Raw genomic sequence first — 280765 nt, 5'->3', positions numbered from 1 at the left:
GGGCTGAGACGGCACGGATGTGAGGGGCAGCACGGCATCCCCCCTCCCCTCCCCACCCTGCGCCCACAGCCGCACCCACCTGGACACCCCTGTCCCACTGGCCCGCGTACTCCTCGCCGGTCGTCAGCCACCTCATCCTGCCCTCGCCGTGGCGCAGGCTGTTGTCCCACTGGCCTTCGTAAATGTTTCCCGATCTGTAACTGGGGCAACCAGAGAACAGGGTCAAGCTCTTGCCCCCAGCACACAGGCAGCCCGCCCTGCACTTTAAGCCCATGGACTGGGGTGTGGTTGGCCTTTAGGAGCAGAACGAGTCAGTTTAGGAAACCGGCTCCTTACTCAGTAAGGTCGCAGAGGAGGAAGAGCAGGGTTTCTTCATTCTTCTCAAAGTAACTCCCTGTTCAGCTGCGTACTGTGGGGCAGTGGGTTACGCTGCTACCTGGGACGCCCACGTCTCATGGGAGTACGGGTTCGAGTCCCACCTGCCCCACTTCCAATCCAGATTCCAGTGATGGCTCAAGTGCCTGGGCCCCCGCCACCCACGTGGAGGAGGGGGAAGAGACAGGGAGGGGGACGACAGAGGAGATTCTTGGGCCCCTGCTACCCACACGGTAGACCTGTATGGGGCTCTGGGCTCCTGGCTTCAGCCTGGACCAGCCCAGGGGCTTTGTGGTCATCTGAGGAGTAAACCAGCAGATGGAAGCGCTGTGTGTGTGTGCAACTCTTCAGTAAATACATCTTTAAAAATAAATCAAGTGGTGTTGGCGCTATGGCATAGCGGGTAAAGCCGCCGCCTGCAGCACCAGCATCCCATACGGGTGCCAGTTCGAGTCCTAGCTGCTTTACTTCCGATCCAGCTCTCTGCTATGGCCTGGGAAAGCAGTAGAAGATGGCCCAAGTCTTTGGGCCCCTGCACCCATGTGGGAGACCCGGAGGAGGCTCGAGGCTCCTGGCTCCTGGCTTCAGATCAGCCCAGCTCCAGCCATGAGGGCCATTTGGGGAGTGAACCAGTGGATGGAAGACATCTCCTTCTCCCTCTCCCTGTCTCTCTCCCTCCCTTCTCCCTCTCTGTCTCTGCATCTCTAACTCTGCTTTCCAAATATTTTTTTTAAAAAAAATCAAATCACTCACTGAGTGTTGTGCCCTGCCTGGAGAGAGCAACAGTGCTCTCTGGAACCACTACACCTCATCCCTGGGGAGCCCACGTAGCCCGTCCGGACCCACAGACCCCCAGGGCGGCGGCCCCCATACGTACCACCGTATCCCCCAGCCCTTGCGCACGTTGTACACCCAGTCACCCTCGTACCAGGAGGTGCCCTCCTGGTTGTAATAGATGGTGCCCTGAAATAGAGAACGTCACCAGGTACAACAAAGCTCCCTGATGTGCACGCGGTCCTAACAGGCACCTGCCGCGGCAGGACAGGAAGCCCGTATGTGTCTGCTTTGCAATGAAGAAGGCGGCAAGGGGCCGGTGCTGTGGCCCAGTGGGTTAAGCCGCTGCCTGCAGCACCAGCATCCCATATGGGCGCCAGTTCAAGTCCCAGCTGCTCCACTTCCAATCCAGCTCTCTGCTGTGGTCTGGGAAAGCAGTAGAAGGTGGCTCAAGTCCTTGGGCCCCTGCACCTGCGTGGGAGACCCGGAAGAAGCTACTGGCTTCGGATTGGCACAGCTCCGATCTCTGTGGCCAACTGGGGAGTGAACCAGTGGATAGAAGACCTTTCTCTCTCTCTCTCTGCTTCTCCTTCTCTGTGTAACTCTGACTTTTAAATAAATAAATCTTTAAAAAAAAAAAGAAAACGGCAAAGTATTCCCATCAAGGGAGAATGCAATGAAGTCACTCGCCTGTGACGGCCTAGCAACACCTGGAGTGGGCAGTCGTGCCTTCTCACTCACTGATGACCACTCCGTGCTGGGAGCCACGGTCACCTTCCTGTCACTGGTTTTGACACCTGCCTTGGGGCATGGCAAGGGGCATGGGTTGCCTGGGTCTGCACCAGCTGGCTTCTCAGCAGGGTCGTCCCTCCCTGCGTGCCCGCCTGCGGTTTCTCTCCTGCTCCACGCTCTCAGGCACAGAGATGCTCCCGTCTGGAAGTCGCCATTCCCCTCTCCACTCCGCCCCACCCCACTCCACCCTGCCCAGCGTGTGACATAAAACCCACGGTCCGGGAAAGCCTGCGCTGCCCAGGGGCCACGGCCATCTCAGTGAGGAGGCCAGGGTGCGGCCACGGCTCAGCCACACGGCTCGTCTCCTGACTCGGGGCCTGGTTACATCCTCAGTCCCTTTCCAGCCCTGAGCCCAGACGGCCCTGGGTGCACGGACACTGGGGGTCTGAGGTCTGGCTTTACCCCCTCTGCGGGCTCCACCTGTCAGGAAACCAGCACGGCACGAAGCGCAGAGGCGCTGGGGTTGGTCATCTGTGCCGTTCAGATGAAAAGGCCTGAGGAGCCAGAACACCCGGGACGCCCCAGGGTCGCCCACACCTGCTCCTGCCCTGGCTTCCCCGTGGTTGGAGCTCGACCTGGGTCGCGGGCGGTGACCCCTGCAGGGACTTCCGATCGTGGGTCAGATTCCACCCATCTGCTTCTGTGGGTGTATCAGAGCTGTAAAAGGTTGGGGCACCTGGGACGAGAGGGAGGCACCTCTGACAGGTCTGGGTTTCCTTCCGGGCTGAGGAAAACGTCTTGGGGCGGGTCGTAGGAGGCAGCCATGTGGCACCGTGAACGGACGTGAGCTGGAAGCTCCGGAACGATTCAGGCCACGGGAAACAGAGCCTGGCCGCCCTCCCCGGCACGTGGCCGCCCTGCCCACCTTGCCGTGCCTCTTGCCGTGGCACCAGTGGCCGACGTAGGACACGGGCTGCGTGCTGCACTGGAACATGCCGAAGCCGCTTCTCCTGCCGTTCACCACCTCCCCGTCGTACACGCTGCCGTCGGGCCACGTGTACGTGCCGTGGTTCATGGGCACATTCTTCACAAAGTCCCCCTGCGGGAGGAAGGCTGAGGTGACAGGAAGCAGGCGCGGCCACTGTCCCCGCGAATACCCTGCCCGCCCTCCTCCTCTGCTCCCCGCGCCCCTCACCCGAGCCCCTCCTCTGGGTGGAAGCCCAGATGGAACACAGCCCCCGGAAGGTTGTGTGCGGATGAAGCTCGAGGGAGCCAGAGGGCCACGTGCTAAGGCGGCGGCTTCAGATCCTGACCTCAGGAACTTTGGTTCTTGGAACCCACCTTGAAGGAAGCCGAGTCACGCCCTGCCCCACCCCCGCACCGAGGTTCCGGCCCATGGCTTAGCACAATGCATGGCTGCTGGTGGCTGCACGCACCCGACACCCCGGGCCGGGCCTCTGCTTCCCTCCCAGGAACCAGAACCCCCCAGAAGCAGCCAGTCTGCAGAGGAAGAGGCCACGCAGCCTGCTCTGACCACTGGCCGGTTGGCACGAGGTGGCTGAGCACTGCGAGGATGCTTCTGTGCGAGCCTGAATCCTGCCCATGAACTCTCCTGAGGACTGGGGTGGGGACTGGAGGGCCGGCAACAACGGCTCTCGGGGCTGGCGCTGTGGTGCAGCGGGTAGGGGCCCCCCTGCAGCACCAGCATCCCAATATGGGCGCTGGTTTGCGTCCTGGCTGCTCCACTTCCCATCCAGCTCCATGCTAATGGCCTGGGAAACTAGCTGAAGATGGCCCAAGTGCTTGTGCCCCTGCACCTGTGTGGGAGGCCTGGAAGGAGCTCCTCACTCCTGGCTGTTGCCTGGCTTAACCCCAGCTACTGCAGCCATCTGGGGAGTGAACCAGCGGATGGAAGATTCCGCGCTATGTCTCTCCCTCTCTTGCTGTAACCGTTTCAGATAAATAGATCTTAAAAAAAAAAAAAAAATACATGTTTCCCCGCCCCCCACCCCAGCAAGATGGGGTCAGTGAAACCCACATGGTAGAACACAAAGCCGGTAAACAGAGCTGGAGCTGGATGAGATGCAGAGGATGGGACCGGCCCTGTGCCGTGGCAGATAAAGCTGTCACGTGAAATACTGGCAGCCTATCTGGGTGCCAGTCCCGGCTGCTCTACTTCCCATCCAGCTCCCTGCCAATGTGCCTGGGAAGGCAGCAGATGGCCCAAGTCCTTGGGCCCCTGCACCCACGTGGGAGACCTGGATGAAGCTCCTGGCCTCAGCCTGGCCTGGCCCTAGCCGATGCGGCCATTTGGTGAGTGAACCAGCAGATGGATGGTCTCTGTGACTGTCTTAAATAAAAGATAAATCTTTGAAACAAACGAACAAAAAAAAAAGACACAGAGGGATGGTACACCATCTGTCTCTGTAGGGAGTGGGAGGGGCTACATGTGGGGTCTTCAAAAAATTCATGGACACGCAGGATGTGTGGATTAAAATAATTTTTTCTGCACCAAAATAAACTCTAAACTTCTCCTTTGATTCCATGCCCCAGGAACCTCCTGGAGGGCCCTCACGTTCACACGGCATGCTGAGGACACTCGCAGGCCCTGCATGCTCGCCAGCCCCGTGGCCTCTGACCCCCGTGCTGAGTTCCCTTAGTGACACAAGAAGCCTGACTGCGGGAACCCGGCCATGAAGCTCCACCCGCCAGCCGTCGGCCGCCACGCTTTACCTCGTATTTCAGTCCATCGGCCCAGATGTAAGTCCCCTGGCCGTGCATAAGACCTTCTGAGAACGTCCCCTGCAAGACAAAGCAGAGCACCCTTGGAATGGAGCAGGTCATTCTGTGCCAGACCTGCAGACCTGGCCTTCGGTCTCCATGTGGAGCCCTGCCCCCTGCCGCCTGCCTTCACCAACGTGCTGTCTGCGGGTGGGCGTCGGCAGGAGAGCCCTGGTGGGCTGGCAACATGCTCTGCTGTCCAGTTCTCAGAAGGACCGACGGAGGGCCCACCAGTACCCAGTTCCCTAAACCTTGCACCTGGCAGTTCTGCAAGGGTCTTCCAAGTGTATTGCCCGGGTGGGTGTTTGGCCCAGGAGGTGGGGTACCAGTAGGGACACCTGCACCCCACGTCTGCGACCATGCCTGCTGGCTGGCTCCAACTCCGGAAACCAGCTCCCTGCTCGTGCAAAACCCTGGGAGGCACTGGGCGACACCTCAAGTGATTTGGCTCTGGACTGCGTTGCTGGCTCCTAGCTCCAGCTCGGCCCAGCCTCAGCCATCACAGCCATTTAGGGAGTGAAACAGCACAGCTCTCTATGTGGTCTCACCCCCACCACTTCTCAAATAAATACATGAAACTTGGAACCCACCCAGCAATACTGAGATTAACTAGTGAAAAGAAATGAATATGCCCGTGTAAAAATATTAATATACTCAAAAAAGGAACCTAGCAAACTGAGCCCATTTATGGCGAGCAGATGGTGATGGAGATTTTATTCAATACTCTGACTTCGCTGTGGTTTGCACAATAAACAAAAATTACATCCCCCATCAGAGTGCCTGGGTTCAAGTCCCAGCTCCCCTGTCATTTCGGCTTCCTGCTCAGGACCCGCACCTGGGAGGCAGCGGGTCACGGCTCAAGTCTTTGGGTCCCGACACCCAAGTGGGGAGCAGGTTGAGCTCCCGGCTCCTGGCTTTGGCCTGGCCCAGCCCCAGCTGTTGCAGGCATTTGAGGCGTGAACCATTGGATAGGAGCTCTCTCCGTCCGTCTGTCTCTGCCTTTCAAATAAATTTTAAATTTTACTTGTTTATTTGAAAGGCAACAGCTACACTGACAGAAGGAGAGACAGAGAGGGATCTTCCATCTAATAGAAGATCCAAATAATTTTTTTGAAAAATCAGGAAAAGAAGAATTACAATTTCAGATCACTTGCGTTACACCGAGCTGTATTTTTACCTTAAATATGCAACCAGGGCTCAAAATAAGATCAGCATGAGGTCCCCGCAATGAGCCGCCCTGTGTGCCCACCCCGGCTCCCCAGCCTGCAGACCCCATGCAGGCCCTGCTTGACTCACGTGGTAGGTGCAGCCTCCTTGAAAGACCGCGAAGCCTTCTCCCTCGTACAGTCCCCGCACCTTCTCCCCCTCGTAGCTACAAAGAAAGAAGTTCAAGGTGAACCCAGGTGACAGGTAATCCCGAGAGAGGGTGGGTGGGGCTCTGGGAGGAGGCTGGGAGAGGGAGTGGATGTGCAATCACAGGACTTCGTGTTTGGGGTGATGAACACACTCTGGAAACAGGCAGCGATGACGGCTGTACACGTCGTGAACGCATTTAATGCCACTGGGTCACACGCCTTAAATGATCGAAACAGTCAATCACATGATACGTGTATTTTACCATGATAAAACATTTTTGATTAAGAAATATGTAAATATGCCCTTTTAAAAATACCAGTATGGGGGCCGGCGCTGTGGCGTAGCAGGTAAAGCTATCGCCTGCAGTGTCAGCTTCCCATATGGGTGCCAGTTCAAATCCCAGCTGCTCCACTTCTGATCCAGCTCTCTGCTATGGCCTGGGAAAGCAGTAGAAGATGGCCCAAGTGCTCCTGGCTCCTATCTTCGGATTGGCATAACTCTGGCTGTTGCAGCCAACTGGGGAGGGAACCAACCAATGGGAGACCTCTCTTTTCTCTCTCTGCCTCTCCTTCTCTTTCTGTGTAACTCTGACTTTCAAATAAATAAATCTTTAAAAAAAATATGAGTATGTTGGTGCAGGTGTTGTGGCATAATGAGTTAAGCTACCACCTGCAGTGCCAGCATCCCATGTGGGCTCCGGTCCAGGTCCCAACTGCGCCACTTCTGATCCAGCTCCTTGCTAATCCGCCTGGGAAAGCAGAAGATGGCCCAAGTGCTTGGGTCCCTGCACCCATGTGGGAGACCTGGAAGAAGCTCCTGGCTCCCAGATTTGGCCTGGCCTAGCCTCACCCATTGCAGCCACCTGGGGGAATGAACCAGGAATGAACCAAATAAAAAATAAATCTTAAAAAAAAAAAAAAAATATATATATATATATATATATATACACACACACAAAGAAAAGGAACAAAGCAAAGTACAGCAAAAGGATTTTACTCTTCATTACTGACTTAGCGACCTTATTGATGTTTGGACAATCAACAAAAATTAGTAAGACAGAGCAGGCATCTGGTGTAGCAGCTAAGCCACCACTTGGGACACCCACGTCCCCTGTTGGAGTGCCTGGGTTCAAGTCCTAGCTCCATTTTTGATTCCAGCTTCCCACTGATGTGCAACCTCAGAGCCAGCAGGTCATGGCTCAAGGACATCCGTGTGGGAGACCAGCACTGAGCGCCGGCATCCCATGTAAGCACAGGTTCAAGTCTCGGCTGCTCCACTTCTGATCCAGCTCCCTGCTAATGCATCTGGGAAAGCAGTGGAAGAAGTCTTGAGTACCACTCACATGGGAGACCTGGGTGGAGTTCTTGGCTTTAGCTTGACCCACCCTGGCCATTGAGGGCATTTGGGGAGTGAATCATTAGATGGAAGACTTCTGTCTGTCTTCCTTTCTCTCTGTGGCTCCACTGCAGGGAGGGGAAAGAAGAGGGGAGGAGAGAGGAGGGGATGTTGTGGGCATTTGGGGAGTGGACCAGCAGATAGGGACGACTTCTGTCTTTCAAATAAAATAGAAAAAATATTTTTTAGAAATAACTGTTAAAGATAATTAGCCGGCGCCGTGGCTCAATAGGCTAATCCTCCACCTTGCGGCGCCGGCACACCGGGTTCTAGTCCCGGCTGGGGCGCCGGATTCTGTCCCGGTTGCCCCTCTTCCAGGCCAGCTCTCTGCTATGGCCAGGGAGTGCAGTGGAGGATGGCCCAGGTGCTTGGGCCCTGCACCCCATGGGAGACCAGGAAAAAGCACCTGGCTCCTGGCTCCTGCCATCGGATCAGCGCGGTGCGCCGGCTGCAGCGGCGGCCATTGGAGGGTGAACCAACGGCAAGGGAAGACCTTTCTCTCTCTGTCTCTCTCTCTCACTGTACACTCTGCCTGTCAAAAAAAAAAAAAAAGGAATAACTATTAAAGATAATTTAAAAAAAATTTAACAAAAGTTGCAAAGAGAACAGAGAACCTAAAAGTGCTAGAAAAGGAGCCAGCTCTGTGGCACAGCAGGTTAAAGCCCCGGCTTGCAGCGCTGGCATCCCATATGGGGGTTTAAGCCCCGGCTGCTCCACTTCCAATCCAGCTTCCTACTGATGCGCCTGGGAAAGCAGTGGAAGAAGGCCCAAGTGGTTAGGTCCCTGCACGCACGTGGGAGACCCAAAGGAAGCTCCTGGCTCCTGGCTTCAGATTGGTCCAGCTCCAGCCATTGCAGCCATTTGGGGAGTGAACCAGAGGATGGAAACTCTCCCTCTGTGTGTGTGTGTGTGTGTGTGTGTGTGTGTCTGTCTCTACTTCTGTGACTCTGCCTTTCAAATAAATACAAATAAATCTCTGTATTTTTATTTTTTTGAAAGGCAGAGTTAAAGAGAGGCAAAGATGGAGGTAGAGAGAGAGAGAGGTCTTCCATCCACTGGTTCATTCCCCAAATGGTTGCAACGGGAAGACCTGGGCTAATCCAAAGCCAGGAGCCTGGAGCTTCTCCTGGGTCTCCCATGTGGGTGCAGGTGCCCAGGGACTTGGGCCATCCTCCACTGCTTTCCCAGGCCATAGCCAAGAGCTGGATTGGAAGTAGTACAGCTGGGACTCAAACTGGTGCCCATATGGGATGCTGGCACCATAGGCAGCCGCTTTACCCACTACACCACAGCGCTGACCCCAAAATACATCTTTTTAATAAAATTGGTGGGGCTGGCACTGTGGCACAGCAGGTTAAAGCCTCAACCTGCAGTGATGGCATCCCATTTGGGTGCCAGTTCAAGTCTAGGCTGCTCCTCTTCCAATCCAGCTCTCTGCTGTGGCCTGGGAAAGCAGTGGAAGATGGCCCAAGTGCTTGGGGCCCTGCACCCACATGAGAGACCCAGAAGAAGCGCCAGGCTCCTGGCTTCGGATTGACTCAGCTCCAGCCATCGCAGCCATTTGAGGAGCAAGCCAGTGGATAGAAGCGCGCGCTCTCTCTCTCTCTCTCTCTCTCTCTCTCTAACTCTGCCGTTCAGACAAATACGTCTTTAAAAAAAATAAAAGTGGTAGAAAAAAGGAGACCATGGAGGACACAGTCCCCCACCCCAAGACCTGCCTGAGGCTGAGGCAGCCCCAGACACACAACCACATCTCCTTTGAAAGTAGAGTCGCTGGCCGGCGCTGCGGCTCACTAGGCTAATCCTCCGCCTTGCGGCACCGGCACACCGAGTTCTAGTCCCGGTTGCCCCTCTCCCAGTCCAGCTCTCTGCTGTGGCCCGGGAGTGCAGTGGAGGATGGCCCAAGTGCTTGGGCCCTGCACCCCAAGGGAGACCAGGAGAAGCATCTGGCTCCTGCCATTGGATCAGAGCGGTGCGCCGGCCATGGTGGCCATTGGAGGGTGAACCAACAGCAAAGGAAGACCTTTCTCTCTGTCTCTCTCTCTCACTGTCCACTCTGCCTGTCAAAAAATAAAAAATAAAGGGCCGGCGCCGCGGCTCAATAGGCTAATCCTCCACCTTGCGGCGCCGGCACACCGGGTTCTAGTCCCGGTCGGGGCACCGGATTCTGTCCCGGTTGCCCCTCTTCCAGGCCAGCCCTCTGCTGTGGCCAGGGAGTGCAGTGGAGGATGGCCCAGGTGCTTGGGCCCTGCACCCCATGGGAGACCAGGAAAAGCACCTGGCTCCTGGCTCCTGCCATCGGATCAGCGCGGTGCGCCGGCCGCAGCGCGCCGGCCGCGGCGGCCATTGGAGGGTGAACCAACGGCAAAGGAAGACCTTTCTCTCTGTCTCTCTCTCTCACTGTCCACTCTGCCTGTCAAAAAAAAATAAAAATAAAAAAAAATAAAAATAAAAATAAAAATAAATTAAAAAAAAAAAAAAAAGAAAGTAGAGTCACCTTCTGAGCTGCAGAAGCCGTGGGACGGCCACAGAGGCGTCGGCGAACCCTGACCTTGAAGCAAAGCCCGCTCCCCAAAGCTGCCCCATCGCAATCACCTTTCCACTATGAGTCTGGTCAGGATCGGCTCCTCGTACTGAGCGGCGTCTTCGTTCTGCTGCGCATTTTTAGAATCTTTTTTGGGTGCCTTGAGTGTCGTACCCAACACTGGGGTGACACCTGGGGCCACTTCGGGCCTGATGGCGCTGCCATCTTGCTTCGGGAACTCTGGATAATCAGAGAGAGACGAGGGAGAGCGGGTGGGCTTGTCTCCTTTCCTGTCTGCCTTCTTCTTCTCTTTCACCATTGCCTCGCGTTGACGTCAAATGCACAGAAACAGCCAGCGACGCCCCCAGTTGTTCAAACCACTGATAGGTCTTACCTGAAACACAAAACCACGTCTCTAAACACTTGGAATTCACTTGTCGTTAACATTTTAGCTTTACAATGCACAGTCAGTATTCTCTTCCTAAAGTCCGGGGAAAAAAATGACAAGTATCATCAGTTCATAAAAATAAGAATATGGGGGCCTGTGTTGTGGTGCTTCTTGCCTGGGAAAGCAGTGGAAGATGGCCCAAGTTCTTGGGTCCCTTCCACCCATGTGCGGGACCCGGATGAAGCTCCTGGCTCCAGCCTGGCTGATTTGGCCATTTGGGGAGTGAACCAGTGCATTGAAGGGCCCTCCCTCTCTCTGTCACATAAATAAATAAATCTTTAAAAATAATACTAATACTGGCTGGCACCGCGGCTCAACAGGCTAATCCTCCGCCTAGCCGCGCCGGCACACTGGGTTCTAGTCCCGGTCGGGGCGCCGGATTCTGTCCCGGTTGCCCCTCTTCCAGGCCAGCTCTCTGCTATGGCCCGGGAAGGCAGTGGAGGATGGCCCAAGTGCTTGGGCCCTGCACCCCATGGGAGACCAGAAGCACCTGGCTCCTGGCTTCGGATCAGCGCGGTGCTCCGGTCGCAGCGCGCCAGCCGTGGCAGCCATTGGAGGGTGAACCAACGGCAAAAGGAAGACCTTTCTCTCTGTCTCTCCCTCTCACTATCCACTCTGTCAAATACTACTACTACTACTACTACTACTACTACTACTAATTACTACTACTACTACAGGGGCCGGCGCTATGGAGTACTAGGTTAGGCCTCTGACTGCAGTATCCCACGTGGGCACTGGTTTGAATATTGGCTGCTCCTCTTCCAACCCAGCTCTCTGCTTACAGCCTGGGAAAGCCGCTGAGGATGTCCCAAGTGCTTGGGCCCCTGCACCCACATGGGAGACCTGGAAGAAGCTCCTGGCTTCTGATCAGCCCAGCACTAGCCGATGTGGCCATCTGGGGAGTGAACCAGTGGATGGAAGATCCCTATCTCTGCCTCTCAAAGTATTTTAAAAAATGAAAATAAAAAACTACAGTATCAATACTGCATTGGTTGTTCCTAAAAACTTGTCTCCAGTGGATAGTATTTTTCTCAGTGTTGCAGAAAGGGTGACACTGTCTCAGAAAAATGGCTACTTAACAGCTCAACTCTTGTGCCCATTCACACTTAGCAGGTGGCCTTGTACGCTGCTCTAGGGTAGGATTCAGGTTAGCATCCCACCTGTCTCAAGCTCTGTGTGTGTATGTGTGTGTGTGTGTGTTTTAAGATATTTATTATCTGAAAGGCAGACTTACAGAGAGGGAGAAGAGATCCCTATCAATCTGCTAGTTGACTCCCCAAATGGTTGCAATGGCCAGGGCTGGGCCAGATCAAAGCCAGGAACCCGGAGCTTCTTCCAGGTCAACCACATTGGAGAAAGAGCCTAGAACTCCACCTAGGTCTCCCATGTGGGTGCCAGGGGCCCAAGCGCCTGGGCCATCTTCCACTGCTTTCCCAGGCGCATCAGCAGGGAGCTGGATCCGAAGTGGAGCACCCATATGGGGTGCTTAACCTGCAGCTACGTTCTTAAGCCAGTTGTTTAGTAACGTCCTCTCCCTCAGGAATGATACCTCATGTTATCACAGGGGTTCAACAGGGTAGACCCAGGGCACCGCTTAAGCACTTGGGGCTTGGCTGATCAACTGAGGGATTATTTCGTCACCTGCCTGTTTTTGAACTCAAAGCCACCGGCTGCCTGCTCCCTAGAGCACCTCTTGTCCAGGGACCACCTGGCCAGGCCACAGCTGCGGGCGGGCTCCCAAAGCCCCCACCTCCACGGCCTATAAAACTGGCCGGCCACAACCACCCTGGCCAGCAGGGCCCTCCGGAGCGGCCCCCACCAGCCAGTCCAGTCCCACTGCTGGCAAGCCTCCCCCTACCCCCATCTGCGGCCTCCACCAGTGACATCCCAGCTCCAGAGAAAGCAGATTCCACCCTCACCTGGAGTTTTATTTCTGCTCTTCCTGTTCTCCCAGGATCAGGAAAAGGTTTTAGGTAGCCCCCAGTGTCCTCAGAGCTGGGGCGCCAGGCTGTTGGGGTCCCCAGCAGCGGCCCTCGTCCCTCACGCACCAGCTCAGCCTGCTGGGGAGAGGAAGCAGCCCACCCTGGTCGTCAGGGTCCCACACGGGGCTGGGGCTGGGGCCGGGTTCTTGGGAGGACCACAGGCTCAGCGTCCTCCTCCCAAACCCAGCTCCAATCTCCAGGCAACTGCTGCCGCCTCGGCTCGCCCCGCCCCCTCGTGCTCTTAAAGGGGCCGCCGCACCTTTGCATTCCACTAGGCCCTCACTGATCTTGAGGGCCAGGAACTGTTGGCCTGAGTTTTTCCAGCTCTGGTTAACACAGCGGGGCCTCCCTCAGCAGGTTCCTTCAACACAAAACGGGGCTAATCCAGGCACGCGTTTTCCATGGCAGCCATGCACAAATCACCGCAAACATAGTGGCTTGAAGCATCACGTTTATTATGTGACAGCTTTGTTCAGCAGTCCAGTGTGGCCGGCTCCTTCCGAGGCTCCAGGACAAAGTCCATTCCCTGGCCTTTCCCAGCTTCAAGCACACCTTGGCTCCTGGCACCTTCCCCTGGCCTCAAGGCCAGCAGTGTGGGACTCTGGCCAGCGGGAGCCGTGGGGCCCCTAACACAGCTGCAGAGACCCCTCTGCCCTGCAGGGTGACAGAGCCGCAGCTTCTGGGGAGGGCACACAGCCCCCTCTGGGATGCCCGACCCCCCAGCACGGTGGCTGACAGCTGATAGCTGACAATTACTGCCAGTCCTGTTCTGTCTGAGGAATGCTGCCCCGGGCCAAAAATGACCCCGTTCCTTCCACTCTTTGCACAGTTCAGACGGGACGAGATTCCACGAAAACGTGTCCCACAGCTCACAGCCCAAAGAAACAAATCCCAGCACCCCAGGCCTTGTCCCTTCCCTGCTTGGGACAGCACGCTGCACACAGGGGCACAAGTGAACGGCGAGAACCCAGCCCCATTCACACGATCCCCCGGGCTCCTTGGATCATTCCTTTTTTAAAATCTGGTGTGCGTCACAGTTCAGAACCATTGACTCCACAGGACCTTGATTTTAAATTTACGAAATTAAGCCGATAGGAGCTGAATCATCAGGGTTGACGGGCGCAGATCAAAATACGTCCAGCAAGAGCGGAGGCCTGAGTAAGTGTTGCTTCTTCTGTAGCACACTCACACGCACACACACACTCGCACACGCACGCACACACACAGAACCCCTGCGAGCAAGGCTCCCCACGCTCTGAACAGGTTCTCGGGGCCTAAAGCAGCAGGTTAGCTGTGAGACAACACGAGGGTTAACTGAGACCCTGTCTCCTAAAACAGGAAAATCTGCCACGAGACGAGTCAGAGTCACTTCTGAGAAAGGACAGCCAGATTGGCGATGTGCCGCAGGGTGGGCCTTCCGTGGGGACAGTTCCAGGGGTGGTCCATCTCCCCCATGTGGGTGACAAGCTGCTTCATCTCGCTGGGGTTCAGGGCGGTGCCAATCATCACCTGAACACGAGACACAACAGTGCAACGCTGTATTGGCTGTGTCAGAAACGCAGCTCCCAGAAGCACTCCTCTGGAGTGAGGCTGGACGAGGGCACAGCTCCGACGTCCCCCGCGCCACCTTCCCCGGAGGAACCCTTCCGCGCATGCAGGCCCTCCCTGGCTGGCCCCAGTGTGGTGGCACCACCTCCACTCCAAAACGGGTCAGGACTGACTGGACTCCAACCCCTGCTGGCAGCTCTGCCAATGCCAACGCGTGCTCCCCCGACCCTGCCTTCCCCCTGAGGCCCACAGCCCTGGGGGTCCCCTCACACTGGCGACAACCAGCAGAGCCCAGCCCCCAGCTCCCACCTCACTAGGGCTTGGAGACTGGAAGGTCAAGATGAGGTCCTCCCCTGAGAAATCCCACAGCTGAAGTTGGCTCCCGGGCCCTCCTCTAACTAACTCCGCCCTTCCGTAACCATCTCAGGACTCCTGTTACTTAAACTTCCTGTCTCAACTTTTACTGATTTGCTCATGAGGCCGAGAGACACAGGAGACAGGGCAAGGAGGGAGGGAGGGAGGCGAGGAGGAAGGGAGGGGCCTCCATGTGCTCCATCACTCCCCAGATGCCCACCAGCAGTCTGGCTGCACCAGGCCAAAGCTGGGAGCTGGGAACAACCCAGGTCTCCATCACGGGTGGCAGGAACCCAGTTAGCTGAGCCATCACCGCTGCCTCCTAGGGTCTGCACCAGCAGAAAGCTAGAGTCAGGAGCCACAGTCAAGGGGACGGTAGTGTGGTGCAATAGGTTAAGCCACCACCTGCAACACTGGCATCCCACATGGGTGCCAGTTTGAGTCCTGGCTGCTCCACTTCTGATCCAGCTCTCTGCTAACATGCCTGGGAAAGTGGTGGAAGATGGCCCGAGTGCTTGGGGCCTGCACTCAGGTGGGAGACCTAGAAGAAATCCCAGGCTCCTGGCTTCAGTCTGGCTAGCCCAGGGCATTGTAACCATTTGGGGAATGAACAAGTGGATGGAACATCTGTCTCTCCCCACCTTAAAAAAAAAAAAAAAAAAAAAAAAAAAAAAAAAGCTGGCCAGCGCCATGGCTCAATAGGCTAATCCTCCGCCTTGCGGCGCTGGCACACCGGGTTCTAGTCCCAGTCGGGGCGCTGGATTCTGTCCCAGTTGCCCCTCTTCCAGGCCAGCTCTCTGCTGTGGCCCGGGAGTGCAGTGGAGGATGGCCCAAGCACTTGGGCCCTGCACCCCATGGGAGACCAGGAGAAGCACCTGGCTCCTGCCTTCAGATCAGCGCAGTGCGCCAGCCGCAGTGCACCGGCTGCGGCGGCCATTGGAGGGTGAACCAATGACAATGGAAGACCTTTCTCTCTGTCTCTCTCTCTCACTGTCCACTCTGCCTGTCAAAAAAAAAAAAAAAAAAAAAAAAAAGCCAAGCAGCAGACCCAGGCACTCTGACGTGGGGTCTTAGCTGTGGGGTATGAGTCTGCCACACACATCAGCTGTGACCTCCAGTCCTGGTGTGCCTGAGTTCCAGATGCCCTCACTGAATGTCCAACAGGACCGCAAACACAACGGGTCTAATACAGAGCTCTCGATCCCACCCACTGCCCGAATGCCACCAACCTGTCACTCCTCCCTCAGAGTCCTGTGTGGGGTCTCAGTCTCCTCTCCCCAGCACTCCCAGGGCAAAGGGCACAGGCTCCTGGCTCCCGACCCTGGGGAGCCCTGTCGAGGCACTCGGGGCAGCCTCTGGCTCCACTCTCACCCCAGGCCTTTGCACTTGCTGCTGCTGCTGCTTCTGTTCCGGATGTCTGTGCTCCAGGGGGCCCTCCTACCCCAGGAAGCAGGCTCGAGGCCACTGCTGCAGACAGCCCACCCCTACCAGCTCCAGAAGGGCCTCCCTGTCCTAGTACCTCTGTGTCCCAGCTCCTGGGACAGGGCTGGCCCCACGAATAAAGGTCCTGGGCTTTCGTGCTGCTCAGAGTCACTTTTGGGGACAGCAAGTGAACCCTCCACCACTGCCGCAGCTTTCCAACACCTACCCGAGCAGCAGCAGGGACACCACATCGAGCCTTGCGGGATCTCCGTCTACCTGTGCTGTCGTCACCCATCACGTCCCTGCACCCGCAAGCCAAGAGAGCAGCACTGAGGCAGTGAGGGGAGTGGGAGGGGAGGGTGAGGGGCCTGCTGACAGCCACGACCCACGCGGGCCGGGGCGGGGGCTGCTGCGGCTACTCACGGACTTCCGGCAGGCTCTGGAGGCAAACATCTGGCGGACGCGCGAGGGCCGGCACATGACCCCAGGGCTGTCGCTGAGCATGAAGATGAGCTCGTCTATGTCCTGGGGCCCGAAGGTCCAGTTTTTACTGGTCGGCAAGGAGACCAGCTTAGCCCTTTGCGTGACTGGAGCTGAAAGGACAAGATGTCGAGAAAAACCCGTGGTTTGAGAAAGGTGTCTCCCTCGACTGCTATGCCGGTGACAAACGTTTGAAAGAGAGGCAGACACAGACTTCTTTTGTGGGGAACCTGTCTCTTTTTATAAAGAGATCCATCTAAATGAACTCAGAGATAGAAGCCAGTTCTTAAAAAAAAAAAAAAAAAAAAAAGATTTATTTATTTATTTGAAAGTCAAGAGTTACAGACAGGGAGAGACGGAGAGATCTAACTGCTGGTTCACTCCTCAGATGGCTGCAACAGCCAAGGCTGGGCCAGCTCAAAGCCAGGAGCTCCTTCCTGGTCTCCACGTGGCTGCAGGGGCCCAAGCACCTGGGCCATCTTCTGCTGCTCTCTCAGGCCATTAGCAGGGAGCTGGATTGGAAGTGGAGCAGCCGGGACTTGAACAAGCACCCAATTGGGATGCCGGCGTCGCAGGTGCCTTTGTCACAGTGCCAGCCCCTGGATGCCAGCTCTATCAAGACATGGCTGTGCCGTCCTAATGGGTGACTTACCAGCTTCATCGATGACGAAGTCAAAGCCATTCTTCCTGAATATCTCCAGGTTCTCTAGCAGAATGGCTTCATTCACAGCGGTCAGGTTGAGAGCCTGAGGCCTGGAAAACAGAGGAGAGATTCAGAGCGCATTTGGAAGTCCGACACGGACTCGCAAAGCAGGGAGGAAACCAGCACAGCCGTGCCGCGGCACTCTGAACTCATCCCAGCAAACAACCGAACTACACCGTGCAGCTACAGGCAGCTGCGCTGCTCAGCTGTCACAGAACTGCCGAGGGGTTCCTGGGAAGGCCTTTCTCCTTTACGTTCTATTTCACAGCTTAGGGGAACTACAAAAGCCACCTGCTCTCTCCTTAATCTGCCATTCCACCCCAGTGACCTGTTGTTGTTCTTAACCTCTAAGAGTGACAATTTAGGGGCCTGCACTGTGGTAAAGCAGGTAAAGCCGCCACCTGCAGTGCAGGCATCCCCTATGGGTGCTGGTTCAAGTCCCGGCTGCTCCACTTCCGATCCAGCTCTCTGCTGTGGCCTGGGAAAGCAGTGGAAGATGGCCCAAGTCCTTGGGCCCCTGCACCCACATGGGAGACCCAGAGGAAGCTCTTAGCGCAGCTCCGGCCATTGCGGCCATCTGGAGAGTGAACCAGCAGATGGGAGACTTCTCTCTCTCTGCCTCTCCTCTCTCTCTCTCTACCTCTGCCTCTCTGTAACTCTGCCTTTTGAATAAATAAACTAAAAAAAAAAAAAAAAAAAAAAAAAAAAAAAAAGAATGACAATTTAAGGGTGGGCGTTTGGCACAGCAGTTAAGACTCCACTTGGGATGCCTGGGTTTAAGTCCTGGCTTCGTCCCCGACTCCGGCTTCCTGCGAGAAAGCAGATGATGACTCAAGTAGCTGGGTCCCTGCCATCCACACGGGAGACCCACTGTGCTGGGTCCCTGCAATCCACACGGGAGACCCACTGCGCTGGGTCCCTGCAATCCACATGGGAGACCCACTGAGCTTCCAGCTCCTGGCTTTGGCCTGGCCTGGCCCAGACCAGTTGTTGTGAGCATCTGGAGAGTGAACCAGAGGATGGTAGATCATCTCTCTCCCTGCATTCAAAATAAATACATAAAAATATCTTTAAAAAACTAATTTAGGGGCCAGTGTTGTGGCACAGATTAAGCCGCTGCCTGCAACACGGGCATCCCCTATGAGCACCAGTTCAAGTCCTGGCTGCTCCACTTCCAACGCGCCTGGGAAAGCAGAAGATGGCCTGAATGCCTGGGCCCCTACACCCATGTTTGGGACCCCGATGAAGCCTCCAGCTCCTGGCTTTGGCCTCGCCCAGCACTGGCTGTTGTGGCCATTTGGGGAGTGAGCCAGAAGATGGAAGATCTCTGTGTCTGGGTCTGTCTCTCTGTCTCTCCATCTCTCCAGGTAACTCTGCCTCTCAAATCAATACATAAATCTTTTCCCAAAAACTCCAACTTAACAAAAATGCTGTTTTCCCTCCTCCCTCACAATAAAGATGATGTAGAAACAGAACACACAGATGGCGTGCAGGCTGCCACCCGCTCCTCCCTCTGCCTGCTTTACTGATTGCTCATCTCCCCTGCTGGACTTCCCACGAGCTCTGTCTTTACGACAAACACCCTACAGGCAGGAGACCCCATGCTGTACAAACACAGCCTCCTTCTCTACCCTCCCGGAACTAACAGATCAGAGGGCAAAGACAGACACTGCACAAACGAATCAGCTGCACCTACGGACAGTGAAGACACCAGTCAGATGATCAGTGAGCAGGACCCAAGCCTGGGGTCAGAGAAGGTTCTGCTGGGAAGTGACCACTGCACTGCCTCCGGGGTGGGGGGGGCACACGGGACAAGTGTCCAGGGCAGAGACACCTGTGCAAAAGCCCAGGGCCCACATAAAGACAGATTCACCCTGAATGCCTCAGGCCAGTCGGGGGAAACGGAAAGCTGGCCACAGTGGTCAGGCCTGGGGAGCAGGAAGAGGGTTAGGGAACGAGGGCCCTGCCATGCAGGACGTGGTAGCCCGGGACAGAACTGTGGTCAGTCACCATCCCTTCATCCTAAAGTGTCCGTCTGGGATCCAGACTGGTCTGTGACTAGCTGGGGTCGACCTGCAATGCCACCTGAGACCTTATTCATGCACAAAGGCTGAAAAACAAAGACCTCTGAAAGAGGAGCACCCTATTCCAGGATCAGAGTCACTTACCCAGGCCCCTACTGACCCTGGAAACAGAGCCCACCCTCTGCACAGGAACCAGAACCACTACCAGCTGAGTGACCGCTCAGAACTTTTCTGCACGCGAGGTCTACTTCTGCGCAGGTCTGAGTTTACTTGTCCGTTTGGTTTAATTTTCCCAAATCAAAACCCTTGGTCTCTCCTTTGAACTCTGCTTCAGCCCTCTGGCTGACGCAACAGGGCATCCCACCTCCTGGGCCAGGGGTCCCCATGAAACACTCACTTGGACAAAGCAGAGGGGGACGCCAAACCCTGCAGTAACATGAGCCACTGACACTGCCCTGCGACGGGGAAGGACTGAGACCCGATTCTCAACGCACAGACTGCCTGCTGCACACACGAATACGACGGGCTATACGCTGCCCTTCAGCAAAAGGACTTTCTGGACAACCGGTGGTCAGTGGTTTTTAGCGGGTAAGCTGTGCCACCTTGGGTAGTTATTTAAGCTCTGCGTGTCCCTCGGTTTTATCACCTGTGAGAGGGAGGCGACATCAGTACACACCTCACAGCTCTGGGAGGAGTAAGTGACCTAATACGCAGGAACTGCTTCAGCAGTGCCGCGCACACAGTAGGCACTCAATAAAGACAGCTATGACCACTATCACACAAGATGGTCCAAAAAAAAATCTTAGGGATGCGTACGGTCAGGGTTCACGTGGACGGAGAGATACGACGTGCGGACACAGACACAGGCGGGCGCACACACAGAAGCTGGCAGACAGAAGCGTGGGGGCAGTCTGGGAAGCAGCCCTGAGAAGGCCGGACGCAGACGGACTCACGCTATGAGCCGCTGGCCCTGCAGGACGGTGTGCCGCTGCAGCATCTCGAAGTTGTACTTCTCGTCCGTGGCGTGCTGGTCCACTATGAAGAGATCCTCGTGCAGTTTGGTGATTATAAACCCCAAGTTGAACTGGCCAATGATCTCCATCTCTGCAAACATCGCTTTACTGCAGGCAGAAAATGTGAATCACAGAAGCATAACAAGATTACTTTCCTGATGGTAAAGCAGAACCCTGTGATAATTTCTTTAAAACAAGGACAAAAACATAGAGTGACCTTAACCATCCCACTTAGTTTTAAGATTTACTCATTTGAAAGGTAAAGAAAGGGAGAGATCTTCCCTTCAGTGGTTCACTCCCCAGATGGCCACAACACCTGGGGCTGGGCCAGGCCAAAGCCAGGAGCCTGGGACTCCATCCGGGTCTCCCACGAGTGGCAGGGGCCCGGGCATTTGTGCCATCTTCCACTGCTTTCCTAGGTGCATTAGCAGAGAGCTGGATGGAAAGTGGAGCAGCCAAGACTTGAACCGGCGTCCCATTTGTAGGCGGCGGCTTTACTCGCTATGCCCAAGGCTGGCCCCAATTTTCTTCCTCTCTCTTTTCTTTCATTCATTTAATGTGAGCAACAGAGAAAAGAGAAACAGGGAAAACCCATCCACTGGCTCATTCCCCACGCTGCCTCCCAAGGTGCACACCAGCAGGAATCTGGAATTGGGAACACAGCCAGGACCCAGCCCCAGGGACCCTGACATAGAATGTGGGCATCTCAACTGCAAGGCCAAACGCCAGCCCCCCACAACCCATCTCCCAAAGACAGCATTAATCACACATTTACCCAACTCCCCAGATAAGACAGTAGTTACTATTACCAATCTGGGATACATTCTTCCAGATCTTTGTCGACACACGGATTCTTGGGGGAAAAGAAGGAGCCTGAATTCCTCGGACCGCTCTACTTTTGTCACATGAACAAGGCACTGCAGGTATTTTTCCAGATCCACACGTACAGACCTGCTTCGTTCTTTCATGGCAACATGTGACTCCTCCGCGTACAGGTGCCAAAACTGGCCTGACAACTTCTCTGCTGAAACTGCTTCCCATTTCAGTAACGACACAAAGCTGCAACACACATACACACACACACACACTCCTGCACCTACACCTGCCCACTCCCGGTCTCACGACTGTCACTGTGACAGGACGTCTGCAATAGTGGATGCTCCCACCAACAGCGTCCGAGAGCACCCCCTGCCCAGTGCTGGATATTAGTGCTTCTAACGTACACCAGGCTCAATGCCAGGTGCACCCAAAATCCAACACCTTTACAAACATGACAGACAGAAACCAGCAGACGAGGCGCAGGCACCACCCTGACCCTGCACACGAGAAAGTGACACTGCGTGTCTGCAGCCGCTGCACTCTGTGAAAGCTGGTTTTTCTCAGCCATCAGCGCTGCCCCTGAGGCTCCCTGGGCCTCACACAGCGCCTTGAGCTGAGGAAGACAGGAGCCGAGGCCAATGTTGGGGGCACCCGGTGCTTGTGCTCCTCGCTCCTGCGTAGCCACAGGCTCCCGAGGCCCCTGCTGTCGTTGGCACTCCCTCACGGTCCGCCACAGGAGACGGTCTGATCAGCTGTGCCACTCTGCGTGCCATGGATTACCAACCTCCCGTTTCCCAAGGACCAGGAGCTCAGCACCAAGCTCACGGCCAGGTTAACCAATCCCCAAAGCCTGGCTTTGAGGGTCTCCTTGAACCAGTTCCGTATCAGTGAGAGTCCAATTAAGGGTTGGAAAAGCCACATCACTGATGTGAACTGCAGAGTTCACGGGGAGGCTTGACGAACTAGTGAAAGGTGGTTAACTTCTAAGACAAGAGAGTGGCAAACGGGGAAGCAGCCGTGACCTCCGGGGATGAGGGAGCGTGGCTCCCAGGACCAGTGGAAGAGGCATGGAGTGGGAGTGGCTGCTGCCCTCAGACGGAGAGAAGCTGCCACGGTGAGCGATGCAGTCTGCTGGCTGCCCTGTGGGAGGAAAGGGGGGCACCAGCAGCAAGGAAGAGCTTCCTGGGCTTCACCCCGTGTGTCCTTCCAACGCCCTCCACTGACAGTCTCAGTGCTCCAGGTCCTGAAGGTGGATCTGGCGCCCATGCACTGGGAACGGGCACAGATCCCACCTCTCCCAGCCGCCTCCAGGTCCCCCAGGAGAGCCCATGCTGCTGGCTTGGAGGCCCAGGGCGCCAGTGTCCTTGGCAGAGCCATCTGCTACCACACAAAACAGCATCATCTGACTTCAACTTGCCATACTGAGGTGTCCCTCAAAATAAACGTCGCCTCTCTGTCTTTCCTGGCTGCCCCATCTCACCTGAAACACGTGTCTTAGGAAAAGAACATGCCACACAGCAGGCGTGATCTGGGAGCTTCGAACCAGTGCCAGGGCCGCAATAGGTCAGGGTGCACAAAACCACCTGCAGGGACCTAATCAAAAACACAGGTTCCTGGGCCCCCAGTTCCACAGGAGCAGGACTGGAGGACGGCCCGAAGTGCTGCTACTCCCTGGGAGCTCCCTAAGTAATCCACCACCCACAACAGGAGGAATCAAGAAATGCTTGACTCATTAAAATTGCTGTTTTTGGGGAGGCTGGTACTGCGGCATACCAGGTAAAGCCCCAATCTGTAGTGCGGGCATCCCATGTGGGCACCAGCTCAAGTCCCGGCTGCTCCACTTCTGATCCAGCTCCCTGCTCATGTTCCTGGGAAAGCAGTGGGAGATGGCCCAAGTGCTTGGACCCCTGAACCCACAGGGCAGACCAGATAAAACTCCTGGCTTTGGATCAGGCCAACTCAAGCTGGGGTGGGCATGTCGGGAGTGAACCAGTGGACAGAAGATCTGAAGATCTAACTCTGCCTTTCAAATAAATAAAATAAATAAATTTTTAAAAATTGCTGTTTTTAAAAATCACAGCTAGGGACAGACATTGTGGTAAAGGGGCTTAAGTCATTCTTGGGACACCTGCAACTCATAACAGGGCACTGGTTTGAATACCAGCTCCTTTTTCTGCCAATCCAACTTCCTACTAACGCACCTGGGAGACATCAGACGATGGCCCAAGTGCTTAGGCCCCTGGTACCATGTGGGAGACCTGGATGGAGTTCTGGGTCTGACTTCAACAATAAAGACAACACAAAACAGCACTACTCGCCATACTGAGGTGCCACGGCACCAAACGCCCGCCCCACAGTCTCCTTTCTAACAGCCTCGGAGATGCAGTGCCCAGGAATAAACCCAAAGTGGTGAAAGCGCTCCACAACACGGATGAAAGAAACAGAAGGGGACACAAAGAAATGAAGAGTGCTCGCGGCCCGAGAACCAGTACTGTCGGAATGTCCACAGGGCCAAAGAGGTGCACCAATTTCAAGCGATCCCTATCAAAGTACTTAGGACATTATTCACAGAAGTAGAAAAACAACCCTATGAAACCATGAATAAAACCCTGCACAGGCAAAGCGATCACAAACAATAAGAACAAAGCAGGAGACGTTACACCGCTTCTTTCCAAGCAGCATCCACTAAAACAGCATTGCCGCCGTGGGATAGCGGGTAAAGCCACCACCTGCAGTGCCGGCATCCTCTATGGGTGCCGGTTCAAGTCCCAGCTGTTCCACTTCTGATCCAGCTCTCTGCTATGGCCTGGGAAAGCAGTGGAAGATGGCCCAAGTGCTTGGGCCCCTGCACCTGCATGGGAGACTATAAAGAAGCTCCTGGCTTTGGATCGGCGCAGCTCTGGTCATTGTGACCATGTGGGGAATGAATCAGCAGATGGAAGACCTTTCTCTCTTTCTCTGCCCTGCCTCTCTGTAACTCTGCCTTTCAAATAAATAAATAATCTTTAAAAAAAATAAAATCTCTAAAAAAAGATAAATGTATTTTATTCCAGTCTATTACCACACAAATTGATATATATTTTAGTATTTTTATACTTATATATAAGGAATATATATTTAGTAAATCATAAATGAAAAATTATTATTCTATTGAGTGCTGATTCTTTCAAAAAAAGATTTACTTATTTATTTGAAAGACAGAGACACAATGAGGTGGGAAGACAGAGATCTTCCATCCTTTGGTTCACTCCCCAAATGATCCAAATGGCCGGAATGGCCAGGAATGGGCCAGGCTGAAGCCAGGAGCCAGGAGCTTCTTCCGGGTCTCCCACGTGGCTGCAGGGGCCCAAGGACTTGGGCCACCTGCGGCTGCTTTCCCAGGTGCCTTAGCAGCGAGGTGGATTGAAGTAGAGCTCTAGTACTCAAACCGGCGCCTGTATGTCGATGCCAGCATCGTGGGCTGCAGCTTCACCCCCTATGCCACAGCGCTGGCCCAACTCAATAAATCTTTAAAAAACAAAAACAAAACACTCTGCCTTGATCCCGTATCAGAGTGCCTGGGTGTGACTGCTGGTTCTGGGTCCCAGTTCCAGATCCTGGCCACTGCAAACCTCGGGAGGCAGCAGTGGCGGCTCGTGCAGTGTGGTCCCTGGACTGAGTGGCCAGCTTTGGCTCTGGCTGCACACAGCCTCCATCACTGCTGGCATCTGTGGAGTGACCCAGCGGGTGGGGGCTCTTTGTGTCTGCCTCTGCCTTTCAAATAAATAAGCTGAAGTGGGAAAAAAGTTAACATGATAGAGAGGCCATGAGAAGCATCTATGAATGGAGAAAGCATTCCCAAGCAGGTGCAGTATTAGAACGGGAGAGGAGGGGAAGGGGCTGCAAGGCCATTTGGGATGCGCTGAGTCCATGGTCAGGGAAGTCTGTGGAGCTGGGCAACCCTCACGCCCAGGCCAATGGAACAAAGTGTCCGAGCACAGCAGGCAGAGGTGCCAGGTGTGCAAGGACCCACGCGGAAGCCCAGCGGTACCTGATCTCCTTCCTCAGCTCCTCCTCGGCCGCCTGGTTGTCCCCAGGGCAGATCTTCGCCCGGAACCTCCTGTAGTTCTGCTCGCCTCCACCTGGCTCTTCTCGGTGAAGCAGACGCCTCACCCGTTCGGCTAAAGAACTCATGGAGAAGTCGAGGGGCACCACTCTCTTAGGGACTTTCACAGCCACATCAAGCTGAGACGCCGGCCCGCGGGGAAGGTCCGGGCCGGAGGGAGCGCCATCCTTCTTCCGACGCTTGGCGCTCGGGGATGAGAGCTCAGCAGGTGCAGGCGGAACTTGAGCGCGTTCACACTGCTCGCGGCAGTTCCCGTTGGATTCTGTCTCACCCTCGCAGGGCGACACGTGTTCCCGCGGGGGCCCGTCTTCCGGGGAGTTCACTGCACAGTCCAGGGCGCAGAGCCCTTCCCCTGAGCTGGCTGGGGCGCTGCTGGGCCCAGGGTCCTCCTCTGTGCCCGCCAGGCCTTTGTGGTCTCCGGAGCCCTTGATGGGACTCACAGCCTCCGCCCGAGGGCCCGGCCAGCCTCTGCCGGGGCCAGGGCTGGGGCCTGAGGCGCTAGGCGGTGGCACTCCCGTCTCCCGCGGCCTGCATCTGGGACTCAGGGCCGGAGTCTTTGGGCCCTGAGCCTTGTTCTCTGCTGTGTGGCGAAGGGAGAAGGCCTCTCTCAGTCGGGAAACAGATACTGCCCTTCTCTGCTCCCCTCCTGGAGCCCCCAGCAAGGCAGGGCTACCCTGCTTCCCGGGCAGAGGAGTCTCCGTTTCCGCTGTGTGCACTTTTATTAAGTTACCTAAGGGGACAGCAATGGGGAAGGACGTCAGAGACTGCACCAGGATGGGACAGGCGGCTCACAAAAGAACACAAATGGCTAAATACAGGATGCTGTTCCACGACCGCCACCCGGCAGACACAATATGACGGCCTCAGCACTCAGCGCGACCGCAATCAACAAACGTTGACAAGGATGGGGTGTTCAAATGCTCATTGACGGAAGTAGACCTGGCACAACCTCCTCGCCCAGCTCTCTGGGGACGTCTCCCAAACCCACGCGTGGGCACCCAGCAGTGTTCTTCCCTCCGCCAAGTGAGGATTCTGGACCCACACAGCCCCTCTCCCACATGACCCAGACGCACGCAGCCAATAGACGGCTGTGCGGTTCTGACCAGGCCGTGAAGTCACAACCCTGTGTGACACTATGGACGTCACCCGGCTCTGTGGCCAGCCCTCAGCGAGGCCTGCACAGGGGTGACCCCACGGAGAACAGCTCAGACTGCCGGAAACGCTCTCCTCTACACAAGGAAGGAGAAAACTGGCAAAAACTTCAAATCCAACTTTTTCAGAATTCTGGAAGTTCATGAAAAGTTGGGGCACACTTATTCAAGAAAAATGGCCCAGTCCAGCCCCTTCTTCTCAGCCCTGCACCAGTCCCGAAAACCATCCGAGATGACTGCGGTCAAGTGGCAGCAGCGGGTGGGGGCCGGGCTGGGCTGGGCAGGGCACCCACCCCAGTGCAGGACCATCCCACAGCACCCAGTGCTTACAGGGACACCACCCGCGAGGCTGCCTGCGTGGTCCTGGCTCAGAGTTCATGGTGCAAAAAGCCCTGTCCTTGCGGGCCTCTGACGAACGGACGCAGGGCAACTGGGGAACTCCACAGCTGGAGGCGCTGGGTGATGGGCGGGCAAACCACGGCCCAGCCATCAACTTACAGGACAAAGCTGGAGAATGACAGGTTCACAGGGACTCATATCTGGCAATCTGGAGGCCACTTGCAAGCCTGGGAAGGACCTGGGACCACGCCAAGCTCTGCACTCCGCAGGCGCTCTGTGAGCAGGGAGTGGAGGCTGAGGCAAGGCTGGGCACTGAGGGTGGGCCCCAGCCAGCACAGAGTCCCCAGCAAACACCAGGGTTCAGGCATCAAAGGAAACCTCTGGCCAACCACTAGCCAAACAACACCCTAACAGGAAACAGAGTTTGGTGGCCATACACTCAAGACAAAAGAGGCTTCACAGAGATTTTTTTTTCTTCAGAATATTCAGCAAACGACAAAAAGAAACCCTGGCAAGGGGAGAGGATCTGAACTCTGGGGTGGCCACATTCTGTGATTCAAGATGCCCCGATTTCAACAACAACTTTATGAGACTCACAAAGAAACAAGAAAGTGTGGTGGGAAAAAAAAGAGTCAATGGACATTCTTGGAAGGACTTAACTGGGCAAATATCTTTTAATTTTATTTATTTATTTATTTATTTATTTGACAGGCAGCGTGGACAGTGAGAGAGAGGGACAGAGAGAAAGGTCTTCCTTTGCCGTTGGTTCACCCCACAATGGCCACCGTGGTCGGCATGGTGCGGCCAGCACACCATGCTGATCCAAAGGCAGGAGCCAGGTGCTTCTCCTGGTCTCCCATGGGGTGCAGGACCCAAGCACTTGGGCCATCCTCCACTGCACTCCTGGGCCACAGCAGAGAGCTGGTGTGCCGGCACCGCAGGCAGAGGATTAGCCTAGTGAGCCGCGGTGCTGGCTTGGGCAAAGATCTTAAAATCAGCTGTTTTAAATATGTTCAAATATGACACCATGTCTACAGAAGTAGACGTAAAAAGGTAAACCAATTAAAAAAAGCTATTCTACCAAATAGCAATAAAGAAAGAGGAATTATTTAAAAATAGGAATTCTGGAGTTGGAAAGTTCAATGACCAAAATGAAAAAGTCATTGGAAGGGGCTATGGTGCAGCGGGTTAAAGCCCTGGTCTCACATGGGCACTGGTTCTAGTCCCAGCTGCTCCACTTCCAATCCAGCTCTCTGCTGTGGCCTGGGAAAGCAGTGGAAGATGGCCCACATCAGAGACCTGGAAGAAGCTCCTGGCTCCTGGCTTTGGTTCAGGCCAGCTCCAGCCGTTACAGCCATTCGGGGAGTGAACCAGTGGATGGAAAACTTCTCTCTCTCTCTGCCTCTGCCTCTCTGTAACTCTGCCTTCAAATGAATAAATAAACCTTGAAGAAAAAAAAAAACCTGCAACCACATACTCTCCAGAGTGACACATCCTCCGTCTAAACTAAAAGTCTTTGTTTCAGGTCAAAAAACTTTACCTCACAAGAAACAAGCAGACTATCACAACAGCTGAGACTTTAGAAGCCGCGGGTCATGTGTTTTTCTTACCTTCAACATCCAGCAGCGGCTGCTGGCTGACGTTCACTTTGTTCACGTCACTGTCAAACATTCCAATCAGAGAGGTCTTTAAAATTGCCAGCAAGAGCTTCTCCTCCTGCAGTAAAATCTGTCTTTTATCTGGAGTCACGTTGATGTCCACACATTCTAAGTCAAAAAACAGAACACTCCAGGTTTAAACTCACCTTTAACAAGGGAAATCTCCCCATTCACTTACAGTTTCACCAAGAGCACTACTGAACACGTGATGGTATCTGGATTAACATTCAAAAACTGTAAAATTAGCTTTTTCAGACAAGGAAAGGAGCAATTTTTGAAAGACGACATGCAAAGATGTGAAGGTGTAAACTGTAAGATGAAGGGAGAACACATGAAGATGAGTAACATGAGAAGAATACAAGCTAAGATGTTTCATCACTCCTGAATTTAGCATAAAAATTAGACGTACTACATTGTTGGCAGATGTGCAAACTGTTGCATATCCAGAAGGCAACACAGCAAGAGCCTTCAGATGTCCACAATCACTGACTCAGTATTTTACATCTGCATATTTTTCTTAAGGAAATAATTGAAGATATATGGGGTTACTTCAAAGAGTCATGGCTAAACAGAATGAAAAGACTATTTTTGTGCAAAAATGTTTTTGAAATCTACACATAACTTTCTCAAAAAACTCCTTTTCCATGAATATTTTGAAGAGCCCGTACAGGCACCTATTTCTAAATTTCTTTTTGGGGGGCCAGCATTGTGGCGAGTTTGTGATGCCCATGTGCCATATCGGAACACTGCCAGTTCAAGTCCCAGCTTCTCAACTTCTGATACAGCTTCCTGCTCACCCACCTAGGTGGCCAGAAGACAGCCCAAACCCCAGGCCCCGGCCATCCACGTGGGAGATTAGGATGCAGCTCCTGGCTGCTGGCTTCGGCCTTGTCCAGCCCTCACTCTTGCAGCCATTTGGGGAGTGAACCAGCAGATGAAAGCTCTGTCACTCTGCTCTTCAAGTAAATAAATAAACAATTCTTTAAAACGTTTTCCTTCCTAACTTTTTTTTATAATTTTATTTTCATTTTACTTGAAAGACAGAAAAAGAAAGACAAAGAAGGATCTTCCATCCAATGGCTCATTCCCCACAAGCCTGCAACAGCCAGGGTCGGCCTTGTCAAAGTCAGGAGCCCAGAACTCCAGCAGGTCTCCCATGGGGGCGGGAACCGAGGTACCTGAGCCATCACCTGCTGCCTTCCAAGGAGCATTAACAGGAAGCCAGACTGGAAGCAGAGAAGCCAGGACTCTAACCAGCACGCCGATACCAGATGTCTGCACTGCAAGAACCAGCTGAACCTAATGTGCCACAGCGCCAGCCCCAGGGCAAATATTTTATCTTTCTCCTTTGGTTGAAATTTTAATAAATAAATAAATCCTATTTTCCTAAGAATACAAAGAACATAATTTTAATTAGAAAACAGGAAAGGCTACATGAAACAAAATCACATCACCCTATGACCCGTCGTACCAGAGCTCTGTAATTCCAAACGAGGAGGAGGGCGCCAGTTGTAGTGCTGCCTCAGCGGCACTCACCTGAATCGACAGAAATGTTCAGAACGACAAACGGGTGCTGGTGCCGATTATACATGTGGTAGACCTCGTTCACGAGCCTGGAGACCTGCACGCAAACAATGGTCAGGGAGAAATGCACGTTCCCTGCACACACGTTCTCACAACACGGATCAGCCGCCGAGGGGACACACCTCTCAGCACTCTATCAAGATCTGACATGCAATCAACACGCAGTGTAAAATCTGTTACATTCTAACATGCCGAAGGAGACTTCAAAACGGTTCCTGGAAGGGGCCGGCGCTGTGACGTGGCAGGTTAAGCCGCTGCCTGAAATGCAGGCGACCCTTATCAGAACCCCAGTTCACGTCCCGGCTGCTTCACTTCCGATCCAGCTCCCTGCTAATGCGCATCCAGGGAAGGCAGCAGATGGCCCAAGTGCTTGGGCCCCTAGCAGCCATGCGGGGGATCTGAATGGAGTTCCCGATTCCTGGCTTTGGCCTGGCCCTGACTTGGCTGTTGTGGTCATTTGGGGAGTGAACGAGAGGTTCAAAGATGTCTGTCTCTCCCACTCTGTTCTTTCAAATAAATAAATCTTTTTTTAAAAAATTTTTTTCATGGAAAATTTGTATTAAAAAAAAGAAAATTATTGATTTAATTGAAAAGCAGAGTTACCAAGAAAGAGGGAGAGACAGACAGAGATCTTCCATCCGCTGGCTCACTCCCCAAATGGCCCCAACTGCCAGGGCTGGGCCTGGCTGCAGCCAGTAGTCAGAAGCTTCTTCCGGACCTCCCACGTGGATGCAGGGCCCAGGGACTTGAACCACGCTCTGCTGCTTTCCCGGCGCATCAGCAGGGAGCTGGATTGGAAACAGAGCAGCCCAGATTCAACCGGGGCCCACAGAGGATGCTGCTGTCACAGAGGCTTAACTGGCTATGCCACAACGTTGGCCCTGAAAACGTGTACTCTTATTGCCATTTTTTCACAAACTCTGAAGCCCCCTCAAGTGTGTGTCTGTGTGTGTGCGTGAAACTGTCTCATAATCAAGATGATAAAAACAAGGGATTTCCAAAAAGTTCAAGGAAAATATGCACTATGAAAAAAGTATGCACAGACTTCAAAAATATTTTGCACCAAAATATTTTAGTTCCATTTTTCCATGAACTTCTGTGAAGTAGCTTTATGTATCCATCACCCAAGAAGTTTCCTCAGGCTCTCAAAGGAATCTTTTTGACCATCAACTCCTAAAACTCAATCTTTTTCCAAACTAAATATACTCTTGAAAAAATTTTTTTAAAATGCAAGTGTATTTTAATTGTTCATAAAGCAAATCTACATAGAAATATATATTTAAAAAAAATTTTTTTGACAGGCAGAGTGGACAGTGAGAGAGACAGAGAGAAAGGTCTTCCTTTGCCGTTGGTTCACCTTCCAATGGCCGCTGCGGCTGGCACACCGCACTGATCCGAAGCCAGGAACCAGGTGCTTCTCCTGGTCTCCCACGCGGGTGCAGGGCCCAAGCACCTGGGCCATCCTCCACTGTACTCCCAGGCCACAGCAGAGAGCTGGCCTGGAAGAGGGGCAACCGGGACAGAATCCGGCGCCCTGACCGGGACTAGAACCTGGTGTGCTGGCGCTGCAAGTGGAGGATTAGCCTAGTGAGCCGCGGTGCCGGCCGAAATATATATTTATATGATTTTGCAGCAAGGTGATTATATGGCATTAGAAACAAACCATTAAGATCCCATTAATGGGGCCAGCACTGCGGCACAGCGGGTTAACGCCCGGGCCTGAAGTGCTGGCATCCCATATGGGCGCCGGTTGGAGAGCCGGCTGTTCCTCTTCCAATCCAGCTCTCTGCTATGGCCTGGGAAAGCAGTAGGAGATGGCCCAAGTCCTTGAGTCCCTGCATTGGCGTGGGAGACCTGGAAGAAGCTCCTGGCTCCTGTCTTCAGATTGGCGAAGCTCCGGCCATTGCAGCCAACTGGGGAGTGAACCAGCAGATGGAAAACTTCTCTTTCTCTCTCTCTCTGCCTCTCCTCTTTTTCTCTCTCTGCCTCTCCTCTCTCTCTCTCTGCCTCTCCTCTCTTTGTGTAACTCTTTCAAGCAAATAAATAAATCTTTAAAAAAAAAAAAAAGCTCACATGCAAAATGTTTAAAAAAAAGATCCCATTAGTTACAATCAGGGTTAAAAAATTTAGAAGCTGGGGCCAGAGCTATGGCACAGTGGGTTAAAGCCCTGGCCTGAAGCACAGGCATCCCATATGGGCACCGGGTTCTAGTCCTGGCTGCTCCACTTCTGATCCAGCTCTCTGCTATGGCCTGGGAAAGCAGTAGGAGATGGCCCAAGTCCTTGGGCCCCTGCACCGACGTGGGAGACCCAGAAGAAGCTCCTGGCTCCTGGCTTCGGATTGGCGCAGCTCTGACCGTGGCAGCCATCTGGGAAGTGAATCAGCAGATGGAGGACCTCTCTCTCTGTCTCTGCCTCTCCCTGTAACTTGAAACTCTCTCTTTCAAATAAATAAAATAAATCTTAAAATAAAAAAAAATCAGAAGCTGAGCCACATCTGGCGGACACCAAGTACTGTTTATTTAAAGTGTCATCAGGAAACAGAAATACTACTGAGGTCAATGTCGCTGAAGATGCAAAGTCACAACCAAACCCCTAAAAATCCCTGCAACCTATGAAGAAAAAACCGTGCAACCCTGAAATCCAGACAGAGCCTTCAGGTCTGAAGCAGAGACCAGCAGGAGGAGAAAACACAGAATCGATTGTGTGTGGTCAGTGTACAGGAACACGCTAGATGAGCTCATGTGCTACAGTGTTTAGTTCCTTCAAACAGACACAGCTCTCATGATAACAGACTGGCAATGGGCATGTGTTTATGTATCTACGCATATATATGCACGCATGTGTACTATGTATACACACAACACACAACTGAACCAACTGCACAGAACTTTTTAAGTGCCTAAAATAACATCCTTTTTTCTATTACTTACTTATTGGAGATAGAGAGACAGACAGATCTTCCATATGCTCATTCACTTCCCACAACAGTCACAGTTTGGGCAGGCGAAAGCCAGAGCCCATAACCTATCTGGGTCTCCCACTTGGGGCGTTATCCACTACCTCCCCAGGCGCATCAGCAGGGAGCTGGATCAGAAGCGGAGCAGGCGCACTGGAACCAGTGCTCCCTCCTGAAACGTCACTGCTGCCAAGGGCAGTTTAGCCCAGTGCATCACAAAAGGAACATTCTTGCAGGGACCAGCGCTGTCACACAGAGGTAAAGTCACAAACTGTGATACCCATCCCATATGGGCCTGGGAAAGCAGCAAAAGATGTTTCAAGTACTTAGGGCCCTAACACCCACTTGCAAAGCCAATGGAGTTGCAGGATCCTGGCTTCAGCCCCAGCTGCTGCAGCCATCTGGGGAGTGAACCAGCAGATAGAAGGTATCTCTGTCTTCTTCCCCACTCTTCTCTAACTCTGCCTTTCAAATAAATAAATAGCCATGTTTCTTGGTAAGGGACCCAAGTTCAACATAAATTGCTTGTACGAGAAAAAGATCATTAATAAAGAAAACAAAAAGTTAAAGGCATACAGTTAAAACACACACATTAAATCTTCTAAGCTACGTAAATACCTTTGCTGGGTCACAAGGCCGCCGATTGATGAAGAAAAACTGTCTGTCGGTTGAACTCCTTCCAACACCATGGGTGCACTGTGAGATGAAACCTGAAATACTGTTCAGATTTAACTCAGTGAGGGCAGGGCTCCAGAGTGAACGCTTAAGTGAAATAAACACAGGACCCCTTGGTGGCGTGTCCAGGCACTCCTGTGTACACCTGGTGCTCGCCCCACTAGAGAAACGCATCCTAGGCCTCTGGAATATTCTAAAGCTCCCGCAGTCTCCAAAACCGGCCCAGGCGATGCAGTGGGCTCACAACCCACTTGCCTCAACTCCCCCGTCTCCTTCCCTGGGAAGCCCTGGGCCTCCACGTGAGGAGTGGGTCTCACTCCAAGCAATCTCAGCAGCTTTGTAGCTGTCCCCACAGATTTGTCTCCAGACCCTTCCGTGGGCAGTCAGGGTCCGGCCCACGTCCCTCTGCCTTTGCAGTCTGCACCCAGTGGGCAAACTCCGTCCACTGAGGCGTCCGAACGCTGCTGCTCCTGGGTGACACGCACCCCAGGGACGTGCGCACTTCCCAGCAGGGATCTTCCCGTCCGGGGAGCATCTGCTTTTCTCCTTCTTCTTTTGAAGATTCATTTATTTGAAAAGCAGAGTTACACACAGGAAGACGGAGAGACAGAGAGGGAGAGTCTTCCACCTGCGGCTCCTCCCCAGACGGCTGCAACGGCTCGGCTGGGGCCTGCTTTCCTTACACTACAATCACGCTGGACTGCCTTCACCAGATCCCCAAGGCCCAACTCACACACAAAAATGTAAACGTTAGCCGGGGGGCCGGCTCTGTGGCCCAGTGGGTTAATGCCCTGGCCTGAAGTGCCAGCATCCCATATGGGCGCCGGTTTGAGACCCGGCTGCTCCACTTCCGATCCAGCTCTCTGCTATGGCCTAGGAAAGCAGTAGAAGATGGCCCAAGTCCTTGGACCCCTGAACTGCGTGGGAGACCCGGAAGAAGCTCCTGGCTCCTGGCTTCAGATTGGTGCAGCTCTGACTGTTGCGGCCAACTGGGGAGTGAACCATCAGATGGAAGACCTCTCTCTCTCTGCCTCTCCTCTCTCTGTGTAACTCTGACCTTCAAATAAATCGTTTAAAAAAAAAAAAAAACTAGCCGGGCCGGCATTGCGGCACAGCAGGTTAAGCCGCCGTCTGCAGTGCCAGCATCCCATATGAGCACCGGATAGTGTCGACTGCTCTACTTCTCCGCTAGCTCTCTGCCAATGCACCTGGTGGAAGCTGGCCCAGTTCCTTGGGCCCCTGCACCCACAGGGGAGACCTAGGGGAGGCTCCCAGTTCCCGGCTTCGGATCGGCCCAGCTCCGGCTATGGCAGCCATTTGGGGAGTGAACCTGCGGAGGGAAGACCTCTCTCTCTCTCTGCCTCTGCTTCTTTGTAACTCTGCCTTTGAAATAAATAAATAAATAAATCTTTAAAAAAAAAAAAAAAAACTACATGGCTTAAAAATCACTATCTTTTGGGGGAAAAATCCTCTCAGAAAAACTGTTCGAGCAGTTTTCTGGCAGTGACGGAACTTACTAGAAGAGATTGTGCAGCGCTTCCGAGCAGCTCAGACCGTACTCTTCACAGACAGAGTCGCTGGGGGGCAGCTGAACAAAGGGGATGAGGCTCTGCAGCTGGGAGGGAACAAAGCGCACGGTCAGGTTCCTGACAAAGACAGGGCGGACGGACCTCGGCCAGCACAGGCGGGGCTTCTGCGGATAAGCTCAGAGAATCTCCTCGCTGGAAAGGGGAGACACACCGGCACTCTTGCTTATTTCCGCGCCACGCACTGCCCAGGAGAGGCTAAGGGAGGAGCACAGGAGGCAGCGGTTCATTCTCTGCAAGGGTGAACTGCAAACCTTCAGCTCTCACTGCTTCTTTGTGACAGGCACTTCAGGACGTCACTCTGGATTCTAACGGTAAGGACCATGGATCTGCAACTATCATGGGGCAAGAAAACGCCTTTGAGGAGCCCAGCATCACTACCTGCTTCTGCCCAAACACACATCCGATGTTTTCCTTTATGCTGGAGCTCCCACTTGTGCACACCACAGGCTGGCGCTTGCCTTGTCCGAGCTGGTTGGTGCAACTCACACGGATGCCCGTTGAAATGATACAGTAAGCATGCAAGACCTGGACCATTTTGGCATACTCCTGTTTGAAAACACAAACATAAGTTCCCACGTTACTTTAACCACAGCTCAAGCTACAACATCCAGTTCTGTACCCATCACAATGAGGGGAAGCAGAACCCACACGACCATCTACGGAGAGGCCTCTCCCGGGCCAGATCCTGGCACCGTCCACTGCTGTACAAAGCAAACAGGGGCTGACATTGTGGCGCGGCAGGTTAAGCCATAGCCTGCAAAGCCTGTATCCCATATAGGCGCTTGTTCAAGACCCACCTCCTTCACTTCTCATCCAGCTTTCTGCTGTGGCCTGGGAAAGCAGCAGAGGATGGCCCAACTTCTTGGGCCCCAAACCCATGTGGGAGATCCGGAAGAAACCCCTGGCTCCTGGCTTCAGCCTTGCCCAGTCTAGCTGTTGCAGCCATTTGGGGAATGAACCAGTGGATGGAAAACTCCTCTCTCTCCCTCTCCATCTCTGTCTTTCCTTCTCTCTCAGTAACTCTGTCTTTCAAAATAAATAAAGTCTTTAAAAAAATATTCCTTTGTTCTTATAACTCTGCCTCTAGAAATGCATCTTTCAAGAAAGACTGGCTGGGGCTGGCACTGTGACATGGTGGGTAAAGCCACCGCCTGCACTGCCAGCATCCCGTATGGGCATCAGTTCAAGTCCTGACTGCTCCACTTCCGATCCAGCTCTCTGCTCTGGCCTGGGAAAGCAGTGGAAGATGGCCCAAGTCCTTGGGCCCCTGCACCCGTGTGGGAGCAGAAGAAGCTCCTGACTGCTGGCTTTGGATCCACACAGCTCCAGCCGCTGCGGCCATATGGGGAGTGAACCATCAGATGGAAGACCTCCTTTCCCTCCCTCTCTCTATCTCTCTCTGCCTCTCCTCTCTCTGTGTAACTCTGCCTTTCAAATAAATCTTAAAAAAAAAAAAAAAAAGACTGGCAGAAGCAGAAGCTTAGGAAGATGTACTACAACAATGCTCACGGAAACCAGCTTTATCTGTGAAAAGTCCAAAACAACATAGGGGCCGGCACTGTGGCACTGTGGCTCCTGAGGCATTGCCGCCTGCAGTGCCAGCATCCCATCTGGGCGCAAGCTTGAGTTCTGGCTGCTCTGTTTGCAATCCAGCTCTCTGCTGTGGCCTGGGAAAGCAGTGGGAGATGGCCCAGGTCCTTGGGCCCCCACACCCACAGGGGAGACCTGGAAGAGGCTCCTGGCTCCTGGCTTTGGCCTGGCCCACCCCTGGCCGTTTAGGGGGCGAACCAGATGTAAGATCTCACTCTCTCTCTTGTTCTCTCTGTAACTCTGACTTTCAAATGGTTGGATAAATCTTAAAAAAAAAAAAATCAACAAGAAGCTACTTTATGATGGGATGGCAAATCCACATCATGGTGGAGTGATAAATAATAAGGTGTACTTCCAAAGAAGACAGTTACAATATACTAAGTCAGTTATACAACATACGCATGATTTTTATTATCTTTAAAAATCTAAACGTATATAAAAATTGCAGAAATACATTATGTGGATATTTCAAAATGTTTGTGGAAAATAGAATTAATGATGCAAAATATTTTTCAAATATTTTGAAACAGAGTCTTCAAAAAGTTCACAGAAAATGTGTTTTATGAAGAAACTGAAGTGGGTGTTGAGATGCAGGTCAAGCCACTCCTGATGACACCTACTTCCAGGTCAGAGTACCTGAGTTTGAGTCCCGGTTCCATTCCCAATTCCAGCTTCCTGCTCATGTGTCCGAGAGGGAGTAGATGAAGGCTCAAGTATCTGAGTACCTGCCACCCACTTGGGAAAGCTGGATGGAGATCTTGGCGCCTTGCTTCAGCCTGGCCAGCCCTGGTGTTGTCACCATTTTGGGAGTGAGCCAGCAGACAGCAGATCGATCGATCGATTGCTCTCTCTCTCTCTGTTTCTATCTCTGACACTCTGCCTTTCAAACAAAAATAAATAGGTAAATCTAAAAAAAAAAACAAAAAAACAAAAAAAAACATGTATTTGAATTCAAAATCCTTCTGTAGCAAAACAAACTTCTAAGGGCAGGCATTTGGGATAGAGTTAGTACACCCTGTCCCTTATCAGGGTGCCCGGCTTTGAAGCAGGACTCTGTTCCTGGTTCCAGCTTCCTGCTAATCCAGACCATGGGAGGCATCAGGTGATGGTTCAACTAGTTGGGTCCCTGCCACCCACAGAGGAGACCTGGATTACTGAGTTTTGGCTCCTAGCTTCAGCCTGGCCCAGGTCCCTACCATTGCAAGCTTCCAGGAAATGAACCCTGTCTGTCTCTGCCTTTCATATAAGTAAAATTGATTCTTTTAATTTTTTTAAAGATATATTTATTTGAAAGTCAGAGTTACACAGAGAGAGGAGAGGCAGAGAGAGAGAGGTCTTCCATCCGATGGTTCACTCCCTAATTGGTCGCAAAGGCCAGAGCTGCACTAATCTGAAGCCAGAAGCCAGGAGCCAGGAGCCAGGAGCTTCTTCCAGGTCTCCCACGTGGGTGCAGGGGCCCAAGGACTTGGGCCATCTTCTATCGCTTTCCCAGGCCATAGCAGAGAGCTGGATCAGAAGAGGAGCAGCCGGGACTAGAACCAGCGCCCATATGGGATGCCGGCGCTTCAGGCCAGAGTGTTAACCCACTGTGCCACTCAATTCTTTTAATTTTAAACTTATCTTCCAATGCCATTTTTCCACTAACTTTTTGAAGTTCCTTCCTACACACTGAAAGTAAGGGCTGGCGCTATGATGCAGTGGGTTAACGCCTCAACCTGCAGTGCCAGCATCTCACATGGGCGCCTGTTTGTGTACTGGCTGCTCCACTTCCGATCCAGCTCCCTGCTAATGTGCCTGGGAAAGCAACAGAGGATGGCCCAAGTACTTGGGCCCCTGCATTCATGTGGGAGACCCAGAAGCCCCTGGCTTCACATTGGCTCAGCTCCAGCTGTTGCAGCCATTTGGGGAGTGAACCAGTGGATGGAAGATCTCTCCCTCTCTCTCCCTCCCTCGGTAATTCATCTTTCAAATAAACAAATCTTAAAAAAAAAAAAAAAAAAAAAAAAACAAGGGAAAGAAAGAAAACAAAACAAAACATGGGGCCAGCGTGTGGTGCAGTGGGTCAAGCCGCTCACTGCAACACAGGCATCCCATGTGGACACCAGCTCATGCCCAGCTGCTCTGCTTACAATTCAGGTCCCTGCAGAGGTGCCTGGGAGAGCAGTGGAAGACGGCCCATGTCCTTGAGCCCCAGCACCCATGTGGGAGAAACACAAGAAGCTGCTGGCTCTGGCCTGGCCCAGCCTCGGCCATTGCGGCCATTTGAGGAGTGAACCAGTAGATGGAAGACCTCTCTCTCTCTCTGTAGCTCTGCTTTTCAAATAAATATCTTTAAAAATAAAAATAAATAAATAAAAAGATAGTAAAAGAACAGAAACCAGACTCTGGGGGTAGTGTAGACAATTTCAACTTTCAACCTCACCCAGCTACAGATGATTTTTGCACACAACACTATTCGCTTTCATTATACTGATTTGTTTATCTTGAAAAATGTCCCAATACTTACAAACACACGAAATTAACTGCTAATAACAGTCATCTCTGACAATGCAAGCTCTTCATACCTATATTTTTGTGAGGCTAGTTTTTACAATAAAAAGTAAAAATAGACATTTTCTTCATTTTTATAAACTTGATAGTTAAAATTAACATAAATTGCTTTACAAGTAAAGAAAGTTTTTAGTTGTGTTTGTTTAAGTAACTTCTTGGATTCTGAAAAGTAAATGTCCATGTATGAGAAACATACACAAACACAAAACACAGGAGCCAGCGCTGTGGCACAGCAGGTTAAAGCCCCAGCCTGCAGCACCGGTATCCTATATGGGTGCCCGTTTGAGTCCCGGCTGCTCCTCTTCCGATCCAGCTTCCTGCTGGTGTGTACCCTGGGAGGTAGTGGGCAACACCCCTGCCCTCCACGAGGGAGACGGAAGCTGTCTTTCTGCCCCTCAGATAAACATGTTTTTCCAAAAATTCTTTAAAAAAAGACAAAATTTAAAACTGTTACTCATGACAGGACCCACTTCCCACGGCAGAATGTCTAACCACCATGTGCTGATCCTTTTCAGGAAAAGGGTTAAGCCTCTGAAGAGAAGCCGCGAAGAGCTTTGCAGACACTTAAGGAAGGAATCAACCGACAGTAAGTGTCTTCGGGAAACCTCGCCCTCGCACCCGACGTGATCAACACCCCAAAACCGGCGAGAGCTCACCGCACCTTCTTGATGTTCCTCTGGAACTCCTTGTGGCGCACAGGCAGCGGGTAAAACAACTGCTGCACGCTGACCGTGGTCCCTCTGGGGCGCGGGCAGGGTGTTTTCTGGAGGATTTTCCCGCTGTGATCAAACACCAGCCGGGTGCCGACCTTGGCAGACGAGTGGCAGGTGGAGATGGTCACGTCACTGCGAGAGAACGCCAGGCACGGCGCGCTCAGTTAGGCACAAGCACTGAGCGCCAATCACCGTCCCCATCCTCCTGTCTCCCAGCTCTCCGAAAAAGCAGAGGGCGCCTCTGACACAATCAAGAGGGTTCAAATGGGCGAGAAGACATCGCAAAACCTAAGGGGGAAACTTAAAGGCAGACGGTACTGTACACGCTTTGATAAAAACTTTGATTTCCTTTTTTAGGTCGAACTGTAAAGCAGTAAAAGACCTCAAAATTAAATTATGCAAAATAAAGATACCTTGGTTTTGTTTCTATTGTTCTAACAAAACTTTTAGAAGTGATCCAAAAGATGCTGTAACTCAAACATACCCGCACAAAAATTCAGAATCTGTACTATAAATAAGTTCACTGGTTAAGCTTTTCCTAAAAATTGAAAATAAATCAAGACCAATAGTCCCCGTAATGGCTTATCTGTTACTTTAAAACTAAGAAACTGCTGCTTTAATAAGGGTGATAATTGATTTTTTTGTGATAATTTATTTTTACAATATTGTTTACCTCATTTATTTTTGCTCTCATTTTAAGACTCAAAACAGAACTCAAAACTGGAAGTTGATGCATTCAGATAAAAAAAGTAGACACGATAGTCATTCTAACCATACTTGCACATTTCCGGGCATTTTTAACAAGGGGTCAATGGATAAAAACATTGCATCACCTCAGTGCACACAGTGAGCTCAGAGCTTCCCCCCGAAAGCCAAAAGTTGCAACCTGGGTTAGGTCGGCAAAGTCTTGGATCTTAGAAGTATGGTGTTTCAGAGCTGCAAGAGAGTGGAGAGGAAAGCCCAGACGTCTCAGGCGGCACGGCGAAGGGCGCACGCAACGCCCGTCTGGCACCGGCTTTTACACACTGCGCTTGTGTCCAAGACAGTGACCCAAGATCCCGGGACACCTGGCCCAGGGACGTCCGGACCCGCTAGCGTTAGAAACGGTTCACTTACTTAAGCCTTCGAAGTTTCCTTCTTCCACCCCACATCCGTTGTCTGAAACTTCAATGAGGTCCACCCCGTAGTCTTTCAGTCTTAGATCTAAAGAGTTCAACACGTTTACCTCTCAGAGGCTGACCAAGCAGGAAAGCTTCTATAGCGACGTCACCTGTCAGGTGTAACGTGAACGACAGTCCACGACGGCACTTTTCTTTACACGTCCTGTTGTCCCTGTGCATAGCTCATTTCTCAAAGTACTTTTTGGCTTTCTAGCTAGTCCAGGTTAAAGAGGTTATTTTTAATTCATCTTCTGAAAGGAATAATTTTAACAGCATCAGCTTCCCGGATCTTATCTTACTAGATTGATAACCTCGGAAAAAAAAAATCCCTTGTGTCTTAATTCCATTTGTACAGTGAAGATAACAGTTCCCATCTCACAAAGTTACTCTGCAGAGAGAATGAGAGAGGCCACGTGCAAACCCTGGCACAACACCTACTTGGCACAGTAAGAACACAAGGAAAGTGAACTGCTGGGGGCCGTTTCTCCCTGTGGTTAAGTGGCTGCTGGGGGCTCCCACACCCCACGTCCGTGGACCCAGCTGGAGTCCTGGCTACTCTGCTTCCAAACCAGCGTCCTGCTGATGTCCACCAAGGAAGCAGCAAACGATGGCTCAAGTACCTGGGTCCTCGCCACCCACTTGGGAGACCCCAGATGGAGTGCCAGGCTCCTGGCTTTGGCCTGGCCCAGCCCTGGCTGTTGCAGGCATGTAGGGAGGGAACCAGCAGTTGAAGATCTCTGTGTCTCCCTGCCTTTCACATAAAAAATGAAAATAATAATAAAAAAAATTTTTTAAATGAACTGCTACTATTACTATTACTACCTAAGACCCTGGCACATAACAGGTGCTAACTTTAAAGTAATAATTTACTGGTACACCACGGATGGTTCTACTGCAGTGACAAAGGTTTCTTGAATAAAATCGCATCAACTATTTCTTGCGGCTTAAAACTCCGACACTTACCGATGTTCGTGGCACCAGCGTCCACGCTGTTTTCTACCAACTCCTTCACCGCGGTGCTAAGGCTCAGGACCACCTGCCCGGAACAAATCTGATGGACTGACTTCCGATCAATGGGCCTGATGGCCTTGGCGGGGTCTGTGCTGCAGAGACCAGCCACAAGCACTCGGTTACGCGTTTTCACCCGCAGCCAGGCCCGGGACGCGATTCGTCTGTTAACAGGGGTCCAACCTGTCCGTTTATTATGGGAACATGCCTGTGCACTACATACGCATAATATAATCCTTTACCAACCCTGTCAAAAACACCTCTGAACAGACGCTGCCAATGCAGTAGACATCCAAGTTCAACAACGCATGAATCTACATGGGAGAGCGGCACACTGTATGCCGCGACCCTGAGATCCTCTTCTCCTGAAGCAACTCGCGAGTTGGAAAAACAAGAGTGTGAGTGGGGAACACAGCGCGCATCCCCAGAACCGTCCCAGAAGCCGCGTACCACCGGAACCACCGAGGCCCTGCTAGTGCCACTCACCGGGAAGCCCCCTGGCGCAGCAGCGTCCCCGGAGGCCCCAGCTTTGCTCCATTCTCCCCCCACGCCCACCCAGCTTCCGCCCTGCCACCAGGTATTTCCAATATCACGGACCCGGCCAAATCATCTTTCTGCTGGAAGGCTGACCAGGGGCCGGTGCTGTGGGTAAAGCCGCCGCCTGCAGTGCCAGCATTCCATATGGGCGCCAGTTCGAGTCCTGGCTGCTCCACTTCCGATCCAGCTCTCTGCTGTGGCCTGGCAAAGCAGTAGAAGATGGCCCAAGTCCTTGGGCCCCTGCATCGGCATGGGAGACCCGGAACCAGCTCTTGGCTCCTGGCTTTGGATCAGCTCAGCTCCGGCTGTTCCAGCCATTTGGGGAGTGAAGCAGCAGATGGAAGACCTCTCTCTCTCTCTCCCTGCTTCTGCTTTTCAAATAAAAAAAAAAAATTATGAAAAATAAAAGCTGACCAGCACCGCAGTACCAGCCTCGGTGGGCTCTGACCTGCCTGCCGCCTTGGTTCACCCACCCAGAGAGACCCCAGTGGGTGGGCAGGCCCCTGGACGGCCCACACTGCTCCAGCTCCTGCCTTCAGGAATGGCTAGTGCCCAGCTTGGCCGACAAGCGGCCTGGATCCCACGGGGAGAAATCTCCAGGTGCGTCCCCAGCACCTAACACACGGCGGCCCCCAGCCTCCCGACTCTCCGTCCTGAACCGGCAAGGCGATCTTGCGGGGGGGGGGGGGGGGGGAGCGGCACCTCTGGCCCCGGGCCCGCCAGGGGCGAGGGGTGAGCGTCTCGGGGAGGGGGAGCTGCCGGGGTGTGAGGCTGGGGGGGGGAGCTGCCGGGGTGTGAGGCTGGGGGGGGGAGCTGCCGGGGTGTGAGGCTGCGGGGGGGGGAGCTGCCGGGGTGTGAGGCTGCGGGGGGGGGGCTGTCGGGGTGTGAGGCTGTGGGGGGGGCTGCCGGGGTGTGAGGCTGCGGGGGGGGGGCTGCCGGGGTGTGAGGCTGCGGGGGGGGGAGCTGCCGGGGTGTGAGGCTGCGGGGGGGGGGGAGCTGCCGGGGTGTGAGGCTGCGGGTGGGGGAGCTGCCGGGGTGTGAGGCTGGGGTGCGGGGAGACGGACGGGTCTGACGCCGGATGCGGCGCCTCATGACCCCTGGCGTGGCTGCGGCTGACCAGCCAGAAATCGCACGCGAAACAGACACGCGCCACAAAACAAAGCAGCGCCGCGGCCGTGGACGGCGTGCGGGGTGCCTGGAGGCTCGCCCCCCTCCAAACGAATCTCAGTTCTGAGAGAGAGAGAGAGAGAGAGAGAGAGAGAGAGAGAGAGAGAACGCGCAGAGAAAAGGGAATTAACTCGGAGTCTCCGCGCCACCGGCTCGCCACGCGCGCGCCTCAGTCACTGCCGCCTCCTCTCCCGGGCGCCGGAACGCCGCGGTCCACAGAGGAGGCGCCCGCGAGGCGGAGACCGCAGCCCGCACTCACCCCGAGCCTCCGGCCGGCTCCATGACCGCGGAAGGCGACAGCGCGAGCGCCCGTCCCGCAAGGCCCCCAGGGAACCCCGCGTCCCGGCCGCCCATTGGCCGCGCTTGACACTGAGTCCCGCCCCTTCCGGGCGGGGCAGCGACCGCTTCCCACATCCCTTCCTCGCGGATTGGCTGAGTCAAAGGTCGGGTCCGTGACGTGACCACAACCCAGGCCAATTAGAGGGCGCGGACTGCTTTTTTTTTTCCTTTCCCTCGAACGCCGGCTACGGGGTCAGCTGGGCGGTGGCCGCAGTGTGTCGCGGCCTCGGACTGGGTGTCGGAGCGATCGTGTTCCTCCCCTGCCGCCAACCTTCCCTCCTTTTGGTTCTCGCGATGCCGATGTACCAGGTAAAGCCCTACCACGGGGGCGGCGCACCTCTCCGCGTGGAGCTGCCCACCTGCATGTACCGGCTCCCTAACGTGCACGGCAGGACCGGCGGCGGCGGCGGCCCCGCGCCGGACGTGGGCCACGTGCAGGTAGGAGTGTGCCGGAGCGGGGGGGGGGGCACGCGCAGTGCGCAGGCGCCGCGGCCGGGCAGTGCCCATCCCCCCACCCCGCCCATGCGCAGGCGCCGCGGCCACCGAGGCCTGGGGTCCCCACCCCACATCTGCCCACGCTGACCTCCTGAGCTGCCAGAGCTGCGTCCATGCCTTAGCTGTGCCCTGGTGCTCTGTCTCGGCAACCCAGTGTGCACCCCGAATGGAGGGCTGGGTTGGAGCCCAGTGTCCCCCACCCGCAGCCGCGGGCAGTCGCTCTGCTGGCCAGGTTGGCGGTGGCCCGCTCCCCCTGCTGCTGCCGCTCGGGGACCCCGGGGGCATGCTGCGGCGTCCACGTGCTCAGGCTGCGGGATGCCGCTGGCCCCCATTCTGTGCTGGGTCAGTTCGTTTTCCACAGTGGTTCTGCGGGTTCGGGGTCTCGGCAGGCAGCACGCGTGTTAGAATCGCTCTGGTCTGCACCCTCGGCGAAGCTGGGGCGTCTGACGTCGCCTCAGCGTGCACCTTGCAGGCTTCTGGATTGTGGGCTGCAGCTAGGCGTCCCGGGGTCCCCGCAGGAGGTCGGTCAGCCCGTTCCGAGGCTGGACAAGGAACCAGATGGATTGGGGTGGCCTGTCCCCCCCCCCCCCGCCCCGCGCCGTGTCATCTTTCACTTGGTTTTCCTGATTTTCTGCCTGGGTTGTGGGGGGAGACGGTGCAGTTGGTCGATAGCGGCCGTCTGGGCACAGAGCGAGGAGAAACAGCAGATGTGTGGTTCAGCGGCTCCTGGGGCTGCTGACCGACCGCCGTGGACACGGGTGGACACGGCACAGCCCCACGGAACCTAAAGCAACACAGCCCATTCAAGGCCAAGCTTTTGTTTTAACTCTGGGCTTTGATCTGTGAACTTGTCTGAGAAGATACACGGCCTCCCTCCTCCAGCGAGTGACCACCACGTGGACAGAGGAGAAATCGGGCAGCTCCAAGACAGGCGAGGGCATGGAAAGCGCACAGGGAGGGCAGGAGCCGGGGCAGGCCCATCCCACGGGGCCAGTGTCGGTCCCAGGTACACTGCACTTCTGGTCACGCTCCTGAGAGGCTCCTGGCTTCAGCCTGGCCCAGTCCTGGCTCCTGGGGGTTTTGGGGAGAGAACCAACAGACAGATGCTCTCTCTCTCTCTCCCTTTCTCTGTCACTCTGCCGTTTAGATTAACAAATAAATCTTCAGGGGCCGGAGCTGTGGTGTAGCAGGTAAAGCCACCACCTGCAGTGCCAGCATCCCATATGGGTGCTGGTGGGAGTCCCAGCTGCTCCCCTTCCGGTCCATCTCCCTGCTAACGTGCCTGGGAGAGCAGCAGAAGATGGCTCAAGTCCTCAGGCCCCTGCCTCCAAGTGGGAGGTCTCCTGGCTTTGGATCAGCCCAGCTCCAGCTATTGTGACCATTTGGGGAGTGAACCAGCAGAGAGAAGACCTTTTTCTCTGCCTCTCTGTAACTGCCTTTCAAATAAATCTTTAAAAATAAATAAACCTTGGGGCCAGCACTGTGGCATAGCAGGTAAAGCTGCTGCCTGTAGTGCTGGCATCCCATACAGGTTCCAGTTGAATCCCGGCTACTTCACTTCTGATCCAGCTCTCTGCTATGGCCTGGGAAAGCAGAAGATGGCCCAGCCGGCGCCATGGTACGGTAGGTTAATCCTCTGCCTACAGTGCTGGCATCCCATATGGGCACTAGTTCTAGTCCTGGCTGATCCTCTTCCAATCCAGCTCTCTGCTGTGTCCTGGGAAAGCAGTAGAAGGCCCAAGTCCTTGGGCCCCTGCACCCACATGGGAGACCGGGAAGAAGCACCTGGCTCCTGGCTTTGGATGGGCGCAGTGCCGGCTGTTGCGGCCGTTTGGGGAGTGAACCAACGGAGGGAAGACCTATCTCTCTGTCTCTCCCTCTGGCTGTAACTCTACCTCTCAAATAAGTAAATAAAATCTTAAAAAAAAAAGAGAGAGAAGAAGATGGACCAAGTCTTTGGGCCCCTGCACCCACATGGGAGACCTGGAAGAAGCTCCTGGCTTCAGATCGACACAGCTCCGGCCGTCGCAGCCAGTTGGCGAGTGAACCAGCAGATGGAAGCCCTCTCTCTCGGTCTCTCTCTCTCCTCTCTGTGTGTAACTCTGAACACAGGGATGTGCACATGTGGACTTCCAGGCAGCGCCAGTCACTTACTGGGAGGCCAGAACTCTCCTTCATTCCACCCAGTTAGAGAGAGAATCTTCTCTCTAACTCTGGCTGCAGTGGCTGGACTGGACCAGGTCGAAGCCAGGAACTTCATCCAGGTCTCCAAACAGATGCAAAGACCCAAGCACTTTTTGGGCCATTTTCTGCTGCTTTCCCAGGCACATTAGTAGAGAGATGGATCAGAAGTGGAGCAGCCGGAACTCGAACCAGTACCCATATGGGATACTGGCATCGCAGGCACTGGCCTAACCCACTGTGTCACAATGCCAGCCCAAGGTTTAACATTTAAAAAAAATTTTTTTTATTTACTTATTTGAAAGGCAGAGTGAGGAAAAGAGAGAAAAAAAGATCTTCCCTCTGCTGGTTCACTCCCCAAATGCCTACGACTACCAGGGCTGGGCCAGGAGCCAGGACCTCCAACTGGATCTCCCACGTGGGCGGCAGGGACTCAAGTGCTAGAGCCGTGACCATCTGGCTTCCAGGCACGTTAGCAGGAAGCTGGATGAGAGGAGAAGTAGCCAGGACTTGAACGAGGCACTCCAGTCCAGGATACAGCGTCCCAAGCTGTGGCTCAACCTGCTGCACCACAACTGCCGCCCCCAGATTTCACTTTTCACCCAAGAGTCTAGGCAGTTAGAAGGGGGGGGGTGCTGGCAAGGTCCAAGTTGGTTTGGGTTTTTGTTTGTTTTTAAATGTCTCTGGCTGGCATCTGAAGGGATAGATTCAAGTGGACTGGAGAGGGTGTGAAGTGACCGGCTAGGAAAGAGGCCAGGGGGGAATGGTCCAGCCCTGGGCGGGGGCAGTGGAGGTGTCCCCAGTGCCTCAGGAGGGGCCAGGTCTGGGAATACCAGACTCGCCCACGCACGGACAGGAGCAGGTGTGCCGGCACCCTGCCGTATCACGAGTACCTCTGTAATAAACTCAGGGTCACTGCCACACTCTGTAGACTTTAAAAAAAAAAAAAAGATTTATTTATTTATTTGAAAGAGTTACACAGAGAGAGAAGGAGAGACAGAGAGGTTTTCCATCCGCTGGTTCACTCCCGCAGTGAGAGCTGCGCCAATCTGAAACCGGGAGCTTCTTCCAGGTCTCCCACGTGGGTGCAGGGCCCAAGGACTTGGGCCATCTTCTGCTGCTTTCCCAGGTGCATCAGCAGGGAGCCCAGCCGGTGCCCATACGGGATGCCAGGCTTCTCCACGGCACCAGCCTTCTCGTTCCTGCGTTCGAGAGTGTGGAGCTGGAGGCGGCTCCTGGGCAAGCACTGCGGGCTCTCTCTGCGCCTCAGAGGCTACACCGGGCAGCGGGCCTGGGCGCTCACAGCCTCAGGGAGCAGAGGATGCCCGCGGTCCCTGCTCATGAGATCAGGCGTCTGGCCAGTCGGGAAGTCCTAGGCTCTGGGGCGAGCGCCAGTGCTGCCTGGGAGATGACCTGGGGAGTCTTTGGCCCGTGAACTTCGCGCTTCCCTGTGTGTGTGGATCACTGTGACCTCCCAGCACTCCTCCCACCACCACGCCGCCAGCTGCGTCTGCTCTCTGCAAATGCAGAACAGCGATCTCTCCCTCTGGCGGCCGTCTCAGCTCCAGGGCAGCCATGTCGCGTTTCCCACCTGCTCTACAGCACACGCGGGTCAGCCCACAGGGACCTGCTGCGCCTGGGCGCTGATGCTGCTCTCTTAAGGCTGGGGCCTGATTCGTCCGCAGGAGGAGTCTGACCCTTCCCTGCGAGCCCTGGAGTCGCGCCAGGACGATATCTTACAGCGTTTGTACGAGCTGAAAGCCGCGGTTGACGGCCTCTCCAAGCTCATCCAGACACCGGACGCAGACCTGGACGTGACCAACATCATCCAGGCCGACGAGCCCACGGCTCTGACGGCCACCGCGCTGGACCTGAACTCGGTGCTGGGAAAGGTCAGTGCCCTTGGGAAGCCGGGGAGCATCCGTGTGTGCTGGGTGGTCATCCGTGCCCGGCACGCCCATGATGAAAGCCGCGGTTTTCTAGTGCCCAGGGGGGAGCAGGGAACATGCTTTCTCTTAAGTGACTGTGCCTTGCACACAGCAGGTTCCTGAGGTGGGTGAAGCCCCAGCACACTCTGCAACCCCTCCTTGACTTCTCAGACCACACGGACTAGAGCAGGGAGGATCCCACCCCATCCCACCTCCGTGGGCAGGGGAGGGAGTCGGCCTCCGAGCCACCTTCTCCCTGGCAGCCCCGCCTCTTCCAGTCACAGGTCCCCCAGAGCCTTGGCTCTCAGAGCCTTGGCCGGCCAGGCACACAAACCCCAGTGCCTTTCCTTTTGAAGCGCACTGCTGAAAGCCAGCCAGTCTCGTATTTCAGACTTCTGCTTGAATTCATTATTGTAAAAGCCGGTTGCATCAGCCAGCCTTTATGACAGTAGCTCACTGGTTGAGCCAACTTGGGCAGCAGTCTGATAGGCAAAGATAGAATGTGTTACAAAGCGCTGTCTGTGTAACGATGCAGAGGGTTGACCCCTGGAAGCCGCCCTGGTCGCTCCTCGGGAGTTGGCCATCAGAGGGGTCTACGTAAGTGGGAGCAGTGTGGGACGTCTCTGACCCAGGGCTCCGTTCTGGCAACCTCAGTACCTCTGCGTTGGTGTATTCCTTCAGCTGCTCGCTGGAGCCCTGCCCGGGCACCCAGGAAGCTGGAATGGAGTGGGTGAGTCTGACACGCACAGCGCTGAGGGTGCTGGGCAGGCCGCTTGGGTCCCGCGGTGCTCGGGGTGAATTTGGATCCCCAGATAACGCAGTGCACTCTGGGGCACTGTGGAGCTCTTGGCACAGACTGGTGGATGGAAAGCCAAGCGCGCCAGCCTTGATTGTGTGCGTGAGGTGCATTCCTTAATAGTGAAGGGAAGGAAGAGAGAGTCTCATTTACAGGGCCTTTAAGTTTGCGCACAAGGGATGACACCTCACATCTTAGAACCTCCCAGGTCTCCTCAGCCGGCTTTGTGCAGCCGGAGTCCCCTTCCCGGGGCTCGGCACTGAAGCGTCTGCACGGGCACAAGGTGGCGTGGAAGCCGCATCTGGTCAGGTGGTCACCCATGATGCCAGGTGGCTGGCTGGGGTACCCCATGTGTGATTTCCTCCTAAACTTTGCTTTGCCTCAGAGGTAGAGGGGACAGATTACAGGGTCAGTCCTCCCTTATGAGTAATTTGGCCGTGAGGCTGTCAATATGTGGGGTGCTGGTGGTGAGGGGCTGAGGGGGTGGGGCTGTCCAGCTCCTCTCCCAGCTGTTCTTAGGGAGCTCACTTCTCACCTCCCTGGGATCCAGTGGGCTCAGCTCTGAGGTGGGGATCGAGTTAGTGCCTTCCTCAGAGCCAAGCACTCAGTCAGGCCCACCTGGTCCGTTACCTGCTGCGCTGGTCTCCCCCAGAGTCCAGTACTTGGTCAGGTCCCTGATGGGGCTCTTAGACGGCACCTGGTCTGTTACCTGCTGTACTGGTCTCTCCCAGAGTCCATCACTGTCAGGTCCCTGCTGGGGCTCTTAGCCCACACCTGGTCTGTTACCTGCCGCGCTGGTCTCTCCCAGAGTCCAGTACTTGGTCAGGTCCCTGCTGGGGCTCTTAGCCCACTCCTGGTCTGTTACCTGCTGTACTGGTCTCTCCCAGAGTCCATCACTGTCAGGTCCCTGCTGGGGCTCTTAGCCCACTCCTGGTCTGTTACCTGCTGTACTGGTCTCTCCCAGAGTCCATCACTGTCAGGTCCCTGCTGGGGCTCTTAGCCCACACCCGGTCTGTTACCTGCCGCACTGGTCTCTCCCAGAGTCCATCACTGTCAGGTCCCTGCTGGGGCTCTTGGGCCACTCCTGGTCTGTTACCTGCCGCGCTGGTCTCTCCCAGAGTCCATCACTGTCAGGTCCCTGCTGGGGCTCTTAGCCCACACCTGGTCTGTTACCTGCCGCGCTGGTCTCTCCCAGAGTCCAGTACTTGGTCAGGTCCTTGCTGTGGCTCTTAGACCACTCCTGGTCTGTTACCTGCCACACTGGTCTCTCCCAGGACTACGGGGCACTGAAAGACATCGTGATCAACGCAAACCCGGCCTCGCCACCCCTCTCCCTGCTGGTGCTGCACAGGCTGCTCTGTGACCACTACAAGGTCCTGTCCACCGTCCACACGCATTCTTCAGTCAGAAACGTGCCTGAAAACCTTCTCAAGTGCTTTGGAGAACAGACCAGAAAGCAGCCCCGCCACGAACACCAGCTGGGCTTCACTTTGATCTGGAAGAATGGTAAGTGGGGAGAACCGGGCAGCACCTGCAGGCTCACCGAAGTTCACAGCACCCTGAACCCCTGTGCACGAGGGGCCGCGGCTCCGGTTCCAGCTGCTCCATGTGAGTACCGGAGTTCCTGCCACCCACGTGGCAGACCCAGATGGAGTTCCTGCTCCTGGCATCAGCCTGGCCCAGGCCCAGTTGTGGCTGTCAGGGGAATGAAGTCGGCAGAGGGAAGACCTGTCATCCTGCCTTTTAAATAAATTAAAAAAAAAAATGTTTTAAAAATGCATGCATATCAAAGCTTCTTTGTAAGGTTAACATTTTTTTAAATTATTTTACTTTTTTCACTTGATTTGAAGGGCAGAGATCCTCCACCTGCTGCTGGTTCGCCCACCCCCCCAAGATGAGAACAGCTGGCCGGGTGGAAGCCAGGAGCTTGCACGTGGGTGGCAGGAACTTAACTCCGTGAGCCGTCACCTGCTGGATCCCACGGTGCACATCAGCAGGAAGCTGGATTGGAAGTAGAGTAGCCAGGACTCCAACCAGGCACACCCATGTGGGACACAGGCATCCCCCGTGGCAACTTGAGCCACTGTGCCAAACGCACACTGCCGACTCACCTTCTAATCCATTTCTCCATGGGCTTTCTGAAGAACCCTTGTGTGTCCATGACAAGACATGCATGGTGGTTTGGGTGCAGTTCTGGGGGGTTCTGCTTTGGTGCGATGAAGTCCTGTCCACGCTGGCAGAGCAGGGGCGCAGCAGCTGCCCCAGGCATGCGGCCTCACATTCTAAAACCTACATGACAGGGACCTGAGGTTACCTTTCATAGGGCCCTCGAAGGATGATGGGATTTCACTCACTCATTCTCCCACTGGCACAGGCCTCTCCTGGGCAGTGAGCTAATGTCCATCCAGTGATAGCTTCCTGCCCCCGGTGCCACGTAAGGAGAGCAGGCACTAGGGCGGAGTCCCCAGCCTGGGAGGTGGGACTCCTGGTCTCCAGTGCCCCTTCCCAGCTCCTGCAGCAACAGGGGTTGGGGCAGGTGTCTACTGAGGTCCTCTGTGGCTTGAAAATACATCAGGAGCCGGAAGGGGCTGCTTGGGTTACTTTTTTGGCTTACGGTTAATATTTAAAACCTCTTGAATGTTTGGGGAGACATGAAAAGTGTGACACCCTCCCAAAATACTTTGCCTTGTCACCAGTTCTATTAGTGACTTCCTCTGCCCGCACCAGGCAGGTCCTTCCCCGGGCTGCCGGTCTGGCTGACGGCACCGCATGCGTGTGTTTTTCTTTCCAGTGCCGAAGACTCAGATGAAGTTCAGCGTGCAGACGATGTGCCCCATCGAAGGAGAAGGGAACATCGCACGCTTCCTGTTCTCCCTGTTTGGCCAGAAGCACGATGCTGTCAACCTAACCCTCATAGACAGCTGGGTGGACATCGCCACTTTCCAGCTCAAAGAGGGAAGCAGTAAGGAGAAGGCGGCTGTGTTCCGGGCCATGAACTCTGCTCTGGGGAAGAGCCCGTGGCTCGTGGGGAGCGAACTCAGCGTGGCGGACGTGGTGCTGTGGGCCGTGCTCCGGCAGAGTGGAGGCTGCAGCGCGGCGCCGGCCAACGTGCAGAGGTGGATGAGCTCCTGTGACAACCTGGCCCCTTTCAGCACGGCCCTCAAGCTCCTGAAGTGAACCTCCCTGACCAGTTTCAACGATGGTTTACATTCTGAGAATGGTGGTGTTTCACGCCTGTTATCAATAAAGGGACTTGATTGAACTAGAACCTGTTGTTTTATTTATGCCAGTTGCCAAGTAACAAAGCATCAAGTGATTTGCAGGGTTTATTTATTTAAAATTCAGCAGAATCACGTACAGTAGTCCCATGAAGACTGCCAACTATGTGGCAGACAGCTCCGGGAAACAAAAACGAGTGAGTGGAGAGGCTGGCTGGAGAGCCAAGTGCTGAGAAGGCAGAAGGGTGCGGGGAGATGCTGTCGCAGCTGTTCCGAGGCCACCTGGGGTGAGCGTGTGAAGCCTGCCCGAGTGGCGCTGGGCTGCAGCCGGGGAGAGCAGAGGCGCTGCTCACAGGCTGAGCTTCCACCCTGGAGGGAGTGAACGGAGCAGGTGTCTCTGGCAACAGCAGCAGCAGCTAAGGACTAAGACTGGCAGCTGTTGCGCCAGGGTGCAGGCCTGGCCTTGGGTGGTGGCGGGGCAGTGAGTGTGCTTCTAAAGGAGCGAGGTGGCCAGGGCCCAGGATTCAAAGGAGAAAGAATGGAGACCGATACCTAAGATTTAGTTAATGCTTAGGTAGGAGGCTCAGGAATGGGACTTGCGGAATAGGAAAGGGAAAAGCGTAAGTTTAATTGGGAGCAGTCACCAGGAGGTCACCAGGAGGTACCTCCGGGAAGAGCAGCATGAGGGGAGAGTCATGCGGGCTGAGTGATTCCAAGTGAGGATTATGCCGCCTGAACCTCAGGAGGCTTGAAATTGTCCATTCCAGTTGACTGCTGCAAGTGCAAGTCCACGTTCCCCTGTGACGTGGCCGAGTGACGGCTAGGCAGGGAGCTCTCCGTCTCGCCTGTCACTCCTCACCCCTCGGGCCTGGGAGAGGAGGCTCAGCTGCTTCTTGAGTTCCTCGATTTCTCTTTCCTGCTCTATTATCTTCATCTGTAGGGTGAGGTTAACCTATAAAGAGAAAATGTTAAGCCTCATCAAAACAGCCACTTCCCTTGGAAAAATCCAGGCCGTCCTCACTTTGCACGGTTCCAGTGCGCGTAAGCCCCCAGTCACCTCCACCGAGTTACGTATCACGTCGTCGCCCAATGGCCTGGTTCAAGGACAGCCCGCGATGGATTCACTGCAGTTGGGTTAAGCTCTTCAGTTCCCAAACTGATCAGTGCACCTCTCCATCAGGGCCCAATGACACCACATCAAAGGCTCAGCGACTGGTCGCTGTGCACGTGGTCATGCTGCCTTGTCTTCCAGTGAGGAACCCAAAGGGAACTGGCCAAGGAGGACAGAAGTGCAGCAAAAACAACCAAAAGTGACAATGCTGGAAGCAAACTGAAACCAGACCTAAAGGAGGAGATGGGGGAGGCGTGCTGCCACAGGGGCTGAGCATCAGCAACGGGAATGGCAGCGGGAATGAAGCTGTCCTGGAGAGTGGTACCAGCAAAAACACACACACACACACACACACACAAAAACACTTGTCACTGAAAAACCCCTGCGATGTTTCACAACCCTCAGACGCCGGAAGCCAGTCCACACGTGGGGAGGGGTGTGACACCTGGCCCAAGCACGTGAGACGGCTGGTGTCACGTGACACTCGATGAAGGGGCAGTGCCGGATCCTCAGTGTCTCCAGCACCCTGCGTCCCAGCACACTAGATCAACATCAGCTGTACAGCTTTCTCATTTCCACGTCCACTGCTGACAAGAACTTTGTTATGACAGCATCTTGATTTGCGAGGTAGAGATAAAACGGACACAGAGTTCAATCCCACCCACTGGTTCATTCCCCAGGCTGAGTCAGGTGGAAGTCAGGAGCCTAAAACTCAATCCAGATCTCCCAGTAGGTGGCAGTCACCCAGCGGCTTCAGCCTGCTGCCTTCCAAGGTCTACGTTAGCAGGAAGCTACAGCAGGAAGCCAGAGCCGGGAATCAAACCCAAGCACTCTGTGGGCCGGCATCCCATACTGATGCAGCGGTTTCAGTCCTGGCTGCTCCACTTCCAATTCAGCTCTCTAATGCACCTGGGAAAGCAATGGAACATGGCCCAACTACTTGGGCCCCTAGCACCCACATGGGAGACCCAGAGAGGAGTGCCAGGCTCCTGGCTTTGTGGCCATTTGGGGAGTGAACCAGTGGATGGTCTTTGTCACCCTGCTTTTCAAATCAATCTTAGAAAACAAGAGACAGACACTAAGATGTAGGAGTTGTAACTGGCACATTAAGCAATGAGCAAAATGCCTGCCCCTCTGACAAATTCCAAAGGTCCAAGAACAACCATGACTCTCCCACTGACCACTGAGATGCCTTTCCATTTTACGGCCCCACACTACCATGCAAAGCAAATTCTCTGCACATTAAAGCAATTACTAGGGGCCGACGCTGTGGCTAAGCAGGTAAAGCCACCACCCACAGCGCCAGCATCCCATATGAGCGCTGATTTGAGTCTTGGCTGCTCTACTTCCAACCCAGCTCTCTGCTGTAGTCTGGGAAAGCAGTAGAAGATGACCCCCAAGTCCTTGGGCTGAGACCCGAAAGAAGCTCCTGGCTTCAGATCGGCCCAGCTCCATCCGCTGTGGCCACTTGAGGAGTGAACCAGCAGATGAAAGACCTTTCTATCTCTCTGCCTCTCTGTAACTCTGCCTTTCAAATAAATGAATAAATCATTTTTAAAAATTATTATATGGCTATGTGTAGGGTGGATTACTAAAAAAAAAAAAAAGATTTACTTATTTGAAAGACAGAGTGACAGAGATCTTCAGTCTGCTGGTTCACTCCCAAAATGGCCACAACAGCCAGGCCTCATCCAAGCCCAAGCCAGGAGCCAGGAATTTCATCCACATGGGTGGCAGGGACCCAAGCACTTGGGCTGTCTTCTAACTGCAGCCAGGACTCCACCCAGCACTCCGATACGGCATCCAGTGCTGGCAACACGGGGGTCACTCTTAGAGCAAAACTGTGCAAGGCGGGAAAGGTCCCTGATACAAACGTAAGTAAGCATGGTCCTGACCAGCTGTCTTACGGTTGATGAGGACGACATAGATGCTTGACTTTAAGAACCACATCTATAATTTTCAAACATTTTGCAAAAGAGAAAACTATACCTTTTACCACTCAGGCTAATAATAAAACTCACTGTTTCACTTGAAGATCAGTGAGCTTTAAACAGAAGACGCACCAGCTCTGCTGACTCCCTTCGAGAGTTCCTACACGGGGGGCTGGCGCTGGGGCGCAGCGGGGTAGAGTCACCACACAGTTCCCAAAATCACAGGCTGTGGTCCCCTCTCCTCCTGACAGCCTGAGGAGCCCACCCATCAGGTGCCCGGTGGTCGTAGGCCGGCTGATCTGGAGACACTGGGGAACACGGCAGCAGGTTCTGCTGCTCCAGGACCATGTGTCCATCACTCGAGAACCCTAAACACGCAGGTGCGGGCTCAGGTGTGGGCAGAGTCCAGGTAACGGCATCGCCGACACGGCTGGCCTGCAGAGCAGATCTGGAGTAGCAAGCACCACAGGACCTGTGACCTCTTTGAACGAAGCTTTTAATCAACCCCGGAAGTTTCCAGGGGACTAGAATGGGTGGGTCATCGGCTGTTTCTCGTATATGCAGAATGAGAACCATACCTGGTACTCAGCAAGGGGACAGGAAGGAGGAAGTGCCAGGGCAGCCCTGGGCAGCACCACGTCACAGCGCGTGGTGAACGCAGAGAGCTGGCAGGCTGGCCAGGCAGGGTGTGCGCCACGTCACAGCGCGTGGTGAACGCGAGAGCTGGCAGGCCGGCCACGGCAGGGTGTGCGCCACGTCACAGTGCGTGGTGAACACGAGAGCTGGCAGGCCGGCCACCGCAGGGTGTGCGCCACGTCACAGCGCGTGGTGAACGCGAGAGCTGGCAGGCCGGCCACCGCAGGGTGTGCGCCACGTCACAGCGCGTGGTGAACGCCGAGAGCTGGCAGGCCGGCCACGGCAGGGTGTGCGCCACGTCACAGCGCGTGGTGAACGTGAGAGCTGGCAGGCTGGCCAGGCAGGGTGTGCGCCACGTCACAGCGCGTGGTGAACACGAGAGCTGGCAGGCCGGCCACGGCAGGGTGTGCGCCAGTATTCCCAATCCCCGAGTTACCTTTTCCCTAGCAGGCGTTTCTGTAACAACTGCAGGGGGCACTGTCCCACAGTGCAAAAGGGAAAAGGCAAGCTTTCCAGTGGCTTTGCACGATGAGGCCAGACACAAAGTTCCAGGGACAACGGGCAGCGGGCGGACCACGACCTCAACTGCACGGCCGGCAGGGGACGCAGACAACGGGTTTAAACTGTACGCACAAACCGTGTTCTAAAACGCACTGTACTCCCCCCAGAGCAATGCACGGTCTGAACGTACTTTAGGCCTCGCGTTTCCCAGCATCACAAACGGTTACGTACATGCGCGGAGTTCTGGAAGAGCTCACTCTGCAGCAGCTGAAGGGCGGACGGCCGCTGGGACGCGTTCCTCCTGGTCAGCAGCTGGACGTACTTGGCCTGCGCCGGGCACCTCTTACTGAGGGAGTCGGGTATGCGGCCAGCTCGCACGCCCGTCAGGACCTCTGCCCGCTCCATCTCTGTCCCGAAGGGCTGGAAGAGCTCCAGCAGGATCACGCCGACGCTGTACATGTCTGACTGGGTGAGAGAGACGCGGGTCAGCCAAAGGGCAACGGGAAAGCCCCGTCTCCACCTCCGCGTGCCGCCCTCCCACACGGCAGAGGGTTCCCCAGCACGCGCAACGGCTGCGACTCGCACAACCCCAACTGTCAAAGAGGGGCGCCCAGGGGCACCTGCTCAGAAGAGGAATGGGCACAATGGCCCTCACGGCGCTCAGGGCCACACCCCGACCTCACTGCTGCACTGCTCCTGGCCATCCAGGCCTCGCCAGGCAGCGACGTGTGCTCAGCCTGTGCTGCCGGCCACGGGGGCCACACACTGCTCAAGGCCCACTCTGCCTCGCGTCTGCCTCCAGTCGCCATCGAGAATTCCTGGTGACATTTAACAAACCGCATAAAACCTGTGCTACTTCTTAGGACGGTTTTTACTACACAGGATTTAGGGACAGCCATTGCTTTTTCTGGAAGCTCTTTCCCAACCACTAAAAAGATGAATAGCTCATCAAAAAGAATAAAACTTACTGGGTTGTTATTCTCAGAGAAGGATTTACTTTACCATTTCCTCAAGGAACAATGGGGATTAAACGTGAACGTCAGGCTGATCTGGAACACTCATTCACCCACACTCGGCTGCCTACAGACCCGCAGGAATCCTGGCTTCCAGGGGGAGCAGTGATGCTGGGAAAGGCAGGCCCACTCCAGAAACAGCGTGTGCCAACCGTGGACTTAGAAATACGCTAGGAAGCTGGCCCGAAAGCAGCGGTCAGGTTCAGCTGCAAAGCTCGGCTTCGCACTAGAGCAGTCGATGCCCAGGGGCTCTCTGCGGTGCTCAGCCGTCGCCACAACACCTCCCGCACAGAACCTCTGCACCTGCTGCGCCCGCTGCTGCTGACGTCTGCAGAAAGAACTGGAAACAAGGACAGAAGCGACAGACACTACCTTGGCATCATACTCCGATCCTTCCAACTGCTCGGGCGAGGCGTACAGACAGGTGCCCACTCGGGAAGTGTGTGTGGGTGCTCCTAGGTGTAGAAGGCCACACGTTAGACACTGCAGGGCTGACCCTGTCAACACCGAAGACACTCACTATGAGCTGGGGTTCCTGGCAACAAGGGCTGCTGCTTCTCTTCATCCTACTTGCTATTAAGTAGTTATGATTCTCTCTAAATACTGACATACTCGATCAGGTCTTTCCATGTACACAAACTTACTCTCCCCGTTTCTGCTGGTCCGGGCCGCATTCTTCTGGATGATGTCGGCGCAGGCCAGACCAAAGTCTCCTATTTTCACTTGTTGATCAGGACCATGAAGAAAAATATTTCTAGGCTGTAAACAAACAGAACCAGTCAAGTGCTTCGTTTCCTTAAATACTAAAAAACTTCTGCGTATTAAGATTTTTCAACTCAGGAGCAGGTAGCCCCCTAAAAAATTAAAAAACAAAAAACAAAAAACCCTGAGCAGGGGCAAGCTGCACGCTGCGAGCATGCCTACATCCTATATCAGAGTGCCTGGGTTCGAGTCTCGGCTCCAGTCCATTCCAGCTTCCTGTTAATAGAGACCCTGGGAGGCAGCTGGTGATGGCTCAAGTAACCGAGTCCCTGCCACTAACAGGGAGATCTTGGGTAAGTTCCTACCTCCCAGATTCGGCCAGGCCCAGACCACTGTGGGCATCTGGAGAGGAAACCAGCAGATGGACGCTCTCTCTCTCTGCCTCTCAAAAATTTCTAAAAATTCAGTTGCACATTTAACTCATCAAGGGAGTTTTTAAAAATCTTAACATCCAAAGCCAATCCCTATGCCAACTAAATCAGGAATTCCTGGGGTACACATAAGTTACTGTCTTATTTTGGGGCTGGCCCTGTGGTGCAGTGGGTTAAGCCATCGTCAACAGTGCCAGCATCCCATGTAGGCACCGGTTTCGAGTCCTAGCTGCTCCACTTCTGATCCAGCTCCCTGCTAATGTCCCTGGGAAAGCAGTGGAAGATGGCCCAAGTCCACGGCCCCTACAACCACATGGGAGACCCAGAAGCAGCTCTGGCTCCTGGCTTCGACCTGGCTGTTGCAGCCATTTGGGGAATGAATTAGCAGATGGAAACCCTCTCCTCATCCTCTCTCACTCTAACTCTGCCATTCTAAGAAACAGAACACGCAATACACCCAGTGTCTACACACCCCGCCTGCTCTCCTGCTGTAGAACACGAACATACGGTGTCTCCACACCCCACCTGCTCTCCTGTTGTAGAACACAGTACACACGGTGTCTCCACACCCCGCCTGCTCTCCTGCTGTAGAACACACATACACACGGTGTCTCCACACCCCGCCTGCTCTCCTGCTGTGTATCACACATACACACGGTGTCTCCACACCCCGCCTGCTCTCCTGCTGTAGAACACACATACACACGGTGTCTCCACACCCCGCCTGCTCTCCTGCTGTAGAACACACATACACACGGTGTCTCCACACCCCGCCTGCTCTCCTGCTGTGTATCACACATACACACGGTGTCTCCACACCCCGCCTGCTCTCCTGCAGTAGAACACACATACACACGGTGTCTCCACACCCCGCCTGCTCTCCTGCTGTAGAACACACATACACACGGTGTCTCCACACCCCGCCTGCTCTCCTGCTGTGGAACACACATACACACGGTGTCTCCACACCCCGCCTGCTCTCCTGCTGTGGAACACACATACACACGGTGTCTCCACACCCCGCCTGCTCTCCTGCTGTGGAACACACATACACACGGTGTCTCCACACCCCGCCTGCTCTCCTGCTGTGGAACACACATACACACGGTGTCTCCACACCCCGCCTGCTCTCCTGCTGTAGAACACACATACACACGGTGTCTCCACACCCCGCCTGCTCTCCTGCTGTAGAACACACATACACACGGTGTCTCCACACCCCGCCTGCTCTCCTGCTGTAGAACACACATACACACGGTGTCTCCACACCCCGCCTGCTCTCCTGCTGTAGAACACACATACACACGGTGTCTCCACACCCCGCCTGCTCTCCTGCTGTAGAACACACATACACACGGTGTCTCCACACCCCGCCTGCTCTCCTGCTGTAGAACACACATACACACGGTGTCTCCACACCCCGCCTGCTCTCCTGCTGTGTATCACACATACACACGGTGTCTCCACACCCCGCCTGCTCTCCTGCTGTAGAACACACATACACACGGTGTCTCCACACCCCGCCTGCTCTCCTGCTGTGGAACACACATACACACGGTGTCTCCACACCCCGCCTGCTCTCCTGCTGTGGAACACACATACACACGGTGTCTCCACACCCCGCCTGCTCTCCTGCTGTGGAACACACATACACACGGTGTCTCCACACCCCGCCTGCTCTCCTGCTGTGGAACACACATACACACGGTGTCTCCACACCCCGCCTGCTCTCCTGCTGTAGAACACACATACACACGGTGTCTCCACACCCCGCCTGCTCTCCTGCTGTAGAACACAGTACACACGGTGTCTCCACACCCCGCCTGCTCTCCTGCTGTAGAACACACATACACACGGTGTCTCCACACCCCGCCTGCTCTCCTGCTGTAGAACACACATACACACGGTGTCTCCACACCCCGCCTGCTCTCCTGCTGTGGAACACACATACACATGGTGTCTCCACACCCCGCCTGCTCTCCTGCTGTAGAACACTCACACACACGGTGTCTCCACACCCCGCCTGCTCTCCTGCTGTAGAACACAGTACACACGGTGTCTCCACACCCCGCCTGCTCTCCTGCAGTAGAACACACATACACACGGTGTCTCCACACCCCGCCTGCTCTCCTGCTGTAGAACACACATACACACGGTGTCTCCACACCCCGCCTGCTCTCCTGCTGTAGAACACAGTACACACGGTGCCAGCACTCCATCGCCCCACGTCCTCTAACAAGTCAGATTTCGAGGCTTCCATGAACAAACTTGGGTGTTAAGATCCCGGATGACTGTCCTGGGTCAGCCAGGGTTGCCCACACGGCAGGGCACAGGTGAGCCTCTGTCTGGCAGCATCTCAGACTCAGGGCACGTGCGCTGAGCACCTCCCACGGAAGTGAAGATCTGCCCCTGTGCCGGCAGGAGGGGAGAGGCCACTGAAAACTGAAAGCATGAAGGGCTTTGCTTACTTTAAATGCAGGCATTTTAATTTTTTATTACAACCATAGTGTAATTTCCCATTTTAGCTTTTTAGTCATTTGAAATATAGCTGAATTGGGGGAGAAAACAGAAATAATCTCAGATGTAAGATGACAATTTCAAAGTTGTATATGCCGACATCTGGCACCATACGATCAGGAATAGACCGGCTCTAACACTAAAATGAACCGTGTTTGTGGATACGGATCTCAAAATTCTAGAAGAGTTCTAGAACTGAGCATCACAAAGAGACGGAAAGTAACCAACTCCACACCGGCATTTTCCCCTGAACTCTTCAGCCCTCGCTCGTAAGTCTGCTCATGGGAAATATAACCCAGAGGGGAAGCCGCAGCCCGGGGGCGGACGGTGACCGGCGCCCCCAGAACCGCATCGTCACCACCGAGCTGCACTTCCAACTCTACAAAGCCATCCTCAAAGAAGACTGCGCCTCCATCAAGGCGCTCCTCAGAATCCACCCCGTGAACCAGCCCATAACCATCCTGGCCAGCACCCGCAGCTACCGATTACTGCTCACTGAGGTACCTGCCCTTCCCCTCAGAGCTGCCCCACCCGGCTGCGCTCCCCACGCCACACACGGCCGCACTCCCCATGCTGGTGTCGCCACCAGCACTGACCCCACATGGCCACGCTCCCCACGCCGGCAACGCCCCCAGCTCCCACCACACACACACACTGCCGGGAGATGCGCCAGCAAGAGCAGACCATCACCCTCACCCCTACCCACTATGCCTGTGCAGTGGAAACACTGTTTTTCTAACGTGTGTGTTTTCATCTTCTAAATTTGTGCTCAATGATTACCACCTTAACGATGAAAAAAAAAGATCCTCAGACAGGAAGTCATCCTCCCTTCTCCCCTCGTGTGATCCTCAGACAGGAAGTCATCCTCCCCTCTCCCATCATGGTGCAGGCTCGTGTAAAACCATCAGAAACACTGGCTTAAACAGCTCTGCTACCACACACACAACATATGCTGCATGATCTTCCAAAGCCCGGAAACGCAGGTTTCATTGCCGATAGGACGCACCTGACTCCGGCAAAGCCAGAAAACACAACACCTGCTTGTCAGCGACTTTGGTTAACCTAAGGACTCAGTGCCAGCAGGGCAACTGTCATTCATGCCCAAGTTGTCAGTTTTCTTTCTGGAGCCTGGGTAAATAAAGTTATGTTTCTGTAAAACACAGATTTCATCTTATGAAACTCTCTGGGTTTTGGTCATTTAAAAGTAAATTTCCAACACACATAACAGAGGCAAAAACTAAACCAGTGAGATAGAAAACCCCCCTGTGAACATGGCGAAGCTATGGCAGAAACGACTCTCACCGACCAAGGGCTGCTTGTAACACATCTGCTTCCCCCCAAACAGACCCAGACGGTGGTCCCCATTCACCTGGCGGCAGGCTACCGCAAGGCGCAGAGCTTGCTGTGTCTGCTGGAGCACGGCGCTGACCTGGAAGTCAGGTAAGGGGACTCATGGCAGTCACTTCTAAACGAGGCCGCCCCTGACTGATGCCACACTTCTCAGTTACGTCTGGACTCACCCACTGGTTACAACTGCTGCACCACAAATGACGAGGCTTCTCAATGCTCCGACCCCTTTACTGACTAGATGAGACAGATAAGGCTGAGAAACTGGCCACGACGCCAGAACACAAACCGATGGGCCAGACCAGCGCATACTAAGCACCGACTCCTCACAGCAGTGTGGAGAAGGTGCACAGGTCCTGACCACGGCCCTCCAGAAGTTCGGTAGGGAAAGTAAGAACACAGGGAGTGAAGGTGCTGGGTGATGGCCCTCAGGTCACAAGAGAGGAGTCAAGCTCGCTCATCACGCCATCCCACCACCTAACCGGAAGCCCAACGCTCTAAGTGCCTGCTAAACGCTACTGAGGGAATGAGTGGCATGTCATAAAAATAACAGAACCCTGGTTCTGAAACCCCACTATGCTTGGCAGAGCCCACTAATGGGTCCCGCTCTCAGCCTCCTCCCGGGAACCCACCTCAGCTTTCACAGCCCCTCCACTCTGTCCGTCACTGGCCCACCACGGGCCTCTCCTTCTCAGGGGCGCCTCTGTCACCCTCTCCCATGCTCCAAACCATCTCAGGCCAAGCTTCCACCCTGGCGAGAACCTGCCCCTCCCAGAGTTACTCCACTGTGGAACTCCACCTCCCTCCTGCCCTGCGCTCCCGACTGCACCTACCACGGGAGGACCTTCTCGCTGTTCCACCACACCCCCAGCCTGGGCCTCACCCCCCGCAAACTCACGTGAGCCAAGAGCCGCTCTCTGACCTCAACGGGGCGGCCACACTCCCCTGACACAAACACGTGAGCCAAGAGCCGCACTCTGACCTCAGCAGGGCAGCCACACTCCCCCGACAGACCTTTCTGTGCCAGGCCTGGAGCAGGGAATGATGGGAGCTTCAGAATGCCAGGTCCCCCGTGTCCACTCCAAGTTCACAATGAGTGAACGGGAGTCCTGGCCCCCACGGCTCACTTCCTTGATGACGAGAACTCATACCAAGTCCAGACAACTTTGTCAAATGCCTACTCATCTGACCCCGCACTGCACGGGTGCTGGGCATACAGCAAGGCCTCGACAGCCTCTGGAGCTGGGTCCCAGCCAGAGGTGATGCAGCCACCACACCCCTGAGCCCTACGAGAGCTAAGATACTATTCAGGGACACAGATTCTGAAACGCTTCTTTAACTAAGTGACATTACCTTAAGTACATGTTGCCCTCTTAGGTGTTAAGTCTTCAGGCTGAGTCCTGCCCACTGAATCTAACATGTCATCAACACCTACTCTAGGGACATCAGAGGCCGCACCACACTGCACTTGATCCTACTGCACTGGCCGATCGCTCCCAGCTTGTGGACCAAACCAGACGTCAGAATCCGCAAGATCCACAAAAGCGTTCAGAATAACGCCATCAGGTGCCTGCGCATCTTGTGTCAACACGGAGCTCAGGTGAACACATGCGTGGACAACAGCAGCAAGTCCTCACCCCTCCACCTGGCCATCAAACACGGGTCCCAGCCCCTTCTCTCCCTGCTGGTCCAGAACGGTGCCCTGATCGATGCTGTTAACAAATCCCACATGACAGCCCTTCACGTGGCTGCGGAAGCCCTCAACGCCGAGATGATGGAGACGCTCATCGCCTGTGGGGCCAATGTCAACTACGCCGTCTCCTCCACGGGGAACACGGCCCTGAAGCTGGCGGTGTGCACGGCATCAGGCAAGGCAGGCCAGCTGCTGGCCGTGGGGGTGAGCTGCATCCGCCTGCTGCTGACGCACGGAGCCGAAGTCAACGCGCAGGACCACCAAGGACAGACGTCCCTCCACGAGGCGTGCTTCGGAGGCAGGGAGGCCGTCATAAACCTCCTGCTTGAGTTTGAAGCCGACGCCAACATCCTAACCAAGAACGGGGAATCTCCCATTCACATGTACCTTCGACGCAGCTCCAATATCCGAGACGTGGCCCTTCTGGCCAGGCTACTCAGGCACACCTACCCGCTGAGACTGACCAACAACCAAGGGGTCCTCCCCACAGGAATCATGACACCCCAATTCCACTTCCTAAGGAAAACGCTAGTCAAGCTGTCCCACAGGCCGCTGCCCCTAGAGGAGATCTGTATAAGGAACATCAGGAACAGGTACGGCGAGAAGCACAAGGAGTACCTGAAGCGGCTGCTCCCGCAGCAGCTCTGGAGCTCCATGTACCTACGCTCCGCGGACCTGGCTCACCTGCTCAGGTAAAGCCTCCGCGGCCCACAGCACCCGAGAACCTCACTCACTCAGGCCACCTGCAGGAAAGACTGAACCCATCGCTTCCTACACCTCAAAGATACAAACTATCGGCTCTTAAGTGGTTTCCAAAAAATAAAGTGATTTATGTATTAACTTTTTAAAACATTCTTAGATACTTTTCTTTGAAAGGAAGAAAGAGAGGGAGAGGGAGGGAGGGAGGGAGGGGGGAGACAGAGAGACAGAGAGAGGAAATCTTCTATCCACTGGTTCACTTCTCAAAACCTTCAACAGCTAGGGCTGGACCAGGCTGAAGCCAGGACACTTGGAATTCAGCTGAGTTCTCACGCGTGGGTCGCAGAGACCCAAGTACTTGAGCCATCACCTTCTGCCTACCAGGTTGCACACTAGCAGGAAACTGGGGTCGGCAGCAGAGCGGGGTCCTGAACCCAGGCACTCCGATACTGGATTCCAGCACTCCAAGCAGCATCTTAAGAGCTGTGCCCAACAGCCGGCCAGCAATGTTAACTCTCTAAAGATTTATGGCCGGCACCGTGGCTCACTAGGCGAATCCTCCGCCTGCGGCACCAGCACACCGGGTTCTAGTCCCGGTCGGGGCGCCGGATTCTGTCCCGGTTGCCCCTCTTCCAGGCCAGCTCTCTGCTGTGGCCCAGGAGTGCAATGGAGGATGGCCCAGGTGCTTGGGCCCTGCACCCCATGGGAGACCAGGAGAAGCACCTGGCTCCTGGCTCTTGCCATCAATCAGCGTGATATGCCGGCCGCAGCGGCCATTGCGGGGTGAACCAACGGCAAAAGGAAGACCTTTCTCTCTGTCTCTCTCTCTCACTGTCCACTCTGCCTGTCAAAAAAAAAAAAAAAAAAAAAAAGATTTATTTTACTTATTTGAAAGACAGAGTTATAGAGACAGAGAGAAACAGGGATCTTCTATCTGTGGGGTCAATCCCCAAGTGCCCATAACCAGGGCTAGGCCAGGCTAACGCCAGGGGCCAGGAGCCAGGGACTCCATCTGGGTTCCCCATGGATCTAGTGCTGCTTTCCCGGGAGCATTAGTACGGAGCTGGATCAGAAGTGGAGCAGCCAGGACTCAATCCAGCGCTCATATGAGATGCTGGCACTATAGGTGGTGGTTGAACGTGTGGCACCCCAATGCTGGCCCTCCTAAATTTTCTCTTAAATGCCTTTTCTGTGATCTAATTTTACCTGAAAAGTAAGCAAGTTAATGTGAAACTCTTCACCCAGGCCCAGGCAATGTGGCACAGTGGGTTGAACGACCTCTCAGGATGCCTGCATCCTGTGTCGGAGTGCCTGGGAGCAAGTCCCACTTCCGCTGTAGATCCAGCTTCCTGCTGATGTGCCTGAGAGATAGCAGAAGGTGGTCCCTGTAGTTGGATCCCTGCCACCCATCTGGGAGACAGGATGGAGTTCCTGGCTTCCTGGCTTCAGCCTGGCTCCGCCCCAGATATTGCACGCATTTAAGGAGAGAACCAGTGGGTGGAAAATCCCTCACTGTCTCTCTCTCTCTGTCTCTCTCTCTCTCCCTTTCAAATAAATCTGTAACAACTTTACAGCCAAAAAGCAAATACATTTTCTGTCTTTCATAGAAAAAAAGATGAAACAGACATCTAGATGTTTGCAATAGAAAACACATGCTCCCATGTTAACATCCTTTCAGATGGACAATTACAGAACAGACTGCTCCTCTACGGCTCTGAGACCGTGTGAGTGTTCTGTCAGCATCGAGCACGTCTCCCATCACCAATGACATCAGGACTCAGAGCACCCTTCCTAGCCGGAAAACAGCACTCACACTCCATAGGAAACTTTTAAACACTCAAAAACAAATGCTTTTAACAGCCTAAGGTTGCATGTCCCATCATCCACCCGATGATGATTTCATAAAAGTGATGGGGCCGGCGCCATGGCTCACTTGGTTAATCCTCCGCCTGTGGCACCGGCATCCCATATGGGCATTGGGTTCTAGTTCCGGTTGCTCCTCTTCCAGTCCAGCTCTCTGCTGTGGCCCGGGAGGGCAGTGGAGGATGGCCCAAGTGCTTGGGCCCTTGCACCCGCATGGGAGACCAGGAAGAAGCACCTGGCTCCTGGCTTCAAATCGGCACAATGCAGGCCATAGTGGCCACTTGGGGAGTGAACCAATGGAAGGAAGACCTTTCTCTATCTCTCTCTCTCACTGTCTAACTCTGTCAAATAAAATAAAATAAAAAAAAAAAAAAAAAAAGTGACGATGACCCCCTCAGTAGTGACCTGCGCCACGAGGTCTCCAGCAGTCCCGTGACCCAACATCGAGTCACCCCGACAAGAAGGCGACGGCCCCACTCACCTTCAGGTCTCTGTGCACGATGCCCATGTTATGTATGTAAAACACACCTTCCACCAGTTCTTGAAAAATTTTTGTTGCAACACTGACCATAACATAAGGACCTTGAAGGAAAAAAAAGTTTATCTGTGTCATTTCCTTATGCTTTGTATTAACACCTAAGTGTTACAATGGCTGTAAACACATCAACATCTGACACTTTGGCAACTTTCCGATTTTGAACAAAGTCAGCACTCCAGAATGCCCCAAAATCTAGAAATAGGCTTTCCTTGACTAGCCAAGAAGGCATGACCGACAGGCACCCAACCATCGACAGATTCTGTCCTCCAGCTTCACCCAGAGCTCCAGTGTTCATTGCTTCTAAACAATCCACAGGCATCAGGGGCTGGGGTAGGTCAAGTTTAAGTTCCTTCCGATGCTTAACCTCCTGGAGCTCAGTGCTAATAAGCCTGGTGTCCTAGCCACAGTGGACTAAATACAATGTACAGAGTGAAATAAGGATGAATCCTGCGGGCTCAGGGCAGGACCCCCATCGTCTGGAAGACGACTCAGAGTGCTTCATTTTCCAACATGACTGAGAAGTGGATTATATGATTAGAAAAGGAACTGAACTCCTCCATCTGTTTAAATGATCATGACATGACAAGCAAGTTTAGAAGGCAGAGAGGTTTTGTAGAACTCAAACTTGATATAGAAATTGTTTTCTCGCCAAGTTAGTTTAATAATTTTAATAGATGGACATAGTATTCTTCACCTTCAAGAACACAAACATTGTTTACACCCTTCTCTTTAAGTGGGCCTGACGGTCTCACAGCTCAAACCCACTCCACACAGACAGCAACTGTCTCTTCTCCCACTACCTACCTGCTACATAACTGAGCAAGTACTTCAGAAGACGGAAAACCCTGTGGGCGTGTACGCGCGTGTGTGTGTGTGTGTGTGTGCGCGTGAGAGGATTCACTCACCTCCCACAGACCTGGCCCAGTGGGAACAGTCTCCACTCACTGCAGCCTGCCAGATCCTTCCACCTCCTGCTCTAAGTCCTCCCAGCAAGGCTACAAAGTAGGGACAGTCCCCTTTCACAGATGAAGGAGCAGACGAGAGCAGTGGCCTGACTGGTGAGCAACACAGCTGGAACTCACACCCAGGTCTGCTGCTCAGGGGACTGCTGGGAGCGATGAAACGTAACAAGAGAACTGATCAACAGGGCTGCCATACAAAGTTAGAACTTAAAAAAAAAAAATTTTTTTTTATTTGAAAGGCAAAGCGACAGGGAAAGACAGAGGAAGAGAAAGATCATCCATCCCCTGGTTCACTCCCCAGTTGTGAGCAACAGCCGGGTGTGGGCCAGGCCAAAGCCAGATCCAGGAACTCCATCTGGGTCTCCCACATAGGGGCAGAGGCCCAAGGATGTGGACCACCTGCCACTGCTTTTCCAGGCACAGACTGAAAGAAAGCTAGATTGAAAGCAAAGCAGTGAGCCAGCTTTGCTTATGGCACAGCAGGTAAAGCCACCACCTGTAATGCCAGAATCCCACATAGGTGCCGGTTCAAGTCCGGGCTGCTCGTCTTCCGATCCAGCTCCTTGCTAATGCACCTGGGCAGTCAGCAGAATATGACCCAAGTGCTTGGGCCCCTGTACCCACATGGGAGACCTGGAAGAAGCTCCTGGCTCCTAGCTTCAGCATGGCCCAGCCCTGGCCAATGTGTCCATTTGGGGAGTGAACAACTCAATGGAAGGTACCTCTCTGTCTCTCCCTCTCCCTAATAAAGAAATAAATAATAAATTTTCAAATAAATAAATAAAATAATTAAAAAAAAAGAAAGCAGTGCAGCCAGGACTCCAACCAACACTCTGGTAAGGGATGCAAACATCACAAGCGGTGGCTTAGCCTGCTGCACCACAATGCAGGCCTCCCCCTCCTGATGTCATGTTGAAGCAGAGAAGCAACACTGGGCGCAGACAGAGGCGCTACGCTCCTGTCTTCCCATCAGAAGCACATTTCAGACTTGGAATAAAGGCATGGACAAGTGATTAGTGACTGACGTTTCGTTGAGTCTTTACTTAAAAACAGGTTACTCACATCTACGAGTTTGATAACCCACAAGAGGCATTTGCACAGTGGTCAAGACACCACGTGGGATGCCCACAGCCCATACTGGTGTGCCCAAGTCTGAGTCCCAACTCCGCCTTCAATTCTAGCTTCCTGCTAACAGGCACCGTGAGGCACAGCAGGGGGTGGTTCAAGTACCTAGGTCCCTGCCTCCCATGCAGGCTGAGTTCCTGGCTGGTGGCTTTGGCTTGGCTCAGGCCTGGCTACTGAGGACCTCAGGGAGTGAAACAGCAGACAGAAGATCTCTCTGCGTCTCTGTCTCTACCTTTCAAGTAAAACAAAAACACATAAATAAAAATTTAATATAATGATTTTAAACTCTGGCTGTACATGAGAATCAGAAACAGAATTTTTTGTAAAATACCACAGGCCAAGACCTATCCCAGGGCAATTATATGAACAACTAATGTGAGCAGCAGGAGTCGGACCTAGCAGTTAAACCCACATCAGAGTCCTTGGGTTCAACTCCCAGCTCCACTCCAGATTCCAGCTTCGTGCTGATGTAGACTCTGGGGGGCAGCACTGACAGCTCAGGCGCCTGGGTTCTTGCCACCCACGTGGGAGACCCAGACTGAGTTCCTGGCCCCTTGCTTCAGCCTGGCCCAGACCCAGCTGTTACAGTGAAAAAGATGGAGGACCTCTCTCTTTCTGCCTTTCAAATAAATAGAAACAAATAAGAACAACGGTAACAGAAAAGTGTTTTAAAAGACATCTGCCACCAGGGTCGGTGTTGTGGTTCAGCATATTAAGCTGCTGCTTGCACAGCTGGTATCCCATATCAGAGCGCCCATTCACGCCTCAGCTGCTCCGCTTCCATCCAGCTTCCCGCCAATGCACCTAGGACAGCAGCAAAAGAGGGCCAGTGCTTAGGCCCCTGCCATTCAGGGGGGAGACACGGATTGGGCTCCTGGCTGCAGCCTGGCCCAGAGCTGGCTGTCACAGCTATTTGGAGAAGCAACCAGAAGGTGGAAGATTCTCTTGTGCTCTGTCACCCTACCTTTCAAATAAACAAAACAAAACTTAAGAAAAAGAGAGTTGCCATTATAAATAATAATTAAAAGGGTCAAGTAGCTAGAAGCAATCCCTGCATTCAACAGAGAAGCTCTGACTGTGTTTCTTTCCCACCCCGGTATTCGGACCCAGACGGTACTCACAGGCAGATTCGTCCACGCACTCTCGGCTCCGCCTGTTCCTCTCGGCGATCCAGTCCCACAGGGACAGCTCGCACAGCTGCATCTGGATATGCAGCATCAGGTGGTACTGCACCTAGGAGAGGACACACTGCGCTCTCACCGTGCACGGCTCCCTCCCGTGACTCACCACCTTACTCCAAGCCCAGCACCTCGGCTGCCTGCTGAGGCCACAGGCCTGCCCAAAGCCCAGAGGCCTTGTGAAAAAGACAGCTAAGTGGGGCCATCATGAAAACCATGGGTGTGGGCATACAAGGAGGCTGGGGAGGCCAGGGAGGAGGCAGGGGCCCGGCGGCAGAAGCTCTTGAACACAACACTCAGGAACCAACTCTGACACTATCGGGTCTGCTCCCTACACAAATAGTCGTTAAAATGAAGATAAACCAGCAAAGAAGGCACACTCCTACTCCATGTATACCCCAAATTATATGTGCTTTGGCTGGCCTCACACTGTACATAACTAAGAAAAAGGTAAACAAATACTAAGTTCACTGCAGCTCACTTAACTAGGCACCCATGAAAATTTCCAAATGTTATGCAGAGAAATGAAATAATTCTGACTAAAAGACTTTCAAATTCAACTCCTTTAAGTTCGGGTAAAACTTCAAAATTTTGTGTTTCATAAAAATATTACACACACATACATTCGTTGACAAGAACAAGCCCAGTTTTGTAATTCTGACAAGACAGATCATGTGCAGACCCTGTCGATGTCCAAGACCTCCTAATATGAATTCTCAGTACTGGCGAGCATGGGCTGAGTCTGACCCACGGATTAGCACGTTCCACAGCAAGATCCCGAAAAGCTGACCTGGGCATCCCACTGGGACTCAGTGAAAGTCACCACCCCCTCCCCAGTACTGAACAGCTTTTGCAGAAAGTATTTCTACAACACGATGCCAGCAAACAGCAGAACCAGAATGAATGAGGCTTCCAGCAGCAGGGCACAATGAGAGAGACCCAGCGAGGGAGGTCAGACTGGACTAGAGGGGGCGAAGCAGGGCCCCACGGGGAACGGGACCCCGTGCAGGACCTGAACACAGGCCGAGACGCCAGAGACCCAGCGAGGGAGGTCAGAGAGGACTAGAGGGGGCGAAGCAGGGCCCCACGGGGAACGGGACCCCGTGCAGGACCTGAACACAGGCCGAGACGCCAGAGACCCAGCGAGGGAGGTCAGAGAGGACTAGAGGGGGCGAAGCAGGGCCCCACAGGGAACGGGACCCCGTGCAGGACCTGAACACATGGCGAGACGCCAGGGACCCAGTGAGGGAGGTCACAGTGGTCTAGTGGGGACAAAGCAAGGCCCCATGGGGAACGGGAGTGGGAACGGGACCTGAAACAAGGCGAGACGCCAAGACCCAGTGAGGGAGGTCACAGTGGACTAGTGGGCACGAAGCAAGGCCCCACGGGGAGCAGGAGCGGGGCCGTGCAAGGTACTGAATGCAGGGCGCAGGAGCCAAAGCAGACAGGGGACGACAGCGTGGGCCGCACAGTCACCATCCCTCACAGAGCCCGCTACCTCTGTGTGCCGCAACGCGCTTAAGTCTTCCTCAGAAGATTCCTCCGCGGACGTGAAATCCTCTTCTACGTCTGAGTTATGCCCGAACAGTAGCTGACGCTCCACGATCGAGCCGTTCTCTTGGCGCTCCGTGGACGATTCAAACTCACCGGTGTCCCTCACCACTAAGTTGGTGGTGTAGTTCACCAGTTTGTTATTCTGACTCTCAACGGCACATTCGTCAGAGGATTTTTCTTTTTCTGGGGAGAACTCAGCGAAAATAATGGATGAGCTGCTGCTTGCATCATTTTTAACACCATATTGATCTCTGGAGACACAAAAATAGCAAAGATGAAAGTCACTGCGAAAGAACAGGGCGAGTAACTCAGCTGGGGCCAGCGCTGTGGCGTACTGGGTAAACGCTGGCATCCCACGTGGGCACTGGCTCGAGTCCCAGCTGCTCCACTTCCAATCCAGTTCCCTGCTAACGTGACTGGGAAAACAGCGGAAGATGGCCCAAGTGCTTGGGTCCCTGCACCCATGTGGGAGACCCAGAAGAAGCTTCTGACTCCTGGCTTTAGCTTGGCCCAGCCTCGTTCAGCCATTTGGGGAGTGAGCCAGCAGATCCAGTAGATGGGAAGTTCTCTAGCTCTCTCCCTTCCTCTCTATAACTCTTTCATTCAATTAATTAAAAAAAATCTTAAAAAAAAAAAAAAAGAGGGACTCAACTGTCCCTCAGTCTATGTCTATATGAATCTTCTTAGCAAACTTCTGAAAAAATGACATCAAACCTATCTAAACAATATTTATTTATAATAGTGACAGGAGGAGCCAGCGCTGTGGCATAGCAGGTGAAGCCACTGCCTGCAGTGCTGGCATCCCATGTGGGTGCCAGTTAGAGTCCCGACTGCCCCACTTCCAATCCAGCCCTGTCATTCAAATGAATAAAATAAATATTAAATAAATATATATAGGGGGGCAGGAAATATCTGAGAAAAGGAAAATAATTTAACATTTTATAATGAAAATAACCAAAAACATGGCAGGCATTTGGCCTAGTACAAGATGCCCATGTCCTGATTTGGAGTGCTGGGTTCGATGCCCGGCTCCAGCTGCTGGCTCCAGCTTCCTGCTAATGCAGACCCTGGGAGGCAGTGGTAATGGCCCAACTACTGGGTTCCTGCCCTCCGCGTAGGGGATTCAGATTGAGCTCCTGGCTCCTAGTTTGGTCTTGGCCAAAGGCCACTGCACTCATCTGGGGAGTTTACTAGTGGGTAGAAGCACACTCTCTCAGCCTCTCAAAATTAAAAAAAAAAAAAAAAAAAAGGAAGAGCTTTAGTAAAATTAGGGATTTTGGAGGCATATATAAATGCAAATTTAGCCTGCAACTTTGTTGTTAAAAAAAAAAAACACTGAGGGGCTGGCGCTGTGGCTCAGCGGGTTAAAGTCATGGCCTGAAGTGCCGGCATCCCATATGGGCGCTGGTTCTAGTCTCGGCTGCTCCTCTTCCAATCCCGCTCTCTGCTATGGCCTGGGAAAGCAGCAGAAGATGGCCCAAGTCCTTGGGCCCCTGCACCTATGTGGGAGACCTGGAAAAACCCCTTGACTCTTGGCTTCAGATCGGCATAGCTCGGGCTGTTGCGGCCATCTGGGGAATGAACCAGCGGATGGAAGACTTCTCTCTCTGTTTCTACCTCTCTCTGTAATTCTTTCAAATAAATAAAGTAAATCTTTAAAAAAAAAAAATGAAGAAGAAAAGCTGCTATTAAGGAAAATCTGAAGCATCCCTCCCGAGCTGCTAGTGGCAAACGACAATGGTAATCCACTGCAGGTGACAGGCCAATGTCCCACGTGGGCAAGTGACACCAACCCACATACCTGTCTTCTTCCTGGTCAGAGAGCACTTCCAGAGAAGGCAACTGAATCGGAACTCTGTCTGCTGAACAAGGGGAAAAAAATCTTCAGTGCACCCAGTTTTCCACTTTACAGTCCAAGAAGAGCTAAGATACACAAATAATGCCAAGTGAACCCACGAGTCAAAATGTCATGGCCTTTCGGCCAGACAAGGTAACAAGTGTGTTCAAATGACTGCCACCCTCTAGGCCCACAAACAGAGCTGTTCAACTACTGCCGGGCTCAGTGAGCTTTCTGCAGAAGACCTGATGACAAATTTTTCCCAACATATTCTTTTTTTTTATTTATTTAACTGTTTAAAAATGTAAAAACTGGTATTGTGGCACAGCAGGTTAAGCCATCACTGCAACACCAGCATCCCATATGGGTGCAGGTTCAAGTCCCAGCTGCTCCACTTCCAATCCAACTCCCTGGGAAGGCACCTGGGAAAGCAGCAGAAGATGGCTCGAGTCCCTGAGATCCTGCCACCCACACGGGAGACCTGGATGGAGTTCCAGGCTCCTGGCTTCAGCCTGGCCCAATCCATGTCACTGCAGCATTTGGGGGAGTGAACCAGGGGCTGAAAGGTAGATTGATTGACATTTCTGTGTGTGTGTGTGTATGTGTGTATGTGTTTAACTGCCATTCAAGTAAATAAACAAATCTTTAAAAAAAGATGAAAAACAAGAATGCATTCTCAACTTTTGGTACGCAAAAATCAAGAGCAGGCCAGATCTGGCCCTTAAGCTGAAGTATCCCTTACTCAAAAGGCCTGGAAATGAGGCCGGTGCTGTGGCGCAGGGGGTTAAAGCCTTTGCCTGCAGCGCCAGCATCTCACATGGGCCTTGGTTCATGTCCTGGCTGCTCTACTTGCGATCCAGCTCCCTGCTATGGCCTGCGAAGGCAGTAGAAGATGGCCCAAGACCCTGGGCCCCTGCACCCGCGTGGAGACCCAGAAGAAGCTCCTGGCTCCTGGCTTCAGATCAGCACAGCTCTGGCCGTTGCGGTCATCTGGGGAAGGAATCAGCGGATGGACTTTCTCTCTCTCTCTCACTCTCTCTGGCTTTATCTTCCGTAAGTCTTTCAAATAAATAAATATTAAAAAAAAAAAAAAAAAGCCTGGAACTGCAAGTGTTTCAGATTCCAGAATTTTTTGTGTTTTGGTAAACCTGCATAGACTTTTAACAGTCTAGCACCCCTAATTCAAAAATTCAAAATCTGCCATGTTCCAAAATCCTCAGCTCTGTGGATTAGAGATGGTCATCCTGCAGCATCCAAAGCTGCTCACCTTGAACGTGAACGTGGACATGCTCTATCCACGCGGTGTGATAGCCTACGATATTAGGGTGCTGGAGGCCCGCCAGCACTTTCACTTCTCGTAATACCTAAGAAAAGAAGTATCATTAGACCTGGCTCTTACCAACAATTTGTTAAGTATTCATAGCATCAAAAACTCCTTGTTCCACAACAAAATAATAAAAAGCCATCTAGATGAGGACTTTAAACTATTAAAAATAATGGAAATATTCTTGTGAGTGACAAATGGCAATTGCTTTGGAGCTGGATAACTGATATTTACATAGCACTCTGTGTTTGCCATAGCTAATCTATCAGTGCCCTCACATCTGAGCCCCACACTAGTCCTCCAAGGTAAATAAAATTACGACTGTCACTACCGCTCCAAGGGCACGAAGGGCAGTGACTTGGAGACGAGGCACAAACAGAGCTCGGAGCAGGGCAGGGAGAACACTGGGGACCTGACCTGGGCTCCCCCTGTTTTCCAACAAGCTGTCTGTCTTACACACTCATGTGGAAATTAAGTTCTACAGCAGTGGCTCTGAAATACAATCAACCTAACCTTTAAAACCATCACATCTAACAGAAATTTGGTTTTAAGATTTACTATACTATCACCTGACTCTTACAAGTATTCGCCAAATAAACAACATGTGTACATATGTAACTCTCTTACACAGAATTAAAGACAATAACTCAAAATAATTTTCAAACATCATACCTTCATGCAATCTGTTTTAGTTGCACCTTTAATCAGAATTTTTTTAATTGCATAATACTGGCCATCTAATTTATTCCTGACCTAAAAAGCAGAAGAAAAGACAAAATACATCATGCCATTAAACTTCCAATTGAATAACACAGCTCTTTCAATCTGCACTTAGGTGATCCCAACTACACCAGGTAAAACCAAGCCAAAGACAGGTCTCCTTCCTGTGCCCACTTCACAAAGAACAATAACCAGCCCAGGACTCTGGAAGGTCCAGTGCGCAGCAGCACACTTGTGCCTAACACATTTTTAAACAAAAATTAACTACAGAAGAAAAAGTGCCAGGTTTCCAGAAAACATGGTTAGGAAAACAGGTAAAAGTGCCCACTTTCCTATTAATGGCAAATTTTAACAAAAAGCAGTTATGTGTGATTTCTAGGACTTCTCCTTTGAGCACTTTACATAGTAAAAACAATGCACACAGCTCCTTAAAGACCCTGATGTTCGGAGCAGGTGAGAACAAGCATGTGGAGAGCCACCTTGTACACTCGGCCATAGCCACCTTTCCCCAGGATGGAGAGCTCTTCAAACTCATTCAAGTATCGTGAGGTCTGTGCTTCCAAGGCAACTTCTCGCGACCTGAAAGTTCAGTTAAACACAAACAGCTAATCAGCACTCTAACATGAGGGGACCAAATGTTCTGGGATAGCTTATGTTCAGTGTTTTAGTAACCTGCCAAAACCTTATCACTAAGTCAGGATAATTTGGCAAGGGGAAGCCAAAATAAAATTGTTCATTCTCTGTGAAGGAAACACTGGCTAAGCAAACAGACAACATGATAAAAATAGCAAGGGAGTAAATAAGTAATTTCAAGTGGTCCAGCGGTAGTTACTAATCTAATTAGAAATTACAAGGGCCGGCGCTGTGGCACAGTGAGTTAAAGCCCCAGCCTGCAGCACTGGCATCCCATGTGGGCGCCAGTTCAAATCCCAGCTGCTCCACTTCCGATCCAACTCCTTGCTAATGCGCCTGGGAAAACAGCAGAAGATGGCTCAACCCCCTGGGCTCCTGCACCCCCACTGGAAATCAGGAAGCAGTTCTTGGTTCCTGGCTCTAATGGCTCAGCTCCTGCCACGGCAGCCACTTGAGGAATGAAGACAAACACCTCCCTCTCTCTCTCTCTAACTCTTTCAAATAACTAAAAGTCTTAAAAATATTCATGGAAAATGGAAATAAAATATAAATTTACTAAAAAAAAAATTACCATCCATGCTTCACGGCAGAAATCCAAGGATGAATAACAAGTGAAAGATGATTAGCAGTGTTCAGTAATCAATTTACTTAAATTTCTTTATGATGCAGACCAGTTAGAGTTTCCTAAACAGAGTCAACATTCAATGCTGCTCTAACACAGACTGGATATCAGTTGTCAGAATTAATTGAACTTAGTCACGTAACTCATTGAATCCACACTCGATGAGGGAGCAGAGGAGAGATGAGGAACTAAATCCAATCTTGGAACAATAATTAATTGTTGCTTCATATATACGGTTATGTAAGAACATAATGAGCATGCCCCCCCCCCCTCGCTCCCTGTACGTTCTCATAAACTACCCTACCAACATTACTTTTTACCCCAGACCATTACTTTGTTCATCCTGATTTTGATTTCTTTTGGACAGACTTTGCATAATCAACAAAGCACTTAGCACATACCTGATTTTCTGGATATGAGAATTATCAGCACAGGGATCCTGAAACCACAAAGCCATTTTTAAAAAACCACTTTGAAAACTTTGATGGAATAAGAAATCTACCAAAATTCATTGATGTGCTAGTCCCAAATGCTCAGGCAACTGCTTTTAAATTTTTTTCAATATTACTTAAGAGGTTACGATTGAAAACATTTCACAGCCGAGAATTTATTTACCAAAGAACTCCACAAGCAAATAAGACCGACTTCACCTTCAAGAACTATGCAGAAACCGACCACTGCGCCACCACTACCGGCCCATCCCGAGCTGTGCCAACCCAGCCTGCACGACTACACGTCCCCTACTGCTGCCCTTGCCCTCCCCCACCCCAAAATACTCTCAACCAGCAGCTGGTGTGATCCCGAGAAAATCCGTCAGATCGGGTCACTCCTCTGCTTAAGATCCCACAGTGCTGGAGCCGGCGCCGTGGCTCACTTGGCTAATCCTCCACCTGTGGCGCCGGCATCCCATACGGGCACCAGGTTCTAGTCCTGGTTGCTCCTCTTCTAGTCCAGCTCTCTGTTGTGGCCTGGGAAGGCAGTGGAGAATGGCTCAAGTACTTGGGCGCCTGCACCCGCGTGGGAGACCAGGGGGGAGGCACCTGGCTCCTGGCTTCGGATTGGCACAGCACCGGCAGTAGCGGCCATTTGTGGGGTGAACCAATGGAAGGAATACCTTTCTATCTCTGTCAAAAAAAAAAAAAAAAAAAAGATCCCACAGTGCTTGCCAACAGACTGAGTCAAAACCAAGCACACACAAATGGTCTCAAGATCCCATTGCCCTGTCCCCTCACCTCTGCCTGCTCCACTCTACCACATGGCTGCCCAGCAGCCCCCAAGCAGGCCTGCACCCTGCCGCCGGCCCCTGCCACCGCAGGACCTTTCCAATTCCTGCTCCCCGGCCCAGAATGCCTTCTCTCCAGGTATCTGCACGGCTCATTCTCTCAGCTCTTCAACAACACGGTCTCAGGGAGACCTTCCCCAGCCACCCTAAGAGAAAAGCACACAGCCCCTTCGCAGCAGTCACTGCTTTGTCTTCTCACCAGCGAACGCCTCCTGTACCTGCACCTGCCCTCTGTTGTTCACTGTCCCCTCATCAGAACACAAGCTCCATGAGGCAGGGACCTCGGTCCATTTCATTCACTGTTTAAACCCCAGCACCCGCAGAGGAGTGCAGCACACCAGCGAGCTTTCCATGAGTATAAACAAAGTTCGTATCTTTTTTTTTTTTTTTTTTTTTTTGACAGGCAGAGTGGACAGTGAGAGAGAGAGACAGAGAGGAAGGTCTTCCTTTGCCGTTGGTTCACCCTCCAATGGCCGCCGCGGCCGGCGCACTGCGGCTGGTGCACCATGCTGATCCGAAGGCAGGAGCCAGGTGCTTCTCCTGGTCTCCCAGGGGGTGCAGGGCCCAAGCACTTGGGCCATCCTCCACTGCACTCCCTGGCCACAGCAGAGAGCTGGCCTGGAAGAGGGGCAACCGGGACAGAATCCGGCGCCCCGACCGGGACTAGAACCCGGTGTGCCGGCACCGCAAGGCAGAGGATTAGCCTAGTGAGCCGCGGCGCTGGCCTAAAGTTTGTATCTTTAAAAGTCTCCACATGCTGACAATTTCATGATGCTTTTAAAATACAGTTCTCTTGAAATTCAAATGCATTTTTCCACGCACAACGCATATTTAGGGCTTACCTGCCGAACTCTCTCTCTGGCGGACCTCATCAGATGCGTAATAGCTCTGTTGTGATGCAGCCTCAATGAGCTAAACTCGTCGCTGCAGGTGAAGGAAGACAGCAGCCCCATTTTGATGAAGGTCTGACAGAGCACTAGAGAGAGAAAGAACACGAGAATGGCCGTGAGAAAGACCATCTATCCACGGCAACCTGTAGGAGTACGGAGATCAGAGAGCAGTAACCGCACGAAGGTCTCCACGGGAAGTTACGTCTCCACACGCGTCCCCCAGGGAGATCGCGTCTGAAACAGAAGCAGCGACTGGTACAGTGATCAGGAGCAGATCCATGGTAATTTATCAGATGTGTGCTCGGGACGAGGAGCACACGTCACACATGTGTTCAGGATGTGTGCACAGGGCAAGGAGCACACAGATGCGTGTGCAGGATGTGCACACAGGACAAGGAGCACACGTCAGACACATGTGCAGGACACGCAAATGGGACGAGGAGCACACGTCACACGTATGTTCAGGATGCGTGCACAGGGGGCAAGGAGCACACATCAGATATGTGTGCAGGATGTGCACACAGGACAAGGAGCACACATCAGACACGTGTGCAGGACATACGCACGGGACAAGGAACACACATCACATGTGTGCAGGATGTGTGCACAGGTCAAGGAGCACATGTCAGACGTGTGCAGGATGTGCACACGGGACAAGGAGCACACGTCAGACGTGTGCAAAATGTGCACAGGACAAGGAGCACACATCAGACGTGTGTGCAGGACACGCACACACAATGAGCAACAGTCAGACACATGTGCAGGACACATGCATGAGATGAACACACATCACACATGTGTTCAGATGCATGCACAGGACAAGGAGCACACGTCAGACGTGTGCAAGATGTGCACAGGACAAGGAGCACACATCAGACGTGTGTGCAGGACACGCACACACAACGAGCAACACACGTCAGACACATGTGCAGGACACATGCATGAGATGAGCACACATCACACATGTGTTCAGAATGCATGCACAGGACAAGGAGCACACATCAGATGTGTGTGCAGGACATGCACACGGGACGAGAAGCACACATCACAAGTGTTCAGGATGCATGCACAGGACGAGGGGCACATGTCAGACGCGAGTGCAGGACGCACGCACGAGATGAGGAGCACACGTCACATATGTGTTCAGGATGCATGCACAGGACAAGGAGCACACGTCAGATGCATGTGCAGGACACGCGCACAGGGCGAGGAACACACGTCACACATTTGTTCAGGATGCGTGCACAGGACAAGAAGCACACATCAGACACGTGTGCAGGATGTGCGCACGGGACAAGGAGCACACATCAGACGTGTGTGCAGGACATACGCACGGAACGAGCACACGTCAAACATGTGTTCAGGATGTGTGCACAGAACAAGGAGCACATGTCAGACGCATGTGCAGGACACACACACGGGACAAGGAGCACACATCACATGTGTTCAGGATGTGTGCATAGGACATGGAGCACACATCAGACGCATGTGCAGGACACACACACGGGACAAGGAGTACACATCAGACGTGTGTGCAGGACACACATACGGGACGAAGAGCACACGTCACACATGTGTTCAGGATGTGCGCACAGGACAAGGAGTACATGTCAGACATGTGTGCAGGATGTGCGCACAGGACAAGCAGCACGCATCAGATGCCTGTGTGGGACGTGCACATGGGACGAGCAGCACATGTCAGACACATGTGCAGGATGCACACACAGCGAGGAGCACACGTCACACATGCGTGCAGGATGCGTGCACAGGACGAGTAGCACATGTCAGAAGCGGGTACCAGGCTCCTCAGACAAAGGGAACTCCTAGCGGAGGCGCCTCGGCCTCCGCCCACACTAGAAGCAGACTTCAGAGAGGATGTCTGCTCCACCTCAACACTGCCCTTAGGTGGCCACGTGAAGTGCGAGGACGGTACTTAATTAAATACGCCTTGTCACAGCTGTCATCTGAAGAGAGCACATAAGGAACTAAAAGTTATCTTGGAATCAGTAAGCTTCACAGCTTTGCTCTAATTGTGACCAGGTGACTGCATTAAGTTATAGCAATCTGGGGCCAGCGTGTGGCACAGCAGGTAAGCCGCTTCCTGCAATGCTGGCATCCTATGTGGGCACCAGATCGAGACCCAGCCGCTTCACTTCCAATCCAGCTTCCTGCTAACACGCCTTGGAAAGCAAAACAAGATGGCCAAAGTGCTTGGACCCTTGCACCCACACGGGAAACCCGGGAGAAGCTCCTGACTCTGGCCTGGCCCAGCCCTGTTGTTGAAGCCATTTGTGGAAGACCTCTGTCTCTCTCTGTCTTCCAAATAAATGAAAATAAACTTTTAAAAAGAAATTGTTGTAGGGGCCAGTGCTAAGGTCTAGTGGGTAAAGTCATCAGAGGCCAGCATCCATATGGGTGCCAGGTCAAGTCCCAGCTGCTCCACTTTCAATCCAGTTCCCTGGGAAACCAGTGGAGGATGGCCCATGTGCTTGGGCTCCTGCCACCCACATGGGAGACCTGGAAGAAGCTCCTGGCTTCAGCCTGGACTAGCCCTGGCAGTTGTGGCCATCTAGAGAGTGAACCACTGCGTGGAGGATTTCTCTCTGTATATCTCATCTTTTTGTAACTGATTTTCAAATACATAAATAAGTGTTTAAAAAAGAAAATTGTAGGGTTGGTGCTGTGGCATAGCAGGTAAAGCCACTGCCTGCAGTGCTGGCATCCCAGGTGGGTGCTGGTCCAAGTCCCAGCTGCTCCACTTCTGATCCATCTCTCTGCCGTGGCCTGGGAAAGCAGCAGAAGATGGCCCAAGTCCTTGGGCCCCTGCACACACGTGGAAGACCTGGAAGAAGCTCTTGGCTCCTGGCTTTGGATCAGTGCAGCTCCAGCCTCTGCAGCCATCTGGGGAGTGAACCAGCGGCCAGAAGACACCTCTCTCTCTCTCTCTCTCTCTCTCTCTCTCTCTCTCTGCCTCTGTGTAACTCTGCCTTTCAAATAAATAAATCCTATAAAAAATTGTAACAATCTACGTTTCTGTACCATGAGCTAATGCAGGACTCCCCTGGTATGACTGCTCTGGAATGCAAGGAACGGGGCACCCCCTTTGGTACACACCACCTCCCCCACATACGCCACTGCTTAGAACGCGGAAAGACTGGCTTCATCCAAGGAAACAGGAAGTGTACACTGTACAAGCATCTTTACCATTTTTTCATGTTCCATCAATGATGTCTTTTGATACAGCAAGATGATAATATATCTTTAACTAAAAACACATTAGTTCTAAGACCACATGAAGGTTTTTGTAAGTTTGAGGATCTGTAATGCCAAACAACACCCAGAAAGACTTTTTTCTGGGGAGGAAAGACCCTCCGACTCGGTGGCTGGAGCTCCTCAAGAGGTCACGGCGTTCTCTGTGGACAAGCTGAGCCGGAAACATCACGGTCCCTGACTCTGCTCACTTCTGTGCTAACACTAAACACCAACACCCAGTGGTGGGAACAACACTAAACACCCTCACGACACTACACACAACTGCCCCAGCCCTCCGGTTTCAAACAGGCTCAGAACAAGCACGTGGTTCCTCTGACCTGCTTACCGGTCACACTGTAAGCCACCCCCCAAAATTACATGAGCTATCGTGTCATAGATGCACAAGGACTACCTGTTACTTAGTTACACACAATTCTGGGGGTCCCAGAGATCACATTCATGATGCTAAGTTACCCAATTTTTATACACCAGCTGCCGCCTAGACCCACGGCAATGAACACAGTACCGTCGGCAGCCTTTCTTACTCACGTTTAAACACCTGTCTGGAGCGAAGCGGGTTTGGCTCGTGCACATGACTCAGGTGCTCCAGCAGGGAGACGAGCAGCAGCTGGTTGGCGACGGCGAAGGGGAAGGCTGGCTGCTGCAGCGGCTCCTTCAGCACCTGCAGCTCTGCCGGGACATCCGACTCTAGAGTGAGGCAGGAAGGCGTTTCAGATGGAAACAAAAACAGTGTGTGTATGCTAATTAGTAAAAGGCACACCATTTAAATACAAGGAAACAAGGGAACAGTTGCGCCCAGTGGGCCGGCATTGTGGCAGAGCAGGTGAAGCCACCACCTGGAACACTGACATTCCTGTCCTGGCTGCTCCACTGTACACGGCCTGGGAAAAACAGTCAAAGATGGCCCCAAGTGTCTGGGCCCCTGCCACCCAGTGGGAGACCCGGATGAAGTTCCTAGCTTCAGGCTGGGCCAGCCTTGGCTGTTATAGCTGTCTGCAGGTGGAAGAGCAACCTCCGTCTCTCCCCACATCCCTCTGTAACTCTGACTTTCAAATAAATGAATACATCAGGAAAGAAGGGAGGGAGGGAGGGAGGGAGGAAGGGGGGAAGAACGGGGGAGAGAGGAAGGAGGGGGGAGGAAGAAGGGGGAGGGGGGAAGAAGGGGAGAGAGAGAAGGAAGGGGAGGGAGGGAAGGACAGGCTTTCCGGAGTGAGCTCTGAGCTGAATTCTCGGAGCTGAAGGACCAGCAGAGGCCACGAGGCAGAGGAGAAGCAGTTCCGTTAGCAGGGATGTTTGAAATGGCAGCAACAAGTAAGTGTGCGAGCACACAGGAGACAGGATGGCTGCCTTCCCTGAGAACACAGCCAAGACACAGGCATCAGAAAGAAGTTTGGGGAAGGACCTGCAGCACAGCGGGCTAAGCCGCTGCTGGGGACACCCACGTCCTGTCACAGTGACTGTTAGCGTTCTGCTACCGGTACTCCCATCCAGCTTTCTGCAAATGTGCTTGGGGGGCCTAAGTGCCCGGGTACCGGCCACCCACACGCATCACCTGGCTAGCCTTGGCTCCAGGCCGGGGCCTGCTCTGGCCCAAGCTGCTGCAGGCTTGTGGGGAAACATCTGTCTGTCTCTCTCTCAACTTCTCTCTGTCACTCTGCCTTTCAAAATAATATAAATCTAGGGACCAGTGTCGTGGTGCAGTGGGTTAGGCTGCCGCCTACGACACCAGCATACTATATTGGAACGCTGTTTCAAGTCCTGGCTGCTCTGCTTCTGATCCAGCTTCCCGCTAACGCACCGGGGAAGGCAGCAGAAGATGGCCCAGCTGTTCCAGCCCCTACCACCATGTGGGAGATCCAGATGGAGTTCCCAGCGCCTGGCTTCAGCCTGTCCCAACTCCAACCATTGCAGCCTTTTGGGGAGTGAACCAGTCAACAGAAAACCTCTTGCTCTCCCTCTTTCTGTTGCTCTACCTTTCAAATAAATAAATCTTTAACTAATAAATAAATAAATTTACCAAAAAAAAAAAAGTTTGGCAGAACACACATGTAGCAGACCCAGTGGAGTTCCACACTCCTAGTGCCAACCTGGCCCAGCTCCAACCCCACCCATGGCAGCTGTCTGGACAGTGAACAGCAGATAAAAGATATCTCTATCTCTCCTCTCTCTCTCTCTCATCTGTCTGTCTGTCTCTCTCTCCTCTCTCTCCTTTTCAAATAAGAACAAATCTTTAAAACAACAACAACACCTTTTTAAAGTGTTTGGCAGAGGACAGAAAAGGCAGGCTGGGAGCCTTGCCCGAGCAGGTGCGACCTGTGTACCAGGTGTCCCCATGCACCAGCCCAGGGAGCGTAAGGAACCGGTGAATCAGATCAGACCGACTCCCAAGCTCATCCTGTGTGTGCTGCGCTAAGACCAAGCAGACAGACCGGCTGAAGGCACTAACTCTTTCCTCACTTCAGTTAACTTAATACACAGCTCGGCAGGTGAAAAACACAATGAAGGGAAAAGTCTGAGAAACACTCTGCAAACATGTGGAACAGGCAGGAAGTAGTCAGCAAGCACAGGTTAGGGTGCGCTTAGCAAAGGAGGAAGAAAGGAGAGGCCCCAGATGGATGAAGAAACGGCCTGGGCAGATTTTAACAGTAGAAACGGGCGGGTGGTGGCGTTGCTGAGTGTGAAAATCAGCGAGAGGGACAGTCAGAGAAAGATGAGACACACTCACTCCCAAGGGCTGTTGGCCCACGCACGGCAAACCTGCAGACACAGGGACCATGTCTATCCTCTGCCCTCTAAAACGCAGCCCCTTTCCCATGTTCCATTCCACTCTCCTGCGTCAACTACTCCAGATCCCGGGAGAGCCAAAGGTTCAAACCCAGGCTTCGTTCATCAGATTCCTCTCTGACCTCCAAGTGGCCAAGAAAAACAAAGACCCACATGTTTGTAGAAATAATACTTAAATAAATAATTACTTAACTGAATATTAGGAAAGAAAGAGTGGAACATGCAGCCACATAAAGCTTCTCTATATGAAGACATCTTAAGGCTGAAATACAAAGGGCCTGTGTTGCGGCGTGGTGAGTAACGTCACAGCCTTCGATGCCGGCATCCCCAGGGCGCCGGTTTGAAATCCGGCTGTTCCACTTCCAATCCAATTCCCTACTAACGGCCTGGGAAAAGCAGCAAATGATGGCCCAAGTGTCTGGACCCCTGCCACCCACGAAGGAGACCTAGAGAAAGCTCCTGGCTTTGGCTTGGTCCTGCCCTGGCTATAGCAGCCATCTGGAGAGTAGTAAATAAACAGACAGAAGACCTCTCTCGTCTTCCCTTCTCTCTCTGTAACGCTGACTCTCAAATAAAAAAATCATTCTTTAAAAAAAAATTTTAAGTTAAAATGCAGAAGTTCAAATATAGTTTTGTCTATTATGACAAGAAAAGCAAATAAAATTAATATAGAGCATTCACAATGAGAAAATGAGGCACAATTAAAAATTCAAACTTAACAACTAGTAATTAATGACATAAACATTAAATAGATAAAGTATAGACTGATAACCATGTACTTTTTTGGAAAATACATTTTTTGAAGATTTATTTGTATGGTAGAGTGGCCAATGGCGAGGGAGAGACAGAAAGAGATCTTCCATCTGCTGGTTCACTCCCCAAATAGCTGCAACAGCCAGGTCTGGTCCAGGACAAAGTCAGGAACCAAGGGCAGAAGGGGCCAGCACTGTGGAGTAAAAGGTTAAGCCTCCACCTGCAGCACCGGCATCCCATATGGGTGCTGGTTTAAGTCCAGACTGCTGCACTTCCAATCCAGCTCCCTGCCAATGGTCTGGGAAAGTAGTGGAAGATGGCCCAAGTCCTTGGCTCTGCACCCACATGGGAGTGTGCCAAAAAAAAAAAAGTGAAGTAGCCAGGACTCAAACCGGTGCCCAATAATACAAAGCCAGTGAGCAGGCAGCAGCTTTATGCACTACACCACACTGCCACACTGGCCCCCTAAAATAATGCTTTATATTTTTTTAAAGATGTATTTATTTATTGAAAGGCAGAGTTACAGAGAGAGGGAGAGATAGAGATCTTTCTTCCACTGGTTCACTACCCGAATGGCCACAATGGCTGCAGCTGGGCAGATCCAAAGCCAAGAGCTATGAGATTTTTCTGGTCTCCCATGTGGGTGCAGGGGCCCAAGGACTTGGGCCATCCTCTACTGCTTTCCCAGGCCATAGCAGAGAGCTGGATCAGAAGTGGAACAGCTAGGACTTGAACTGGTGCCATATGGGATGCTGGCACTGCAGGTGGCGGCTTTACCCACTACGCTGGCCTCTGGATCCTAATTTTACATTCTCTTCACATTAGTCTACAGCCATTACATACCAAACCCATTGGCTCTTATCTAAAATATCTTTGCTTTAAGGCTACATAATTATTTTTTAACCTGGAAAGAATAAAACAGACTACGAGTCTCCGCTTCTACTAACACAGAGAATTTATAAGCCAGATGAAGTCACACTTTCTGTGCTGTGTTATAGAGTTAGCCTGCTCCTCAGTACCTAGGACAGCGCCTGGCACACAGCAGCTCTCAAATTTTTACAGATGAGTTTGTCAAATTGTTAAGAGTGAACTCTCCCCTGGGATGTGAGTACGGTCACACATTTTTTCTTTAGAGCTTTGGAATTTTGTGAATGATTTCTCAAATTTTTTCTTGTATCTGGACAACACTGGGTGGAAGTCTATAACCCATTCATAATTTTTTTAAAAGGTTCTTTTCTAATTTATTTGAAAGGCAGAGACAGAGAGTCATCTCCCAACTCCCCAAATGCCAGCAACAGCCAGCAAAGCCAGGAGCCAAGAACTCCATCCAAGTCTCCCAAGTAGATGACAGGAACCCAAGTACTTGAGCCACCATCTGCTGCTTCCCAGGTACCTTAGCAGGGAGCCAGAACAGAAGCCGCTCAGCCAGGCACCAGATATGGGATGTGGATGCCTCAAACCGGTGCCCATGTGGGACGCTGGCGTTGCAGACAATGGCTGCACCACAATGCCAGCCCTGAAAACGACAACTTAAAAAAAAAAACAACCAGTACTGAAATGTAGTAAAAGAGAAAGTAAGTCTCAAGTTCAAAATTTCCCATGTTATCTTACTGGTTATGAGCAGAAGAGAAGGGCAGGCCTTTGGCACAGTGGTGAACACTGTGGTGTGTGTGGAACACCTGTATGCCCTATCAGAGGGTCTGGGTTCAAGTCCTGGTTCTGCTTCTAATTCCAGCTTCCTGCTAATGCATACTCTAGGTGACAGCAGGTGATGGCTCAAGTCCTTAGATCGCTGCTACACACATGGGAGACCTGGATTGAGTTCCTGCCTTCTGGCTTCAGCCTGGCCCAGTAATAGTTCTAAGAGGCATCTGGGGGGCCAGCGCTGTGATCCAGTGGGTTAATGCCCTGGCCTAAGGCGCCAGCATCCCATATGAGCGACGGTTCAAGACCCAGCTGCTCCACTTCCAATCCAGCTCTCTGCTGTGGCCTGGGAAAGCAGAAGATGACCCAAGCCCTTGGGCCCCTGCACCCCTCGTAGGAGACCCGGATCGGCGCAGCTCCAGCTGTTGCAGCCAGTTGGGGAGTGAACCATCGGACAGAAGACCTCTCTCTCTCTCTCTCTCTCTCCCCCTCTCCCTCTCTCTCTCTCTGCCTCTCCCCTCTCTGTGTAACTCTGACTTTCAAATAAATAAATAAATCTTTAAAAAAAAAATAAAGAGGCAATTGGGGAGGGAACCAGCAGATAGAAGACCACTCTTTCAAATAAAATGAAAAATAAAAAAATATTTTTTTGTAAATTTATCCTTAAAAAATCAGGATAGGGGCTGGCGCCATGGCGCAGTAGGTTAATCCTCTGCCTGAGGCACTGGCTTCAATATGGGCACTGGTTCTAGTCCTGGCTGCTCCTCTTCCAATCCAGCTCTCTGCTATGGCCTGGGAAAGCAGTAGAAGATGGCCCAAGGGGGCCGGTGCCGTGGCTCACTTGGTTAATCCTCCGCCTATGGTGCCGGCATCCCATATGGGAGCCACGTTCTAGTCCTGGTTGCTTCTCTTCCAGTCCAGCTCTCTGCTGTGGCCCAGGAGGGCAGTGGAGGATGGCCCAAGTGCTTGGGCCCCTGCACCTGTGCACCTGCATGGGAGACCAGGAAGAAGCACCTGGCTCCTGGCTTTGGATCAGCACAGTGCCAGCCGTGGCGGCCATTTGGGGGGTGAACCAACAGAAGGAAGACCTTTCTCTCTGTCTCTCTCTCTCTCACTGTCTAACTCTATCTGTCAAATAAAATTAAAAAAAAATTTTTTAAAAAAAGAAGATGGGCCAAGTGCTTGGGCCCTTGCACCTGCATGGGAGACCAGGAGGAAGCACTTGGCTCCTGGCTTCGGAACAGCGCAGCTCCGGCTGTTGCAGCCATCTGGGGAGTGAACTAGCCAATGGAAGACTTTTCTTTGTCTCTACTTCTCACTGTCTGTAACTCTACCTCTCAAGTAAATAAATAAAAATCTAAAAAAAAAAAAAAAGAGGCAGGATATTATTTTGTAAACAAAGAACAGAAGAGAAAAAGTAGCTAAAGGAAAAAAAGAGGTCAATTTTCCTCATAAAGCAGCAAAAATAAATAAATAAAAAGATACAGACTCTGGGGCCAGTAATGGGCTAAGCCAGCACCTGCCACACTGGCTGCTCCACTTCTGCTCCCTGCTAATGCGCCTGTGAAAGCAACAGAAGATGGGCCAAGAGCTTGGGCCCTGGTGGGGGAGACCCAGATGTAGCTTCAAGCTTCCCACCTGGCCCAGCGCCAGCCACTGTAGCCACCTGGGGCATGAACCAGCAGGTGGAAGACTGATCTAACTCTGCCTTTCAAATAAATAAATCTTAAAAAAAAAAAAAAAAGAGAGAGAGAGAGATAGAGATCCTAACTTACTGCTGGTCCCCCCCTACTCGGTTTTTAAAAGATTTATTTATTTATTTATTTGAAAGGCATAAGCAGAGACAGAGAGAGAGAGAGAGAGAGTTATTTTCCTTCCACTGGTCACTCCCTAAATGGCTGCAAAGGCCGGAGCTGAGCTGATCCTAAGCCAGGAGCCAGGAGCTTCTTCCTGGTCTCCCATGCAGGTGCAGGGGTCCAAGGACTTGGGCCATCCTCCACTGCTTTCCCAGGCCACAGCAGAGAGCTGGATCGGAAGTGGAGCAGCCAGGACTTGGACCGGCGCCCACACGGCTGGCACTGCAGGCCGAGGTTTAACCTATTGCACTACAGTCCCTCCTGGCCCCCTTCTAACCCACGCTGCTCCAGGAAGGAAAGCGTGCACAACCTCATCAAAGACGGGTACTGGCTGTACGACCCCACACTGCGGGGCCGGGGCCGGGGCCGGGGCCGGGGTCAGGGTCCGCGTTTTCTGACTGCCATGACCCGGCAGCCTGACCCCCTGGGGTCGCAGCCTGGCAGTGCGACCTCCTGCCTTCCCCCTTCCCGTCCGTTCACAGCGCACATTTCTGACACCTCACTCCTCATCTGGAAGACACAAACAGTTTCTGGGCCCCTTTGGAAGAAGAGCCAAAAACACAGGACCCCGAGGGTATTATCAGCAACCAGGAAGGGAAGCAGTCCAAAGGCTTATCTAGGATCGCTGCCTGCGTGAATAATCGCTGGCGTGCAGCCGCCCTTATCGCAATGCCACAGCAAAGGCAGGCGTGCATGTTTACGGCTGAGACTTTTCCCGTGACTTAACAATCTCCCTAGTAACAAGTTGCTACAAGTAGCAGGAGAGGGGGGAAAAAAAAGCGCCTATTAAAAATAATAATCATAAAATGGCCACTTTGAAGCCCTCCTCTGGAACCGCTTGACCGAATTGCACGACCAAGTCTGTCTGCGGCGGTCCAGTGTCAGCGAAGAAAGCGAAAAAACTTTCCCGCTGATTTGATCGCATCTGAACAAAAAAAAAAAAAAACACCTTTGCAGCGCTGCCTGGCCTGCCAATCATGGCATCGCACCGCTTGTTTGTGTCGCGCTCCAAGTGGCCACGCATCGCTCCCTAACCAGGCTACCGCCCCGAACCCACGGATGCAATCCGCGACCGCCCAGCGTGATTTAGCAGCCGGCGTGAGCAACTCAGCAAAGACCATTGAGTACTTTTCACCAAAATCTGGATACTCCCGAGCTGCCCAGGGATCAGCCTCTCCGCTCCCCGCTGCCCAACCCAAAGCCCTAAGCAACCCCGCGCGGCCCGCAAACCGAGGAAGGGACACGCAAACGCACGCGCGAGCCCCGGGACCCCCCGACGGCCCGCACGAGCCCGCGCGTCGCCGCACTCCGGTTCCCTCACCGTCATACTTGGGATCCGACACCTCAGCGGGGAAGTCGATGGCGGGCGGCGGGGCCACCGCCCCCACCGCCCCCGCCCCGTCGCCCTCGGCTTCGCCCCCGCGGGTCCCGGCGCTGCCCCCCAGCATCGCCGGTCACGCGCGGGCGCCCGCGCGCGCAAATGCGGGGACCACAGCCCACCCGCCAGCTCCCCGACTCCGGGACCGCCTCCTCGCGCGTCCGGGTCGCGAGCGCCGTGCGACCCGGAAGTAGCTGCTCACCAAAGCGGAAGGCCCGCCCCAGCCGGGGAAGCTGGGCTGCCGAGGGGGCGGGCCTTGCCGCGAGCCCCGCCCCCGTCCCCTTCTAGGAGGGACAGGTGGGCTGGACAGGTCTCGGGGTGGACGTGGGCGAACGCAGGACCCCCGGGGGTGGGGGCCCTGAGTTTTCTGCGGAAGAGTCCCGGCCCTCACGTGTCACGCTGTGAGAATCGGGTGTCCGCGGAGGCTCCCCGAAATGCAGGCCCTTTGAGGATGCCGCGGCGGCTCCCGGTCATCGCGCTGTCCGCCGTGGGGAGAGCTTCGTGCGCGACCCCTCCCCTGCCCGCGGGGCCGCTGGCTCCTGAGTCGGACCCCCGCCCCTTGGCGGGGAAAGTGTCGCCCGGCACCACGTTGTCGCAAAGTCATTCTTAGGGGACTCGCGGTAACGTGGCCCGAGTAGGCGTGTTCGCCGTCCCGGGGAGACGTGTGGCATTGGGACTGGTTAAGCTGCTGGTGTGTGGATGCGCTCTCCACGGGAGGCTCCTAGCGCATGCACGCAGGTGCCAGGGCTCCAGGGGCCAGGGATGCCCCCTCCGTGCTCTGCGGATCTTCTGAGAGCAGAGCGCAGCCTCGGGGACCCTGGTGTGTCTGCTGAGGTCTCCACGCCCCGGCTTGTAAAATGCAAATACCTCAAGAACTAAACAAAGTTGAGGAAAAATGCAAATACTTCTGACCCAACAATTCCATCTTCAGGAGTTGATCCTAATGAAAACAGATTAGAAGGAATAAAAATAATATAATTGAAAAAGCTGTGCTTTGTGGCGCCGGTCATGACACTACCACAAGAAAGACAATATTACTAGATTCTTAAAAATTAATTTATTTATTTGAAAGGCAGAGTTACAGAGAAGCAGAGGGAAGGAGAGAGAGAGAGAGAGGTCTTCCATCTGCTGGTTCACTCCCCAGATGGCTGCAGCAGCCAGAGCTGCACTGCTCAAAGCCAGGAGCCAGGAGCTTCTTCCAGGTCTCTCACATGGGTGCAGGGGCCTAAGGACTTGGGCCATCTTCTGCTGCTTTCCCAGGCCACAGCAGAGAGCTGGATCAGAAGTGGAGCAGGCAGGACTTGATCTGGAGTCCATATGGGATTCTGGCACTGCAGGCAGCAGCTTTACCCGCTAAGCTACAGTGCCAGCCCCAATATTACTTGATTTTAAAAATTACAAACGTGCATACGACAGTACACTGGGCAGGCATTAAAAATACCGGTAGGCAAAGCCTAGTCCTCACCGCATTCCTGCCTTCTCTGGAAATTCCCAGGATAACCAACCAAAAGGAGAAAAAGGCAACTCATTCTGGTGGGTGTTTGTTATGAAAACAAACATTCCAGAAGATGCAATTTGTAGTAAGACTTTATCTTAGGAAGTTGTAAATTAACATTCTCTTTGAGCTACCATAGTAAATAGTATATCCAAAAGATTGTTCATCAAGGTGTAGTGTATAAGAGAAAGGCGATGAAATAAACCCATGTGACAAACAGAAGAGGCATTACTACTTACAGGGGGCCCAAGTTGTGACACCGCAGGTTCAGCTCCCACCGCGTAGCGCTGGCTCAAGGCCCAGCTAGCTCCTCACTTGGGATCCAGCTTCTTGCTAATGCACCTGGACAAGCAGCAACCAGCAGGTGCTTGGATCCCACCCACATGAGACACTGGGATGGAGTGCCTGGCTCTGGGCTTTGGCCCGGCCCACAGCTAGCCTGGCCTGGTGGTTTTGGCCATCTGGAGAAGGAAATGAACCAGTATATAGGAGAATCTCTCTGTGTCGCTCTGCCTTTCACATTAATAAATAAATCTTGGAAAGAAAATATACGCAGTCACTACAAAAACTGAGAAAGCAGCACATTCCTCCCGTGGCTTCCACGACGCACACTCCTCTGCTTTTTTCTCTGTTGTTTTTTTTTTTTTTTTTTTTCTGGTCATTCAGCTCAGTAGCCTTTGCTGAATCCTCCTTCCTCAATGTGTAACTCCTGCAGGGCTCTTACCATCGCCCTCTAGATTCTCAGAGAATAACCGTGTGCATTGCTGTCCTTCAAAAGCCACTTTTTTGGCCGGCGCCTAGGCTCACTAGGCTAATCCTCCGCCTAGCGGCGCCAGCACACCGGGTTCTAGTCCCGGTCAGGGCACCGGATTCTGTCCCGGTTGCCCCTCTTCCAGGCCAGCTCTCTGCTGTGGCCAGGGAGTGCAGTGGAGGATGGCCCAGGTGCTTGGGCCCTGCACCCCATGGGAGACCAGGAAAAGCACCTGGCTCCTGGCTCCTGCCATCGGATCAGCGCGGTGTGCCGGCCGCAGCGCGCCAGCCACAGCGGCCATTGGAGGGTGAACCAACGGCAAAGGAAGACCTTTCTCTCTGTCTCTCTCTCTCACTGTCCACTCTGCCTGTCAAAAAAAAAAAAAAAAAAAAAAAAAAAGCCACGTATGGTCTGAAAGCTCCCAAGAACAAATTTAAAGCATAAACTCATTCTCTTGGATGACTCAAAGGCGTCTCAAGTCGGTCTAAAAGGGCTCGTGATCTTCTTCCTAAAACTTGTTGTTTTTTTTTTCATTACCCCTCTTCATTCATAGAAACAGCACGCAATCCACCCATTGTCCAAGCCTATAACCTGGGAGTCAATCTTTGTCCAATATCCAAACTATATCTGGGATGCCTGTTTATCAAATTCTTAAAAAAAAAAAAAATACAGCATAAATCCTCCGCCTGCGGTGCTGGCACTCTGGATTCTAGTCTCGGTCGGGGAGCCGGATTCTGTCCCGGTTGCTCCTCTTCCAGTCCAGCTCTCTGTTGTGGCCCGTGGAAGGCAGTGGAGGATGGCCCAGATCCTTGGGCCCTGCACCCACATGGGAGACCAGGAGGAAGCACCTGACTCCTGGCTTTGGATCGGCGCAGCGCGCCGGCTGTAGCAGCTATTGGGGGGTGAACCAACGGAAAATGGAAGACCTTTCTCTCTGTCTCTCTCTCTCTCACTGTCTAACTCTGCTTGTCAAAAAGAAAGAATACAGCATAGAAACATGCAGTAGTAAACATACAGCTAACCCAAAGAGCAGCCCCGGGTGAACAATTAAACAGGAAAACGTGTACATTTCACTAGTTACAAGTAAATGCAAATTGAACAAGGGAATGTCATTTCAAAACGTCATGTCTGTGGCCAGCGCATAGTAAGATAGGCCTCCACCTGCAAGTGGGCCCAAGTGCTTGGGCCCCTGCACCCGCATGGGAGACCAGGAAGAAACTCCTGGCTCCTGGCTTCAGATTGGCGCAGCTCTGGCCATTGCAGCCATTTGGGGAGTGAACCAGCGGATGGTTCTCTCTCTCTCTCTGCTTCTCCCTTTCTGTAACTCTGCCTTTCAAATAAATAAGTAAAAATCTTAAAAAAAAATCATATTGCAGAATTAAAGTTTCTCGAGCGTTGGTGAGTGTACGAAAGAAAAGGTTAAAGAACAACTTGGTGACATTGAATGAAGTCAAATCGTCAACACGGATTCTCCTTGACCCACCTCTAGTCGGGCTGTTTTTGGTGTTCACCACTATATTGTCTGATTGTAGCAAGAGGCTTGGTAAGTCACCATACCCAGAATGCCCCATCCTGCATATCTGATCACCCCCAACATCTGATCAGGTTCCTCTTCCTCTGCCATCCCCAGGGGGATATCTGATCGCTCTGGTCTGCCTTACACAAGAATCATAGTAGGGGAGCAGGCGTTGTGGCACAGCGGGTTGGGCCGTGCTTGGGATACCCACCTCCCATGTCCCAGGTGCTCCACTTCTCATCCAGCTTCCTGCTAAGGCACCTGGGAGTCAGCAAATGATGACTCAAGTACTCTGCTGCAATAAGGGAGGCCCCCCGGCTAGGCTTGGTCCAGGTTCTTATCTCCACTCCAGAAAGAAACCAGGGAGGATACAAAGATGAACGTGAGGTGTAACAAGATTTGCTTAAAGGGAAAGTACACTGGGGCTGGCACTGTGGCACAGCGGGTTAAAGCCCTGGCCTGAAGCACTGGCATCCCATATGGGTGCCGGTTCTAGTCCCAGCTCCACTTCTGATCCAGCTCTCTGCTACGACCTGGGAAAGCAGTAGAAGATGGCCCAAGTCCTAGGGCCCCTGCACCCATGTGGGAGACCAAAGAAAGCTCCTGGCTCCTGGCTTTGGATCGACTCAGCTCCAGCTGTTGCGGCCATCTGGGGAGTGAACCAGCGGATGGAAGACCTCTCTCTCTGTCTCTACCTCTCTCTATAACTCTGTCTTTCAAATAAATCAAACAAATCTTAAAAAAAAAAAAAAAAAGGGAAAATACACACTTAGGAGGCAGTACAGGGGACCTCAAGGAGAGAGAGAGAGAGAAAATTGACGAAGTTTGGGGTCATGGTGTTTGGGGAGTGAACCAGCCCATGGAAGATCTCTCTCAATCTCTGTCACTCTGCTTTTCAAATATATAAATCAACATTGGAAAAAGGAAGAATCACAGGCCACTTCAGCCAGAAATGCCCCCCCTTAACTTGGACTTTTCCTTTTAATGATTTTCTGCCCACTGCCCCCTACCCTGTTGTTCTTTGGCTGAAAGTCCTGACTTTGTTGTAGTCAGAGTTGAACCTGACCTCCTCCCTTATTACAGAACACCACTATAGAGGCTCTCTTTAATAAACTCAGTCTTGGGGCCGGCGCTGTGGCTAGCAGGTTAAGCTACCACCTGCAATGCTAACATCTCATATGGCCACCAGTTTGAGTCCTTGCTGCTGTACTCTGTACAGGCAGAGTGGACAGTGAGAGAGACAGAGAAAGGTCTTCCTTTGCCATTGGTTCACCCTCCAATGGCAGTCGCAGCCGGCACGCTGCGGCCAGTGCACTGCGCTGATCTGAAGGCAGGAGCCAGGTACTTCTCCTGGTCTCCCATGGGGTGCAGCGCCCAAGCACCTGGGCCATCCTCCACTGCACTCCCTGGCCACAGCAGAGAGCTGGCCTGGAAGAGGGGCAACCGGGACAGAATCCGGTGCCCCAACCAGGACTAGAACCCCGTGTGCCAGTGCTGCAAGGCAGAGGATTAGCCTAGTGAGCCGCGGTGCTGGCCCCCAGTGATGCATTTTCATAAGGACTGAGCTTGGCCTGGGTACAGACACGATGCCAGGGCCTAATCTCTAGCTGCAAAGCGGGGGGAGGCTCCGTGGAGGGGGGAAGCTAAAAGGAGAAACCCCACAGCAGATTAACTGCTGAGCTTGCTTGTTTTCTCTAAGCAACACCCTGTGATCAGTAACCACAGGGCTCCTCTTCCCTTTAGTTCCTGGCATCATTCTGAACCAACAGCTGTCGAAAGCGCTCTCCCTTATATGGCTGTCACCGTAAGTCCCCTCCCTATGCCGCCCCATCTTCTAACCCCAGCCAAACCCGCCCTTCTATCTCCCAACAACAGACATGGGTTCCCATTCCTCTATTGCCCCACCCCACCAACTTTCTCAACCAATGAGAAACAGGGGGCGGGGACCTCGGCACGGCGCGGGATAAAAGGAGCTGAACGCCCAAGCGTGGCTGGCCGGCTTCCACGGCTCCCGAGACCCGGTTTCCATCAACACCTGGCTGTCTGCTTCCTTCACGTTTCTGAGTCCATCCTTCGGTGGGTCAGTGGTCTCAGGTGGGCTTCTTGCCCATACGGTTTGAATCCTGGTTGTTCCATTTCGAGTCCAGCTCCCTGCTAATGCAACTGGGAAAGCAGTGGATGATGGCGCAAGTGCTTAGGCCCCTACCACCAATGTAGGAGACCTAGAAGAAGCTCCTGGTTCCTGGCTTCAGCCTAGACCAATGCAGGCTGTGTGGCCATCTGGGTAGTGAACCAGCAGGTGGAAGACTGATCTCTCTCTCTCTCTCTCCCCCTTTCACAGTTAAAATAAATAAATAACTTTCAAATAAATAACATTGGGGAGCCTTTCAAATAAATAACTCTCTGAACACACACACACACACACGCACACACACACACGATGATTATCAAGGCTCCGCAGCCCATACAGGAATGCCTAGGGTGGTGCTCACCTCTGCTCCCCACCAGCTTTCTGTAGATGCAAATCTTGGGAAGTATTGGTTATGAATCTGGTAACTGAGTTTTTTTAACCAATGTGAAAGACCTGCATTGGGTTCTTGGCTCCCAGTTTCAGCCCCAGTCAGGTCACTGCAGGCACTGAGTAGATAGGAGCTCGCTCGCTCGCTCGCTCGCTCTCTCTCTCTTTGAGTCAGAGAGGGAGAGAGAGAGAGAGAAACTTTCATGACTGATTTTTTTTCTTTAACATGTGCATACCCAAGATTGAGTAATTCCTGCCTAGAATCCTTTTGGACACTCCTATATGTGCCCAAGGATGCATATATATAGATATTTATTGCAATAACAAATTTGGAAATAGCCTAACATTCATCAAGAGGGAAATAAATGAATAAATGTAGATGCAAATATTGTAGAACACTTGGAACAAATCAACTAATCCACATACAAGTGTACTTCTAAAAGGTGGAGGAAAATGGAATTAAAAGATAAATTTAGCGGCCGGCGCTGCGGCTCACTAGGCTAATCCTCTGCCTTGCGGCGCTGGCACACCGGGTTCTAGTCCCGGTTGGGGCGCCGGATTCTGTCCCGGTTGCCCCTCTTCCAGGCCAGCTCTCTGCTGTGGCCAGGGAGGGCAGTGGAGGATGGCCCGAGTACTTGGGCCCTGCACCCCATGGGAGACCAGGAGAAGCACCTGGCTCCTGCCATCGGATCAGCGCAGCACGCCAGCCGCGGCGGCCATTGGAGGGTGAACCAATGGCAAAGTAAGATCTTTCTCTCTGTCTCTCTCTCTCTCTCTCTCACTGTCAACTCTGCCTGTCAAAAAATAAATAAAAAATAAATTTAGTATAGTTTATTTTTCATAATATACATTTTTCCATGAACTTACTTTTTTTAACTTAAAAAAGATAACTTTAGTGTGTCTTTTAGTCCCACTTTCCAAGAACTTTCTCATGTCCCTTCACGCATCACCAGGGACATTGAAATCAACACAGCAGTAACTCTGAACTGCAGATGGCAATAATAATTGCCCTTGTTTGCTGAGCACTGTGTCGCCCCACCCCCACCACTCTGTCCTAAGTGGCTTTAAAATTATGCACCAATTCAATTCCTCATAACAAATGTAGTAGCTGGAGGCTGTAATTAACCCATTTTACAGATGAGAACCTGGAGGTTCAAAGAGAGCTTTTAAATACCTTGCCCAAGGTCATGCAACTATAGGCAGTGCAACCAGGATTTTTTTTTCACTTGTTACCTTTCATTGCTATCTATATTTTTTATAACGGCTTTATGGGTAAGTAGAGAAATAATTTATATAGCATAAAATTCATTCTATTAAAGCCTAAAATTCGGTGTGTTTTTTGAGGAGGTATCACTACTGTCTAATTTTAGAAACATTCATTGCCCCAAAAAAGAGATTCCTGAGGGGCAGAATCTAAATCCATGTGCACTATGGCTGCAAATGGAGCCCCAGAGAGTATAATGGCCATGTATATGAAATGTCGTAAATACACCCAAAAAATGTGCATTACCACATACATTTGTAGTAAAATGTTAAAATATACATGGGAATGGTCTTTGACTTTAAAAAAGTGATTACTTTTTTTAAAGGATTTATTTATTTATTTGAAAGTCAGTTACACAGAGAGAGGAGAGGCAGAGAGATGTGTTCCATCAGATGGTTTACTTCCCAATTGGCCACAACGGCTGGAGCTGCGCTGATCTGAAGCCAGGAGCCAGGAGCTTTCTCAGGGTCTCCCACATGGATTCAGGAGTCCAAGGACTTGGACCATCTTGTACTTCTTTCTCAGGCAATAGCAGAGAGCTGGATCGGAAGTGGAGCAGCCAGGACTAGAGCCAGTGCTCATACGGGATGCTTCAGGCCAAGGCGTTAACCCGCTGTGCCTGGCGCAGCCCCAGGTGATTACTTCTTGAGAGAATGGGATCAGACAGGGTGACGCTAGGAATTCAACTCTACGATGGCTATGGTTTGAATGTGATTTGTCCCCTCCAGAAACAGCATTATGGCACAGTGGGTTAAGCTGCTGCTAAAGACGTCTGCACCCTATTTGGTAGCACTGGCCAGAACCATTCTGCTTCCAATACGGCTCTGTGCTGATGTGCCTGGGAAGCAGCAGGTGATGACCTAAGTACACCCGTCTCTACCTTGGGAGACCTTGATGGAGTTCCTGGTCTCTGGCTTTAGCTTGGCCCAGCCCTGGCTGTTGTAGGCATTTGGGCACTAAAATAGCAGAGGAAAGATCTCTCTCGGTCACTGTACCTTTCAAATAAATAAGCAAAAACAATTTTTTAAGATTTTTATGGGGCTGGCGCTGTGGCTCACTTGATTAATCCTCCACCTATGGTGCAGGCATCCCATATGGGCACTGGGTTCTAGTCCCAGTTGCTCCTCTTCCAGGCCAGCTCTCTGCTGTGGCCCAGGAGGGCAGTGGAGGATGGCCCAAGTGCTTGGGCCCCTGCACCCACATGGGAGACCAGGAGGAAGCACCTGGCTCCTGGCTTCGGATCAGCACAGCGCCGGCTGTGACGGCCATTTGGGAAGTGAACCAACAGAAGGAAGACCTCTCTCTCTGTCTCTCTCTCTCACTGTCTGTAACTCTACCTGTCAAATAAAAAATAAAAATAAAAAGATTTTTATGTATTTATTTTAGAGGTAGAGTTACAGACAGAGAAGGGAGAGACAGAGAAATAGGCCTCCATCTACTGCAAAGGCCAGATCTGAGCCTATCTCAAGACAGTGAAGTAGGCAGGCATACAGGTTAAAATCAATTAGGTTTGTGAGCTGGAAGATCATGTCTTCGACACACCCCTATGTGACCTCACGCCCTACCTGATACCTTCACCACGCCCCTGTGTGACCTCATGCCCCTACCTGGCCACACCTGGGTGCCCAGCAGCCAATCAGGTTAATTAACCATGCCCCTTTGGAAGTGGGTTAAAAGCCTGGGACATGGTGTGTCTGCAACTCTCCTTCCCTGGCTTCTGGCCAGGAGGAGGCTGGCTGTAGCCCTGGGTGTCCCAAAGGCCACACGCCCTAGGCTTCCTGGCCTAGATGCTCCTCCACATGGCTGGTTCCTGGTGCTCGGTATGAACCCAGATTTACCTCTCTCCCTTAATAAAGCTCTCACTCTCCTTTGCATCTTTCTCACTAAATAAAGGCTTAAAATGCACCATGCTGCCTTGTTTATCTGTGCCGGTATTTAGAATTCTTCTCTAAATATTATGCAAGAACCCTCTCATGCTTATTAATATTGGTGATTTATTAATAAGCATATAGTGATATTGTATGAAAAAGAAAGGGATAGACAAAGAGACAGGTCCTCCATCCACTGCAAAGGCCAGATCTGAACCTATCTGAAGCCAGGAGCCAGAAGCTTCTTCTGAGTCTCCCAGGTGGGCGCAGGTGCCCAAGCACTTGGACCATCTTCTACTGCTTTCCCAGGCCATGAATAGGAAGCTGGATTGGAAGAAGAACAGCCGGCACATGAACCAGCGCCCATATGGGATGCTGACGCCAATGGCGGAGGCTTAGCCCAATATGCCAAAGTGCTCTCCCCACCTCAAATAAAAAAAAAGAAAAGAAAAGAAATTTGCATTGAACTTTAATGCTCATTATGAGATATGCAGAGGCGGGACATTTAAGAGGTGATTAGGTCTCGGCCCTCATGCACGAGTGAATCCATTCATGCAATTAGTGGATGAGTGGATTATTAGGTTATCTCAGGAGCCGGCCTGCTATAAAAGCAGTTTGGCTGGTTCCCTGGCAGACTCACTATCCCTCGCCACATCCTGCCCTGCCCCGTCCTTGTAGGGCTCTGTCAACGAGAAGGCCATCACCCACCAGATGCAGATGCACAACTGTGAGCCAAAATAAATGCTTTTTTTTTTTTTTTAACGTGCTCCCAGACTGTGGTGTGGTGTTACTGGCAGCAGAAAACAGACTAAGCTGAAAATGCTCCAGCAAACAGAGCTCAGCATGGGAGGTTGTTAACTGGGATGTCGAAACCCTGATAATGCTTTACACTATTCTTTGTGCCTTGTTGGAAGTATTTCATATTTCTTTTTCTTTCTCAAGAAAGCAAATGTATTAGTCGGGAGTCTCCAGAACAAAGAGAACCAATGGGATGTGTAGAGAGACTGATTTTAAGGCATTGACTTGGGGCAAGCACTTGGCAGAGCAGTTAAGATACTAACACCGTACATCAAAGTGCCTGGGTTTGATTCCCGGCTCTGCTTCTGATTCCAACTTCCTGCCACTGTGCACCCTGCGATGCGGCAGGTGATGGCTCAAATACTGGGGTCTCTCCCATCCTGTGTGGGAGAACTACATTGAGTTCTGGGTTCCTGGCTTTGGCTTGGCCCAGTCTCAGTTTTCACAAGTGTTTGGAGATTGAACCATCCTATGGGAGATCTCTGTCTCTGTCTCTCTCTCCCTCATATGCCCCACCCCTGTTTTTCAAATAGATAAACAAAAGAAGCTGTAACACTAGTTTTTTGGTTTTTTTTTTTTTTTTAAGAAAAATTGAATCATGTGATCATGAAGCCTGATAAATCTAAACTCTGCCGGATGGGCTGGCAGGCTAAAGACACGGGGAAAGCTGAGGTTGCATTTCCGGTCTGCAAGTTCCCTGCTCAAGGGAAACAAGTCTTTTTGTTCTCTCTGGGACTTCACTTGATGGGATGAAGCCCGTCTACATTATGGAGGCAATCACAGACCGCCCATGTAAACATCAGTGTCATCCAAAAACAACTTCACAGAAATAGCCAAATGCTTGTTGCTGGCCTGGCAAGTTGACATATACAATTAACCATCACTGCCACTGATGTGGGAGACCTGGAAGAAACTCCTTGCTTTGGCCTGGCTCCTGGCTTCAGCCTGGCCCACCTGGCCGTCATGGCTCCTGGCTTTGGCTTCGGCTGGGGCTGGGGCTGCGGTGGGGGTGGTGGTGGGGTGGTGGTAGTGGATGAACCAAGGAATGAGATCGCTATCTGTGTCACTCTTTCAAATAAATAAATCTTAAAAACAACAAAACTCCACAGCCCGTCTTGGAGTGCCTGGGTTCAAGCCAGGCCTCTGCTCCAGATTTTTCCTTCCTCCTTGGGAGGAAGCAGTTGGGGGCTTGGATACTTGGGTCCCTGACACCCCTGTGGGAGACCTAGATTGAGTTCTGGGCTCTTGGCTCCAGCCTAATTCAACCCTGACTACTCCAGACATGTGTGCAGTAAAAAAGTGGAGAGAAGATCTCTCTCTCTCCATTTCTATATTTCTTTTTTATTTATTTATTTATTTTTATTTTTTGACAGGCAGAGTAGACAGTGAGAGAGACAGAGAGAAAGGTCTTCCTTTGCCGTTGGTTCACCCCCCAATGGCCGCTGCGGCCAGTGCACCGCGCTGATCTGAAGACAGGAGCCAGGTGCTTCTCCTGGTCTCCCATGGGGTGCAGGGCCCAAGCACCTGGGCCATCCTCCACTGCACTCCCGGGCCACAGCAGAGAGCTGGCCTGGAAGAGGGGCAACTGGGACAGAATCCGGTGCCCCGACCGGGACTAGAACCCGGTGTGCCAGCGCCGCAAGGCAGAGGATTAGCCTAGTGAGCCGCGGCGCCGGCCTCTATATTTCAAATAAAAGTGAAAATAAATAAATTGTACAAAGAGCTGCCTGTGCCTCTCTTGCCAGTCTCTGCTGGTGCCACACTCGTGGCAGTCTATCAGAGCACACTGACTGGACAAAAAGCAAAGTGAGACTCACGACTGACAGAGTCACGGGAACTGGCCAGAGCAGAGGTGGAAATCTTTCCTGAGGTCATGGCCCCTGGAACAGGAGAGAGTCACCCCGAAGTAGGGCAAAAATCCAGGTGACTACATCTAGGTGACTAAACGAACAGTGGTTGGCCATTGGTCACACACATGGCCTCACCTCACACACAGCCTCTCTCCACTGATGCTGCCTGTACAGTGTAGCTTCTCCCTCACAATGAAGCCGGCACAAACACGCTAAGGCAGTCTGGGCATGCGTGGATAGATCTGCGTGTGTCTGTTTATCTCATCTCTGTGTATTTCTTTTCTAATCACCTTCCCTAGTCTCTGCCCAACCACCCCCATCACCAAGCCCCCAAAACCCAAAGATTTCCCACCAGTGTCCTTCAAGGTCAGCTTTCCCAGTGAAGGGAAGGCTTGGTAACATACAGGAAACCACCACTACTTACCAGTGACTTTGTAAAAATGTCTTATTTGAAAGACAAGACAGAGAGAGAGAGAGAATCTCCCATCTATTGCTTCATCCCCCAAAATCTTGCAACAGCCAGGGCTGGGCCAGGTGGAAGCCAGAATCCAGGACCTCAATCCAAGCCTCCCATTTGGGTAGCAGGGACCAAATTTGGGAGCCATCACCTGCTGCCTCCCAGGGTATGTATGAGAGGAAGCTGGAACTGGGAGCAGAGCTGGGACTTAAACTCAGACACTCTGATATGGGAATTGGGGATCCCAAGCAACACCCTAACCACTAGGTCAGACTGACCTCCAGTTACCGTTGAGGCCTCCACCTTCAAGGAATGTACAAAACTGATGTTTTTAAGGACTTGTTTTATATATATATATATATATATATATATATATGCATATACACACATATATGTGTTTTGAAAAAACTGTAAGGTATAAGATTTTTGGCAATGTTTTAATAATTTTATTAGAAAATGAAAAACTTGGGGCTGGCGCTATGGCGCAGTGGGTTAACACCTTGGCCTGAAGCGCTGGCATCCCATATAGGCGCCAGTTCAAGACCCAGCTGCTCCACTTCTGATCCAGCTCTCTGCTATGTCCTGGGAAAGCAGCAGAAGATGGCCCAAGTCTTTGGGCCCCTGCATCCATATGTGAGACCCAGAAGAAGCTCCTGGCTCCCGGCTTTGGATCGGCACAGCTCCGGCTGTTGCAGCCAATTGGGGAGTGATGGAAGACCTCTCTCTCTCTCTCTCTCTGTCTCTCCTCTGTGTAACCCTTTCAAATAAATAAATAAATCTTTTTAAAAAATGAAAAACTTTATAATAATAAATAACTGGTGCCTCTCAAAATTTCCATTGAACATAAACTAAGTTACACAGAAGTACAGCATGGGGCCGGCACCCTGGTGCAGTAGGTTAATCCTCTGCCTGCAGCACCGGCATCCCTTATGGGCACCGGTTCTAGTCCTAGATGCTCCTCTTCCCATCGAGCTCTCTGCTATGGCCTAGGAAAGCAGTGGAAGATGGCTCAAGTCCTTGGGCCCCTGCACCCGCATGGGAGACCTGGAGGAAGCTCCTGGCTCCTGGCTTTGGATCGATGCAGCTCTGGCCATTGCAGTCATTTGGGGAGTGATCCAGCAGATGGAAAACCTTTCTGTCTCTCCCTCCTTCTGTAACTCTATCTCTCAAATAAATAAAAATCTTAAAAATTTATTTGAAAGACAGAGTTACAGAGAAGCAGAGACAGAGAGAAAGAGATCTTCCATCTGCTGGTTTACTCCCCAGATGGCCACAATGGCCAGAGCTGTGCTGATCTGAAGCCAGGAGTCTGTAGTTTCTTCTGGGTCTCCCATGCAGGTGCAGAGGTCCAAGCACTTGGGCCATCTTTTACTGCTTTCTCAGGCCATAGCAGAGAGCAGGATTGGAAGTGGAGCAGCCAGGACTCAAACCAGTGCCCATGTGGGATGCCGGCACTGCAGGCAGTGGCTTTACCTGCTACACCACAGTGCTGCACAATTTTTTAAAATTTTTTTATTATTTATTTTTATTTGAAAGAGAGAGAGAGGAGAGAGACAGCGTGTATGAGCACAAGTCCACTGGTTCCCCTCCCAAATGCCTGCAAAATCCTAGGCCAGAAGGCAGGAGCTCCACCCAGTCTCCCAGGTGGCAGGGATCCAGCACTTGGGCCATCACCTGCTGCCTCCCAGACCCATTAGCAGGAAGCTGGGAACCAGCTTTCTGACACTGGACGTGAGTGTTAGGGGTGGCGTCTTAACTTCCCTGTCCAATCCCTGCCCCTAAAATCACATTTCTTTTGTGCTTCCCTGAATGTTTAATGCTCGTATTCTCATAACCCTCAAGTCAACACCCAGAAGGGGAATTGTATTTCTAGATTTATTTAAAAGCCATTTATGACAGTGTTCTCAACACTTAAGCTTTTCTAAATAATAAAGAACATATTGACATTTTCTGACCACACTCATCCTAAAAAAAAAGCTTCGAGAATAAAGTTCTCTCTCTACCATTACACCCATCGATCCCAGTTAGAGTTCCCAGCTAATATCATTCCAGATCTATCAATTTACACTCATCTATTGTTTTGTGATTCACTGAGTCTGAGCCACAAAATAGTACTCGAGTGTGTGTGTGTGTGTGTTTGAAAGAATACATGTTTTCCTTCACCTTGAACTTTTTTTTTTCTTTCCACTCCAAAAATGTGGGCGAACTTTCCAGGTTCAATTTTTTCCCGGTTTGTTAACAGCGCAGTTAGGTCCAAGCCTGGGTATCCCACAGGAGAATCAGCCATTTCCCTGTCTGAATGGAAATCAAGCGTCATCGATATGCTCAACAATTCTCCACGCAGCACCTTGCCTCGGTTTTCAGTTTTACCGGGAATTCTGCCCCACCCAGGCGCGCTTCAGACCTGCGCCTCACTTATCCACGTGCGGAGGAGGTCCTGATGCCGCCTCCCTCACAGTCTTGGAGGACTCAATAAATCGATATATTTAAGGCAGGCTCGCGGCAACCGTTCGCTCATGCTGTTTCTCTTTGCTTGGTCTTCAAGGAGAGTTGATTTTAGTTGCGGTGCCCTGAGTGACGCCCTTCCCGTCAGGGTAGCTGTGAGCCGCGGGTGGGCGTGTGTCGGGGGTACGGGGGTCCTTCCCCTGACACCCGTTACTCTCCTGCTCGAAAGTGACAATCCTCCCTGCACCGGCTAGGACTGAGGTGAACTCCACACACACACTTTTCCAAAGCGGAAGCCAAGCTCTCGCCGGGGAAGTCGATGGTAAGCGGCGCGACCACAGCCCCCACCCCGCCATCCCAGGCCACAGCCCCAAAAGTCATCTCCCTCGGCGCGCCGCCTCCCTCCGAGCCCGCCTTGAGCCAGTGCTCGTTCCGGAAGTAGACCCTCCCCGAGAGGAAGTCCCGCCCCCGCCACGCGCGTGCCGCTGTCGGGATTGGGCCCTGCCGTATGCCCCGCCTCTTTCCCCGTCCGGGCGGCCAGGATGAGCGAGTCCGGCGAGGGCGCACCCGTGGCGATGGTGTTCTGGTGGGATGGTCGAGGGGTGGCGTCCACCCGTGGAGAGCTAGGGCAGCGTCCTCAAGAAAGGGGTTATACGGGCCAGCGCCGCGGCTCACTAGGCTAATCCTCCACCTTGCGGCGCCGGCACACCGGGTTCTAGTCCCGGTTGGGGCGCCGGATTCTGTCCCGGTTGCCCCTCTTCCAGGCCAGCTCTCTGCTGTGGCCAGGGAGTACAGTGGAGGATGGCCCAGGTGCTTGGGCCCTGCACCCCATGGGAGACCAGGAGAAGCACCTGGCTCCTGGCTCCTGCATCGGTTCAGCGCGGTGCGCCGGCTGCGGCGGCCGTTGGAGGGTGAACCAACGGCAAAGGACGACCTTTCTCTCTGTCTCTCTCTCTCACTGTCCACTCTGCCTGTCAAAAAAATAAAAAAGAAAAGAAAAGAAAGGGGTTATACGCCATCTGGATCTTTTCTCCTCAGAAGTGGTTTATCGGCTGAGGTCCGGACTTGGCGTTCGTGAGATTAGCAGCCACGCACTTAGTACAGGAGGGTGATTGAGAAAGTTGGTAGAAAGTGGGATTAAACTATCAGCTGACTTTAGGGTAAGAAAATTTTGGAGTGCATGCCTGCTATACACGCAGATTGCAGAGAAATACGTAAAATAGCATTATGTGACACAAACTCCAAATAGTACGTATTTTCTGTAGAGACGTGTATGTAAATATACACAAATGTATACATATTTGCATATGCCTGAAAAAAAGTGACATATAAAATATAGACATGCATATAAATGTATATACATGTGTGTAAGCATACACCCATACATGTATAAGCACCCTGGTGTGTTTTGATATATACATGCATACACCCCCACAGACAATGCATACCATTTGAGGCTTCTTGTCTTATTTGACACTATTTTTTTTTAAGATTTATTTATTTATTTGAAAGAGTTACACACTAAGATAAGGACAGAGAGAGAGAGAGAGAGAGAGGTCTTCCACCCGGTGGTTCACTCCCTAATTGGCCACAACAGCCGGAGCTGTGCTGATCCGAAGCCAGGAGCCAGGAGCTTCTTCCAGGTCTCCCACATGGGTACAGGGGCCCAAGCCTTGGGCCATCTTCCACAGTTTTCCCAGGCATAGCAGAGAGCTGGTTCAGAAGTAGAGCAGCCGGGACTTGAACCGGTGCCCATATGGGATGCCGGCACTGCAAGCTGCGGCTTTACCCACTATGGAACAGTATTTATTTTTCTTTCTTTCTTTTTTTTATTTAATTAACATAAATTTCCAAATTACAGCTTATGGATTACAATAGCTTCCCCCCCCCATAACTTCCCTCCCACCCACAATGCTCCCCTCTCCCACCCTCTCCCCTTCCCTTCACATCAAGATTAATTTTCAATTATCTTTATATACAGAAGATCAATTTAGGATATATTAAGTAAAGATTTCCACATTTTGCACCCACACAGAAACACAAAGTATAAAATACTATTTGAGTACTAGTTATAGCATTAATTAAACACCTAAGAGTAATTGTGTATTAATTACAGAGTTCAACCAATAGTTTTAAATAGAACATAAAATGCAACTTTTGTATTGTTGTGGCTCCCCCCCCAACCTCCCTCCCTCCCGTGGCCCTCCTCTCTCTCACTCCCTCTCCCATCCCGCCCTTCATCACGTTTCATTTTCAATTACCTTCATATACTGAAGATCAACTTAGTATATACTAAGCAGGGATTTCAACAGGCTGCACTCCCACAACTGAACCAGGTATAGGGTTCGACTAGTAGTGTTGTTTTTAAGTTTCATAGTTAAACACATTAAGGACAGAGATCCTACATGGGGAGCATGTACCCAGTGACTCCCGTTGTTAACAATTGGCACTCTTATTTATGACGTCAGCAATCACCCGAGACTCTTGCTATGAGCTGTCTAGGCTATGGAAGCCCCTTGAGTTCACCGACTCTGTACTTGTTTAGTCAAGGCCGTATCACAGTGGAGGTTCCTTCCTCCCTTCAGAGAAAGGCGCCTCTTTCCTTGATGGCCTTGGAACAGTATTTAATGTACTACTCCCTGACTCGTTTCACTTTGAGGCAGATACATCCCTCTTTTTTTTTTTTTTTTTCTTTTTTTATGATTACTTATTTATTTGAAAGCCAGAGTTAGAGAGAGAGAGAGAGATCTTCCATCCATGGTTCACTCCTCAAATGGCCATAAGGCTCAGGCTGGGTCAGGCAGGAGCCAGGAGCTTTTCTGGATCTCCCACGTAGATGCAGGGGCCCAAGCACTTGGGTCATCCTCCACTGCCTTCCTGGGCCACAGCAGAGAGCTGGACTGGAAGAGGAGCAACCGGGACAGAACCGGAGCCCCAACCGGGACTAGAACCTGGGGTGCCGGCGCCACAAGTAGAGGATTAGCCAAGTGAGCCGCAGCGCTGGCTTAAAACAGAATTATTAATGGTACATGGACCAAGCTGGCTGCAGGTCGTCAGGGAATTAAGCACAGTATATACATCACATTGGGGATGTACACTTGCACCCTGTACCCTCTCAGTGACTTTTAGTTCTTGTTAATCTTTGTTTTGCTAATCTGCTTAATCTGCCGGACACTAAAAGACATCAGAGCAAGTCCAGCCTGGGTGGCAAGCTCTCCTTTAGTCTTCCTTTTGTGCCTCACTTTTTTTTTTTTTTTTTTAAGGATTTATTAGATTTATTTGAAAGCTGGTTCATCCCCAAATGGCCCTATCCCAGGTGCATTAGCAGGGAGCTGTATCGGAGGTAGAGAACTCGGGACTTGAACCGGCATTGCAGCGCTGGCCCCTTGTGCCCCACCTTTTTACCCTGGGATATTTCTCTAGGCTGGGCGAGCCACTTGCACCCTCACCCCCCATTGCTGTTCCATCCGCCTTCCACACTGCCCACCCCAGCCCCATTTCACCTGGCTCACCTTTCCCAGGTCTCCTTAACTCGACCGACCCCCCCCCCCCCCCCCAGCTCCTCACTTGAGAAAGCAAGAGCTCTGACTCACCCACCCTGTTTCTCTCCCACTTCCAGCCTGTAGGCTGCCTGCTAAGGAAGAGCCTGCAGTTGAACACTAGAATGACTGAGTGTCTTGCTCAGAGGAGCACGGAAATCCTTCATTAAGTGTGGAGTGTTCCCTTTCCATATGCAAACATCCCTGGCATGCGGAAGGGAGCTGGGTGTTCTTCACACCTCCCTATCCTAGTGGCTGTAGGAGGCAGCACCTTAAGAAGCTAACACATCAGATGTGCCGCCCAGGAGTCCTAGAGCCAACACCATGGCTCACTTGGCCAGTCCAGCTCTCTGCTGTGGCCCTGGAGGGCAGTGGAGGATGGCCCAGGTCCTTGGGCGCCTGCACCCACGTGGGAGACCGGGAGGAGGCACTTGGCTCCTGGCTTCAGATTGGCATAGCTCCGGCCGTAGCGGCCATTTGGGAGGTGAACCAACGGAAGGAAGACCTTTCTCTCTCTCTCTCTCACTGCCTAACTCTATCTGTCAAATAAATTAAAAAAAAAAAAAAGAAATATTTCTCTTTCTTTGGAAAAAAAAGAACCAACCACTCAAATGTTGCACTGCTGTAATCATTTCTTGTTTATCCTCATTGGGGACCACCTCAAAGCATTTTCTTTCTTTTCAAATATTTTTATTTTTTAATCAATAGGTGACAATCGGACCTTTTTATGGAGTTCTGTGTGATTTTGGGGTGGGAGGGTATACAATGTATAATGATCGAATCAGGGATTAGCATGTCCATCATGACATTTCTTTGTGTTGTGTTGAAATATTCAAAGTTCTGTCTTCTGGCTGGCCTTTCTTTGTTTATTTTTGTTTTTAAAGATTTATTTATTTATTTGAAAGTCAGAGTTACACACAGAGAGAGAAGGCTTCCATCCACTGGTTCACTCCCCAGACGGCCGCAATGGCCGGAGCTGTGCTGATCTGAAGCCAAGAGCTTCTTCCGGGTCTCCCGCACAGGTACAGGGTCCCAAGGACTTGGGCCATCTTCCACTGCTTCCCCAGGCCATAGCAGAGAGCTGGATTGAAGTGGAGCAGCCAGGACTCTAACCGGCACCCATATGGGATGCCAGCGCTTCAGGCCAGGGCGTTAACCTGCTGTGCCACAGCGCCAGCCCCCAAGATTTATTTGTTTAAAAGCCACAGCAACAGAGGGAGGGAGAGAAAATATTCCATTCATAATTCACTCCCCAGATAGCTGCAACAGCCAATTCTGGACTGGGCCAAAGCCAGGAGCCAGAAACTCCATCCCATCTCCCAGGGGCCCAAGTAAGTACTTGGGTCATTATCCACTAGTTTCCCAAGCACATTAGCAGGGAGCTGGATCAGAAGTGGAGCAGTGGGAACTCAAACCAGCACTCAGAAGTGGGCTGCAGTGTCTCAAGCAGCAGGTTAACCCACTGCACCACAATGCCAGCCACTCTTCTAGTTGTTTTGAAATAAATTAGTGATTGTTAACTGAGCTGCACACAGAGCACTCGAATTCACTCCTCAGATCCTGCACCTGTTAACCAATCTCTCTCCCAAAGCGATTTCCTTGTTAAGCTAACAAGTCTTCAATGGTGCATTTCTTTGGTTGAGTCAGCTATAAACCTCTTAAAAACTAGTCTATATGAATAGAATGAGAAATACAATTTTTTTACCAAAAAAGTATAATTATTAAAAAAGGAACATATAAACTTCTAAAAAAAATTTTAAAATTTCACTTTGTCCTCCCTAGAATTAAGATCAATTCTTGGCCAGCGCCGCAGCTCACTAGGCTAATCCTCCACCTTGCGGTGCCAGCACACCGGGTTCTAGTACTGGTCAGGGCGCCGGATTCTGTCCCGGTTGCCCCTCTTCCAGGCCAGCTCTCTGCTGTGGCCAGGGAGTGCAGTGGAGGATGGCCCAAGTGCTTGGGCCCTGCACCCCATGGGAGACCAGGAGAAGCACCTGGCTCCTGCCATCGGATCAGCGCGGTGCGCCAGCTGCAGCACGCCGGCCACGGCAGCCATTGGAGGGTGAACCAACGGCACAGGAAGACCTTTCTCTCTGTCTCTCTCTCTCACTGTCCACTCTGCCTGTCTAAAAATAAAATAAATAAATAAAGATCAATTCTTTTTTCTCCTAGAATTAAGCACCTCTTCCCTTTCTCTGTGTGTTTTTTTTTTTTTTCTCTCCCTCTTCATGCATAGACAAGTGCTCCAAGAAATGGTGTTAGATGGTGGTGGTCAGTTGCTCCATGCTTACTCTACATCTTGCTTTTTCACGTTGGCAATTTGATTTGGACAACTTTTTCTCGTCACTGCATTTTTTTTTTTTTTTCATTTCTGCTTACTACTCATTGCTGAGTTTCTACAGCTGAATTAGGGCCCCAGCAAGAGTGGAGCTGTGCAACAGACCTGTCCGTGAGACCCCCTTGCTGATCGCCCTGCCACCCTCTCATGGCAGCTGACCCCCACTCCACTTGTTCGCCTGGTGGTTCCATTCATAGTTCTGTTTTTGTTTTTTTTTTAGTTTGTTTTGTGGTTGGAACCTGTAAATGAAAATCCAATTATAGCTTCCTCGGTGTTGTTGTTGAAATGAATGAGTCAGCATATATAATTCACATAGATTACACAGAAGAGGGAACTGGTGTGTGACAATGTCGTTAGGGCACTAGTAGTATATTTTAATTCCGATGTGTTTATCACCTTCTCACCCTACAAGCGACTCTGCCTAGAAGATTCATTCCCCCGCAGGCACTGAGTACATTGACATCAAAGGAAGCACACCTGTGGAGCAGCTCTTGTTAACTGTCCTTTGTTAAGCTGAGTGGTGGATTTCCCCCAGAGATTCTAGAGATGCGCTTTTCACTGCGCTCCCTACTTGACTCCCTTTCCTTTCTGCCTTGGCAAACGCTGTCCTGTCTGCCTAGAGAATCCCTCGTCCTCTGCACCCTGGCTAAGGAACTTAGCTAATGCACTTCATCCTTAATCTGCAAGACGGGAGTGCCGATCGCAGCTGCTTCCCAGCCTTGCACAGAGTACGCGAGAAATATTCCCGTGAGGTGCCTGGGACACGGTAGACTCCCACCTCTTAGCCAGTGTTACTAACTCTCTCTCTCTCTCTCTCCCTCTCTCTCTCTCTCTCTCTCTCTTTAATTTGACAGATAGAGTTAAACAGTGAGAGAGAGAGAGACAGAGAGAAAGGTCTTCCTTACATTGGTTCACCCCCCCAAATGGAGCCAGGTGCTTCCTCCTGGTCTCCCATGCAGGTGCAGGGCCCAAGCACTTGGGCCATCCTCCACTGCCTTCCCAGGCCACAGCAGAGAGCTGTGGAAGAGGAGCAACCAGGACTAGAACCCGGTGCCCATATGAGATGCCGGTGCCGTAGGCGGAGGATTAACCTAATGAGCCACGACGCTGGCCCACTAACTTTCTCTCTCTCTCTCTTTTTTTTTTTTTTGACAGGCAGAGTGGACAGTGAGAGAGAGAGAGACAGAGAGAAAGGTCTTCCTTGGCCGTTGGTTCACCCTCCAATGGCCGCCGCGGCCGGCGCGCTGCGGCCAGCGCACCGCGCTGATCCGATGGCAGGAGCCAGGATCCAGGTGCTTTTTCCTGGTCTCCCATGGGGTGCAGGGCCCAAGCACCTGGGCCATCCTCCACTGCACTCCCTGGCCATAACAGAGAGCTGGCCTGGAAGAGGGGCAACCGGGACAGAATCCGGCGCCCCGACCGGGACTAGAACCCGGTGTGCCGGCGCCGCAAGGTGGAGGATTAGCCTATTGAGCCACGGCGCTGGCCCACTAACTTTCTCTTAATGACAAGCATTCCTCTCTCCCTAGGAGATGGATTAGTTCTACTGGGGTTAGACCTGTCATCCTAGCGGTGCTGTCTCTTTCACCATTAGACTTTTCCTAACCAGAAATAATTTGTGAGAATGTGTAATCTTCACTAACCCCTTGAGGTGAGCTGGACGTGTGCCTTCCCTTCTCACCTCTCTCTGCCCCAACCCGCCACCCCCTTTTAGGATCTGCAGTGTCCTAACAATGTAGACGCTGCGATGGTGGAATCAGTGCAGCCAGGAGCTCACAAGAACACGGCCTGAAGGGAGATGTGTACACAAGGGTGCTTCCAAAGGTCTGTGGAAGATGGAATCAAAAGATAAACTTGGGGGCCAGAGCTGTGGTGTCACAGGTTAAGCCGCCGCCTGCAGTGCTGGCATCCTTTACGGGTGCTGGTTTGAGTCCTGGCTTCTTCACTTCCAGTGCATCTCCCTGCTAATGCGCCTGGGAAAGCAGCAGAAGATGGCCCAAGTGCATGGGTCCCTGCACCAGGCTTCAGCCTGGCCCAGTTTAGCCTGCTGCAGCCATTTGGGGGAGTGAACCAGCAGATGGAAGACCTTTCTCTCCGTCTCTCCTTCTCTCTCTCTCTGTAACTCTGCCTCCAAATAAATAAAATCTTTTTTTCTTGCTGCCTGCTGTGCTGGTTTGTGGCCTCGCTGCCATGCCCCGGAAAATTGAAGAGATCAAGGACTTCCTGCTCGTGGCCCGAAGGAAGGATGCCAAGTCTGTCAAGATCGAGAAGAACAAGGACATTATTCAATCTGTACTGTTCCTCTCACAGCCTTCCACTCACCCAATCCCATCGCTTTGAAGCCAGTTTCATCAGTTGTGATCTGGTTTGTCTAGTGCCTCTCACAGCACCCAAATCCACCCCCAAAGGCGATCAGCACAGCTCACCATAATCGTTCATTTTCTCAGAGCAGCGTCCTTCTCTCCCCACCTCCAACTCCCTCCCATAGAAGCATCTGGAAATCCAATAATACGAGGACTATTTGTACATCTCTTACTCTTCATTTTTTTCTGTCTCATGGCATCTTTTTATGCTCAGCAGCTGCAAAAAAATCAATGAATGAATGAAAGAGTAAATTGGGGAGGAAGATGGCTACTGCATACGGCTATCCTCAGAGCCTAATATGTTTATTGCTTGGGGAGTGCTTAAAACATTTCTACTAATTTCCTGAGGGGATCCTCTTGGGATTCATTACATTGCACATATAACTTAATTAAAAGGTATTATATATTTATCCTATGAGCAATTTATTATGTTCCAGAGAGAATCCCTTTGGAATCAATGTCATCACAATTACAACCTAATTTGAGGACATACGATGCCTATTGAGTTACCTGTCCCCATTCAGCAAGTGTCCCATGGGAGTCTGGTGTTCTCCATTTCAGTCCTACAAGTTCAACCACCGTCATAACTACCAGACCAAATACCTGTCCCTACAATACATTTTTAAACACATTAGTCAAAGAAGGACTCAGAAACTTAATAACAAATACTTTGAGATGAATGAAAACAGAAAAATAGCAGCCATGTAAACTTTGACTTCTACTGAAATAAATTCTCAGAGGGAAATGGATAGCTGTAATGCCTACATTGGAAAAGGAAGCCCTTAGGGGCTGGCGCTGTGGTGTAGAGGGTAAAGCCTCTGCTTCCAACACTGCATCCCATATGGGCTCCAGTATGAGTCCCCTGCTATGGCCTGGGAAAGCAGCAGGAGATGGAAAAAGCGCTTGGGCCCCTGTACCCGTTTGGGAGACCCGGAAGCAGCTTCTGGCTCCTGGCTTCAGATCAGCTCAGCTCTGGCCATTGTGGCCATCTGGGGAGTGAACCAGTGGACTGAAGACCTCTCTCTGTCTCTCTCTCTCTCTGTAACTCTGCCTCTCAAATAAATAAATAAATCTAATAAATAAAGGAAAGGAGTAAGAAAGAAAGAAAAAGGAAGGTCTCAGGGCAGGCCTTTGGCTGCCCACATCATAGCATCTGGATTTGAGTCCCAGCCCTGCTGTTGATTCCAGCTTCCTGATAGTGTATACACTAGGAGGCAGCAGGTGATGGCTCAAGTACTTGGGTCCCTGCCATCACATGGGAGAGCTGGATTGAGTTCCTGGCTCCCAGTTTTCGCCTGGCCCAGCCTGGGACCCTGTAGGCATTCAGGAAGTGAGTCAGTCAATAGAGAAATCTGTCTCTCCCTCTCGGTCCCTCTGCTTTCCAAATAAATACATACATCTTTTAAAGAGTTAAGAGAAATGAGAAGGGAGGGAGGGAAAAAGGGTAGCATCATTATAGTCTTATAATTCTATTAACCACATTGAATCTCTTTGTATTAATATCACATTAACATGTATTAATATCACATTAACATGTGATATCACATTAACATGTGAATGATGAGAATTGTGTTGTAGTGATCAGCATGCATTTGCTTTGATCCTGAGAAACTAATGTATAAACAGATTCCTTTTAAAAAAGAAAAGAGAACACTACAGTGAATAGACTGTAACCAGGATAACAGACTTCTGCCAATAGTAGTAAAGTAGCTACACTGGACATTACAAATTGTTTAAAAATAAAATTGAAAATCCAGTTCCTTAGACTGTGTTTCTTTTCTTTTCTTAAGATTCATTTATTTATTTGAAAGGCAGAGATACAGAGAGAGAAAGAGAGAATCTTTCATCCGCTGGTTCACTCCCCAAATGACCTCAATGAGCAAGGCTGGGCCAGACCGAAGCCAAGAGCCAGGAACTTCTTTCAGGACTCTCATGTGGATACATGGGCCCAAGCACTTGGACCATCTTCCACTGCTTTCCAAAGCACATTAGCAGGGAGCTGGATCAGAAGTAGAGAAGCTGGGACTCGAACCGGCACCTATATGAGATGCCAGCACTGCAGAGGCTTAAACTTCTAGACCATAGCACCACCTCCTTCAGGCCACAATTCAAGTGTGCACCAGCTCTGTGTGTCCCCAGCTACTCTGTTAGACAACACAGGTCTTTTTTTTTTTTTTTTTTTTTTTACAGTACAGTGGGGTTTATTCCCCTTTTTACAAAATTTTATTTGTAAATGTACAACAGGCTCCAAGATAACACTTAACTCTTAACACTTCATTCTAACTACGGTGGTATAAGATGTTATGGCCGGGAATCGAGATGTTTAGCTAAGAATGCAATCAAGGGCGTCATCACTTCAGGCACAAGGAACAGCTTACTTTTTGCCAGATTTCTTAATTCCACCTGTGGCCAGGGGGCCCTTCCCCGCAGCCTTCGCTTTTAGCTCCTCGAGTTTCTTCTGCTCCTCTTTCTGTTTTTGCTTGAAAGCCTTATCTTCCTCATCCATCTCCTTGGCCTGCTTCTTGGGCTGTTTCAGGGGCTTCTTCTTGCCACCTTCCCGGCCGGACATGGCGCCTCGACAACACAGGTCTTTATCACTGCCATAGAAAAGTTTGGGACAGAGTTGGCTTAGAGTACTTTTTTTTTTTTAAGATTTATTTATGGGGGCCAGCACTGTGGCATAGCAGGTAAAGCCATCACCTGCAGTGTCAGCATCCCATATGGGGATACATACATACATATACATATATATATATATAGAGAGAGAGAGAGAGAGAGGGAGAGAATCTTCCATCTACTGGTTCACTCCTCATATGGCCACAATAGCCTGTGCTGGACAGGCTGAAACCAGGAACCAGGAACTCTGTCTGAGTCTCCCTTCTCGGTGTCAGGGTCCCAGTATTTGGGCGATCATCTGCTCCTATACCAAGTGCATTAGCAGGAAGCTGGATAGGAAACTGCACAATGGGACTAGAACCTGTTCTCTGATATGGGATGCCAGCCTAACTTGCTGTGCTTTGTTGAGAAACGGATCTGCTGAAGTTGTGTGAGTTGCCTTCTTCAAATGTCCATCAAGGTGAATTGGACATCGGTTCTCCCTTCCTCTCTTGGATTCCTCTGCACATCTCTGTCCCCACAAATCTCTCCTCTCTGAGTTTTTCCTGTCCCCAGTTCCCCGGTTTCATTGAGCCCTTCCTGCTAAATCTCAATCTGCCTTCTGCCAGGGAAGTCTTTTCTGTAGTCCCTCACCCTCGTCGTCATTAATCGCTTGATGCTTTATATAAACATCCTGAAAGCTCACGGAGGACAGGCTCTGTTTGGGACTGATCCCATGTTTCTCTTCCAGACTTCCAGAGCTGATTCTAGGTGCTTGTTTGCTGAGTGAATGGTTTCAAGAAAAAGAAATTCTACACAGCTCCGTGTTGAGTGTGTTCATCAACAGCTTTGTTGCGGTGCTGGCACTGTGAAGCATCAGGTTAAACTGCCACCTGCAACACCAACATCCCATATGGGTGCTAGTTGGAGTCCCCTCTCCTCTACTACTGATCCAGCTCTCTGCTACTGTGCCTGGGGAAACAGCGGAAGATGGCCCAAGTGCTTGGGCCCCCGGACCCATGTGGGAGACCCAGATGGAGATCCGGGCTTGGGCCAGGGCCATCTGGGGAGTGAACCAGACGGAAGGAAGATAGATAGGAAGACTGCTCTCTCTCTCTCTCTGATTCTCTCCCTCTGCTGCACTTTCTGAAACCCAAGGGCCATGGAAGGATATAAGAGAGGAACATTGTTTCTTCCAGTTGACATTCGCTCCTAGAATGTTTGCATCCTTTTCCCAGACTTCATTTACCTGGTGGTGGGGGTGAGAGTGTTACTTAATCTTCAAGGGCTGATCACCTTCTCTGTAAACTTGTCCTGAACAGAATCCATGCCTGGGTTAAACCCACCCCCTTTCCCCTGTGATTGCCTTCTTCATTTGGAAACGTGTGACTGTGTGTTGTAACTGTGCAGACCTGCGGGTTCCAACACAAAAGGGTCTGTGGAGAGAAGGGGTGGCATCTCCAATGCCTGGCTTGCTGAGTTCTAAATTATTATTTTGACAATTCACAAACGAGAAGCTTGGGTTGTGTCCCCTGAAAGTAACCATCTCAGGTCTAAGATGTGGCCAGCTGTGGCTTCAGGTTCCCTTCCCTCAGAAGATCAACCAGGACCCACCTTGAAAACTTGCAGGCATCAATGCCTTATACTGGCTTTGAGGGAAGGAGTGTTAATTATCCATCAGGATAAAATTGGCTTTGATAAATTCAACCAGTCTTTCCTTTCACGAGAGACCAAAGCAAGACTCAAAGAACTCAACTCATAAAGAAAAGCTGGAGGCAGAATTTACACCTGCTGTCTTTGTTCCCAGACACCATGTGATGACTGAGTCTCTACATGGGCTGCCAGGACAAGTCTACTGACAGTCATCGGAACACTTGATCAGTGAAAGGAAGGTATTCTCTCTCATCTTTCTCCTTCCTCCTCCCTCAGAGTTACAGAGAGGGGGGAGAGAGAGACAGACAGACAGACACTTCCATCTGCTGGTTTACTCCCCAAATGGCTGCAACGGCTGGAGCTGTGTGGATCCAAAGTCAGGAGCCAGGAGCTTCTTCCAGGTCTCCTACATGGGTGCAGGGGCCCAAGGACTTGGGCCATCTTCTGCTGCTTTCCCAGGCCACAGCAGAGAGCTGGATAGGAAGTGAAGCAGCCAGGACTCAAACTGGCTCCCATATGGGATGCTGGCACTGTAGGCAGTAGCTTTACCCACTATGCCACAGTGCCGGCCCCAGTAGATACTTTTGAATATATTTTATGGCTAACTAATTTTTTTTTGCTGGTTGTGTATTTCATTTCTTCCACGTTTGTTCACACTGGTTATGAGTAAAATCTGTTGGAGGTGAACGACTTAGTTCAAATTTGGTGTGAGGGACTTAGGACCAACTGAGCCTAGTCAACAAAGGATCGACCAAGAGATTGCAAAAACTACTCCGCTGTGTTGTGGGCGTTGAAGGGCTCCGAGGGATGCAGTGGGAAGTGGGGGCATGAAGCTGGCACTAAGAGTCCTTGATGACTGAGTCTGCACAACTTCGCCGTCATTCTCATGAGCTATCCGTTTTTTTGCAGAGGCCACACTGGTGAACGGGATTGGCATGTGTGTGCTCCACAACTCTGTGTGGCTGGCACTGTTCTCTGCCACTCACCCCAAGAATTACTCTCTTGGCCAGAGTGCAGCTACAGGGGCTTCCAGTTGGCTTTCTCCACAGCAATTCTACAAGGCCAGGAACTGCTAAGGTGGCCATTTGAGGGCTACATTTGGAACCAAGGAAACCAGCAGCGAGCCCAGTGAGGAAGCTGGGTCAGGACACAGTGTATTCATTGGCTCCCCAGCAATGAAGTCCTGAGGGTGCTTAAGGTCTCCAGTTGACTGCGTTAACTCGGAGTCTGCAGTCTGAATGTTCCCCTTTCCCAGTGTATGGTTCCCCAGGTGGGAGCCAGACACAATCACTCAGTTCTCAGCATCCCACCCATCGCCTGAAATCCTGCCCTTACACTCGCTTCTTGGGACCATTCCTGGGCTAGGTAGAGAATCTTGGTGCAAGTGATATATTAAGGGAGTGCTCTGGAAAGGAAGCCAGTGAGAGAGGGCACGGCAGGGAGAAGCAAGGATGGGCTCTCAGCGGAAGACGACGCTCCCCTTCAGCCAGAACGGGGGTGGCCAACACTCATGGTGGGCAGGAGCCAGTAAAAGGCTATCGGGAGAGGGCATTAACAGTGCCTGCTGTAGGTTCCCTGAGTGTGAAGTGGTCCTCAGAAAATCTCATTCTTCCTTTTTTTTTTTGGACAGGCAGAGTGGACAGTGAGAGAGAGAGACAAAGGTCTTCCTTTGCCGTTGGTTCACCCTCCAATGGCCGCCGCGCTGATCCGATGGCAGGAGCCAGGTGCTGCTCCTGGTCTCCCATGGGGGTGCAAGGCCCAAGCACTTGGGCCATCCTCCACTGCACTCCTGGGCCACAGCAGAGAGCTGGCCTGGAAGAGGGGCAACCGGGACAGAATCCGGCGCCCCGACAGGAACTAGAACCCAGTGTGCCGGCGCCGCAAGGCAGAGGATTAGCCTGTTGAGCTCAGCGCCGGCTCATTCTTCCTTCACTGGCACATCTTTTGCTCCCTGATCACCTCTTCCGGGTGAGGATGCAGGCACTTGGCACTGCCTCTAGCGTGGCCCGTGCTGGTTAGAGGAGGAGACAGGCTAAGTGCAGCTCCCGTAGGTCACACAGTTTGCAAGAACTCTAGAAGGAAAGGGCCTCTGTGTTTGCTCTATGGCAGGAGGGTGCAAGTTCCCCTCCAAGAGCACGTTTTGGCTGGAGAGCTCCAAGGGCTGATTTTTCCACCCTAATCCCTTTTCCTATTCAAGTTGCTCAGGTACTGTAGTGAGATTCAAGGGGCACGCCGAAGGGGCAATTCAACAGAATGTGAAAGACGAAATTAGAAGCCAGGCTCCCAATGTGCCTTCTTAGGGTGGCATTTCCAAGCCCCACGAAGCTCAGGTGCATATTAAGTTCCTTGGCATTCCGATTTAATCGTCTGAAAGTCATCTGGAAGAGACAAGCGAACTGCTGAGCCCATCACCTATGGCAATTCTGTTCCCGTAAATCTCCTAATAGCCTGAAATCCCTTAACAGGCTTTTCCCCCGGGAGAAAGCTGTGGCTAATCCTCAAAGCGGGCACTGGAGAGTTTTTTTTTTAAATGTTTGGAATTCACCTTTCCCCGTCTTTGTTTCCTCAAAATACTTCAGCAGTCTGCTCGAGACCCACGAGTGACATTTCCCTTCAACTTCTTTCCGTAAAGACAGCAAAATAACTGCTACCAGGAAAGACCCTTGCCACCTACACGGAGGGGTGGGGAGGTTAGTTAGCACTAAGCCTGGGAGACCCGAGGAAGCAGAGCAGACTTGGGAGTAGGGTAGGACAGGGCGTGCTGGGGGTGGGGTCGGGATTTGTGGCTTTGAAGGGTCATCCTGGTCGCAAATAAATAAAGGTTGATGGGATCCTGAGAAGGCAGGCTGCCTCTCGGAGGGCTAGGACCACGGACTCCGGACAGGCCTTGGGGGTCAGCTCGCGTGGGGCCCCAAGACCCAGGTCCGGTCCCTCATCAAGGCTGGGGGATCCGTTGACGGGCAGGAGCCGCCGCGGCGCAGGAGCTCTGGGTCCAGCTCGTCCCGGGGCCGTCCAGGCTTGGATCTGGCCCTCGGAGAACGCGGAACGCCGGGAGCCGAGACGGAATCCAGACCAGGTGGGCGTCTACCCCGTTCCGGAGCCCGGCTTCAAATCCCCTCCGCCTTTCCTGGAGCCCAGCGTCTGCAGCCGGCGCGGGTGAGCGGGGCGCCGCGATGGGGTCCGGCGGCCCTGAGGGGAGCGCCCGCGCGGGAAGCTTCACGCGCCGCCTCGTCTCGTCAGCGCTCCGGCGGCCTCCAGCGCCCTCAGCGTCCGGGCGCCTGCTCCCGGCAGCCCCGAACGGAAGCAGCCCTTCCCCGGGCCTGCGCCGCGCCCCGCCTCAGCCAATCAGCGCGCCCCCTCGGCCGGCGCTCTGCTGACGCGCCAGGCCGGCCCGCGCCCGCCGCCCTTTTGGCGACGGACCCCTCCCGCGCTCGCCGGGCCCGTTAGCTGCGCGCCTCTTCGGCGACGGCCCCTGGGCGGAGGCGCGTGCGGGCGCGGCCCTGGCGCGCCCCCTGGCGGCCCGGCGGGGCGCTGCGGGCGCGGCGCTGACCCGGAGGCGGCGGCGGCGGTGCCCGGATGGAGGCACGTCATTGTCCCCCGCCGGGCGGCAGGGCTGTGTGCGGCGGCGGCGGCGGCGGCCGAGGGGGATGGAGCGAGCGCCGAGCCGGGTCAGGTAAGCTCCCGCCTCCTTCCCGCCTGCCGCAGTCCGGCGTGGGGCCCGCCGAGCGCTCCGCTCGCCTCGGCCGCAGCCGGCCCGGCCGCCCCTTAGCCGGCGCGGCCCGCCGGGAGGCTGGCGCGGCCCCTCTCCCGCCACCCCCTCCGCTGCCGCGGGGCCGCCCGGGACCCCGCCGCGCCGGGGGTGGGGGGGCAGCGCCGCGACCGCGCCGGGGCCGGGCCAGGCCGCTGGGGAGGGGGCGGCGGCCGGGCGCCGGGGGAGCGGGGCTGCGCGGGAGGCCGGACCCCCCTGGTTGCCATGGACACTGCCCTTCCACCCCCGCCGGCCCCAGCCCGCCCCCTCGGCCCGCGGGGCCGTGCGGGCTCCGGGCGGCCCGGCCGGCTGGGGTCGGCCGGGGTGGGCGTGTGCCGGCCGCGGAGCCCCGGGCCCGCCGGCCCCCGCGCCCCTCGCGGCTTGCGGGCTCGCCTCCCCACCCCCACTCCGCCCCTCGCGGAGACAAACTTTGGCAACCCCGACGCCCCCTTCCCCGGGCCGGGGCTCGCGCGGGGGGCCCGTCCACCTGTCCGCGGCCGCCGACTTGTCCACGCCGGCCGGCCGGCCGGCCCGGGCGCAGCGGGCACCCCGAGGGGAGGCTGCGGGGCGGGCGAGAGGCGGAGCCGGAGCCGGGCGGCGCGTCCCCAAAACCATGTGTGCCTCGGTGCCCGTCCTTTATCTCGGGGCGCAGGGAGAGCCGGGCCGCCCGGGGGGAGAGGGGTCCCTTTCGGACGTTCCAAAAGAGGGGGGAAATAATAATAATTTTTTTTTTTTTTTTTGGTGGCGACGGAAGTTTTCCGCTGCGGGACTTGAACCTCTCTCTGCAGTGGGTGCAGTGGGGATGACTTTTTGTTGAATGGGTGTTCAGGGCCGGCTGCTGCTGCTGGTGGGGGTGGTGGGGGGCGCCGCGTTGGTGATGGGGAACCCACACGCGGCCCGGACCCTGGTCCCAGTTAGCATCGGGGTTGGAGAGATCCCCATACTTTTTTTTTTTTTTTTTTTTTGGTGGAGGCTCAACATTTTTCACAGTTGCACGTTTTAAGCGTTCATTGTACTTTTTAAAATTTTTTTTACTGTATTAACTCATTCAAAGTGCATAGGGGATGTGAATAATGAGTTTCACTTATTTGTTTTTACTTAGGGTCAGTTTCACTTTCTTTTCTGTACCCCTGAATCAAGTCTACAGTAAGTATTTGGTTTAAGGGCTAATCGTTTGTTTGCCTAAGTAGAATCAGAGCCCAGGTTGTATCTTTTTTTTTTTTTTTTCTTAAACCTTGTGTATGTTTTTCTTCTAAAACGGAAATGCTACAAGAATGTGGATTACATTATGTAGAAGCACAGTGATAACAGTTTCTTTTTAGCTGTGTTGATACCGCCTCAGTGTGTGTGTGGATTGCTACACTGTTTACATGGTGATATAATCTTTAGGAAAAAAAAAAAAGTAGAATAAGGCGTTCTCAGATTGGGTCACCATAGGGGGTTGGAGTGGGAGGGCCTGGGGAAGGAAGGCATCATCTGTGACTGTCATTCCTGCACACAAACCCCCGCCTTGATTCCGTGTGTGTTTTAAACATGCCTTTGTAACTTTTTGTGTTAGCATCCAAAGATGTTGAGAGAAGTTTCAACTCTCCGTTGATGTAATTGCTTTAAAGCCCTGAACTTTCATGACGGGCGTGCTAAGGAGAGTAAAGAACGCAACAAGCACTTCAGAAAGTTCTGGGAAAAGGGAATTAAGAGAGAGGTGTGTTTTGCTGTGAAATAATTTTGATATCCATGAGCAGTTTTTTCATTGTACGCATTTTCCGTGAACTTTTGAAGACCCCTTGTGTGTGTGGATTTTGAATTTTTTTTTTGGCGCTAAAACAAAGATAGCTTTAATCTCATTTTCCAAGAATTTTTTGAAGTGCCTTTTAGGTGACTGGTAAGTCCTACTCGACACTGTTTGGCTTCAGGAAGGGTTATCTCTGCAGCATTTGGGGTTGAGTGTGGCACCTGATGGCTTCAGGTGAGACTTCATTGATCCAAAATTAAGGCTGATTGACGCTTGAGGCTTTTTTTTTTTTTTTCAAAGAGTTGCTTTTCTTTCCAAAAGGTTATTGGAGCAAGTAAAAACGGTTTTATTTGGTTGTTTGTTAATGATTGTCCTGAAGGGATGTTTATGCCGGGGAAAGCAGGGTTTGCCGTTAGTTAATGTTACTGTAGGTAGGGCCCATTTAGCCAGGGCCCATTTAGCCTTGTCTTGCTACTTTGTTTTGATTTTCTTCTTCCTTTTCTTCCTCTTATTTTGTTTCTTATTCCTGTCCCCACGCTGGTTTCATAATTTCTTTTGACTGTTAAATAAGGAAGGGTAAACTCTATTGGGTGACACAGCTCAAGCTTCCTGAATGAGGGTCACAGATCTTTAATTGTTTTAAAATTTTAATTCAGTTTTTTTTCTTAGTTCATTAAGACCTAATTAACTTCTACTTTACTGTTTCTACAGAAGATTTCAAAAACTTTACAGCTGTATGTTTTGGGGGTGGCAATGTTAATTAAAAATCAGACAACAAATTTAAGGCTTTTACAATATCCAGTGCAGTATTTATAATGTTCGTTGGAGTGGCATGTGCATTGTCCTTTGTATTTACTGTGTTGGATACATTTCTTAAAGCAGATTTTAAAGGCTGTTCCTACTTCTGAGTTTAAGGATTAAAGAAGATACATATGAACCCCTCAGCACAGGCTGGTGCTAAGAGCAAGTGCTGGCTATTTCCTGCTTTCAGGATTTGTTCACTCATTTGTTCAGTTCAGATGTAAATGAGAACGTGATAGCAACAAGTACAAGGCCTGGGTGCTGTGGGGTGAGCGCTGGAGAGCCACAGGCCTGGTGCGGTGAGCTTGGAGGAGGGCTTTCTCCCCCAGTGTTGGGAAGGGGGTTGTCAGGAAGGTGTCTGAGGAAATGAATTCTGAACTCAGCAGTGTGAGCTGGCAATGCTGGGAGGTTGGAAAAGGCAGAGCCTAGGGTGAGCTGGGAAGGGAATGTGGGGTAGTTTGGGGAGGTTCCTGGGTCAGAGAGTGCCCGTCCAGGTGTTAGGCCACTGTGCCGTGGGCAGGCTGACGGGTCACTCCCAAGCAAGGTGAGCAGGGGAGGGTCAGCTCTAGGTTTGGCTGCCCTTGGGCAGTTGCAGACACATTCCTGAAAGTGCTCTGCTCACCGGGTGGGATGTCCCTGAGGGAGCCCAGCAGGGAGTGCTAGACCTGTCCTCCAGGCCCAGCTGCCTAGTCTTCTGGCTTACCGTGGCTTCTCGCGTCTCTCCGAGGTTCATTCTAACATTAAACAGGTTAACGTGCCTTCAGTGGCTAATGAACCGCCTGCTCAATTAGTAGATTTTAAAATAGAATTCAAAGAGAAAACGAAGTAGTTTTGTAATGCATTTGTGTTCAGGTTTGATGTCTTATGAGTTTCATTTAAAAATAAATCATACATACCATACAAATGAAGCTCTTCAGACAAATGGTTTTATTTCATAGGCGAGACTTCCCATAATTATACTTTTTTTGGAATGTCATATTTTTCATGCAGTGTCAGTTTGTACTTCAAGATCACAGTTAAAGTTAGATCTTTCTCTTCCAAGTAGTTGAGATTGTTCCCTGAGGAAGTATATGTGAATTGGAAATGTAGTCAAATCCATCAGTGTGTATACTGTTTCTAGTTGTAAGCAGTGGAGAGGAGAAAATAGGTACTTATATAGTAAATATATAGAATTGGAAATTGAGGTGCTTAATTATAAATGGAAAATCAGACTTTGAGGGGACATGGAATAGAATGAGAAGTTCTTCTGATCAAATACTTCTTTGAAGGTTTTAAAATAAAGATTGTTGACACTTTTAGATTTACATGGTGTTGTATGTTCCAAGGATGTTTGAGTGATTTGTTTAAAAATAATTGGAAGTGGTGAGAATAGCTTTCCAGGATCTGATGATAGGGTGAATGGATGACTTTTCTCACTTCATGAAACACTGTATGTTCTTGTCTTTTGCAGAGTTGAACAATGACCATAGTTGACAAAGCTGAACCTTCAGACCCATCGGCCTATCAGAACCCACCTGGCAGTTCGGAGGCAGTCTCGCCTGGAGACATGGATGCAGGTTCTGCCAGCTGGGGTGCTGTGTCTTCATTAAATGACGTGGCAAACCACACCCTTCCTTTAGGACCAGTACCTGGTGCTGTAGTTTACTCGAATTCTTCTGTAGCTGATAAATCAAAGCCATCACCACAGAAAGACCAAGGTACTGCTTTCTGTAAAGGCCCTGCCAGAGATTTTCTGTGTGCGTGCTGTTGGTGGTGTGCGGGTCCAGAGAGGGGCTCATCCCTGGTCCCCGCGCAGGTGCTTTGTTTATGGGATGCATGTCACTGTGCTCTGTTCCATGTTCATAATTAAGATACTAGGATATTAATAATTGTTTTGTTTCTAATTTTTAAAAAAATTATTTTTATTTTTAAAGATTTATTTATTTGAAAGAGTTACAGAGAAAGGTAGAGACAGAGAGAAATGTCTTCCATCCATTGGTTCACTCTCCAGATGGCCGCAACGGCTGGAGTTGTGCCGATCAGGATCCAGGAGCTTTATTTATTTATTTATTTTTGACAGAGTGGACAGTGAGAGAGACAGGTCTTCCTTTTGCCGTTTATTCACCCTCCAAAGGCCGGCACGCTGCGGCCAGCGCACTGCACCGATCTGAAGCCAGGAGCCAGGTGCTTCTCCTGGTCTCCCTTGTGGGTGCAGGGCCCAAGCACCTGGGCCATCCTCCACTGCCTTCCCGGGCCACAGCAGAGAGCTGGCCTGGAAGAGAGGCAACCGGGACAGAGTCCGGCGCCCCAACCGGGACTAGAACCCAGTGTGCCAGTGCTGCAGGTGGAGGATTAGCCTAGTGAGCCACTTTATCCTTCTGAGACTTGGGATGGGCAAGTTAAATTACCTTGACTGCTCAGCTACCCAGTAGTTGTTATAGTTCTCTAAGTAGATTTCTTTAAAAATTTAAAGATTATTTTTTTTTTTAAATGGTTGCCTTTCTAGGGGTGGGGAACCTTTTTTCCTGCCAAGGGCCATTTGGATAGTTAGACATCATTTGTTATGGGCCATACAAAATTACCAACCTAAAAAGTAGCCTGCTATGGATTTATTGAATTTTGAGTACCTCCTGGGCTTGCCTTGGCAGGGCCAGATTAAATGATTTTGTGGGCCTTTGTGGCCCGTGGGCCGGATGTTCCCCACCCCTGTAGCAAACAGGCTCTCCCTGGCTAATGTTTTTTTGCTGTTAAAAACCAGCTGTACTACTAATAAAGCTCCTTGTGACAGAGCAGATGATACAAATGTTACGTTTGTTAAAATATTACAAATGTGGTTACATATGTTAAAATTCACCCAGATAAATGAGACATTGACACTTTTAGTTGGTCCTTCTAAGATTTTTTGAATTTTAAGACTTGAAGATTTGACATCCAAAGAAGGGTGATAGAGTTTCTACTGAGGGCGTTGTTTGGCGTAGAATAACTCGTCTCTTCTGTTTGGAGTCACCTGGTTTGTTGTGGGGGAGAGAGGTGGTTTGGTTTGCTGAAGGTGTTCTGAGTGGAAGCAAAGTGGATACCACAAAACACAAGCTACTTGCTGGGCTGTGCCTCGTTGAGGGTTAGCTCCTTTGACTCGTTTCCCACAGGACACCTTCTCCACATCTCCAGCCTCCCTGGCTCACATCTCCCACTGTGCCGTCCTGAGGGGTCCCTCCCCACCGTCCGCAGCTCGCTCCCTTTTCCTGGTCTTGCTGTCTGTCCCTCCAGAGCTGAGGCCTGTCTGTGTCTGAGTGCTCAGCCTCTGCGGAGCATGCCCGCCTGTCGTGTGCCGAGGAGCTGGCAGGCCTCTGAAAAGCTGGGCTTGGCTGTGGGTGATTTTGAGCTTTGCTCAGTAAGCTGTCGCTGAGCTTCCCCTGAGTTCTGATCGCATGTGTGGTTACCAGGAATCTGTAAAAGGCTTGAACGTGGACGAGACCCTTTAGGCCACGTACAGCATGCTTACCGGTGTGTCTGGTGGTGACTGACGGCTTGAGTTCAGAACCGTGGTGGTAAATCTGCTGCTGGGATCAGAACTGAGCCCGCCTGGGTCCTGGGGAGAGTCCGCTCAGTGACATGACAGTGGTACTGAATGTAGGGGGTACTTCAGAGTTCATGGAAAAATGAAATGACAAGTTAAAGCTATAGATGCGTACAAATAAAGGCTTACGAAGTTAACTGTAAGGTGGAGTGTGCTGCCTCCTTGACCACCTGCTGCTGGGGTTGTGCAGACAGAGACCCCGTGCCTAGTGATTCTCGTGAGCTCTCTAAGTACCATTTAGACATCGCCTGGATGTGTAGGGAGGGGCTTGACCCCTGCTCCATTGATGGTGGCGTCACTTCCTTTTGAAAACCTGTTATTAGGAGTGGGCATTTAGAGTCACAGTTGCGTGCCTGAATCTGAGCCCCAGCTCTGGCTCCTGATTGCAACTTGTGCCAGTGCAGATCCTGGGAGGCAGCGGGGATGGTTCAGATAACAGTTCCTGCCGTCCACGTGGGAGACCAGGATTGAGTTCCAGGCTCTCAGCTTTGACAGCCCAACCCAGGCCCATGTTGGCATTTAGGGAGTGATCCAGTGAATGAGTGCTCTGTCTGTCTCTCTTTGCCTCTCGAATAAATTAAAAAAAAAAAAAAAAACTTTATTTAGAAAAATTTTAAGTGACTATAAGACAGTAGTTAAGAGAAATCTCATGTAACCATCAGTCACTTGGACGTCAACTCATGGCCAATTATGCCAGTTAACCCCCCCCCCCATTATTTAAAGCAAGTCTGATACTTCCTATTTCAATTTTGAATATGCTAGTTGTGTATCTAAAGGATTTGTCTCTGAAAAATAAAGTCTTTGTATTAGTAATGCAGTCAGTGTTCTGTCTCCCTGGTTGTCCCATCATCCTTTGTCAGCAGTTGGCTGTAGAAAGCATTGTGACAGGGTCTACACTTTGCACTGGGTGGGATGTCTTTTAAGTTTCTTTCTTTCTTTTTTTTTTTTTAAAGATTTTATTTATTTGAGAGGTAGAGTTACAGACAGTGAGAGGGAGAGACAGAAAGGTCTTCCTTCTGTTGGTTCACTCTCCAAATGGCCACAGTGGCTGGAGCTGTGCCAATCCAAAGCCAGGAGCCAGGAGCTTCTTCCCGGTCTCCCACACAGGTGCAGGGGCCCAAGGACTTGGGCCATCTTCTGCCTTTCCAGGCCTCAGCAGAGAGCTGGATTGGAAGAGGAGCAGCCAGGACTAGAACCGGCACCCATATGGTGTGCCCGTGCAGCAGGCAGAGAGAGAATTCTCCTGCACCATGGCGCCGACCCCTCTTAAGTTTCTTTTAGTGTGTAACCTTCTCCCCTTTTTATTCTTGCAGTTTATTTATTGAAAAAACCAAATCATGTAGAGTTTCCTACATTCTGGAGTCTGTCTTTTAAAATGTCCTTGTCTCCCCTCTAGTTCCGGCACACTGGTGATGAGGTTTAGAATCTTGATCAGATTCAGGTTTGATCAAGTGTTGCTATTTGTTTAGTTTTGGAAGAAGCCTGCAAAGCTCTGTTTTAAAACATGTGTTTCTATTTCTAGCCCTAGGTGATGGCATTGCTCCTCCACAAAAAGTTCTTTTTCCATCTGAGAAGATTTGTCTTAAGTGGCAACAAACTCACAGAGTTGGAGCTGGGCTCCAGAATTTGGGCAATACCTGCTTTGCCAATGCAGCCCTGCAGTGTCTAACCTACACGCCGCCTCTCGCCAATTACATGCTATCACATGAACACTCCAAGACATGTAAGTGGTCTGTGTCCTGGTATGTTTGCAGAATTGTGGAAAAATAACCTACCTTGATTTTTTTTTCTCTGGGGTGACAATGAAGAATTAAGTCAAGGTATTTGATCGCTAAGGTATTTGATCGTTTATTCTTTGAGAAAACAAAGAGGAAGAGGACTCTGAGGATTCGTATGCAAGTTGCATAAAGCGTTTTGCTCCTACTGTGACAGTATTGAAAAAAGAAACACTTCACCTGCATTTAGCATTTCTGCACCACAACCTCCCCACGCTGGTTTCCCTGCTTGTTAGACAGTGTGACCGCAGTGTCTGATAGTAACAGTTTGGGACAAGCAGGGTTAAGAATTCCTGCCTTTCCCAGCCTCATCCTTTGTTGGAGGGCTTGACTGACTGACAGGCTGCTGAGCCATAGTGGAGAGAGGAGCCGTGTCACCCCTCAGTGCTGCCCCGTGTCCTGGTGTCCTTGGAGAGTTCTGCCTTTAGCATGGGAGCTGCATCCTCAACCCCCCAGGGCAGAAAAGCAGTTCAAACATTGTGAACGGTCTTTAATTAGGTGAACCTATGAGGATGCTAACTCAGTGGTTAATTAATGAGGTTCAGAATTTATAGAATATCCATTTTTTAGGTTATGACCTTTATATCTTGTAAATATCCTTTACCCTTTATAAATGAAGTTTCCCTGTTCTTTGAAGTAAAGTTATGCTCAGACTACTCATGTGTGTATACTTGTGCTAATTGTTAATGATCAGGATCAAAAAAAAAAACCTCCTTAGTCTCTTTTTTTGGGGAGGGGGTTAAAGATTTATTTATTTATTGAAAGAGAAAGTTACAGAGAGAGGGAGAGACAGAGAGATCTTCTATCTGCTGGTTCAGTCTCCAAATGGCCGTAATGGTCGTAGCGGGGCCAGGCATATACCAGGAGCCAGGAGCTGCTTCCAGGTCTCCCATGTACGTGCTTGGGCCCAAGTACTCGGGCCATCTTCCTCTGCTTTCCCAGGTGCATTAGCAGGGAACTGGATTGGAAGTGGAGCAGCTGGATCTTGAACTAGCACTTGTATGGGATGCTGATGCTGCAGACAGTGGCTTTACCTGTTATGCCACAGTGCCAGCCCCTTGAATGGTTCCTAATGGAGAATACAGATTGATTCCTGAATAGCTATTTTTCTCTCCAAACAGCATAAGTACTGTTTGTACACAATTTAGAAAGTACAAAAAATTTAAAGAAACCAAAGAAAAATCACCTGGAATCTAAAATAGAGGTATTTGTTATGCCAAGGGGTTTTAAATTACAGAATGAATATTCTGTTTGATGTCATTTTCTCCTTTTTTAAGTACATCATTCATTCCTCAAAGACAGCTTTCCAGTCTCTTACGCACTTACAGTAGGGTGTGGATGGACACCCAGCACTAGCACCTGGACAGTGAGAGAACACACCAAGACAAGATTCAAGAGTTCCTGGTGTCCAGAATTAGGTGCCTATTTTTTTTTTTTAAAGATTTATTAATGTATTTGGAAGGTGGATTTACAGAGAGGAAGAGGGAGAGGCAGAGAGAGAAGTCTTCATCTGCTTGTTCACTCCCCAAATGGCCGAATGGCCAAGTCGAAGGCAGGAGCCAGGAGCTTCATCCGGGTTTCCCACGTGGGTGCTGGGGCCCGAGGACTTGGGCCATCTTCCGCTGCATTCCCAGGCACATTAGCAGGGAGCTGGATCAGAAGTGGAGCAGCCAGGACTGAGACCGGTGCCCATGTGGGATGCCAGCACTGCAGACGGCGGTTTAACTCGCTACGCCATAGCATCGGCTCCAGGTGCCTGTTCTTTTTTTTACTGATGATGTCCCATCTCTGTCTCTCCCCTCCCCCAGTTTTATTGAGGTATAATTGATATACAAGAAATTGCACATATTTAAACATAAAGTGTGATGCGTTTTGACATTTGTGTACACTCATGGACTCTCATCACGAGGAAGATTTTGAACATGTTTCTTACTCCAGAAGTTTCCTAACGCCTTTTCCTCTGCTGCTCACTCCCATTCCTTCCATCCCATGAAGCCACTGACAGGCTTTCTGGTGCGATAGCTTTGTTTGGAGTTTCTTTTCTTTATTGAAACAAAGATTTATTTGTTTATTTGAAAGATGGAATGATAGGGAGAGAGACCTCCATCCAGCTGGTTCACTCCCCAAGGGCTTGCGGTAGCTGGAGCAAGGCTAAGCTGATCCCTGGAGCTGCTAACTCCATCCAGGTCTCCCACATGGATGGCAGAACCCAGGTACTTGTGCCGTCATGTGCTGTTTCCCAGGCATATTGGGAGGAAGCTGGATTAGAGGGGGGGAGAAGCTGCGACTCACACCAGGCACTCCAGTCTGGGATGTGGGTATCCTAAGCAGCAGCTTACCCTGCTGTGCCGCAATGCCTGCCCCTAGTTTGGATCTTCTAGACTGTTGAATATGCGGAATTACACAGTCCATAAGGGAACTCCAACAGGTTTGTGGAGAATGGAATTCAAATATAAGTATTCTGATGCAAAAAAATTTTAACAACCATACTTAGTTTTTTCATAGTATTCATTTTCTTTGAACTTTTTTTAAAAGATGTATTTATTTATTTGAAAATCAAGAGTTACATAGCAAGAGGGAGGAGCACAGAGAGAGAGAGAGAGAGAGAGAGAGATCGATCTTGCATCTGCTGATATACTTCCCAGATGGCTGCATTGGCGAGGGCTGAGCCAGGCAGAAGCCAGGAGATTCTTCCAGGTCTCACGTGGGTGCAGGGCCCAAGCACTGGGGCCATCTTCCATTGCCTTCCTAGGTGCGTTAGCAGGGGGCTGGATGGGAAGTGAAGCGGCCAGGACTCCAGTAGGCACCCACGTGGGATGCTGGCATTACAGGTGGCAGCTTTACCTGCCGTGCCATAATGCTGGCCCCTCTTTGAACTTTTTGAAGGCTCTGTATATTAAATTGTCTTGTTTTCTTCTATCAGTGTAACTGTTTTGACATTATTCCATGCCTTGCTGTATCAGTAATACATTTTTATTTCTGAGTAGTATTCCATCATATGGATCTACCACACTTTATTTCTCCATTTACCCAAATAAACATTTGGGTTATTTGCCATTTCAGACCATCACCAATAAGCTGCTACAGATATTTGGGAGCAAAGCTTTGTGAGGGCATGTTTTAATTTCTCTTGGGTAATTAGTGAAGTGGCTCGGTCCTCGGACACATGTGTACCTTTTTTTTTTTTTTAACTTTGAAAAAATTTTCATTATATTTGAAAGGGAGAGAGAGAGAATGAGAGAGATCTTCTATCTGCTGGTTCACTCCCCAGATGCCTTAATAGCTAAAGCTGTGCCATGGCCAGGAGACCAGAACTCAGTCTGGATCTCCTGTGTACGTGGCAGGGACCTCAGTACTTGGGCCATTGTCTGCTGCCTCCCAGGGTGTGCGTTAGCAGGGAGCTGGAATTGGAAGCAGAAATGAGCTCAGGCACACCAGTGTGGGATGTTGGTGTCCCAGACAGCATCCTCACCATGGTGCCAAATCCTGCTCCCTCTTAACACTGTAGATACTTCCAAACGGTTTCCCAAAGTAGTTGTAACGTGTTCTTTGGACCAGCAGTGAGCGAAAGTTCCATTTGCTCCATATCCCTCCCTGGAGCTGGGATGATCAGTGTGTTGAATTTTAGCTGTCTTAATAGGTGTGTGGCATTTAGTATCTTACTGTGTGTGTGTGTGTGTGTGTGTGATTTTTTAAAAAGATTTATTTATTTATTTATTTGACAGATAGAGTTACAGACAGTGAGAGAGACAGAGAGAAAGGTCTTCCATCTGATCGTTCATCTCCCAAATGGCCACAATGGCCGGAGCTACGCCGATCCGAAGCCAGGAGCCAAGTGTCTCTTCCTGGTCTCCCATGCAGGTGAAGGGGCCCAAGCACTTGGGCCATCCTCCACTGCTTTCCTGGGCCATGGCAGAGAGCTGGACTGGAAGAGGAGCAACCGGGACTAGAACCTGGTGCCCATATGGGATGCCAGCACCACAGGCGGAGGATTAACCTAGTGCGCCATGGTGCCAGCCCCTGTGTGTGTGTTTTTATTTTTATTTGAAAAGCAGAGGCAGAGAGAGAGAGAGGTCTTCGATCTGCTGGTTCGTTCCCCAGATGTCTGCAATGGGTCGAGCTGTGCCAGTCTGAAGCCAGGAGCCAGGTGCTTCTTCCAGATCTCCCATGTGGGTGCAGGGACCCAGGACTTGGGCCTCTACTGCTTTCCCAGGCCATAGCAGAGAGCTGGATTGGAAGAGGATCAGCCGGGACTAGAACCAGCGCCCGTATGGGCTGCTGGCACTGCAGGCTTTATCCGCTAAGCCGCAACGCCGGCCCCTTATCGTGGTTTTAATTTGTATTTCTCTACTCAGTAATGATGTTGAACATCTTTTCATGTAGTTATTTGCCATCTGTGGATTTACTTTGCTGAAATGCCTCTTCAAATCTTTTGCCTGTTTGTTTGCTTGTTTATTTTCATTTTATTTTAGTGAGAGTGGGACAGAAAAAGATAGACTTTGGGCCTGCTGGTTTACTCCACAAATGCCTGCAGCAAGGGCCAGGCCTCACTGGAGCCAGGAGCCTGGAACTCCCAAGTGTCCCAGGTGCTGGCAGGGGCCCTGGCACTTGAGCTGTCACCTGCTGCGTCTCAGAGTGTGTGTTAGCAGGATGCTGAACTCAGGAATGGAGCTGGGAGTTGAACCCTGGACTCTGCTAAGGGATGTGCCAAACACCTGCCCTTTTTACTCATTTTAAAACTGGGTAATTTTTTTATTATTGAATTTTGAGAGTTCTTTATATATTTTAGATGCGAATCGTTTATCAGATAGGTGATTTGCAAATATTTTCTTGGAATAGGGCTGGTCTTTTCATTCCTTTCATTATAATATTTTTTTAAATCAATCGTGCTTCAGTATTTTTTAATTTTATTTTATTTTTTATTTTTCACAGGCAGAGTGGACAGTGAGAGAGAGACAGAGAGAAAGGTCTTCCTTTTTCCGTTGGTTCACCCCCCAATGGCCACTGTGGCCGGCGCATGGCGCTGTTCCAAAGCCAGGAGCCAGGTGTTTCTCCTGTTCTCCCATGTGGGTGCAGGGCCTAAGCACTTAGGCCATCTTCCACTGCCTTCCCTGGCCACAGCAGAGAGCTGGCCTGGAAGAGGGGCAACCAGGACAGAATCCGCCGCCCTGACCAGGACTAGAACCCGGTGTGCCGGCGCCGCAGACGGAGGATTAGCCTATTGAGCTGCGGCACCAGCCCGTGCTTCAGTATTGTATTAAGAACTTGTTACCTAACCAGAAGTCACAGACCTTTATGACATTTTCTTCTAGAAGTTCTATAGTTTTTGCTTTTAGATTTGTGTCACTGGCCAATAGTGAGTGGATTTTTTTGTGTGGTGTAAAGAATGGGTAAGAATAAGTTCTTGTTTTTGCATATGGAAATCCATTTCCCAGCACTGTTTATTGAAAAGGTAATTCTTGGGGTGGGGCTCTGGCTTGAAACGCCTGTGTCGCATATTGGAGAGCTCGGTTCCAGTCCCAGCTGCTCGCCTTCTCGTCCATCCTCCTGCTGACGCGCATCTGGAAAGGCAGCAGATGCTGGGTCAATTACTTGAGTCCCTGTCACCCCTGTGGGAGACCAGAGGGAGGTTCTGGGTCATGGTTCAGTCTGACCTGGCCCTGGTTGTTGTGGGCATTTGTGGAGTGAACCAGGAGATAGGAGATGATCTGTCTCAATGCTTTTCAAATAAGATGAAAAGGAATAAATTAAAATTTAGGAGGAAAGAAGATAACTCTTACCACCGAATTGTGTTTGTACCTTTGTCAGAATCAGTTGTCCACGTTCATTTGCATCTGTTTCTGGAGCCTATTTGGTTAAACTGATCCTTTATTCCATAAAACAAGGTTTTGATTATGATATAATTGGGTTTTGAAATCAGGTAAGTCCTCTAAATTTATTTTTATTTCTCAAAATTGTTTGGCCCTTCTTAGGCATTTACATTTCCAAATGAGTTTTGGAATCAGTTTGCGCGTCTCTAGTGCGAGCTTCATTTTTGGTCTCATTCTTTGGTTTTCAAGTTTTTTTTTTTTTTTTTTTTTAAGATTAATTGAATTGGAAGTTACAGAGAAACAGATTTCATATGCTGGTTCACTCCCCAGGTGACTGGGGCTGGGCCTGGCCAAAACCTAGAACTTGTAACTCAGTCTGGGTCTCCCATGAGGGTGGCAGGGCCCCAGGTACTTGAGCCACCTTTCTCTGTTTTCCCAGGCACATAAATAAGCAAGGAGTTGGATCGGAAGTGGTAGCTGGTTCCCACATGGGATGCAGGCATTGCATGCAGTGGCTTAACCCTTTGTGCCACAGTGCGAGCCCACTCTGTCAAGTGTAGGGAGTTGTTTATATACCCTATTCTAGCTTCCAGGCCTGTGTTGGATATGTGGATCCAAATGTTTCTTCCCAGTCTGCAGCTTCTGTTTTCATTTCCTTAATTGAGTTTTTAAAATTTTTTTTTCAGTTTCTTTAGTGTTTATCCTACCAGTTAGAGTTTATTTATTAGTTGTGTTCGTATTTATGGGGTGCTGTGTGGCATTTAAACGCATGTCTACAGTGTGTAGTAACAGTTCAGGGTAATTGCGTGTCTGTCACCTTCAGATGTATCATTTTGTGTTGGGAACATTAAAGTCCTCTCTCTTAGCTATTCTGAAATATTCAGTTACTTGTTTTCAAGCGTAATTGTCCTGCTGTGCTGTAGAAGCTTGGAAGTTATTCCTCCTGTCCTGCTCCTCTGGTGCACCCATTAACCAGCCTCTTCCCTCTCCCGCCCTGGGCTCCAGGAACTGCCTCTCTGTCCTCTCCTTCCTTGAGATCACTTTGGCTTCCACACGCCTGTGAGAACACGAGGTCTCTGTTCCTGACTTACCTCACTCGACACAAGGTCCTCCAGTTCCATTCTTGTTGCTGAACTATAGTTTTGTTCTTTTTTATGGTTAATATGAATCTGAATCCATAATAGATCTACCTCATTTTATTAACTGCAAGGTATTTCTTTTTCTTTTTTTTTTTTTTAAAGTTGCATTTATTTGGAAGGCAGAGCAATAGAGAGTGATGGAGAGACAGAGAAAGAGATATTCCAAGGCCCGGCACTGTGGTATAATGGGTAAAGCTGCTGCCTGCAATGCTGATATCCCATATGGACACTGGTTCGAGTCCCGGCTGCACCACTTCTGATGCAGCTCTGTGCTATGACCTGGGAAAGCAGAAGATGGCCCAAGTCTTTGGGCCCCTGCACCCACATGGGAGACCCAGAGGAAGCTCCTGGCTTCTGGCTTTGGATTGGCCCAACTCCAGCTATTGCAGCCATTTGGGGAGTGAACCAGCAGATGGAGGATGTTTATCCCTCTGCCTTTCCCTCTCTGTAACTCTGCCTTTCTAATAGAATTAATAAATCTTTAAAAAAAAGTTAAAGTTTTTCCATATGTGGGCTCAGTCCCCAAATGGTCACAGCAGCCACACCTGGGCCAGACTGAAGCCAGAGCCAGGAGTTCCACCTGCATCCTGTGGATGCAGGGCCCAAGTATGTAGGCCGTCCTCTGGGGCTTCCCAGGTGCTGGATCAGAACGAGTAGAGTAGCTGGGCCCGTTCCTGCCTCTGATGTGGGATGCCGGCGTTGCGAGCGGCAGCTTAACCCCCTGTGCCACAGTGCTTTCTCCTGGATGCTATTTATTGATTTACAGGAGTAGACAACTTTTAGCTGTTGGTGCTTGCTTCGTTGCTTTCCAGGTTTTTGTTTCTTTTTTTTTTTTTTTTTTTTTTTTTGACAGGCAGAGTGGACAGTGAGAGAGAGAGACAGAGAGAAAGGTCTTCCTTTGCCGTTGGTTCACCCTCCAATGGCCGCCACGGCCGGCGCGCTGCGGCCGGCGCACCGCGCTGATCCGATGGCAGGAGCCAGGAGCCAGGTGCTTTTCCTGGTCTCCCATGGGGTGCAGGGCCCAAGCACCTGGGCCATCCTCCACTGCACTCCCTGGCCACAGCAGAGGGCTGGCCTGGAAGAGGGGCAACCGGGACAGAATCCGGCGCCCCTACCGGGACTAGAACCCGGTGTGCCGGCGCCGCAAGGCGGAGGATTAGCCTAGTGAGCCGCGGCGCCGGCCAGGTTTTTGTTTTACACACAGTGCTGCATCAGGCACCCTTGGACACCTGTCTGTCAGTGGACACCTAGGGTGATCCCATAACTGGGCTCCTGTGAGCAGTGCTACAGTAAACATGCCACTACGACACCAAGTGCCTTTCTGTAATATGTATGCTTCCTGCTTTGGTTGCAAATTGATTGTAGATGAGTGGATTTATTTCCACATTCTCTATTCTGTTCCATTGGTCTGTGTATCTGTTTTTATTCCATTAATCATCACAGACAAAAGCCAGAATTTTTTTTTTTTTTTGACAGGCAGAGTAGACAGACAGAGAGAAAGGTCTTCCTTTTCCGTTGGTTCACCCCGCAATGGCCACTGCGGCCAGCGCATTGCAGCCGGCGCACCATGCTGATCTGAAGCCAGGAGCCAGGGCCAGGTGCTTCTGGTCTCCCATGGGGTGCAGGGCCCAAGCACTTGGGCCATCCTCCACTGCACTCCCTGGCCACAGCAGAGAGCTGGCCTGGAAGAGGGCAACTGGGACAGAATCCGGCGCCCCAACTGGGACTAGCCTATTGAGCCATGGTGCTGGCCCAGAATTTTTTATTTTATATATGTGTGCACATTTTAAAGATTTATTTGTTTATTTGAAGAGGAAGGAGAGAGAGAGAGATCTTCCTTATGCTGATTCACTCCTATAATGACTAGTGATCAGGGCTGGGTGAGGCTAAACCATGGGCCGGTAGCGCCATCCTGCGTGGGTGGCAGGGGCTGTCTTCCACTGCTTTGCCAGGCACACTAGCAGGGGTCTGACTCAGAAGCGGATCAGCTAGGGATTTTTTTTTTTTTTTTTTAAGATTTATTTATTTACTTGAAAGAGTCACACAGAAAGAGAAGGAGAGGTAGAGAGAGCGAGAGAAAGGTCTTTCATCCGCTGGTTCACTCCCCAGTTGGCTGCAGTGGCCGGAGCTGTGCCAATCCAAAGCCAGGAGCGAGGAGCCTCCTCCAGGTCTCCCACGCGGGTGCAGAGGCCCAAGGGCTTGGGCCATCCTCCACTGCTATCCCAGGCCACAGCAGAGAGCTGGATCGGAAGTGGAGCAGCTGGGACTCAAACTGGCTCCCGTGTGGGCTGCCGGCACTGCAGGTCCTGACTTTACCTGCTGTACCACAGCGCACAGCCAGGGATTAGAATCCATGCTCTAGTACGGGATGTAGGCAGTGCAGGTGGCAGCTTAGCTCGGTATACCACAAATCCAGCTCTGGTCAGAAGTTTTTAACTTTTTTTTTTTTTTTTTTTAGGATTTATTTATTTGAAAGGCAGAGTTAGATACACATAGAAAAAGAGATCAACCTTCAATCTGCTGGTTCACCCTTGATTTGGCTTCAGTGGTTAGGGCTGATGAAGTTCAGTTTATTGCTTTTTTTTCTTCTCTTTTATGGATTGTGCTTTTAGTGTCAAGTTGAAGATCTTGCCTTACCGCTGATCCTAAAGATTTTCTTCTATTTTTTTCAATAAGTTTTACATGTCTCCTGTAAGTTTTATATAAATTACAAAGTTTGTGATCTACTTTGGGTTAATTTTTGTATAAATGTGAGGCTTAAGTTATTAGTTGTTTTTGTCTGCGGGCTGATGTCCAGCGTCAGCTATTGCGTTGCAATTGGGTGTTGTAAAAAATCACTTGGGCACATTTGTGCGGGTCTGTTTCTGGGCCATCTGTTCTGTTACTGTATCTGTCTCTTTGTTCTGTATTATTGTAGCTATGTATTAATCTTGACGTTGGGTAGAATGATTCCTTGTACTTATTTTTTTAAAAGATTTATGTATTTGTGTGAAGGGCAGAGTAACACAGAAATATGTCTTCCATCCACTGGTTCACTCCCCAGTTGGCCGCTATGGCCGGAGCTGTGCCGAACCAAAGCCAGGATCCAGGAGCTTCTTCCAGGTCTCCCACGTGGGTGCAGGGGCCCAAGGACTTGGGCCATCTTTCAGTGCTCTCCCAGGCTGTAGCAGGGAGCCGGATCAGAAGTGGAGCAGCCGGAACTCGAGCTGGTGCCATATGGGATGCCGGCACTGTAGGCGGTAGCTTTACCCAGTACACCACAGCACCGGCCCCTTTTTACTTATTTTTGAAAAATAGTTTTAGCTATTCTAGTTTCTTTAATTTCCATGTAAATTATAGAATAATTTTTTCTGTGACTACAAAATATCTTGTTGGGATTTTGATAGGAATTAGATGGAATCTGTTTCTCAATTTGGGAAGAATTAAATCTTTGCTTTGTTTGCATTTCCAGTCCATGAACATGGCAGGTCTTTTCATTTATTTTATTCCTCTTTGCTTTGTTTTGTCAATGGTATGTGGTTTTCAGTGTACAAGTCTTGTGTCTGTAAATATATATGTTGTTTTGTTACATTTATGCTTAGCTGTTTTATTTCTATGTATATTTTAGAATTTTAAGTGGTATTGTATTTTTCATTGTGGTCCTTACATACGTTGTGAGTGTATAAGGGCACATATGTTGATCTTATTTCCTAGCATGTTGTGGAACTCACAAGTTCCAGGTAGTTTTTTGTTTGTTTGTTTACAATTCTTTGAAATTTTCTGTGTAGGCCATCATGTCCTGCAAATAGGGAACGTTTCACTTCTTGACTTGCCTGTCTCACCTGTTGATTTCCTTCTCCTACTTCAGTGGGCAGAATTGCAGCACCGTTGAATAGTAAGAGCAGACGTTCGTGCCTCTTTTCTGATTTTAGGGGAAAAGCATTCAGTTTGTTAGCTGTAGGTGTTTTGATAGATACCCTTCACCAAGTCAAGGAAAGTCCTCTGTTGCTGTTTCTCTGGTTCCTTTTTTCCCTTTTAATCTTGAATGTGTGCTGATTTTTGTCAGATGCTTTTTCAGCATCTACTTGAGTCTGTTCATGTGGTATTTCTTTAGGCTTATTAATATGGTGGATTTCATTGGTTGAAGACTGTTAATATGGTGATTTACATAGCTTAATTTTTCCAGTGTTGAGTTACTTTTGCATGCTTGGTATAAACTCCATTTAGTCATGGTGTGTAATTCTTTATATGTAATTGCTATTAAAAAAATGGAGTGGCGTCCGGTGCTGTGGGGCAGCGGGTTAACGCCCTGGACTGAAGTACCAGCATCCCATATGGGCACTGGTTCGAGATCTGGCTGTTCCACTTCCGGTCCAGCTCTCTGCTATGGCCTGGGAAAGCAGTAGAAGATGGCCCAGGTGCTTGGGCCCCTGCCCCCACATGGGAGACCCAGAAGAAGCTCCTGGCTCCTGGCTTTGGATCGGCGCAGCTCCAGCTGTTGCGGCCAACTGGGGAGTGAACCAGTGGATGGAAGACCTCTCTCTCTCTCTGCCTCTCCTCTCTCTGTGTAACTCTGACTTTCAAATAAATAAATAAATCTAAAAAAAAAAAAAAAATTGAGTTAGTGAGACAGAGCTCCCATTTGCTGGTTTGGTTTCCCAGGGCCTAGAAGAGGAGCCGGGAAGTGCATCCAGGTGTCTGACGGGGGTGGCCGGAACCCAGTTAATTGAGCAGTCACTGCTGCCTTCCAGGGTCTGCATTAGCAGGAAGCTGGGCATTGAGCTCAGGTGCTCTGATGTGGGAGATGGTAGCCACTAGGCTAAGGCCCACCCCTTTGGCCACATTTTCTTTGCTAGTATTTTCTAAGGATTTTTACATCTGTACTCCATGGGCACTACAGGTCTGTGATTTTGTTTCTGTGCTGTCAGGATTTGGGATGTTTACTTCTTTTCCTGTTTCTTGGAAGAGATTGTGTAGGGTTGATGATCTTACTAAAACATTTAGTAGGATTCTCTGATGAAACCATCTGGGCCTAGAGATTTCATTTGGGCAATTTTTTTTTTTTTTTTTTTGACAGGCAGAGTGGACAGTGAGAGAGAGAGACAGAGAGAAAGGTCTTCCTTTGCCGTTGGTTCACCCTCCAATGGCCGCCACGGCCGGCGCGCTGCGGCCGGCGCACCGCGCTGATCCGATGGCAGGAGCCAGGAGCCAGGTGCTTTTCCTGGTCTCCCATGGGGTACAGGGCCCAAGTACTTGGGCCATCCTCCACTGCCCTCCCGGGCCACAGTAGAGAGCTGGCCTGGAAGAGGGGCAACCGGGACAGAATCCGGCGCCCCAACCGGGACTAGAACCCGGTGTGCCGGCGCCACAAGGCGGAGGATTAGCCTAGTGAGCCGCGGCACCGGCGACATTTGGGCAATTTTTAAATTAAAAATTGGTGTCCTGGATAGACATAGGGCTGCTCAGTTCAGAATTTTTTTTTTTTTCCTGCTGGGTGAGTTGTACTGGTTTTCTTTTTTCAGGAATTGGTCCATTTCTTTTAAGTTAGTTGTTAAATTGATTATTTTAAGATTAGTCATTGTACTTTCTTATTATTCTTTGATATTTGAATGGTCTGTACTGATTCATTGTACAGTTTCATTCTTGCTGTTAGTAATTGCTATAAATTTCTACTCAGCACTGATTTAGGTTTGTCCCAAAATTGTTGATATATTGTCTTTTCATTCAGTCCGTCTTACCCACCCCCTGCCTTGAGAAGGGACAGATAATATAGAGACAGAAAACAGATCTTCCTCCCACCGGTTCACTCTCCAAATAGCCACAACAAGCCAGTGCTGGGCCAGACTGAAGTCAGGAGCCAGGAACTCCATATGGGTCTCCCTGTGGTTGGCAGGAGTGCATGTATATGCGCCTTCATCCACTGCTTTTAGTGCCCATTTGCAGGGAAATGGGTCTGAAGTGGAGTAGTCAGGACTTGAACTGGTGCTCCAGCATGGGACATGAGTGTCCCAAGCGACGGCTCGCTGCACCGCAGTGCCTGTTCTTAGACTCACTCTTGGATCACATTTATTTTTATTTTTTATTATTTTTAATTTTTTTTTCTTATTTTTAAGAATTATTTTATTTATTTGAAAGAGTTACAGAGAAAAGTAGAGCTGTGCACAGAAAGGTCTTCCATCCCACTGGTTCACTCCCCAAATGACTGCAACGGTCAGAGCTGAGCTGATCCGAAGCCAGGAGCCAGGAGCTTCTTCTGGGTCTTCCAAGTGGGTGCAGGGGCCCAAGGACTTGGGCCATCTTCACTGCTTTCCCAGGCCATAGTAAAGAAGCTGGATTGGAAGTGGAGCAGCCAGGACTAGAACCGGCACCCATATGGGATGCCAGCGCTTCAGGCTGGGGCTTTAACCTGCTGTGCCATGGTGCTGGCCCCTTGGATCACATTTAGAAATGTGTTACTTAGTTTCTAGGAATTTGGAGATTTTCTTACCCCTTACTAATGGGTAGTTTGAGTCACGTTGTGGTTGAAGAACTCATTCTTTATGATTTTAATTCTGTCAGATTGTTGAGAACTTCTTTGTGTGTGGCCCACAGTATGGCCTGTCTTGGTGTGTGCTCTGTGAACATTTGAATCAGATGTGTTTTGCTCTTGGTGTGTGGGGTGGGGTGTGCAGTCAGAGTCTATCGGGTCTGGAGCCTGGTGCGGTGGTGATGGTTTCCATGTCTTTGCTGATTGTCTCTTGGGTTATTCAGGCAGCTGGTGTGAGGAATAGTGCGCACGGGGCCGGCTCTCTGTGGTGTGTCTTGCAGCTTTGTTGTTCAGTACAGACCTGTTGAGGATCGGCCTTGACGTCATATAATGCTCCTCTCCGGTGGCTTTCGCTGCTCCGAAGTCTTGTTGGTCCGATGTTAATATACCCACTCTTGCTTTCTAAAAAATTACTGTCTGTGTGACATGGCACTCTCTCTCTCTTAAAATTTATCTTGAAATTCGGAGAGATCTTCCATCTGTTGGTTCACTCCTAGATGGAATGGCCACGGCTGGGCCAGGAGAAAGCCAGGAGTTTCTTCCAAGTCTCCCACATGGGTGGCAGGGGCCCAAATACTTGGGCCATCTTCTGCTTTCCCCAGGCCGTTAGGAGGGAGCCAGATCAGAAATGGGGCAGCTGAGAGGCTGGCTCTGTGGCACAGTCGCCTAAGCATCTGCCTGCAGTGCCGGCATACTATATGGGTGCCAACTCAAGTCCCAGCTGCTCCAGTTCCCATCCAGCTCCTGCTGATGGCCTGGGAAAGCAGTGAAGACCGCCCAAGTGCTTGGGTCCCTGTACCCACTGGGAGACCCGGAAGAAGCTCCTAGCTTCGGATTGGCCAGGCTCTGGCCTTTGCAGCATTTGAGGAGTGAACCAGCGATGGAAGGCCTTCTTCTGTGCCTCTTCCTGTTTCTTCATGTAACTCTGCCTCTCTCAAGTAGATAAATAAATCCTAGAAGAAAAAACACACAAAAAAAACCAGAGCCGCCATGACAGGGACCTGAGCCCATGTGGGATGCCAGGGTCGCAGATGGTGGTTTTACCTGCTACACCACAGCACTAGCCACAAAACTTTTTTTTTTTTTTAATTTTTTTAATTATTTACTTGAGAGGTGGAGACAGAGAAAAAGTGGTAGTTCACTCCCCAAGTGGCCACAACAGCTGGAGCTGAGCCAATCTGAAGCCAAGAGCCAGAAGCTTGCTCTGCATCTCCCATGTGGTGCAGGCACCCAAGCACTTGGGCCATCTTCTACTGCTTTCCCAGGCCATGACAGAGAGCTGGATTGGAAGAGGAGCCCATATGGGATGTTAGTGCTACAGACAGAGGCTTAGCCTACTGTGCCACAGTGCAGGCCCCAACAAACTTCTTTTAATTTGTATTTTCCATGACGCTTTTTGAAGTACCCACGTATAACATAGTCACTTCACTGCTTTAGGGAAGTGTAGGCACAGTGTCATCTCCCTACATACCTTCACTCTCCTCCTCTTAGGGTTCTTTTAAATATTACCTCTTACACAGTGTTCTAATTTTTGAGAGATTCTTGGTTCTCGACGTGAGGAGTGATAGTTGAATCCTGGGTATTTTTATTCAGTGTTAGAAGGCACTTGATCTCATCTGACTTCTGTTTAGCTGTAACTAGCTTTCTCTGACACTGCTTAGGCAGAGAGGAAATTGTTGGGTGAAGGCGTCTGGTTTCCCCCTTGGCCTCCATTGGCATCCAAGGAAGTAGTTGGAGCTTCTTGTTCTCGCTGCATAGGAGTGAAGCTCTGTTCCCCACATGGTCTTTGTACCTCTGTGTGATGGCGGAAGCGGGGAAGTCCTACCTCTGGCCCTGGGGCAAGGGGTTGGAGAGGAGAGGCTGGAGACGTGAGTCTTTGTTGTGGGTTAGGGGCAGGCTTTGCTCCCCGCAGGCTCCTTGCCAACACCACTGAGGAGGCGGCTCCCAGCCCCGCCCCTTTTCTGACATGTCCCCATGGTGGGGGGCCCTGCAGTGCACCTGGATGTTGGCTTTTGCTGGTGTGAGCAGAGGTGGGGCCATAATTTTTCTGTGGTGTTGGGCTGTCTTTTGTATTCTGTTATGTGACGAGCAGTCCACTGTGGTCACAAGAAGAGACACAGGAGAGTCTCCGGCCATTGTGGCCATTTAGGGAGTGAACCAGCAGATGGAAGGTGGCTCTTGCTCGTTCTCTCTAATTCTGCCTTTCAAATAAGTAAATTTTTTTTTTTAAGATTTTATTGATCTATTTGAGAGAGTTACAGACAGTGAGAGGGAGAGACAGAAAAGTCTTCCGTATGCTGGTTCACTCCCCAAATGGTTGCAACAGCTAGAGCTGAGCTGATCCAAAGCCAGGAGCCAGGAGCTTCTTCCAGGTCTCCCAAATGCCTGCAAGGGCCAAAGCACTAGGGCCATTTTCTGCTTTCCCAGGCCACAGCAGAGAGCTGGATTGGAAGAGGAGCAGCTGAGACTAAAACTGGCACCCATATGGGATGCTGGCACTGGAGGATTAACCTACTGCGCCACAGTGCCGGCTCCAGTAAATTTTTTTTTCTAAAGATTTATTTTATTTATTTATTTGAAAGACAGAATTACAGAGAGAGGTAGAGACAGAGAGAGGTCTTCCATCCACTGGTTCACTCCCCAGATGGCCGCAACGGCCAGAACTGTGCTGATCCAAAGCCAGGAGCCACCTCCAGGTCTCCCACGTGGGTGCAGGGGCCCAAGGACTTGAGGCATCCTCTAATGCTTTCCCAGGCCATAGCAGAGAGCTGGATCGGAAGAGGATCAGCCGGGATGTGAACCGGTGCCCATATGGGATGCCGGCGCTTCAGGCCAGGGCTTTAACCCGCTGTGCCATAGTGCCAGCCCCGTAAATCTTTAAAGAAATAAAAAATAAAGCTTATTTTGTGAGTCTCGGAGACAGGAGGAAGGTCTGTGGCAGATGGGGGGATGAGAGGAGAGAGTTAGACTTGAGCCTTCATTGAGGTTTCTGCAGGAAACACAAGGCAGGACAGGGGAACAAGGTTAGGATTGGCCCGTCTGAGTAATCTCATGGGGTTCTAATCCCTAGACATGGTCCCTTGTCTCCTTGGACCTGGCCCTGGGATGTTGAAGGTGGCGGGAAGCTGCCTAACAGGCCGAGTTCTTTGCTGTCATTGAGGATCAGCTACCTGGGAGGAGCAGGCTCTCCCCAGCCAGAAATCTGTTGTTTGTAAAGATGTGTTTATTTGAAAGGCAGAGCTATCAGAGAGAGAGAGAGAGCAGAGAAATCTTCCATGCAGTGGCTCACTCCCCAAGTGGCTACAACAGCTAGGACTGGCCAAAGCCAGAATCCAGGAGCTCTGTCCCGGTTTCAGATGGGTGGCAGGGGCCCAGGCACATGGACCGTCATCCACTGCCCATTAGCAGGAAACTACATTGGAGGTGAAGCAAGCAGGACTGTAACTGGTGCTCTGATAAGGGATCCCCCACATTGCAAGTGGCAGTTTAACCTGTAGTGCTATGAGCTGGCCCCCAGAAAGGCTTTTATTTACATGGAAAAAATACACACGTACATACGTGGAGACTGGCCTGGAGCAGTTTTCCTAGAGATTTTCTGCTGTGCCAGGACACCCCTTTCCTTTCTTGCACTGGAGGGAGCAGGCAAGTTTGCTTTGAGCTCTGCTGTGTGCATTTTGTGTGTGTCTGGGTTGCTGACTTCTTCTGCTCCTACCAGGGAGCTAACTCATCACCATGTCTTGCTTGGGCCCTGAGGTCTGTCTCTGGCTGTCTCTCCTCTTCTCTCTCTTCCTCATTGCCTTTATGCTTGCTTTACACATGACGCTTAGGGATTTTTGGTTGTGCTTGGTAGGAGGAGTAGGGAAAACTGCCTCTTTTCCACCTTCCTGGAAGTAGGAGTTCCTTTTCTTTCTTTTTCAGATTTTTTTTTTTTTTTTTTTTTTTGACAGGCAGAGTGGACAGTGAGAGAGAGAGAGAGACAGAGAGAAAGGTCTTCCTTTTGCCATTGGTTCACCCTCCAGTGGCTGCTGCTCTGCGGCGGTGCTTCTCCTGGTCTCCCATGGGGTGCAGAGCCCAAGCACTTGGGCCATCCTCCACTGCACTCCCTGGCCACAGCAGAGAGCTGGCCTGGAAGAGAGGCAACCGGGACAGAATCCCGTGCCCCGACCGGGACTAGAACCCAGTGTGCCAGCACCGCAGGGGGAGGATTAGCCTATAGAGCCATGGCGCTGGCTCAGATTTTTTCTTTTTAAATTTTAGAGTTACACAAAGAGTGACACACACACACACACACACACACACACACAGAGGGATCTTCTATTCGCTGGTTTACTCTGCTGATGGCCACAATGGCTAAGGCTGGGCCAGGCTGAAGCCAGGAGTTGCTTCTAGGTCTCCCATGTGGACGGCAGGGGCCCAAGCAGTTCAGCCATTGTCTCCTGGTTTTCACAGGCCATTAGCAGGGAGACAGATCGGAAGTGGAGCAGCTGGGACTCAGATTGGCACCCATATCATATACTGGCTTTGCAGGCTGCAGTTTTATGTGCTGTACCACAGTGTTGGCCTTTATTGTTTTTTGAAGCAGTTGTTTTTGTGGAGTAGAGAATCCTCTGTTGACATTATTTTTCTTTTAATATGTGAAAAGTGTTGCTCCACTGTCTACTGGCCTGTGTTGTTTCTGACAAGATGTCACTGTCACTGTCACTTTTACCTTTGTTCCTGTGTACTTCATGTTTTTATCTCTAACCGCTCTTACGATGCTCTTATCCCCAGTCTTAGGCAGTGTGGATAGTTCTTTGCAGTTTTCTTCATGTTTCTGTGGTGTAGGCTTTATGTTCTTAGATCTAGGTGTTACCGTTTCCATCAAAACAGACGACATTTGGTTATACAAAACCATTTTTATTTTTACACTTAACATAGAGTAAAAGTTTTCTGGTGTGAAGTGCTCTGATTTGGAGCTAGCACCTGTGAACCGCCAGCTCCCAGCAGTGGGTGCAGAGCCACTCCGTCCCCCGGAACCCTCCCTAGTGCTCTCCCGGAGTGGTGATTGCTGTTTCTGGAGCGGGCGTTCTGTCCCTTCCTCAGTCCAAGCACACGGATACTGGGGACAACTTGAAGTTGTCCCAGAGCTCGCTCTTAGTTTATCTGTTGTTATTCTGAAATTTTCCTCTTTGTGTTTCATTATGAACATGTTCTGTCCATCATGATTATCTCAAGTTCATTAACCTTCTCTCCCATGGTGTCTGATCTGTGATAATCCTGCTGGTGTGTTCTTCATCCCAGAGATTGTGCTGTCCAGGTGTAGATTTGGATCAGTTCCCATTTGCTCCTTAACATGCCCTTGTCTTTTTCACCTCCTTGAACATATGAACATATGCATAATATTTTTTAAAATGCCATGTTTCCCCGTACTATTGTCTGTATCATTTCTGTTTGCTTTATCCTTGTTACTGCTCAGTCCTGCGTTTTTGCATGATTTCTGCTTTTTGATTAGGTGCCAGACATTATGAGTTTTTTGTTGTTGGTCCTAGAATTATTTTTCTGTTACGTTAAGTATTTTTGAGCATTGCTGTGGGCTGGTTAATTGGAAATAGTTTAATCCTCTTGAGGCTTCTGAGCCTTTATTAGGTGAGTTCCAAGCATCCCTTAATCTCGGGCAGCTTCTCAGCCCCAGTGCTCTTGGTGTTTGGGGGCCTCTTGCTTGGGGGATACCTTCTACTTTTTTAGGCTGCTTAGTAGATACCTGATGCCAGGAGCACTTGTTAGCGTGAGCTAAGAATGATTTTTTTTTGGACAGGCAGAGTGGATAGTGAGAGAGACAGAGAGAAAGGTCTTCCTTTTGCTGTTGGTTCACCCTCCAATGGCCGCCATGGCTGGCACGCTGTGGCCGGCGCACCGCGCTGATCCGAAGCCAGGAACCAGGTGCTTCTCCTGGTCTCCCATGGGGTGCAGGGCCCAAGCACCTGGGCCATCCTCCACTGCCTGTCTGGGCCACAGCAGAGAGCTGGACAGGAAGAAGGGCAACCGGGACAGAATCCGGCGCCCTGACCGGGACTAGAACCCAGTGTGCCGGCACCGCTAGGTGGAGGATTAGCCTAGTGAGCCTCAGCCCGCCCTAAGAATGATTTTTACATTTAAATAAATGTGTTAAAAAAGCAGACAAGAGCACACAGCAGGGGCTGTCTAGGAGGCCAGCAGAGCCAAGGTATTCACACAGCCGTGTGCAGCCCCTGCGGTGAGACCAAGGCAGTCAAGGGAGACTCCTCTCGGAGGCCAGAGGACAGCCAAGAGCACCAGCCTTAAGAGTGTGATTGGAGTCTGTGTCTGTGACAGAAGAGCCTTTTGACGGGGGCGAAGTTTGGGCTCCCTGAGCCTTTCTCCTCTCTTGTGGAACAGAGCCAGTGTTCTTATCCCTGAGGTCCGTGAGAGAATTAAGTGGCTGTGACTGGAAGTAGATAGCTCAGTGCATGCACTTAGCCATTACTGTTGCCTTGCAGGAGTGCGCCCCCTTCTGTGAATGATCTTCATTGCATAGGCAGTCATGTGTGCTAATTTGGAGGGCTATCATCTGCTGTCTTTCAGGTCATGCAGAAGGATTTTGTATGATGTGCACAATGCAAGCACATATTACCCAGGCACTCAGTAATCCTGGGGATGTTATCAAACCCATGTTCGTCATCAATGAGATGCGGCGTAAGTATCACCCGGGGCGGTTTGTGTGAGCAGTTATTAGCTACTTAGTCTAATGGCCTCTCGTGTATTAGAAAACAAAGAAGTGTGTTTGATTACACATGGAGATCTGTATTTCATAACATTTTTAGTTAAATAATTCCCATATTCATTTTGAAACTGTGAACCAAAGATACAATATAAGGAAAACAATATTCAATTTAATATAAGCAGATTTTATTACATTATTTTAAATTCTGCTTGTCAATAAATAAAATTATTTTTTAATATTTTTTTCCTAGATGGTCGAATTTCAGAAAAGACTGTGATATTATTTTCTTTTTGTAAAAATTTTTAAAGACTTTGAGAGGTAGAATTACAGACCAAGGGAGGGAAAGACAGAGAAAGGTCTTCCATCCGCTGGTTCATTCCCCAGATGGCCACAATGGCTGATCCAAAGCCAGGAGCCAGGAGCTGCCTTTGGGTCTCCCACGTGGGTGCAGGGGCCCAAGTGCCTGGGCCATCTTCCATTACTTTCCTGGGATGAGCTGGATCAGAAGAGGAGCAGCCAGGACATGAACTGGCGCCCGCGTGGGATGCTGGTGCCACAGGTGGAGGCTTAGCCTACTGTGCCAGAGCGCCAGCCCCACTTTTTGTAAAGTTTTAAACATTTATTTCATTTTATTTGAAAGCAGAGAGAAAGAAAGATCTTCCATCTGCTGGTTTGCTTCCCAAATGCTCTCAACAGCCAGGGCTGGGTCAGGCCAAAGCCAGGAGCCCGTAACTCCATCTGGGTCTCCTGTGTCGGTGGCAGAGCCTCAACTATGTGAGCCATCATCTGCTGCCTCCCAGGGTGTGTGTGAGCAGGATGCTGAGTCTGAAGCAGAGATAGGACTTTAAGCAGACACACTGACACGGGTGCGTGTGTCCCAAGCAGCGACCTAACCACAGCAAACATTGACCCCTTGATTTTTATTTTTTTTGAAAGGCAGTGAGATATAGAGAAAAATCTTACATCCGCTGATTCTCTCCCCAAATGCCGGCAATGGCCGTGGCTGGGCCAGACCAAGGCCAAGAGCCCAGAATTCCATCCAGGTGGGTGGCAGGGATCCGAGTTGTTGAGCTTTTATCTGCTGCCTCTCAAGCTGTATGTAAGCAGGAAGCTGGGACAGTAGCCCAGCACTCTGACATGGGTTGCAGGCATCCCAAGTGGTAACATAACCGCTGCTCCAAGTACCCGCCCTGTTCCACTGTGGTGAAGTACTGCCACACTATGCATAGTGACAGGACTTGTTAACATCACATTTTTACTCTTAAAAATTTATAACCATAGCTAAGCAGATTTGTAGACAAACTTTACTTTTTCTGTTTGAAGTTTAAATAGGGTGCCTGAGATTTCTTATTAGGCATTTTCTGTGGGTTTTTGAGCAAATTTTTATATCAGTTTAAGTTGTAATAAAGATGCATGCAAGTAAAAACTATAATTCTTAGTGTGACATATAGTTGGTTAACTATAGTGGCGCATAACTAGTTACAAACTATAATCCTTTTGTCTAAAAAGCTGCCAGAGATTAAAGATTACATTTGCTGTGGGTCTGGTACTGTGGCACAGCAGGTGAAGCCGCTGCCTGCTTTGCTGGCATCCCATATGAGTGCTGTTCAAATCCCAGCTATCTCACTCTTTTTATTTTTGGTAAAGATTTATTTGCTCATTTGAAAGGCAGAGTTGGAGAGATCGAACTTCCTCCCACTGGTTCACTCCCTACACGGCCGCAATGGCCAGAGCTGCCGATCAGGAGCCAGGAGCTTTTTCCGCTGTCTCTCATGTGAGTGCAGGAGCCCAAGGACTTGGCCATTTTCCATGGCTTTCCCAGGCACATTAACAGGAAGCTGGATTGCAAGTGGAGCAGCCGGGACTTGAACTGGCGCCCATAGAGGATATTGGCACTGCAGGTGGAGGCTTCACCCGCTACAGCACAGCATAGCACTGGCCCATGCTCCACTTCTGATCCAGCTCTCTGCCAATGTACCTGGGAAAGCAATGGAAGAAGGCCCAAATTCTTGGGCCTCTGCCACCCATGTGACAAAGCTCCTGGCTCCTGTCTTCAGCCTGGCTCAGCCCCAGCTGTTGTAGCCATTTGGAGAGTGAACCAGCAGGTGTGAGAATGATCTGTTGTGCTGTCTGTGTCCCCCCCACCCCCACCCGCTATAACTGCCTTTCAGATTTTTTTTTTTTTTTTTTTTTTTTTGACAGGCAGAGTGGACAGTGAGAGAGACAGAGATAAAGGTCTTCCTTTGCCGTTGGTTCACCCTCCAATGGCCGCCGTGGCCGGCGCGCTGCGGCTGGCACGCTGTGGCTGGCACATCGCGCTGATCTGAAGCCAGGAGCCATGTGCTTCTCCTGGTCTCCCATGCGGGTGCAGGGCCCAAGCACTTGGGCCATCCTCTACTGCCCTCCCGGGCCACAGCAGAGAGCTGGACAGGAAGAGGGGCAACTGGGACAGAATCCGGTGCCCCGACCAGGACTAGAACCTGGTGTGCCGGCGCTGCTAGGTGGAGGATTAGCCTGTTGAGCTGTGGTGCCGGCCTTTTTCAAATAAATTTTAGTTTTTTTTTTTTTTTTTTAAGAAAAGAATATATTGGCTCTTGGCATGGTTGACACTTGAGGAGACAGTGCAACAGTATTTAAAAGATTATTGGGTCCTGGTAGAATTTTTGCCGGAACAGATTTTGACTGTTTATGCATATATTTATTTTTGTCCATGGTAACAAGCATGAGTAACATTTTTAAACCTAGTGGTTTTCTTTCTTAAGGATTTATTTATTTGAAAGATAGAGGTACAGAGAGAGAGAGTATGGAGGAGAGAGAGAGATTGACTGATTTCCATCTGAGAAAGAAAAAGAGAAAAGTCTTCCATCTACCAGTTCATTCCCCAAGTGGCTGAAATGGCCGTGGCTGGGCCAAGCCAAAGCCGGGAGCCTGAAGTTTTATCTGGACCTCTCCCACATGGGTGGTGGGGACCCAAGCACTTGAACCATCTTCTGCTGCTCTCCCAGGTGCATTAGTAGGGAGCTGGATTGGAAGTGGAACAGCCGGGACTTGAACCTGTGCTCATGGGATGCAGTGTCGCAGGTGGTGGTTTAACCCATTGTGCTTACACCAGCCCCTAAACCTAGCCTTTAAAAAAATGTTGCTTTGTGAGTGTGTATGCAAACATTCACAAATAAACACACATGGTTGAATCGTGAAATTTGTCCTTCTTTGTAGGCCCAGACTGGTGGAATGTTAGAAATTTTGTGTGATTGAAGCTAGTATATATTGATGTATATTCATACACATAAAATTCAGTATGTTTTGTGATATTAGTCATACTTTTGTGCTACGTTTTCTTTTTTTCTTTTTTTTTTTTTTTTTGACAGGCAGAGTGGACAGTGAGAGAGAGAGACAGAGAGAAAGGTCTTCCTTTGCCGTTGGTTCACCCTCCAATGGCCTCCGCGGCCGGCGCGCTGCGGCCGGCGCACCGCGCTGATCCGATGGCAGGAGCCAGGAGCCAGGTGCTTTTCCTGGTCTCCCATGGGGTGCAGGGCCCAAGCACCTGGGCCATCCTCCACTGCACTCCCTGGCCATAGCAGAGAGCTGGCCTGGAAGAGGGGCAACCGGGACAGAATCCGGCGCCCCGACCGGGACTAGAACCCGGTGTGCCGGCGCCGCTAGGCGGAGGATTAGCCTAGTGAGCCGCGGCGCCGGCCGCTACGTTTTCAATTATAACTTTTATAGAATGATTTGGTCTTAACTGATTAGTTAGAAATAGCACTGAAATGCCGCTGTGCAGCTGAGGAGGTCCTTGGGATAGAACTTTCTTTTTTTTTAAATTAATTAATTTATTTAAAAGAATTAAAGAAAGAGAGAGAGGTCTTCCATCTGCTGTTTCACTCCCCAGATGGTTGCTACAGCCACGGCTGAGCCAGGCTGAAGCCAGGAGCCTGGAGGTCCATCCAGGCCTCCTACTTGGGTGGCAGGGGCCCAAACAAATGATCCATCTTCCACTGCCTCCCCAGTCCATTAGCAGGGAGCTAGGTGGGAAGTGGAGCCACCAGCACCTGAACCAGTGCACATATGGGATGCCTGTGTCACAGGTGGCGGCTTTACCTGCTGAGCCACAATGCGATGCTGGCCCTTGGACAGACTTTTAGGACAGTGTAGCTGATGTTGGACTTTGAGCTGTGCTGTCATGAATTAACTGAAGGTACAAGGGCAGCTACTCCCTGGACCCTCAAACGTGTAGCCTCTGTGGGCTCTTAGCGGTGTACAGGACACAGTCCTGGCCGTTGTTAGGGAAGCTTATGTCAGTGCAGTTTCTCTGCAAAGTATTTATTCAGGGGTTTTTCTGTCCAGTCTAGTTCACAAGGTGTAACTCTGTGGGGTGCGGTTGGGCATGTCATGTGTGGTGACTGCACCTTGTCCTTGCATTTCACAGGGATAGCTAGGCACTTCCGTTTTGGAAACCAAGAGGATGCCCATGAATTCCTTCAGTACACTGTTGATGCTATGCAAAAGGCGTGCTTAAATGGCAGCAATAAGTGAGTACCAGAGAGCACCGGTCAGGGCCGCTTCTCGCTTCTCTGCTGCCCGGCCTGGCCTTGTCTTCATGCTAGAAGCCAGGGTCCTGTGTTGTCTTTACCTTTGGTTCTGCGTGGCCTCTTCCCAGCTGGTTTGCATTATTTTAAGATAGTTGGAACTTACAAAAGTATACCCACCATAACAATTTGAATTTAATGTCAGGAAATGAATTTTGATATTTTAAAAAATTTATTTAATTTATTGAAGAGAGAAAAAAAAGTGAGTGCTCCCATCTGTTGGTTCACTCCCAAATGCCCCCAGAGCGGGGGCTGGTCCGGTGGAAACCAAGAGTCTAGAACTCATTCGGGTTTCCCCTTGGCTGCAGGGACCGCAGTATTGAGTACCTCCAGACTCCCAGGGTGTGCCTCAGCAGGAAGCGGGGATCAGAAGCAGAGCCAGCACTGTGCCCAGGCACTGTGCTAGGGAATGCTAGCGTGGCAAGTAGTGTCTTAACTGCTTTGCCAAGTTCCTGCCCCAGCTGTGTGTCGGCACACCTCTGCAGTTCACTGCGTCTCCTTTCTGGTCGTGCCTGACCTTTCACTGTTGACCTGCAGCCTGGGAAACCTTTTTGGTTTTTGTTTCCTGTCCCTCTCCCTCCTCTTCCTTCTTCTTCTTTTTTTTTTTTTTTTTTTAATTTGTTTTATTTATTTGAAAGGTGGAGTTACAGAGAGGGAGAGACAGAGGTCTTCTATCCATTGGTTTACTTCCTAAATGGCCACAATGCCTGGGGCGGTGCCCAGAGCTTCCTACAGGTCTCCCACCTAGGTTCAGGGGCCCAAGCACTTGAGCCATCTTCTGCTGCTTTTGCAGGATCTGGGTCATAAGTAGAGCAGCAGGGACTCATACCAGTGCCATTATGGGATGCCAGCATCACAGGTGGCAGCTTTACCCAGTAGGCCATGACCTCCCTCCTTTTTCTCTCCCTCTCTCTCCTCCTCTCCTCCCTTCTCCCCTCCGGCCTTCGTTTCTGGACCCTTGGTAACGCAGTCCCTGCTACCCTGCCTCTCCTGCACTCGTCCCACCCCTGCAGTGTGCTGGCTGGGAGGACTGCTCTCTGTCTGCCACCTGTACTGATGGCTTTATTTTTTCCTGGGTCTCCTATTTGAATTCTAAAATGCGTGTGCTTTTAAAATCTGGTCATGTCATCCATATCTTTTGTAGAGCTCTTCTCCCATGTCACTGTTTGAATGTTTTTCAGATTAGACAGACACACCCAGGCCACCACGCTTGTTTGTCAGATATTTGGCGGATACCTAAGATCTAGAGGTAAATTTTTGCTTGTAAAAGTACATCAAGTGATGCATGCATTTGGTTTCACAGAGTGCAAGCCCCGGAAGCGTGTTCATGCAGAGCACACCTGCGGTCCAGCCCAGGCTGCCGGGCTTGCTCCCCAGGGGCCTGTGACGGTCTGCAGTGTGACTGGGGACACACTGTGGTATTGCGTTTATTTTCCTCTTTTACAGTTCAGCACAAGGACGTCTAACAGGGTCTTTCACAGCTGCAATTGTATTTTACTTACCTTAGCTCCCTGTTGATGGCTCTTCAGGTTGTTGCTGTTTTGTTTTTGGTGGCATTACTACCATCACTGCTTCATGAATGCCCATGCCACGTGCCCTTAGACTGTGTGGAAGCATGTATGTGTGTGTGCATCCACCCCGCCAGCCACCTACCCACACCACAGATTCTCTGTGTAGACCTTCTGGATCACAGAGTGTGTGTACTTGACATTGCAGTACCGCCTTGTTGTCCTTCTAAGATAAACCAGCTTATATTCCAGCCATTAGTGCGTAAGAGGCCAGGGTCATGACACTTAATTTCAAAAAGTTGTTTTGCTCATTCTGATGCAGAAAAATTATACTTTGTACAATTTTTGGTTTTGAAACAATATTTGTATTCTGTTTCAGTAGTTGGTATCGCCATCATGGTTACACTTTCCTAATCCTTTGCATTTTATTTTTATTTCAGTCAAGTGTTTGAATTGTAAGGGCGTTTCAGATACTTTTGATCCATATCTTGATATTACATTGGAGATAAAGGTAAATTTGATCATTCTTGTTGTAGTTTTAAAAATGTTGTTTTGCTTTAATTGTGTATTTATAGTTTATATATAATTTAACTTGTTAGAGAATATGAATTGAAGTGCTTACTTTGATAAGATTTCCTTTGGAGATGATTATTTAAGCTTAAAAAATAGACATTATAAAAAAGCAATCTTTTTATCACCTTTAACTTCATTTTTTAAAAAAATTTTTTAAATTTATTAAACAGGTAGAGTTCCAGACAGTGAGAGAGAGAGACAGAGAGAAAGGTCTTCCTTTTGTTGATTCACTCCCCAAATGGCCGCTACGGCCAGCGCTGCACTGATCCGAAGGCAGGAGCTAGGTGCTTCTCCTGGTCTCCCATGGGGTGCAGGGCCCAAGCACTTGGGCCATCCTCCACTGCCTTCTCGGGCCACAGCAGAGAGCTGGCCTGGAAGAGGAGCAACCGGGACTAGAACCTGGTGTCCACATGGGATGCTGGCGCCGCAGGCGGAGGATTAGCCATGTGAGCCATGGCGCTGGCCCACCTTTAACTTCCTTTAATAAGTCTAATAAAGCTGGATTTGATGGCTTATTAACCAGTCACAGGCGGTTGGTGTTCTTCAGAAACTTTTGCTTCTTGCATTTCCTGAGCTCTACATTTTTGTTGTCCTTGAGCTTCTGATGCGGCTGCGGCTCCTGCTCATGGTGCCAGCGGCACAGCAGCGCGTGCCAGACCGCAGCCCGGAGCTTGGAGCAGCTTGGTGTGTCTTCTCCAGAATATATGGTGTACTTTTTCATTTTCTTTTAAATACTGAATTATTTGAAAGGCAGAGTTTACAGGGTTGGGGGAGGAGAGACAGAAATCTTCCATCCATTGGTCACTCTGCAAATGGCCACAACGGTCCAGAGCCAGGAGCTTATTCCGGGTGCAGGGGCCCAAGCACTTGGGCCATCTTCTGTTGTTTTTGCAGGGAGCCGGATCGGAAGTAGAACAGCCAGGATTCGGACTGGCGCCTGTATGGAATGCCAGTGTCGCAGGTGGTGGCTTTACCTGCTGTACCTCAATGCTGTCCCCCATTGTTTACTTTGTATAAAAAAATGAGATTTTGCCTGGTCTGGTTTGGCCACTTGGTGATTTGTCTAATACTGTTTGGACTTGTTGCTATTACACGTGTGTTCTGTGGGTATTCGTGTGGCGGTCCAGCAGTGGATGTACCGTAATCTATGGCTTGATTCTTTCATAGATACTTGTTTTATTTCCAGTTTTATGCTATTTTGAGTGATGGTGTAGCTAGCAGCCTGTTTATATATTTTTGTTCCTTTAATCTGCTTGTATTTAGTGAGAGGAGATTAGGTGTACAGATGGGGAAAAGTGAAGAAAGTAAAGGAAATTTTTCTTTTTACATAATTATTTGCTTTCTCAGCTCAGCCTGTGGTTCTGCCTTGGTCACTTGGCTGCGTGTGACATGCATGTGTTGTTTCTTGTCCCAGGCTGCTCAGAGCGTGAACAAGGCCTTGGAGCAGTTTGTGAAGCCAGAACAGCTGGACGGAGAGAACTCCTACAAATGCAGCAAGTACGCTGGTGGTGACTCCGTGGGGGCATAGGGCAGGCGTGGTGGGAGGGTCTGGGGCATCAGAATGGGCCGGCAGTTTGCCTTAGCCCTGCTGGCCAAAGCCAGACACAGAGCATGCCGCTTCTCAGTGCGCACCTCCGAGACCAGCAGCTCTGTGCCCTGGGGGACTGGCGCCTCCTTGCGGGGCAGGTGTTGCGTGAGGAGAGCACTTCCGCTCACCTCTGGGTCCCTGACTCCGGAGTGCTTTTCACGCTGTGGCAGGCTGGTGAGCAGCCGTCTGCTGACTTGTTGACAGGGCTTGAAGTCGGGTGAAGAGCCACTTCCTCGCAGGTTGGGAACAGCTCTGTCCCTGGGTTGGAGGGTGGCCTGGGTTTGGGGTCTTGGCTGCTGGAAACCTCTGATTTTGGATACTTACTTCCCTATAAAATCAAGAACCAGTTTTTAAGAAACCTTTGTGTCCTATATTTTAAGAGGATTTCCACCTTGTAGCTGGGTAGTATCTTTTATCGTCATGTACTCACCTTGGAGGGAAGAGGCTCCCTTCTGGTCTCTCAGGCCACAGGGATTTATCCTTTGTTTTAAATTATATTAGCATTTCTAATGTTTGTTTTTCTTTCTCTTGTATTTAGATAGGGCATTATTTCACAAGATTAATATCTTGAAAATGTTTGTTGTCCAGTTTGTTTTGAACTGAATTACCCTAAATTTAGTATTCATGGTGGCCTGTGTAGCTTTGTATTTCAGAATTATCTCATTTTTTCCCTTTTAGGCTAATTAAGCAGTTTCTCTCTGTATTTTTAATTTTACTATTTTCACTGTTGGTGGAAGAGGGTGTTGCTTCTCATATAGTCAGCCTTCTTTGGAAACTTGACAGTGTCTCAGAGAAATGACAAGGGAAAGACTAAATCGCCAGTAAATAATCCATATTGATTGTAATCTTTTGTTTATTGCAAGGTGTAAAAAGATGGTTCCCGCATCAAAGAGATTCACTATACACAGGTCCTCTAACGTTCTTACGCTTTCTCTGAAACGCTTTGCGAATTTTACTGGTGGAAAGATCGCTAAGGTATGTGGATGTTATGACTGATTTTCTGTGTTGAGCCTGTGAAGGCTCAAGGGGCAATGGATATTAAAGGTTGTAAGTGACCTCACTGGACAGTTTTGTTGACTGATTGTCTAAATTCTTCCAGAAATTGGAAGCAAGAAAAAAGTTTAAGAATTGAGCCAGTACTTTGAGATGAGTGCTTCCTGGATTTTTAGCTGACTAGACTTGCTGATAAAATTGGCAAGTGCTGTCTGCATTTGGACTCCGTAATCAATTCTTGGTTTCCATGGTCATGAGGCATACAGGAACTCGGAATCCAAACAGGACTCCTGCTTGGTCCTGCCACTCTCATCACAGTCTGCCTTCTTGCTGGTGCACCTGTCTGCTGACAGGCAGTATGTGCAGGAGGAGCGAGTAGGCCGTTCGGGGGTTATTTAAATGTGATAGTGATGTCCAGTGTTCTTATTCCGTAACTGTTTGAAGGATTCACTCATTTAAAGGAAAGTAGCAAATACAGTGAGATTGCTTTAAACCCCTGAGATTCAGGCGTCCTCCAGGTTAGTCCTGCCCCTGCAGGGGGGTCCGTGTAGTAGGTTTCTGTTGCAGCCTCGCAGGTGCAGTGTCCTGCTGGTCTTCTCCTGGGAGACCCTAGATACCACACACCTGGCTATGTGGGACGATGTGTGTGCCCTCAGAAATGATGTTCTCTTCCCTTTCATTGTTGTGTAGGATGTGAAATATCCCGAGTATCTTGATATCCGGCCGTACATGTCTCAGCCAAATGGAGAAGCAATTATTTATGTTCTGTATGCAGTGCTGGTGCACACTGGCTTCAACTGCCATGCGGGCCATTACTTTTGCTATATCAAGGTAAATTGTGCAGATTTTGCTGATTACATTTAATTCTACACTCTAGGACAGCACTAACATTCTTGAAGGGGAGAGGGGATACTTTTACAGTTAAAATGTAAATGTCCATTTTTCTTACATATCTCTTAATTATATTGCACGTTAAACTGAACAGCTCTTTTGTTCACGGTCTTTGGCAGGCTAGCAATGGCCTCTGGTATCAGATGAATGACTCCATCGTGTCTACGAGTGATATCAGATCGGTACTCAGTCAGCAAGCTTACGTCCTCTTCTACATCAGGTATTGGCACCTGTTCTGTCATTCCTGCTGGGTACAGTGGCGTTCCCATGGCTTTGCCAGTGCGCTGAGGGGAGGGAGGATGGCCTGAGAGTGTGCATTGTGAGTGTGCACATGGGGAGAGTGTGCATCGTGAGTGTGCACACGGGGAGAGTGTGCGTCGTGAGTGTGCACACGGGGAAAGTGTGCATTATGAGTGCACACGAGGGAGAGTACATCGTGAGTGTGCACATGGGGAGAGTGTGCATCGTGAGTGTGCACACGGGGAGAGTGCATCGTGAGTGTGCACATGGGGAGAGTGTAAGGGAAGGGGAAGGGGAGAGCCCTGGAGGCCAGGGGTGGATACCCAGGGGCTCTGAGCCTTTGGCTTGGCCACAGCTGCACCTCCCCACACTGAGCACAGGCCCCTGCCGGGCCAGGCCTGTACGGCACTGGATCAGCACTTCGTCTAGCTGTTGGCAGCTGCAGGCTTGACTCTCTAATCCCAGTTTTGGGAAATGTGTGTTCCAAAATGTCCTGTTTTATTAGCGGAAAATAGATTTCCTGAAATGTCACACAGTGGCAGAATGACCGTGCCCATATATGGGCGTTGATGCAGCTCATGGGAGCATCCCTGTGAAGCGTGTTGTCATGCTTTACGACAGTCCTGACTGTGTTTGGAGGAAAAGCACTGTGCAGCGTTGGACGCTGGCCTTGAAAACAGCAATGCAGGCGCAGGCCTGGAGGGTGATCCGCTGAATATGAATAGGAACCACCTCGGAGAGGTGAGGGCAGGGAAAAGTGGAGAAGCGGTGGCGTCCTTGGAACACGGAGTTAAATACCGTTTCCCCGGTCACCTGTGCGGCTCCTGACATTGCCCTCAGCCTCGGGGTAATGTGCGAAGCTTGGCACAGTGCGACAGAAAAGTGTGATAAAAGTATGCTTGTTTTTCTGTCAGTTCCATACATATGTGTATATACATGTATATATGTTACATGTGTGTGTATGTATGTTATAGATGTATATATGTGGTTGGTTTGAAAGGCAGAGAAAGAGACTCTCATCTGCTGGCTCACCCCTCCATGTCTGGGAGCCAGGGACTCCTTCCAGGTCTCCCGCGTGGTGGCAGGGACCCGAGTCCTTGAGCGCCCCCTGCTGCCTCCCAGGGTGTGCGTCAGCAGGGAGCTGGGGTCAGGAGCAGAGCTGGGACTCCAATCCACATTGTCCAGCGTCGAGTGCAGGCATCCCAGCTGCCCTCGTGATGGCCAGGCCATGTCCCACGTGCGCTTGAGCTTGTCAGTGAACCTTCTTAGAGGGTTCTGTCTCATCCGAGGCAACGTCTCTGCTTGTCTCCAGGTCCCATGATGTGAAGAATGGAGGTGAGCTCCCTCATTCTACCCACAGCCCTGGCCAGTCCTCTCCTCGCCCGGTCATCAGTCAGCGGGTGGTCAGCAACAAACAGGCCACGCCAGGCTTCATCGGCCCACAGCTTCCCGCCCACGGGATGAAGGTAAACTTCCTCCGCAGAATGCAGTCTTCATGTGCGTCTCTGATGCGTCCTTCACGCCCTCGGGTTAACTCTGCCACAGTGCCATGTCCTCGTGTTCAGCTGAACTGTCAAAGTCTGTTCATGCTCTGTTCTGGAAAGCCTCAGAGTAGGAAGAGATGATCCCGAGGGAAGTCTGGGTCTGCTGACGTTTCAGCTCCCACCACGGATTCCGTTCTGGTCGGTGGTGACAGAGAGGTCCGGCTGCTGACTCACTTCCCAGGTGCTGACTGTGCCAGGGCCAGAGCTGTGGTCCCTGTAGGTGGCAGGCTCTGCATTAGCGGGAAGGCAGAGTCAGACCAGAGCCCAGCATCAGACCCAGGCGCTCCTACAGGGGCTGTGGGTGTCCTAGCTGCTAGTCAGATCCCTGGCTCTGGGGATTCTTACTGGGTGAGAATCCAGTAAAGCCACCCTTCTACCAGGCCGCTTTTCTTAGATCCGTTTTTGCCACTAGGAACATAGCATTTCCCACGTACAGCCTGCCTGGATTTGACCGTGTACCTGTGTCCCATGATGCATGGTGTTCATAGAGCAGGCCTGCCTTTGCCCAGCTCTCTCCCGGGAGAGACTGCCTCGCCCACAGCTTGTCCACACCTTGGAATAAGGGTGTCATTGGTGCTGTGCTGTGGCCTTTTTTTTTTTTTTTTTTTTTTGACAGGCAGAGTGGACAGTGAGAGAGAGAGACAGAGAGAAAGGTCTTCCTTTGCCGTTGGTTCACCCTCCAATGGCCGCCGCGGCCGGCGCGCTGCGGCCGGCGCACCGCGCTGATCCGATGGCAGGAGCCAGGAGCCAGGTGCTTTTCCTGGTCTCCCATGGGGTGCAGGGCCCAAGCACCTGGGCCATCCTCCACTGCACTCCCTGGCCACAGCAGAGGGCTGGCCTGGAAGAGGGGCAACCGGGACAGAATCCGGCGCCCCGACCGGGACTAGAACCCGGTGTGCCGGTGCCGCAAGGCGGAGGATTAGCCTAGTGAGCCATGGCGCTGGGCAAAATATTTATTTTTATTTTTATTTTTTTGACAGGCAGAGTGGACAGTGAGACAGAGAGGAAGGTCTTCCTTTGCCATTGGTTCACCCTCCAATGGCCGGCGCACCACGCTGATCTGAAGCCAGGAGCCAGGTGCTTCTCCTGGTCTCCCATGGGGTGCAGGGCCCAAGTGCTTGGGCCATCCTCCACTGCACTCCCTGGCCACAGCAGGGAGCTGACCTGGAAGAGGGGCAACCGGGACAGAATCCGGCGCCCCGACCGGGACTAGAACCCGGGGTGCCAGCGCCGCAAGGCAGAGGATTAGCCTAGTGAGCCGCGGCGCCGGCTGTGCTGTAGCCTTTCGGTTTGAGTTTGCTTTGAATGACCGAGCAGACTGGCTGTGTGCTTCTGTCTGAATCACAGGCCTTCATGAGCTGGGCGGGCAGCGGGGTCCTGACTGGTTTTGCTTCTGAGTAGTATCAGGCAGTGGAAACCCGACACTATGCAACAGCCCATGGAAGGGGCGGCTCTGATAGAGTTTTGGAGTTACTGGTTTGTGTGTTGTTGTTTTTTTTTGTTTGTTTGTTTGTTTGTTTTTTAGTGAAACCTTGAAATGTTAAGAAAGCAACTAATTCAGATATTTGAGAAAATATTGCAAAGGCAATACTTAAACTGGCTTTCACCCCTGGGCTACTACAGGCAATAGCAACAGGGTTGAGGACCTGGAGCAGGAGTACTGCCTGTGTAGAACTCTCCGTGGGCAGGGGCACTTCCCTCTGCCTCTGTGTGCCAACTTCCTGGGAAACCCGCCGAGGCACACGTGTGTGGTCTCCTGCCCAGGGGGGCTTGTTCATTTCTGTCAGATTTGAACAGAAAGAATATGGTCTTGGGTTGTGTTCTGACAAACACAGTTGTCTTACTTGTCAATTAATTGCCAGAAAACTGGGCCCTGTAAGAAATGTCTGTGGGTAGGAGAAGGTGCAAGAAAAGGAAGGTATTTGTAGCTGTGTAAAATTTGTTAGCCCTAAAAAGAAAAAGGCCCAAATGAGAATGGGCCTGCAGCCAGAGTCTGTATTGGTGACCGGTGTCTCAGCTCTGAGCCTGCTATTGTTTCCGCCCCCCCAGAATCCTCCTCACTTAAACGGGACCGGACCATTGAAAGACACACCAAGCAGTTCCATGTCAAGTCCTAATGGAAATTCCACTGTCAACAGGGCTAGTCCTGTCAATGCTTCCGCTTCTGTTCAAAACTGGTCAGTTAACAGGTCCTCTGTTATTCCGGAACATCCCAAGAAACAAAAAATCACAATCAGTATTCACAACAAGTTGCCTGTTCGCCAAGGTCAGTCTCAGCCTAGCCTTCATAGCAATTCCTTGGAGATCCCGAACAAGCCGGCCCCCTCTTCTACCATTGCCACTCCTTCTGCAATACAGCCTACCTCGAGTGCACCTGCAGCGTCAGGTCCCGGTAAGGTCGCAAAGCCCTGTTGCAAGCCCATGGTGAACGGCAGGTCGCAGCTGAGCGCCAGCGTGCTGGTCCCCTACGGCGCCGAGTCATCCGAGGAGTCGGACGAGGAGCCCCGGGGGCTGAGTCAAGAGAACGGAGTTGGGGTCGGCACGACCGAGGACCCCCGCTCTCCTGCTCGGGACATGGAAGGTGGCGAGGCCTCTCAGCACGCGCTTCCGGAGCCCCCTCCTCTCAGTGGTGCTAATGGTGCCGACAGCGGCCCGAAGGAGAATGGGTTGTCCTCTGATGGCGCCGCTTGCCAAGTCCAGCCTGCTCCGCACTCAGAAAATGGCTTCTCTAAGGCGAACGGTCTCGCTGGGGAGGTGAGCAGGCGGCCGGGGGCAGGGGCAGGCCTTGCTTGTCTTGTTTAGGGCAGCGTGCGAGCTGGCGGCTAGAACGGCAGTGTCTGTTTTTTCTTGTAGTTGGCGCCTGCTCCTCTGCCGTCTCTCCCGGAAGACAAGCTCTTAGAGACCTTCCAACTCAGCAGCAGAGCGAGAGGCCCAGCAGATGAGACCAGGTAAAACAAGAAGGCCGTGGCACGCGGGGCACTGCAGAGGTCTTAGGATGAGCACTTGGAGTCCTGGCAGGATTTGACTAATGATAGGGTTTGATCATTTGCTTCCCTTCGAAGAGTAAGGAAAAAATGTAGCAAATGGCACCAAGAGTCTGGGGAGGCGTGTCCGCAGGCCGCTGGGCCCTCCCGCACAGCCTGGCTGCCTGCCTGGCCGTGTTACTGGCGTACTTCTGAATTTGATGCCAAGATCTCATTTGATCTTTGCCTGTGAATGCAGTTTATTTTTGTCTCCTTGAAAGCCAGTGTGACAGAGAGGTAGCTCTTCACCTGCTGGACTGCGCCAGGCTGAAGCCCCAGAGGCCGGGAACTCCATCCAGGTCTCGCAGCCGGGTGGCAGGGACCTGATTCCATTGGCAGGAAGCTGGATCAGAAGCAGAGCAGCTGGCGCTCTGACCCTGGGTGCGGGCATTGTAATTGGTGACAACCTGCTGTGCCACAGCACCTAATCGGTGCCCACCCTTCATTTAATCTGTTCTTTTTTTTTCTTCATTTTTTTAAAGATTTATTTATTTTATTTAAAATGCAGAGTTAGAGAGAGGAAAAGAGAGAAAGATCCTCTATCCCCTGGTTCACTCCCCAAATGGCCACAACGGCCAGAGCTGTGCTGATCTGAAGCCAGGAGCCTCCTCCAGGTCTCCCACGTGGTGCAGGGGCCCAAGGACTTGGGCCATCCTCTACTGCTTTCCCAGGCCACAGCAGAGAGCTGGATCGGAAGAGGAGCAGCCAGGACTGGAATCAGCATCCATGTGGGATGCCGGCACTGCAGTCTGCAGCATTATCTGCTACGCCACAGTGCTGGCTGCTTTTTTTTTTTTTTTTTCTTTAAGAGTTTTATTTTTTTGAAAGGCAGGAGCATCAGAGAGAAAGAGACAGTGGGGGAAAATCAAAGGAGCTCTTCCATCTGCTGGTTCAGTCCCCAAATGGCTGCACCAGCTGAGGCTAAGCCAGGCTGAAGCGAGCAGCCTGGAACTGCGTCCTGGTCCCCACGTGGGAGGCAGGGACCCAGGTGTTCTGAACTGTCTTCTGCCGCCTGCCCAGCTGCGTCAGCGGGAGGTGGATGGGACGGATGGGACGTCAGCGTTGCCGTGGCAGCTTAGCCTGCTGTACCACAGCTCCTGCCCCCACTGAATCTTTGTAGTAACCAGTATGTGAAGACGTGTGAGGGCGCCTCCCCTCTCAGGGAGCACAGAGTTTGTGACACTCCCTCTAGAGTCCTGAACTCCACTCAGGGGACTGAGGAGTGTAGAGAAAGTGGGTCACAGTGCAGCGACGGCTGGGTCCCTGCTGCCTCCAGGCGAGAGCACTCTCACTGCGGGCCGCACGGGTGAGGCCGTCAGCAACGGGCCCTGTGGGCAGCTCGCTCAGGCCACACGTAGAAGCCATCAGGACGCTGTGTTCCTGCCAAGTTCCGACAGAATTAGAGTTTGGCCATCTCTGCATTGACACCGCGGTTGCCCTGGAAAATGTAGCGGAAACTGCAGGTTCCGTCACGGCTGGGGTTTCCCACTGTGGCGTGGGACTCGTGCCAGCAGGCCCATCTCTCGGTGCCTCCAGTGGCCCCTGGCTGGTGGAGCTGCCCCCGCAGAGGACGGCTCTGCAGAGGAAGTCTTCCTCGCCTGGGGACAGCGTGGACCCTGTGGGCAGGGAGCACTCGGTCCCCGCTCACCGTGAGGTTAGAAAGCCTGGGCTCCTCGCCCGCTTCCGTGGTGACCGCCTGGCTTCTGTCCTCATCCAGCTTGGAGGCCGTCAGCTGTAGCGTGTGTGAGTCACCTGCAGGGGGTGACACGCAAAGCCACCACGCGTGCGCACTTTGTGCTGACTCGTCAGTCGTCAGTGTCTCCTGGCGGCTTCCCTACCCTGTGGCCGTGCCCGAAGCCGACTCGAGTCCCCGGGGGCTCCCTTGCGGGGCTTGTGCAGAGCTCAGGGATTGTGAGGGAGAGTCAGAGTACCCCCCCAGGCCCCCCAACGTTTGGTGTAGATGAGGTCGTGAGATCGTAAGGAATTAGGTGCCTGCAGAAACAGAAGGTTAAGACGCACGGGGCTGGTGCTGCTGAAAACTAGGACAGGATGTAGGCCTGATGCAGGATTCTGCGTGTGTGCAGTGGGGACAGCAGCGTGGAGCCTGCTGGGGCTCAGCCAGACCCTCGCGCGGCCTGTCGCGGTCGGCCGGTGGTGCAGCTCACGGAGCCGGGCTGACTGTTGGTCTTTCTTTCTTAGCGGGGCCTGCGGCGTAGCTGGAGCGGAGAAGAACCCTCCCGAGGATGCAGCCCCCGAGCCTGAGGCTGGCGGTGCCCCTGCCGCTGCCCAGGAGAGGGCCGCCGGCCTGGGCGGGAACGTGAAGAAGGCCACGCTGCCCTCCGACCCCGGCGTCACCTCTACCAAAGAAGAAGTCCCTGACAAGACCTCAGCAGTGGCGGAGGAGCCCCCGCCCGGGGCCAGCAGCCCGCATGCCACGGCCCAGAATGCCGTGGGGGCCGGCCCGCCCTCCCCGCGAGGCGACTCCGACAGCCTGCCCGAGGACCCCAGCAGCCCACCCCAGGAGGCGACGGGGCCGGTGGTGGACAGCCCCCAGGACTCGGCGCCCACGGAGCCCGTGGAGAGGTTGAGCCCAGCCCCCACCGTCCCTTCTGAAGATGCGTGTGAGCAGAAGCCGGCCGTGTCCCTCAGCAGGGAGCCTTCCGGAAGCTCGGGTTCACCTGCAGATGCGACGCCCCCCCCTCAGCCGGACAGGACTGCGGGGAGCCACCCGGAAGGCGGCCCCGAGCAGAGCCGCGGGGAGAGGGCCGACGACAGCAAGAGCGGGCAGAGTGTTCCAGATCGCTCTCCCGCGAAGGAAAGAATCGGCGGCCCCCGGAAGGCTGACCGCGGCCATTACCGTAACTGGAGGGGGCGGTCCTCCAGCGGGGAGCACGCGCGGGACAGCCGGAGCAGGACCGACGGCCGCCACCACAAGAAGCCGCGCTGCACCCGCGAGCCCTGCGGCGGCGGCCCGCACCCCCTGAGCCACGGCGAGCAGCTCAGCCCCGGCGAGCGCCGCTCTCTGGGCCGGTACGGCCACCACCACTCGCGCAACAGGAGCGCCTCCGACCAGGACTGGAGCCGGTACCACCACTCGGAGAGCGAGCACGGCTGGGGCCGCGAGAAGTGCTACGTGGACAGGATGAGGTGGGACAAGTGCAGGTACTACCACGACAGGTACGCCCCGTACGCCGCCCGGGAGTGGAAGCCTTTCCACGGAGCCCGGGAGCACGCGCGGGCGGCGCCGCACGGCAGCCGGCCCTACAAGGACCACCGCAGTGGCAGGAAGGGCTACGAGGCCCCGGCCAGGGACAAGGAGCGGCGCCACCTGCACGGCCCCCGCGTGGGCGCTGCCCCGGCCCTGCCCCTGGGCCCCGAGAGGGCCACCCCTGCCACCCAGGACAGTGGCGCCCGCCTCTCGGACCGGTGCCATGAGCACGAGGACGCGCGGGGCCGCAAGCGGAGGTACGGCAGCCTGGAAACCGACGGCCACGCCGCTGCCAGAGCCCCCAGGAGCCCACAGAAGGAGCCCGTGGAGGAGCCGAAAGCCAAGAAGCACAAAAAGTCAAAGAAGAAAAAGAAATCCAAAGACAAACACCGAGACCGCGGCTGCAGGTGAGGGCGGCCTCGCGCGGGCAGGGCGGGCGCTGGGGCGGCCCTACGGTCAGCGGCTCTGCGGGCCACCGTGCGCGGGGGCCCCGGCTGCGTGTGTGCTCTGTCACGTGACTCCGTTGCTGTGTGCACGTTTGGTTGAGGGGTTGTGTCTGCAGAGGCGGGCAGAAGACGGGGGGGCCCGTGCTTTTCCCCTTAGCCTGCACCCCCAGAGTGGGGATGCTGAAACCTGCTGTTGTGTGTGGGTTTTTTTTTTTTTTTTTTTTACAGGCAGCGTTAGAGACAGAGAGAAAGGTCTTCCTTCCGTTGGTTCACTCCCCAGATGGCTGCTATGGCCAGTGCACTGCACCGATCCGAAGCCAGGAGCCAGGTGCTTCTCCTGGTCTCCCATGGGGTGCAGGGCCCAAGCACCTGGGCCATCCTCCACTGCACTCCCTGGCCACAGCAGAGAGCTGGCCTGGAAGAGGGCAACCGGGACAGAATCCGGCGCCCCGACAGGGACTAGAACCCGGGGTGCCAGTGCTGCAGATGGAGGATTAGCCTAGTGAGCCGCGGTGCCGGCCGCTGGTGTGTGTTTTTGTCTCCACTTCTCCGTTTGGAGTCCAGGCAGGACACTGGAGTTTAAGATGCTGAGGTGGCCGAGCACAGGCAGAAGCCCGGGTGGCAGCGGCTTCCCGGAGCCATGGACAGTGTTACCTGAGCTGGGGACCTGTGCCGAGACGCCTGGTGGAGCGGCCGTGGTTGCAGGGAAAGGGAGCAGAGTGGGGCCCGCACTGCTGACCAGGCAGCGGTTGGTGAGTGGGTGGCCCTCAGCCTAGAGGTAGGCCAGGGAAAGCCACCACAGCCACGCGTCGCTGCCCAGCAGGGGTGCACACGGCAGGGGCCCGGGCCTCTGTGAGGCGAGTCTGCCTCCAGGTGTTACGATCCCGCTGCTTCTTTGGCAGGCATCAGCAGGATTCGGACCTTGCAGGGGCGAGCTCTGACGCCGACCTCCACAGACACAAGAAGAAGAAGAAGAAGAAGAAGAGACACTCGAGGAAGTCCGAGGACTTTGTGAAAGCGCCGGAACTACACGTAGCCAAGGCCGCGAGCTGTGAGACTGTGGACCATTTCCGGAGAGCAGAGGGCGGCTTCCTCCTCGCCGACGCCCTGCCTCTGGAGGGGCTCGGCCCTTGCCGCGAGAAAACCAAGCATTTCCGACCGGAGGGCCGGGCCAGCAGGGGTCGTCTGTCTGAGCATGGCCAGGGTAAGAGGAGACTCTGGGATCAAGAAGATGGAAACTTGCAGTGCGTGAAAGGGGCACAGTCGCCCAGAGCCGCCCCGTCCCCGCCCCCGCCCCCGCGCGGCCTCGGCCCTGTGTGGTGTGGGCCGTGAGCGTGTGGGGACCGCCTCAGCCCCGCGGAGCTGGGCGCCATCAGAGCCCTGGGGTGCGCGGCTCTGGGGGTCTGTTTCCCCTCACGAGGGACCAGCAGTCCTGTTTGCGGGATGTTTTGAAAGTCTTTGTGTATTGTACACTTACTCTTCTGGCCTCCTGGGTGTGCCCCGAGTTCGGGGCCGGCCCCTCGGTCAGCGGGGGTCGCGCTCACCTGCTCTGCACGCCGGGCTGCCCGGTCACGGACGGACGCCCGCCCTCGGGTCAGCGGCCCTCTGCTCTCGTTCCTTCCTGGAAGGGAGCCCTGGGCGCCTTAGGAACAGGCTCCGTGCATGGCGGCAGCCGATGCTGTGCTGGGCCCACATGACCTTTTTCAGTGATCACAGACCTGCCCGAGGCTGGCTGGGCGCACGGCGCGCCCGGGCCTGTCTGCCGCTGCTCCCGCTGCACAGGCGTCGCAGCCCGGGCCTGAGAGCTGAAGGCGCCGCGCCAACCCCTAGCGGGAAGTGTGCCGGCCGCCACCCTGCAGAAAGGCGTACCTGCCGTGGCACGTGTCTGCCGGCTGGCTCTTGAGGGTTTTGGCGCTCTGCTGTGTCCTGGGCCTGGCTGAGGTGTGCTCTGTGGGGCAGGGGGAGACCTGGGGCTGGCCCATCTCCTGCAGTGGCCGCAGCAAGTGTGGGGTGGTTGTTGGAAGGGAGTTGGCAGGAGGACCAGGCAGTTGGGCTGGGCTCCGAGTGCTGGCAGCATGGAGCTGGGGCCGTGGCTGTGAGCACAGGAGCTCCGGGGGGAGGGGGGGCTGCAGTGCTCCTCCGTGTGGCTCTAGGAAGCCATGTGCACTTCTGGAGGAAGTGGCTTTTGGGGAGGGGGCTGGTGAGGGGCGATGCCCCCTGCGTGGTGCAGGGCATCACGCCCACCTGGGGTGAAGCCGGGCAGTGGGTCTGTCCTGCAGGTTTGGTTTTGTTTCCTCAAAGATGTATCTGTGTTTGAAAGGCTGAAGAGAGTGAGAGACTGGTAGGTCTTTCATCTGCTGGTTCCCTCCCCAAATGGCCTTGACAGCTGGGACTGGGCTTGGCTGCAGCCAGGAGCCTGGAGCTCCATCTGGGTCTCCCACGCGGGTGCAGGGGCCCAAGCACTCGGATCATTTTCTGCTGCTTTCCCAGGCCATAGCAGAGAGCTGGCTCGGAAGTGGAGCAGCTGGGACTCGAACCAGCGCCCATATGGGATGCTGGCACTACAGGCGGTGGCTTTGCCTGCTATCCCACAGCGCCAGCCCAGGATCCCAGAATTTTTGGTGGAATCTTCTATCCTGGTAGACCACCAGGCTCCTGGGGCGGCCAGGCCATAGGGCAGAGTTCCCAGTGTGATGGCACTGGGACCTGGTTTGCCGTGAGCGCAGGCTCAGGAGCCCACGGCCCAGCCCGGCCTGCGGGTGGATGCCCTTGTGCGCATGCCCTCCCTGCTCTGCTGTGCCTGAGATCTGTCCTGCCCTCCGGGGGGGGGGGGGACATCCTACTCGGCACCTCATCCCACTGGGACCAGTGGCCCTGGCACCACACGCTCTCGGAGAAGTAGCTACATGTGCCACCCGAGTGGCCCCGCTTCTGTGGGGTGGACTCCTGGCGCCTGCTGTGAGAGCACACGCATGGCACAGGCACCAGCAGTTCTGCACTGATGTTAAAATCTGACTCCTAACCTTTACCTTGTAGGTGACTGAAAACGGCCTCAGAGACCCACCAGTTACGGTAAGCCGCTGTCCTCTCTGCAGAGGCACGGAGGGGTCAGGCCCCCGGGGGTCCCCACCCCGGGCCTCGTGCCCCTCTGCTGGCTGGTGCCGGCTGGGAGACACGCGACCCTCCATCCAGGCAGTGGCTCCTTGCCTTCCCCTCTCATTGTAAGAGAAGGGGCTTGAGTTCAAAGCTCAGAACCCAGATGCTGCGAGGGTGGGCCCAGTTTCCCCAGCCCAGACCCCCACTGGCCTGAGGGGACCCTCTGTCCCTCCCGCTCCCTTGTGCCGGAGCCGCACGTCCTGCTCTGGGATGTGCGCTCGCGCCCCAGCCCTGAGTCCGGGGCAGCACGTGGTGTGCGGGCAGTCGGGGCTTCGCTTGAGAACCTGCGTGAGCGTCTGGGGTCACTCAGCACCCGAGCTCTATGGCCCCAGGGGCTAAGAACCAGTTTGACGCTCACGTCGCGAGGCTCTTTGTGCGGATGGGACGCACTTCATCAGGCCTGATGCAGGAGGGGACCCGGGGACCAGAGGCATTTGGTGTTGCGGGTGGGCGTGGCAGGGCCCCCCGCAGGGCTGGGCACGGGGCGCTAACGCCTGCCGACTCTTGCCTTTCAGAGTGAACGCGTTCAACAGAAGCCATCCCCAGCCCAGCTTAAGTTATAAACAGAGACTCTTCCAATCTGCGTGGTGCTTCTTTAGTGAATACTGTACAGATTTTACCATGGAGAACTTTTTTTTTAGTTTTTACCTTTTCTTAATTGCCCTTATTCCAAATGGACGAACACTTTCTACGACTGCTGACCGTTGTAAGATACCGTGTACATAGATCACACTGCAAACGATGCCCTGCCCTGGAAGAGAACATCTCAATGCTGCTTAACTACAGACTCAGGTTGACCCCTTGTCTCTCATGTAATGTCCCTCCGAGCCAGGCAGCTGGCGCAAGACCAACCGGGAGGAAGGACAAACTGACAGTCTGTGTGTTTAATTTAAAGACTTATTTAAGATTCCCAAGCTCTCAAGTCGACGTTCGAGGGCAGTCTGTTCTCTGTAATGTCTGATACTAGAAACTAATTTGCTTCATATTTTAGTTGTATTCAAGATTTGAAGATGTATTTTATAGACAAGTTCTGTTTTTGAACTTTGTGGAACTATTCCAATCAATTGACCAGTTATGAGTATTTACATTATGAATGTATAATCCCAACATCATTTGTAAAGCCTACAGTCTGTTTTTATTACATAACACTTTTTATACAGTGTCTCTTGTCCTGACTGTATGATATGGGGTGTGAGTTGTCAGCTTGGTCCCTTCCAGTTTCTAGTTACAGACAGAATCATACTGTGATTTTATTTTTAATATGGATATGCTATCAAACTGTGATACACTTGTAATAATTCACTGGTCCTGCATCAGGAGACGCGTGGGGAGCACTGTATTTAATACAGTCGGATTCTGAATACTCTGTATGGTTTATACAGTCTGTGTTGTTCAGAGATGTCTAAAGTTTGATCTTTGTTTTTTTAAAGATTAAAAAAGCACTTGCCCCACTGTAAATATCCAGCATGTAAAATTTATATAGTATATAAACGCAGCGAAGGAGACAGCTCGGCTCGTCTTTCTTACTGTTTGCTCCGTTTGCCGACAGGCACGTCTCACCGCGAGAGCCCCTGTCCCAGACGGCCTTGTGGGAACAGCACGTTCGCTTTTATTTCGTGAACACGGTATTTGCAAGAGCTCCGACAGTCACACACCCGCTAATTTTACAACAAAATATCAGTATATATTTTGATATCAATATCAATAGAATATTTCTTCATGCAGCTTGTGGGGTCTGTACACTGAATTACAAACACTCCAGAGGTCAGCATACATTACACTATTTACATATCGACTAACTCACTGTCAATAGAAATGCTCCTAAGAAAAACAAGGAAGTGAGAAATCACAACTCGTGGTTTCTGGTCTACAACAGACCTAACTTTGCGCAAAGCACATCTATGTCGATAAACACGTTTGTGACTTGAAAAATAGGCGTCGCTTCGAAGCAGCCGTCCTGCTTCACCCGTAAAGAGCTCCTGTGTTGACTCCACCTGGTACCACATTCAGCCGTCTGCCGCTCACACGTGACCTGTGACCCCGAAGACCCGTTGCTCGTCTGGGTCCAGGGCCGGCGAGATGGGCTGGAGGCGCCCTCCGCACCCAGGGTTTCTCCGCAGGAGTTTGTCTTTGGCCAGAGCTGGGACGCGTCGGGCGAGGAGCAGGATGGACTGAGGCTGTTTGCTCCGGGCAGCCCTGGCAGAGGCCCGTCCCACGCAGGCCTGAGGGCCGCCGGCCCTTCCCGTTAATACTGACACAGCAGGACCTGGAGCAGGTGCCTGGTGGTGGGCGCCGCGGCCGTGAGGCAGAGGTTCGTCACCAGGTGACTCCAGCCAGGCTCACCTCTCCCAGCACGCGAGACAGCCAGCTCTGCAGACGCGGGGCCGGCCCTGGAGTGTGTGCCGCCCGGGCGGGCACTGGAAGGACGCTGCCCGCCATCCTCACCGACTCCAGCTTCAGATCCGAGGCATGAGAAGGTCAGGAAGCCTTGAGGCCTGGACACAGCAGCGAGCCTGTGCAGGAAGTGGGGGCCTGGGCCTCGGCCCCTCGGCAGCTGCCGTCAAGACAGGGTGCTGCCGACCCTGGGCGGCTCCCAGGGGTGTGCCCTGCGCACAGCAGAGCTGCTTCCCTCGACTTGGATTTGCTGCAGCTTGCAGGTGCACCTCTGCACCCCGGGTGGGGGGAAGCGGCCCAGGGCAGGAGGCGCCTGACGGGGAGAGGCCTGGCCCCAGCACACAGGGCCCCTCGGTGCCCCCTCCGGCCTGCTGTCAGCGGCCCAGGTGCCACCATGGCGGGAGGACATGTGAAGTGAGTGGCCCAGTGACAGACACTGGCGTGCGCCTGGGGTCTTCACAGCGCTGTGGTCAGAGCTGGTGTGCGGCGTCGGGCTGCCAGGGGCCGCCGTGTGCTGGGGCCCAGCAGCGCAGTCCCGCAGCTGCTTGCTCTCGGCTTCAGCGGTGCTGGGCCCACCCTGACGCCGCCGTCACCACAGTCTAGGCCTCGCTTACTCAGATGGTAGCCGTGGGCCCAGAGGCTGGGGCTGAAGGGAGGGGCACCCTTCCCACTCCCTAAGGGGCCACGCCTGCCCTGGTGCGTGCGAGCGTGCGTGTGCACATGTGTGGGGGTCAGTGCACAGCACATGCTTGTGTTCAGGAGTTAAATTTATAGCTGCCATTCTAAAAATACTACTGTTAGAAAGTATCTTTCGTTATAATTTCAGAGTATAAAAAGGCATATAAAAGCTATAATCCTATATATCTGAGAAAAAAATCCTCATAAAAACAGTGGTAGCTTTTCCTTTCCCATTCTGAGAACAGTGGCTTTAGAGTGTTCACCCCACCCCGCCCAGGGCGTGCCGCGGGAGCGCTGCGGGGTTTCATGGCGGACCACGAGCGGCGCGTGCGGTGCTGCCCGCTGCCGGTCACCGGTGCCGGGGGTCGCGTCTGCTCTTGGCCTGCTGCAGCCAGGCCGCCTCTACTTCTTGTTGGCAATCCGCCTCTTCCTCGTGGCCAGCATGTCATAGAAAGGATCCCTGCTGATACTGGCCCTGCGCAGGGAGGGAAAGCGGGTTAGGCCCGGGCGGGCGGCGCTGGCCGGGGCAGCAGGGAGCCCTCCCGCCACCCCAGGCACCGCCGTGGCCCAGCTCTGGGAGCCTCCGGCGCGTGCGCCCGCCGCGCTCACTTGATGGACTTGATCCACTCGTCCTTCTCCTCAGGGCTGGGCGCCGAGATCCGGTACACCACGTGGTTCCCCTCCACCACGCGGCCGTCCGCCTCCGTCTTGCAGGCCTTGATGACTTGGCCCTTGTGGCTCGGGTTGTAAAGCTCAAAACAGTTCTGGTGGGGAGAGGGGGCCGTCACGGGGGCTCCAGGGGCTCCCCACCCCAGGACCCACAGGGTGCCGGGGGCTTACGGGCTTCCGCGGGTCTTCCACCTCCCTGATGCTGAGGTTCTCCAGCGGGATGATGCCCCTGGGCTCCTTGTCCTGCGAGACAGAGCACACAGCCAGGCTCGGGCGGGCGGGCGGGGGGCCGGGCGGGGGCGGGGCGGGGGCGGCCCCTACCTACCGTGGTGTACTCGAAGTAGTACAGGCAGTTGTCCGTGAGGATGAACCAGCGCCGCTTCCAGGTCTTCACACGCCCGCCTGCAAGTGGAGGGCTCTCGTGAGGCCGGGGCTGCCCGGGGCCCAGGGGGGCCCAGGACCCCGCACGCCTGCACTTCCAGAGGGGCCGCCAGGAGCCACGCTGGGATTTAGGCTCCCTTCTTGGTGAAAACGTTCGACCTTCTGAACACAGAGGGCATAGCGCGGCCGTCCAGGTGGGCGCTGGGTGCTCGGCTGGGCCCCACATGCACCCTCACCCCCAGGCCGCACAGGCGCCCTCTCCACGGCCGCCCGGGGCCGCCCGGCTCTCGCTCGCTTCCTGGAGGAGTCGGCTGTGATGGATGGGCTGCGTTCCCGTGAAATGGCAACAAGATGGAGTCGCTGCTGGCTCCCCGGTCTGTCCAGGCGGCCATCACATCACCCAGCACTGGGGCGGCCCTGCGAGCCGTCAGAACCAGTCAACCCCTGCCCAGCAATCGGGAGACTGCATTCCTCTTCTAACAAGATACAGAGCGCACACACACAACACACACACGCACACGCGTGTGCACCCCTCCCCCTCCCCTCACGCTCAGCAGGGGCTGCCACGCGGCCTGCGGTGCTGGCCCGAGCTCCCGGCGCGAGGTAAAGCGAGAATGCAGAGAAAAACCTGCTCCGCCTGGGGCATCAGTTGAGAGGCGGCCTCCCCGCGCTTCCCCTCGCTTCTGCCCCCCTCCCCCGCCAGGAGGAGCTGGGGCACACGCTCCCTGACCCCAGGGAGCCCACGCAGCGCCCCCACGCCGAGACAGGGCACTAGCAGAAAAGCCAGGGCCCACACGAGACAGACGTGACAGAATCCGTGGGAGCAGAACGTCCCAGGCTGGCTGAGCCCAATCTGCCCGGGGCAGAGACCCAGGGCGGCGGCGGCGGCGGGGGTGGGGGTAGAGAGGGAGCCCCCACGCCCATCTTCCCTCCTCAGCCCTGGATGTCCAGCCGTGAGCACGGCTCTCACCTCCGGGCTGGAACCACACCCCTGCCCCCGGCCTGGGCTCTGCTCTGCCTCCCTGCCCAGCCTTCCGCTCTGAGCTGCTGTCTTCAAGGCCAGGTCCTCCAGCCCACCGCCCCTCCCCTGCCCGCCATCCTCCAACAGCAGCTGGGCGTCCAGTGACACAGCCGCAAGCCTCGCCCCTGCCTGCACCGCCCCTCCCCTGCCCGCCATCCTCCAACAGCAGCTGGGCGTCCAGTGACACAGCCGCAAGCCTCGCCCCTGCCTGCACCGCCCCTCCCCTGCCCGCCATCCTCCAACAGCAGCTGGGCGTCCAGTGACACAGACGCCAGCCTCGCCCCTGCCTGCATGCGGCCCCCAAGGGCTCCGAGCGCTCGGCATCAGACCAGGAGCTCCGAGACTCACCCCGGTAGCGCCAGTGGCCGTCTCTGTCCAGCACCTGCCTTTGCCTCTGTGTTCCCGTCCAAGGGAGCAAGCAGGGCCTGGCTGCCCGCCCACCCCCAGGGCCTGTCCCCATCTGCCATCACCAGTGGCCAGGGAGGAGGGTTTCCTAGACGGGAGCCTTGCAGGCTGGAGCGGCCCAGATGCAGCTCGGCCCAGGGTCAGCTTGGAGCCAGGCCCGGCAGGGGCCGGGGTGAGGCCCTCCGACAGGAGCCGCAGTGCCCTGCGGCGCCGAAGCTCTGTGCTCACCCTGTGCTCTCCCTGCACTCGGCACAAGCACCCACGCTGTCCTGGCAGGGTGCCTCGCGCCCCGGCTTTACATGGCACGTGTGCACACACACCGACACGCGTGTGCAGACTTCACGACAGAGCGACTCTGGCCACACCTGTGTGTTTACCACACTCGACTGTAGGATCCCACTCCCGGGCTTCTCACCTAACAGCCGTGAGCCGCGCCTGGTGCCACGATGCTCTCGCGCCCTGGGGAGCCCCCGCGTCAGAGCCCCCTGCTCTAAAACCAAACCCGCCACGTGAGCGTCGCCCGGCAAGGCCACGTCCTGAGAACAGGCCTGGAGACACACACCCGCCTCACCGCGCCCGGCCGCGCCAGCCCGGCTCCCTGGCAGCTCTTCAAAGCCAGCTCTGGACCACGTGCCCAGTGGCCGGCCCTCAGCTCCTCCCGTGGCTGGCGCCGGGCCTGCGTGGAAGAGGCCTCCAGACTCAGCCGCTGCCTCCAGGGAGGCTGCGGGTGCCAGGGTGTCTGGTGCCAGCCCATCCTCCCGGCTGCCACTGGGCGCACTTGCCCCAGGGCCTGCTCCACCTCAGCACGTCCACAGACGGAGGGCGCAGTCCTCGACTTCCCTCACGGACTCACGTCCGCACAGCTGCCCCCTGCCCAGCTCGTGCCAAGCGAGTGGAACGGTTCCCGGCCCCTCAAGGGCACTAGGGACCTGAGGTCGCTCCAGCCCCACCCAAGGCCCCACCTAAAGCTCTGGGCAAAGATCTACAACTCCCCCAGCTTCCGCAGAACCACAGAGAGGCGGGCGCGACGTCCAGGGTGGAACCCCCGGGGGCTCGGGGAGGCCGGTGCCGGTCGCCGAGCCAGGACCGCCTCCCCCGAGTGCGACGTTCCAGTCACTCTGTCCTCTGGGCCTGGCGCCCTTGCTGCTCCGCGGCAGCAGTCTGAGCTCAGAGAGGCGGGCGGCACCACTCACAACTCCAACCCCCGGCGCCCAGGTAACCCTCAGGAGGCCTACGACCGCCCGCCGGGTGCCGCAGGCCCAGCACCCGCGAGCATGCAGGCCGGAGGCTGTCCCGGGCCCCTCACCACACTGTGCAGGACACTGACCCCAGCGAGTCCAAAGCCACATGGATCAGATGGATGGCAGCCACAGATCGGAGCGTCACACAGACCAACGTGAGGGACAGGAACCGGGAGAGGAATGAGCCGCCGAGGCGGGGCGGAAGCCAGGGGTACGTACCTCCTAACGCAGGACAAGCAGGGACAGCCCGTCACAGAACACAAAGGTGGGAGCCACAGGCAGAAGGAAAACAACAAGAAGGCACATTTAAACCACTCGTCAGAAATCACAGCCACACCAAACCGGGAGGAAGGCACGCAGGCTGTCTGCGGATAAAGGCGCGGGCGCCCGGGCCCATCTGGACGCTAACTCAGCAGGTGTCTGGGCTGGGCCCTGCAGCCCGGGCGCTACTCTGACGTGGACACTGAACGTGGCCTCGCTCGGAACGCCACGACGCGGAGAGGCGGCCGCTGGCCGCACTGCGCTTCCTAAGGCAGGGGTGCTCGCTGGGAGGAGCTGGGAGGAGCCCCGCGGGCGCTGCTGCCCTGGGCGAGGGGCCAGGACCGCCGGGGGCGCAGGCGGCTCACCCAGCTTCAGGAGCCAGCCCTCCCGGTCGGGGTTGAAGAACGTGTGCGTCAGGTCATTCCCGTCGTCCTCGGGGATCTTGAATGGCTCGTTCTTAATGCTCTCGTACAAGTTCTGCGGGCGGGAGAGAGTGGGCGCCGGGTCAGGGCCGCGGCGAGTGCGTGCCCGGCCTTGCCTCCGCTTGCTCCCCCAGGGGACTTACACTGAGGGGGAGGGGGAGGGAGGGGGAGGGGGAGGGGGGAGGGGGAGGGGGGAGGGGGAGGAGAGGGAGGAGGGGGAAGGGGAGGGGGAGGAGAGGGGTAGGGGCAGGGGTAGGGGCAGGGGTAGGGGAGGAGGGGGAGGAGAAGGGGCAGGGGAGGGGAGGCGGGGGAGGAGGAGGGGCAGGAGGAGGAGTGGGAAGGAGGGGAGAGGGAGGGGGAGGAGGGGGAGGAGGAGAGGGAGGATGAGGGGGAGGGGAGGGGAGAGGGGAGGGGCAGGGGGAGGGGGAGGGGGAGGAGGGGGAGGGAGGGGGGGAGGAGGAGGGGGAGGAGGGGGAGGGAGAGGGGGGAGGAGGAGGAGGGGGGGAGGAGGAGAGGGAGGATGAGGAGGAGGGGGAGGGAGGGGGGGAGGAGGAGGGGGAGGAGGGGGAGGGAGAGGGGGGAGGAGGAGGAGGGGGGGAGGAGGAGAGGGAGGATGAGGAGGAGGGGCAGGGGAGGGGGAGGGGGAGGAGGGGGAGGGGGAGGGAGAGGGGGAGGGGGAGGGGGAGGAGGGGGAGGGAGAGGGGGGAGGAGGAGGGGGAGGAGGGGGAGGGAGAGGGGGAGGAGGAGGAGGGGGAGGAGGAGAGGGAGGATGAGGGGGAGGGGCAGGGGGAGGGGGAGGTACAGGAGGAGGGGGAGGAGGGGGAGGGCAGGGGGAGGGGAGGGGGAGGGGGAGGGGGAACGCACCCGCAGCAGCTCCTCGGGCAGGAGGAGGAGGGGGAGGAGGAGAGGGAGGATGAGGGGGAGGGGCAGGGGGAGGGGGAGGGGCAGGGGGAGGGGGAGGAGGGGGAGGGCAGGGGGAGGGGAGGGGGAGGGGGAGGGAGAACGCACCCGCAGCAGCTCCTCGGGCAGGAGGAGGAGGGGGAGGAGGAGAGGGAGGATGAGGGGGAGGGGCAGGGGGAGGGGGAGGTACAGGAGGAGGGGGAGGAGGGGGAGGGCAGGGGGAGGGGAGGGGGAGGGGGAGGGGGAACGCACCCGCAGCAGCTCCTCGGGCAGGTCGCCGCCCTCGTTGATGCCACGGTTCATGGTGATGAAGCGCTCGGCCGTGGGCTTGTCGCGCACATTGTGGTTGTGCAGGCTGGTGTTGAGCATGATGATGGCAAACGACAGCACGTAGCACGTGTCTGCGGGGGGAGGGGGGAGCGCGTGGCGGGGTCAGCGGCCAGGGCCCAGAGTCCCACAAGGAGAGGCGGGGGGCGGGGGGGCGGACAGCCGACAGCTCCCTGCCAAGGCAGCCTGGCCCGCAGGCCGTCCTCTAGGGCATGTGAGAGGGGCTGGCCGGGGCCCAGGGCAGGGCCATCCCAGCTCACAGAGAGCAGGCCCGGGTCACAGGCCAGGGCTGTGTCACTGGCTTTCACTGGCAAGTGAAAGGGGCGGGGATAAAGGCAGGGCCGCCCACCTGTGGACTGGAAGACGCCGGGGTTGCACAGGCAGTAGCGCGAGGCGAAGGCCTCCATCATACGGTCGATTTTCTGCGCCTCCCCGGGCAGTCGGAAGCTCCACAAGAACTGTCTGTGGGGAGGCGACGAGCTCACGGGGGGCAGGCGCGGCCCCCACCCGGCCCCTGCCCAGCCCCAGCAAGGCTGCTTCCTCCCAGGGTGGGAACAGGAGACCCAGGCCCTCCCATTCGCTGACTCAGGGCTTGTGTGCCGGCCACTCCCCCTTCTGTGGCAGACGGGAGCAGCACCACGGGAGGGGGTATCTGGCCAGCAGTCACACCGCCCCCCAGGACAGCTGCGTCCCCCATCAGAGGGCCTGGGCCTGCATCCTGGTTAGACTCCCGACAGGCCCCGGGAGGCAGCAGTGACGGCTCACGTAGCTGGGCTCCTGCCACCCGTGTGAGCCCCTGGCACCTGGCTCTGGCCTGGCTCAGAGACGCCCTGCAGGCGTCTGAGGGGCAAACCAGCAGAGGGGAGCGCTCGGTCTCTCCAATCAAATCCAAACCAAAAACCATACCGCCCGGACTCCCGGGGCTTCTCCGCCCCCACTACCGCCATCTCCTGCACCTACCACGGGCCCCACGGGGTCCCACGTGGCCCCGACAGCAAACACGCCATGTCCTCCTCCCGGGACCCGGGCCAGCCACACAGGCAGGATCCGCCGCCCAGGGACCAGGCCGGGAGCAGACGCTCCGGTCCTCAGATGCGCTCTTCTTGCTGGGGGCCCCGCACCCCACCTCCACCGTGGCCACTCCCAGCACCCAGCCCAGCCTTCTTGACTTTTCGGTTTACACAGCGCCTGCTCCTCTGGGGTAGGGCTGTGGCCTGTCCCACTCCCTGCGGTCGGCAGGCCTCACGCCAGCTGTGGGGCAGGGCCTGCCACTGCGGTGACCTCGGCCTGCAGACGAGAGCTGCCTATGGGCCTATGGGGGCCTGGGTTCTCCATGCTTCAGATACTGATCCTGCCTCCCAACGGTTAGGGGGACCCTGCTCCTGCCTACCCCACCTCTTCTCGGCAACTCTCGAAGATGCTGCCTCGGGGCCTCGCTCCACCTCCCCTCGCTCTGAACACCCTGGGCCCTCTCAGCCAGGACCTGTGCCAGCATTGTCAGGCTGGTCAGCAAAGCCGCCCCCTGCCCGCTGCCCCTGCGTGGTCTCCCTGCCCCACCACCCACAGCAGGCAGATGGCCCAGTCTGCCCCTCGCCCTGGCCCTCAGGCGATCTGTTTCCTGTAGAACAGCGGCCCTCAGAGAAGCCTCCGGCCCCGCCCCCAGCCCCCTCTGCCCACTGCCTCCGTGGCAATGGCTTTGCCCTCTCCCTGCCCCTCGGGGCCTGCTGGGGGCAGCTGTGGGGTAGCCCCTGCCCGTCCACACTGGTCTGCACCAGCCTCAACACCCACAGGATTTCCTGCACCCTCGGGAACCGGAGTGGCAGTGGCCGGCCACGGACGCACCTCCTGCGCTTGCCAGGCCCACGCCTGTCTCAGGACGGCTTCCAGTCTGATCTGAGAACCTGCACCGCGGCCGCTGAGCACGCCGCCCACTGCCAACACCTCCCTGAGCAGCCCAAGTCAGCTCGCGGGAAAACGGGCCATGTACCAGGAGCACAGCACAGAGCAGCTCTGAGCCTGAGGCCCAGACAAGACCTGGCCACGGCCCTCTCGTCCCGAGACAGTGGTGGCTCCCTCCAGACCCCTGTCCCTGCCACTCTGCCCGTGCTGGCCCTGGGTGCAAGACCCAGACCAGACAGAGAGCCCACGAGGCCCAGCCTGGACAGCAGAAGGAAACAAGACAAGCTCCGTCCAGCAACACAGGAGGTGTGCGGGGGCACTGCAGACCCCTCACAGGGCCGCACATCCCAATGCTGCAGGGACACCTGACTGTCCTTGGACAAAGACAGGGGCCTGGTGGTGGCCACTGATGGTGGCAGGGCCACACCCTCCCTGGCACTCGGGGGTACCCGTGTGCTTGGTGCTCGGGGCACACAGGGCCCAGCAGCCTCAACCCAAAAGGCAGCCAAGGAACCCACAGGATGCGTGTGTGTGTGTGTGTGTGTGTGTGTGTGTGTCATGTGGAGCAGGTGCGACGCCTGCCCTACACATGCGTCCCTGCTCTTCGGTCTCGCCAGCACAGGAGCTGGCTGTCACGGCCCCTCACCGAGAGCAGCGCACAGGTGCCGCCTGGGCCTTGGCCAGCTCGCCGGGAGCAGCTTACCTTAATGCTTGTACGAGGTTGAGGTCGGCAAACTCGTGCAGTTCGACAAAAGCCTGAAGAACCTTGATGTTAAACTCGTCCCTGGGGAGGGCAGGGAAGCAGTGCTGAGCGCCGGGCGCCTGTGCGCTGCCTGTGTGCACTGGGGGCGCGCTCGGGGAGGCCCAGCACTGCCGGCGGCCTGCTGCAGACGCGTCCGAGGCCGTGGGTCTCTGCCTGGTTTCGGAGCCAGGTCCTGCTGGCCTCACAGGAGGAGCTGTGGGTCTACCACCTCCCCCCCTCCCCAACCAAGAATTCCCCGCAAGAAGCGGAAGCAGGAACCAGCGACTGAGACGGCGCGGGGCGTTGGTGCACGTGGCCCTCTCCTGCCCCCGCCGCCCGCCCTCGCCTCCACCAGGTGGAGTGGACTCCTCGCTGAGGCACAGGCCGAAGTCTGACCCCACCGCCTTCTGGTTCAAAGTCCATGGTGACCGTCAGGACCTACGCTCTGGGCGGTTGTGGGGGAAGAGGCAGAGGCCCCGTGGGCTCAGGCAGGCCTAGCAGAGGGGTGGCTGCCCGGGCCCCTCCCCGGCTCACCTTTCCCCCAGGTAGTCCCCGATGACCGTCTTATTCAGGCCTTCTCCTTTGTACAGGAACTGGGCCACGTCCTCCGGGGAACTCTGCAGCAGGTCATTCTCCACCAGAAACTGAATGCCCTGAGGACGTGAGAGAGGAAGGGCTGGGCAGGGTGGCTCCCACGCACCCCGGTCACGACCCTGCAGGCGTGGGCGCCCACGGCGCACCCCGGGTCACAACCCTGCAGGCGTGGACGCGCACACGGCGCACCCCCGGGTCACGACCCTGCAGGCGTGGACGCGCACACGGGGCACCCCCAGGTCACGACCCTGCAGGCGTGGGCGCCCACGGCGCACCCCCGGGTCACGACCCTGCAGGCGTGGACGCGCACACGGGGCACCCGGTCACGACCCTGCAGGCATGGACGTGCACACGGGGCACCCCCGGGTCACGACCCTGCAGGTGTGGACGCACACGGCGCACCCCCGGGTCACGACCCTGCAGGCGTGGACGCGCACACGGCGCACCCCCGGGTCACGACCCTGCAGGCGTGGACGCGCACACGGCGCACCCCCGGGTCACGACCCTGCAGGCGTGGACGCGCACACGGCGCACCCCCGGGTCACGACCCTGCAGGCGTGGGCGCCCACGGCGCACCCCCGGGTCACGACCCTGCAGGCATGGACGTGCACACGGGGCACCCCCGGGTCACGACCCTGCAGGTGTGGACGCACACGGCGCACCCCCGGGTCACGACCCTGCAGGCGTGGCCACGCGCACACGGCGCACCCCCGGGTCACGACCCTGCAGGCGTGGACGCGCACACGGCGCACCCCGGTCACGACCCTGCAGGCGTGGATGCGCACATGGGGCACCCCCGGGTCACGACCCTGCAGGTGTGGATGTGCACGGCGCACCCCCGGGTCACGACCCTGCAGGCGTGGCCACGCGCACACGGCGCACCCCCGGGTCACGACCCTGCGGGCGTGGACGCGCACACGGGGCACCCCCGGGTCACGACCCTGCGGGCGTGGACGTGCACACGGCGCACCCCCGGGTCACGACCCTGCAGGCGTGGACGTGCACACGGCGCACCCCCGGGTCACAACCCTGCAGGTGTGGATGCGCACATGGGGCACCCCCGGGTCACGACCCTGCAGGTGTGGACACACACGGCGCACCCCCGGGTTACGACCCTGCAGGCGTGGACGCGCACACGGCGCACCCCCGGGTCACGACCCTGCAGGCGTGGTCACGCGCACACAGCGCACCCCCGGGTCACGACCCTGCAGGCGTGGCCACGCGCACACGGCGCACCCCTGGGTCATGACCCTGCAGGCGTGGACGCGCACACGGCGCACCCCCGGGTCACGACCCTGCAGGCGTGGTCACGCGCACACAGCGCAACCCCGGGTCACGACCCTGCAGGCGTGGATGCGCACACAGCGCACCCCTGGGTCATGACCCTGCAGGTGTGGATGCGCACACGGCGGCACCGTTCAGCAGGCAGACAAGCGGGTCCCTGGGAGAGGCCCCCGAGGGGGCCACCTGGCAGCCCTATCACTCCTCAGGTGCAGGAAGCCCATCGGCCCCCGCGGGGAGAAGCCCTACTCATGCCAGAGGCTGTGGCTGGCCAATCCCCTCGCCCCTGCCACCACTGGGGGATAATCACCTCCCGCCTTGCCTGGTGTGACACGGCTCTGCCCAGAGATGGAAGCCTACAGTGGATACCTGGGGAAGGACCCGAGAGCTGGCACTGCTCTTCCTTCTCTGTGCCTTGGACACAGATGTGATGACTGGAGCCATGGTGGCCACTCCCCCACCCCCCGAGGATTTATTTTTTGAAAGGCAGAGTTAAAGGGGGTAGCGGGCACCGTGCATGAGATCTTCTATCTGGTTCACTCCCCAAACGGCTTCAACAGCCAGGGCTGGGCCAGGCTGAAGCTGGAGCTTCACCTGGGTCTCCCAGGTGGGTGGCAGGGGCCAAGCACTTGGGCCATCCTCTGCTGCTTTCCCATTAGCAGGGAGCTGGATTGGAACTGGAGCGGCCGGGACTTGAACCAACGTCCCCACACTCACGCAGGGAGACACCGCTCAGCTCCCACCCCAGCCGTGCACTGACCGGTGCTTCTGTTGGCTGCCCACTTCCCTTGCCTGCAGGGGAACCGTGGAGTGGCAGGGATGGCAGTAGGGGCCCTCCAGGGAGGGGAGAGGGACAGGGCAAGTGGGCCAGCAGCGGTCCCTCTCTGCTGTTCCAAGGACTCCTGAGACTGGCAGGAGCAGGGCGGAGGGCCCCAGACCACGACCTGAACAAGGGGGCCTGGTCCTCTGGACTGTGCCGGTCACTTTAGCTTGCTGGCCTGAGCCTGCAGCCACCATGTCCCCTCCTGCCCGAGGCTGGGATCCCGCCCTCCCACCCCAAAACAGCGCCACATCCCTCCGGCATACGCGGCTCTTCCAGGCACCTCCCGAGGGCCCGCGGCTCTCAGAGGCTCTGACATCCACCTGGTCCTGCCTGCTCAGCTCGCATCCACCCTCTGCTGCGCCTGCTTGGCCCTCAGTCTCTTAGGGTCACCGGGCTGGCCGCCTAACTCTGCGAAGACAAGGCCCCTGCACCATCAATTGGCACCCCCGGGACTGAGCCTTTCCTGAGTTCTGGATGCTCACAACTTGCCCTAAAAGTCGACAGTCCCAAAAACCAGGGCGTTTCTCGGGGCGCTAGGAGACGGCCTGCATGGGGCTAAGACGGGCCAAGTAAACCGGCGGTGAGTGCTCCCAGGGGAGAGGGCAGCCTCGGCGGCCCTGAAGTAGCTCCACCTCCCTGTGCAAGCAGCCGAGGCCCTGGCCGGGCCAGGGGAGCTCAGGGCACAGCTCCTGAGAGAAAACGGAGTCAAAAGATGGAGGCAAAGAGACCAGCTACAAGCCAGAACGGGATTGCATCTGGGAGGCAGGGCGCAGTCTGTGTGTCCAAGGACAGGCGGCCTTAAAGAGACAGGGCAGGCAGCCGTGTGATGGTGCAGAGGCCGGGAGGGGACACAGCCTGGCAGCTGCCAGGGATTCTTCCTGGGAGCCTCCAGATCAATCCTGCCGGAGCCGGCGCTGTGGCAGAGCTGGTAAAGCTGCCGCCTGCAGTGCCAGCACCCCTTGTGGGTGCCAGTTCGAGTCCTGGCTGCTCCTCTTGCGATCCAGCTCTCTGCTGTGGCCTGGGAAAGCAGTGGAGGATGGCCAAGTGCTTGGGCCCCTGCACCCACGTGGGAGATGGGGAAGGAGCTCCTGGCTCCTGACTGGCCCAGCACCAGCCGCTGTGGCCGTTTGTGGAGTGAGCCAGTGGATGGAAGATCTCTCTCTCTCTCTAACTCTGCCTTTCAAATAAATAAATCTTTAAAAAACAAATCGATCCTGCCAACACCCGACCTTGGACCTCCAGCCTGCCGACTGAGAGAATCCATTTCTGAGTTTTAAGCTGTGCAGTCTGTGTGCATCTGGGCTCTTGGCTCTAGCATGGCCCAGTCCCGGCTGTAGTGGGCATCTGGAAAGGGAACCAGCAGACGGAAGGTCGTTGTCTGTCTCAGTCTTGCTGCCTTTCAAATCAAATGTAAATAATAACAATAATGCAACTTTCATAAATACATTAGGTAAGGAAGAATGCATTAGGTAACGCATGTTGAGAGCAATTCTGCACACAGCCCGGGCAAAGCAGACAGAAGCCCAGCTTCCTGGACGTCCAGGCCAGACTCAGGGCTATCTGCAAACCACCCTGCTTGGGAGAGAGCCAGGGATGCAGGCACACAGTCCAGGCCCTCGCTGATCTGTGTGTCATCTTCCCCAGCTGGGAGGCAGGACCAAGTCTACACTCGCGCTTGTCATCTTCCCCAGCTGGGAGGCAGGACCAAGTCTACACTCGCGCTGGTCATCTTCCCCAGCTGGGAGGCAGGACCAAGTCTACACTCGCGCTTGGCTGCTGACCACAGCACGTTCCCAGCGGCAGCCCTCAGTAAGCCTGATGCACAGAACCCGGGGAGCAAGACAGGCAGGAACGAGGCCAGGAGGATGTCACGTGCACGAGGACACTCATCTCACGGAACCACAGTGTGACACCGTGTGGCCTCACCACTTAAACTGTCAGTGTTTGGGGGCCGGCACTATGGCTTAGTGGGCTAAGCCTCTGTCTGTGGTGCCGGCATCCCATATGGGTGCTGGTTCCGGGCCCAGCTGCTCCTCTTCTGATCGAGTTCTCTGCTTATGGCCTGGGAAAGCAGCGGAAGACGGTCCAAGTCCAAGGAATCTCCTGGCTGCTGGCTTTGGATCGGCCATTTGGGGAGTGAACCTGCAGGTGGAAGACCTTTCTCTCACTGTACTCTACCCTTCAAATAAATAAATGAAATCTTTTTTTTCCCCTTAAAAAGTCAGTGTTTGTTAATCTGTACATGCTTCATGTGGTTTGAATTTATCCTTGACCTTTCAGTCGGGCTGCCCCATGCTGCACTTGGGTCCCTTTAAAACCCAAGTCTAGGGGCACTTGGAGAGTGAACCAGCAGTTGGAAGATCTGTCAGTCCGCCTCTCCATCCTTCTCTCCCTTTCAAATAAAATAATTAAAAAAAAAAAAAAAGGTTCAGCGTTAAAAGCATCCACTTTTGTAAACATTCTGAGATGTTGCCTTACTTATTTATTTATTTGAAAGGTAGAGTTACAGAGAGGCAGAGGCAGAGAGAGGTCTTCCATTTGCTGATCACTCCCCAGATGGCCACATGGCCAGAGCTCGGCCGATCTGAAGCCAGGAGCTTCTTCCAAGTTTCCCATGCCGGGGCAGGGGCCCAAGGACTAGGGCCATCTTCTACTGCTTTCCTAGGCCACAGCAGAGAGCTGGATCGGAAGCGGAGCAGCCGGGACTTGAACTGGTGCCCATATGGGATGCGGGCACTGCAGGCGGCGGCTTTACCCGCTATGCCACAGCACCAGCCCCGAGATGCTGCCTTGTATTGTGATAATTCTACTGTGTAAACTCAGCTCCAAAGAAAAAAGCAATGGTCACCAACCTCAAATATGGAACCAGCATTGTATGAGTGAGCGTCTCTTTCCTGTAACAAATCCCGATACAAGCTAACGATGGAGAGAAAAGGTTTACTTTGGGCTTGCGGTTCTGGAGCTCCCAGGTCCGGATCCGGTGGCCCCGCGGGTCTGGTGTCTTGACAGGGCAGCAGAGGGTGGAAAGGGAGCAGCAGAGGACGCCAGGGAGAGGAGGCAGCAGACAGAAAGCAGCTGGGCCGGAGCTGTCTTCCAAGAGCCTTGCCAGTGACCTGGGACCTCCCTGAGGCTCACCCCCTCCCCTAACTCTGTAATTGGATCAAGTCTCCAAGAGCCCCCCCCGTAACACGTGGGGCTCTGGAGAACACCACGGCTGGGATCTAAATGACAGCCACGATCCAATGCACAGCGCTGTTCTCAGTCATGTTCCTTCCATTCTGGACTGGATGTACGCCACAGAGGAAGAGGACTGGGGTGTGACTGGAAAATGTCCACAGCGGCCGAGCACGCTGGTTAAACTAAAGCCCTCCTCCAGCTGCACCGGCACTGTGCCCCAAGGAAATCCAGTTTTGCAAACAGGAAATAATAAACATCTCTTCAAAAGTCAGCTGCAACTGCACGGGTACTGAGAAATGTATTTCTGCAGACCCAAGACCTTACACAGTGTAATTCCTACAATCAACAAACGTTTACTCAATGAGCAAATAATTAACTAATTAATTAATTAGCATAGAGGCTCAGCATCAGAAAAACAAGGACAAAGTTAGCAGTGAACACCAGAGCCAGCACTGTGGAAGAGCAGGTAAAGCTGCTGCCTGCGGCGCCGGCATCCCATATGGGCAGCGGTTCAAATTCTGGCTGCTTCACTTCCAATCCAGCTCTCTGCTATGGCCTGGGAAAGCAGTGGAAGATGGCCCAAGTCCTTGGGCCCCTGTACTCATGTGGAAGACCTGGAAGAAGCTCCTGGCTTCAGACTGGCCCAGCTCCAGCCGTTGAGGCCATTTGGGAAGTGAACCAATGGATGGAAGACGTCTCTCTCTCTGCCTCTGCCTCTCTAACTCTGCCTGTCAAATAAATAAATCTTTACCACAGGCAGCAGGGACTGAGCCGCGCCGTGCGGCGTCTCCCATGAAGACATGCCTTCCTCCCCTCAGCCACCAGCCTGTGGCAGACTCAGGCCCTCTCTCCTTTCTCAAAACCAAAATGAGGCTGGCGCCGCGGCTCACTAGGCTAATCCTCTGCCTTGCGGCGCTGGCACACCAGGTTCTAGTCCCAGTCGGGGAGCCGGATTCTTTCCCAGTTGCCCCCCTTCCAGGCCAGCTCTCTGCTGTGGCCAGGGAGTGCAGTGGAGGATGGCCCAAGTGCTTGGGCCCTGCACCCCATGGGAGACCAGGATAAGTACCTGGCTCCTGCCATTGGATCAGTGCGATGTGCCAGCCGCAGTGCACCAGCCGCGGCGGCCATTGGAGAGTGAACCAATGGCAAAAGGAAGACCTTTCTCTCTGTCTCTCTCTCTCACTGTCCACTCTGCCTGTCAAAAAAAAAAAAAAAAAAAAAAAAAAAAAAAAAAGGGCGTGGGTGCTGTGGCACAGGGGGTAAAGCTGCCACCTGCCATGCTGGCATCCCACATGGGCGCTGGTTCGAATCCTGGCTGCCCCACTTCCGATCCAGCTCCCGGTTGATGTGTCTGGGAAGGCAGTGAAAGTCAGCCCAGTGCTTGGGCCCTGCCACTCACGCGGGAGACCCCAGATGGAGTTCCGGGTTCCTGGCTTCAGCCCAGCCCAGCCCAGCTTGTTGCAGCCTCTTGGGGAGTGAACCAGAGGATGGAAGATCTCTCCCTCGCCCCCACCTCTAACTCTGTCTTCCACATCAGTCAATCAATCTTAAAAACGGGGAAAAAACAAACCACCCACATTACAACTGAGTCGTGGCCTCCCTCTGTGGACTTTGCCAAGTCCTCCCGTGCAGCCCCACACGCAGGCTCACTGTGTTCGGCGTCTTCCCGCAAACTCCAATGTGAGCCACGATCCGAGAGCGCTCAGTGTGGAGAGCCCTGCTCTTCCCACAGAAGCCCTTCCAGGGAGCAGGGGCAGCGAGGTCCTCCTCCTCCAGCTGTGCACCACTCCCCAGACGACAAGGCCCGTACACACGGCACACACGGGTCCCGCTCCCAGCTCTGCTCCCGGGCTGCAGGGCTCAGGGCGGGAGACCAAGGGGCAGCACCCCACGCAGCAAGGGCTCTGCAGGCTCCCCTGAAGCCTCTGCGAGCGGCACTGTCCTCACTCAGCTCCGCGGGGAGGGAGGCCTCCCTGGGGGCGGGCTGATGGGATGCAGGGGTGGGGGAGGCCTCCCTGGGGGCGGCTCATGGGATGGGGGGGCCTCCCTGGAGGCAGCTCATGGGATGGGGGAGGCCTCCCTGGGGGCTGCTCATGGGATGGGGGGGTGGGGAGGCCTCCCTGGGGGCAGGCTGATGGGATGCAGGGGAGGGGGAGGCCTCCCGGGGGCGGGTTGATGGGATGCAGGGGAGGGGGAGGCCTCCCTGGGGGCTGCTCATGGGATGGGGGGTGGGGAGGCCTCCCGGGGGCGGGCTGATGGGATGCAGGGGTGGGGGAGGCCTCCCTGGGGGCCAGCTCACAGGACGCTGGAGCTCCGAGCTCCACCGCAGTCCTGAGCAGCCCCTTCTGATAAAGAGTTGACAGCTCCCGTCTGCGCACCTCTGTCCAAACCACCGTAGATCACCCGACCTGTGTGTGCCAGGGAACGAGGTTCCTCTCACCTTTTTGGGATCCATGTTGAACTTCTTTCTCCCCATAGCGATTTGCTTGTTCCTTTGAGTGGTTTTGCTGTGCGTTTGACATAATTAGAGACGGTCAGCACGGTCAGCAGTGTTTCCAGAGAACACGGACTTCGGTGGCGGCGCCCAGGGCGGCGTCATGGCCCTCGGCACGCCCACGCCGCCCCCTCCCTCCGGCGCAAGCCACCACCTGGAAGCAGACAACTGGGACCCACTTTCCCGGGAGAAGCTAACAGAGCAAGCCGTGGGTTTAAAAGCACGGCCCCTTTAGGCTGGTGGAAAGCTGCTCTGGGCAGGTCACCTCCCAGCGCCCGTGCTTCCTGCTGGGCTGGGAAGCGGCACCCGCTGCGCCTGGAGGTCGGGGAATGGGATGAGCGGGCGCAGGCGGCCCTGGGGTTTACCTCTCCTCCACAGACGTCAGGCTGTCGATCTCGGTCATCACCTCGGCGATTTCGTACTTCAGCCTCTGCAGGAAGAAGGGGGACGGCGGGGGTCAGGTGGGTCTGGTCCTAACCCTCCCTCCTCCTGGGCTCGGCTGTGGCCCTTCCAGGCTCAGCCTCCCCGTCTCCGGAGCATCCCAGGTCGGAAAGCCGGTGCCTTCAGCAGCAGAGCCTGAGTCCCACAGTTGGAGCCGCTGGCACTCAGGAGCAAACAGAACTACCCGTCGGCCTTTCCGTCAGGCTCCAGATCCGAGGGGCCCACGGGGCAGACTCACGAAGGCCCCGGGCAGTGTCCGGGGCAGCGTTAAGATGCCTACAGCCCACGTGGGAGTGCCTGGGTTCAGATTCCGCTTCCTGCTGACGTGCGCCCTGGGAGACAGCCGGAGATGGCTCGAGTCCTTGGGTCCCTGCCACACATGTAAGAGACCTGCATGGAGCGCCTGGCTTCGGCCTGGCCAGCCCTGACTGCTCTGGGCATTTTGGGAATGAACCAGCAGAGGTTCATGTCTCTCTGTCACTCTGCCTTTCAAATACATTTAAACAATAGAGAAGGGGCATTGGCGAGAACATCACAGGTGTGGGAAGACAAGAGCAGCACCAGGGAAGCCATAAGAACTGTTCAACATGGCCCCCACATGGCCCCTCCTCTGCCTCCTCCCTCAGGGTCCCTTCCCCTCCTGGAGAGAGGGAGGGAGAAGCCAAGCTCCATCCCGGGCGGGGCGGGGCGGGGCGGAGACTGGCCCAGCTCTCAGTCCAGGGTGACTGCTGTCCCTTCGTAAGGGACAGGCACCACCAACAGGGCCCAGGGGTGAGAACAGAGCTGACGGAGCCGGGACACTTGGGGGGACTGAAACACCAGAGGGGTACGATACCCTCTTCTCCCGAGCTGTGGCCCCACAGGCTGAGCGACTTTCCACAGCCCCGGACCTCTCAGAGCTGGATCCAGATTCCAGGTTAATCCACGCGTGCTCACGAACATCCAAATAACATGGGCTTCTGCAGCCAAAGGACCAGGACCTGGGCGTCAGCCCCCCGACTTCCCTAAGGAGGGACTGTCGTGAATTACCTGCCCAATGCAAAGACAGGGGACCCGGAGCCCCTGACTGTGCCAAGAGACCGCACACCGACAAGGGAGTCACTGTCTGGGGCCGGGCCTGGCCTGTGGGCCACGAGTATCTTGGCAGTGCCTACGACCTGGGAACCTCTCAGAGAAGAGCCACACGTCAGATGGCGTTTCCTACAGAGTGCAGAGGGAAGGGGCCAGGGCTCGCTTCGGCCACTGGTGCCTCCCGCGTGGCCCCTCCGCCCTGCCCTCTGAGTGATGTGGAGGCGACGAGACTCATGTCCCTTGTTTCCTGTGTATCATTCTACCCCCCCACCCCCCGGCTGGCATTAGTGCAAGGCTGGAACCCAGTAGACGCTCACCCACTCATTCAAAGGATGTCTGAGCACCAAAACCCTAGCAGGCAATGGCCTAGGTGCTGGGGACATTGGTAAACCAAATGAGGTCTTACCACGCCATGCCAGGGAGCAACCTGTCGACGGACGCGGGTGCTGCTTCAATGGCCGCCTGCGACCCTGGAGCCACTCGCATGGACCCCAGGCCTGCCGTCTGCCTGCTGCCCGAGCCTGCACCCTGAGCTATGAGGACCCTTGTTTTCCCAGCCCCGTCTGCTCCTGGGGTTCTTACACACAACACTAGATATCCATTTTCCACAGTGTTGGTAGCTACTGGATTTATTATTTACCCAAACACAGAAACGAAGATTTTTTTTTTTACCTCAATGTCATCAATAAGTTCCTTTTTTCTTCGACGAATGTCCAAAAGCTCTTCCCTTTCTTCTAATGAAAGGTCTTCAGGAACTGGAAAAAAAAAAAAAATAAGCCAACCATGAAGCCACTGCTGTGGAGACCAACTCTGCAAACCTAGGGAGGCTGAAGGTGGGGGCACAGCAGTCCGGGGAGCCACTGGACCTCTTCCTTCCTCTCGAGAGTAAGACGGGGGAACCGGCGACACCAGACACACACGAGGGCAAGGCCCCCGACCTGACACAGACACCCAGCGCGAGGGCCTTCCCTGCAGCACTGGGCCAGCTTCAGACCTAACGACTCTGGCGTGGGGCGCCATCACCCCATCAAGTCCGGCCCAAGCAGCCGCCTGCTGCACTCGGGGGATCCAGCGTGCTTCTCGGTCCTCCTCCCCCAGCCTTGAGATAAGCCTCGGACATGCAAATCGCACGGAGGGCCAGTGGCCACACCTGGGGGAGCAAAATCGGTGGGATGGCAGCAGGCTGTTGCAGACCCCCCACACCTCACAGAACCGGGTGACTGTGCATAGGCAACTGGAAACAGAAGAACACGCCTTTCGATCTCACCAGACTGGGGGAAAAAAAGTCTGCCGGGAGTATCAACTGCCATGGTCACCCAGCACAACTCGGTACTGCGTGCTAACAACCGAGGCGTGCAGACGTGCAGGCTACGGCTGGGCTGTGCTAGGTGTGTAAGATCCTGGAGAAATTCTAGAGCACTTCAAAAGTAGGCGAGTACATTCACGTCAGGAAGTACACGTAGCAGATAAACAGAAACAACGCACACACCCACCCAGAGTAGAACGTGTTACATGATGTGTATTTAGGCAAGGAATTCCCAAGCAGAAGAGGGTAAGTGCAACTATCGGCAACACATGAAGGACTTTAGGGAAACAATGTAGAAATGAATACTTTATAAAACATGCAACTAATCATGGGAAAAACTAGACTATCCATTGTTTAGGAACACAAGTACAAATGTAGCAAAGTAAAGAAAACAGCTGGAATGACCAACACAGAGCTGCAAGGAACAGCCACCTCCAAGGAGGGAAGGAAGGGCGGACGGGACGCTCCGGATGGGACATCGGGCAGCGTCCAGCCTAGGAGTTACGATGCTGGTCAGGATGCCCGCGACTCACTTCAGGCTATTTGGGTTTGATTCCCGGCTCTGGTTCCTAACCCCAGCTTCCAGCTAACGCAGACCCTGCAAGGCAGCGGTAGCAGCCCAAGTAACTGAGTTCCTGCCACTCACATGGGAGACCTGCACTGGATTCCTGGCTCCCAGCCAGGCACGGCCATTGCAAGCATTTGAGGGGTGAACGAGGGGACAGGAGTTCTGTCTCTCAAATGAAAAAACATACTTTCAAAGTAATGTCAATGTTCTTTTGCTAGTAAGTATTTTTGGCATTGTAGCGCAGTGGGCTAAGCTGCCATCTGCAATGCCGGCATCCCATATTAGCACTGGTTTGAGTGCCAGCTGCTCCACTTCCAATCCAGCTACCTGCCAATGGGCCTGGGAAAGCAGCAGAAGATGGCCCACGTGCTTGGGCCCCTGCCACCCATGTGGGAGACCCTGATGGGGTTCCAGGATCTGGCTTCCACTGGCCCGGCCTTGGCTGTTGCAGCCATTTGGGGAATGAACCAGCAGATCAAAGATCTCGATGTCTCCGTGTGTGTGCGCGCGCGCGTGTGTGTGTCTGCCTTTCAAATAGATAAATCTTTATTAAGTTTTTTTTTTTTTTTTTGAAAGGCAGAGTTAGAGAGAGGAAGAGACACAGAGGTATCTCCATCTGCTGCTGCAAAAGCCAGGGCTGGGCCAGGCTGAAGCCAGGATCCAGGAGCTTCATCCAGGTCTCCCACGTGGGTGCAGGGGCCCAAAGACCTGGGCCATCTTCTGCTGCTTCCCCAGGCACATTATCAGGGAGCTGGCTCAGCAGTGGGGGCATCTGGGACTCAAACCAGCACCCGTATGGGAAGCTGGCATCGCAGATGGCAGCTTTACCCACCATGCCACACCACAAAACTGGTCCCTAAATAAATCTTAAAAACATTTTTCCTACGAATCAGTTGTGATCACTCTAGGAATTTATGAGCCTGAGAAATCAGAGCCAAGAAGGTGCTATTTCCGCTCAGAAAACCCACTGCTCTTCAGTAACTGAAACCGACAGTCAAATTGAAAGAAACCAAAATGTTGGTCATGTCCCCTCCCTTCAGTGAGGTAAGGAGGTTTCATGTTTTCAGGGGCCGCCTGACACAGAAGAGGTGTTTATCAGGGAAAGTACCTTCCTGAAGGCAACGACCACCTGTAATAACAGAAGGACAGGCCCATTCCTGTTCTCATGGACTCTGCAGGGAGCCCGGCACGGGTCTACTCAGCGAAGATTTTCCATCAAGACGCAAATTAAGAACACACTTGCAACGCACATGGAACGCTAACAAGCACGGAAACTAAACGAGATTTTGCAAAGATTACTGTATTTTCTACAGCTCATTCTGCATGAACTTTTTTTTTTTGCCCCAAATAGGAAAAAAAAAGTGCTTCACAAAGACCCAGAAGACACACACTATTAATCCAGAATTTCTACTTTTCTGTTTCCTGTGTAAGATATGTTTCCATAAATTCAGCTTGAACAATCTATCACCAAGCGACCAAGACTGAGGAAATGAACTACCTACCATTTACAGAACCAAACTGGGCTACACGCGTTAACAGGTTCTCCCAAGCCCACTAACGAACTTTGAGAGGAGTCATCGCTATTCCCATTTATAGTGGAGGAAAGATCACGTGAGACGCACTGCTTTTCTCTGGAGAGAGAACGAATATTTGAGGAAACGATGGCCACAATTCCTCAGATTTGATCAGGGCAGGAACATACATGTCCAAGACGCTCGGCAGAGCCCAGGAGGGGGACCCTGGCGGTTCAGGAAGTCACGGCACTCAGCAGTGCCGCCAGGGACCCAGCCTTCCCGTTCTGGCTTGCAAGGCACCGGCTAGATCCTAGACAGTTTCCACCCTACCGGTGGCTCCTGGCAGCAGCCGAGGCTACACGTGTCCCTGCTCCTGCAGCTCCCTCAGCCTCCCGCGTCAGAAGGCCCTGTGCGGCTTCCCCCGAGTTCTCCCTGCCCGGGCCCAGGCCTGGGGTCATTATACCAGCCAGCAGGGCAGGAACGCACGTCTCCCACAAAGAGCCTAGAGTCGGGAGATGGTGTGAGAGCGGGGAGGGAATGGTGCCTCCAAAATCAAGCGTGTAAATCGTTTTAAGACAGAGAAAACAGAAATGTAAGTGTCCACACAGGTCAGACAAAATACAGCAGCGTGCAAACAGCTTTTGAACCCCAAAAATACAGAAAATGAAAACCAGAGTCTGAACAGAGTTTTTTTAATTTATTTATTTGAAAGGCAGAGTGATAGAACAAGGGGGAGAGAGCTCTTCCATCCACTGGTTCATTCCCCAAATGGCCACGATAGCCAGGGCTGGTCCAGGCCAATGCCAGGAGCCTGGAACTCCACCTGGGACCACCTTCGAAGTGGCAGGGGCCCGAGAACTTGGGAATTCTTTGGCTGCTTTCCCAGGCACATTAGCAGGAAGCTGGATGGGGCCTGGAACCACCACTCCAATATGGGACGCCAGCATTGTACGTGGTAGCCTGGCTCACTGCACCACAGCACTGGCCCCTGGGTAGAGTTGCAATTCAACCCTGAGTAGACAGACAATTCTTCATTTGAGACAGTTGACCTACAGTTTTTCTCCTACCTTGGTGGTGCCCAGGGCTGGCTGAGAGCAGAGTGAAGACTGGGAAAATCAATCTAAACACCAATGACTTAACAATAAGGGTCCTAAGTTCCTTCTCATCAGAATCTCTCACAGACTTCCACGATTCTCCTTTCAGTAACACCTATCATTTCCTACCCTTTAAGGCCCTAAGCAATTAGAGTGCTGACCATTTAAGCTTCCAGTAAGTCTAACGAGAATTTGCTTGTCTACAAGAGTGAGACATTCTCTAAGGTGGGAACACGGTACTGCAGTCATGCAGGAAGACTCTCACTGTAGTGCTTAGGGGTGTAATCTTATTACACCTATACTCAACTCTGAAATACTTCCACAGGAGAAGAACTGAGCACAGTGACAGCAACTGTTAGGTCTATTCGATGGACACACGGGCATTCCCTATTTACGCTATTTTCTGAGAGTCCGATATCTGATTTTTTTTTTTTTTTTTTTTTTTTTTTTTTTTTGACAGGCAGAGTGGATAGCGAGAGAGATGGAGAGAAAGGTCTTCCTTTTTCCGTTGGTTCACCTCACAATGGCCGCTGCAGCTGGTGTGCTGTGGCCGGCGCACCGCGCCGATCCAAAGCCAGGAGCTAGGTACTTCCTCCTGGTCTCCCAGGCGGGTGCAGGGCCCAAGGACTTGGGCCATCCTCCACTGCCCTCCCAGGCCACAGAAGAAAGCTGGACTGGAAGAGAAGCAACCGGGACAGAATCCGGCACCCCAATTGGGACTAGAACCTGGTGTGCCGGCGCCGCAGGCGGAGGATTAGCCTAGTGAGCCACGGCGCCAGCCGAGTCTGATATTCTTACAGTTGAAAAAAAACACTTGGTGTCTTCAACGGCTAGCATCATCTCTTGTAGCATTCTCTTTTAGGGTATCTGATGAAGGCATGGATAGAGTATATGGGAACACTCATGGACACACTTTACAGATTAAACCAGCAAAAGCAAGGGAGGCATGTGATCAAGCACTTCTGGACCAATCTCTGCACTCCTCTGCCACCTCAGTGTCCGCTGTGCTACTCCTGTGGACACCGGAATGCACAGGGAGACCGACAGCTGGCTGTCCGAGCAGCAGCTGCTGTAGTTCTACCAGCATCTGTTCGTGTCGTCACACCGTCGGTGGTCACACAGGCCGTCTCGGTTACACATGTGAGGGCCAAGTGAAAGATGAGACGACACACGTGCTCAGAGAAGGGATCCTTCCTTACCCAGGCTTCTTTCTCAGCAACACCCCAGTCGCTGCCTAACAGTGGCAGAGCAAGGTGCCGATCTACTTACTGGCCCTGTCTATGTTGGCACTGGCATGGACACCCTGTTAGGCAAGAAGAAACAAGGGTGTCATGGCTAATCTTTTTGCTCAAGAAATCTAGTGGTGGGGCAACACTGTGGCATAGCGGGTAAAGCTGCCACTTGCAGTGCTGGCATCCATGTGGGCATGGGTTTGAGTCCCGGCTGCTCTACCTCCTATCTAGCTCTCTGCTGTGGCCAGGGAAAGTAGTATAAGATGGCCCAAGTCCTTGGGCCCCTGCACCTGCATGGGAGACCCGGAGGAGGCTCCTGGCTCCGGATCTGCACAGCTCCGGCCATTGCAGCCATTTGGGGAATGAACCAGTGGATGGAAGATCTTTTTTCTGTCTCTCACTGTCTGTAACTGTGACTCTACCTCTCAAATAAACAAACAAAATCTTAAAAAATAAATAAAAGAAATCTAGTGGCTTGTTTTTCTAACTGAAAAAGTTAATACACGGATATGGTTATACACATGTAAGCATGCATGCACATGAAAGAACACATAGTGAAAAAGTCCCTTCCGACCTCAATAAGGATGTTTGCTTAGAAAAAGGGGAAGGGGGGCTGGCGCTGTGGCGCAGCAGGTAAAGCCACTGCCTGCAGTGCCAGTATCCCATACGGGCATCAGTTCAAGTCCTGGCTGCTCCACTTCCGATCCAGCTCTCTGCTATGGCCTGGCAAAGCAGCAGAAGATGGCCCAAGTCCTTGGGCCCCTGCACCCACGTGAGAGACCCACAAGAAGCTCCTGGCTCCTGGCTTCGGACTGACGCAGCTCCGGCCATTGCAGCCATCTGGGGAGTGAATCAGTGGATGGAAGACCTCTCTTTGTGTCTTTACCTCTCTGTAACTCTTTCAAATAAATAAATCTTTTTTTTTTTTTTTTGACAGGCAGAGTTAGAGAGAGAGAGAGAGAGAGAGAAATGTCTTCCTTCCATTGGTTCACCCACCAAATGGCCGGCGCACAGCGGCCGGCGTACCGCGCTGATCCGATGGCAGGAGCCAGGTGCTTCTCCTGGTCTCTCATGGGGTGCAGGGCCCAAGCACTTGGGCCATCCTCCACTGCACTCCCTAGCCACAGCAGAGAGCTGGCCTGGAAGAGGAGAAACCGGGACAGAATCCAGCGCCCCAACCAAGACTAGAACCTGGGGTACCGGCGCCGCAGGCGGAGGATTAGCCAATTAGCCATGTAAGTCACAGCGCCGGCCACCAAAACAAATTAAAAAAAAAAAAGAAAAGAAAAAAAGGAAGAAGTTGGATAGGACATGGAGAAGTCAGGACTTGAACTTGGGCATGTTGACATGCGATCACAGAGTCCCAAGCAGCATCCTAACCAGTGCACCAAACACCTGTCCCTGCCCTGATTCTTGATGACAAATATAAATGCTTCCATAAGGTCGGGGTGGGGGGAAGAAACAAGATGAGAAGGCGCCAGGAAGTACCTGCCAGCAAAGTTTCAGGCTAAGAATCAGGACCAAAGTCTTGTAATTCAACCCAAGTCCTCGTCTTTCTCAGCACTAGCCTTCCAGACACAGATCTGCAAAGTATGTTTTGGGTGCAGGTTTGTATGAATTTATTTAAAGTGCTTAACTGGGGATTTCTTTGAGCTAAGCTGGACTGACAGGAATTGGATTTATCCTCTTTCCTGAAAGGACTTAAAATGCCTGTAACTGGGGCTGTAGCTGTGGCACAGCGGGTTAAAACCCCAGCCTGCAGCACTGGCATCCCATATGGGTGCTGGTTCAAGACCCAGCAGCTCCTCTTCCAATCCAGCTCTCTGCTATGGCCTGGGAAAGCAATAGAAGACGGCCCAAATCCTTGGGCCCCTACACCCACGAGGGAGACCTAGAAGAAGCTCCTGGCTCCCGGCTTCGGATCAGCTCATCACTGGCCGTTGCGGTCATTTGGGAATGGAAGACCTCTCTCTGGTTCTACCTCTCTCTGTTTTTCAAATAAATAAAAATAATTCTTAAAAAAAAAAAAAGCCTGTAATTCCACACCCTGCAAAGTATCTTTCAGCAATGAAGGTAAGGGGCGGGTGTTGTGGCGCAGCAAGTTAAGCCCAGAGTGGAGCAGCGGTCAGGTGATGGATACTCTGCTCCCAATCCACCTTCCTGCTGAGGCACCTGGGAGGCAAAGATGACGACTCAAGTGCTCTCTCTCTGCCTTACAGGGAGATGAAAATAAACATTTTTTTAAAAGTGCACAGAAAATGGAATTAGCAGATAATGCACATTTTCCACGAACTCTTTGTTCATGTATCCGAGTTTGCTGGTGACTGCTAGAGGTACAACTGAGGAAGTGTACTCTTTCAGATTCGGTTGCAAACGACACGTAAGAGCTATCTGACGAAGGAGTACGAGTCTCGTCGCTGCTGCCACACCTCTCAGTGGTGGGCACCCGGCCTGGTGGTTAAGATGCCACGTGGGACACCCATGTTCCACGCTGGAGCACCTGGGTTTGAGGCCTGGCCCCGCTCCTGGCTCCAGCTTCCTGCTAATGTGCACGCTGGGAGGCACCACACGATGATTCAAGTACTTTGGTCCCTACCACGCACGTGGGAGGCCCAGATTACACTTTTGGGCTCCTGGCTTTGGCTTGTGTGGGCCTTTGGGGAATACTTTGGAGGCTGGGAGTGCTCTGTTTTCCAAATAAAACACTTTTTTTTTTTTTTTTAAATAAAGCCTCAGCACAAGCATGTATAAAACCTGAAGAAGTCCAGGAACCAACAGAGGAACACTCTGTTGTGTAACCGGTGCCTTTGCGGGGACATCACTGTGTGGAAAAGTACCAACACCACTCAGGCTGAGCAGAAAAGAGATTCAGAACAGTGGACTCTGACCATAAGGAAGCTTTGGAAATGCCTTGACCAACTTAGTTTACTTTTTATGTGCATGCAGAATTACAAATGTTTTTGAATCAATGTTTAAGTAAGTGTAAAGAACTCCTTCAGTCAACATAAAGAAAGAGATGCAGGTGCGAAGCAATCACTGGGTCTGGTTTTCTTCTTTGCCTTTTCCTTCCTGGCGGAACCTGAAACAAAGATGTACCTTGCGGCTGACAGAACCGACGGGACCGCTGCAGCCCCCAGCCATGCAGCTAACACTCTTGCCCAGCACACGTGGAATACTCACACAAAACACTCCCGCTCCATTCTGAAATGCTTCATGAACTTCAAAGGGGTGGTATGGTAGACACAAGGAAGTGCTTTGCTCAAACTCACAGAGAACTTACTGTCAAGGAATGGAGAGGTGTTAGTCCAAGGCTACCAAGTTTCAGGAAGACAGGAAGCACGGCTTCAAGAGATCTACTGCACAGCATGTAGCTATAGTTAATCATTCATTACGCACCTGAACAATGCTAAGGCAGATCATCAGTGTTTCCACCACACACACAGCATGCGACGCCATATGGTGATGTTAAATAGCTTGACTCAGTCATTTCACAACATATACATGTACCAAAACATCACAGTATACATTGTAAATAATCCCTAAAACCATTTTGAGAGGCAGACACACACATAAAGAGAGACAGAGACAGAGAGAGAGGAAGGGACAGAGAGACTCCTATCTGCTGGAATGACCACATGGCCGGGACTAGGCTAGACAATAACCAGGAGCAGGAACACGATCCAGGTCTCCCACGAGGGCGGCTGGAAACCAGTTTCTTGAGCCATCACTGCCACCTCCCAGTGTCTGCATTAGCAGGAAGCTGGAGTCATGAGCCAGAGCAGGAATCAAACCCAGCCATTCCAACATGGGACACGGGTTTCTTGGGCATATTAACTACAAGGCTAAATGCCCACCTAATACACACAACTTTCATTTGTCAGCTATATTTTTTAAAAGATTTATTTATTTATTTGAAAGGCAGAGTTAAGAGAATTAGAGAGAGAGAGAGATCTTTCATCTGCTGGCTCACTCCCCAAATGGCTTCAACAGCCAGGGCTGGGCCAGGCCAAAGTCAGGAGATTATTACAGGTTTTCCATGTGGATACAAGCACTTGGACCATCTTCTGCCATTTCCCCAGGTACATTAACAGGGAGCTGGAACAGAAGTAGAGCAGCCAAGACACGAACTGGCACCCATATGGGATGCAAACACCACAGGCAGTGGCTTAACTCTCCAGGCCATATGCTGGCCCCTGTCAATTACACTTCAACAAAGCTTACACAGAAAGATTAACATATTTGCTTTTTAAAATATATAAGGTGAACAACCTTCATATATTTCATATATACAGCTTTAAGAGCATAATGATATTTCCCACCCTATCCCCACTCCGTCCCAACCACCCTCTTATTTTCTCATTCCCACCCTCCTTATTTTGTCATTTCTCTCTCTTTTTTTTTTTTTATTTGAAAGGCACAGTTACAGAGAGATGGAGAGAGAGATGGGGAGGGAGGTCTTCCACCTGCTAGTTCCCTCCCCAGAATGGCCACAATGGCCAGGGCTGGGCCAGGCTGAAGCCAGGAGCTTCCTCCGGGTCTCCCACATGGGTGTAGGGGCCCAAGCACTAGGGCCATCCTCCGCTGCTTTCCCAGGCACATCAGCAGGGAGCTGAATCAGCAATGGAGCAGCTGGGACTCAAACTGGCACCCACATGGGATGCCAGTAGTACAAGCAGTGCCTTAACCTGGTATGCCACAGCACCAAACCCTTCTTTTAATTTTTACAATGACATACTTTCAATTTTGTTTATAAGCACAAACTTAACCCTCCACTAAAGAAAGAATTCCACAAGTAGAAAAACCACTGTTCCTCAAGAGTACAAACGGCGGGCTGGCGCTGTGGCCCAGTGGGTTAAAGCCCTGGCCTGCAGCACTGGCATTCCATACAGGCGTCAGTTCGAGTCCTGGCTGCTCCACTTCTGATACAGCTCCCTGCTAATACACTTGGGAAAGCAATGGAAGATGGTCCAAGTCCCTGGGCCCCTGCACCCATGTGGGAGACCTGAAAGAAGCTCCTGGCTCCTGGCTTCAGATCGGCCCAGCTCCAGCAGCTGCAGCCATTTGGGGAGTGAACCAGGGGATGGTCTCCAGATGCTTCCACTTTGTTGTGAAACACAGGATTTTATTCTTTTTATGTCTGAGTAGTATTCTATCATGTATGCATACCATAATTTCTTTATCCAGTTGTCAACTTCTGAGTTGATTCCATATGTTATCTATTGAGAGCTGAGTTGCTATTAACACTGGGGTCCAGATAATGCTTTCATATCCTGATTTCCTTTGGGTAAATTTCCAGGAATGGATAGCTGGGTCACATGGCAGATCTACTTTCAGGTTTCTAAGGAATCTCCATGGTGTCTTCCACAACGGTTGTGCAAGTTTACATTCCCACCCGCAGTGGATTAGGGTACCTTTGCTCCTACATCCTCCCCAGAATTTGTTACTCTTCGATTTTTGGATGATACCCGTTCTAACTGGGGTAAGGTAGAACCTCATTGTGGTTTTCACTTGCATTTCCCTGACGGCTGGTGATCCTGTGCATCTTTTCATGTGTCTGTTGGTCATTTGTATTTCATCCTTTGAAAAAAATCCTGTTTATATCCTTAGCCCGTACCTTAACTGAACTGCTTGCTTTGCTGTTGAGTTTCTTGAGTTCCTTATATATTCTGGATATTAATCCTCTATCAGATATATAGTTTGCAAATATTTTCTCGCATTTTGTCAGTTGTCTCTTTATTTAGCGCTTCCTTTGCAGTGCAGAAACTTATTACTTGATATAATACCATTTGTCTATTTTTGCCTTTATTGCCTGTGCTGCTGGGGTTTTATCCAAGAAGCCTTAGCCTATGCCAACATCTTGCAGTGTTTCCTCCAGTAATTTGACAGTTTCAGTTCTTAGATTTAGATCCCTGACCACCCTAAGTTGATTTTGCACAGGGTGTAAGGTAGGGTCTGGTTTCATACTTTTGCATGCAGAGATCCAATCTTCCCAACTCCGTTTGTTGAAGAGGCTGTCCTTTCTCCAGGGAATGATGTTAGCTCATTTGTCAAAGATTAGTTGGTTACTCACGTGTGGATTAATTTCTGGGGTCCCTCGTCTGTCCCATTCACCCACATGTCTATTCTACTCAGTACCAGGCTGTTTTGATCATAGCTGCCCTGTGGTATGTCTTGAAATCTGGTATTGTGATGCCTCCAGCTTTATTTTTATTGGTTAGGGTTGCTGTAGCCATTCAGGGACAAAGCTGACAAAGTTTTTTTTTTTTTTTCTTTCTCCCTTAAAGAATAAGGCTCTAGGGGAAAGAACCACTACATTCCTAAAGTTGTACCCATGAAAAATGCATTCATTAAATAAAAGCTTAAGAAGAAAACAGAAAGAGCTAGACCTGCTATTTATGTTCAAAATGTGACTTCTTTTAGAGGCTAGACACATCAAAGAAGCTAACCATGTCAGCAGAGGATGAGGCTTGGGCCATGCGATACCAGTCTTTCCTCTGAGACTGAATCCAATCACCCTGGCAATGAATGAATGAGTGAATCTGGCATACATAATGAAGTTCCAATAAAACTCAGTACATGAAAAAAAAAAAAAAGGCTCAAAATATTATAGTCCCAGATCCTCCTACAATCAGGCACAAGACTGGAAAGTGTGAAGCGAAGCAGAGGTTCCCCACCTGCTCTTTTTCATATGGGCCACTTCTCTGCTGGCAGGCAGGGCTGTGAAATCTGAGTTTCCTGGAACGGAATTGTGCCCCAGAGTCCTAGGAATGCTGTCAGCGGGGCCAGGATCAGTGGCCTCTGCACTCAGCCCAGTGCTTGTGGAGGTTACAGGGGGTGGGGCTTCTCAGCCCAGTGCTTGTGGAGGTTACAGGGGGTGGGGCTTCTCAGCCCAGTGCTTGTGGAGGTTACAGGGGGTGGGGCTTCTCAGACCCAGTGCTTGTGGAGGTTACAGGGGGTGGGGCTTCTCAGCCCAGTGCTTGTGGAGGTTACAGGGGGTGGGGCTTCTCAGCCCAGTGCTTGTGGAGGTTACAGGGGGTGGGGCTTCTCAGCCCAGTGCTTGTGGAGGTTACAGGGGGTGAGGCTTCTCAGCCCAGTGCTTGTGGAGGTTACAGGGGTGGGGCTTCCCCTCTGGTGACTCGCTTCTGGAGTCTCAGCATGGAGCCCACTCTTCTACGACAAGCACCCCAAGTCTCCTTACGGTATCACCTCCTCAGCTCAAAAACACTTAAGAGTGTTTCAGGTTTCTTCCTTGAAACTCTTAAGGAAACAATCAGCAACATGAAGACTGAATTCTCTGACCACAAAGCAATAAAGTGAGAAATCATTAACAGAACAGTGAAATAGTAAAACTCTTATTTGGAAATTAAATAAACAATTCTAAGCCATTGGTCAAAGAAGACAGACTAATGTAAATTAGAAAATACTGAGAAGAGGCCGGCGCCGCGGCTCACTAGGCTAATCCTCCGCCTTGTGGCGCTGGCACACCGGGTTCCAGTCCTGGTTGCCCCTCTTCCAGGCCAGCTCTCTGCTGTGGCCAGGGAGTGCAGTGGAGGATGGCCCAAGTCCTTGGGCCCTGCACCCCATGGGAGACCAGGAGAAGCACCTGGCTCCTGCCATTGGATCAGCACGGTGCGCCGGCCGTGGCGGCCATTGGAGGGTGAACCAACGGCAAAGGAAGACCTTTCTCTCTGTCTCTTTCACTGTCCACTCTGCCTGTCAAAAAAATAAAAAAAAGAAAAAAAGAAAATACTGAGAAGAGAGAACGATGATGTAAAAATACCAATACTTGTGTGCTACAGCTAAAACAATCCTTATCACAACCTAAAATGCTTATTTTAGAAAAACAGTTGAAAATGCTGAGTATCTATCCTTTTTTAAAGAAAAAGATTTTATCTATTTATTTGAGAGGTAGAGTTACAGACAGTGAGAGGGAGGGGCAAAGAGAGAGGTCTTCCATCCGCTGGTTCACTCCCCAGATGGCAGCAACGGCCGGAGCCATGCCGATCCGAAGCCAGAAGCCAGGAAGTTTCTTCTGGGTCTCCCACGTGGGTGCAGGGGCCCAAGGACTGGGCCATCTTCTACTGCTTTCCCAGGCCACAGCAGAGAGCTGGATTGGAAGAGGAGCAGCCAGGACTAGAACCGGTGCCCATATGGGATGCCGGTGCCACAGGTGGAGGATTAACCCACTGCGCCACGGCGCCAGCCCCTAAGTATCTACCTTTGAAAAAAAAGGGGGGGGGGCAGGTGATATGGCATATCAGCTTAGCATGCCACTTGGGAAATCCATACAAAAATGCCTGGTTTGAGTTTCAGCTATTTTTTTTTAAAGATTTATTTATTTGAAAGGCAGAGTTACAGAGAGACAGAGGCAAAGAGAGAGAGGTCTTCCATCTGCTGGTTCACTTCCCAGATGGCTGCAATGATTGGAGCTATGCCACTCTGAAGCCAGGAGCTTCTTCTGGGTCTCCCGCAGGTGCAGGGGCCCAAGGACCTGGGCCATCTTCTACTGCTTTCCCAGGCCACAGCAGAGCTGGATCAGAAGTGGAGCAGCCAGAACTCAAACTGGCACCCATATGAGATGCTGGTGCTGCAGACGGTGGCTTTACTTGCTACATCAAGTAGTAGCTACAACAAGCAGCTGGCCCCAAGTTCCAGCTATTCTACTTCCAAACCACCTTCCTGCTGATAAGCATCCTGAGATACAGTAGGTCATGGCCAAGAACTTGGGTCCCTGCACAGGTGACAGGATAGAGTTCTAGGCTCCTGACTTTTGCTCGGCCTTGCCCTAGCTGTTGCAGGCATGTGGGGAGTGAACCAGGGGATGAAAGATCTATCTCTCGTTTTAAAAAAATGAAAACTTAAAAATTTAAAAAATAATCTAAAGGACAAAATAATATAGAAATGAAATTAATTTCTTAAACACACTAAAGTATAGCCATTTTTGGAAAACAACTTAGCAGTTCTTCACTCCTGGGTTCCATTCCTAGGTATATAGCCCAAAGACATAAAAATCTATGTCCATACAAAAACTTGCAAGCAAATGTCCAAAGCAGCATGATTTACATTAGTCAAATGTGAAAAAAAATCCAAATGCCCACCAACAGAAGAACAAAGAAAAGTGCAGCATCTAAGGGGAGGGAGGTTTCTTCAAAAAGTTCATGGAAACTTCATTATCTTCTAAATTAATTTTTCTGTGAGATTTTGAAGTATCCTCATGCATACAGGGAACGTTACTCAGCCATAAAAAGAAATCCAGTTCTGACACATGCTACAACATAGGCAACCCTTGAAAACATTATGCTAAGTGAAATAAGCCAGCCACAGAAGACTACATGTCATATGATTCCATTTATAGGAGACGTCCAGAATAAGCCAAGAACAGACAAAACTAATTTGTGGTGATGGAAACCAGAGCGGTGGTGCATCTGGGAGAGGCGGGGGGCACTGCCTGGGAAACGGCACGCGGGGAGCACTGCCTGGGAAACGGCACGCGGGGAGCACTGCCTGGGAAGCGGCACGCGGGGAGCACTGCCTGGGAAGCGGCACGCGGGCCGGCTGTGGTGCTGCAGATGTTACTGCTCCCATCTGGGCGGCGGCTGCCCAGGCAGATGTATGAGAGCTCGAGCTCTGGGGACACATTTGTTCATTGTCCTTAGAAGTCCACGGACGAGGGGCTGGCGCCGTGGCACGGCATCTAAAGCTGCTGCCTGCGACCCCGGCAACCCATGTGGGTGCAGATTCGAGTCCTGGCTGCTCCACTGCCAATCCAGCTCCCTGGTAGTGCGCTCGGGAGGCAGCAGGGGCTGATCCAAGTCCTTGGGCCCCTGCACCCACGTGGGAGACCTGGAAGAAGCTCCTGGCTCCTGGCTTCAGATCAGCCCAGCTCCGGTTGTTGCAGCCATTTGGGGAGTGAACCAGCAGATGGAAGATTCTCCCTCTCTTCTCTAACACTGGCTTTCAAATAAATAAAATAAATTCTATGTAAGTAACTGATCCCTCTCAATTCTTCACCAAGAGAGGGACAATTTCCCTGAAAGACACCGAAATAGCATCCCAAGAATCCGTTGCACACTAATAGAACTGACACTTACCAATGACACACAGCTATATGGAATGGAATTGCATTTCTTAACTCAAAAAAAAAAAATCTAGAGATTAAAACAAATTACTGGGGCAGGTGTTTGGCTGAGCAGTTAAGACACCAGTTAGGATGCCTGCGTGCTACATCAGAGTGCCTGAGTTCACGTCCCAGCTCTGCTTCTGATTCCAGGTTCCCATCAGTGCAGACCCCGGGAGGCAGCAGTGACGGCTCAAGTGGTTGGGTGCCTGTAACCCACAAAGGAGACCTGGATTGGGTTCCAGGTTCCTGGCTTTATCTTGGCCCACCCCTAGCTGTTACAAGCATTTGGGGAGTGAACCGGTAGTTGAGCAATCTCTCTAAATTTCTTTTCAAAATATAATCTTCATATATATATATATGTGTGTGTGTGTGTGTGTGTGTGTTTACACATATATAAAACCATACTAACTGCTGCCTAGGATGACACTTTTGAAGACCACTGCTGTTATTCTTCCAGGTCTCCGTCTGCCCTAGGTGCATACACCTACCACTGGGTGAGGCAGTTTCTGCACCTGCAGGTCATAACCCTTCTCAAACCAGCCTCTTGGATTCTGTATAAACATCCTCTTGACGTCCACCGTGCCAACCCACAAACGCTGCTCCTCCTGTATGCTGATGTAGCCAACCACCAGCAAGTAGCAGGGCCCTGCATGGCAGGTGCCCTGATGAACACAGTGGTAAGGGGCAGTTTACTGCCCTGTTCAATCCGGCTAAACCCAACAGAAGGATCAAGGACTAAGTTCTCAATCCTTATGCAAAGTCTTTCACTCAGATCACTGTTTCCAGCTTGTTTTCTTTCTTTCTTTTTTTTTCTTTTTCTTTTTTTTTTTTTTTTTTTTTGACAGGCAGAGTGGACAGTGAGAGAGAGACAGAGAGAAAGGTCTTCCTTTTGCCGTTGGTTCACCCTCTAATGGCTGCCACGGCTGGTGCGCTGCGGCTGGCGCACCGCGCTGATCCGATGGCAGGAGCCAGGTGCTTCTCCTGGTCTCCCATGGGGTGCAGGGCCCAAGCACTTGGGCCATCCTCCACTGCACTCCCGGGCCACAGCAGAGAGCTGGCCTGGAAGAGGGGCAACCGGGACAGAATCCAGTGCCCCGACCGGGACTAGAACCTGGTGTGCTGGTGCCACAAGGTGGAGGATTAGCCTAGTGAGCTGCGGCACCTGCCCAGCTTGTTTTCTACGGCAGCTTCTTACGAGTCGGTCTACAGACCTTCTTCTCCATCAGAATCACTTGCATCCAGCAACCGTGCTCCCTAGGGTTGGCCCAGGTTAAGCTGCAAATTATGTCTACAGGGAAACCCTGCCCGTGAGGTTTATAGCAGTCTTATTCATAACTGCCAAAATCTGGGAACAACCAGGATGCCCTCAATAAAGGTATGGATAAAGAAACCAGGATATGTCCATACACTGGAATATCACTTGGTGCTATCAAGCAGTGAAAAGACATGAAGGAACCATAAGCCCATACTGTAAGGCAAAGAAGCTACATTCTATGTAATTCCAGCCACAAGATGCAGTAGAAGGGTCAATGCTTGCCAGGAGTTCAGGTGAACAAGGGAGGGACAGGCAGCAGAGGACTCTCGGGGTAGCGAGATGCTTCTGTTTGCGTCTGTTATGAGGGGTGCGTTTGTCAGAAACCATACAACTATACAGACCATTCTGTAAGCTCTGGACTTCATTCAGCAACAATGTATCAGTATTGGTTCATCAATAACAAACCTCTGGTACACTGGAAGATGTCAGTGACTGAGACAATGAGGCGAAGGGGAGCAGATGAGAACTGGGTGCTTTCTGTAGGATTTTCATACAAATCTAAATCTGTTCTTACAAATAAAGCCTATTAATAACATTTTAAAAATAGGGACAAGGACATCCAAATCTATCCGGTGATTCTCGAACAACTCTGTAAGAGCGATCCAATGATTTAATCAGACCAGTCTTGCAACAAGTCCTCATGAAGATCCCACAGAGGATGAAAGGAGGCTCCTCCTGATCAGATTTCAAAAATGCTCAACCACGATGCCAGAAAAATATCACCCAAATTTAAGATTAGGGGCTGGTGTTTGGCCTAGCAGTTAAGACTCCACCTGGGATGCCAGTGTCCTCCATGTAAGTGTCTGGGTTTGAGTCCTGGCTCAGCTCCCAATCCGTTCCTTGCTCATGCACACTCTGGAAGGCTCAAGTAATCAGGCGCCTGCATCCATGGGGGAGACCTGAACGGAGTTCCTGGCTCCCAGCTCTGGCCCAGGCAGCCTTGGCTGCTGCAGGCACATGAGGAGTGAACCAGCGTGCTTGCTCTCTCAGATACAAAGAAAATTTAAGAATATATTTCATTCTTTGCATTGAAGTTATTTTCAAAACCTTTGCCCTGGAGAAGTTAATTCAGTTAATATAAAAATATTTTCATAACCAATTTACTGTGTCCATAAGTGAATTTTGACTAAAAATGTGTAAAACCTGAATCAGTAACTGTGTTGCTCATGGCATCCACATCGCACACACACACACACGCTCACGCCTAAATCAGTCCTTTTCCTCGGATGCATTTCATTTGCTCTAATGAATTCCGACAGAACCTCACACATCATCTTGAGTGCTGCAGCAGCAGCATCTTCCCGCACAGCATCCTTAACCGTGTGAAATTTAGTAAGCCGTGCTGATTTGCTCTTCGCTGCTATCTCCTGTGAGGATGTCAGCTCCCAAAGGCAGGGCTCTCGGCTGCCTCGGCCATCACCGGACCTAGCACACAGCAGGTGCACAAAGGTGTTCACACAGGCTGCTCTAAGGATTAGACGGACATACCTATTCTTTTTTCTTTTGCAATTAAGAGAGCTATTTCATACATTTTCACAGTATTAGTGTGTTTCTGAAAACAGGGGCCCGCACTGTTCACTCGCGTATGATGCAGAAAACCAAAGTTTGGGGAGGAGGAAAACACCTCCAACAACATTTTTTTTTTTTTTTAAGATGTCTTTATTTGAAAATCAGAGTTACAGAGAGGGAGGGAGAGACAGAGAAAGTGATCTTGCCGTCCACTGGTTCACTCCCCATATGGCCTCAATGGCCGGGGCTGGTCCAGGCCAAAATCAAGAGCTTCAGCTGGGTCTCTCGTATGGGTGCAGGGCCCAAGCACTTGGGCCATCCGCAGGGAGCCGGATTGGAAGTGGAGCAGCTGGCACTTGAACCACACCCATATGGGACACCAACATTGCAGGCGGCGGCTCTACCCACGACACCACAATGCCAGCTCCTCCAACAGCATCAGAGTAAGACTGCCACAATTGTGTGTCAGTTTTCAAGTGTGCAGCATTTTAAGATGCACAGCCGGTGAGGCTGCCTGATCCCAGTGAAGTGCCCCTCCCCCGCTGCCACAGCATCCAGTTACCCAGTCCACAGACTCATCTCCTTGGCCCTCACCCCAGTGGTCTAGGCGGGCACAGACCTTACCTATGGCAATCGTCTTTGCGTTCTTCGGGGTCTCTGAGGACACAACCTCCGCACCTGCAGGGAACACCCAAATGGAGAGACACCACCTCTGAGAAGCTGGGGATGCGGGGAGCTGTCACAGCGGCCACCGTGTCGACGGCCCCCTCCCTGGGGGAACAGCACTCAGCTCTGGGCCGCCACACACCTGGGCGGTGGACAAGGAAGGCTTGTGGGATGCCACAGGCAAGGACAGGGAGTGACACATTGCCCTCCCCTAGTGACAGTAACTGAACTTCTCAGGAGACATTGCTTTGATTCAAAGTTTGCAGCGGACCCATTTTGGAACATTTAAATGTGATCAAGACAGGTCAAAGGATAAAGTGTACAGAGACACTTGCAACTTCGCAATGCCTTAAAACAGACGGACAGACGGACACATGACAAACAGAAGGCACGTGACCAAGCACGTGTGGGGAAGGGGTCGCTGCGCCTCGTCACTGTAAAATTCTTTCAGCTTTCCTGAGTATCTGAAGTTATTCGGGATAAAACGTTGCGAAAATTTTGAAAAATCAAAACACAAAATAAATACCATTTTAAGGTCTTACGTTGGCTAAGAGAATTCCACAGGTTTCTACATAATGGTTAATGCCATTCTCCCTCAATTCTCCACATGAGGAACACTTGACAAAAAAAAAATATTATCTCCGTTTTCCTCTTCAAATATTACTACATGTTCCTAAATAACCTGCACCGTCTGGCTCCTCAAAACCACACACCCTGGTGCCATTTCCAAAATCAAGTACGCTGATTTTCAGCTCTGGAGCTCCCCTCTGGGCCCTGGTGCCCAAGAGCCCACAATCCTGCACACTGTGCCCAGAAACAGCTCAGAAGCTGCAAAATTGAGCACACCCTCACCAAGTCAGAGGGAAACATGACGACGTTAACAGGTATTGAAGTATTAAACCTACTAGCTTAAAAAACAAATGGGAGCCGGCGCCGTGGCTCAATAGGCTAATCCTCCACCTTGCGGCGCCGGCACACCGGGTTCTAGTCCCGGTCGGGGCGCCGGATTCTGTCCCGGTTGCCCCTCTTCCAGGCCAGCCCTCTGCTGTGGCCAGGGAGTGCAGTGGAGGATGGCCCAGGTGCTTGGGCCCTGCACCCCATGGGAGACCAGGAAAAGCACCTGGCTCCTGGCTCCTGCCAGGATCAGCGCGGTGCGCCGGCTGCAGCGGCGGCCATTGGAGGGTGAACCAGCGGCAAAGGAAGACCTTTCTCTCTGTCTCTCTCTCTCACTGTCCACTCTGCCTGTCAAAAAAAAAAAAAAAAAAAAAAAAAAAAAAACCAAATGGAGGGCCAGCACTGTGGTGCAGCGGGTTGAGCCGCCTGCTGGCACCCCGCTCTGCTGCTCTGCTTCTGATTCAGCTCTTGGCTAACCTGGGAAACCAGCAGAAAATGGTTCAAGTACCTGGGTCCCTGCCTTCCCCATGGGAGACCCAGATGAAGTTCCTGGCTTCAGGCTGGCCCAGCCTCTGCCACTGCAGCCATTTGGGGAGTGAACCAGCAGATGGAAGACCGATCTCTCTGTGTCCCTCTCTCTCTAACTCTGCCTTTCAAATAAATAAATCTTAAAAAGAAAATCTAAAAACCAAGGGCAATTTTGTAAACAAACAAAAGGAAATAAACAAGTAGTATTGTTAACTACAGTTTCCTTCCAATCTAACCCGGAGGACAAGTAAGATCGGTAAGACTTCCCACAAGTAATATAAAATTGCCTTCCATAATAAAAGCTGATTCAACATTAACCTTGGCCAATGCTAACATTTACTGTGTGGCAGACTGCGCCTCCTGGCCCCGTAGGCAGGGGCTGCTAGCCACACTGTCAGTGTGCAGACAGCGGACTTGCTTATTTTGACTTCCACCAGCTGTAGAGAACGGAGTAAAAGGTTCTACTGGTAAATACAAAATGCGCAAAGATTTTAACAAAACCCGCCCTGCATGAAACTGTAGTTATTTTACATGGCAGGAAAACAGGATCAGGGCATTCTTTCTTCTTTTGAGAATTGTTTTACCTCTCCAGAGTTTTGAAAGAGTACTGTCAGATTTCAGGATGCCACTTTTGGAGACGAGCAGCTGAGTCAACAGAGAAACCCCAGAGAGCCCCGCCAGCAACTCTCTGGGCGATTCCTTCAAGCCCAGGCAGCCCAGAGCACAAGACGCTCTGTTACCGAGAGACAGAGAATTTCCCTCCGCACGCCAGCAGGAGAGGGGAGCTGGGAAGGACTTGAATGTCTGAAAGCTTCCTAAATTTGGCAAACAGCAAACCTCCAACTTCAAGAAGCTGAACAAACTTCCAACTGGACAAACCCAGAGATCTCCGCCAGGACACCTCATAAATACATTTCTGGAAGAGACAAACAGCTTGAAATCCGCCAGGGAAAATAACACTAAATTATACAGAGAGGAAAAACGATCTGAGCCACAGCGAATTCTGCACCAAAGCCATGGTGGCTAGAGGAAGTCACACAACATTCCTCAGGCAGAGAAAGGAAAGAACTGTCAACCTTGACTTCTTCATTTGGGGAAACTGTCCTTTGGGAATAGGTGGAAACGGAGGGATTCTGAAATGAAGGCAAATTCAAGCAATTTCTCAACAGCAGACCCACCCTGAAAGAACGGCCGGAGGAAGTTCTCTGAACAGAAAGGAAATGATCAAAAAGGGCCCGTACAATTAGAAAAGGGAGGGCAGCAGCTGGAGTAAAAGGATTTTTAAGTACGATGAATCTTTCTTCTCCTTTTGAATTTTCTCAATTACGTTTGAAGGTGGAGGCAAAAACTGTGATGCTGTCTGATGTAGCAATCAATGCATAAACTGAAATATTTAGGAAAAATCACATCATAAACTTGAAAGGATAAGGGACATACAGGGAGGTAAGGTTTCTGTATTTCATTTGAACTAATAAAATGGTAAAACTAGCAGACTATAATTATATAAACATGTAATTACATATTAAATACAACACATATACACACAAGGGTACTTCCAAAAATGGAATTAAAACATAAGCTTATTTTGGTGTTAAAAAAAAAAAAAAAGCCTTGCTCATCTTAAAAAGACTGTTGGTAAAACCGGATGCCAGATACTCTGCCATGAAGGGCTCGGGGCACATGAGGGGTGCAACGTGCTGCCTGGGAGAATACAACGACCATCAGCATGGTCAGTAGGAGAGCGGACGTGAAACTACAAGCAGTGAGGGCTCAGGAAGAAGTGGGCTGCGTGTCTGTGGTACTACTACATACTGGCAGAAAGCTCTGCTGAACGGTCTCCTTCAACTGTATGGAGAGCAATAAACTCGGTATTTAACGGAGGAGATCTCCCGGCAGTGTTAAATACAACCTTGTTTCTTCCTGTTGTGTACAAACATAACAAGGAATGAAAAATTAGGCACAAAAGGGAAAAAGACTTCCTTTGGGAAATTCTCAGCCTGTCTGTATTGCAAAAGACAGTAAAATCAGGAGACTTGCGGTCATGAAAACGTGCTCTATGGAAAAAGCCAAAGGGGTGGCTGGCCAAGTTTCACAGGTGCTTTGGAAAAATTAAAAGGTCAAAATATTCATGCACACAAAAAAGCGCTTTGAAGAGATGAAGACTGTCACTCGGGAAGTCTGTCCTGCAACTCCGCAGCACCCAGAAATAGAGCAGGGATTCCACAGGAGAGGTCTGCAGGCTCTTGTCTAACAGGGTAAACCCAGGGGCCGGCGCCGTGGCTCACTAGGCTAATCCTCCGCCTTGCGGCGCCGGCACCCCGGGTTCTAGTCCCGGTCGGGGCGCCGGATTCTGTCCCGGTTGCCCCTCTTCCAGGCCAGCTCTCTGCTGTGGCCAGGGTATGCAGTGGAGGATGGCCCAAGTGCTTGGGCCCTGCACCCACATGGGAGACCAGGAGAAGCACCTGGCTCCTGCCATCGGATCAGCGCGGTGCGCCGGCCCCAGCAGCCATTGGAGGGTGAACCAACGGCAAAGGAAGACCTTTCTCTCTGTCTCTCTCACTGTCCACTCTGCCTGTCAAAAATAAATAAATAAATAAATAAAAATAAAAAATGAACAGGGTAAACCCAGGGACACACAGGACTTGCGAGGTGTCTGAGGCGGTTATGCCAGTAGAAGCACTACCAACAAGGAAAGAACGGCACAACATGAAACAAAGCTGCTGGACTTTCAGAATTCTACAGGCGGGAAACGGGCCGACAAAACTACTCGGCTGCAGACCTGTGCTGCCATCTAAGAAAAGGGAAAGCCGACTGCAGGGCCTCCGGCCCGGTGCATCACGCCTAGGCCTAGGAGCCACCTACTTGGGTTTCGAAATTGCTTGGGGCTGGTGTCTCTTCCTTCCATTTTCCCCCTTTTTGGAAGAGCAATGTCCACAACTGTTATGCTATGCCTAAAATATCCTATGTATTTTGGGGACAGAGTAATCTGTTTTAGATTTACAAGTCCACATATGGAGAGGAATTTTGTTCAGGAGTGGTTAAAACCCACAGTCTCGGTTCCACCTGTTGCTGTGATGAGATCCAGGAGATGTAAGCTGATGGTATTCACATTTTCTTTTTCAGATTTATTTATTTGAAACGCAGAGTTACAGAGAGGGAGATACAGAAAGAGAGATCTTTCATCTGCTCGTTCACTCCCCAGATGGCCGCAGTGGCCAGGGCTGGGCCAGCTGAAGTCGGGAGCCAGGAGCTTCTTCCAGGTCTCCCATGTGGGTGGCAGGGGCCCATGCACTTGGGTTACCTTCTGCTGCTTTTCCTAGACATTATGGTAGGGAGCCAGATCAGAAGTAGAGCAGCTGGGACATGAACCAGTGCCCACGAGGGATACTGGTGTCGCAGGTGACGCCTGCACCCACTATGTCTCGACACTGGCCCCTCATGGACTTTCTGTCTTTGAGCTGATGTTGTACGGATTGAGGCTTCAGGGGGCCCTAGAACAGGCTGAACGTATTCTTCACATGGGATAGACAGGAATCTTTGGAAGCCAGATGGTAGGTAGGCTCAATAATACTTCTTCAGTGGTAGCCAGGTTCTTATCTAATAAAAATTATACTAACACAAACACACACCATGAAAGACTCACCCTGGTGCAGGAAACAAATCCCAGTCCATCTAAAAGAACCCACACCATACATGCTGTGCTCTTTGACCACAATAGAATCAAGTAAAATCAGTCACAGGAAGGTAACAGGAAAGCCCCTAGACACGCGGAAACTCAACAACATACTTCTAATTAATCCACAGAATAAGGAAGAAGTTTCTTGGGAATCCTGAAAAAATGCATTGAACTTACTGAAAATGAAAAGACCACACACACAATCTGTGGAGCACAGCTAACGCAGTGCTAACAGAGGTACGTCCTTGCATACCACAAAATACTTACAATAGAAAAGGGAAATGTCAATTCAATAATACAAGTTCCCATCTCTGAAAAGTAAAAAAGCAGGCTGGCATTGTGGCACAGTAGGTAAAGTTGCCGTCTGCAACATCATCATCCCACGATACTGGTTCAAGTTCCAGCTGCCCCACTTCGGATCCAGCCTCCTGCTAGTGGCCTGGGATGATGGTCCAAGTGTTTGGGTTCCTGCCACCCCCATGAAAGACCTGGATGAAGTATCTCCCTTTGGCGGGGCCCAGCCCTGGCCATTGCAGCCATCTGAGGAGTGAACCAGCAGAAAGAGGATCTTGATCTCTCTCTCTCCTCCTAACTTTCAAATTAAAAAAAAATTTTTTAAAGTAAAAACAAACAAACAAAAAAGAACAAATATAGCAGGAATCCTTGAAATTAACAAAGAGGGGGCTAGCATTGTGGTGCAGCAGGTAAAGCTGCCACCTGCAACACTGACATCCCACATGGGCGCCTGTTCGCTTCCCAGCCGCTCCACTTCTGATCCAGCTCCCTGCCAACAGCCTGAGAAAAGCAGCGGAGGACGGCCCAAGTCCTCGGGCTCCTGCTAACTCTGGGACGTCAGCTGAAGCACCTCATTCCTGCCTTTGGCCTGGCTCAGCCCTGGCCATTGTGACTATCTGGGAAGTGAACCAGCAGACAGAAGATCTCTAACTCTAACATGCAAATAAATAAATGTTAAAGAAAGAAAAATCATTGAAACAAAAAACTGGTTTTTTAAAAGATAAAATTGACAAACTTCTAGCGAGAGAAACAGTACAAATTACCATTTTGTAGAATGAAACTAGACATCAACACAGTCCTTAGAGACACTAGCAGGCTAAAGAAATGCTACTACCAACTACATTAATGTGAAATATACCAAATCCTAAAAAAGCAACACTCATCCAAACTGAAAGAATTTGATAGGCCAATAAGATGATGAAATTTCTAATTTAAAAACTCTCCCCAAAGAAATTTCCAAGTACACATCATCTTGCCGGAGAATTCTATGAAACAAAGAATTAGCCCCAATTCCACACAATCTCCTCCAGAAAATGAAGGGAAAGGAACATTTCCTAACTCATTTTATGAAGCTAGTACAATGTTAATATCAAAATGAGACAGAGTACTTCCCCCAAATGACTAACCATCTCTCATATCAATATAGACATAAAAATCCTTAATAAAATGTTAGCAAATTCAGCAAAACTTAATAAATTTTTTAAAAATGTGAATATGCTGAAACCAAGTGAGGTTTATTCTAGGGATAAAAAGCTGGTTCAATATTCTAAACTCAATCACTGTGATGCAATACAAAACAATCTAAAGAAAATCTCATAATCATTATCAACTGACACCCAAAAAGCTTTGGAAAAACTTCAACACCCATTCACGATTAAAATACCTCAGATACTGGGGCTGGTGCTGTGGCACAGAGGGGAAAGCTGCTGCCTGCAGTGCCAGCATCCCATATGGGCGCTGGTTCAAGTCCTGGCTGCTCCACTTCTGATCCAGCTCCCTGATAATGTGTCTGGGAAAGCAGTACAAGATGGTCCAAGTGCTTGGGCCCCTGCATCCATCTGGGAGACCCAGAAGAAGCTCCTGGCTTTGATTTGACACAATCCCGGCAGCTGTGGCCACTTGGGGAGTGAACCAGCGGATAGAAGACCTTTTTCTGTGCCTCTGCCTCTCTGTAACTCTGCCTTTCAAATAAATAAATCTTTAAAAATATATAGATAAATAGGCCGGTGCCGCGGCTCACTAGGCTAATCCTCCGCCTTGCGGCGCCGGCACACCGGGTTCTAGTCCCGGTCGGGGCACCGGATTCTGTCCCGGTTGCCCCTCTTCCAGGCCAGCCCTCTGCTGTGGCCAGGGTGTGCAGTGGAGGATGGCCCAAGTACTTGGGCCCTGCACCCACATGGGAGACCAGGAGAAGCACCTGGCTCCTGCCATCAGATCAGCGCGGTGCGCTGGCCGCGGCGGCCATTGGAGGGTGAACCAACGGCAAAGGAAGACCTTTGTCTCTGTCTCTCTCTCTCACTGTCCACGCTGCCTGTCAAAATAAATAAATAAATAAAAAATATATAGATAAATAAAACCTCTCAGATACTAATAACTGAGGGCACTTCCTCAACCGATGTAATGTATTTGCAAAAAATCTCATGTACATACATGTAGCTAATGCCATGCTCAACAGGTAAAGATCTACAACATTGGAAACAAGGCAATAATTACACTCTCACCATTGTTTTAACATAGTACAGGAAGGCACATCCTGAACAATAAAGAAAAGGAAATAAAAAGTATGGGAAAAATAAAAGTACCCTACCTGCAGATCACATAATAATCTACACAGAAAACCCCAACATACTTACCCAAAGAAGACTTGAATTTATGAGTTTAATGTAACTGAAGGATACACAATCAGCATATAAAAATCTAATGTGGGGCCAGCATTGTGACGTAGCAGGTAAAACCACTGCCTGCAACACGCCATCTCATATGGCTGACAGTTTGCATCCCAGTCACTCCACTTCCAATCCAGCTCCCTGCTAATGGCCTGGGAAAAGCAGTGGAAGATGGCCCAAGTACTTAGGCCCCTGCCACCCACAGGGGAAACCTGGAAGAAGTTCCTGGTTCCTGGTTCTGGCTTGGCCCAGCCCTGGCCATTGAGGCCATCTGGGGAGCAATCCAGCTATAATTCTGTCTCTCCTCTCTGTGTAATTCTGCCTTTCTGCTGGTTCACTACTCAAATGGCTAATACGGCAGGTGCTGGACAGGTCCAAAGCCAGCAGCCAGGAGCGTTACCCAGGTCTCCCATGTGGGTCCAGGGGCCCAAGGACTTGGGCCATCCTCCACTGCTCTCCCAGGCCCATAAGCATAAGCTGGATCAGAAGTGGAGCACCCGGGTCTTGAACCTATGCCCATATTGGATGCTGGTGTCGCAGGTGGTTTTACTGGCTACACCATAGCACCAGCCCCAATAAATAAATCTTTTTAAAATATCTAATGTATACGAATAGTGAACATATAGAAACCAAACTGAAAATGCAACACTGCCATCACTCACAACAAACAAAAATACTTGGTTGTAAGTCTAACAAAACACAGACAGAACTTCTGTGCTGAAAGCTACACAACAGTGGTGAAAAGAGAAGGTAAAAAAATCTGAATGGGGCTGGCACTTGGCACAGGGGTTAAGATGCCACTTGGAGTCTGAGTCCTGGCTCTGCATTTGAGACCACCTTCTCGCTAATGCACCGTGGAAGGTAGCAAACAAATAGTAGCTGGGTCCCTGCCACCCAAGCGGGAGACTCAGGTTGAGTTCCTGTCTCCTGGCTTCAGCCTGGCCCAGCCCCAGCTGTTGTGGGTTTTTGAATAGGTAGAAGATCTCTCTCTCTGCACATGTCTGAAAATAAATAAATCTAAATACATTAAAATCTAAACAAATGAAGTGAAATTTCACATTCATGGATTGAAAGACCCACCATAATAAAGATGTCAGTTCTTCCCTTAATTGATAAATATGGGGTGTCTTTTTTTTTTTTTTTTTTTTTGGACAGGCAGAATTAGCCAGTGAGAGAGAGAGAGAGACAGAAAGGTCTTCCTTCCATTGGTTCACCCCCAAATGGCCACCATGGCTGGAGCACTGTGCCGATCTGAAGCCAGGTGCTTCCTCCTGGTCTCCATGGCCTTCCCAGGCCGCAGCAGAGAGCTGGCCTGGAAGAGGAGCAACCGGGATGGAATCCGGTGCCCCAACCAGGACTAGAACCCGGGGTACTGGCGCCACAGGCGGAGGATTAGCCTAGTGAGCCGTGGCGCCGGCCTTTGGGGTGTCATTCTTATCAAAGTTCGACCAAGATTTTTTTTGTAGATGTAGCAAAGTAACAATGTGTATGGCAAGTCAGAGGAATTAGATTAGCTAGAACAATTCTGAAAAAGACTTAAGTTAAAGGAATCACTGCCTCTGATTTCAAGATTTTTTTTTTTAAACTACGGTACTGGCAGAGGGAGAGACACACACATCTATGGAACAGAGCAGAGGTCCCCAAAGCGCACACACTCCTGGAACCAGCTGGTTTCTGACAAAAGTGTGAAAGCATTCAGTAGCGGAAGGACATTCTTTTCAACAAATGGTGCAAGAGCGATTGGGCATTCACAGGAAAAATAATAACCTTTGACCTAAACAGCACATTAAAAAAAACGGGGGCGGGGGGCAGTGCTGTGGCGCAGCAGGTTACAGCACCACCACCACCAGCAGCACCCCTCCCCCGGTCTGCAGTGTAGCCATCCCACATGGGCCCCAGTTCGAGTTCCGGCTGCTCCACTTCGGATCCAGCTGCCTGCTAATGTGCCTGGGAAAGCAGCGGGTGACGGCCCAAGGGCTCCTGCACTGACATGGGAGACCCTGAAGAAGCTCTTGGCTCCTGGCTTTGGATCAGCCAAGCTCCGGCCATTGCGGCCATTTGGGGAGTGAACCAGCAGATAGAAAAGGTCTTTCCCTCTCTGTCTCTGTCTCTCTCTCTCTGTAACTCAAATAAATAAAATAGATCTTTTTAAAAAATGTTTTATTTGAAAAGAGAGAAAGATAAAGACCTTCCGCCCGGTGGTTTACTCCCCCAGTGGCTCCAACAGCCAGGGCTGAGCCAGGACGAAACTAAGAGACACCTAGTACTTCAGTCATCACCTGCCTCCTCCCGGGACACGACCAGCAGGAAGCTGCAATCAGAGGCAGACCCGAGACTCAAACCCAGGGGCTGCAATACGGGATGTTTGCTACCCAAGCTGTGGCTTGAACACGGCACCAAAAGACAATCTATGAAATCCCCATTTCACACAAAGATTAACTCAAAGTGGACCCGAGATTTTCTTTTTTTCTGTTTGTTTTAGTTTATTTTCATCTGCTCAAAAGGCAGAGCGAAAAGGACAGATCTTCCATCTACTGGTTCACTCCCCTGATACCTTTAACAGGCAGGGCTGGGCCAGGACAGGGCTAGGTCAGAGCCAGGAGCCCAGGTCTCAATCCAAGTCTTCCGCATGAGTAGCAGAGACCAAAGAACTTGGGTCATTACCTGCTGCCTTCCAGGACGCACCAGCAGGAAGCTGGAAGTGTAGTGGCCAGGACTCAAATGAACACTCGGATATGGGACGCAGGCATCCCAAGTGGGGGCCTAACTTGCTGTGCCACAATGCCTGCCTGCCCCTGGATCATGGGTTTAAATACAGAACAGTGAAACTTCTAGAAGAAAACATAAGAGAACATCTTCAGGAGCCAGGACTGACTTAAGGAGTTGCCAGACATGGTACCAACAGGACTGAGAATCCACAGACATGATTGAGAATTTGTAAAGGAAAAACAAAGTCAATAAATTTGACCTCATCAAAATTAGAACTGCTGCTCTGTGAAGTGTTGAGAGGATGAAAAGATAAGCTATGCACTGGGACAAAGTGTTTGAGAACCACTTGTCTGAAAAGGGACTCACATCTAGGCTTATAAACAGCTCTCGAAACTCAATGGTAGCGGCTGGCACTGTGGTACAGCGGGGGAGGCTGCAGTCTGCAGTGCCGGCATCCCACATGGCCGCGGCTCCTCCACTTCCGATCAGTCCCTCTGCTACGGCCTGGGAAAGCAGTGGAGGATGGTCTAAGTCCTTGGGGCCCTGCACCTGTACAGGGGACCCAGAAGAAGCTCCTGGCTCCTGGCTTCGGATTGGCCCAGCTCTGGCCAGTGTAGCCATTTGATTTGGGGAGTGAACAAGCAGATGGAAGTTTGTGCTCGCTCGCTCGCCCGCTCTCGCGCATGCTCTCTCTCTCTCTCTGTGACTCCACCTTTCAAATAAATAAACATATCAAAAAAAAAAAAAAAAACACAACAACAACTCAATAAACTCAATGGTAGGGGCCAGAGCTGTGGCTGTGGCACAGCAGGTAAAAGCTGCCGCCTGCAGGGCAGCACACCGTATGGACGCCAGTTGGAGACAGCTGCTCCACTTCTAACCCAGCTCTCTGCTGTGGCCTGGGAAAACAGTGGAAGATGGCCCAAGTCTTTGGGTCCCTGCACCCGCGAGGAAGACCCAGAAGAAGCTCCTGGATTCAGAATGGTCCAGCTCTGATGGTGCGACCATCTGAGAGTGAACTAGTGGATGGAAGCTCTCTTTCTCTCTGCCTCTGCCTCTCTAACTCTGCCTTCCAAATAAATAAATAAATCTTTAAAAAAAATAAAAAACCTCAGTGGCAAAAAGCAACCAATCCAATTATAAAACAGGCAAAATCCAAGATGAAACTTTTCACCAGAGAGGTACACAACCAGAAAGCATGCATGTGGAAAGGGGTGCACCATTACCAGTCACTAAAGGACCACGGGGCCCCAGTGCACACCTATTTAAACAGCTACAGCTAGAAACACAGACAACACCCAAGGCTGGCCAGGATGCAGAGGAGCTGGGTCTCTCCTGCGCTGCTGTGAGCACTCGAGTCTGAAAACGCTTCTACAAAACAGTCTGGCAGGTTTTTTTTTTTTTGTAAAATTGCACACTCACATACCACATGACCCAGTAATATCATTCCTGGGCATTTATCCTGGAGAAACTAAAATACATGTCCACACAAAATGTGTACATGGATGAAGACAGTACTCCTAACATCCAAAAATTGGAAACAGATAAAATATGATACTACAAACTACTACTTAGCGATAGAGATGGATGAGTTGCTGGTACTGATACACACAGCTTGGATGGATTACAAAGGCTGAATGGAAAAAAAGTGAGACTTCTAAACTGATTCCCTTTGCACAAAGTCCTCAAAATGACAGCATTACAGGCAGGGAAAACAGCTTTGATCTTGCCCAGGGTTACGGATGGCTGGGGCGAGACTGCAAGGCTAGCTCAAGGCAGACGGCCGCCTCTGTGGTGAAGACATGGTTGTGTCCCGACTGCAGCGGGGCTACGTGAGTCTACACACTTAAACCCACGTCAATTTCCTGATTTTGGCACTGTATTCCTGTTACATAGGACAACCAACAAGAGGCAACGGGCCAAGGCCAAGTGGAACCTTTCTGCACTGCTGTCTCTGCAGCTTTCTGGTAGTCTACAATTAGTACAAACTAAAAAGTTAAACACACACGCGCGTGCGCGCACACACATACACACACACACACACTCCTAACATCAACCTACAGGTAAAACCAGGTGTTTTCCATACTCTGACGGCCAGACAGAAGGATCTATATACCCTGACCTGCAGCTGTACCTGAGCCATTCTCAGGAAATCTAGCAGGGTGAAGAGACGAGCACTCGGCTCAAGGGCAAAGAACTGTGGTCCCTCTGGCCAGAGTGCTCATCACACCTCTGACCGGGATGTGGCACGGTGCTAATGAAACACCAGCCAGTGGCACAAATGTCATGGTATATCACTGAACGCACAGGACAGCTCACGTGCTCAAGTGTGACCCCCAAGGACAACATCTAACCATGGTCTCTGTGCCCCTCGGGGTGAGCAGCCTGCTTTCCTCCCAAGTCTCCCTGCCTTCCCGATGGCATCTGTCTCTCTGCAAAGGGGTCATTAACACTGTAACATCTTCCGGAACAAGATCCCAGGCAAAAGGTACTCCGAAGCGCTGTCTCAACTTGATCCAACTCATCACAATTACAACTATTATATATAATAAAGAAGTGTTCCACATTTTCAAGTGAAGCTTTATGTCTATCTGACAACACAGCTAACATGGCAAAATAACATTTTATTTTATTTAAGATTTATTTATTTGAAAGAGTTACAGAGAGGTAGAGGCAGACAGAGAAAGGTCTTCCATCTTCTGGTTCACTCCCCAACTGCCGCAATGGCCGGAGCTGCACCGATCTGAAGCCAGGAGCCAGGAGGCTCCTCCAGGTCTCCAACACGAGTGCAGGAGCCCAAGGACCTGGGCCATCTTCTACTGCTTTCTCAGGCCATAGCAGAGAGCTGGATGGGAAGAGGAGCAGCTGGGACTCAAACCAATGCCCATAAGGTATGCCAGCCCTGCAGGAGGGGGCTTTACCCGCTACACCACAGTGCCAGCCCCCAGAACATTTTATTTAAGTTTTATTTATTTGTTTGAAAGTCAGAGAGACAGATCCCTCACCTGTTGATTCAATTCCCAAAAGTGGACAGCAGCTGGGGCTTGGCCAGGCTGAAGCCAGCTCAGCCCAGGTTCTGCCTGGGTGGCAGGGGCACCGCTACTCGAGCCATCAGGGGCTGCCTCCCAGAGGCTGCATCAGCTGGAACTGGAAGCACATCAGGAACCTAGGCACGGATATGAGGTGCAGATCAAAGCAAAATGTCATCTGAACAATCCTGACAAGTGCCTGCCCCAAAGAACTTTTTTTTTTTTTTTTTTTTGACAGGCAGAGTGGACAGTGAGAGAGAGACAGAGAGAAAGGTCTTCCTTTTGCTGTTGGTTCACCCGCCAATGGCCACCGCGGCCAGAGCGCCGCGCTGATCTGAAGGCAGGAGCCAGGTGCTTCTCCTGGTCTCCCATGGGGTGCAGGGCCCAAGTACTTGGGCCATCCTCCACTGCACTCCCGGACCACAGCAGAGAGCTGGCCTGGAAGAGGGGCAACCGGGACAGAATCCGGCACCCCGACGGGGACTAGAACCCAGTGTGCCGGCGCCACAAGGCAGAGGATTACCCTAGTGTACCGCGGCGCCAGCCCCAAAGAACATTTTTAAAAGTGGTCCCTGGGGTGCCATGGCTCACTTGATTAATCCTCCACCTGTGGTGCCAACATCCCATATGGGCGCCGGATTCTGTCCAGGTTGCTCCTCTTCCAGTCCAGCTCTCTGTTGTGGCCAGGGAGGGCAGTGGAGGATGGCCCAAGTGCTTGGGTCCTGCACCCACATAGGAGACCAGCAGGAAGCACCTGGCTCTTGGTTTCGGATTGGCGCAGTGCCAGCCGTAGCGGCCATTTGGAAGGTGAACCAACGGAAGGAAGACCTTTCTCTCTGTCTCTCTCTCTCACTGTCTATAACTCTGTCAAATAATAAAATTTTTTTTTTTTTTAAAAGTGGCTCCTGGGGACCAGTGTTGTGGTGCAGCAGGTTAAGCTGCCACCTGGGTTTCTGGTCTCCTATATTTCTGATGATTTAAGTCCCAGTTGCTCCACTTCCTTATTTAAAAAAAAAAAAAAAGATGTATTTATGTATTTGAAAGTCAGAAAGTCAGAGTTACACACAGAGAGCAGGAGAGGCAGAGAGAGAGAAAGGTCTTCCATCCCAAAGGCTGGAGCTGCGCCGATCCGAAGCCAGAAGCTAGAAGCCTCCTCCAGATCTCCCATGTGGGTGCAGGGTCCAAGGACTTGGGCCTTCTTCTACTGCTTTCCCAGGCCATAGCAGAGAGCTGGGTGGGAAGTGGAGCAGCTGGGACTCAAACTGGAGCCCACATGAGATGCTGGCACTACACCACAGCACCGGCCCCTGCTCTACTTCCAACCCAGATCCCTACCCATGTGCCTGGGAAAATAGCGGAAGACGGCCCAGTTACTTGGACCACTGCTACTCATATGGGATCTCAGATGGAGTTCCAGGTTCCTGGCTTCGACCTGGGCCAGTCCCAGCTGGTGAGACTGTTTGGGAAGTGAGCCAGTGGATGGAAGATCTGTCTCTAAATTTGACTTTCAAATAAATAAATAAATCTTAAAAAAAAAAAAAATGTGGCTCTTGGTGAGCTTCAGGTTACGATGCCCCTGTCCCACATGGGAGCACCTGGGTTTGATACCCAGCCCTGCTTCCAATTCCAGCTCCCTGCTAACGCAGACTCTGGGAGGCGGTGGTGATAACCAGCTGGGCTTCTGCCACCTACATGAGACTGGACTGAGTTCCCAGCTTCTGTTCTCATCCTCAGGCCATCAAGGGCATTTAGAGAGTGAACAGGAGGTGGAACCTATTTTTCTCTTTGCCTCTCAAAGAAATTTAAGCTGGCGGGGGGGGGGGGGGGACAGTTCCAAACAACATTCCGGTTGGCCTGCTCCTAACAGTCAATCAGCCAATAATCAATACACTTAAAGTGAACTGAAAAACCTGCTGGCAGCCTTAACTGATAGGCAAGTAATTTGCTCCTTCATTACTTGAATTAGGCAAAAGTGAATAAAGACACTCACTCCTCCACTTACATGGAGATCAGGTACTTAGACCCAAATGAACTCTCCAGAGCCGCAAGAACAGATAGCATGCCCAGCTACCGCAGTCAACTCAAAGCCAGGAATGTTGCAGACTGTCTTTTCCATTTCCACACATGTAATGTTCACTGAATCACAACAGATGCATCTATTTATCTCCCTACTGCAAAAAAGCAAGAACACAAGCTCACGCAGGAAAATCAGAGAAGCAGAAGTGAAGAAAATGCAGCTACAGCCCTGTCACTCGGAGGTCATCACAGACCACAGCTCAATCAGTGCTTCCAGGATATGCACAGAGACAGAGGGAGGGAAAAAAAAAAAATCATGCTATGAAACTAATCATTTATGAGATGGATGGTATAAGCAGTTTGGGATCCACGTTACACCAGTGTGGCTTGGTCTGTTCTTAGTGCCACTTGTTCTCTTATAATTAGCATCTAATTTTGTCACTTCTAATTTTTTTTTTTTTTTTTGACAGAGTGGACAGTGAGAGAGAGACAGAGAGAAAGATCTTCCTTTTGCCGTTGGTTCACCCTCCAATGGCCGCCGCGGCTGGCGCGCTGCTGCCAGTGCACCGCGCTGATCCGATGGCAGGAGCCAGGTGCTTCTCCTGGTCTTCCATGCGAGTGCAGGGCCCAAGCACTTGGGCCATCCTCCACTGCACTCCCGGGCCTCAGCAGAGGGCTGGCCTGGAAGAGGGGCAACCGGGACAGAATCCAGCGACCCGACCGGGACTAGAACCCTGTGCGCCAGCACCGCAAGGCGGAGGATTAGCCTATTGAGCCGCGGCACCGGCCTTCTAATTTTTTAAAAAATTTTATTCATTTGAAAGGCAGAGTGACAGAGACAAGGAGAGAGCTGTGGGGTCAGGGAGAGAGAAGGATCTTTCATCTGCCGGTTCACTCCCCAGATGGCTGCAACAGCCAGGGCTGTGCCAGGCCAAAGCCTGGAACTCCATCTGGGTCTCCACATGGGAGACATGGGCCCAAGCACTTGGACCATCTTCTGCTGCTTTCCCAGTCATATTAGCAAGGAGCTGGATTGGAAGTGGAGCAGCCAGGACTTGAACCAGTACTGCAATATAGGATGCTGGCATCCAGACAGTGGCTTAACTCCCTGGGCCGTAATGCTGCTCCCACTTCTCTTGACCACACAAGTTAGGGGACTTTCAAGGCATCACTCTATCCATTTGGAAAAACTCTGTAAAGATATGGTAATTTTAAAAACATATCTCATATGTGAATGGAAGGGGAGAGGAAGCGGAGAGGGGAGGGTTGCGGGTGGGAGGGAAGTTATGGTCGGGGGGGAGCCATTGCAATCCATAAGCTGTACTTTGGAAATTTATATTAAATAAAAGTTTTTTAAAAAAAGAGTGAACCAGCAGGTGAAAGATCTTTCTTTGTTTCTACTACACTGCATTTTCGATAATAAACAAATAAGCAGGCCAGCGCCGCGGCTCACTAGGCTAACCCTCCGCCTAGCGGCGCCGGCACACTGGGTTCTAGTCCCGGTCGGGGCTCCGGATTCTGTCCCGGTTGCCCCTCTTCCAGGCCAGCCCTCTGCTGTGGCCAGGGAGTGCAGTGGAGGATGGCCCAGGTGCTTGGGCCCTGCACCCCATGGGAGACCAGGAAAAGCACCTGGCTCCTGGCTCCTGCCATCGGATCAGTGCGGTGCGCCGGCCGCAGCGCGCCGGCCGCGGCGGCCATTGGAGGGTGAACCAACGGCAAAGGAAGACCTTTCTCTCTGTCTCTCTCTCTCACTGTCCACTCCTGTCTGTCAAAAAATAAATAAATAAATAAATAAAGAAAAATAAAAAATAAAGAAAAATAAGCAAACTTTTAAAAAGCTAAAAAAAAAAAAACCCCATATCACATAGACAAAAACATGTCTTCCGTATCAAAATGAAGTTTCTTTGGTCACAATTTAATCTCAGTCCATTTTGGCTTATTTTAAAGTAAAGCTCATTCCCTAAAGGGGAATGCCTAAGCTCACTAATGCAAAAATTAACCTACAGAGCAAGCTCTAACAAAGAGAGAATGATCACACTTTCCCATGTTCCCACTTAACTTCAAATGCCTAAATTATTTTTGCTCTTTTATTAAAGAATTTCTTTTACACCTATTATAACACACAGCATGTTTCAAATATTGACAGGTAATTCCCTAACAAGATAAACCCAAAGTCTATCTAATTAGAAACATGGAGCCGGCACGGTGGCATAAGTTAAGCTGCCACCTGTGATGCATGCCTCCCATACTGGTGCCGGTTCTAGTCCTAGCTGCCCCACTTCCGATTCAGCACCCTGCTGATGCACCTGGGATAGCAGAAGACGGTCCCAGTCTTTGGTCCCCTGCACCCATATAGGAGACCCACAAGAAGCTCTGAGCCCCTGGCTTACGCCTGACCCAGCACTGGCCAGTGCAGCCATGTGGGGAGTGAACCAATGGGTAGAAGATCTCTATTCTCCCTAACTCTACATTTCACATAAATTAAAAAAAAATAAACAAGATCTACCATCACTTAGTTTTCAAACATTACTGCACTTTAACTTTCATAATTTGACAGGGCCTTCATGCAATAACCTGCACACTAATTTACTAGAGCAATAGCACCTTTAAGCAAACGTGACTGTCCTAAATGGCTGATTAGGCCTGAACTGTACAACCAGGACTTGTGTTAGCAGTGACGGGGCAGCTGGAGGGCACTGCACGGCGAGAGCCACCAACTGTAGTGGAACGTGGGGCCCTTCCAAGGCCAGGACTCCTGTGGCCTCCAGATGTCGCCCACGCACTTCCCTGTGCTTGCGGACTGCTCTGGTGGATGCCCTGGGTGCCAGGATTCCTTCTGATGACGTTGGAGCACCCCAAAGGATCAGTCTGTGGAATCTTCACCAACCCAGGAAGAACTCAGGACTCACGGAGCCCCACCGTGGCTCCAGCTCTGCCTCAGCAACAGACTGAAGTCTTGGTGCAAACTTGAGCTGGTTAGCGCCTACACGGCAGGGCTGCCGAGGCTGCACCCGTAGGAACTGGGCGCTTGTGGCCACCACAGTGCACATGAATCCTGTATGTGACGTAACCTTGCTTGGCCCTGTATCCTGGTCTGCGCACCTTGTCAGGATGGGTGGGGTGGGGCACCCTGTGCAGTGCGGCTATGCCAGACAGAAGGCTTATGCCTTGGATTTTAATTCCTTCCCTCCTTCAAGTCACATCCTTTGTAACTTTTTAAAAATTAATTAATTAATTTGAAAGATCTCTCATCTGCTGGTTTGCTCCCCCCACACGCATCTGCAACAGCCAGGGCTGGGTCGGTTCCTCAATCTTGGTCTCCCGCGTGGGTAGCAGGAACTACCTGAGCCACACCGGCCGCCTCCCAGGGTACACATTAGCAGGCAGAGTCAGGACCTGGATCCAGGCTCTCTGACACGGTCTGCAGGCATCCCAAGCAGCAGCTTTAAAATTTCTGCCCCATCTCTCCTCTCTTCTACCAGCTCCTTCCTATCAATCTATAAACATGTCCCAGCCTCTTCCGCCTCGTCTTCTGTAAACCCACATTCCTCCAGAGCTCTCACGCAACCTCTCGTCCTCATATAAACTGTTAGAGCACTCTGTACGCGAACTCCCCTGAAAGACAACGATGACCCGAATGCCACTAACAAGCTCGAGTCAGCGGCCAAGCACTGGAGTGTGCACAGTCCCTGAAGCGGTCATCCCAAAAGTACTGATACCAAGATCAGGAAAGAGATCAGTGGCCAGAACCAGGTATACAAAATATTTAAAAGCACAGCCTCTTCAGCAAATGGGGTCAGAGCAACTGGATATCCACAGGCAAAAAAAAAAAAAAAAAAAGCAAAGTTAGAGTTCCACCTCATAGTCTATATAAAAATTAACTCAAGAAATGTCCATGATCTAAATCTAAGAGCCAAAACCAGAAAACTCTTAGGAGAAAGGGTCCTGGTAAGTCTTCACAATCTTGGCTTTAGCAGCGAACTGTTAAATATAACAGTGAAAACCATCAGCAGCAAAAGAAAATAGAAACTAAGATTCATGAAGATTTAAAACGTTTCCTCTGAAGGCGAAGATCAAATTGTGAGCAGTGTCCAAACAGAACCTGTATTATAATGAAGCTTGCAGAAAATTAAACTGGAAAAAAAACTACACTTAGAATGTTCTTCAAAAATAAAAAACTGTTTTGCCTTTAAACTAGAAAAAACTTGAAATATCCATCACTAAGTGCCCAGAACACACCACCTGTGTCACTAACCTGACTAAATCCTACTTCAAGGGGAGCACCCCCCCAAAAAAGAAAAAGCAGCGCACCTATGACTTGAGTCCTTTTTGAATGGGAAGAAGTAGAGAGGTCTCCATACGAAGACCAGAGGTCCTCCCACATCAGTCCACGGCCACAGCCGCTCCAGCTATGCGCAGAGACAGCACTGCAGACTCCTCCTCCTCTACAAGTCTGAACCACAGACTGGACACAGCTGGGGCACATCTGGCACTCCGTCCTCCATTCATAAACATCCAAAAGGTACAACTCTTGAGGAAATTCCTGTTTAGATGGGGATGCCTGTTTTGGGACACAGCAGGCAAACTGGGGGGGAATCCATCTGGTTTTTATCCTACAATCCAGAAAAGGTAGGGAAGCTGGCCGTCTGGGCGGACAGCCCCATCCCTCCAGCCGCTCCATGGCTAAGGCCCCATCCCTCCAGCTGCCTCATGGCTGAAGCCTGGATGAACCTTTCATCATCTCCTGAAATTTCAGGCCACACTGTCAGGTTTTGTGATACTATTCCAAACTCTGGTTCTCAAGAAGCATCTCAAAGTAAAACAGCACACTATGGCCTGGGAAAGCAGCAGAAGACGGCCCAAGTGCTTGGGCCCCTGTATCCACGTGGGAGACCCAAAAGAAGCTCCTGGCTCCCGGTTTCCGATCAGCCCAAGCTCCAGCAATTACAGCCATTTGGGCAGTGAACCAGTGGACGGAAGACCTTTCTCTGTCTCTCCCTCTCTGTAATTCTACCTCGCAAACAAATATTTAAAAATAAATAAATAAAGCAGGACAACAACTCAAAGGTTCTCAGAACTTCCAAGTTTCTCGGTAGCAGAACTTGGGGGCAAGGAAAGCAGACTTTTTTTTTTTTTTTTTTTTTTTTTTAAGATTCATTTTATTTATTTGAAAGATGGAGTTACAGAGAGAGGTAGACATAGAAGAAAGGTACTCCATCTGCTGGCTTCACTTCCCAGATGGCTGCAATGGCCAGAGCTGTGCTGATCCGAAGCCAGGAGCTTCTTCCGGGTCTCCCCTGTGGGTGCAGGGGCCCAAGGACTTGGGCCATCCTCCACTGCTTTCCCAGGCCACAGCAGAGAGCTGGATCAGAAGAGGAGCAGCCGGGACTAGAACCAGTGCCCATATGGGATGTTAGAGCCTCAGGTGGAAGCTTAGCCCACTATGCCACAGTGCTGGCACCTAGCAGACATTTTTGAAGTTCCAGAGATTTCTGAAGTTTAAGAGACCAGGGCATGGGGACCAGTGTTGTGGCATAGCAAGTTAAAATCACTACCTGTGACACCAGCATCCCAGGTCAGAGTGGCAGTTCGAGTCCGAGCTGCTCCACTTCCTTTCCAGCTCTCTGCTAATGCATTTGGGAAAAGCAGTGAAAGATGGCCTAAGTGCTTGGGCCCTGCCACCCATGTGGGAGACCCAGATGGTGTTCCAGGCTCCTGGCTTCAGCCTAGATCAGCCTTGGCCATTGTGGCCATTTGGAGAGTGAACCAGAGGATGGAAGATCTTTTTCTGCATCTCTCCCTCTCTTTTTATTGCTCTACTTTTCAAATAAATAAATAAATGAAATCTTAAATAAAATACAGGTACTGCTGCCATGGCATAGTAGGGTAAGCCTCGGCCTGCAGCACCAGCATCCCATATGAGCGCCACCAGTTTGTATTCCAGCTGCTCCACTTCTGATTCAGCTCTCTGCTATTGCTTGGGATAGCAGTAGAGGATGGCTCAAGTGCTTGGACCCCTGCACCCATGAGAGAGACCCAGAAGAGGCTCCTGGCTTCAGATCAGTTCAGCTCTGGCTCTTGTGGTCATCTGGGGGAGTGAACCAGTGGATGGAATACCTCTCTGTGTCTCTTCCTTTCTCTGTAGCTCTGCCTCTCAAATAAATAAATAAATATTTTAAAGATAATAAAATAAAACAAAAAGAGAACAGGGCAGGCAGGCAGGCACATGGCTGTGCTCTCCCTCTTGTCTAAATCCATGAAATGACAGAAGAGGCTTTTTTAAGAATAAATCTCAAGTAGCCCAGAAATGCTAAAGTCGCTACCAAAAAAGAAAGCAGACATGAACAGATTGAAGGAAAAATCAAATTCAAGGCCAAAGACCGCCATAAAGTTAGTATTTTAAAAGGTGCTGTAAGCCTCAAGTCAGCGGGTATTACATGCACGAGCAGGCTTCCAAGTCAAAGAGTACAGAAAGGCTCACAATGAGAAGTGTGATCTCAACACACATAAAAATAGCACTTGATAAAATTCAACAGCCCTTCCTGTTTTAAACACAAAACAGCAAGCTAAGAATAGAAGATTTCTTAACCTAAGTGATGGATATCTGGCAGAATCCCGCAGCATCAGACTTGGAGACACCCCAGTAAGGGCAGGACCAAAGTGGGGGTGCTCCGTCGGGGGAGACAAGCGAGCAAACCAAAGGGAAGTGTTCGCACCAACCACGCCTTCCGCAGGTAGGGCGTCAGCGTGCCTCCACCCCGACGCGCTGTCAGCTCCACGTCTTTTCCCGGCCAACAGTGTCTCATAATCTGTACTCAGAATGTTCCTGGAAGGTGCTGAGGGCTCCTCAGGGGAGAACCCCTCCGTGAACATGGACACGTGACTGCGCAAGGACCTCGCTGAACCACGGCTGCCCAGGGCGGCCTCCTGCACGAGGCTGTTTCTTCACCCACAGAAACGTGGCAGGTGGGCTGCCTGGGGATGGTTCAGGTTCTGACGCGGGTTCTCTCGTCTTAAAAATTATCTGCAGTTAATGTGAACACGTGAGGCTTTCTCTCACTTCATAGTCTTCGGTGTTGAACTCTGCTAACCAGCGTCTCACACTAGAATGGGCTAGTAACTTCCTCCCAGTTGGAAAGAAACGAGTTACAGAGAACACACCACCTCAGTGCGGCACCTCCATGAGCAGAGAGCAGCACTTCTGCTTCCACACACACTCTGCTGTCAGCTCCTGCTTCCCCACGTGCAGGCACAGGGGACCACTCTTCATGGACCTCCAGCCAGGGCAATGTTCAAAATACTTACCTCCAAATATGGAGACTTTCCGGGCAGGGAGGGGCTGGAAGGAAGTCTTTGTGAGCAAAGAATCAAGTTCTTGAGTTCTGTGGGAGGGGGGGACCCAGGGGTCAGGCCACACTGAGTGGGTCAGGCTAGGAGCACAGAAACTCCCCCCAAGTGACCTTAAACATAAAAAATGAACAGTCTGAAGGCAAGTAGAGGAGGAGGGAGAACTTCTTATCTGCATCCAAACCACGCTCAACTTTAACATTTAGCTTCTGGAAATCGCTGCTTCCCCCCGACCAGCGTCCTCCCACACTCCCCGCCCCTCCCACAGTCCAGACCCACAGAAGGATTCCCTCACACCCCAGAACACTGCTGTATTTCTAAGACTGTAAAATCTGCCCTTTTTTCTTTTAATAGGAGACTTCCATCTTCCACTTTGTCTTATCTTCTTTCCCTTTATTCCGTGGATGGGGAAGGTCACCAGCTTTGTGAGGTGTTTTTATGGGTGACTACTGTGTTACTGAGGATACAGTCCCAAGGCGAGCACCAGGCACTGTGCCATGGGTGCAGAAGGCCCCCGCAGTGCAGACAACACAACAGAGTGGCCGTGGAGACACAAAAGCCAGATGGACAGGTGTTCCACAGCTGTCCAGCGATCGGATGTAAAAATGGAATAGAAGGTAAAACTTGAATCAGCCAGACAGAGAGTAGAGGGAAATCCAAGCAAGCAACGCGGGTTGTCAAAGCTGGCCGGGCACTGGAGGACCCCTGCGGACATGACACGCTTCTCCCACCCAAAGCTCTCGCCTGCAGCTCGAGAGAGAAAGGCAATCACACCTTAGTTTTAAACTTGCCTAACGACAACAACAACACAGTTCTGCTTTTCGCTTAAGAAGTCACGTCTCTCACCTGAAGGTATGATCCGACCTCAGATGTGGGCATTCTTTTTTTTTTTTTTTTTTTTTTGACAGGCAGAGTGGACAGTGAGAGAGAGAGAGACAGAGAGAAAGGTCTTCCTTTGCCGTTGGTTCACCCTCCAATGGCCGCCGCGGCCGGCGCGCTGCGGCCGGCGCACCGCGCTGATCCGATGGCAGGAGCCAGGAGCCAGGTACTTTTCCTGGTCTCCCATGGGGTGCAGGGCCCAAGCACCTGGGCCATCCTCCACTGCACTCCCTGGCCACAGCAGAGGGCTGGCCTGGAAGAGGGGCAACCGGGACAGAATCCGGCGCCCTGACCGGGACTAGAACCCGGTGTGCCGGCGCCGCAAGGCGGAGGATTAGCCTAGTGAGCCGCGGCGCCGGCCAAGGCATTCTCTCGAGACACATGCAGAATGGAGAAGGTGCTGCCCAAGGCACACTCAGGGTGCCCACAGTGGGTGCACGGCTCAAGTCCACCCTTCCCGGCCTTGCTCCAGTTACTGCACCTGGCAAAGCCTCAGTTTTCCCATCCGGTGAATGGGGTTTACAGCACCTATTCAAGGACCGATGTGAAAACTACACATGAGCAAAGCGACCCATTTGACCACTGTTATTGTGGGAGTATGATTAACTAGAAAGTTACAGAGTTCCTCCCTAAAGCAGGGCTTCAGATACCTAGAGCGAAAGAACCCATTCCTGTTCTACTACGAGGAAAAATAGAACTTGAGAATCAAATGACCAATGCAAGCTCCAAAGAGACAGAACTGGTCAAAAATTAAAACCTGGAATCCTGATTTGCACTGCATGCCATGTGACACCAAACTTTGGGTCTTGGGGGACTCAAATGACAACATGAAGAAAGTTCATCATTGTGGAAAAAAGCAAAAGGGCAAAAAAGCAGAAGGGACGTACGTGTCCACAACAGTAGACAAGACAAACTTCATAACACAGAATGTGTAGTGCATTAAAAATGTGTGTATTTTTTAAATTTCAACATCAGAAAGACACAGAGGTCTTCCACCCACTGATTCATTGCTCAAATGCCCACAACTCCCAGGGCAGCCAGAACAAAGCCAGGTGCCTGGAACTCAATCTAGGTCTCTCCCACATGGGTGGCAGGGGCACAACAGTTACCCGAGTCATCACCTGCCACCTCCCAGGGTGTGCATTAGCAGGAAGCCAGCATTCAGCCCCAGGAGCCTGGCCCTGACCTGTGCATCTCCAGAACTGGTTTATGTGCCACGGCCGGTCCCTCTCTCAGGTGTACATACACGAAGGTACTTCAAGATTTTGTGGAAAATGAAATTAAAGATACATTTACTAGGCCGGCGCCGCGGCTCAATAGGCTAATCCTCTGCCTGCAGCGCCGGCACACCAGGTTCTAGTCCCGGTCGGGGTGCTGGATTCTGTCCCGGTTGCCCCTCTTCCAGGCCAGCTCTCTACTGTGGCCAGGGAGTGCAGTGGAGGATGGCCCAAGTGCTTGGGCCCTGCACCCCATGGGAGACCAGGAGAAGCACCTGGCTCCTGCCATCGGATCAGCGCGGTGCGCTGGCTGCAGCGCGCTGGCCGCGGCGGCCATTGGAGGGTGAACCAACGGCAAAGGAAGACCTTTCTCTCTGTCTCTCTCTCTCACTGTCCACTCTGCCTGTCAAAAAAAAAAAAAAAGATACATTTACTGCGTGCAAAAATTTAATTCATATTGTTTCAAAATACAAATTTTTAAGCATAGATAGATTGATAGATATAAAATTTGAAAGACAGAGACAAGAAACAAGAGACAAGAGACATCTGTTGGTTCACTTCCCAAATGCCTGCAGCAGCTGGGGCTGAGCCAGACCAAAACTGGGAGCCCAGAACTCAATTCAAGTCTTTGCAGGCTGCAGGGACTCCACTGCCTAAGCCATCACCTGCTGCCTCCCAGGACGGACATCAGCAGGAAGCTGGACTCGGAAGCAGAGCAGGACTGGAACCCAGACACGTAGAAACAGGATGCCGGTGTCCCAAGCAGCATCTGAGCTCACCGCTGATACGTGTCGCCACAGACTATTTGAAGACTCCATGTACGACCATATTTAAAAAACTGTGGCGGCACTGCGGCTCAATAGGCTAATCCTCCGCCTGTGGTGCCGGCACACCGGGTTCTAGTCCTGGTTGCCCCTCTTCCAGGCCAGCTCTCTGCTGTGGCCCGGGAGTGCAGTGGAGGATGGCCCAAGTGCTTGGGCCCTGTACCCCATGGGAGACCAAGAGAAACACCTGGCTCCTGGCTTCGGATCAGCGCCATTGTGGGGTGAACCAAAGGAAAAAGGAAGACCTTTCTCTCTCTCTCACTGTCCACTCTGCCTGTCAAAAAAAAAAAAAAAAAAAAAAAAAAATTACACCAAAATAACTTTTCCACAAACTTTTTCAAACACTCTCATCCATTAAGCACAATAAGAAATTCATATCAAGTCAGCATGTCCGTGTAGCTCTTGACAATGGAACTAACAACTGGGGAATACATAGGAGTCCTTGGGCAGACACAGTCCCTGCATTCTCAATGCAACCCAATCAGTTCGCAGAGACAGCTATGAACCACCAGAGGTAAGGGAATCCTAGCGAGTAATACGATCATGACAGCTGGTTCTAAATGGGGAACCCACATGTAATCAGAAAATCACCGTGTGTACCTGGGCAGCCGTCTTTCTGGAGCGACACTGCAGGAGCCCAGAGCACTGCTGAATCACCTGCACCTTCACCTTCAGGACGGGCTCTCCGACGAACCTGACCTGCAGACTGGCGCGGCACGGCTCTGCCTCTGGCCCAGCCCTTTCACTGACTCCCCTGTACACTCGTTCTTTCCTCGTCTCTGTCTTACTGAACAGTAATCTTCTGCTTCCTTCCAGAGACTACACTGATTTACTATCTGTAACCATCAGACTGGATTCAATTTCCCTTCATTCACAAATGCTTTGAGGATATCAACTCACAGAATCCTGAAAAGCTCACAAGGCCCCCTTGCAGATCCTCTAATTCTACCCTACTGCCCTGGGCACACCCTGTAACAATCCACCTGCCCCGTCTATACCTGTGTCCTTAACCCTGACTCTTGATCTCTCCTGCACCTTCAAGATTTCACTTTCCTCCCTGCTCAGTACAGGTGAACTTTTTCAATGGTTGCCTTGCCTTCTACCCTCCCATTAGAACCACCACTAGCCTCCAATCCTGGTCACACTCGACCACCCTTAAACTCATCTCAGACATGCACTTCTGGTTATTATCAAAACAAATCAGTTCTGTGACCTTGGGAGTGCCCAGGAGTAGCAGCCACAAGTACCCAGTGATACATTCTTAGCTAACTTAGCAAGCTATGAGACTTTTCAGTCTTAGGGATACGTGGGTTGGGTCTCCCAACAAGAGGGCGTGGAAACCTCTGCCCCTTCTTGTACCTGGCACTCCCCCCATCATTCTTCTCCCAGACACTATTACCTTGCTCCACTAAGACAACCAAGAGCACAGTGGCAACCTGTGGCGATGGGTCACCTGCCATCCTGGATGCCAAAGAGCCACGCCTGCGCTCCCTGAGCTGTCCTGTCATGACCTTATCCAAAAACATGCTCTGCCCAATCACAGGGCTCAGCCCAGAAGCGTGTGACAAACAGGCAATGTGAAAATCACTTTGCCAGTTCTAGCAGCAACCAGGATCAGGGGTGGTACCTGGAGCAGTAGGCACAACCTGAGCCAGACTGTTCGTGAGGCCCGACTGTGGCTGGGCTTCTGCCTACCCCACTTCCCTTGCCTAAGGTCAAGTGGCTCTCCAGGCTTCCGGTGGTCCTTTCTTCACATCCTTCCAATGACTTCTGTACATACTTTGAGGGGAAGGCTGCCACCTGTGACGCCAGCATCCCATATGGGTGCCAGTTCAAGTCCTGGCTGCTCCACGCCCCATTCAGCTCCTTGCTAACGTGCCTGGGAAAGCATCAGAGGAGGATGGCCTGGGTGCTTGGGTCCCTCACCCACGTATGAGACCAGGAAGAGGCTCCCAGCTTCAGCCCAGGCCTGATCACCGCAGCCATCTGGGGAGTGAACCAGCAGGAAGAACATCTCTCTCTCTCTCTCTCTCTCTCTCTCTCTCTCTCTCTCTCTAATTCTGCCCTTCAAATAAATACATCTTCAAAACAATGTTTTTATGTGAAGTCTGGGAGACAGAGAAACAGAAACAGAGACAGAAAAGGGTTCACTACCCTCATGCCAACAATAGCCAGGCTTACTCCAGCAGCCAAGAACTCAACCCAGGTCATCCTGCGGGAGGCAAGACCCAAGCGCCTGAGTCATCTGCTGCCTCCCAGGGCACACATCAGCAGGCAGGCAGGCAGGCCGAGACCTGCATCAGGCTCCCTGACAAGGGATGCAGTGGTTAGACCCCTGTGCCATCTGCGTTTCTTCAGAGGCTCAAAAACCAGCCAGCCAAGCCGTTCAGGAAAGCACAGGTGTACAACCCTCGGACGAAGAGCCAGGCCCGCCTGACCGCCTGGAACTGACAGGGCTTCTCAGGCCAGCGGGCCTCTCTGATCTTCTCTTCAAATCAACTACTCTAGGAGTGCATCCCCAACTGTGGAGGCCACTGTGGAATTTTAAGCTGCACCAACATGGACACAGGTAAGTGTTTTGAAAAATCTGGAGCACAGGTAACAGCAAATAACCATTTCTTAGGGTTAAGTGTTTGTTTTCTGACACTGTACCTATTTCTCCCTGCTCTGGAATAATGTTTCAGATATATCTTCAAAATCCACAAAAGCCCAGTTAATTCTCTAGAAACGAAGGCTCTCCTGCCGTGAACACCAATGAACGAAGATGTAACTGTTCACAGGGAAGACCACCTCACGATGAGGTCCACAGTCGACAGGCCTGATTTTCATTTTTCAGTTTGTTTTGCTGTTTTTGTTGAAACATGTCTCTTCACACAACAGCTCACAACCCACTCTTGTCAAAGTAGAGGAATCCTTAATGGAGCAGCAGCAGCTCAGAGTCCTATCAAGAGAGACTGCGGGGAGCCAGCACTGTGGTGCAGTGGGTTAACGCCCTGGCCTGAAGCGCCGGCATCCCATATGGGCACCGGTTCTAGTCCCGGCTGCTCCTCTTCTGATCCAGCTCTCTGCTGTGGCCTGGGAAAGCAGCAGAGGATGGCCCAAGTCCTTGGGCCCCTGCACCCATGTGTGAGACCCAGAAGAAGCTCCTGGCTTCAGATCAGTGCAGCTCCAGCCGTTGCAGCCATCTGTGGAGTGAACCAGCGGATGGAAGACCTCTCTCTCCCTCTGCCTCTGCCTCTCTGTAGCTCTGCCTTTCAAATAAATAAATAAGCCTTTTATAAAAACAGAGAGAGGCACTGCAAGGGACAGAAGCGCCCCATCATCCACGCCTCGGCACGCACTGCTTCACTCAAGAGCCTTCTACGCAAACTGTCTTCACTACACGGCGAGTGTAGACTAGAGCTGTGTGGCTTGTCAGGCGCCAGAGGCCACAGTTGCCTGACGGGCAGCAGGAGCTCTGTTACATCTCTAAGGACAGCTCACGAGCCTGCTGACCAAAGGTTCAGAAAACAAATCGACCACATCCATGAAAGCAGTTACCAGAACAAACCACCCACTCTCCACCTGTTTTGTTCTCTAATTTCTAACCCCCGTACACACACATGGGGTTTATTCTGTGAGAGTTACTGCCAATTAGAAGGGTCCACTCCCTACACAGAACTTTAACTACTTGTAAATTTATCTTTACTCTTTTCCTACAAGTTTCACGAGTCAGCGAGTCTCCAGGGACGGCAGGAGTCCTGAACCCAAGAAAGAACGTAAGCAGCACTGGTATTCCTGAACACATCTGGTCCCAGGTCAATTTAGCCGAGATGCTGTGTGATGAGTACGGAATCAGCAACGGGCGAAGACACTCAGGTTTTTCACTCATTCTAACATTCAGACTGATTAGAAGAAAATGTATTTTAAATATCTTAGACAACCTTTATCAAATCTCACTTGAGGTTACCATTCAGATCTAGGAAATTAACTACAAAATTCCAACCAAAAGAAAAATGAACTATTACTATTTTAAGAGTTACTTGCTTTCTAGTGTTTTATTTTTTGGGGAGGCACAGAGAACAAAGAGAGTGAATTCCCATTTGCTGGTTCACTCTAACAGTCAGGGCTGGGCCAGAGCTGGACCCAGGGACGGAGAACTCAATCCACTCTTCCCTGTGGGTGGCAGGGCTCCAACTACTTGGGCAGTCACCTCCTGCCTCCCAGAGTCTGCACTGGCAGAAACTGGAGGAGCAGAACCAGGAAACAGATGCTGGTGGAGCCATGTGCAACATGGATGTCCTAACTGGTGGGCTAAATACCCCCTACAGTTGTACTTTTAAATGAACTGCTTTTTAAGTTCATCCCCATGAAAACCTTTTTAAAGATTTATTTATTTGAAAGAGAGAGAGAGAAAGAGATCTTCCATCTGCTGGCTCACTCCCCAGATGGCCGCAAAAGGCCAGGGCTGAGCTAGGCCAAAGCCAGGAGACAGGCGCTTCCTCAGGGTCCCCACCGTGGGTGCAGGGGCCCAAGCACCTGGGCCATCTGCTGCTGCTCCCTCAGGACATCCGCAGGCAGCTGGAGGAAAGTAGAGCAGCCGGGACAGGAACCGGTGCCCATGTGGGATGGCAGCATCGTGGGGAGAAGGTTCATATGTTACACCACAATGCCAGCCTCCATGACTTATTTTATTTATTTTTAAGATTTATTTATTTATTTGAAAGGCAGAGTTAGATAGAGAGATGGCAGACAGAGAGAGAAAGCGATCTTCCACCCACTGGTTCGCTCCCCAAATGGACATGACAACCAGGGCTGGGCCAGGCCAGGCCAAAATCAGGTTCTTCTTACAGTCTCCCACGTTGGTGTAGGAACCCTCCTCTACCACCTCTACTGTCAAGAACTTGGGCCGTCTCCCGCTGCTTCCCTGGGTGCATTAGCAGGGAGCTGGACTGGAAGCACAGCAGCCAGTTCCGAAACCGGCACCCATATGGGATGCCGGCATGGCAGATGGAGACAACCTGCTAGGCACAACTCTGGCCCCAACATTTTTTTTTTTTAATTGTGAATCTAAGTATCTATTTAACTGCTTTATTTGCAACCAAGAGAAACAAGTCCTCAGACTCCCATTCAAGCAACTATCTCCCCAAAGGAACTGTTTAAATGATTTACACTCAATAAAATCCTCTTTTAAAAAGAACAAAAGAGGCCAGCGCAGTGGCTCACTAGGCTAATCCTCCACCTAGCAGTGCCAGCACAGCAGGCTCTAGTCCCGGTCGGGGTGCCGGATTCTGTCTCGGTTGCCCCTCTTCCAGGCCAGCTCTCTGCTGTGGCCCGGGAGTCAGTGGAGGATGGCCCAAGTACTTGGGCCCTGCACCCCATGGGAGACCAGGAGAAGTACCTGGCTCCTGCCATCGGATCAGTGCGGTGCACCGGCCGCAGTGCACCAGCCGTGGCAGCCATTAGAGGGTGAACCAACGGCAAAGGAAGACCTTTCTCTCTGTCTCTCTCTCACTGTCCACTCTGCCTGTCAAAAAAAAAAAAAAAAAAAAAAAAAAAGAATAAAAGGAATGAGTAACACATATTGCAAAAAAAAAAAAGGTATGCTAATAAACAAAAAAAAGTTCAGTAAAGAGAAAGTAGTATGTTTTACCAAACTAAGTAATACATTTCATAAAGAAATACAAACTAAAGAGTAATGTAAATAACCCGGGTAAACATACTGAGTAGACCAAAGTAAGCTTACACAGAAAGCCCAGGGACGAGAGTGTGGCCTGGAGGCCGAGACGCTGGTTAACTCACCGCACCCTGTACCCGAGAGCATGGACCCAATACCTGGCTCGCGCTCCTGACCCCAGTGTCCTGCCACTGCAGACCCTTGGAGGCTCAAGTACGCAGGTCCCCACAACCCCCTGGGAGACGCGGATTGGTTTCTCAGCTTTGGCCGTGGCCAGCCTTTGTCTGCCTGATGAACAGAAAGCCCGTCAGAGAAACTGCTCTGTATGATACCAGAATGGTGGGTATGCTGATTACACATTATGCAAACCCACAGAACGTGTTAACAGCAAGAGTGGAGCCTGACTTACCCTAGGGGCTATGGATAACAATGACGTTCGTTAAGTGCAACCAATGTATCACTGTGGCGCAGGCTGCCCCCAGCTAGGGAAGCGCTGCAGGCCCCTCTTCTCCTCACAGGATACATTCCAAGACTCCCAGTGGACGCCTGATCGTACTGTGGCTACTGCTGGAACTCCACCTGCAAGGTCTTCAAAAAGCTCACAGAACAACGCGTATTATGAAAATACTATGTATGGATTTCAAAATATTCTTGCACGGAAATAGTTTTATTTATTTATTTATTGACAGGCAGAGTGGACAGTGAGAGAGAGAGACAGAGAGAAAGGTCTTCCTTTGCCGTTGGTTCACCCCCCCAATGGCTGCTGCGCTGATCCAATGGCAGGAGCCAGGTGCTTCTCCTGGTCTCCCATGGGGTGCAGGGCCCAAGCACTTGGGCCATCCTCCACTGCACTCCCGGGCCACAGCAGAGAGCTGGACTGGAAGAGGGACAACCGGGACAGAATCCGGCGCCCCGACTGGGACTAGAACCTGGTGTGCCGGTGCCGCTAGGTGGAGGATTAGCCTATTGAGCCGCGGCGCCGGCCTAATGGAGTGATTCTAACCATGTCCTGTAATGAGCTATGCAGAACTTAGGAATTGTTTACTTCTGGAGTTTCCCATTCAGTATCCGCAGTCTGCAGTTAACCACGAGTAATGAAGCCTTGGAAAGTGAAACCAGGGGAAAGGGGGGAACACCGTATCTGGGAATGCTGTACTTTTCTGCTCAACTTTACCGTGGATCTGAAACTACTCCTAATAAAGCCTATAAAACAGGGGCAACAAAGAAGGAGCCCTTCCTCTCCACGCACTGAGGCTCCCACACGCCATTCACCCAGGTTCCATCCTCAGTTCTCCTTCCTCTTTAGCAACCTAAGAGAAGCTGTTGCTATTTCAACCAGCGTCTAACTTAACGGCTTCTGAATTTTATTCCCAGCCCTATTTTCACTCATAAATTCCAAACATGCATCTCCCAGTGGATGACCCATTGGCTTCTAAAAATCACCATTTGAGGGGCCGGTGCTGTGGCGCAGCTGGTTAAGCTGCTGCCTGCAAGCCAGCATCCCATACAAGTGCTGGTTCCAGTCCCAGCTGCTCCACTTCCATCCAGCTCCCTGCTGATGGACCTAGGAAAGCAGCGGAAGACGGCCCAAGTGCTTGGATCCCTTCAATCACGTGGGAGACCCAGAGGAATCTCCCTGCTTCTGGCTTTGGCCTGGCCTAGCCCTGACCATTGTGGCCATTTTGGGGGTGAAGCAGCAGATGGAAGATCTGTCTCTCCCTCACTTTGCCTTTCAAATAAAAATAGATACATCTTTTTTTACACATCAGCATTCCAAACAGAACTTATGGGGCCAGCACCATGGCATAGCAGGTAAAGCTGCTGCCTGCAATGCCAGTATCCCATATGGACACTGGTTCAAGTCCAGGTTGCTCCACTTCCAATCCGACTTTTTGCTTATGGCCTGGGAAAAGCAGCTGAAGATGGTCCAACTGCTTGCATACCTGTCACTCATATTCAAGACCCGGATGAAGCTCCTGCCTCTTGGCTTGGGCCTGGCCCTGCCAGGTTTTGCTGCCATTGGGAAGTGAACCAGCAGACGGAAGATGAATTTTTCTTTAAATCTTTCAAATAAATAAATAAATCTTTTGAAAACAAAGAAACAGAACTCATGAGCAATTCAACTGGACAAGAGACTTAAAACAAGGAGAAAAATCAGAAAGGAGGAGACAAAATTACCATTTGCCAAAGAAATAACTGCATAAGTGGAAAACCCAAGAAATCCAAATGAAAAGCCATGTTTCTAAAAACAATCATTTGCTAAGCTAATGAAACATAATAAAATTAACACACAGAAGTCAAAAGCTTTTGGGGATGGAGCTATGCATAGCAGGCTAAGCATCTGCCTGCGGTGCCATATTATGTCCTGGCTGCTCCACTTCTGATCCAGCTCCCTGCTAATGGCCTGGGAAAGCAGCAGAAGGTGGCCCATGTGCTTGGGCCCCTGCTCTACATGGGAGACCCAGAAGTTGTTCCTGGCTCCTGGCTCTGGCCTGGCCCATCCCCGGCCGTTGTGACCATCTGGGGAGTGAACAAGAAGATGGAAGATCTCTGTCTCTCGTTCTCTCTCTCTAGTTCTGCCTTTCAAATAAGTAAAAATCTAAAAAACAAAAAAATCAAAAGCTTTCATAATCCCAAACCATAACTAGTTAGATGAAAAAATGGAAAAGAATACTTCATTCACATTAGCGGTGACACATCAAATACCCAGAAATAAATTTCATAGTAACTGTCTAAAACTCCTGGAAAGGAAGGAAAACTTTAACACACCTGAACAGACGAAAAGGCACATCATCAAGATGTCACGCTCTCCAAGTTAATTTGTAAGTGTAACGCAATCTGAACTAAAGCAGGCGCTATCCATTTTCTGTTGGTGGATGAGCAGATTCTACGGTGAGAAGGGAAAGCAAGAAAGAAAAGCCAGGAAAACTCTGCTGAGGAGTAACACTGAGGTGGGCAAAGGCTAATCTGATATGAGATTACCACAGCCTCAGGAGGAGGACAGACCAACACAACAGAAGTCCACAAAGACCCACATAAGACAAAAGCTTCGGGGTAAAGATGACCTTTTTAATAAACGGTGTCAGGGGAAATGTAACCATCTGGGGAAGAAAAGATAAAGCAGTATCTACACCTCACACCACACACCAGGCCAAACTCCAGACAGTAGGAAAATCTAAATGTAGAAAATGAAACCACAAAAGTACAAGAAGGAAATAGCACAGATGAATCCCTTTATAATCCTGGAACGAGAGACCTCTTTTAAGTATGACTCAAAATTGAGATCCAGAAAACAAATAAAAAGGATCTTCTGCTATTCAAAAACAAAAACAGAGCCTAGTGCTGTGGCGTAGTGGGTAAAGCTGCCATCTTCGGCGCTGGAATCCCATATGGGCTCCAGTTAGAGTCCCGGTTGCTCCACTTCCAATTCATCTCCCTACTAGTGTGCCTGGAAAAGCAGCCGAAGACGCACCAAGAGCTTGGGACCCTGTACCCATGTGGGGGACCCAGAAGAAGCTCCTGGCTTCTGGCTTTGGACTGGTCCAGTCCTGGCTGTTACAGCCATGTGGGGAGTTTAACAGTGGATGGAAGATCCCTTTGTTTCCTTCTCTCTAACTCTGCCTTTCAAATAAATAAATGAACCAAAAAAAAAACAAACAAACAAACAAACAAACAAAAAAACACACAGCCAGGGGCCGGCACTATGGCACAAGGGGTTAAGCCACCACTATGACAGCAGCAAACCATAGAGGAGCAGGTTCAAGTCCCAGCTGCTCTGCTTCCAATCCAGCTCCCTGACAGTGATCATCTGAAACCAGCGGATGATGGCCCAAGTGCTTGGGTCCCTGTCACCAATGTAGGAGACCCAGATGGAGTTCTAGACTCCTGGCTGGCCTGGCAGGCTTTCGGGGAGTGATCGATCTCTGTTTCTGTCAGTCTGTCTCCTCCTCTCTTAACTCTGCCTTTCAAAAAAATAAATCTTAAAAATAAACAAAAAGTCAAAGTCAAAACAGAAAGAGCAAATTGGGAGGTTAACATCTGCAGTCCATGGGAACTAATCCCCTGAATACACAAAGATCCAGAAATTGAAGAGGAAAGGACTAGCAACCCAGTATCTCACGACAGACAAGCAGATACCAGGACATGTCCTCTGACCCACCAGACACACAAAGCCACACCGAACGCTCTGTGGAGCCAACTCGGGGACTGGGCTTTCTCCCACATGGCTGGGTCGTGGGTGGGGAGGGAAGTGTGATACCATCTACACTTCAAATGCAGTTTCCCTTTTGGCTCAAGAATCCTACTTCTGAAAATTTATCTCGCAGATAAATCTGCAAAAAAAAAAAAAATGGCATATTCACAAGACCATTCTCTGCAAAATATTATCAAAAGATTAGAAAACGACCAGCATTGTTCAGCGGTCATGCTGCTGTTTGGGATGCAGGCATAAGTGGAAAACCCAAGAAATCCAAATGAAAAGCCATGTTTCTAAAAACAATCATTTGCTAAGCAATATGCAGGCATCCCATATCAGAGGGTGGCAGGACTGAGTCCCCGCTGCTCTGCTTCCGATCCAGCTTCCTGCTAATGCACCTGGGAAGGCAGTGGGTGATGGCCTAGGTACTTGGGCCCCTGCCAGCCACGTGGGAGACTTGGATGGAGTTCCTGACTCCTGGGCTCTGCCTGATCCAGACCTAGCTGTTGCAGCCATTTGAGGAGTCAATCAGTTGGTCTCTCCCTCTGTCACTCTGCCTTTCAGATAAATAAAACCTTTAAGAAAAATAGTAAATCAGCAAGATGACTGCATGAACAGAAATTCTCTCAGTCATGCTACAAATCAACACCATTCTGCTCCTCACACAACCTATGTGCTATGACCCCAGGGTATACCAATCCTCAGGCTGCATGAGAGGTCTGAAAACAAAAAGGACTCAGGCAAGAGGGCCCTGAGTCCCACTACTGGAAGCACTACTTTCCAAGGGTGCCTGGGGGGGCATGTCCCCCACCAATCATTGCCCCCGACACACCTCGGGAGGGAAAGGCTGTGCCTCCCAAGGTGGCTGCAAATACATCAAGCCTCGTCTCCCAATTCCAGGTGCCCAAAAAGTGCCGCTCCACTCCCACCCCAAAATCACCAGACCACAATCTGTCTGCCATTATCTGGACAGAGATGGAGAGCATGGACAAACGCTTCCCAGCTCCAGGCAGCGGCCCTGGGTGAGAGGAGCAGGCACCTGTGACCAGCTGCGCCAGCCTCGAGGAGGTGGTCCCCAGCAGCCTCGGTAGCCATGGCGCTAGGCACACACTTCAGGAGTCTTCCACAGAGCCCTGGCAGAACCCAGCAACATACTCACAAGGTCAAGGTCAGCACGCTGAGCCCTCCACCACACTCTACCTTTCCTTCCACCACACTTCCAGCAGGGGGCGCCAAGAGGTCTGAGAGGAGGGCGAGGTGGGGAAGCATCAGACCTGGTTTAGCAGGACGTATTTGGGGGCTTTCAGTCACCTCTGTGCATAATTAAACAGCAGCCATCCCAGTAAGACAGATGACTTCCAAGAATATTCCCTCTGCCCGCTGTTCCTACTCATCTGATGAAAACACGCCAAAGAGTAGGGTCAGAGGTGGGGAGCTGTGTAACTACCTAAGAGGCAGACGGGGGGCTGGCGCTGTGCCATGGCGGGCTAAGCGTCTGCCTGTGGTGCTGGCATCCCATATGGGCACCAGTCTGTGTCCTAGCTGCTCCTCTTCCAATCCAGCTCGCTCCTGGCTCCTGGCTTCGGATCAGCTCAGCTCTAGCCATTGCAGGCCTTTTGGGAAGTGAACCAGCAGATGGAAGAAATTCTATCTCTCCCTCTGTCTATAGCTCGCTCTCTTAAAAAACAAAACAAAACAAAACAAACAAACAAAAAAAAACCCCACAAGACAGAGGCAGAGATGGACAGAGCTCCCATCTGCTGCTCTACACCTCCAATGCCACCAACAGCCTAGACTGCAGTGGCTGGGCCAAAGCCAGGGGACACGAACTCAGCCCAGGTCTGCCATGGTGGCAGGAACTCAGTCACTTGAGCCATCACCATTGCTCCCAGTGCAGGAAGCTGGAGCTGCCAGATACTCAGCTGTGGGACATGAGCATCTTTTTTTTTTTTTTTTTTTTTTTTTTTTTTTGACAGGCAGAGTGGACAGTGAGAGAGAGAGAGACAGAGAGAAAGGTCTTCCTTTTGCCGTTGGTTCACCCTCCAATGGCCGCCACGGCCAGCGCGCTGCGGCCGGCGCACTGCACTGATCCAATGGCAGGAGCCAGGTGCTTCTCCTGGTCTCCCATGGGGTGCAGGGCCCAAGCACTTGGGCCATCCTCCACTGCACTCCCGGGCCACAGCAGAGAGCTGGACTGGAAGAGGGGCAACCGGGACAGAATCCGGCGCCCCGACCTGGACTAGAACCTGGTGTGCCGGCGCCGCAGGCGGAGGATTAGCCTAGTGAGCCGCGGCGCCAGCTGGACATGAGCATCTTGACCAGCATCCTAACTGCTAGGCCGAACGTCCACTCCCAGGGGTAAGATTTTAACGCAAATATGTCATGACAGTGCCGAACGCCGTAAGCATGGGAGCAGTACAGCGGAAACAAGGTATGAAGATTCTCTGATCTTCAGGTAAGTAAACTTAAAAAGCAGACTCGATTCTCACTGATGTCTAAACTAAATGGAAATGCCTTCTTGTCAGGAATAGACCTGATCACGTGACATATAAATACATTATTTCTTTAATTCCTTGACATTGTGAAAAACAAACTGTATTAGAATTCCTGTATTTCAAGGTTTCAAACCTGTATTAGCTCTAAAGCAGCAAGTGAGCCTGGGCTGCAACTGACCATTCCACACCGACCGACGTATCACATCACATCTGAGGTCCCCGCCACAGCCTGAGCAGACGGGAGCTGGCGGCTCCAGTCTTCGCGGATGAAACAAACAGCACAAAGGATGTCACTAAGCAGCAAAACAGCCTCAAGAAACGGGTTTCCAGCTGACAGGACTCCTAACCTGCTCATCCAAGTCGTGATGGAATGAGGTAACGCAACACAACTTGAGGGCAATTTTTAAACGCATTTCAACTGCTTTTGTAGGTGCATTAATATCAGAAGAATTTAGTATTTTTTTCCCAGATTGCTTTATCATTCAAAAATCCAAATATGATGTGGAGAAATACCTTAATAGGCTCTAAAAGCAGACACCAGAAGAAAAAAGAACTGGAAGCAAATTCAAAATAACTTTTAAAAATTCTTAATTTGCAATGGGAACCCAAAGGTCTCATGGTAAAAACCTTGAAAGAAATATTCTTTAAATAATAATATTCTGGCCGGCACCGCGGCTCACTAGGCTAATCCTCCGCCTTGCGGCGCCGGCACACCGGGTTCTAGTCCCGGTCGGGGCGCCGGATTCTGTCCCAGTTGCCCCTCTTCCAGGCCAGCTCTCTGCTGTGGCCCGGGAGTGCAGTGGAGGATGGCCCAGGTGCTTGGGCCCTGCACCCCATGGGAGACCAGGAGAAGCACCTGGCTCCTGCCATCGGATCGGCGCGGTGCGCCGGCCGCAGCACGCCGGCCGTGGCGGCCATTGGAGGGTGAACCAACGGCAAAGGAAGACCTTTCTCTCTGTCTCTCTCTCTCTCACTGTCCACTCTGCCTGTCAAAAAAAAAAAAAAAAATTAAATAATAATATTCTAACTTTTCTAATCATCCTAGCAGGAAAAAAAATAGATTACCTTTCTAGTCTCTTTCAAGTGAAATATGTTTCAAGATTGTTATGTGAAGAAGCTATCGACTAGCCAGAGTGGATGACCAAAACTGCAGAGAGAAAGTATTATTAAAGTTGTGCCAAGAAAATAATTGCTTCTGGGGCTGGCGCTGTGGCACAAGCGGATTAAGGCCCTGGTCTGCAGCACCGGCATCCTATATGGGCATTGGTTCGAGTCCCAGCTGTTCCACTTCTGATCCAGCTCTCTGCTGTGGCCTGGAAAAGCAGTAGAAGATGGCCCAAGTGCTTGGGCCCCTGCACCCACGTGGGAGACACGGAAGAAGCTCCTGGCTTCAGATCTGCATAGCTCTGGATGCTGCAGCCACCTGGGGAGTGAAGCAGCAGAAGGAAGACCTCTCTCTCTCTACCTCTGCCTTTCAAATAAATAAATACATCTTTTTAAAAAATAACGGTTTCTGGTTTTTGAGTTGTTTTAAGCCTTAAAAGCTTTTTTTAAAACTTGTAAAGTGTTACTTTTTTATTCAGACTTAATCATCACTTTTTTTTTTTTTTTTTTTTTTTGACAGGCAGAGTTAGACAGTGAGAGAGACAGAGAGAAAGGTCTTCCTTTTCTGTTGATTCACCCCCCAAATGACCGCTATGGCCAGCACACCACGCCGATCCGATCCGAAGCCAGGAGCCAGATGTCTCCTCCTGGTCTCCCATGCAGATGCAGGGGCCCAAGTACCTGGGCCATCCTCCACTGCCTTCCCGGGCCACAGCAGAGAGCTGGACTGGAAGAGGAGCAACCGGGACTAGAACCCGGCACTCATATGGGATGCCGGCGCCTCAGGTGGAGGATTAACCAAGTGAGCCACGGCGCCGGCCCCTTAATCATCACTTTGAAACCTAAATGTGCATTATTTTTCTTAAAGAGGGCCTTCCAAATTATTAGAGCTTTGAGCCCTATAAGACCTGGCTACCCCCTGCCAGCTTCCGACCCCCGGTGGGGCAGCTCCCAGTGGTCTTCCTCCCATCTCATCACGGCTGTCAGGACCCTGGCAGAAGATGCATCTGTGAGAACGGCTCCGGAGGGAGCAACCTTCCCTGCCTTCACCCCCACCCACACCATCCAAGCCTTTCTACTCAGAAGACCGTCACACGGATGTGTCTGATGATACCTCACATCGCTTAGGCGTGAATCGCAGACGCCCTCAGCCTCTAAACAAACACATTTCACCAAAGGACCACCTGTCACTTACCCCCTTCCACCCAATTTGAGCCAAGGTGGACAACTGTCCAGTGAGCAAATTTTTAGCCAATGGACAAGAACAAATACTACATTGTTTTCCTTTCCCCTGACATGCCCTTACCCCACGATCAAGTTTATGGTTTTCTTCCTCTATGATGTAAAATGTACACATGCTACTTCAAATTTACTGATGGTTATCTTACAGATTTTTTAAAAAATGTATTTGACAGGTAGAGTTACAGACAGAGAGAGAGAGAAAGGTCTTCCTTCCATTGGTTCACTCCCCAGATGGCCGCTATGGCCGGCGCTGTGCCTATCTGAAGCCAGGAGCCTCTTCCTGGTCTCCCATGCGGGTGCAGGGTCCAAGCACTTGGGCCATCCTCCACTGCCTTCCTGGGCCACAGCAGAGAGCTGGCCTGGAAGAGGGGCAACTGGGACTAGAACCAGCGCCCATATGGGATGCCAGCGCCACAGGCGGAGGATTAACCAAGTGAGCCACGGCGTCAGCCCCCATCTTACAGATTTTTAAAATCACACTACAACTCTGGTTTCTTTTCGGATCACATAAATCTCTCACCTTTTAAAACACACACTATGGGGCAGGCATTTGGTGAGGTGGTTAAAGTCACCAGTGGGGACACATGCAACCATATCAGAGTGTCTGGGTGACAGCCTGGCTCCACGCTCCACACCCGATTTCAGTTTCCTACAATACACACCCTTGGGAGGCAGTAGTGACGGCTTAGGTAGCTGGGTCCCTGCCACCCGTGTGGACACCCAGATTAAGTTCTAGGTTCCTGGTTTCGGTTTGGCTTGGGCCTGGCTATTGCAGGCATTTGGGGAGTGAAAGAGCAGATGGAAGATCTGTGTCTGTCTCTATCTGCCTTTCAAAAAATGAAAGAAAAAAGATTTTTTTTGAAAGACTAAAGTCAAAGCACTGCCTAGAGTTTTCTAATTACCAGTGTCTAACACCAAACAGTAGGGGGCTGGTGCTACACTGGCATCTGATGTGAGCACTGGTTCAAGTCCCGGTTGCTCCACTTCCGATCCAGCTCTGCTGTGGCCTGGGAAAGCAGTAGAAGATGGCCCAAGTCCTTGGGCCCCTGCACCCACGCGGGCGACCTGGGAGAAGCTCCTGGCTTCAGAGCAGCTTGGCTCTAGCCGTTGTGGCCATCTAGGGGGTAAACCAGCAGATGCAAGATCTCTCTCTCTCTCTTTCTGCCTCTGCCTTCTCTAACTCTGCCTTTCAAATGAAAAAAAAAGCTAAAAAAAAAAAGTAAAGGGTGAGGTTTCATTTTCTCACCACATTCCCTGCACAGCTCCCACCACCAAGTTCTCAGTTTCTTGTGGCGAATCTGAACCCAGACTTCTTATTGCTGGAACTGTTATTAACTAACTACAATAAATAAATGACTAGGGCTTTTTCTTTTCATTACATGTCCTCTCCTCCAAGAATTATTTACAACATTTGAACTTGATTTGTAATCAAGTTTATAATTAGACAAATTTAAGTGATTCAGATTCAACACCAGTTTATTAATACCACAACTTCCCCATCCTTAAGTTACTTGAACTAACTCTTAGCTGGTTGGACTATATGAAGAAGTTTTGTTTTCACAGACACTCACAGACAGCTACAGGAAGACTTCAGGAACGGTTAACAGAAAACACTCAAACACCCTTAAATAATAAGGAAACACTGGCTCAGACGCTTGTGGGCAAAGGCAGTATGCTAGCTCTGTCTCTCCCAGCTTTAGAGAATGTTTTTTGTTGCCTTCAGAAATTAGCAACCATCAATGTGGTTACGTAATTCTTGGTCACAAACCCCACCCCCACAGCCTTGCGCCACCACCTTCTGGGAATGTCTTCTGGGAATGTCGCAGGAAAGTCTGGCAGTGGCCTCCCTGTCCCCTGTGACTGGCTGCTCGCAGTGCACTTTCTTTATCCTTGGAATTTCAAAATTTCATCAGGACAAATCATGCTCTTTCCACCACTTCCTTCTAGCCCAGAGTCCTTTAAACATACAAGAACAGCCGGTGGTGTTTTTCCCCCAGCTTCAAGATGCTTTCCGTTTGTATCTTTGATTACTGTTTCTGTTCTATTTGTTTGGTATCTTCTTCAGGAACTACACTTATTTAGATTACAGCACTAATTTAACCTTCCACCTTGTAAATTTTGCTCTTCCTGGATTCTAATGGAGCTTAAAATTCTGCAAATGCATTCAGTATGTTTACTATTTCTTCCAGCTCACCCACTTCACTCTATAGTTCCATCTGCCTCTCCAAAAACTAGTTTTCAGCTCCGCCTGCTGCCTTAACTTTCAAGCATTTACTTCAGTCTTGAGTTTTACTGAAAATAGCACAAGCCAGGAAGCAGGCATTTGGACTAGCAGCTTACGTCACTTGTGTCCCTTATCAGAGTCCCTGAGTTTGATCCCAACCACAGATCCTCAACTCCAGCTTCCTAACACAGGCCCCGGGAGTCAGTGGTGATGGCTCAAGCAATCGGCTCTCTGCACCCATGCGGGAGACCGGGACTGAGTTCCCGGCCCCCAGCGTTGCCCCAGCCCAGCCCTGGCCATTTCTGGCGCTGGGGAAGTGAGCACACACACACTGGCACATGCTCGTGCTCACTCTGCCTCTCGAATTAAAAGGCACAGCGCACATTCAACCTGAAATTTGCTTGTAGTTCCCATAATTAGATTTTTTTTTAATTACACGTTTCTTCTGCCTCAAAAACTGAATCCTCTTCCTCTTTTTTTCACTTTGGCAACATGTTGCTTTTTTTATTACTGAACAGTAATAACCAGGACCACTTTTTCCCAAAAACGCTGGGTTAGAATTCTGAGTTTGGCATGGCAGGGAGGGAGGGAGGTGTTGGTCATTTTCAACTCTTAGTCTGCAAGCTGGCAAGCTAATGCCTATGAAATGCCTTCTCATCTGTCCATCACCTCTGTGAACCCCTAAGCGCTGGCTCCGCGCTCCAGTTTCTGAACCTAACTCCCCACACGTGGGAGCAGCCCCCAGAGCTTTGACCATGTGAAGCCACTGTGTCCTCTGGCCTTGCGGCTCAGCAGCCAGCCCCCCCTCCCCCCCCGCCCCACGCCTGTAGCCACCACTTGTGACCATCAGGCCTAACTCACAACTCACCGCCTCTCCCAGAAGAGCAGTGCCAGTGTCAGGTCCTCTCCTGCGGCTGGAGACCCTGCACTGCGTGCTTGGTAGACAGAAGGATGAGCCAGGCCCACCTATCATGCAGCTTTTCACCTGTTTTTCTTTTTTCCCCTCAAGCACATCCACCAGGATCCAGCAATTCAAGGAAGACAGGAAGTTAGACAATCACTGGTGCCCAAGTCACATCTTTCCTGGAAGCTGCCGATGGCCCTTTTTAAGTGTCTTTGCCGTCTTTTCAATTCTCTCCCCTCTAGCGTCACCAATTCTGCCTTCCATATTGATTGTGTAGTAAATGGTCTCTTCCATGCTGGAGGTCCTTGTCGTCTGTGCACATTTAAGAGGAGCACGGAAGGAGCCATTGCTCCCTTTAGTGGCGTCTCACTAGACTCTCCCCTGGAACTGGAAGGCGCAGCGTGTTCCGGGATCCTGGGCGAGGCCTGTCCACTAGCACCCATTAGGATGAAGGGTGAGGGCTGAGAAGACCCCATGGAACAGAAAAAACTTTAAAAAGCTTTACCTGGGATGTTGGTCTTTCCCCATGCAACCCCAATTCTCCCCAAGCAGGGAATTCAAGCAATGTCAAGAAATATTTGCTCGAGGGTAAGACGCTATCAACCTCTGCCCTTGTCCAGAGGGACTTGGAATCCCCCGTGGCTACAGCACAAGATTCCCACACTCACAGCCCCAGGCCTAACAGCTCCCAGCCCGGGGCCCTTCCTGCTTCCTCTGAACACTGGCTGCTGTATCTGTTTACAGGTTCCAACTTCCTGTTTCTTCCCAATCTGTTAACTCTCCTCTGCTGAAGGTGCTGGTGCAGTCGAGGTCGTCTTCTCAGCTCTACTGAGGTAAAACTGTCAGAAACGGTGTTCACGGTGCACTACGTGATGGTCTGAGGTACAGATGTGGGAAATGATAACCAGTCAAGCTGATTAACCTCTCAGACGTCGGGCACACAATCCGCGACTAACGGCGCCGCGACTGTACGAGGAGTTCTCCAGAACGTACCCGGCTGTACAGGCAAGAGCGAACATTCTGACCAACGCTGCCCCGTCCCCCCAGCCACTCCTCCCCGGTCTCCTTGCTACTGTGAGTGTCCGGCCTTGCTGCCATCCCCTGGGACTCCAGGGTGCACAGGGGTGTCCTGGAGGATCTCACACGGATCAACGTTCGGTTTCCTGGATTCCTGCGTCGGTCTGAGAGGAAAGATCTTCAGCAGGCCGCACGGTTCTCTCCGGATCCGAGTGTTGGCCGCGTTGTAAACCAGAGACACAGCGGCAGGCCTTTGGCCTGGTCCTTCTCCAAATGATGAGGTTTCAAATAAAGGCAACTGCTTCTCAGTGAGACGCAAACCAAAAAGCCTTCAAGACAGCACTCAAGTCACAACCCCACCACACGACAGAGAGGACAAGCTCTCTCCAGCCACTCCCAACACTCAGACCAACCCAAGCCCCAGCTCCACGCTCAGAGAAGGACGGGTACGTGAGCCCACATCAAGCTGTAACACGGATGAACCTGAAAACCGACTCGTGCCGCAGGATGGGTGAAAGTGCTGCGTGCGAGAGAAGCCAGACGTGGGGGGCCCCGTAGTGCAGGACACCGCTGGGGGCACAGGCATGGACAGCAAGCAGAGCAGTGGCTTCTAGGACTTGTGGGAAAGGAGGGAATGATGGCTGTTAGGCATGAGGTCTCTTTCTGAAGGAATAAAAATGTTTGAAAATTAGATAGAGGTGACACAACTTTGTGAATATACCAGAAACCACCCAATGGTATGCTTTAAAAGGGTGATAATTATGTGAATCACAGCTCATGGCTGAAAGAAAGAATAATTTATTACCAAACAGAATAAAGAGTCGCAGTCCCTCTGCGAGAGTAATACAGTGCAGACCAGCAAAGCAATTGCTTACAAATCTGACAAGAAACCTACTAGACAGTTTTTAAGTTAAAGGGGCAGGGGGAGTGGCGCTGTGGCACAGAGGATAAAGCTGCCTCCTGCAGCCCTGGCATCCCATATGGGCACTGGTTTGAGCCCAGCTGCTCCAAGTCCAACCCAGCTCTCTGCTGTGGCCTGGGAAAGCGGTGGAAGATTGCCCAAGTGCTTGGGCCCCTGCACCCACGTGGGAGATCCACAAGAAGCTCCTGGCTCCAGATCAGCCCAGCTTCAGTCACTGCGATATTTTGGGAGTGACCCAGTGGATCGAGATCTCTCTCTCTCTCTGTTCCCCACTCCCTCGCCTTTCAAATAAGTAAATTTTTTTTTTTTAAAAAAGAGGTAAAAATGTAGCAGGGGAGAGGTAGGGGAAACCAGTAAGAAGCATCTGGAAGGGTAACATGCTTCTCTCCGTGGGAGGCAGAAAACCCACGGAGGGCAGGCATGCGGCCCAGTGGTGAGGATGCCAGCTAATGGGTTCAATTCCTGGCCCTGGCTGCTGACCCCAGCTTCCTACCAATGAAGCTCCTGAGAAACAGCAGCCAAGGCCCACGTAGTTGGGTCCCCTCCAACCACCTAAGAGTCTCAGACTGAGTTTCTGGCTCCTGGCTTTCACCCAGCCCAGGCCTGGCTGTTGTGGGCATTTGTGAAGCGGACCAGCATATGGGAGTCCTCTCTGACTGTGCTTTTCTGCCTTTTTTTTTTTTTGAATAAATAAAAATAGAAAAATAGAATCTGTTAAATGGGATAGAATTATTTGAAATATCATTTGTGCTGGGACTGACACAGCCACAGTCCATGAAGGGCAAAGTTCTCTTTTCCGAATTGTGCACAGTGAGTGGGGCTCACGGGATAGCCACAACGGGGCCACTAGTTTATTTTTCCTATAAAACTGGAACAGCCGTAGGACTCTAAGCAACACTTCAGTGCCAGATAATAAATATATGTACTACTGATGTACCACAGAATTGTAGGAAGAGTGTCCAAAAATAGAATATGGGACTTCAAGGAAACCTGTCCACAAACTCAAGTCAAAAAGCAACAACCCTGTGACTGCAGAACCACACAGTTTCTTCACAGGCAACACTGGTCTCAAGTAGCCCCCAAACAGGATGTCTGGCTGCAATTAGGAGAAACATGAGAAACCTGACCCCCTCCACGTAAAACGCCGAAAACAAAATGCTCGAGACGCACAAGAATGTGAAAATCACCAGTCTTAGGAGCCTTCCACTGATCACAAAAACTGTTTCAGGATATATAATTATCTTCAGCTACAGAGCGATGATAAGTACTTGGTACGCGTAACAGACGGTTGAGAGGAGATGCAAAGATTTTACAGCAATTATATTAAAGCAGATAGGATGCAAATTTGAAATCTGATTCAACTTATTTTCAGCCAGTCTAGATTCTGAACTCTTCGGCTCTACGGTAGATGTATGAACATGAGAACTACTGAACAAATCTAAGCGAACCAGGCTTTCTTTTGCATAACACTGCTGTCCTTTTTCCAGTGCAAACATGAGCGACACCTTCTTGCCGTATTTTAACACTAGGAAGGCTCAGTCCCCGGGGTTCTCCCACTTTGCTGCTTTCTGCCTCCTGCTAAAAACGAGGCGCCAGGCTCACATGCGCTCTCTGGTTACCTGGTGGGCTCCTGCTCCTGAAAGGGAAAAGCTGAAACGCCTACTGGACTAGTCACAGGCAAAGTTAATCCTTCAGAATGGAATTCAAATCAGTCATCTGAAAGGGAGACTCCTAGATCCTGTTGCCATTTCTTGAATACTTTTGTTGAGTGTCATTTTTTTTCCCACCCTGCCCTTTCCTTTACTGAATTTTCATACAATGAGTTTGCGGCGACCATCACCGGATATAACAACAACAAAATGTTACAGCTGGACCCTGTATTAGTTTCAGCTGTAGTTAAAGCTTTTTTTTTTTTTTTTTTAAGCCAATACCAAAGCGCTGAGGGAGGGAAGAAGAAAAAGGGAGACTTATTCCTGAGAGATTTAAGGGTTTGTTCATCCAAGGACCGGACAGCAGCAGCAGCTCTCTCCCTCCCTCTCGTATTAGGGAACTATAGTTTGTCTAAGTTGTCCAATTCTAAAGTTCATTTCTTTAAATATATATATAAAAAAAAAACCTTCACCAAATATTAAAATAAAACCCTTACTACATTAAGCCAGATAACTAATCACTTCCACATGGGTGTTGTTCTTCCAAACCACTGTGTGTGTCTGCTCCAAGTTCACCCACACACATATTCCACTGACATCTGAGCCATTCAGTTACTCCTTTTGGTCACCAATTTAATCCACATTTACCAAAAGAACAAGAAAAATGAATGTGCCTCTGACCTTGAATCACGTAGATATTTGGGTGTTTTTTGGTCAGCAGTTAAGACACCAGAGTCCCACTTTCGAGTATCTTTCAGCTTCCTGCTGACCGAGACTCTGGGAGGCAGTGTTGACGGCACAAGGATCCAGGTTCCTGACACCCCCGCGTGGGAGACCTGGATTGAGTTGCTGGCTCCCAGCTTCAGCCCAGCCCCAGCCACTGAGGTCGTCTGGGGAGTGAATCAGTGGATGGGGGCATGCGCTCAAGCCTGCCCTCCTGCCCTCCTCCTCTCGCATCTTTGTCTCTCAAACTATTTAATGACATAAAAGAAACCAAAGTACATATCTCTCCTGTTTATATACATATATAACCTAGTCTACAGGATGCAAATAACAGTATTGGGCAACCAGTCTAGACTCATCAAAAAAGAGGGAAAATTTTAAAAACTAAATCTTTAAAAAAATTTTATTTACTGAAAGGCAGAGCGACAGATAAAAGGAGGGAGAGAGGGAGAGAGTGGAAGAGAGAGGGAGAGAGAGGGAGAGGGAGGGAGAGGGAGGGAGAGGGAGGGAGAGGATGGGAGAGGGAGGGGGAGGGAGGGAGGGGGAGAGAGAGAGAGAGAGAGATCTTTATCTGCCACCTACTGATTCACTCCCCAAATACCCACTAAGTTCAAGACGGGCAAGGCCAAAGCCAGGGGCCAAGAACTCCATCCTGGTCTTCCACACGGGTGGCAGGAACCCAAGTACTTGAGCCACCATCTGCTGCCTCCCAGCACATTTCCAGAAAGCTCAGCCAGAAGCGAAGGCAGGACTTGAACCAGGCACTTCAACGTGGGATGTGGGAATCTCAAGCAGCCGCTTAACCTACGATGCCACAACAATGCCTATCTGTCAAATCTAATATTTTTTTTTAAGATTTATTTATTTATTTGAAAGGCAGAGGCAGACAGAGACAGAGAGAGGTCTTCCATCTGCTGGTTCACTCCCCAACTGGCTGCAATGGCCAAAGCTTCACAGATCCGAAGCCAGGAGCTTCCTCCAGGTCTCTCACATGGGTGCAGGGGACCAAAGACTTGGGCCAACTTCTACTGATTTTCCAGGCCATAGCAGAGAGAGCTGGATCGGAAGTGGAGCAGCCGGGACTTGAACCAGCGCCCCTACGGGATGCTGGCACTGCAGGCTGCAGCTTTACCCACTATGCCACAGCACCGGCCCAGAAATCTAAATCTTAATTAGAGCCTAGATAAGAAGAGTTATAAAAAGCATTCTGAAAACAGTTGGGGAAAGCAGAATTTTGAGAGTGTACTTCAAAAAGTTTGTGGAGGGGCATCACTGTGGCCTAAAAGGGTAAGCCTCCACCTGCATTGCCAGCATCTCATACGGTCACTGGTTCAAGTCCTGGCTGCTCCACCTCCAATCCAGCTCTCTGCTAATGTGCCTGGGAATGCAGCAGAATATGGCCCTAGTTCTTGGGCCCCTGCACCCACGTGGGAGACTCAGAAAAAGCTCCTGGCTTCAGCCTGGCCCAGCTCTGGCCATTGAGGCCATCTGGGGAGTGAACCAGCGGATAGAGGTCTTTGTCTCTCTCTCTGTCTCTCTTTTTATATCTGTCTTTGAAATAAATTTTTTTAAAGGTTTGTGGAAATGAAAAGATCTTGTTGCAAAAAAAAAAACAACTTAAATCAATACATAATTTCATGACAATGTGTTTTTCATGAACTTTTTGAAGATACTATGCATGCACGATCTCAAATGTTTTGTTTTTTTTACAACAAAATAAACTTATCTTTTCATTTAGTTTTCCAAACATTTTCAAGTGCCCTGGTATGTGAAATGGCATTATCAAATTACTGTTAGTTTCTGTTAAGTATGATAATGTTTGTGATTACTTAGAAGAATGTCCTTAGGAAACGAATGCTAAAGTATTTAGGGGAAAAGTAACATGCTTTCAACCAGTTTAGCCACACACATGCAGAAGTTCCAATATTAAAGCAAGAGATGGGACCAGTTCAGAAGGTTAAGCCTCCACCTGCGTGCACTGGTTCAAATCCTGGCTGCTCCTTTTCCAATCCAGCTCCCTTCTAACGCACCTGGGAAGGCAGTGGAAGATGGCCCAAGTCCTTGGGCCCCTGCACCCATGTGAGAGACCTGGGACAAACTCCTGGCTCCTGGATAAGGCCTAGTCAAGCCCTGGCTGTTGAGGCCATTTGGAGAGTGAACCAGTGGATAGAAGATTTTTTTTTCCTTCTTTCTCTGTATCTCCACCTTTCAAAAAAAATAAACAAATCTTAAAAAAAAAAAAATTTAAAGAGAGAAAGCCAATGTAGCAACATGTTAACAATTGATGAGTTTAGTGACAGATACATGGATGTTCCTTGTACTATTCTTTAAACTGTTCTGTAGATTTGAAATCTTCCAAAATACAGAGCTGGGGAATAACAGACGCAACATTCATCCTGCAGTGATCAGTTATTCCTGAACCCTGCTTTGTGTTAAACACGGACAGGGGCAGTGGGTTAAACACAAGCATCCCGCATGCACGCCAGTTCAAGTCCTGGCTGCTGGCTTCTGATCCAGCTCCCTGATAATGTGCTTGGGAAAGCAGCAGAGGATGGTCCAAGTCGTAGGCCCCTGTACCCACGTGGGAGATCCAGATGAAGCTCCTGGCTTCAGCCTGGCCCAGACTAGCTGTTGCGGCCACTTGGGGAGTGAACCCACAGATGGAAAATTGATCTTTCTCTGTAATTCTTTCAAATAAATAAATCTTTAAAAATAAACAAACATGGGCCGGTGCCGTGGCTCACTAGGCTAATCCTCCACCTAGCGGCGCGGGCACACCGGGTTCTAGTCCCAGTCGGGGTGTCGGATTCTGTCCCGGTTGCCCCTCTTCCAGGCCAGCTCTCTGCTGTGGCCCGGGAAGGCAGTGGAGGATGGCCCATGTCCTTGGGCCCTGCACCCCATGGGAGACCAGGATAAACACCTGGCTCCTGCCTTTGGATCAGCGTGGTGCGCCAGCCGCAGCGCACCAGCCGTGGTGGCCATTGGAGGGTGAACCAACGGCAAAAGGAAGACCTTTCTTTCTCTCTCTCTCACTGTCCACTCTGCCTGCCAAAATAAACAAACAAACAAACAAACATGGACAGGCAATGAAAGGGCTTAATATCTTATGACTCAGAGTCCTATAAGCCTGCTGGTTTCTAATAAACTCATTTTTTTATTAAAGATTTATTTATTGGCCGGCGCCGCGGCTCACTTGGCTAATCTTCCGCCTGCGGTGCCGGCACCCCAGGTTCTAGTCCTGGTTGGGGCATCGGATTCTGTCCCGGTTGCTCCTCTTCCTGTCCAACTTTTGCTGTGGCCTGGGAAGGCAGTGGAGGATGGCCCAAGTGCTTGGGCCCCTGCACCTGCATGGGAGGCCAGCAGGAAGTACCTGGCTCCTGGCTTTGGATCAGCGCAGCGCACCAGCTGTAGTGGCCATTTGGGGGGGTGAACCAAGGGAAGGAAGACCTTTCTCTGTCTCTCTCTCTCACTGTCTAACTCTGCCTGTCAAAAAAAAAAAAAAAAAAAGATTTATTCATTTATTTGAAAGGCAGAGTTACACAGACAGAGAAGAGGCAGAGAGAGAGAAGTCTTCCATGCACTGGTTCACTCCCCAGATGGCAGCAACAGCTGGAGCTGTGCCAATCTGAAGCCAGGAGTTTCTTCCAGGTCCCCCACCGGGGTGCAGGGGCCCAAGGACTTGGGCCATCCTCTGCTGCTTTCCCAGGAACATCAGCAGGGAGCTGGATTGGAAGCAGAGCAGCCAGGACTCAACTGGCACCCATATGGACTGCGAGCGCTACAGGCCGGGGCTTTAACCCACTGTGCCACAGTGCCAGCCTCTCACGTGGGTTAGAAATGAAAGCTTGGGGCAATCAAGTGACTTACACAAAGTCACAAAGCTAGAAATGACAAAGCTAAATATTTACTTACGAATATATCAACACCAACTACAACAATCAAGTTCAAATGATTAAACAAACTTATGGACACATAGAAATTCTTGGCCCAAAACATTAGAGTTCACTATTTCCTGACTTAAACTAGGCGAACTGTCTGAAATATCCTCAGTGGCTGCTCTGACGCAGCAAATAGGCAAAAATTCTGAAATCCTAATTCCCAAAGACCACAGACAGAAAAGGGGCCCTCCAATCCCACAGAACTAAGGTATTCAGAAAGGAATGGCTGCGTGGCTATCCCCAGCAAGATCTCTACCCAGAAAGTGTGGCATGACGACGCCTGGCTCAGCCAGAACAGGCTGCCCACCCCGGTGCATCCAGTCACTGGACGGAAGTGACAGCCAGGAGGAAGGGAGGGAGGGTCACTGGGAAAAAGGAGCTTCAGCTTCAAGTCTCATAAAATCACGGACTCACACCCTCAAAGAGCCCCTCCTCCCACGTGCGGTGTGTCGTCCTCACGCCTGGCTTTGAATCCCCTTCACCAGCAACAGCGGGAACGGCCCTGACTCTCAACAACTTGTAATTAAGGAAATGATGCTCTCGTACGATGCTCCCAACACTTCCCGTCTTCAGTACACCCAGCTACTTTTGACCCCTGAAACCCAGATAAAGACACCCAGGCCAAGCTCCTGAGGTTCACATACTTAGGGCAGGAGATGTCCGACCACCATTCAGGCAGTGGACGCCAGGCAAGCTCCCAGGCAGACCTGCACCAGACCTCAAGGGCTAGGCATGGGGACTTTTCTCTGAGGAGCACGAGTCTTTTAAACACCTTCAACTTCTACAGGGAAAATGGAGTCAGGGAATGCAAGTTTTACTGTACATCTAGCCAAGACACTCCTCGAACGGACGGCCTTCACCGTCTTTACTGCAAGGAAGCCCACTCCTCACCAGGACCCGGGACCACCACACCTGACACTTAACAGGAAGACTGACAGCACGCCCGACTCCTCTGCAGTGACAGGGAAAGGGGGTGGGGGTGGGGGGACAGAGGCCACATAACAGAGAGACCTAAACCTTAAAGCCAAATGTCCAAGGACGAATAGCAAGCACAGAACCCAGGGGAAGTATCTCAGCTATGTTCTTTCCAGATTTAAAAAAAAAAAAAAAATCAGCCATGTTGTGCATATTCAGCCAAATTTTCAGGCTCTTGAGACAGAACCACCACTGGGGGAGCCAAAGGAGGGCAGAACACACGGCGCTAGTCCGGGACTCTCGGGGGACAAGCAAAGCCCAGCTGTACCCCGAAAGGAAGGAAAGGAGGCATCCGATTTTCTTGTGTGGAAACGGGAACAGCCATCTGACCTAACCACTGCTGCAAACGAGAAAAAGCTAACAAGCTTGAGAAACCCATTACTTCGGGAATCCATGTGTGCAAGTCCCAGGAAAATGCCACATTTTAGAAGAACACTCCTCCAATGTTAAGATGGTCCTTACACAAGGCAATGAAAGACATCGTTTTATTCTCCAAATGCTTCATGCTCTCCAAAGTGAGGTCACACTCTGAATCAAAGCCTGCAATCACTTGTCCCCCGCGCTTGGGAAACATGGGCTCGTCATGTGAACAGGCCAAACATTTGAAAGACACTGAAATCCTCCAATTTTCCCATACTCTAACACAAACAAAAATGGATTCATTTGTCTCATCTTCTCTCAACTCCAAAAAATTTTAATCTAATTAGTGCGACTTGGAAAAGGGCATTCGTGATCATTTTCTTTGACTTCCTCTCTGCTAAGAACTGGAGGAAGTCCTTCCTAACAGGAGACTAAATTGCCAACGTCTGCCACTTTCGAACGCTGTGGTTTTCTAAATAGTTGTGTTAAAACAAACGTAATCATCAAGGTTTGCCAAATGAAACTATTAATGTTTTAAACGTATGAAAATACAGTATTTATTTTATATAGCAGGAGAAAGTGTTAGTCTCCAAAAGAAAACATAACCAAGTCCAGCTCCTGAAACAATAAATATATATATATACACTTAACAAATATTTCTGCAAGAGAAAGACGCTTTTCTCTGGAGGCGAGATCCTCCATGAGTGTGAGAGGCTGCAACCCACCTGCAGCTACGGTCGGTGCAGGCCAGGAGCCTCCAGCTCCAAGCCACAGGACGCCCTGCTCAGCCATTTGAGCGAGGGTACCCGTGGTCCCAGGACACAGGGAGGCTCCTGGGTGGGAACCTGGCAACAGCATCAAGAATGTAGTTGGCCATCCTCAGCATGTGGGCTTAGAAGCGGGCAAACCTGAGGGACCAGCCTGAATGGAGGCTGGTTGCCCACTGAGGCCCAGCGAGGTCTCATGTGAGAAAAGGAGCCATCCTCTCCTTCTAAACATGAGGAGAACGGACAGTGTCCCAGGGAGCCCCTCTGTCAACTGCCCTCGACAGGGGCCAGACTTGAGTTACACACTCACCCCCCCATCAAACATAAGGGGCGAGGGCCACGCCCACCTGCATGGCCCCCCTTGGTGATAAGGACCCTTCTCTGATGGGCAGAGATCTGAACCAATCACAGCTCTGTGAACAAGGAAAGGGGGATGGATGTGCCGACAGGGGACCAGTGGCCTCATTCACAGAGTCCAATATGGCTGTAATGATGACCACAACAGTTCTGCAATGATCAACAGAGATACACAGTCAGGCAAGGTTTCCGCCACCCCCAAAAATATCTATATCCTACTACGCCATTTCAAATCAGAGGTTGTTATTTTTCAAGGAAAGGGGGTAAAAAAATCTATCAGTCACCCAGTACTTAAATCAACTATAGAAATAGCTAAATAGTTACTGCTTTAATTAGCCTCATATTATCAAACTGTGGTTTTCAAGGAACCTCCAGAATGTGAAATTATAAATGCAACCCAGATGTTCACTAAAAAAAATGAAAACAAGATTGTTTTTACTTCATAGCAACCAAATAGGTCAACCCATTTCCTCCTTCAGAGAATTCTCAGAGGACCGCGGACTCCACTGGAAGAGCACATGTTTCGTACGCATCTGTCCACAGAAAAGGAAACGGCTGTCCAAAATAAATGGGGAGCATCGCATGTTCCCAGGAAGAGCGAGCTAGAAAACTGCAGGAAGGCTGTGTCTACACACGGCCAAACATCTGGATGCAAACCGGGGAAGAAAGTCACCGGAACCCAGACACTGGGAACCAGTGTTCAATCATCAAAATACTCAGTTTTATAGCAAGCTGCTGACGTTTATTAATTATAGGAATACATTTTCCCAAAAAGGTAGTTAACAGCAGCACTACTGGGAGCTTAAGGAATTTTTATTTTCTCCTATTTGAACAGGGCTCCTGGTGACTTACTGGGCAGTAACTGAGTAAATTTACTCTGTGAGAGTAAGTTACAAAATCTTCTTAGCCAACTGAACGGACTCAGGTGAGTCTCTAATATTTACGTAAGACCAGAAGATATTCATCTGAAATAAATGCCTGCTGAAATGGCTCCAATTACAGAACACGACAGATCCTCATGTCTATTCTACAGTGTCATCCTGGGACTTTAACTACAGAAAGTCTGTAAGTTGGTTAATTTTCAAAGTCAGGGTGGAGAGTCACGTACTTCCTACCCTCATTTAAATGATTTACTATTTCCCCACAAACTCAAAATTATTTACCGTATTTTCAGCAGTTTTTAGGGTCCTCTAGTAAAGCTGTTTAAGCTTCGTTTCACTTCACAAGTTTCAACAGTCCTACATCACAAACTGAGAAACCTACCTCCAAAGGACTAATTTCTTAAAACTAATCCACTTAAGTTACATTCACTAGAATACGAACAAACAACAGCATCAGGAGTCTAATACTGAATGACTGTCGATCTATCACGAGGCAGGTGTTTGGCCCAGCAGTTAAGCCAGCAGCTGGGGCGTCTGCAGCCCCTGTTTGGAGCGCCTGAGTTCAACACCCAAGTCCAGCTCCTGACTCCAGGCTCCTGCTGCTGCAGGCCCTAGGAGACACCGGTGATGCCTCAAGTAGTTAAATCACCGACACCCGTGTGGGGAACACAGATGGAGTTCCCAACTCCCAGCTTCAGCCCCAGCTGCCATCTGGGGAGTGAACTAGTGGACGGAAGCTCCTCTGCCTCCCTCTCAAATAAAATGTCAAAAATGGGGGGCGGGGGGGTAGTATTTACTGGAGAAATGCTTGTTTGCAAAGCAAACACAGCTTTCGCTTACCGGCTCCAGCCACTGTGGCTCCCCTCTAGGCCAGGCTTCCGCCTAAGGGAAGATGCACCTTTCCCCTACTCGCTCTCACCTCTCCCCCAAAACGCTCTTCCTTAAAGTTACCAAGACCAGCAGACACTTCCCCATCATCAGGTCAGGCCGCCTCTGCAGAGCATTCAGCACAGCAGACCACTCTCCTCTTTTAAAGAGATTCATTTATTTGAAAGGCAGAGTTACAGAGAGGAAGGGAGAGAGAGCCATCTTCCATCCGCTGGTTCACTCTCCAGTGGCCGCAACAGGCAGGACCGGGCCAGGCCAGAGCCAGGAGCCAGGAGCTCCAGCCGGGTTTCCCATGCAGGTGGCAGGAGTCCAAAGACTTGGGCCATCTGCTGCTGCTTTCCCAGGCGCATTAGCAAGGAGCCGTATGGGAAGTGAGGTAGCTAGGACGCACACCAGCAATCATATGGGATCCCAGTGTCACAGGCAGCAGCTTGGCCTGCTGCCCCGCCACCTCCCCCCTTAACTTCTGTGATGCCACACAACCCCCACCATTCCCAACCTCACTGGTCCCCCTTCTTCAGCCCCTTTCTGTGCTGTCCTCAGCCCTGGGAAATGAAATAAAATCTTCCCAACATTTACCTTCTACCCACACGGGTCTTCTGGTGGCAGAACACCACAGCCAACTGCATGCCCAGCATCTCCACGTGGACACGTCACGCTGAGTCCAATTCTCAATACCAAAACGGAACTCCTGCGAGGCCGCTTCCAGGAAAAGCTGACTCGCTCACTGCCGACCAACCCTTCTGCCAAGAACAACTACAAAGCTGAGCAAATCAGGAGAAACGTCGGAAGGCATCAGGGCACTACCAACCCCGACAGGTCTCGGAGGCCAGGACCCAGACAGGAAAGAGGTACAGAGAGGAGCACCCAACCTCCGGAGCTACTTTTCTGAGGCTTTTCCCAGCTCACAGCAGAAGCTGGGAGCCAAAATACTAAACAAAAAACTGCAAACCTAGGGTCAGAAGAATGTCCAACAGTTCCCATGCCCTAACTGTCTGCCAGTCTCTGCAAGAAGACAGCCAGCCTCGACCGGCACTGTGGTGCACCGGTTCGAGTCCCAGCTGTTCCACTTCTGATCCAACTTCCTGCTAAAGCACCTGGGAAAGAGTGGAAGGTGACCTGAGTCTTTGGACCCCTGCACCCACGTGGGAGACCCAGATGAAGCTCCTGGGCTTTGGCGCGGACCAGCCTTGGTCATTGCGGTCACCTGGGGAGTGAATCAGCGGGTGGAAGATTCTCTCTCCCTCTCTCTCTGTAACTGTGCCTCTCAAATAAACAAATATTAAAAAAAAAAAAGCCAGTTTTAAATGATCTCTAACTTTTCATACATTATCCAGAATTTAAAGCTTACTAAGCACATCCTAAACACATAACTGAAAACCAAAATAGAATAATACGACAGGATGATCAATGATAAACAAAATGATAGGATCATAAAATAGATCACAGAACTCACAGAGCATCCTAACGATGGAGTCATCAGACATGGACTTCACGGTAAATATCAGTCTAATAGTACAACACTGAAGTTAGCTGACAAGGTGGGTATCAGCAGAAAATTGGAATCTCACGGGTAAAGAACACTGAAAAAGACAGTAACTCGGCAGACAGGTGGACAGCAGAGCCGAGGAAAGGCTGAGTAGTGGAACACAGGCCAGAAGGAGACAGACTCAGTGAAACATGGAGAGGAAGGATGAAGAACAGAGAAGAGGCTAGGCAATGGGACAGAGAACACAGCTGATGCACATGGCGTCAGAGCCCCCATGCAGAGGGACCAGGAACGCGGCAGAAGCGAAGAAAGAAGAAATACAGATCAGGAACTCTCCAAAGCCCATTTAACACCAAGTCTTGTCACAGCCCTACCAAAAGGAACAACAGTACCAACCCCAAGCATGACAGTTTCAAAGAAATCACATCTGGACACATCATAGTAACAGCTGAAGACCAAAAGGCAAAAACAAATGGGGGGCCGGCTCTGTGGCACAGCGGGTAAAGCCGCCGCCTGCAGTCCTGGCATCCCATATGGGCGCAGTTTGAGTCCCCGCTGCTCCACTTCCGACTCAGCTCTCCGCTATGGCCTGGGAAAGCAGTAGAAGTTGGTCCAAGTCCTTGGGCCCCTGCCCCCACGTAGGAGACCCAAAGGAAGCTCCTGGCTTCAGACTGGTGCAGCTCCAGCCGTTGCAGCCATCTGAGGAGTGGACCAGCAAATGGAAGACTTCTCTCTGCCTCAGCCTCTCTGTAACTCTGCCTTTCAAATAAATAATTAAAAAAAAAAAAAAAAAAAAAAAAAGGATCCTTAAGAGGCTGGGGAGAGACACAATAACTTCAAAAGAGCAACAGTAAGACTGTCACAGCTGATTTTTCAAGCAAGAAGCAAGGACAGCTAGAAGGCAATGAAACGCGTGACCCCTTCAAAGCACTCCAAGTCAACTCCAGGGGCGGGCACTTGGCACAGCGGGAAAACGCTGCCTGAGATGCCTGCGTCCCCTGTGGGAGTCTCAGTTCTGCTTCCAGCCCAGCTTCATGCTGATGTCCATTCCAGGGGGCAGCAGAAGATGGCTCAAGTACTGGGATCCTGCCCCCCACATGGGACACCCATGAGTGCCACGCTCCTTGCTTCGGCCTGGCCCAGCCTCAACCACTGTGGGCATTTGAGAAATGTACCAGTAGCAGATGGAAGAGCTCTTTGCCTCTCAAATAGATAATTAAAAAAGAGAAATTCACTTGATAAGCTGCATAGCCAGTGAAAATATCCTTCAAAAGTGGAGGCAAAAACATTTTGACCAAAAAACTAAAATAAAATGAAACCCTCAATATGATTCTCTTCTTTTCGCTCAGCAGCACCACCAACCTAATCACAGAGACCTAGAGTCCCCTGGGCTGGAGCAGCTGGTCAAGGTAGGACGTGAGGACAGGATTCCAGGTAGGGGAGGACAGAGCAGACCCGGAGAGAGAAATGCATGATCTGCATGTTCAAGGGACCACTCCAGCTGTGGTATAAACGAGGGTGGCACCAGGGCAAACTCGCCAGGGCAGCTCTAAGAATGACACCGCTCCGTAACACCTTAAGTATTCTACTTAAAAAATAAAGACTGGGGCCAGCACTGTGGTGTAGTGGGCAAAGCCACCACCTACAGTGCCGGAATTCCATATGGGTACTGGTTCAATTCTTGGATGCTCCACTTTGATCCAGCTCTCTGCTGTGGCCTGGGAAAGCAGTGGAGGATGGCCCAAGTCCTTGGGCCCCTGCACCTGCGTGGGAGACCCAGAAGAAACTCCTGGCTCCTGGCTTAGGATAGGTACAGTTCTGGCCATTGTGGCCATCCGGGCAGTGAACCAGCAGATGGAAGACCTCTGTCTCCGCCTCTCTGTAACTCTGGCTTTCAAATTAATAAATACTAAAAAAAATAATAACGCCAGGCCACTGCCTGCGGTATCAGCATCTTAGCTGCCCCACTTCTGATCTGGCTCCCTGCTGATGTGCCTGGGAAGACAGGGGAAGCTGTCCCAGCTGCTTGGGCCCCTGTGCTCAGGAGATCCAGATGAAGCTCCTGGCTCCAGCCTGGCCCAGCACTGGCCACTGTGGCCCTATGGAGAGTAAACCAGCACATGGGGGGATTCTCCATGTGCCCCACCTTCTAACTCTGTGTTTCAAGCAAACACATCTTAAAAAAAAAAAAAAACCAAGAACAACAGAACATGAACAGCTATTGTAGTAAATCTGAGCAGCAGGAACATGAGTGATTGTTTCCTCATTTTCTGCACTTTTCTGTGTTTTTATACAGATTTGCTTATTTGCTCTATGTATGTCCTTCCTTCTTCTGTCACCCTAATCTGCCCAGCCTGCGTAATAACCACTTGAACCACCCACCCCAGCAATTCCCCTGTGCCCTCCCCCAGTCAACTCCAAGTCCTCCAGCCCCCTCACCCTCCTCGAATCGGCTCTCCACTCGGCAGCAGGGAACACTCTTCTCCAAAAGGCAGGGACGCTAAGTGCTAAGTAAGGACCTAAAACCCAAACACTGGAGTTCGACCCACGATTCCATGACTGACTACCTATGTCTTAGCTTCCCTGTCTGTAAATTGTGATAATATGACAAAGAATAAAGACCTGTAGAACACACATGACAGAACCTGGCCCAGAGGGCAGGCAATATGCAAGTATTAGCTAAAATTATTGCCATGTAAATCCCATGTCATTTGCCTGTTTAAAATCCTTCAGCTGCTCCACGCACTCAGAATCGAATCTGAATTCCTAACCTACAGACAGCAAAGGCCTGCAAGGCCCCCGCCTGCCCCCTCCCTCTTCACTCTGTTCCAGCCACAGAAAAGTGCTTTCCATTTTCCAAACACACCTGCTCAGATCCGGCCAGCTCAGGGCTCTCCCCAGGTCACAATTCCTATAGGCTGAACCGGAAGGGCCATTTCCTCAAAAAGACTGTCCCAGGCCACACAGCTTTCCCTAAACCTCACCCATCCCACACCCTACCCCACAACTTCCCTTAACACATTCAGCCTGTTCTGCAATCATTTTATGGGGCTGTTTGCCTTGCTGTCCGCCTCCCTCTCTGAACACAAGCTCTGTGAATGCAAGACATTCCTCTGCCTTATTCGCCGCTACAGCCCTCGTGCCAAGCACAGCACCTGGCAGTTGGGAGAGAGGACTTCAGTATTTGAATTAATGTCCGCAAAAGAACACACCCCAAGCCTTAGCTACAAGACTCTATCCTGTCCGCTTTTCAAGCAGTGAAAAGTGCAGTGGCAAATGTATTTCAAAACATCACATTGTACCCCATAAATACACAATTCTTTGCCAATTAAAGATAAAACTGGGAGGAAAAAGTGCAGTGGTTAATTGAAGATTTATCTGAAAGACAAAGTTAGAGACAGAGACTGAATCTTTCCCCTGCTAGTCCACTCTCCAAATGTGTCCAACAGCCAGGGCTGGGCCAGGCTGAAGCCAGGAGCCAGGAACTTCATTTTGGTTCCCCAACGTGAGCAGCAGAGACCCAAGCTCTCAGGCCATCATCTGCTGCCTTCCCAGGCGCATTAGCAGGAAGCTAGACTGGAAGTAAAGCAGCCAGGTCGCAAACCAGCACTCTGATATAGGATGCCAGCATCACTTCAGTGGCCCAAGCCACTGAGCCGCAATGCAAGCCCCCCCCCCCCGACCCTTTAAAGATTTATTTACTTGAAAGTCAGAGTTACACAGAGAGAGAAGCAGAGGCAGAGAGAGAGAGGTCTTCCATCCGCTGGTTCACTCCAGCTGGAGCTGCACCGATCCAAAGCCAGGAGCCAGGTGCTAGGAGCTTCCTCCAGGTCTTCCCACGTGGGCACAGGGGCCCAAACACTTCGGCCATCTTCTACTGCTTTTTTTTCTTTTTCTTTTTTTTTTTGACAGGCAGAGTGGACAGTGAGAGAGAGAGACAGAGAGAAAGGTCTTTCACCCTCCAATGGTCGCCGTGGCCAGCGCACTGCAGCCGGCGCACCGCGCTGATCCGATGGCAGGAGCCAGGTACTTTATCCTGGTCTCCCATGTGGGTGCAGGGCCCAAGCACTTGGGCCATCCTCCACTGCACTCCCTGGCCACAGCAGAGAGCTGGCCTGGAAGAGGGGCAACCGGGACAGAATCCGGCGCCCCGACCCGGACTAGAACCCAGTGTGCCGGCGCCGCAAGGCGGAGGATTAGCCTAGTGAGCCATGGCACCGGCCCATCTTCTACTGCTTTTCCAGACCATAGCAGAGAGCTGGATCGGAAGTGGAGCAGCCAGGACTCAAACTGGCGCCCATATGGGATGCTGGCACTGCAGGCGGCGGCTTTACTCACTACTCCACAGCGCTGGCCCCAAGCCCCCTTTTAACATAGAAAAATTCCCTCAAAAAGAGGGAAACAGCATACTATTTTTTCATGACACTTTCCCGCATTGGCAAAAGTGAAGTTATTTAACTTAACTGAATTTCAAAAAACAAAAAGACATGTTACAGTGAAAAGTTTCCTCCCCACGTAGACATCCCTCAGGCCCATCGACCATCCCAAACAGGTAACCACCGTTACTAGTTCCTTGTTTAACCTTCCGCACAATTTTCACGCATATACAGGAACTTCCTTAAAAAAAAAAAAAAAAAAGTAGCACACAATGCATACAATGTACATTTTCCACACGTGACTTCTGTAACTTGACAAGGTATTTTGGAGATCTTTCTGTATCAAGTCATAAACAGCTCTCTTGTACCTTTCTACAGCCTCATTCACCATCTGGTGTATTACATTATATCTGACCTGTCTCCTGCTGATGGAAGCTCAAACAAGGCAACCAATAATCCTGGATCTAGGTCATCTCACACACATGCGAATGTATCTGCAGGTCAGATTCCTGGAACTGGTATTGTTAGGTCAAAGAATTGATACAGTAGCAATTGTTTTAAAAGACTTATTTTATTTGAAAGGCAGGGTTAGAGAAAGAAGGGAGGAAGGGAGGGAGGGGGGGGAGGGAGAGGGAGGGAGAGGGAGGGAGAGGGAGGGAGGGGAGGGAGGAAAGGGAGAGAGAGGAGAGAGAGCACACTCTTCCATACATTGGTTCTTTCCTCAAACGACTGCAATGGCCAGGATGCGCAAGGCTGAAGCCAGGAGGTTCCTCTGGGTCTCCCACAAGGCTGCAGGGGCCTCAAGACCTGGGCCATCTCCTGCTGCCTTCCCAGGCACGTCAGCAGGGAACTGAATCAGAGGGGAGCAGCTGGCACCCATATGGGATATGCTGGGGTTGCAGGCAGTAACTTTACCTGCTACGCCACTACGCCCACTCCAATTTTTTCTTCTTTTTGAAAGAAGGTCCCGCAAGCTCCAATCCACTGACTTACCCCCCAAATTCCTGTAACAGCCAAGACTGGAAAGGCTGAAGCCAGGAATAAAAGCCAAGTCTCCCATGTGGGTGGCAGAGCACCCCAACTACTTCAGCCATCCCTGCTGCCTTCCAGGGAGTGCACTAGCAGGAAGCTGGAAGTGGAGCAGTGAGGACTCACATCCAGGCGTCCTAATACACGGGATGCAGGCCTCCAAGTGGTGTCTTAGCCTCTATGCCAAACGCCTGCCCCTACACTTGTGATTTTAAAAGGGACTGCCCAAAGCTCCTGGATCTATCAGGGTCTACACAGGCATCCTTTCAAGGATCTGCAAGACAGGGAATATAAGGAATTGGGTACACATGTGATGGAAAAACTGAGAAGTCAAACAGGAAATGGTCAGACAACCCAGAGATAACCAAGAACAAGAAGCTGCTCCCACCACTAGACTGGAAGGTAAAAGCGAGGAGGGGCTGGGCCCAAGGGGCAGCAGCTGGGGAAACCAGGACCTGACGGCGGGAGATGGAGCCCAAAGGACAAGGCAGCCGTCAGGGACCCTGTGGGCCAGAATGACGGTTAGCCTGGTGTCTGCCTTCCTCTTACCGTTCCATCAGCGGCTTCCACTGACCAAACCCAGCCCAAGGGCAGCTGACAGAGGGCCTGGGAAATGCTGCCTGTAGGGGTGAGTCCCTCAGCAGGGGCAGGGCGGGATGTGGACGGGAGCCAACAGCACACAGGGTGCACTACGCCTCCCCCTGCTGGGGTGCTAGGATCATCTGCCAGCAGGCGCTGAGAGAGCCTCACCGACACTCCTGTGTTCAGGCGTGAGGCTAGCACCTGTCCAACAGGGGAAAGGGGGGACTGCAAGCTAGCTTAATTTTTATTTATTTTCTTGTGAGTGAGGCTGGGTGGCATTTCAAGTGAGCACAGGCTTAACTCTCATCTAAACGGGTGGGGGGGGGGTGAGGAAGGGAAAAACCAATTAAAGTTAATTCACCTCATCTGCCAGGGACAGTCCACTCAGGAACATCAGTCAAACAGATGGGGGCAGGGAGCCACACGGGCCGGCCACCTTCCAAGCAGGGACACAGCTCAAGAACCGTTCTAGAAAAACTGAACGGCAGCAAAGCCTCAAAGGAATTAAAAATACCTTAACTACGCTCTGCACACATTACGGAGAACAATGAGTTCTTGTAATCTTGTACCCCCACTCGCTCCCTGTAACTGCCTTCCAGGCATTCACGCCACTAGCCTCCCTCCTTATCTTGCGCCGAAAGAACAAATATTACCACCCTGGACAGCAGGTTCAATCATAGCAAGCAGGAATCAATTTTTATAGTCTTCTTACTTGACCAATATGTTAACCAAAGAAAACAAACAAACCTGTAAATCGTCTTATGTCTCTGCCATAACCACCGTGTGACTGGATCATCCCTCTCTTCAACAAGCCTGAAACTGACCCCCCCCCCATATACCCAAAAACGTTATGCTTTATAATCAGATGGCAACTAAACCGTTCTCTTTCAGAGGCTGAACTTCATCTCTAAAACCATAAATTTTAACACATAGCATGTTTCGAAAAATATAAATATTAATAACTATAAAAAAAGTGAAGTGTTATGTTAACTTCAAGATCTTCAACAATCAAGAGTTAAATGTGAACACTGGGGCTGGCGCTGTGGCATAGCAGGTAAAGCCACTGCCTGCAGTGCCGGCATCCCATATGGACACTGGTTCCAGTCCCGGCTGCTCCACTTCCTATCCAGCTCTCTGCTGAGGCCTGGGAAGGCAGTGGAAGAAGGCCCAAATGCTTGGGACCCTGCACCCACGTGGGAGACCCAGAAGCTCACGGCTCTGGCTTCGGTTCAGCTCAGCTCCTGCCGTTGCGGTCATCTGGGGAGTGAACCGGCGGATGGAAGACCTCTCTCGCACTTGCCCGCTCGCTCTCTCTACCTCTCTGTAGCTCTCCCTTCCAAATAAATAAATCTTAAAAAAAAAAAAAAAATGTGAGCACATCCAGCTTATTCAATAACCACCACATAAAGACTCAGTTCAAATTCTCAAAGATTCTCACTTGAAAGAAATACTTAATCCTAAGATTGCCAAACATATTTTTAAATGTCTTCCACAACGGAAGGAAGGATGATTTTAATAAATCAAATTAATAAAGGCTGAAAGTTGCTTTCCACCACCCACCAAGCCGCTTGGCATCTTAGCAATCAATAAATAACTGTTCATTGTTGAATGAATTAGATGCTGTACTTCAAAACATTCGCCTGCCTATAAGCTGCTTTTTGCCAATCTGAAAGTAATATACGCTCATCCCAGACACCTGGAAAATATAAAAACTAAGAAAATAAAACATCCATAATGTCACCAGCTTTTATTTTGTTTAGAGTATGATGTGTAAAACAACTGCTTATTTTTAGTGGTTATAAAATGTTTCATCTAATAAACTTGCCATAATTTACCTCGCCAATCCCCTACTGGTGGACAGTGCTGTTTTCAATAACTTACAAACAGCTGAAGGCACACAGCTTCGTTCACAAGATTTTTTTTTTTTTTATTTCAAGGTTGTTTGTGATATATTCCCAGAAGAAACGCAAATGGCCCAATTTGAAGACTTCTGATAATTAATACCATCCCTTGCTGTCACGGTCCCAGTCCTCGAGTTCTATAAATTGCTGGAACACAGAGGCTTCCTCCCCCTACCCCCTTACACCTGCTTTTACCTTCACATCTTTCTGCATTTCCTCATTCAGAGTGCACAGAAGCACCTCCCAAATAAAATCGCCAAGCCAGCCAGCTACAAACGTCTAAACACTGCAGGTCGTTTGTCACTCTTCTCTGACAAAGGGAAACCTACCACGACAAAGCGCAATAGGCTGGCGCCCGGCACCCACGGGGAACCCATTACTTAGGATCTGACGCTGCCAGACGGGGCAGCCTGGCTGTAGGAGGGTTTGCAACTGGGCTCCTGCTTGCCACAGCACCCTCTTCCATAAACAGCACACCCACTCGGGCCACAGCAAGAACCACGCCGGGCGCCAACTTCCCACCATCCCAGCCGCGTCGGCTTCTTCCTCCACGCGACAACATCTCCCTCTGAGCCCCACTTGAATTCTAGAAGGCACCTTGATTAACCACTTCATCCTGAAGCATTCAATACTGCTGATTCTTACAGGCAGCTGCTCCCGCAGCCTGTAATTAAGATTTTTTTTTTCTCCCTGAACGCTCCCTTATTACATGGGGGTCTGATGACTCCGGCTGTCAGCAAAAAAAAAAAAAGAGAGAGAGAGATCGTTAGCCAAAGTAGAGAGAGCCTCCACTTTGGGTGCCCCTGTTAAAAAAAAGGGGGGGGGAGGGCAGATGGGCGTTAACCCTTTACTGGCCAAGGCAATGACCCACTCATTCCATCCGAAGAGGGAGGCACATTTTTCTGTCTGTAAAACCTGCTATGCAGAATGACACACAGCAATCTGACTCCACTCGGTCATGTTCAACCACCACGAGGAAGCTGAGGGTCCAGCAGGGACCACCCGGGGCTAGGCTGTGCAGGGCGCGACGCACTTTGGGGGGGAAAAGGGGGTCCCCCCGCCTCGGCTCCTGGCTGTGGCTCCCGACTCGCACCCTCGGCTGCTGCGCTGCCTCGGTTCGCTCTTTCTTTTGCCTACTCTGTAACATTTGCTATTTTATAAAACGCGTGTGCAGACCGGGACCCCAGCTGCCCCGGCCCCTCGCTGAACGCAATTCCAGAGACCACTTCGGACCTAAAGCCGAGAGAAGGGGCACGATCCTCAGCCTGTCCTCCTCTTGTGCCCCTCCTGCAGAGCCCCGATTCAAAACTTTCCCCCTCCCCACTGCCTACAGCTCCCGACCCCCCGAGACACGGGGCTTCCAGGGGGGTGGTCGCACACAGCTGGGGGGCTCCGGAGGGCGTGGACGCCCTTGGCCGCCACAAGCCGGGAAAGGTCGCCCCGCAGGGTCCCGCGCCCCACAACAGCGACCCCCGCGCTCCGACCCGCGGCCGCCCCGGCTCCCCACCCGGACCCCTGCTCGGTGCTGGGTGGTGACCCCGGCCCGCCTCGTCCCAGGAGTCCCCGGCGCCGCAGCCTCGGGCCTCCCGCGCTCGCCAGCCGGCACCGGCGTAGCCCAGGACGCGGTCTCCGCAGGCGGACCCCCGGCTCGGGACCCCCGGCCCGGTCGTCCGCTCGCGCCAACCCACCCCCACCACAAACCCCCGGCCTCAGGCCGCCAGCGGGCCGGCCACACCTCCGACACTTACCGCCGCCGCCCTCGCCACCGCCGTCCTCGTCCATCGTGAAGCCGCTCCCGCAGCCGGCAAGCCCGGGGCCGACGGTCAAGGGGCCGCTAGCTGGGGTCCCTGCGGGAGGGAGCGCGCGGACGGCCGGGCGGCTCCTCAGCGCGCGGCCCGGGTCGCGGCCGGGCCTCCTCCCCGCCGGGCGGGGCCTCGCCGCTCGGCGCGCCGTCACGTGACCGTGGCCCCGCCCCTCCAGTCGCGGCCCCGCCCTTCGGAGCTTGCCGGTCCGGGCGCTGTCTGCTTAGCTGGGGCGGCCGAGACGGCGCGACCCTCGGGGTGCAGGCCCCCTCGTGCGCGCGGCTGGCGGCAGACCTCTCCGCCTTGTGCGGGCCCCGGGATGCACGTGGGGTCTGGAACACGGGGACGGATCCGTTCTGCTGCTACACACCCAAGTGGCCGGGGGGGCGGGGGGGTGCAGGTCGCACGTGCGCTTGGTTTGGATGGGGCAGGGGAACAGCTGGAGGCACCCAAAAGTCAGACCCTCCCCGCTTCGGCCCCCCCACCCCAAGACAACATCAGAATAATTGCAGGCTTTCGGCTTCCTCCGGGGCGGTAGAGCCTCTCTGCTCCTGCCCGGCCGCGGGTGCGCGCTCCAGTTGCTTAAAAGGCTGCAAACCCAGGCCCAGTGGGGCACACCTGAGGTCCAGCCCAGGGAAGGCGGGAGGGCGGGAGGGGGTGGCCGGCGTGGCGTCGGATGCCCTTGG

The 280765-nt window shown here is 51.9% G+C and overlaps 8 protein-coding genes and 1 non-coding gene across 41 annotated transcripts in view; 3 read left to right on the top strand and 6 right to left on the bottom strand.

The window, feature by feature from the left end:
• The window catches only part of RSPH10B (radial spoke head 10 homolog B), a 44403-nt gene extending 31962 nt beyond the window's left edge, over window positions 1-12441 (bottom strand). For all 4 annotated transcript variants that reach the window (XR_016225787.1, XR_016225786.1, XM_002723079.6 and 1 more), the window contains exons 1-7: window positions 12305-12441; window positions 10009-10331; window positions 5959-6034; window positions 4615-4683; window positions 2807-2980; window positions 1253-1338; window positions 80-200 (exon numbers count right to left, since the gene is read on the bottom strand). Coding sequence is in view for 2 of the 4 variants with exons in the window: in XM_002723079.6 (XP_002723125.3) it covers window positions 80-200; window positions 1253-1338; window positions 2807-2980; window positions 4615-4683; window positions 5959-6034; window positions 10009-10256 (774 nt within the window). In the remaining 2 variants the exon portion in view is untranslated. The remainder of the gene's footprint in view (window positions 1-79; window positions 201-1252; window positions 1339-2806; window positions 2981-4614; window positions 4684-5958; window positions 6035-10008; window positions 10332-12304) is intronic.
• A 359-nt stretch (window positions 12442-12800) lies between these two features.
• PMS2 (PMS1 homolog 2, mismatch repair system component) lies at window positions 12801-43913 on the bottom strand. Of its 13 annotated transcripts, none has more exons than XR_007916485.3 (16): window positions 43774-43913; window positions 41766-41905; window positions 40759-40845; window positions 40476-40578; window positions 39591-39774; window positions 35168-35335; window positions 34718-34815; window positions 33144-33243; window positions 29520-29604; window positions 27936-28091; window positions 24761-25565; window positions 19852-20019; window positions 16824-16924; window positions 16115-16284; window positions 15918-15993; window positions 12801-13876 (listed from the first exon to the last, which is right to left on the bottom strand). XR_007916485.3 is itself a non-coding variant. In XM_089320911.1 (16 exons), exons 7-16 carry the CDS (start codon window positions 35321-35323, stop codon window positions 13733-13735), a joined length of 1983 nt encoding a protein of 660 aa, XP_089177037.1. In that variant the 5' UTR covers window positions 35324-35335; window positions 37105-37255; window positions 39591-39774; window positions 40476-40578; window positions 40759-40845; window positions 41766-41905; window positions 43774-43894; the 3' UTR covers window positions 12801-13732. The 13 variants fall into 13 exon arrangements, 12 of the variants coding, with proteins under 12 accessions (XP_089177037.1, XP_089177036.1, XP_051694930.3 ...); XM_089320911.1 differs by lacking the exon at window positions 15918-15993 and adding an exon at window positions 37105-37255 and having other exon boundaries at window positions 43774-43894; XM_089320910.1 differs by lacking the exon at window positions 15918-15993 and adding an exon at window positions 42408-42715 and having other exon boundaries at window positions 43774-43830.
• Window positions 43914-44048: 135 nt separating this feature from the next.
• Window positions 44049-52521, top strand: AIMP2 (aminoacyl tRNA synthetase complex interacting multifunctional protein 2). Of its 2 annotated transcripts, none has more exons than XM_002723070.6 (4): window positions 44049-44162; window positions 48215-48421; window positions 50528-50759; window positions 52045-52521. In XM_002723070.6, the coding sequence occupies exons 1-4, from the start codon at window positions 44148-44150 to the stop codon at window positions 52428-52430; spliced, it is 840 nt and encodes a 279-aa protein (XP_002723116.3). In that variant the 5' UTR covers window positions 44049-44147; the 3' UTR covers window positions 52431-52521. The 2 variants fall into 2 exon arrangements, with proteins under 2 accessions (XP_002723116.3, XP_002723115.4); XM_002723069.6 differs by having other exon boundaries at window positions 44049-44291.
• A 45-nt stretch (window positions 52522-52566) lies between these two features.
• On the bottom strand, window positions 52567-91874 carry EIF2AK1 (eukaryotic translation initiation factor 2 alpha kinase 1). Of its 7 annotated transcripts, none has more exons than XM_070063737.2 (15): window positions 91471-91874; window positions 83382-83540; window positions 79533-79666; window positions 77810-77847; window positions 76633-76732; window positions 76106-76186; window positions 75377-75473; window positions 74074-74131; window positions 72217-72523; window positions 70662-70773; window positions 67397-67497; window positions 58308-58422; window positions 58036-58118; window positions 56882-57115; window positions 52567-53423 (listed from the first exon to the last, which is right to left on the bottom strand). In XM_070063737.2, the coding sequence occupies exons 3-15, from the start codon at window positions 79641-79643 to the stop codon at window positions 53292-53294; spliced, it is 1569 nt and encodes a 522-aa protein (XP_069919838.1). In that variant the 5' UTR covers window positions 79644-79666; window positions 83382-83540; window positions 91471-91874; the 3' UTR covers window positions 52567-53291.
• ANKRD61 (ankyrin repeat domain 61) lies at window positions 61322-65165 on the top strand. The gene is made up of 3 exons (XM_002723076.6): window positions 61322-61813; window positions 62659-62753; window positions 64101-65165. Exons 1-3 carry the CDS (start codon window positions 61595-61597, stop codon window positions 65047-65049), a joined length of 1263 nt encoding a protein of 420 aa, XP_002723122.3. The 5' UTR covers window positions 61322-61594; the 3' UTR covers window positions 65050-65165.
• Window positions 91875-116670: 24796 nt separating the features above from the next.
• On the bottom strand, window positions 116671-117074 carry LOC149120324 (translation machinery-associated protein 7). The gene has a single exon (XM_070064378.2). It carries the CDS (start codon window positions 117037-117039, stop codon window positions 116845-116847), a length of 195 nt encoding a protein of 64 aa, XP_069920479.1. The 5' UTR covers window positions 117040-117074; the 3' UTR covers window positions 116671-116844.
• A 2279-nt stretch (window positions 117075-119353) lies between these two features.
• Window positions 119354-121986, bottom strand: LOC127488706 (uncharacterized). Its single transcript, XR_011384533.2, has 2 exons — window positions 121807-121986; window positions 119354-121388 (listed from the first exon to the last, which is right to left on the bottom strand). It is a non-coding gene; the product is annotated as an uncharacterized LOC127488706 (transcript).
• Window positions 121987-122238: 252 nt separating this feature from the next.
• USP42 (ubiquitin specific peptidase 42) lies at window positions 122239-173763 on the top strand. 10 transcript variants are annotated; one of them, XM_089320907.1, is made up of 20 exons: window positions 122265-122391; window positions 123569-123612; window positions 126450-126696; window positions 130078-130278; window positions 150364-150474; window positions 151439-151545; window positions 154929-155031; window positions 156270-156337; window positions 157037-157107; window positions 158584-158666; window positions 159621-159732; window positions 160441-160581; window positions 160761-160861; window positions 162194-162347; window positions 164475-165179; window positions 165279-165373; window positions 167648-169063; window positions 170005-170306; window positions 172139-172174; window positions 172774-173763. In XM_089320907.1, exons 7-19 carry the CDS (start codon window positions 155000-155002, stop codon window positions 172144-172146), a joined length of 3288 nt encoding a protein of 1095 aa, XP_089177033.1. In that variant the 5' UTR covers window positions 122265-122391; window positions 123569-123612; window positions 126450-126696; window positions 130078-130278; window positions 150364-150474; window positions 151439-151545; window positions 154929-154999; the 3' UTR covers window positions 172147-172174; window positions 172774-173763. The 10 variants fall into 10 exon arrangements, with proteins under 10 accessions (XP_051694939.3, XP_051694942.3, XP_051694941.3 ...); XM_089320906.1 differs by lacking the exon at window positions 151439-151545 and adding an exon at window positions 131629-131748 and having other exon boundaries at window positions 122267-122391; XM_051838979.3 differs by lacking the exons at window positions 123569-123612; window positions 151439-151545 and adding an exon at window positions 131629-131748 and having other exon boundaries at window positions 122239-122391.
• Window positions 173764-173920: 157 nt separating this feature from the next.
• Window positions 173921-280211, bottom strand: CYTH3 (cytohesin 3). 2 transcript variants are annotated; one of them, XM_070064377.2, is made up of 13 exons: window positions 280026-280211; window positions 194152-194234; window positions 192333-192397; window positions 191914-191980; window positions 184133-184251; window positions 183560-183640; window positions 181307-181419; window positions 180883-181031; window positions 179674-179785; window positions 176325-176401; window positions 176171-176242; window positions 175940-176094; window positions 173921-175805 (listed from the first exon to the last, which is right to left on the bottom strand). In XM_070064377.2, exons 1-13 carry the CDS (start codon window positions 280057-280059, stop codon window positions 175733-175735), a joined length of 1200 nt encoding a protein of 399 aa, XP_069920478.1. In that variant the 5' UTR covers window positions 280060-280211; the 3' UTR covers window positions 173921-175732. The 2 variants fall into 2 exon arrangements, with proteins under 2 accessions (XP_069920478.1, XP_089177034.1); XM_089320908.1 differs by lacking the exons at window positions 191914-191980; window positions 192333-192397; window positions 194152-194234; window positions 280026-280211 and adding an exon at window positions 191124-191263.
• Window positions 280212-280765: the final 554 nt, after the last annotated feature.

This window comes from Oryctolagus cuniculus, chromosome 19, assembly GCF_051225735.1.
Source record: "Oryctolagus cuniculus isolate XC-2025 breed Fujian yellow rabbit chromosome 19, ASM5122573v1, whole genome shotgun sequence".
NCBI lineage: Eukaryota > Metazoa > Chordata > Mammalia > Lagomorpha > Leporidae > Oryctolagus > Oryctolagus cuniculus.
This window is presented reverse-complemented; position numbering and strand designations above follow the sequence as displayed.

Coding starts and splice junctions, on each gene's coding strand:
- CYTH3 (XM_070064377.2), bottom strand. CDS start 280,059: ATGGACGAGGACGGCGGTGGCGAGGGCGGCGGCG. Junction 183,641..184,132: donor GGGGACTACCTGGGGGAAAG/GTGAGCCGGGGA, acceptor TGCCCTCCCCAG/GGACGAGTTTAACATCAAGG. Junction 176,243..176,324: donor ACTACTTCGAGTACACCACG/GTAGGTAGGGGC, acceptor TCTGTCTCGCAG/GACAAGGAGCCCAGGGGCAT.
- LOC149120324 (XM_070064378.2), bottom strand. CDS start 117,039: ATGTCCGGCCGGGAAGGTGGCAAGAAGAAGCCCCTGAAACAGCCCAAG.
- PMS2 (XM_051838970.3), bottom strand. CDS start 43,868: ATGGGCGGCCGGGACGCGGGGTTCCCTGGGGGCCTTGCGGGACGGGCG. Junction 20,020..24,760: donor GAGCTGAGGAAGGAGATCAG/GTACCGCTGGGC, acceptor TTCTGCCTGCAG/TAAAGCGATGTTTGCAGAGA. Junction 16,285..16,823: donor CTTCGTCATCGATGAAGCTG/GTAAGTCACCCA, acceptor TTGTCCTTTCAG/CTCCAGTCACGCAAAGGGCT.
- ANKRD61 (XM_002723076.6), top strand. CDS start 61,595: ATGGGAAATATAACCCAGAGGGGAAGCCGCAGCCCGGGGGCGGACGGT. Junction 61,814..62,658: donor ACCGATTACTGCTCACTGAG/GTACCTGCCCTT, acceptor CCCCCCAAACAG/ACCCAGACGGTGGTCCCCAT. Junction 62,754..64,100: donor GGCGCTGACCTGGAAGTCAG/GTAAGGGGACTC, acceptor CACCTACTCTAG/GGACATCAGAGGCCGCACCA.
- USP42 (XM_051838979.3), top strand. CDS start 126,459: ATGACCATAGTTGACAAAGCTGAACCTTCAGACCCATCGGCCTATCAG. Junction 126,697..130,077: donor ATCACCACAGAAAGACCAAG/GTACTGCTTTCT, acceptor TTCTATTTCTAG/CCCTAGGTGATGGCATTGCT. Junction 156,338..157,036: donor CGGATACCTAAGATCTAGAG/GTAAATTTTTGC, acceptor TTTTTATTTCAG/TCAAGTGTTTGAATTGTAAG.
- EIF2AK1 (XM_051838967.3), bottom strand. CDS start 91,338: ATGCTGGGGGGCAGCGCCGGGACCCGCGGGGGCGAAGCCGAGGGCGAC. Junction 72,524..74,073: donor TCTGACCAGGAAGAAGACAG/GTATGTGGGTTG, acceptor TTGTGTCTCCAG/AGATCAATATGGTGTTAAAA. Junction 58,161..58,307: donor GACCAGCAGAAACGGGGAGA/GTAAGTTTGTGT, acceptor CGGTGTTGACAG/GGTCAGCCCTGCAGTGTCTA.
- AIMP2 (XM_002723069.6), top strand. CDS start 44,148: ATGCCGATGTACCAGGTAAAGCCCTACCACGGGGGCGGCGCACCTCTC. Junction 44,292..48,214: donor CGGACGTGGGCCACGTGCAG/GTAGGAGTGTGC, acceptor ATTCGTCCGCAG/GAGGAGTCTGACCCTTCCCT. Junction 48,422..50,527: donor TGAACTCGGTGCTGGGAAAG/GTCAGTGCCCTT, acceptor GGTCTCTCCCAG/GACTACGGGGCACTGAAAGA.